Raw genomic sequence first — 278,147 nt, forward strand, 5'->3', positions numbered from 1 at the left:
CTTCGGCTTGGATCATGATCTCACGGCTCGTGAGTTCTAGCCCCACGTCAGACTCTGTGCTGACAGCTCAGAGCCTGGAGCCTGCTTCAGATCCTGTCTCTGTCTCTGTCTCTCTGCCCCTCCCCTGCTCATGCACTGTCTCTCTCTCTCTCTCTCTCTCTCTCTCCCTCTCTCTCTCTCTCTCTCAAATATAAATAAACATTTAAAAATAATTTAAAAAAATAAAATCACAAGGATAAAAACAAACTTCATGAACTTCCACACTCTGATTACCTCTGTGGGTTTAGTTTTATCCTAGTTTGTCCCTTTCCTGAAAAGTATTGAAATGAATATTTGGAAGATGGAAATTCTACTATAATTTTTTTTTTTAATTCCAGAAGCTATTTTTTTAAATAGTTTCCATTGGAACTGCTTTGCTTGTAAAAAGTTACTGGAATTATTTTTATTTTATGCTGCTAAATCCATTCACTGCTGAGACGTCTTTCTAGACTCTTCCACCCTCCCCACCCTAATCTGAGTAAGAAGTCTGTTTCCCCTGTCATTCCTCTTCTGTACTAACTTCCAAATACTTTTTTCTTGCCTTACTTTAAGAATTTTAGCAATAGCAGTGACTAAGATAGCCTATGCTAAGAGCAGTCAGAAAAGCACAGCATTTGTAACCTGATCACACACGATTTTTGATGCTTTTAAAAATAATTAGCATTGGTGAATAAGGTAGTAAAAGAAAATTGGTAAGAAGTACCTAAAAGCTAACGTATGAGCTGAATGTTGGCTCAAAAATCTACTAAAAGAAAAAAAAAATTATTGCCTGAGCAATTTTTTTTTTTAACCTTCCAATAGCCTTCTTCAGTACCTATGGGATTCTTATTGACAGAGTTGACTCCCACTGTGGTGGCTAGCCTCTGAGATGACACCCCAAAGGTGTCATTCATTCCCTTGTTTAGTCCCCTCCCTTAGTGAATCAGGACCAGCCCTGGTGCGACCAATAGAATCCAGTGAAAGTGATACTGCGTGGCTTCTGTGGCGTGCAGCTTCTGTCTTGGCCTCTTGGAACGTTTACTCCAGCACGAGATGCGAAGCCCGACTAGCCTAAGGCCACCTTGCTGGAGAGATCACATGAAGATCCCCTGAGATTTCATATAGAGTTATTTCTGGCCAGTCCCCTAGCCATCCGAATCCTCCCAGCTGAGGGTGTACACTCAGCATGGAACAGAGCTCAAGTGTCCCCATTAAGGGGCGCCCGGGTGGCTCAGTCCGTTAAGCATCTTGACTCTTGATTTCGGCTCCAGTCAGGATCTCCTGGTTCGTGAGTTCGAGCCCCACGTGGGGCTCTGCACTGACAGTGCAGAGCCTGCTTGGGATTCTTGGTCTCCCTCTCTGTCTATCCCTCTCCCATTCACTCTCTATCTCTTTCTCTCAAAAGAAATAAATGAACATTAAAGAAATAAATGAACATTAAACATTTTTTTTAAATAGAGTAGGGATTTTTTCCAGCGGCTGTTGCTGCCGTAATTGATTTATTCATGCTGTGGAGGTATACCTCTTCAGGTCTGTCTTCTGAGAAGCCACAATGTCGCTTCTGTGGTCGTGACACGTGGGGAACCCAGACTCTCTCAGGAGCCTGTGGCTAGGTACAAACCCACAACCCAACTTAAAAAAAAACTTTTTTTAATGTTTATTTATTTTTGAGAGACAGAGCGAGCGAGCAGGGGAGGGGCAGAGAGAAAGAGAGAGAGAGGGAATCTGAAGCAGGCTCCAGGCTCCCAGCACTTGACCGATGGATAACCATTCTGTTATTGATTGGCCAGCAGTTTCTGTGGTTATCTTCCTTGAGAATGGGAACTAAGATATAAAGAGATTGTAGCATGCACTTGGACAGGAAGGCCAGGAGGAATCAGGGTGGGATGGCTGTTCTCAGCCACGTATATGGTATATGCCCATGAGTATGTAAAGAGAGCTGGTTTGCACACACACAAAAAAGCGGTAATGAGAATCCATGGTGGGAAGGGAAGAGAAAAAGAGAGAGGAGCAGAAAAGAAAGAGTAAGAAAGAGAAAGAAAGAACAGGACAGAGCTCTGTACTAGCTCTGTTGCCTGGCTTTCTAATCCTGAGTTCTTAAATTTTAATTTAATTTAATTCTTTATTTAATTTTTGGTGAAGAGTGATGGTGGGATGGAATTTTTTTAGTAAATTTCTAAGTGTTTATTTTTGAGAGAGAGAGAGAGAGAGAGAGAGAGAGAGAGAGAGAGAGAGAGCACAAGCGGGGGAGGGGCAGAGAGAGAGGTGGGGACAGAGGATCTGAAGCGGGCTCCATGCTGGCAGCAGACAGCCCGATGTGGGGTTCAAACTCACGAACCAGGGGATCATGACCTTCCCCAAAGTCAGATGCTTAACTGACTGAGCCACCTCACCCCCACCCCCCTGCCCCGGGTTGGGATTACAATATTTTTTTAATTTTGTTTTTTGTATTTTAGAGAGAGCGGGGGGGGGGGGGGAAGAGAGAGAGAGAGAGAGAGAGAGAGAGAGAGAGAGAGAGAGAGAGAGAGACTCTTAAGCAGGCTCCACGCTCAGCACAGAACCAACATGGGGCTCAATCCCACGACCCTGGGATCATGACCTGAACTGAAATCAAGAGTTGGATGCTCAACCAACTGAGTCACCCAGGCACCCCGGTGGGATGGAATTTAACAGAAAGGGGACTTTATCTTCACTTTTGCTTAGGATCCCAAAGATTACTGTTGGATATAGATTTTTAAAAAAATTTTTTTAGTGTTTATTTATTTTCGAGAGAGACAGAGACAGAATGCGAGTGGGTTAGGGGCAGAGAGAGAGGGAGACACAGAATCCAAAGCAGGCTCCAGGCTCCGAGCTGTCAGCACCAGAGCCCAACACGGGGCTCAAATTCACGAACCATGAGATCATGACCTGAGCCGAAGTCAGATGCTCAACCAACTGAGCCACCCAGGCGCCCCTGGATATAGATTTTTGTTTTAGGTTTGAGTTTCTTGTTAATGAATACTGCAAAACTATGAGAGTTTTAGGGATCGTTCCTCTAAAATTAGTTTTGTTGGGGCACCTGGGTGGCTCAGTCATTTAAACATCTGACTCTGGCTCAGGTCATGATCCTGCAGTTCGTGAGTTTGAGCCCCCCATCTGGATCCGCACTGACTGTGCAGAGCCTGCTTGGGATTCTCTCTCTCTGCCCCTCCCCGACTTGCACTCTAAATAAATAAATAAATAAATAAATAAATAAATAAATAAATATAAAATTAGTTTTGTTGTTTGTTCATTAAGAGGAACAGCATCACTGTGGGACAGAGCCCCCATAGGCATCAGATGGCCTACACAGATACTTTACTTCTTTATTTCAGATCAGTCAGAAGGGAACACATTCAGGGTACGAGTGAGCTCTGGGTTTTTCTTGTCCCTGCTCAACCACTCTCATTGTGACCACAGATTAGTCCCTTCATCTCTGTGTACCTGTTTCCTCCACTCTACTACACGGTGGTCACAATTTTAACCTTCTATGACTCTAAAATATCTAGGGGTCTTATCCAAAACATCGTCACACAGACCTTTCATCTCAGTCTGAAGAAGAAAAAGTATGTGCTAGGTCAAGACCCTGTTGCCTAAGATCTGGAACTTATATTTGCAGTAATTTCTAATACCTGAGCACATGAACTTTTTCTTCCTGATTGTGCAGTAAAAGACAGGAAGTGAAAAAGGGAACATTCTTAATGCTCAAGTTAAGTCAGAGACCCATTTAGGATACATACTCTAAATGTAAATAAGGGTGGGAAAGTAAAAAGTTAACCAAATTTGAACCTGAACTGATCTGCATTTGCTGTCCCACCAAGATGTCAAAATACTGTACTCAGAGAATTAAAATAACCTTTTTTTCTATTACAGAAGCAATACATGTGTATTGTAGTAAATTTAGCCCAAGGGTAACAAATGTTAATATTTAGTGTGTATATATATATATATATATATATATATATATATATATATATACATAGATTTAATACCTTCAGACAGACCCTATGCCATTTGCTCAAAGCTGTTTATATGGCAATGCTTGTGTCCTTCCCTAGGCTATAAATTCCAGAGGAGAACCCCTTTACTAGGACATCTCGCCCCCGCCTCATCGCACACACACTTCAGACACTGTCTTCGATAAGGAATATATAAAAGGTTGTAAATGCTTCCTTCACTAGCATGCATTCATTCATGCATGCATTCATTTGACAAACATCTTATCGAGCACCTAGCCTGGAGCTGAGCCAGGCCTAGGGAATTCAAAGATACATGCTCTTTGAGATCGGCTCTTTGGTCTCAAGAAATTCACATTTCTAATAGAGAATACACAAACAATTATTTTATTAAGTACTTGTGCAATTTTAGAGTGATATGCAGAAGTATTAAGAAAACACAGAAGAGAGGGCAAAGGGGGGTGTGGCTGGGGGAAGTTTCCGGAAGGGGCGACGCTGGCCAGACGGTGTGGCGCGGGTGTGATGAGGGGAAAATTAACGAATTTCAGGGCCCCTTCCTGTGTCAGCCGCAGTTCCTGCTCCCTCGCCACTTGCATCATAAAACTGAAGCTTAATGTTCAACTAGGGATCCCTCCCGCGCCTAGAACTTGGAAACTGAGAACCAAGGGCAAAAATACGGCGGAGCCAGCACTCCCAGCGGCTAGAGAGCCCCAGGGAGTCCTCGGAGGGGCGGGGCCGGGCTGGGGGCGGGGTCGGCCTTGCGTGCGCCAGAGCCGGCCGGGCCCGCCACTGGGGGCCGGCGCAGGAGCGGGGCGCGGATTGGTTGTATGGGTCCGTCGACCTCTCTTCATAGGCCGCGCAGGGCCGCTCGCGGGGCTTTGATTGGCTCACGGGGCGCCGAGTGGTCATTGGCTGCGATGGGTCGTCTGGGCGACTAGGAGGAAAAAGAGAAGGGGTGTTGGGCCTGGCGGGCTAACCCGGATTGGGGACAGCTGGCGGTTCCGCGGGGCGGTGTCCAGAGAGCTGCGGGGCCCGGGAGCCCGGGGTCCACGCCACACTCCCAGGAGGTGCCCGAACCAGCGGGCCGGCGAGGAGTAGCGGCCAGCGAGACCCGCAAGCCGGGACCATGGGCTGCTTCTTCTCGAAGAGGCGGAAGGCTGAGAAGGAGTCGCAGCCCGAGGGCGAGGAGGAGCAGCCGAAGCAGTACAGCTGGGACCAGCGCGAGAAGGTAACCGAAGTCCCTCGGCCATTGGTTTCGGCCGTCCCGAGCCGCTCAGCCGGGGTCCCTGGCGGCCCCGGAGGACTGAGGGGGGCCGACCCAGCGGATGCAGTTCGCGCGCGCGCGTTCTTCTCTCTCTCACGCGAGTAGTTGGAAGTCGGGGGGGGGATGACTTTTGGGGGGGGGAGCGGTGAAATAACAGCGCCGCGGAGGACTGTGAAAGCGCTGGAAGGCGCCTTCGAACTCATTGTCAGAGTCCTGGGGGCTTTCCCTCCGGTCCGAGGGCGGACTGTAGGGAAGGAAGCAGAGCCTCCAATGCCCCTAATCTCAGATCTGTTCATTTCACCCGCTGCGCGGAGCGGGGTTTTGTCCAGTCGTCGAGTTACACGTGGGACCGATTCTCATCTCTTTCGCCGCTCACGTTCGTTCTGTGGCTGTTTTCTCTTTTGTCTGCCCCAGCGGGTAAATCTCTTTAGTGCCTAGTGGTATATTCTGCTGAATTTTCTGTTACCGAGTGGACTGTTGATTTTGCTTTCCCTCCTCCCTCTTCCAGTTCCCCGAAAGGAATAATGAAAAGCGGACCAGTCTTGGAATGTGTGTTAAGACTGTATGGTGAAAATAACCAGCATAAACCGGGCAGTACTTTACTATTGTTTTCAATGAATGAAAACGCCCTTCTTTTTACTTCGGTCTATAAGCCAGAAATGAGAAAGCTTTGAAATGTCCACTGGTGTTGCACAAAACACACTTAGTCATAAATTTCATAATGTTTCCTCTTTCTACATAGTTCTGCATTTGTGCTTAGTAAATTACTTTGATAGACTTCTCAATTATTTTTCTTTTCCAGAAAAAGATTTTTTAATAAGCGTTACGAACAGTTAACTCCTTGCTTAATGCAACTTATCTTTACCCGTGAATACTTTAAAGTTGGTATTCATATTATGATTTCAGAGACCTTCCCGCATGGTTTTCAATCGCCAGAATAATTTATTCATGTAAACTCAGTTCTCCAAGTGTCAGCTTTAAGAAACTGGAAGCTTTTTGCAGAATTTTGAGTCGCAGCTCTCTGTCCCATTTTTCACATCCTTCTTAGATTGCATGGTATACTTATTCTCTTATCTATACTTGATAGTATCATTTTATTGCCTAGGAATGGAAGGTGCTGTGATATCACACACAAATATTGCACCTATGATTTAGGGCACCTGGTTAAGTGTTATGATTTCCTGGTTTCTGAGTTGGAGCCCCACATCGGGCTCTGTTCTGACAGTTCAGAGCCTGGAGCCTGCTTCAGATCCTCTCTCTGTCTCTCTGCCCCTCCCCTGCTCGCACTCTGTCTCTCTCTCCCCAAAATAAATAAACATTAAAAAAATTAAAGTTATTTGGTGGACAGTTTTTTAAAAGATTCATTTCCTCAGTCTTACTATTTCTAACAATGCTCCTTAACCTTGAACTGTCTGCTGTAGAGAAGCTTGTGTGTTTGATTTTTATTTCAGCTTTTTGTTTTGAAGTCATAGGCTAAAACTAAAGTGCTTTTATTTTATTTAGTCATGGTTGCCCTTTTGATTCATTCATTACTTCATAATAAATTGTCTTAAAGTTAACCTTTATTAATATAATGTTCAGGTTAGTTAGAATCTCATGTTAATTATTCTCCTTTTAGATACATGGATGTGTTCTGTGATTTTTTTTTTCTTTTGCTTTTTGGCTAAGTAAGTGCATCAAAAAATACAGTAGTGGACACCAACACCTAAGCTTTCTGCCCCATATGAGCATGTAATAAACCTTCAATTGTAGACACTATTTTGTGATCACAGGGAACATTTTGGGGGAACACTACTAGGTACTGTAGTTGTAGAGGTGGAAGACCTATTACTGGATATGTAAAATGAGCTCATGCCTCTGGATATGTGCATAATAAAAGTTAAAATCTTGATCAAGTCATCTAATCAGAATTTTCTAACTAAATGAGCATTATATTATGAAAACAGTCCAGTTTTAAAATCTGTTGGGGGCACCTGGGTGACTGAGTCCATGAAGCTTCTGACTCGTGGTTTCAGCTCAGGTCATGATCTCATGGTTCATGGGTTCAAGCCCTGCATCAGGCTCTGCACTGATAATACAGAGCCTGCTTGAGATCTGTCTCTCTGCCCCTTCCCTGCTTGCTTGCTTGCTCTCTCTCTCTCTCAGAATAAATAAACATAAAAAAAAATTGTTGGACTTGGGGTGCCTGAGTGGCTCAGTTGGTTGAGCGTCCAACTTCGACTCAGGTCATGATCTCACAGTTCGTGAGTTTGAGCCCTGCATTGGGTTCTCTGCTGTCAGGAGGAACCCACTTCAGATCCTCTGTCCCCCTCTCTCTCTGCACCTCCCCTGCTCATGCTTGCTGTCTGTCTGTCTGTCTGTCTGTCTCTCTCTCTCTCTCTCTCTCTCTCTCTCTCAAAAATAAATAAACATTAAAAAAATCTGTTGGACTGTTCGAGAAAGAGAATTACCAGCTTACATTTTGAGACAGTGGAGGTACCACGTTTCCCAACATTGCTTTTTTCTTTTTGGGATTTTTCTTTTTCTTTTGGAATTATTAGGAGTTCACTCTACGGTGCCTCATTTATGGTAGCCTACTAAATTTTATATGATTTTAAAGATTTTTTTTCTAGTTCCTTATCTCTCGTGAGGCCAGTTTGGGCAAGTGTACAAATGTTCTGGATTAGTCCAATGATACTTTTACTGAGTTTAGCGTGGTCTTGCTTGCTCCTAGAAGACTTTAGTTGTACCTTATAAGGAACAGAATGCAAATACGTCCCAGAGAACATAAGCGAGATAAGTTTTAAAGTTACATCAGACAATTACCATTCAATTATAGATGTAAAAACAAAACGCATTGCCTGAAAAATTTCCTTGCAACGTGGAAAAGTGGTGTCTAAATTTTTCCTTAGGTTGTGTAATCAGAGTATCTTTATTGAGAGGCGCCCTCTGGGTTTTGGGTTTTGACTTGTGTAATTGGGTTGGTCTTAGGGGACTGAAGCTAGGAGAAATTGTCTCAGGATGTTTGGAGACTAGGTGTTGTCATGGCAACTGATTTACTGTAATCAACAGTGTATGAAGCTTATTTTCTATTGCTGCTAACTTTGAAAAAGTAAAAAAGTTACTGTACAATTACTACATTGGCATGAGAAATATTTTCGGGTTGTAACATCAGTTTTTAAATCATTTGGAAAGAGGGGCGCCTGGGTGGCTCAGTCGGTTAGGCGGCCGACTTCAGCTCAGTTCATGATCTCGCTGTCAGCGAGTTCGAGCCCCGCATCGGGCTCTGTGCTGACAGCTCAGAGCCTGGAGCCTGTTTCGGATTCTGTGTCTCCCTCTCTCTGACCCTCCCCTGTTCATGCTCTGTCTCTGTCTCAAAAATAAATAAACGTTAAAAAAATTTTTTTTAAATCATTTGGAAAGAAATGCTTTTACCCTTGTTATCTGTGTGCTGCCTCTTACAGTTAGATAAATTATTCTATATATATATATATACACACACACACACATATATATATATACATATATATGTGTGTGTGTGTGTGTGTGTATATATATATATATATGCACTCCAACACCAAGGAAGACTCAAAATTCTAAGAATTATCCCTGCCCTTAATGAGCAGGCTGGCTTTATTGAGTTAAAATAGGAAATAATTTAAGTATAAACAAAGAAAAGAGGAGTGGTACAGAAAAGAAGTTTTCATTTTCTGGTTATTCATACCAATACTCTCCCTAGATGATAGAAATGAGGATTAGTCCTCTAAACAATGCTGGCCTAAGTATGAAATTTGTGAATTTGAGTATGAGCAACACATCTTGTATCCATTACACTTATCTCATGTTTGGTAGAAATAAAACTAAACAAAAGCCTTCTACCAGGGATTCGAGTAACTGCGTTTTATTTGGTGTCTGTGTCGTGACCTATCCAATAAAGCAGTCAATTTGTGTATTTCAGGTTCTTTGGCTATAAAATGGGACAGTGATAAAGAATTTTTTACTATTTAATAAGGTAAAGCCCTGGCCTGAGGGGTTAGACAACAGTGGTCACCTCTGAGGATAGAACTCACACCAGAGATTGCCAGGGAGGAGGGGGACGGGGGGGGGGGCAGAACCGGTCTTATTATAAAGCAGATCATAATTCCTAGGGTTGTTCATCAGCAGAAGGAATGGCTTTGTGAGGAACTGATGTGCATATTAATCAAAAGATTCAGACAGTGCCTGGATGGCCACCTACTAGAAAGAAGCGTCTGCATTGAGGAGGGGGCTAGATGCTGTTTTTAGCGTTTTAAGTATGAACAGTGCATATTCTAGGTATCCATTGCTGCATACCAAACCACGCTAAAACTTAAGGGCTTAGAACAATGGCAAGTACTTATTTTGTTCACAACTCTGCAATTTGTGTAGGGCTTAGCAAGGTTGACTCTCCCCTCTGTATGGCATCAGATGCAGCAGCTTGACTGAGGACTGGAAGATCTGCTTTCAAATATAGCTTAATAACAGAGCTGGCTGGCAAGTTGATCTGGCTTTCAGCTAGGAGCTCAGCTAGGGCTGAGGGCCAGGGGCCTCTTATAGTTGCGGCTTCCTTGCAGCGTGATGGCTGGGTTCTAAAGGCAAGTGTCCTAAGAGGGACTGGCAGAAGCTGCATGATGTTTTCTTTTCTTTTTTCTTTTCTTTTCTTTTCTTTTCTTTTCTTTTCTTTTCTTTTCTTTTCTTTTCTTTTCTTTTCTTTCTTGACTCTGAATTCTTTTTTTTAATTTGTATTTTCCTTTTTTTTAAAAATATAATTTATTGTCAAGCTGGCTAACATACAGCATGTACAGGGTGCTCTTGGTTTCGGGGGTTGATTCCCATGATTCATCGCTTCCGTACGACACCCAGTGCTCATCCCAACAGGCACCCTCCTCAATGCCCGTCACCCATTTCCCCTCTCTCCCCTGCTGCCCCATCCACCCTCAGTTTGTTCTCTGTATTTAAGAGTCTCTCATGGTTTGTCTCCCTCTCTGTTGGAAACTATTTTTCCCCCTTCCTTTCCCCCTGCATGGCGTTTTCTAACTAGCCTCTTAAGTGATGTAGCATTACTTCTGCCACATTCTGTTCATGTTCAAGGGGAGGGGACCTCTTGGTGGGAGGAGTGTTAAAAGAATTTGTCTACGTGTTTTACAAGACCAGTGCTCTAACCCCTGAGCTATGGAGCCAACCATTGTCTACGTGTTTTAAATCTTTTTTAAAAAAATATTTATTTATATTTGAGAGAAAGAGAGCACGCCCGTGAGCAGGCGAGGAGCAGAGGGAGAGGGAGACAGGATCGAAATGGGCTCTGCCTTGACAGCGGGGAGCTGGATTTGGGGCTCAAACTCATGAACTGTGAGATCATGACCTGAGCCAGAGTTGGATGCTTAACCGACTGAACCTCCCAGCCACCCCCACATGTTTTAAATCTTTTACATGAAGTTGTTGTTACTGCTTTTAAGCGATAACTGGCTTTTTGTTTATTTGTTTTCAAAATAGCTTTATCAGTAATCAGCAAAATTAAAATTAAAATCGCAGCGAGATATCACCTTACACCTGTCAGAATGGCTAAAAGCAGAAACTCCAGAAACACCCAAGTGTTGGCGCAGATGTGGAGAAAAAAGAATCCTCTTGCACTGTTGCTGTTGGTGGGAATGCAAACTGGTGTGGAATACAGTATGGAGGTTCCTCAAAAAGATAAAAAATAGAACTACCCTATGATCCAGTAACCACACTACTTGGTAGTTACCCAAAATATACAAAAACACTAATTTGGAGGGATATATATACCCCTGGGTTTATTGCAGCATTATTTACAATAGCCAAATTACGGAAGCAGCCCAAGTGTCCTTCAGTAGATGAATAGACAAGACGTGGTGTACATATATATCAGCATATTATTCAGCCTACATATATATCAGCATATTATTCAGCCATAAAAAGAATGAAATCTTGCCATTTGCAGCAACATGGATGGAGCTAGAAAGTATAACGCTAAGCGAAATAAGCAAGTCGAAGAAAGACAGATACCATATGATTTCACCCATGTGTGGAATTTGAGAAACAAAACAAATGAACAAAGGAAGAAAACAGAGAGAGACAAGCCAAAAAACAGACTCTTAACTATAAAGAACAAACAGATGGTTATCACAGGGGAGGGGAGTGGGGGTATGGGTGAAATAGGTAAAGGGGATCAAGAATACACTTATCTTGGGCCGCCTGGGTGGTTCAGTCAGTTATACGTCTGACTTTGGCTCAGGTCATGATCTCATGGTTTGTGAGTTCGAGCCCCGCATTGGGCTCTGTGCTGACAGCTCAGAGTCTAGAGCCTGCTTCGGATTCTGTGTCTCCCTCTCTCTCTCTCTCTGCCCCTCCCCTGCTCATGCTCTGTCCCTTTTTCTCTCAAAAATAAATAAACATTTAAAAAAAATTTTTTTTAATTTTTTTTTAAGATATTTTTTTTTTCAACGTTTATTTATTTTTGGGACAGAGAGAGACAGAGCATGAACGGGGGAGGGGCAGAGAGAGAGGGAGACAGAATCGGAAACAGGCTCCAGGCTCTGAGCCATCAGCCCAGAGCCCGACGCGGGCCTTGAACTCACGGACTGCGAGATCGTGACCTGGCTGAAGTCGGACGCTTAACCGACTGCGCCACCCAGGCACCCCTAAAAAAATTTTTAAAGTACACATATCTTGATGAACACTGAGTAATATACGGAGCTGTTGAATCACTATACTGTACTCCTGAAATTAATGTAACACTGTATGTTAACTACACTGGAATTAAAATTTAAAAAAAAATTAAAAATGTGTTTAGTCCTGAAAAGGACTAGTAATAAATGTCTAAATTTTCTAAAATTTTTATAATAAGCACACCTTATTTTTTTTTTTTTTGAGGGAGAGAGAGAGCGTGTGTGTGCGAGAGCACCCATGAGAGAGGGGCAGAGGGAAAGGGAGAAAGAGAATCCTAAGCAGGCTCCAAACCCAGTCCAAGCCCTACATGGAGCTCGATCCCAAGACCATGAGATCATGATCCGAGCCAAAATCAAGAATTGGTCGCTTAACTGACTGAGCCACCCAGGCACCCCAGGCACACCTTATTTCTATAATCAGATATATATGCAATGTATATAAATAGAAATATTAATAAAAATGTGATCTCTGGGACCAAATATATAATTAATGGATACCTTGAAAGACTAATATAGATTTCTACTTGACTATTGATTATAATTCTGTTCAAATCTGTACAAACATAAAACCAGGCATAAATCCCTTATGGTTATACCATTCTAAAATGATAAAATAAAAAAAATTTTAAGCACATGTAAGTATAAAGCTAATTAAATTAAAAAAACAACTTTAATATTAAAAAGTAACTTTAATGAGATAGAATTCATCTACCATACAACTTATTCGAATTGTACAGTTCAATAGTTTTAATAACTTCACAGGGTTATGGTACCATCACTATGATCTAATTCTAGAACACATTCATCTCCCACAAGATATCCATACCTATTAGTAGTTATTCCCACTTCTCCCTGCCCCCCCCCCCCCCCGCCGGACACCACAGTTTTACTTTCTATCTCTATAGATTTGCCAAATAACGCAGTATTTAGTCTTTTGTTACTGGCTTCTTTCATTTAGCATGTTTTTGAGATTCACCCATATTGTAGTATTGTATCAGTACTTTATTCCTTTTTATTGGTGAATAATATTCCACACAATAGATATTCACTTATAAATTTTATTTGTCCAGGGGCGCCTGGGTGGCTCAGTTGGTTGAGCATCCGACTGCGGCTCAGGTCATGATCTCACAGTTTGTGAGTTCGAGCCCCGCATCAGGCTCTGTGCTGACAGCTTGCTCAGAGCCTGCAGCCTGCTTCAGATTCTGTGTCTCCTTCTCTCTCTCTGCCCCTCCCTTGCTCATGCTCTGTCTCTCTGTCTCTCAAAAATAAATAAATGTTAAAAATTTTTAAATAAAATGAAATAAATTTTATTTGTCCAGTTTATGTATCCATTCATCAGCTGATGGACATTTGGGTTGTTTTCACTTTTGGGCCATTACAAATAATGCCGCTGTGAATATTCATGTACAAGTTTTTGTGTGGACATATATTTTTATTTCTCTTGGGGTCATCCCTAGGAGTGGAATTCCTGAGTCATATAGTAACTTCTGTGTTTAACTTTTTGAAGCTCTGCCAAGCTTTTTAAAAGTGTACCATTTTATTTTATTTTTCATGTTTATTTTTGAGAGATAGAGAGACAGAGCACGAGTGAGGGAGGGGCAGAGAGAGAGGGAGACACAGAATCCGAAGCAGGCTCCAGGCTCTGAGCTGTCAGCACAGAGCCAGACATGGGGCTCGAACCCACAAATCATGAGATTGTGACCTGAGCCGAAGTCCGACACTCAACCGACTGAGCCACCCAGGAACCCCGCACCATTTTCTATTTCTACCAGCAGTATATGAAGGTTCTAATGTCTTCACTCACATAAAATTTTGATAAAGAGGAAAAGCGCAAAGAGTGAAAAATGCATGGGACTGGGTTTTTAATTTGCATTCTACACACCAATATACCTCCTTGGTAGAGGCATTTAGCTTTTTCAGCTCTCAATTTCCTAGGATCCCTTTCAGTTGTCTGATTCTTTGAGCATCTCGGGAGAGGAGAGGTAAGCATTGCTAGAAGCATTCAGGCAAATCTGGGTGAACAAAGCCAATGTGATAGGCTGTAAGATTAGATTAGGTGATATGGAAAATTCTTTTCTTTTTTTAATTTTTTTTACTTACTTTGAAAGAGAGAGCGCTGAGAGTATGAATGGGCGAGGGGCAGAGAGAGGGGGAGAGAATCCCAAGCAGGCTCTGCACTGTCAGCACGGAGCCTGATGCGGGGCTCAATCTCACGACCATGAGACCATCACCTGAGCCTTAATCAAGAGTTGGACGCTCAACCAACGGAGCCACCCAGGTGCCCCTTCTCTTTTTCCTTAAAGTTTTTTTTAGGGGCGCCTGGGTGGCGCAGTCGGTTAAGTGTCCGACTTCAGCCAGGTCACGATCTCGCGGTCCGGGAGTTCAAGCCCCGCGTCGGGCTCTGGGCTGACGGCTCAGAGCCTGGAGCCTGTTTCCGATTCTGTGTCTCCCTCTCTCTCTGCCCCTTCCCCGTTCATGCTCTGTCTCTCTCTGTCCCAAAAATAAATAAATGTTGAAAAAAAAATTTAAAGTTGTTTTTATTTATTTCATAATCTCTACACCCCACGTGGGGCTCGAACTTGTGACCCTGAGATCAAGAGCCACATGCTTTTCCAACTGAGCCAGCCAGGCACCCCAGAAAATCCTTTTCAATCCTAAAATTTCATAATTCTATTTTGTGGTTATATGTTTAGCAACATGGTGAGCTAATATAAATATAATGCTTCACCTTTGTCTTCATTGTACTTAAGATCAAAGTACTGGTATTTATTATTTCTATAATTACATGGCACTACCATTTTCATTTAGGAAATAACCTTTCAGCTGTATAGCTATGTAGTCCTGAAATTGATTTAACAATGTTTAAATTTTAAGTAATTTTAGTTTAATTGAAGTGTAATTTACATACAGTAAAATTTACCCTTTTGAAGTGTACAGTTCTGAGTTTTGGCAAATGAATACAGTCATATAACTGATCACTACAATGGAGATATAATACAGTTACATCAACCCCCCAAATTTCCTCATGCTCCTTTGCGGTCAAGTCTGCCCCTAGCCTCTGATCAGTTTTTTATCCCTATAGTTTTGTCTTTTTGAGAATGTCGTATAAATAGAATCCGACAGTAACCTTTTGAGTCTGCCTTCTTTCATTTAGCATGATACATTTATTTTTTTTTATTAAAAATTTTTTTAACGTTTATTTATTTTTGAGACAGAAACAGAGCATGAATGGGGGAGGGGCAGAGAGAGAGAGGGAATTACAGAATCCGAAGCAGGCTCCAGGCTCTGAGCTGTCAGCACAGAGCCCAACGTGGGGCTCGAACTCACGGACCGCGTGATCATGACCTGACCGAAGTTGGACACTTAACCGACGGAGCCACCCAGGCGCCCCAGCATGATACGTTTAAAATTCATCCATGTTGTTGCGTGTATCAGGAGTTCCTTTTTATTGTTGAGTAGTATTCCATTATTTGGGTGTACCATGTTTGTTTATCCATTCCCCAGTCGAGGAACATTTGGGTTGTTTTCAGTTTGGGTAATTATGAATAAATCTATTATAAACATTTGCAGACAGGTTTTTGAGTGAACATAATTTTTCATTTCCTTTGGGTGAATATTTAGGAGTGGGATTACTGACTCATATGGAAATTGTATATTAAACTTCATAAGAAACTGCCAAACTGTTTTTCCAAAGTGGCTGTGCCAGTTTGCATTCTTACGGGCAATGTATGAGAGATCCAGTTGCTATGCCACCAGCACTTGTTATGTTCAGTTTTTCTTTTTTTTTTTTAATCTAATTTTAGCCATTCTAATAGGCATGCATTGGTGTTTCATTGTGGTTTAATTTGCATATCCTTGATGAGTAATGACGTTGAGCATTTTTCCATGTACTTATTTGCTGTCCATGTATTTTTGCTGAAGCGTTTATTAAAATCTTTTGCCCATTTTTTAAAATGTTTGTTTGTTTATTTATTTATTTAGAGGCAGCAAGCATGAGCAGGGGAAGGTCAGAGAGAGAGGGAGACAGAGAATCCCAACCCGTCTCTTCACTGTCAGCACGGACCCCAACTCGGGACTCTATCTCACGAACCGTGAGATCATGACCTGAACTGAAATCAAGAGTTAGATGACCAACCGACTGAGCCACTCAAGCGCCCCTTTGGCCCATTTTTTACAGGATTGTTTTCTTAATTGTGTTGCGAGACTTTTTTTTATATGACTTGGATACGAGTCCCTTGTCATATGGTGTGTTTTACAGATTTTTTTTCCCACAATTAATGATTTGTCTGCTCTTTTTTTTTTTTTAATTTTTTTTCAACGTTTATTTATTTTGGGGACAGAGAGAGACAGAGCATGAACGGGGGAGGGGCAGAGAGAGAGGGAGACACAGAATCAGAAACAGGCTCCAGGCTCTGAGCCATCAGCCCAGAGCCTGACGCGGGGCTCGAACTCACGGACCGCGAGATCGTGACCTGGCTGAAGTCGGACGCTTAACCGACTGTGCCACCCAGGTGCCCCGATTTGTCTGCTCTTAACGGTGTCTTTTGAAGAACAGAAATTTTCTATTTTGGTGAAAGTCCCAGTTTTTAATTTTTTCTTTTACGGATTTGTGTTTTTGGTTTCACATCTAGAAAATGTTTGCCTAACCAGGATTACAAAGATTTTTTTTCCCTCTGTTTTATTCTAGAAGTTGTAGGGTTTTTGGTGTTATAGTTAGGTTCTATGATCTATTTTGAGTTGTTTTATATGGTGCAAGATAAGGGAATTCTTTTACTTTTTTTACATATAGATTTCCAATTGTTCTGGCACCATTTGTTGAAAAGACTATGCTTTATTGAATTGCCTTTGCACCTTTGTCAATGTATACACAAGTCTATTTTTGAACTCTCTATTCTGTTCCATTGGTTTATGCGCCTTGTAAACATTGGTTTCTGTTTGAATCTGGTTAACTATGAAGAAGCAGCCAAGAGAATGTTTTAGGAGCCAGATTGCCTGGGTCTCAGACTCAGCTCAAGCATTTACTAACTGTGTGAATTTGGGTAAGTTATTTAGACTCTCGGTGCCTAAATTTTCTCATCTGTAAAACAGAGATAATAGTACACAACCCTCATAGGGGTTTTTATGAGTTTTGAGTGAATGACCGTAAAGCACTGAGCATGGTGACTTGTTCCTCTACATAGCTTCTTATCCTCCTGAGCCTTATTTTGGACTTCTGTGCAGATGGGCTTTCCACTAAAATTAACAGATTCCGGGGCGCCTGGGGGACTGAGTTGGTTGAGCGTCCGACTCTTGGTGTTGGCTCAGGTCGTGATCTCACAGTTCATGGTTTGGAGCCCCGTGTCGGGCTCCATACCGACAGCACGGGGCCCTCTTGGGATTCTCTCTCCCTCTCTCTGCCCCTCCCCTGCTCATGCTCACTTGCTTGTGCTCTCTCTCTCTAAATAAATAAATAAATAAATAAACTTAAATAAAAATTAAATTAACACATTCCATTATTTCATCTCAGATTATCATTATGGAAATTTAACTGCAGAGATGAATTTTAATGGAAAATTTCATTGCTGCTCAGTAAGAAAAAATGAGATGTTCACTTTTGTTTTCTGTTAGGAAAATAATGCTTAACTTAGTTTAGTAGCTGTATCGGGTGAACTCCAACTGTTGAAATAGTTTCTTTGATTTCAAAAGTGTATCCACTACCTTTTGTGGATTATAGTAAGAAATACAGCCCAAACTACGCTCACTTCATAAGTGGCTCTTGTGAACAGGTAGCTTGAAATATGACGTTTCCATGTTTGTTTTTTTTAGGCACTTTATTTGAAAACTAGTAACTTGCAAAATTCCTGTGGTACTAAGCTTCAGGTTATTTATGATTACTTTTTGTTTTGAAGAACTTCCAAGATTTGTTGAGGAAGTATCCTAAGTTTCTCCTTCGTGGACCATATTGACAATCTGAATAATTTTATACTATACAACTCTTTAGCTAGAGGGTTAGTTTCTCCCCGTAACCATGAGAACTGAGGTATCCAGATAAAGTACTTAGACAAATAGTAAATTACATTTAACTCCTCAGCATTGACATTTGTTATGGACTGAATATCCGTGTCCTTCCAAAATTCATGTGTTGAAGCCCTAACTCCCATTGTGGCTGTGTTTGGAGATGGGGCCTCAAAGGAAGTAATTAAAGGTTAAACGGGATCATAAAGGTAGGGCCCTGATCTGATAGGATTAGGTTCCTTATAAGAAGAGACCTCAGAGAACTTGTTGCGTACTCACTCGGGAAGGCCATGCGAGGATATAGTGAGAAGGCAGACGTTGTCTGCAAGCCAGGGAGAGAGGTCTCACCAGAAACCAACCAACTGTGATGGCACCTTAATCTTGGACTTCCCAGCCTCCAGAACTGTGAGACATAAATTTCTGTTGTTTAAGCCACCTGATCTGTTATTTTGTTATGGCAACCAGTCTCAGTCTCCTCAGGCTGCCATCACAAAATAGCATGGGCTAGGTAGCTTTAAAGAGAAATTTATGTCTTAGATGGTTCTGGAGACTGCAAGTCCAAGATCAAGGTGCCGGCAGATCAAGTGTCTGGTGTCACAGGTCAATATTGCTGGACATGAGTTAAAGCGTCAAAACCAGATTTTATTCAGTAACTACTGGCAGTGGGGGACAGAGCTGAGCTCCTTTCCAATTTGTGCGGAAGTGATTTCAGCGATTTTATTAGGAAAATGAGGGAGCAGGGAGGGCAGGGGCTTCGTAGAGTCAGAGAAGTGAAAATTGCAAAGTTGGTCAGTGTGAATGTGAATAGACGAGCTGTGTTCATTAACTCAGTTATCAAAGTGTGGATTCTGTCCTCCCACAGAGACTGGTAGACAGAGGCCCTATCCTTCCTGACATTTATATTTCAAAGGAGTGGCTGTCAGGTCCTTGAGAAAGAGATTTCTGAATTTTAAGACTTACATACTCACAGCGGTGAGTTCTTTTTAGTACATGCTGTAAGAAAGGGAGGTCAGGGGCCCATTATCAGGTATTGGCTAGAACAAACAGTAAATTTTCCTGGCAGAAACATTTTCCAGGCAGGAATTATAATGGGGGGGGGGTTGAAGGGTCCTTCTAGAGACAGGGCTTTGTGCTGCTAGAAGCCATGCTTGAGTTTGGTCAAGTCTTTTACTCCAGGGATTGGGCCAGAGTTGTAGTGTGCCAGAAGTTTCCCGGTTCTCACTGGTGAGGGCCTGCGTCCTGGCTCCTATTCAGTTACCTTCTTGCTATGTACTCATGGCCTTTCCTCTAGTGTGTACACAAGGAGAGAGGGAGAGAGAGGGAAGATCTTTTCTTTTCCCTTCTTCCTTCCTTCTTTCCTTCTAAGAGCACTAAATCCCATCATGAGGCCCTGCCCTCAGGACCTCCTCTAAACCTAAAGAGCCCAAATCCAAATACCATCACCTTGGGGGTTAGGGCTTCAACAGATGAGTTTTGAGACGACACAGGTATTCAGTCCTCAGTCCATATGGCTTCCTGCACAGACTACGATAGCAGCTCAGTCATTTCAAAGTTAAGAGTGGATGTTGTTTGTGCATTTGCAACAAGTCTTAACTACAACTACTGATATTGTACTAATTATAACTAACGTAGTTGAAATTTCTCCGTTAAATACCGTGCATCTTATGTATCACTTGCGTGCAAAACACATTAGCTAAATTCCTTTAAGTCATAGGTATTAACTGTTCTGTTTTGTTATTTTTATCCAAACACTGGTTTGTTACATACTTAATTCTTAGATAAACGTGCTTGCAAATGTTTGAACTTGCTATCCATATCTCAGACAAAGATAACTTGGCCAGAACCTTGAACCCCAAATTAATTCCCCAGGAAAATACACGCAGAGTGTCACATCAAAGTTTTAAGGAGTTTCTGGTACAGTGAGATAAGCCATAAACCGATAAACTGAAGCTTGAAGATTCCACTTGCCCATTGAACTTGAGGCCTTGGTAGAGCCAGGCCAACTCCTGGGCTCCTTTTCCCATACTCATGGCTTTCTTGCTCTTCTCACTCCCCACTGTGGGAGGTGGATCAGTGCCAAGGTGACAGGCTGAAGAAGACCAGAGAATTGTTTTATACCCTCCTTAAAGCCTAAAGCAGAACTGGCTGAAACCACCCTTGCATGTTCCTTTTTTCCACTTTAAGGCCTGGGCTAGATCCAGATCCTGGTAGCCTGCGCCATGACCACATTCCCATTCCCATTCCCGTCTTCCAAGTGGAAGGTAGCCTCACCTTCCTTTTACCCCAGGTATGGGAGGGAAGAGAATGTAAAAAGGAGAAACCCAGGACTGATATTAGGAGTGCCTCTGCCTGGCTTCGTGTATAATTATCTTCCTACTCAAGTTGGCCAACTTGAACCGTGACCTAACTAAATGCCCCTAAGAACATCATTTTTGTTCTTGATCCTTATCAGGGTCTCTCTTCTTTGGAGATAGACTGGAGAATGGGGTGTGAAGTGTATGATTATCAAACTTAGTTACCCTTCACGTTTGTTTATTAAAGAGAAACCTAGGGGCTGCCTCCCTCAGGTTACACTCCGAGGTAACAAAGATTAAGTAGTTTAAATGGATTCAGCAAGGATGTGTGGAGCGCCTCTGTGGTGCCAGGCACTGTGCTAGGTACGGGGGGGGGGGGGGGGGAAACAAGGGGGAGCAAAACAGATAATCCCTTCCCTCATGGAGCTTATGTCGTAATAGAGGACCAGTAGAATACGGATAATAAATATAATTCACACATAGTGCCTTAAAAGGAAGCTAAGTGCTTCGGAGAAAAATAAAGAAGGGTAAAGAGGTAGTATTGGAGGTAGTGTTTCAGTTTTAAATAGATTGGTTATGGGATTCCAGCCCAAAGATCACTGCACAGGAAGGGACAGAGACTGGTATTTAATGTAATGTAGATACTCCGAAAAGGGAGAGCAGGCTTCTGGTCGAGGAAACTGGAAAGCTTCACAGAAAAAGTCTGACAGGTGGACAAGCAGACCTAGGAGAAGGCTGTCTGGGCAAAGGAGAATCAGAGGACATAGACAAGTCACAGAAAGTGACTGCAGATCTACTGAGGAAAAAAGGTCCCATAGGAGAGCAATAAGAATTAGGAGTAAAATGTAAGTTGTTATTACGTAGTAGTGACTTACATTGAGAGATCTTCCAATATTGAACCATTTTCACGCAACTCGGGATGAATCCAGCTTGGTTGTGGCGCTTCCTCTTTTTATGGGATTGATTTAATTGGCGGTTGTCCCCACCTCCACCACCCCCCCCAATCTATAGGCATGAGTGAAATGAACCTAAATTTTCTTCTTTTGCTGTGTCTTTGTTTTTCTTCTTAGGATCTCACTGGGAAGGCTAGTAGCACGAGTTAGGACTGTTCCTTTGTTTTCTATTGTCTTTTAAGGTTTGCATAAACCTGGGATAAATAAAATCTGAATCTGCTTATAAAACCATCAGGGCCTGGTGTTTTCTTTGTGGGAACACTTAGCTAGCCCACTGCTTCTATTTCTGTAGTAGTAATAGCATTTTATTTAGGCTTTTAACTTCTTCTGGAGTCAGTTGTGATAAGTTATTTTTCAAGAGATGTGTTCATTTCATAGACAAAATTTCTTAAAGCTTGTTGGTATATAGTTGTTGATGCTGTTCTCTTTTTAACCTCTACTTTAGGGTGATATCCCCCTTTTCATTCATACTATTTGTGTTTCGTTTTTATTTCCTTGATCATTCTTTCCAGAAGTTTGCCTATTTTTTTCCTTTTTTTTCCGCCCACCCCCCCAGCAAAACATATTTTTGACTTTGCTGATGTTTTCTATTACATATTTAATACCTCAATCATTAACCTCTGATATTATTTTTTATCTTTTTTTCTCCTACTTTCTGTAAGTTTATTGTGTATTGTCTAATTTCTTAAGGACATTTAACTGCTTAATTTTGAGTGTTTTTATTATAGCTATTTAAGGTTATAGCTTTCTGTCAAAGCACCATTTTTGCTGCATCCCAAATGTGGTGTCTTAACATTTAATTCTGAGTATTTTTAGATTTGATTATGATTTCTTCTTTAACCCATGGTTTATTTAGCAGTATGCTTTTTAAATTTTCAAGTAGGCGTCTATTCATGTTTTCTGCCCAAAGCATGAATAGACACTTCTCTAAAGAAGACATCCAGATGGCCAACAGGCACATGAAAAGATGCTCAACGTCGCTCCTCATCAGGGAAATACAAATCAAAACCACACTCAGATACCACCTCACGCCCGTCAGAGTGGCCAAAATGAACAAATCAGGAGACTATAGGTGCTGGCGAGGATATGGAGAAACGGGAACCCTCTTGCACTGTTGGTGGGAATGCAAACTGGTGCAGCCACTCTGGAAAACAGTGTGGAGGTTCCTCAGAAAATTAAAAATAGACCTACCCTATGACCCAGCAATAGCACTGCTAGGAATTTACCCAAGGGATACAGGAGTGCTGATGCATAGGGCACTTGTACCCCAATGTTTATAGCAGCACTCTCAACAATAGCCAAATTGTGGAAAGAGCCTAAATGTCCATCAACTGATGAATGGATAAAGAAATTGTGGTGTATATACACAATGGAATACTACGTGGCAATGAGAAAGAATGAAATCTGGCCTTTTGTAGCAACATGGATGGAACAGGAGAGTGTTATGCTAAGTGAAATAAGTCATACAGAGAAAGATACCATATGTTTTCACTCTTATGTGGATCCTGAGAAACTGAACAGAAGACCATGGGGGAGGGGAAGAAAAGAAAAAAAGAGAGGGAGGGAGCCAAACCATAAAAGACTCTTAAAAACAGAATAAACTGAGGGTTGATGGGGGGGGGTGGGAGGGAAGAGAGGGTGGGTGATGGGCATTGAGGAGGGCACCTTTTGGGATGAGCACTGGGTGTTGTATGGAAACCAATTTGACAATAAATTTCATATAAAAAAATAAATTTTCAAGTAGGCAAGAATTTTTTTTAATTGTTTTATGTTTATTTCTGAGAGAGAGAGACAGAGCATGAGTGGGGGAGGGGCAGAGAGAGAGAGGAAGACTCAGAATCAGAAGCAGGCTCCAGGCTCTGAGCTGTCAGCACAGAGCCCAACACAGGGCTCGAACTCACAAACTGTGAAGTCATGACCTGAGCTGAAGTCGGTCACTCAACTGACTGAGCCACCCAGGCGCCCCAGTAGGCAAGAATTTTTAAAATTATTTGTTGTTATTAACTTTTTAAGTTTATTTATTTATTTTGAGAGAGCAGAGGAGGGACAGAGAGAGAGGGAGAGGGAGAGAATCCCAAGCAAGCTCCTCACTGTAAGCACAGAGCCCAATGTGGGGCTTGAACCCAGTACTGTGGGATCATGACCTGAGCTGAAGTCAAGAGTCAGATGCTCAACCGACTGAGCCACCCAGGCACCCCTTGTTATTAACTTTTAACTTAATTACATGTTGGTCCCATGTCATAGTCTGTAAGTTATCTATTATTTAAAATTTATTTAGGCTTTATGATCTAGTACATGATTTATTTAAAAAGCGTTCATATGTCCTTAAGAAAACTGTGAGTGTACTGTATTTGTTGGATGCAGAACTCAGGCTTATTCTCATGGTATGGTTCAGATCTTATATATTATTGTTGATTTCATTTTTTTGGTCTGCTTGACTAATCAGTAGTTGAGAGAAGCAGCATTATTGAGGAGGGCACTTGGAATGAGCACTGGGTTGTTGTATGTAAGCAATGAATCATGGGAATCTACTCCCAGAGCCAAGAGCACACTGTATACACTGTATGTTTTACATATAAATTATATTTTATTTTATTTTTTAAAAATTTTAATGTTTTTATTTATTTTTGAGACAGAGAGAGAGCATGAGCAGGGGAGGGGCAGAGAGAGAGGGAGACACAGAATCCTAAGCAGGCTCCAGGCTCTGAGCTGTCAGCACAGAGCCTGACATGGGGCTCAAACTCACAGACTGTGAGATCATGACCTGAGCTTAAGTCAGACGCTTAACCGACTGAGCCACCCAGGCACCCCAATAAATTATATTTTTAAAAAATAAATAAAATAAAAGCCAGGAAACTGAAGGGGAAAAAAGACACTCCTTAGATTTTAATCTGCCAATTATGAGGGTTTGGAGAAGTCCTGGGCAATTGTCATAGTTAGTCCCTACCTATTTTTTTATTATTTATTTTGAGAAGGGAAGAGAGAGGGAGAGAGAGAGAGAGCGTGCGTGAGCGAGAGCGAGTGCCAGCATGCATGAGCCAGGGAGGGGCAGAGGGAGAGGGAGAATCCCAAGCAGGCTCCACACTGTCAGCACAGAGCCTGACTCCCTCAAACCCATGAACTGTGAGATCATGACCTGAGCCAAAATCAAGAGTCAGATGCTTAACTGAGTGAGCCACCCAGGTGCCCCCCACCCCCACCTATTTTTTCCCAGCTCTTCACCAGCACAGGGTTTCTGCCCTGCCCTAAATTCGCTCTGCCCTGCCCTGAAGTCTTGACCAGAGATCTGAGTCCCAGCAAGTGTGGGAGAAATACTGTTGTCTCAAGATTTAGGGGAGGAAGAAGCAAGAGCAGAAACCCTAGAGGTTCCTTTTCTATTTTATCCTCCCACGCTGTACCACAGGGATTTCTCATAGTTTCCCTTTTTCTTGGTGTTTTCCTTACTCAGTCCCTTTGGGGTTGATCTTGGGCAATAGGGGAGCCCCAGAAGCTATGCTAGTTGAGTTTCTTGGTAGAGACCAAACTGGAGTATTGCACCTTGATATACGTGCATCACCTGTAACATCCTAGAAATAGAACTGCTTGAACACTTCTTTCCACATTAAACCTGTGTTGCCTCTATATTTTTTCTTTTCTTTCTCTCTCTCTCTCTCTCTGTTTTTTGTTTGTTTGTTTTGTGTGTGTGTGTATGACACTACCAACATCCAAACACATAAACCAGAGCAGTGTTTTTTCAAACCTAGAGGTGGGATAATAGAAAATATTCGGGGTTTACCACAAAATTAGGGTAAATATTATTTGTGAAGCTTTTACTTCCTCGGTATGTGTACATGCACAAATACTCACAAGTATGTGTGCTGGGCTGTGCTGAAGAATCTACTAATGTGGATTATAGTCGGAAAAGTCGAAAATCACCAACTAGAGAACTAGGCATCATTTTGGACCCGTCCCTCTGCCTTCCCTCCTACAGCCATTGAATTATCAAGTCGGTCGATTCTACTTCCTCAATAGTTCTCAAATGTATCCCGTCTTCCTCTTCGCTCCCAACCACCACTCTGCTTCCAGAACTTTCTGGATGACTGCAACAATCTTCAGATCCGTGCTCCACCTCCTTATTTCGATCAGAGTCATCTTTCCGAAATGTACATTTTCCTTACGTAAATCCTCCTGTGGCACCCTGTTGCCCACGGATGACTTCCAGGCTTTATAACATGGCCCCTGCCTACCTCTCTAGCTTCATCTGCTAGCCTTCTAGTATCACAGCTAAACACCAAACCGCTTTCGGTTTTCCTCACGTTCTCTGTTGAGTTTTATTTTGTTCATTCTTTCACTTTTGCCTGGTGTGGGAAGGGAGGGTCCTTTACTCCCACCCCTTTTGTGGGGGTGAACTCCAGCTTGTGTACTCTGGCTTCGTATGTGAAGTCTTACACCCCTGCATCCCCCACCCCTGGAGTCCCTCCTCTATGTTTCCAGAATATTCTAGGCATCGTGCATTGCACAGCCAAGTTGTTTTTAAATCATCTGTTTAGGTGAGTGTTTACTTTTTTTTTTATGGGAAGTAACTAAACATCATACTCATGTTAGTGCCTAAAAGAATATCTAGCTCATTTTGGGTGTTGGTCAGATGTTGGCTGAATGACTGAAGATCTGGAAAGTTCAAGCACCTTTTCCAAATCATGTTGCTTATAGGTGACAGAATTAAGACTGGGAAACAAAGGGCCTCTTTTATTGTTTCATGCTACAGACGAGTACTCCTTCTAGCGCGTAATGTAAAACTGAAAAAGTACATTTATTGTGCAATACCGAATAAATCACTTTAAGCTAGTTTGGTAACAATCAAGAAGATTAAGTTAACCTTTGTGAATAATCCAATTTTTGCCTACTGTAAGGGAGTCTATTTCTGGCACATGAACAGTTTTGGCGTGAAATCTAATATTTGCAAAGAGGTAAAATAGTGCAAGTAGACTCAAAAGGAATTTGGAAAAATCAAAGTGACCTTTTTGTGACTCTACTTTGAGCGGTCAGTTAGAACTTTAAAATATGTAACGTGACGGATTCCAGGCGTACTGTTTAAAACGTGATGTGAGCTTTAGTTTAGAATATGTAAAAGATGGGAATGGTGGCATTTGAAGAATTACACTGTAGGAAAAGCTCAAGATATGTTTGAATCACATTTACAGATGCAAGTTATGACATAGAGTGATTCTTGTGCCTTCAGGTTCTTCCAGTTTCTGTAGCGTATTGCAGAAATCAGTCGGGGTTTAGAAACTAAGACCCATCCATCAGTTTATTGAAGGATAGAGAAATATATTTCAATCTGGGCCTATCTCCAATTTCAGAAGTTTTTAGAGAAGCAGAAGCTGTTTCAAATTTCCACTTGTGGAATTTGAGAAGCAAAAACAAATGAATAAAGAAAAAAAAAAGAGACCAACAAAAACCCAGCCTCTTAAATATGGAGAACAAACCGGAAGCTGCCAGAGGGGAGTTGGGGGGGGGGGATGGGTGAAATAGATAAAGGGGATGAAGAGCACATTTATCCTGATATAATGTATAGAATTGTCGAATCATATTGTACACCTGAAACTAATATGATGCTATGTGTTAACTATACTTGAATTAAAAAAATAAAAACCAAAAAAGTGAAGCATCAGAAACAGAAAAAGGGTCAGAGCTGAAATATCCCTTAATAACATCCAAAGTGCTGTGTGTAGTAGGATTTCCCCAATCGTTTCCAAAAGGTATTGTTACAGTTAGTATGTTGAAACAGGATCCAAACAGTGTCCCCACATTGGTTGGCTGATGTGTCCTTGAATCTTCCTTTATCATGGTCTCCTCTCCCTTCTGCCCCCCCCCCATTCCTTTTATTTATTGAAAAAAATAATTTGCGTTCTTCATTTTCTTACTATGTTGCAAAGTCGAGGAGAGTAGGAACTTAAGATTTTAGCACTTAAGAATTGTGCCTGGGATCCAGTAGACACTTGACTATCGGACTATAGTCTATCGGACTATTATTTGTCTGATGCTGTTGATAATACTCAAGGCCTGTGTTTTGTCCCTGCAGGTTGATCCAAAAGACTACATGTTCAGCGGACTGAAGGATGAAACAGTAGGTCGCTTGCCTGGCCAAGTGGCAGGACAACAGTTCCTCATTCAAGACTGTGAGAACTGTAACATCTATATTTTTGATCACTCGGCTACAATCACTATCGATGACTGTGCTAACTGCGTGATTTTCCTGGGACCTGTGAAAGGCAGCGTGTTTTTCCGGAATTGCAGAGATTGCAAATGCACGTTAGCCTGCCAGCAGTTCCGTGTGAGGGACTGTAGGAAGCTGGAAGTCTTTCTGTGCTGTGCCACTCAGCCCATCATTGAGTCTTCCACAAACATCAGGTTTGGCTGTTTCCAGTGGTACTACCCTGAGCTAGCGTTCCAGTTCAAAGACGCAGGGCTAAGTATCTTCAACAACACCTGGAGCAACATTCATGACTTCACGCCTGTGTCAGGAGAACTCAACTGGAGCCTTCTTCCAGAAGGTGCCGTGGTTCAAGACCATGTTCCTCTCCCTGCCACCGAAGAGCTCAAAGCTGTCCGCATTTCCACAGAAGCCAACAGAAGTATCGTTCCAGTGTCTCGAGGTCAGAGGCCGAAGAGCAGTGATGAATCCTGCTTGGTGGTATTATTTGCTGGCGATTATACAATCGCAAATGCCAGAAAACTAATTGATGAGGTAAGGAGAGAGACCAGAGAAACAGACACACACCTAGGTAGAAGCACACCACTTTCTGGAGAACTTTCTTTTCAAATTGGCTGGTAGAAATACAGGCAGTCCTTGGGGCACCTGAGTGGCTTAGTCAGTTGGGTGTCCGACTTCGGCTCAGGAACTCGAACTTCGGGAGTTGGAGCCCCGCATCGGGCTCGCTGCTGTCAGCGCAGAGCCCGCTTCAGATCCTCTCTCTCCCTCTCTCTGCCCTGCCTCCACTTACTTGCCCTGAAAAATAGATAAAACGTTTAAAAAAAAGAGAAATACAGACAGCTCTTAAGTTATAGTCCTCTGGGCCTCAAAATACTTTCCCAAAGAAACTTTTAAAAATACAGTCCAATTCAGTAAGCATTTATTAAGCACTTACTGTGTGAAGAGTTACTCTGTTACCGTATTTCATTGATTATAGGATGCACATTTGTTTTCCACGTTTTTGCTTATCTGAAATGCATCTTGCAATCGACGGCAACTTAAAGCTGATGAAATATGGCATGTGCCGGAGATGGAGATACATAGGCGAAATTCTCTGCCCCCAGAGAACTTCCATTCTTTATAATAAATGATTGCCGTGGAAGCTTACAAAGGTAGTACTGCAGAGTAAAGCCTGGCCTCATTTATTAGGAGTTTGGCTAGGGAAGGTAGGAAAGACATTTCAGAGTACAGCTTTTGGCCCCTGACGTGACTGGGGGAACGAGCCCCACACCACTCGCCTTTTCCCTGTTGCTATGTGAAGGGGCAGCTGGTGTGTCAGAACGAGGGTGGGGGCTGGGATAGCAGCTTGTGGGCTCAGGATCAGGGACTTGGTGAATTTGGGACTAGAGAGGAGTTCTATCGGGAGCGGCTCCCACTTGCAGAATACCTGGGGACGGAGAGATGAGGGGCTCCAGGAAGCAGCAGTTCCTGCGTTGGCGGGTGCTCCAGTGGGGAGACAGCAGAAGGCTGTATTAATTATCCAGTAATCAGGTATCCTTCAGAAGGAGTCTTTGAATTTAAAAATCAGACTTCCAGAAATGAAGCGGCGAATGGAAAACTTACCAAGTCTCTTTTTGATTGGATTTTTAAAAATATTTATTTATTTTTGGGAGAGTGTAAGCAGGGGAGGGGCAGAGAGAGGGGGACAGGGAATCCGAAGTGGGGTCTGCACTGACAGGCTGACAGCAGTGAGCCCGATGTGGGGCTCGAACCCATGAACCGTGAGATCATGACGTGAGCCGAAGTCGGATGCTCAACTGACTGAGCTACCCGGGCACCCCATGGATTTTCTAGAAATTGTAACAGTTCTGTCGAAAGGAAGATTATAAGAGAAAAAAGCCCCACCAAAGATGACCTCCTCTCTGTGGCTACACATCCTACAGTGTAGAAAACCCGTGTCTGAAATCCATAAAGCATATCTGAAATCTAGTTTTCAAAACAACAGAAGCCAAAGTGCACATTTAAGACTGTGGTATTTTCTTTTTTGTTCATGCCAATCTGATAAAAACATGCTGTGAATCTGGTAAGATATAGAAAAGTACTTCTGGCCTTCAAGCTATCTAGTCACATATGTTAATCCAACATCTGAGAAGTCAGTATTTGCTTTATCCTGTATGGTGATTTTTTTAAAAAAAATCTACATACAGTTTGCAGAAGATATCATTATTCAGGTTAAACTCCTTTTTGGTGGGTAACAAGGAGTGGATAGCACACTTATTTTTTAAAAAGCCATCACAACAAACACCGTCTTTCCTCATGAGTCATCATATGTTCTTTACCTTTTCACTTGCGGTATCTGATGTGTGAAATGACAGTGTCGTGTGCACTTGAAAACAACACGACCAGGAAGAATGATGTTCTTTAGATGTCCTTCTGGATTACAGAAGAGTTTGAAACAAAAACGCAACAACAGCAATAATAATGGCTAACACTTAGGTAGTGTTCACCATATGCCAGGCATCTTTATAAGGGGTTTAAATGAAGTAACTCACTTGACTTAGAGTAATCTATGAAATAGGTGCCGTTTATTTCCCTTTTTGCAGATAAGGAAAACGAGCCACAGAGAGGGTAAGTACCTGGCAAAAGGCCCCTCAGCCAGGAAACAGCAAGAGCCATGATTTAAATCCAGGCAGCCTGGCTTTGTAGACCACAGTCTCAGCCCTTAAGTCCGATGCTACTCTGCTGCCTCAGCAGTAGAGGAGAGTTGACAGGTGCCTGGTGGAGCAGGAATGTGAGGGAAGTACGGGGAGTCAAGGCAGATACCACCCTTCAGCCTAGAAGGAAAATCCCTGGGACTTTCGGGTTGGACTTACCCTCTCTAATTCTGAAAGCACAGAATTGGGGACTAAAAAGAACAAAACAAAGAAGACACCGAGTACATGTGAAGAGGGTATCAAAACATGCTAAAAGATCACCAATTTACATGTTAAGAGAGAGATTACATATTTATTTTATTTATTTATTTATTTATTTATTTATTTATTTATTTATTTATTTTAATTTTTTAATGTTTATTATTTTGGGGAGAGACAGAGACAGAGAGAGCAAGCAGGGAAGGGTCAGAGAGAGAGGGAGACACAGAATCGGAAGCAGGCTCCAGGCTCTGAGCCGTCAGCACAGAGCCCGACACGGGGCTCGAACTCACAGACCGCAAGATCATGACCTGAGCTGAAGCCAGCCACCCAACCGACCGAACCACCCAGGCACCCCCTTTTTTTAAAAAAAAATTCTTTTCAGTGTTTATTTTTTTTTCAACGTTTTTTATTTATTTTTGGGACAGAGAGAGACAGAGCATGAACAGGGGAGGGGCAGAGAGAGAGGGAGACACAGAATCGGAAACAGGCTCCAGGCTCCGAGCCATCAGCCCAGAGCCTGACGCGGGGCTCGAACTCACGGACCGCGAGATCGTGACCTGGCTGAAGTCGGACGCTTAACCGACAGCGCCACCCAGGCGCCCCCCAGTGTTTATTTTTGAGAGAGCGAGAGAGAGACAGAACATGAGCAGGGGAGGGGCAGAGAGAGGGAAAGGGAGAGGGAGACACAGAATCTGAAGCAGACTCCAGGCTCCAAGCTGCCAGCCCAGAGCCTGACGTGGGGCTCGAACCTGAGAACTGTGAGATCATGACCTGAACCGAAGTCGGTCGCTCAACCGACTGAGCCACCCAGGCCCTCTGAGAGATTACATTTTTTTTTTTCAATGAAGCTCGATTTCCCAGGAAAATATGTGTAGGAGCTACTTAATTCTGAGATGGAAAAAACAAGCAAACAACCCTTGAGTCTTTCTCATACCATAACCTAAATACCTTAAGACAGCCTCAACTGGAACTGTGATTGCTGATTCTGGTTGGTTATGTTCAACCCTAGGACCAGCACAGAATTTTGATTCACATTATTTTTATAAATTGAATGTGTCCTAGGAGTTTTTTTTAATCTAGGAAGTCCAGAGAAGCTGGATAAAGCAGAAAACACATTCCAGAGTGAATCAAGAGAAGTTACTGGGCCTCAATTTTCTCACCTAAAAAGTCAGATTTCTTGCTTCCTCTTGGCTACATCACAGATACGCACAGGACAAACTAATGTAAAAGTGGTCTGAAATGTTGGGAAGTAACGTATTGCATAATTTAAAGTTGGGTAGTTAAGCCCTATTTTCAAGTCTTTAAGAGTAGAAGAGTTTCCATGAAAAAGGAGTCTCTGGATATCTGCAGTGAGATATGGAAATAGATCAAGTTTCATAATCCCTTATTTGTTTTTAGGTAACAGTATTTTGAGTTAATCATCTTTTGTCAGTTTATGTGTCTGAGTATGAAATGAGAGGTAGAGGTAGTGAGCTCTCTAGAAAATTAGAAACAGAGGTAGGATTATTCCTGCTATTTTAAGTAACTTTGCAGTCATCACCTGGCAGTGATGCCCATGCGCTTTTCTGCTACTTTTTTTATGTATGTTTTTTTTTTTTCTGAGGCAGCATTGAAGGCTCTCCAAAAGGATTTGAGTTTGAATCCAATTTGATGGAATAGTATGGAATAACGTAGCCATAGGGTGAAATATGATGAGCCATTAAAACTGACTTTATAGTGGAATAGCTGGGAAGTATTCACAGTCAAGTAAGGGAAGATTTGTAGAATATCATATAAGTATCTGAATTATTATTATTATTCTTATTTTTTTTAGAGATCTCAGTCCGGGAAGTTATATATACTAAAATGTTAGCAGTTGTGGTTATTCTTAGGAAGTGGATTCAGAGCAGGACTTTCTTCTCTTTTTTGCAGTTATATGGGTTTTGCAATGAACAGGTGTTATTTCTGTAATGGGGGGAAAACGAACACTGGGAGGATAAAAGGAAGTATACCTGTATGGCAGGGGCATCTTTGAGTGATAGCACCTTGGTTCATATTTGTTTCTATTTTTTATTTTTCAAGTGTTCTGTATTGAGCATACATGTTACTTAAAATTTTTTTTAATGTTTATTTTTGAGGGGGGGGGAGGGGCAGAGACAGAGGGAGACACAGAACCCGAAGCAGGCTCCAGGCTCCGAGCGGTCAGCACGGAGCCGGACGCGGGGCTCAAACCCATGAACCGCAAGATCATGACCTGAGCTGAAGTTGGATGCTTAACCGACTGAGCCACCCAGGCACCCCCATGCATGCTACTTTTATACTTAAAAATCTAAGAGACTTTGCTAAAAAAACTAAGTGGTTGAATTCTGTGCAATTTTTTAAAACTACTTTAATAGTTATTTTAAAAATCAACGTGTACTTGTGGCTTCAGATCCTGTGTCTCCCTCCCTCTCCTTCCTTGCTCACGCTCTGTCTCTCAAAAATGAATAAACGTTAAAAAAAATCAACGTGTACTCATTGTACAGTATTGTAGCAATGAAGAAGAGTAGAAATAAACTTAAAAACCATCCATAATGTACTCTATCTTGAATAGTCTTTTTAGGAATAATCTTTAATTTATTTAGTCTATAAGCAGATTAACAGGGTTCGAATCACAGTTCTCTTTATAGCTGTGTGACCTTGGGTAAATTTCTTGGCCACTCTGTGCCTTAGTTTCCTCACCTGTAGAATGAGGGTAATAATAGCACCTACCACACGAGAGGATTAAATGTGTTACACATATATAAAGTGCATAAAATTGCCTGGCACACAGTAAGTGCTCCATAAATGTAGTCTATTATTATTGTGCTATACTGTATACATCTGTATCATGCTTTTCAAAATTATTACTTAAGCTCTTCCCCCTTTTGTCGTATGTTAGATTTCATGAACTGTGCTATTTCATCATGTGATGAATGCACCCTAGTTTACTTACTTAACCATTCTCACTGGACGTTTGCATGTGTCACCAAACTCCTTACGCACCACACACTAATTCTTAACCAGAAACACCCATCTGGAAAAATCTTGCGTATGTGAGAACTTGTTAGAGCAAACACCCTGAATCAGAGTGCTGATTCAAACAAACATCAGCATGCTGTGTCACGGTTTTATGTCGAAAAATGCTAGAATAGGAAAATACTGTTTTAATCTCAGAAGTTCATTTTAAAATCCAAACGAATCTTTATTTTCCACAGATGGTTGGTAAAGGATTCTTCCTAGTTCAAACCAAGGAAGTATCAATGAAAGCTGAAGATGCTCAGAGAGTTTTTGGGGAGAAAGCACCTGACTTCCTTCCTCTGCTGAGTAAAGGTACCTTCTGGATGATTGGTGTACTTGTGTGGTTATCCTCCTGATGCATGTTTAGAATTACTCTTGCCCTTAGCATTTCTCTTACATTGCCTTCTTTTTCTTGTTTATGTTTTTTTTCCTGTTACTATTCACAACTGGCAAAAATTTTGGGGCGCCTGGGTGACCCAGTCGGTTAAGCGTCCAACTTTGGCTCAGGCCATGATCTCGTAGTCCTTCGGTTCAAGCCCCACGTTGGGCTCTGTGCTGACAGCTCAGAACCTGGAGCCTGCTTTGGATTCTGTGTCTCCCCCTCACTCTCTCTCTCTGCCCCTCCCCTGCTCTCACTGTGTGTGTGTGTCTCTCTCTCAAACATAAACATTAAAAAAAAAAGTCAGAATTTCACATCATTCAAAAATCCCTGTGTAACTAACTAGAAATTAGGCAGTAGGTCTTTTCCCCCTATTCTGTCATGTTAGTACTTGAATGTCACATTTCATTATTATATATTTTGTTATTTCTAATTCTTATTGTATTGTACTACAGTGAGTGACTGTTTTGTTCTCCCTGTACAGAGTTACAAAGCACTTTATAAGGATTCTTTCTGCTTTAGTGTGCTTTGACCCTACTGGAAAGGAAATAAGAAATATAAACAAAATGGTATACTATTTTATGTATTTAATATGATTAACTTTCCATGCATAATTAGGATTGTTTTCCCCAGTGGACAAATGCCACCAATAAATTTCAGATACTGAAAACATGTCTGCAAACAGAGGAACTGGAATTTGTGTGCCCTCCTGAAGGGTTATATCTGCCTACATGTATTTGAAGGTATACCGATTCTAAAGGACAGAGTTCTGTTTGTCCGTCAGAGCAGGGACATGGTTTGCTCAAGATTCATCAGGCTTTTCTTGACTGGCTGGAGCCAATATGTGTAGTAATATGCCGTGCTGATGGAATATACCCTAAAAAGATGGCATGTCTGCATTTACATGCTTTTTATATATAAATTGTAATAACCGTGAAACCTATATGAAAATGTTGGAGGATTGTTGGGAGAATTTTAATAGCTAATGCTGGGTATGACTCAGCCATTAATACAGTACTTCATACACCTTTGTGGTTATTGTGGCAATATGAAGGATTTGCTCTAACCCAGTGCCTGCATCTACTATAGAGTATATATATCAGAAATTATGACCTGGCTCCTTTTTTTTTTTTAAGTATAATTAACATACAGTGTTATGTTAGTTTCAAGTGTACAGCATAACGATTCAACAATTCTGTATATTTCTCAGTGCTCATCATGATAAGTGTACTCTTAATCTCCTTTATCTATTTCACTCCTTTCCCCACTCCCCCTCCCCTTTGGCAACCACCAGTGTTCTGTATTTAAGAGGCTGGGGTGTTTTTTTTTGTCTTTTTTCTCTTTGTTTTCTTAAATGCCACATATAAGTAAAATCATAGGGTAGTTATCTTTCTCTGGCTGACTTATTTCACTTAGTATTATACCCTCTAGCTCCATCCATGTTGCAAATGGCAAGATTTCATTCTTTTTATGGTTGAGTAGTATTCCATGTTATATATGCGTATGTATGCATACACACACACACACACACACACACACACACACACCCCACATCTCCTTTATTCATGCATCTATTGATGGACACTTGGGCCGCTTCCATAATTTGGCTGTTATAAATAATGTATACATGGAGGTGTATGTATGAATTATAGGGTTTTTGTGTTTTTTGGGTAAACACTCAGAAGCGCAGTTACTGGATCATAGGGAAGTCTGTTTTTAACTTTTTGAGGAACCTCCATATGGTCTACCTCAGTGGCTATACCAGTTTGCTTTCCACCAACAGTGCCTGAAGGTTCCTTTTTCCCCACATCCTCACCAATGCTTGTTATTTCTTGTGCTTTCGATTTTAGCCATTCTGACAGGTGTAAGGTGATATCTCATTGTGGTTTTAATTTGCATTTTCCTGATGATCAGTGATATTGAGCATCTTTTCATGTGTCTGTTGGTCATCTGTATGTCCTCTTTGGAAAAATGTCTGTTCAGGTCCTCTGTCCATTTTTAATTGGGTTATTTCACTTTTTGCTGTTGAGTTGCATAGGAACTTTATATATTTTGGATATTAGCCCCTTATCAGATATTCATCTGCAAATATCTCCTCTCATTCAGTAGGCTGCCTTTTTATTTTGTTGCTTTTGTTTTTCTTGCCTGAGGAAACATACCTAGAAAAATGTTTCTATGGCTGATGTCAAAGAAATGACTGCCTATGTCTTCTACTAGTTTTATGGTTTCAGGTCTCACATTTAGGTCTTTAATCCACTTTGAGTTTATTTTTGTGTATGGTGTAAGAAAGTGGTCCAGTTTCTGGGGCACCTGGGTGGCTCAGTCGGTTAAGCATCCAACTTCGGCTCAGGTCATGATCTCACAGTTTGTGAGTTCGAGCCCCGCATCTGGTTCTGTGCTGACAGCTTAGAGCCTGGAGCCTGCTTCAAATTCTGTGTCTCCCTCTCTCTCTCTGCTTCTCCCCTGCTCATGCTCTGTCTCTCTCTCTCTCCTTCAAAAATAAATAAAAACATTTCAAAAAAAATTTTAAAAAAAGAAAGTGGTCCAGTTTCATTCTTTTGCATGTAGCTGTCCGCTTTTCCCAACACTATTTGTTGAAGAGACTGTCTTTTCCCCATTGTATATTCTTGCTTTTTTTGTCATAGATTAATTGACTATATAAGCATGGGTTTATTTCTGGACTCTATTCTATTCCATTGACCTGTGTGTCTATTTTTGTGCCAGTACCATACTGTTTTGATTATCTATAGCTTTGTAGTATATGTTGAAATCTGAGATTGAGATACCTCCAGCTGTATTCACCTTTTTCTTTTTTTCTAAGTTTTATTTATTTAAGTCATCTCTACACCCCACGTGGGGCTTGAACTCATGACCCCAAGATCAAGAGTCGCATGCTCCTCTGACTGAACCAGCTAGGAGCTCCTCTTCTTCTTTTTCAGGATTGCTTTGGCCATTCAGGGTCTTTTGTGGTTTCATACACATTTTAAGATGAATCTAGTTTCTGTGAAAAATGTTGTTAGTATTTAATAGGGATTGCATTAAATCTGTAGATTTCTTTGAGTAGTATGGACATTTTAACAATATTATATTGGTTATTCCAATTCATGAGCATGGCATATTTTTCCATTTCTTTGTTTCATCTTCAGTTTCTTTCATCGGTGTTTTATAGCTTTCAGAGTACAGATGTCCTAGTTCCTTTGATGCAACTGTTTTGACATGGGAGCATTCTGATGGAACCTTGAAAACAAGCCTTTAAACTCTCAGCAGGTTTCAGAAATTGAATCAGCAGGGGCACCTGGGTGGCTCAGTCTGTTGAGCATCTGACTTCAGCTTAGGTCATGATCTCATGGTTCGTGAGCTTGAGCCCCACATCAGGCCTGCTGCTGTCAGTGCAGAGCCTGCTTCGGATCCCGTCTCCTTCTCTCTCTGCCCCTCCCCTGCTCATGTTCACTCTTTCTCTGTCAAAAATAAATAAACATTTAAAAAAAGAAATTGAGCCAATAATAATTGTAATGGACATCCTAAAGTGTGAGATTAGGGATGAAGTGAGTATATGGGCAGGTCTACATTAACGATTTATGTGCTCATGAAATGTTAGTGGAGTGATTTAATAGAAATGCTCCAACCCCGAGGGTAATATTTGTGCTTAAGTAACACAACATTCCACATGGAAGAAATAAAAGGACTAAACAAAAGAACTAAAACCAATGGGCAGATGTTACAGGAATTTCAGCAATAAACATCATATAAATAACTTTTAAAACCAGAGATACCCATAGGAAGTACTCACAGTCTAATGAGGTCATGCCAGGTCACGGGAGTCAACTTAAATCCCTTTCCACTGGCCAAACTTGGTATAATTTGGGCATCACAAAGGATAATGAACGGAATTGATTTAACAACAGAAATCCATGTATCCTGGGGCGCCTGGGTGGCTCAGTCGGTTGAGCATCCAACGTTGGCTCAGGTCATGATCTCGCGGTTTGTGAGTTCGAGCCCACATCGGGCTCTGTGCGGACAGCTTGGAGCCTGGAGCCTGCTTCGGATTCTGTGTCTCCTCCTCTCTCTGCCCCTCCCCTGCTCATGCTCTATCTCTCCATCGCTCAATAATAAATAAACATTAAAAAAAAAAAAGAAATCCATGTATCCATAGTGATGACGAAAAAGGGAGGAGGAAATAAAAGGAAACCTCTTCTCCACTTTACAGAATACTATGAACTAATAAATGTAGAAGGAGTAATAAACTTTGGAAATCACCATCATCCAATCCCCAAGGTAATAATTAATTCAGATAAAGATTATCAGTGGGTGCTAAAACTGTTGGGGTAAAAGTTGCTAATAAATAGGATATTTATACATTCTCATTCAAAAGGGAAATGTATTATTACAGCAGAGATTTGGTAATCACTCCCATCAAACTTAGCATCACGGAGGGCAGGACAGCCTGACATTGTGTTTCTTCTGATGCGATGCAATAAGAAATTCACAGCATCACCTGTGATGAGCTCATCCCAAAAATAACTTGAATCCAATCAAGACTTAATTGCTAGTTTATCTGAAAGAACAGAAATCTAGGGACATGTTAAATGACACTATGAGAAAATAATGATTCAAATCTTAAAAAGACATTCTACAGGACAACTGGTTAGCACTCTTCAGATAATGTTCTGGGAAACAAAAATGATGGGGGACCATTGTGGATTAAAAGAAACATAACAACTAAATACAATGAATAAAACTTAATTGGAACTTGGATTGGGATGGGGTGAACTATAAAGCTATAAAAGACATCTTGGGGAAGCCTCAGGAAGTGTGGAGATAATATTATGGAATTACTGTTAGTATTCTTAAGTATGGTAATGATATTGTGGTCATGTGGGAGATTCGTGCTGAAGTGTCATGAAGTCCTGTCATCATGTCCACTCTTCAAATGGCTGCAAAACAAAAACAGCATGGGTGTAGTGTGTGAGAAAGCAAATGGGGCCAAATGTTAACATTTGATGGGTGTTAACATTTGAAGAGCAAATGGATGTTTTATATTATTCTTCCAACTTTTCTATATTGTTTGGAATTTTTCAAAATAAAATACTGGGGAAAAAATTTTGGCTGCCCAATATTGCATTGACTGATAGGGAACAGGGAGCAGGCTTGTCAGTGGAAATATTCCAGCAGGACTTGGGTGGATTGGGTCCTTATCTAAAAGTGACCATCAATCATCCTAAGGAGGGTTTCTCAACCTCAGCATTACTGACATTTTAGGACGGATAACTGGGTGGGGGGCTGTCCTGTGCATTATACGGTGTTTAACAGCCCCCCTGGCCTCTACCCCCCAGATGCCAGGAGCACACACCCCCAGTTGTGGCAACCAAAAATGTTTCTAGATATCGCCAAATGCCCCTCGGGGGGTAAAATCTCTCCCAGTTGCAAACCACTCTTCTGAGCCAAGGGCAAACTTTTTTTTTTCCAGAAAATTCACTTTTATTTCAAATACCTTGCACCTCAGAGTCTCTAAATCTTCCTCTCCAGTTAAAGCAGTTACTCACTTTTTTTTTTAATGTTTATTTATTTTGAGAGAGACAGTGAGCAAGCAAGCAGAGGAAGGGCAGGGAGAGGGAGAATCCCAAGCAGGCTCTGCACTGTCAGCGCAGAGTCCAACACTGGTCTCGAATTCATGAACCTGAGATCATGCCCTGAGCCGAAATCAAGAGTCGGATGCCTAACTGATTGAGCCAGCCAGGTGCCCCACAAATTATTTACTTTCAATCAATAAAGCTTTTTGACTGCTAATTGAGAAAATTCATTGTGTTTTCCATCTTGAAAATCTAAACCTGCCGAATCCTCAGAACCATCTAGGGTGCTTTTAAAAACATAAGAAAGACTGATTCGAAAATTTCTGAGACATACTCTTAGAATCTGCATTTTAAAAAGTTTCCCCGATGACTCTAATGATTAGTCAGACTTGGGTTCCTTTGTTTGAGAGGGTCATTCATTCATTCATTTATTCAATAAACGCAAGATGAAGTCTGAGAAGTAGTAAAAGAGTCCGATGATAGAGGGCCTTCTAGGCCATTGTAGGGACTTTGGCTCCTAGTCTGAACTGAGAAACTTCTAGCTGTGTTTTTGAAGTATAGTTCACATATAACACATTAGTTTCAGATGTACAACAATGATTCAGTATTTGTGTATATTGTGAAAGTATCATCACAATAAGTCTAGTTAATGTCTGTCACCGTACGCAGTTCCAAATTTTCTTTCTCATGATGAGGACTTTGATGGTCTACTCTCTTAGCAACTTTCCGATATGCAATACAGTATTATTAACTATAGTCACCATGCTTGGCATTATATCCCCATGACTTACATGTTTTATAAGTGGAAGTTTGTACCTTTTGAGCTCCTCACCCATTTGGCCCTCCCCTCACCCTACATCTCTCTGGCAACCACCACTCTGTTCTCTGTATCTATAAGTTCAGGGTTTTTTGTTTTTGTTTTTGTTTTTTTCAGATTCCACATATAAATGAGATCATACGGAGTTTGTCTTTCTCTGACTTCTTTCATGCGGCATTATGCTCTCAACGTCCATTTGTATTGTTGCAAATGGCGAGGCTTCCTTTTTGATGGTTGAGTAATATTCCACTGTGTATGTGTGTCTGTGTAAACATGCCACATTTTCTTTCTTCATTCATGGACATTAATGGTTGTTTCCATATCTTGGCTGTTGTAAATAATGCTGCAGTGATCATGAGAGTGCATGTATCTTTTCAGGTCAGTGTTTCCATTTTCTTCAGGCAAGTACCCAGAAGTAGAATTGCTGAATCACATGGTAGTTCTAGTTTTAATTTTTTGAGGAACCTCCATACTCCTTTACATAGTGGGATGCACCAATTTACATCCCTACCAAGAATGTCCAAGGGTTCCCTTTGTTCCACATCCTCACTCACATTTGGTTTTTTTTTTTTTTTTAATGTTTATTCTTGAGACAGAGACAGAGTGTGAACAGGGGTGGGGCAGAGAGAGAGGGAGACACAGAGTCCGAAACAGGCTCTAGGCTCTGCACTGTCAACACAGAGCCCAACGCGGGGCTCGAACCCACAAACTGTGAGATCATGACCTGAGCTGAAGTAGGACGCTTAACCAACTGAGCCACCCAGGCGCCCCTGTTGTTTCTTTTTGATGATAGCCATTCTAACAGGTGTGAGGTGATAAATTTCATCATGGTTTTGATTTTTCATTTCCCTAATGATTAGTGGTGTGGAGCACCTTTTCATGTTCTTGTCCATCTGTATGTCTTTTTTGGAAAAATGTCTATTCAAATCCTCTGCCCATTTTTTAATGATTGGTTTTTTTTTTTCCTATTGAGTTATATGAGTTCTTTATATACTTTGAATATTAACCCCCTATCAGATACAAGATTTACAAATATGTTCTCCCATTCAGCTTTTTTTTTTTTTTTTAAGTAAGCTCTAGGCCCGACATGGGGCTTGATCTCACAACGCCAAGATCAATACTTGAATGCTCGGGGTGCCTGGGTGGCTCAGTCGGTTGAGCATCCGACTTTGGCTCAGGTCATGATCTCACAGTTCACGAGTTCGAGCCCCACATCGGGCTCTGTGCTGACCGCTCAGAGCCTGGAGACTGCTTCAGATTCTGTGTTTCCGTCTCTCTCTCTCTCTCTCTCTCTCTCTCTCTCTCTCTCTCTCTGCCCCTCCCCTGCTCACACACTCTGTCTCTCTCTTTGTCAAAAATAAATTTAAAAAACATTTTAAATTTTTTTTTAAAAAATACTTGAATGCTCTACCGACTGAGCCAGCCATGCGCCCCTCAGCTGTGTTTTTAATAAACTTTTTATGTTGGAATAATTTAGTTTTACAGAAAAATTGCAAAGGTAGTACAGAGAGCTTCCATATGCCCTTTATCCCGATCCCCTAATGTTAGCATAACCGTGGTACATTTATCAAAACTAAGTAATTTACATTGGTAAAATACTATGAACTTAAACTGTAGTCTTTATTCAAATTTTACCAATTTTTTTCCAGTCATGTCCTTTTTCTGTTCCAGAATCCAGTCTAAGATCCCACATTGCATTTAGTTGTCATGTCTCCTTAGTCTCCTCTAATCTGTGGCGGTTTCTTTTAGTCTTCTTTGTGTTTCATGACCTTGAAATATTTTGACGGTACTGGTAAGTTGTTTTATAGAATGTGCCTCCATTTGGGTGTGACTGATGTTTCCTCTGCTTAGATTGAGGTTTGGGGGGAAGAGGTGAAGTGCCCTTCTCATCACATCACATCAGGGTGTACAGGATATCAACGTGATTTATCACTGGGGCATTGGCTGGCCTTAGTTCAGCCTTGGTTCTGCCGGGTTTCCCAAACACTGCAAAGTTCCTGCTTTTTCCTTTTCATACTTTGTTCTTTGGAAGTTGAGTCACTAAGACCAGCTTACGCTCAAGGCGAGGAGAATTAAACTACACCTCCTGGAGGTGATGGTATCTGCCTACATTGTTTGGAATTCTTCTCTAAGAAATATTTGTCCCTTCTCCCCCATTTATTTATTCAATCATCTATTTCTATCAGTAGGGAACATGAATATGTACTTTATTCTTTGGGTTATAATCCAGTACTATCAAATTATTCCAGTTTTAGCCATTGAAAGTTCTCTTAGGTTGGTTCCTCTGTCCTTTTGACATGCTATTGATTTGTTTATTTATACCTTATTATGCCGGATAAGACTTCCACTATCATGTTGTATAAAGTAGTGAGGAGAAGACATTCTTGTTCTGTTACTGGTCTCAAAGTGTTCAATCTCACCATGAAGAATGATGTTGGTTGTAGGATTCTCATCTATACCTTTTATTAGGCTAAGGGAGTTTCATTCTGTCCCTAGTTTGTTGAATTTTTATCAGGCACGGATGTTGAATTTCGTTGAATGGGGTTTTTTTTCTGTATTTATTGAGATAATATGTTTTTTTTATTATTTAGTCATTTAATCTGGTGAATGACTTTTGTTGATTTTGAATGTTGAGCCAGCCTTGTATTCTTGAGATGAACTCCCTTGATCGTGATAGATTGATTGTCTCTTTAATAAATTGCCAGTTTCAGTTTGCTAATATTTTATTGAAGATTTTTGCATCTTTGTTTATGAGGGACATTGGTCTGTAGTTTTCTTGTAATATCTTTGTCTGACTTTGATATTAGGGTAATGCCGGCCTCATAAAATGAGTTGGGATGTGTCCTTTCTCTTCTATGATCTTGAATAAATTTTGGAGAATTGGTATAATTTCTTCTTCTTTTTTAAGTTTATTTATTTTGAGAGACAGAGAGAGCAGAGGAGGGGCAGAGAGAGAGAGGGAGAGAGAAAATCCCAGGCAGGCTCCATGCTGTCAGTGTAGAGCCCGATGTGGGGCTTGAACTCACCAACCGTGAGATCATGACCTGAGCCGAAACCAAGAGTCGGATGCTTAAACTGGCTGAGCCACCCAGACGCCCCGGTATCATTTCTTCTTTAAATGTGTGATAGAATTCACCAGTGGAACCATCTGGGCCTGGAGATTTGGGGAGAAAGATTTTTAGAAAGTTTAATTTACTTATTAAATTATTTACTTATTAGTTTACTTACAGGGTACTTAGGGCTATATTTTTCTTTTTGAATGAATTTTGATAGTTTTTGTCCTTCAGGGAACTGTTTCATTTCAGAAATCTAAGTTATCAAATTTATGGACATAGAGTTGTTTATAGTATTTCTTTATTCTTATTAACATCTGTGGGATCAGTAGTGATGTCCCACTTATATTCCTGCTATTAGTAATTTGAGAAGAAGCAGTTCTTTGTTTCACTGATTTTTTTTTCTATTGCTCTTCCCTTTTCAATTTTATTGTTCTCTGCTCCACTAAGTATTATTTCCTTCCTTCACTTGTTTTATATTTGATTTGCTTCTCTTTCTCTAGTTTCTTAAGGTTTAAGCTTAGGTTATTGATTGTAGATAATTTCTTCTTTTCTAATACAGTTGATTCTCATTATTCACAGTAGTTATGTTGAGTCACTGTGAGCACTGAGGTAGTGAGTACTGCTCCTAGGAGAAATATGGGGTTAAGTTTCTATAAATCTCTGGTCACAACATTTTTGTCAGTCAACCCATACATAATCTTGTCATAAGTTTGTTTCTATCCAAAGACATCTTACTCAGTATATGTTATTGATTCGTTCACATCGAGCCAACAGCACTATATAACTCTTATCAAATGAAGCTTATCCAACAGGTATTTTCTCTGAAAGGCACATCACAGCCTTCCTAAGCTTAGGGACATTAGACAGCACTTTTGCACTACATCTGGGGGCCATTTTAAACAGCAGGATCACCAACAAGGCCCACAAAATGTGGGGCACCTGGGTGGCTCAGTCGGTTAAGTGTCCACTCTTGATTTCAGCTCAGGTCATGATCTCATGGTTCCTGGGATGGAGCCCTGCATTGGGATCTGCTCTGACAGTGTGGAGCCTGCTTGGGATTCTCTCTCTCCCTCTCCCTCTGCCTGTACCCCGCTCACATGCACACGTGCACGCTCTGTCTCTCTCTCTCAAAAATAAATTTAAAAAACTTTTAAAAATCTTATTAACCCCCCCCACACACACACACACACACAAAATGTGGAAAACATGGCACTGAAACTGTGAAAAGGACACTTGGTTACGGCGTGAGAGCTGAAACAAGAAAGCAGGGGATCGCTTTGTTCAGCTTCACATGGGAACGTGGGTGTCAGGCAGCTCAAAGCTCTTGCTGCTCTGTGTTTGTCTATGAATGACCATGAGAACACCGCAAGTATTCATTTGGGGGTTACAGATAAATTTTACCAAGTTGGCAAATGTGCACGTAAGGAATCTGTGAATAATGAGGATCAACTGTGTATGTATTCAGTGTTAAAAAGTTTCCTTTAAGCACTGCTTTAACTGCATCCTACAAATTTTGACATGTAGTTTTATGTAAGTCACGGCATACTCACTGTGTTTTATAAATCTGAGAATGTCTGTCTTTTTTAAGTTTATTTCTTTATTTTGAGAGAGAGAGAGAGAGAGAGAGAGAGAGAGCGAGCGAGTGAGCAGGGAAGGGGCAGAGAGAGAATGGGGGAGAGAGAATACCAAGCAGGCTTTGCGCGATGCCAGATGCAGGGCTTGAACTCACAAACAGTGAGCTCGCTGCAATCAGCCTGAGACTGTCAGCGCGGAGCCCGCTTCACATCCTTTGTCCTCCTCTCTCTCTCTCTCTCTCTCTGCCCCTTCCCTGCTTGTTCTCTCTCTCTCTCTCTCAAAAAAAAAAAATAAATAAATAAAACTTAAAAAAAAACGTTTAATTGGACACTTTAAATTCTTTGTGTTTTGCTGCTTTGTGCTATAATGGCAGAGTTGATTAGTTGTGATGGACACAGTATGGCCCACAAAGCCTAAAATATTTCCTGTCTGGTCCTTTACAGAAAAAGTGTGTTGACCCCTGTTGTAGTTCAGACTATTTTCAGTTTCCCTTGAGACTTTTTACTTGATCCATTGATTTAGACGTATATCGTTTAATTTCCAAACATTTGGACATTGTCCAGAGGTGTTTGTTATTTCTAGATTAAAGCTATTACGGTCCAAAAACACACATTATATGATTTCTATTTCCTTATAGCCTGTCTTGGTGACTATTCTGTGTGCATGCAAGAAGAATATATACTCTGCTTTTTGTTTGGTGGAATATTCTATAAATGTCCACTAAGTCAGTTTGGTTGATGGTGCTATTCAGTTCTTCTATATCCTTCCTGATTTTCTGCCTACTTGTTCTGTGAATTACCGAAGGAGGGAATGTTGAAGTTTCCAACAATAACTGAATTTGTCTATTTCTGTTGTCGGTTCCTATCACATTCTGCCTCATGAATTTTGAAACTCTATTGTTAGATGCATATACATTTAAGATTGTTACGTCTTCTCGTTATTATGCAGTGTCCCTCTGTCTCTGATAATCTTCCTTGTTCTGAAATCTACTTTGTCTGAAATATAGATACTCCAGCTTTCATTTGGTTCTTTAGCGTCTCATCATATATCTTTACCCCTTTTCTTTTAATTTATTGAATTCTGTAGATCTAAAGTGAGTTTTTATAGACAGCATATACTTGGTTCTTGCTTTTCAATCCAATCTGATTTCACGGTTCGTGGGTTCGAGGCCTGCGTTGGGCTCTGTGCTGACAACTCAGAGCCTGAAGCCTGCTTCATATTCGGTGTCACTTTCTCTCTCTGCCCCTCCCCCCCTCACACTCTGCCTCTCTCTCTCTGTCTCAAAAATAAACGTCAAAAAAATTAAAAATGGGCACCTGGGTGGCTCAGTCAGTTAAGCTTCCGACATCAGCTCAGGTCATGATCTCACAGTTTATGAGTTCGAGCCCCGCATCGGACTGTGTGCTGACAGCTCAGAGCCTAGAGCCTGCTTCAGATTCTGTGTCTCCTCTCTCTGCTCGCTCTCTCTCTCTCGAAGATAAATAAACATTTAAAAATAATTAATTAGGGGCGCCTGGGTGGCGCAGTCGGTTAAGGGTCCGACTTCAGCCAGGTCACGATCTCGTGGTCCGTGAGTTCGAGCCCCGCGTCGGGCTCTGGGCTGATGGCTCAGAGCCTGGAGCCTGTTTCCGATTCTGTGTCTCCCTCTCTCTCTGCCCCTCCCCCGTTCATGCTCTGTCTCTCTCTGTCCCAAAAATAAATAAACGTTGAAAAAAAAAATTTTTTTTTAAATAATAACTAACTAATTAATTAATTTAAAAAAATAAGACAAATATAGATCATATTTTACTGGGGGTTTCAGAGTAGAGGAGTGTCACAATCCCTTTAAAGTGTAACTTTTACCACTGTGGTTGCTCTAAGGGGGAAGCAGAGAGACCACCTGGAAGGCCATTGCTGTAATCTGAGACATGATAGCGATTCATTCCAAGGTCATGTTAGATAACATAGAAGACGGTGTTAGATAGGACATCCAGGCATCTTTTTTGCTTACTTCAAAATCTCAGTTTTTCATGACAGCTCAACTATTTAGATTTAAAGCTGCCAACTATTTGATAACTAAAATACTTTTTTAAAAAGGTAACCAGTGATCTTTATTGACCTCCTAGTTCAGTTTGAAATAATCACAGTAATTGTAGTCACCATCCTTAGACAAGTAGGACTGCTTAAAAAGTGCGTTGTCAGGGGAGGGGGCGGGGATGGGCCAGATGGGGGATGGGCATTAAGGAGGCACTTGTTGGGATGAGCACTGGGTGTCATATGTAAGAGATGAATCACTGGTTTCTATTCCTGAAACCAGTACTACACTGTATGTTAACTTGAATTGAAATAAAAATTTTTAAAAAGTACACTGGCAGTATTGTAGGTTTCTTTTTTAATTGCGGATTATCCACACACGTTAATCAAAACTGCTGCACCCGTCCACCTTTTTGGTTGGCGTTTCTTTGTTGGCAAATTATTTGGTCACTTACTGGAAGTTCATCATAATCTATTTAAAAAAATTTTTTTTAACGTTTTTTATTTATTTTTGAGACAGAGAGAGACAGAGCATGAACGGGGGAGGGGCAGAGAGAGAGGGAGACACAGAATCGGAAGTGGGCTCCAGACTCTGAGCCATCAGCCCAGAGCCCGACGCGGGGCTTGAACTCACGGACCTCGAGATCGTGACCTGAGCTGAAGTCAGATGCTTAACTGACTGAGCCACCCAGGCGCCCCCATCATAATCTATTTAAAGAATATCAACTGGGGCACCTGGGTGGCTCCGTTGGTTGAACGTCTGACTTCAGCTCAGGTTGTGATCTTGCAGTTTGTGGGTTTGAGCCCCCCATTGGGCTCGCTGCTATCAGCTTGAGACTGTCAGCATAGAGCCCACTTTGGATCCTCTGTCCTCCCCTCTCTCTGCCCCTCTCCTGCTTGTGCACACTCTCTCTCTCTCTCTCTCTCTCTCTCTCTCTCTCTCTCTCTCTCAAAAAATAAATAAAACTTAAAAAAAAAACATTGACCTGCACACTTTAAATGCATGGACTTTTAAAAAAAATAAAGAATATCAACCAAGTTGGGGCGCCTGGCTGGCTCAGTCGGTAGAGCACGTGACTCTTTATCTCAGGGTCCTGACTGAGTTCAAGCCCCACATTCAGTGTAGAGCTTACTTTTAAAAAAAATCAACCAAGTTACATGCCTGGGTAATTCCAGCAAAACTGTGTTCCTGAATTCTAGATTATGTTCTCTTTACAGAATACAGGAACTTTCAGTAATAAATGTTCGACTTTAAAAAATGTATCTACTGTATTTTCTTGTAGTGATCCTGAATAAAAGCATAATTTGTTCCACCTTAACTCAAACTTTCCACTCTCTGAAAAACTGAAAACCCTACTTTTATCATCAGCTTTTTCTTTGTTGCATGCCTTTGACTTGTGGGGAAAAAAAAAAAAACCTGGTAAGTTGTCCTGTAGTATGCATGGGTTTGTTTAATTTGTTCCTCTCGAGTTCTTATAGATCAGAAGTCAGAGAAAAGCCTTCTTAAACTCAGGTTTAGTTCCATTTTTGGCAAGACTATTTCACAGATGGTACTATTTCCTGTAGCATTCAATGAGAAGGCATATCATGTCTGGTTGTTGAACTTGTAGCTGATTGATCCAATAGGTTCAGGTGGTGATGGCCTTAGCTTGTCATCATAGAGTTTCCTGTCTGTCTTCCCTGTGGGATGCTAAAACCACTGATGATTATCACCTGGATCCAATTTTTTATTAGGAGTTATGAAATGATCATTTTCTTTTTTTTTTTTAATTTTTTTTAATGTTTATTTTTGAGAGAGAGAGACAGAGTGTGGGTGGGGGGAGGGGCAGAGAGAGAGGGAGACACCGAATCGGAAGCAGGCTTCCGGTTCTGAGCTGTCATCACAGAGCTTGACGTGGGGCTCGAACTCATGAACTGTGAGATCATGACCTGAGCTGAAGTCAGGCGCTCAACCGACTGAGCCCCCCAGGCACCCCCAAAATGATCATTTTCTAACCATGTCACTTTCTCTGCATATACTAATGGATGTTAACAGACCTTCTCGTACGCCGTAGCTGTTTGGTTAACTTGAAATACACTTCGTATCAGAAAAGCAGAATAAAGGGAAAATAATTAAGCATCCACTTTCAGAGCAATGAATCGGTACCCTAGCAAGCTACCGTGACATCCAGTGAACTTTCTCTCTTTTCTCAATATCATTTTGAGCTCCTGACTGTTTCTATATTCAGTATGTTTTAATACAAATTGCAGTCATTATTCCTTCTGTGACAGTGTCCCATCTTTGGCAACTGGGAGCCCCTTCAGGCTGGCTCCGGTGTCCTTTTGGTACAACCGTATTGACCTTTGATAGTCTCCTTGCTTTTCGGTTCAACAAGATATTCCAGGTTAATCGTCTCCATTTCTTGCCCCTGACAGAGAACCATGCATTTTTCTGAGCAGACGTTCCCCACTTAACCTTCTTTTCTGTATGTAGCACCTATCTTGATCTATACACTGTGATGCCGAAAAACCCATACTTTGTCCTCTGTATCTAATCGTGCGGTTTACATTTAGACGTTGTGCCGTTTCTGTGTCCGTTGTTTGTATTCAGTCACAAGCCCAGGGCGCTGTGATCTTTCTCCTTGTTCCTGTGTCTTGTCTTATGGCACATGCCTACGTTCAGCTCAGTATTTCATGGCTTAGTACTTCATTGGTCTCCTTTGCCCCATATTTGTTTAATGGGTGTATGTCCTTTTTTTAAGAAACTTACAATTTTCTGGAGGTTAGGACATATCCAGTACTTAGGAGTTGAAAAACCACTCTACCAGGGAACATAGTGATAAGTGAATAAATACGAATTGAATCAGAGGACACATTTTGCTTGGCTAACTCATGGCCACCTTGGCCCATAATTTGATACCAGTAGTTCAGTGCTACATTTAAATGCAAGCCAAACTGAATCATAAATCTTGACGCTAGAACTTAAAGTGCAGGTGATTTCAAAGTATTCAAATGAACACAAGGGCAAGGAGGCACAACTGCTCTATTCACAGAATGAAAACTGGGAGTCTTTGGTTCTAGAAAAGCACTTTCAGGTGGTCATTCCTTTTGGTGCCTGGCCTCAATTCCTACTTGGTCTAGAGTCATTTATTGGTGGCCCACGACGTGGCCGGTAAGTAGGAGCGTTGGGAGCCAGGCCGGCTGCCTGGCAAAGCCGACTTGTGGGGACTTGGATTGCTTTTGATCATATTTGTCATCGACCCTTTTGTGTGCTGCTAAAAGAGTGGGCTTTTTGTGGTTTTCATAGAAGAATGAAAACCAGAAAAGCCAGACTACCTACAGCACTTAAAAATGTGACCCTGGTCCTGTAAGAGCACCGAAGCTACCCATCGTGTGATGAGACCCTGTCAGTCTGCCTTATGATTACAGTTGGAAGAAGTAGCTGAAGTGATATGGCCCATCTGTCTACTTCCTTCTTCCTCTTCTCTTACCCCCAAGGAAGAGGCTGGGGAGTCTTCACAATATAAAGAAGAAAAAGATTCATTTTAGGGGTGCCCGGGTGGCTCAGTCGGTTAAGCACCTGACTCTTGGTTTCGGCTCAGGTCATGATCTCACGGTTTGTGAGATTGAGCCCCACCTCGGGCTCCCGCTGAGCACTGAGCGTGGAGCCTGCTTGGGATTCTCTCTCTCCCTCTTTGTCTGCCCCTCCCGTTTGCAGGTGTGTGTGTGTGTGTGTGCACATGTGCGTGCGTGCGTTCTCTCTCCCTCAAATAAATAAACTTAAAAAAATAAATAGATTTGTATTCCTGTTCAGACAACACGTCTTGGGTTTTCTTCTAGGTCCTGTTATTGCCTTGGAGTTCAGTGGAGATGGTGCTGTAGAAGGGTGTCACCTTATTGTCAACGAGATATTCAACGGGACCAAGGTACAAGATTTTATTGATGTTTCTTTTTTTTTTTTCCTTTATTTATTTTTGAGAGAGAGACAGAGTGTGAGCAGGGGAGGAGCAGAGACAGAGAGGGAGACACAGAATCCGAAGGAAGTTCCAGGCCCCAAGCTGTCAGCACAGAGCCCGACGTGGGGCTCAAACTCACGAACCACGAGATCATGACCTGAGCCAAAGTCGGACGCTCAACCGACTGAGCCACCCAGGCGCCCCTTTATTGACTGTTTCTATTTCAGTCACACCTTTCATTTCATTTCCTTTTCCTCATGGTCAAATAGTGCTTTTTTTTTTTTAATGCCTGTTGTTGCTTGGAATTAAAAAAAAACTGCAGATCATGATTTTTTAGACTCTGTGGTGAATAATTGGGAGCCAAGCTTTGGCTGTTCCTTGCCAAATTAAAATTGTAATAGCTTAAAAGTTTACAAAATAAGAATCTACTAATTTCAAGACCTTCAATAATACATGAGTTTCTAATGTAAAAAATCTCATTAAATGTCTAAGTCCTTCCTTTTTGGAAAACTCATGATACGCTGAAAAATGTTCCATTTCTAAGATTATATATACTTTGGACAGATGAGCCTGTTGCTTACTGTTCATTTTGATTTGCTTCAGTAATTCTCCATCAAACATTGAATCTCAGCTATATCTAGAAATCATTACGGGTAGGTAGTTTCTAGATATGTTGATGAGGTTGCTGCAGCTAAGGATTTCAGACTTAGTAACTTAATAGAACTCAAAGACCAAACATATAAGAATATTAAATGAGTGCTGATATAATTATTTTTTAAGAAATATCTGAGATGAAATTTTTGGCTTTGTTGTCTGATCTGGCTTATAGTTACTTTTTTAAAAAAAATTTTTAGCAGTTTTTTTTTTAACATTTGTTTATTATTGAGAGACAGTGTGAGCAGGGGAGGGGCAGAGAGAGAGGGAGACACAGAATCCAAAGCAGGCGCCAGGCTCTGAGCTGTCAGCACGGAGCCTGACACGGGGCTCGAACTCACAAACCGTGAGATCATGACCTGAGCCGAAGTCGGATGCTTGGCTGCCTGAGCCACCCAGGCGCCCCCATGGCATATAGTTTCTTGAACTTGCATAATTTAAAGAACATTGTCTTTTGTCTCATTTTATCACCACGACAGTCCTCAGGGGAAGGGTAGATGTAATTAGGTTGAATAGAAGAAAATGGAGAAAATGGTTATATGATTTGGAGGTTTTAGATCTGAATGAGTCAGAGATAATCTAATCCAACGTTCCCATTTTATAGGTGTAGAACATGAGCGCAGAGAGGTTTATTGAATTGTCAGCCTCATACAGCTAGTCTGTGAGGAAGCTAGACTAGAAACCAGGTCTCCTCTAATTCCTGGCTGACATTTGTAAAAACGAGTTTTGAAGGGTTCTACTGAGTACTGCTCTACTGATGTTTAGAAAATATGTTATTCAAAATTAGTAATATATCTTTAGCAGCTTTCAGAAAGATAATCTCAAGTTTTGCTCTTTAGCGTGTTGAATTTGTTCTCAGGAAAGAAAAGAAACTAAGAGTTCTTTAAATAGGGGCGCCTGGGCGGCTCAGTTGGTTGACCGACCAGCTCTTGATTTCGGCTCAGCTCATGGTCTCACGGTTCGTGGGGTCAAGCCTTGCATCGGGCTCTGTGCTGACAGCATGGAGCCTGCTCGGGACTCTCTCCCTCTATCTCTCTGCCCCTCCCTTGGTCATGCACATGAGGGCGTGTGCACACACACCATCTCTCTCTCTCTCTCTTTCTCGACACTCCTCCCCCGCTCCCGCTCTTTCAAAATAAATGAACATTTTTTAAAAAAAAGTTCTTTAAGCCTCTTTATTCAGTGGCTCTCATAACATTGACTGTTGGATATTTACAAAACAGTAACATCCCAAGAGTGATAAAGTACAACTGAAGTATTATGAAAGCAAAGACCTTAATTATACCATAAAATGCTTTTAAAAGAGTTCAGTGTGCATTATAGCTGCTGAAACTATGTTCTATGGATTCTACAGAATACTGGTTAAATATTATAGATGATGTACTTGAATTTCTTTTAATAGCAAGCTTGTTCTGCAGATGACGTGGGCTTTGGAATTTGGGGATTACTGGTATTTATTTTTTTGCTTCTTTTGTATTTAAAATAGATGTTTGTATCCGAAAGCAAGGAGACAGCGTCTGGAGACGTAGACAGCTTCTACAACTTCGCTGACATACAAATGGGAATATGAAGTGCAACATGGAACCAAGGACTTGATATTAAGCCCTTTTTAAATTGTGTGTTAGCGGTTTTTACTAATGTTAAAACTGTCAAAGCGTATTTTTAAATAAACTGTTGAATACTGCATTATTTACTTCAGGTTCGAAAACAGTTCGTTTTGGGGGCGCCTGGCTGGCTCAGTCGGTAGAGCGTGCGGGTCTTGATCTCAGGGTCGTGAGTTCAAACCCCGCACTGGGCGTGGAGCCTACTAAAAATAACAACAACAACAAGTTCATTTTAAGTTAAGTAGTTTTCATCAGCTTAAAAACTACTTGGCCCACTTCAATAAGCTTGCAGTTTTGTTTCTCTGCTGAGGATACTGTCATTAGGACATGGAAGTGGCTAGCAGTTCGTCATTTTAATCCTAATTAGATATTCTTTCAAATCCCTAAGAATGTAAACTTTTCTCAGTGCTCCATACTATCGTTTGAGAATACATTCCATTGCTTCTTTTCTTCTTTAATTTAGAGAGATTTGTTACTAGCTGATCGATTAGAATGAACCTCTGCACATTTGTTTTCACGTATTCATATTCGGTTAAATAATTGCTTCCTAGTTGCATAATACGGCAAATGAGATTTTGTACGCGGAATTGAGATAATGCTTTGTAAATTGAATTTTTTTTTAACAAATAGGTATTTGATGACCAGTTTTGCAATTAACTCTACTAACTGATGTTGGTATAGCTGTTTAAAGACTACTTTGTGAGTAGTATGATTATCTGAATAAATTCCACGCCGTGTCGTTTTTTTACTACAACTGCTAGATACCCTCTTCTGCTCCTTGGTGAGAAAAGGTATATGCAACACTAAAAGCACAGGAACCCCATCACCGGCAGTTTTCAGAAAGGCGAAATCACCTGCTTGTGTGGGTTATCAGAAGGATGAGAACGAAACCTTGTGACATTCAGGTACGAAATGCTTAGTCACGATGAAAAGCTATGCAGGTTATTAAAAAACTAGACCAATTTGATGGCCAGTAGATACACCGCTCACCAAGTTCTGTTCACGTATGACGAAATTCCTTCGACTGCTTTAAAGCACTATTTTCCAAATCAACCTGACCGTAATAATTTCCCAGGAGGTAGGGGAGAGCTGCGGGTTTAAAAACCCACGTTCCTGGGCCCAGTCCCCAGATACACCGATTCAGTCTCCGGGGGAAACCTGGCGGTGAGGAGTTTGCCGTAATCTGAAGTGATCAGTTCAGAAGATGTTGATGGGGTGACCTGCAGAGAAGGGGCTGAGCCTGCCATGCACGCCACATTTATTTAGCAGCTAATAGGAAATTAGCTTTCATAGCTCTATTTTTAAAAGGAACCTTAAATTTAAATCTATTTTGGTAAACCAAGACTGAACATAGCCACTTATTAAAAATGCCTCTTATGATTGTTACTAAAAATATACTTTCGTGTGTTAACTGCTTTTGGATACTTGCAGATTAATTTATAACTACGACATTGAACTGTGTGTGGATGTTCAGAAATAACGCAAAGACTTTTCACTTTAATACTATTGAGGGGCGCCTGGGTGGCTCAGTCAGTTGAGCGACCGACTTCGGCTCGGGTCACGATCTCCCGGTTTGTGAGGTCGAGCCCCGCGTCGGGCTCTGTGCTGACCGCTCGGAGCCCGGAGCCTGCTTCGGATTCTGTGTCTCCCTCGCTCTCTGCCCCTCCCCCACTCATGCTCTGTCTCTCTCTGTCTCAGAAATAAATAAACATTAAAAAATTTTTTTTAATTAATAATATTGACCACCTCCCCTATGTCTGGCCTCGTGGTAGCCATAGCATTGTGTCATTTTGGTCTTTTGTAAGAGCATTCTATACTACCTACTCAACCTCTCCTTAAATCAGAATGATTTCATAAGATGCAAATAAGAATTGGTGACAGGTTTAACATCATTTCGCTCATAATTCACAAATAAGCTTTGCAATTAGTGGTCAGAGGGCATTAACTTTTCCCGTAGTTAGGCTAAATTAATCGTATTCCTTCTGATCATTAAACTGGCAATCATTATTCAACCCCATTACTCACACTTTAAAATGATTGCAGTACTTTTTGTTTTTCAAAAATATAATCCAGAAAGATTCTTTTGTAGTCCATAAGCGTGATGATTAGGTATTCATGCCGCTGTGTGACATGTGCCTCCCTCCAATCCTGCTATGACCTCGGCACATGACCCATGTGACGTGAAAAAAAAAAATCACACAACGTTACGCAAAGCTGTAAGCTGAGTTCTTTATTTTATCTATGGCATTTTGGCAAAAAAAAAAAAACAACCCTCAGGAATATAACATGTAAGGGAGATGTGAATTTTAAAATATCCACTAAATTTAGGATCTATTAACCAAAGCCTAAAATTTTATATTCTTCAGTTGGATGAGAGCTTTTACCTAAGTAAGCTTCATTTGTCTTTAAGGACAGTCATTTGACTTCTGAATGTTTGAAAAGGTTTTTAAAAATAAGTCGTGCTATGGTTGTTCTTTCTATAATTCTAAACTCTGATAGTAATTATCCTACATTTAATTTGTGAATAGGTTTTGAATTCATGAACATTTATTAGCAATGAAAAATTAGTAATTTTATTAAGTTATACATGTTTAAACGTTATATTAGCTCATTTCTCTTGTGTGATCAGTACTGCTGTTTTGGCTTCTGTATATTTCTGCCTAGCTTTTGTATGTAATTTATGCCTAGTGTTTATAAAATGTGATTTGTAATAAACGTTGTTAAAATGAAAATGGTTGGGGTGCCTGGCTGGCTCAGTCGGTAGAGTGTGCGACTCTTGATCTCACGGTCGTGAGTACAAGCCCCACGTTGGGGGGGTAGCGTTTACTTTCTTTAAAAATTATAAAATGAAAATGCCTTAACACTAATTTTTCAAGTGCACTTCTAAAACATATTTACTTGTATGTGTGCCAAGATGTGACCATGGCACATATTTTTTAATGATAAAGGTAAAATAGACTGGTCTAATCTCTGTCTTATGCTAATGAGAAACAAGCTGTGTGCCGTGTGTGTGTGTGTGTGTGTGTGTGTGTGTGTGTGTGTGTGTGTATACACAAAGCACTCTAGAGAAATGCAAAGGAAGCAGAAAACTTGTTTTAATCTCAGGAATTCCCAATATAATGTTTCCTTTGTTAAAAGATACATTTTCTTATGATTCAATATCTACTAAGATTAGGCATTTCTCTCTTTCATATTTAAGAAAATAATGAATTGTTTGTGATATAATTTCTTTCAGGTTTATACAAATGGACCTTATTTTTAAATTACTACCAGATTGGGGTGCCTGGGTGGTTCAGTCGGTTAAGCATCCAACTTCGGCTCAGGTCATGACCTCATGGCTCGTGAGTTCGAGCCCCGCGTCAGGCTCTGTGCTGATGCCTTGGAGCCTGGAGCCTGTTTCTGATTCTGTGTCTCCTTCTCTCTCTGCCCCTCCCCTACTCATGCTCTGTCTCTCTCTGTCTCTCAAAAATAAATAAACATTAAAAAAATTACTACCAGATTTACTAGCTTTTTGTACTCAACCTCTCCCCGCTCCCCCTGCCCCCGAGCCCATAAAGTACTGAAACTGTAGATTGGTTAGTTTTTAAAATAACATTTTTTTCTATGTATGAAGCTTCTCCATGTGCATTTAAAACATGGGGGGGGGGGGGAGACAGAAATGTACAAGACAATAGAAAAATTCCTTCCTATTTATTGGATAATTCTTGCTGCGTGGAGTTTAGATCTTATTTTTCTCATTTAAAAGGGACATATTTAGGGGTGTCTGAGTGGCTCAGTTGGTTAAGCGTCTGACTTCAGCTCGGGTCATGATGGCACTGTTGGTGAGTTCAAGCCCCACATCGGGCTCTGTGCTGACAGCTCAGAGGCTGGAGACTGCCTCGGATTCTGTGTGTGTGTGTGTGTGTGTCTCTCTCTCTCTGCCCCTCCCCCACTCATGCTCTATCTCTCTCTCAAAAGTAAGCATTAAAAATTTTTTTTTAAAAAAAGGGACGTAGGGGCGCCTGGGTGGCGCAGTCGGTTAAGCGTCCGACTTCAGCCAGGTCACGATCTCGCGATCCGTGAGTTCGAGCCCCGCGTCAGGCTCTGGGCTGATGGCTCAGAGCCTGGAGCCTGCTTCCGATTCTGTGTCTCCCTCTCTCTCTGCCCCTCCCCCGTTCATGCTCTCTCTCTCTCTGTCCCAAAAATAAATAAAAGTTGAAAAAAAAAAATAAAATAAAAAAAATTTAAAAAAAAGGGACGTATTTAACTGTGTTCCCTATAGGAAGAAACGATACTGTCATTAGGGTATGATTACTCCTTCAAAATCCATTCTAGAAACTAATTTATCCTTTAAAAGCATGACACTAAAAAATTTGAATTTTAGTAATGAAAACCTTTTTGTTCTAAAAATGGAGTCATTCACTGTTGACTTGGGTTTTCTTCTCTGGTAGATCGTGTTGGAGGGGTTGGCAATCAGTCTTACACAGTAAGCCTTTAAACTACGTACTTCTCTCTTGACATTTTGGCTTTTAGTGGCAAACTCCAGCAAGATGATCAGAAAAGCAATCTCTTCCAGTGTTTGGGGGCTTTCCTGGTGAGGGCAGGTGCTCACGTATAAGTAGGTGGCGAGGGGGGCAGGAGCACAGGTCGGCGAAGTCCCAGCCTTGGCACTTGGGTTCTGATCCCCCCCCCCCCGCCCAGTGGGGTCCTGCCTTCCCCACTGAAGTTTAATGTGGTGCACTTGTAATCATACTACTGAGAGGTAGCCGGCAAGTGGTATGACAAGTAATTAAATGATGTTCATAAAGTGTACCTGGGAAAGAAGACATACTTTATGAATGGTAAGTATTCATAAAGCGAGAATGGTGTTCAAGTAGTTCAGCTGGGTAGCCATACACCCACCTACAAATGAGCGACTGAACAGGAGAAAACATGTATAAGAGGCTGTTAAGACTTAAGTGCTGTTTTGTTTTTTCCTTTGCTTTTTTCTCTTTTTTTTTAATTTGTATTTTTTTTTTTTAATTTTTGAGAGAGAGAGAGCATGAGCTGGGAAGGGTCAGAGAGAGAGGGAGACACTGAATCTGAAGCAGGCTCCAGGCTCCGAGCTGTCAGCACAGAGCCTGACGTGGGGCTCGAACCCACCGACCACGAGATCATGACCTGAGCTGAAGTCCGACACCCAACTGACTGAGCCACCCAGGCCCCCCTCTTTTTTTTTTAACATTTATTTATTGTTGAGAGAGACAGAGTTCGAGCAGGGGAGGGGCAGAGTGAGAGGGAGACACAGAATCCAAATCAGGCTCCAGGCTCTGAGCTGTCAGCACAGAGCCTGATGTGCCAGGCTTGAACCCACGAACCGCGAGATCATGATCCAGAGTTGGATGCGTAACAGACTGAGCCACCCAGGCGCCCCCTAAGTGCTGTTTTCTTATGGTTGACGTACTTACATTTGTCAAATGTAGGTCAATTTGTCAGGCTCATTAATAAAACCTTTTGGGGCGCCTGGGTGACTCAGTTAAGCAGCCAACTCTTGATTTTGGCTCAGGTCATGATCTCACGGTAGCGAGATCAAGCCCCGTGTCGGGCTCCTCACTGACAGCGTGGAGCCTTTTCAGTATTCTCTCTCCCTCTCTCTCTACCCCTCCCCCGCTCGTGCTCTCTCTCAAGATAAATAACCAAGGGGCGCCTGGGTGGCGCAGTCGGTTAAGCATCTGACTTCAGCCAGGTCACGATCTCGCAGTCTGTGAGTTCGAGCCCCGCGTCGGGCTCTGGGCTGATGGCTCAGAACCTGGAGCCTGTTTCCAATTCTGTGTCTCCCTCTCTCTCTGCCCCTCCCCCGTTCATGCTCTGTCTCTCTCTGTCCCAAAAATAAATAAACGTTGAAAAAAAAATTAAAAAAAAAATAACCAAAAAAACCACACACACACACACACACACAAAACAAAAAACCTTTTATAGTTGTCCCTATGTATGTACACCTAACCCCAGCTGGTCCGCCTGAGACCCCCTGAACACCAACCCTAGTCCCCTTCACAGCCCTCATTCCACTCCATCGAGATGAAAGAAACCATCAAGAGCCAGGAGAAACTCGCCTAACTCCAGGCACAGTGCACATTGGTGGGAAAGCAACCGCTCGCCCAAAGAAGATGGTTCATACAGCTACAACAGGGCCACCTGGGTGTCGGTTAAGCGTCTGACTCTTGATTTCCTGCTCAGGTCATGATCTCGAGGTGGTGACATCGAACCCAGCCTCAGGCTCCACGCTGATCACAGAGCCTGCCTGAGATTCTCTGTTTCTCCTTCTGCCCCTCCCCCTGCTCTCTAAAATAAATAAACAGGGCCACCTGGGTGGCTCAATCGGTTAAGCATCCGACTTCGGCTCAGGTCATGATCTCGAGGTTCATGGGTTCAAGCCCCCGCGTCAGGCTCTATGCTGACAGCTCAGAGCCTGGAGCTTTCTTCGGATTCTATGTCTCCCTCTCTCTCTGCTCCATCCATCCATCCCTACTCATGCTCTGTCGAAAATAAATAAACACTAAAAAAATTTAAAAAGAACAGCTAAAAGCAGATGAAAAAAACCTTCAGCTCTCCTTAAAGGAGTCAGGGGTAAACAATACCATATTGAAAAGGTGAATATGTTCACAAGCCAAGTTAAAGATTCCCCAAGATCAAGTTGTGGGGAATTGTGATGAGGCTTCTGAGAACGAAGCACCCTGAATGGAGTCAACTGCTGAAGAAGATACGACTTGAGCAAGTTACTGGGAGCCCCTATTTTCTATAATGGCTGCTTATTAACATTTTGTTCATAGATGTGATCAACCCTGTATCTCTCCTATTTTTAAGCCCAAGCCCCTTGAACACTTCCGCTCTTTTCAGTCTGGGCTTGTACTCCATTCATTCTTTGCTGCTAGTTAAGCTGAAGAAACCTGGAAATAAAGTTTGAAACAGGGTTAATAAAGCTCCTTGCCTTGGGGCGCCCAGGTGGCTCAGTCGGTTAGGCGCCGACTCTTGCTTTCGGCTCAGATTGTGATCTCATGGTTCGAGGGTTCGGGCCCTGCATCAGGCTCTGTGCTGACGGCACAGAGCCTGCTGGCTCTGTGCTGACGGCACAGAGCCTGCTTGGGATTCTGTCTCTCAAAAATAAACATTAAAAAAAGAATATTTTAAAAATAATAAAGTTTTTGCCTTTATTAAATAAATAAGTAAATAATCAAACCTTTTATACTATTTCACCCTAACTTCCAAACAGATCCTATGTTAAGCGATTTTAAAGTTTATCTCACTAGAGTCATCTGGTTTTAGTCCTTTGAAGGATCTGGACATTTTCAGTCCCTTATCTTGCAGATGAGAAAGTCGAGGGTCAGGAAGTACAATCACTGGGGGCGCCTGGGTGACTCAGTCGGTTGAGCATCCGACTTCAGCTCAGGTCATGATCTCACGGTTTGTGAGTTCAAGCCCCGCGTCTGGCTCTGTGCTGACAGCTCGAAGCCTGGAGCCTGCTTCCGATTCTGTGTCTCCCTCTCTCTCTTTCTCTGCCCCTCCCCTGCTTGCACTCTGTCTCTCAACAAAAACTAAATGCTAAAAAAATATTTAGAAAGTTTAATCACTGGGGCACCTGGGTGGCTCAGTGGTTGAGCCTGCTACTCTCGATCTCAGCTCAGGTCATGATCTCTGGGTTCGTGGGTTCCAGCCCCATCGGGCTCTGTGCTGACAGCACGGAGCCTGCTTGGGATTCTGTACCTCCTTCTCTCTGCCCCTCACTTGCTGTGCTCTCTCTCTCTCTCAAAATAAATAAACTAAAAAAATTAAAAAAAAAAAGTTTAATCGCTGCACTACAGCGACTAAATCCCTTGACTTTCCCCCCAGATCACCGGGAAAACGAGTCTCAACTCACCTGTCTTCTCCTAAATGATGCCTCTTTGAACTCTGATTTCCTCCTCAGTGCTCACGCAGTACTCTAAATAGATTTCCGAGTACCTGTAACACTTTATTCTATTTCCTTACCCACTTTTCCCTCGCATTCAAAGTGCGATCTGTGGACCAGCCTCACCTGCATCACCTAGAGCTGGTGGGAATCTCAGGCCCCGCTGCAGATCTGTCGGATAAGTTTCTACGTTTTAACAATGTTCCGGGGATTCATACGCGCATTCAGGTTTGAGAAGCTCTGTCCTAGACCACTAGTTCGTCAAGCGCTGGAATCAAGGCTTAGAAATCTTTTCGTTCCTAGAGAGCAGCGTAGGGGCCAGTAATATGATCTATAATTCAATAAATGTTTTTAATTGAATGACACAATCCAGTGGTTTACTCTCCTCTCCTCGATTGCCTTTGGAACAAACGCCATTTTTTTCTATATCTACCCCCCCCCTCCCCACCGCCGCTCTGCGTTATAATAGTAAACCCCGGTGTCTGCCCACTTCAGGCTCCACGGAAGCTTCGAGAGCTTCAGGGGAATTTGCTGGAAACAGAGATAAGAGCGCATCAGTTTCTGACTGAAAATTTCTTCCGCTGTGTATTCATATTCCAATTTGTTTTATTCAATTGGGAAATAAGTTGCAAAAAAAAAAAAAAAAAAAGCCTAAGTAGTGATTTGTAGATGTTGGGGCTGAGTTGGGGAAAAAAAAAAAAAAAAGCTGCTTGCTTTGGGTTTATGGAGGAAAGCTAGTCAGTCTCAGATCTGTTACCCTCCCTCTTTATTTCTTGACATCTTCCCACTTCTTGTGTTCAGGGATGAGCTTGTGGCCACCGTCAATAAAACACGGGCAGGACTGTCCAGGGAAGTGTTCAGTGTTGCTATAAATCTGGGGGTGGGGGGCGCGAAATATGGCGGTGACAACGACTTTTACTTCTTTCCTGGAACAAAGGCTTAATTATAGATGTAAAATTTGAAAGAAAAGTAAAACCCTAAGCGCCCACGCTACCCTTTATTTACTTTAAGTGGTTTTTCTTTCTGTTTCCTCAGTAGAAAATAATGATGTCTTCATATGAGACTTCGCTGTCATTTCCTGGGGAGAAAGTGTTTCTTTGCATTTAGTCGGTGTAGACCAGGATTCAGATGGCATATGATCACTCCCTTCCTGTTACTGTTGTCAAGGTGATAAAAGAGAAAACAGAACGCCTGCATAAATGCGAGGCTCAGGTTGGAAAAGTCAGAGGTTTTGTAGCTTGAACCAGGGCTCAGCTTGAGATGAAAAAAAAAAAAATGCGCTGACCGCCTTTATACATCTTTGCTCAAGTGTATTTTATTCTAAATCGTTTGGTGTTGACATGCACTTGTAAAGCGAAATAAATGATTGAAGGCTATATGGCAATGGGGCAGCGTTTTTGAGGCGTATATGGCATTCCTCATAGTGAATCTGACAGGACTCCGTATAGGTGCTGTCCTGATTATCGTTATAATGACGTTAAATACAGGTGACCCTTCAACAACATGGCTTTGAACTGTGCAGATCCACTCCTCCACAGATTTTTTTTTTTCGATAAATACAGTACGGTACTGTACATGTATTTTCTCTCCCTTAAAATGTTCTTTTCTCTAGCTTCCTTTGTTGTAAGAATATAGTATATAATACACAGAACATATAAAATGTGCTGATCGACTGTTACCACGGTAAGGCTTCCGGTCAACAGGAAAGCTATTGGCAGTTAAGGTTGGGGCGGGGGGAGTCAAAAGTTACACTGGATGGGGAGGGGGACGGCACCCTTGACCCCTACATTGTTCAAGGGTCAGCTGTATAAGGAAAATGGTAAACCGTGGTATATATAGTAAATAGATGCTCAGAATGTTCTAGTGCCCTTCCTTCACCCTCATAAAACTCATTTCTAGGAGTGAATTTTTAAAAATTGTGGTAAAAGGGGGCATTTTTATGGGATAATGTTGCGTTCCCCCTGCCCTCTCCCCCACCTCAATTGTATCTGAGGAGGTACCTCCCACCTTATTTGAAGGGGCAGAAATATTTCTTTTTAATTTTTAATGTTTATTTATATTTGAGAGAGAGAGAGAGAGAGACAGAGAGAAGGAGTGATAAGGGGAGTGGCAGACAGAGAGGGAGACACAGAATCCGAAGCAGGCTCCAAGGCTATGAGCTGTCAGCACAGAGCCCGGCGCGGGGCTCGAACCCACAAGCCGTGAGATCATGACCTGAGCCGAAGTCGGAGGCTTAACCGACTGACCCATCCAGGCGCCCCTACAAATCTCTATTTTTATGATCGAGGACACTGAAGCTTACGGAGGTTAGCTAAGTTGACTGTGGTCAAACAGGTGCTAGGAGCATAGTCTAGACAAGGCCAGAGAGAGCAGATTAACTCCAAAACCCATGCTCTTAACCATCGCACGGTACCGCTCAGCAATGTTAACAATAGTAAAAATAATTGCAGCTGTTTATTGAGCACCTGCTATGACGGCCGGGCACTGTGTTCAGGACTTTGCATACTTTAAGCCGCTTGGCCTTCACATCAAATATGTGAAGGCTGTGTTATCGGTCCCGTTTTGCCAGACAAAGAGATCAAAAGTTAGGCCTAGCACCTCATTCGTTTAGGGTCGCCCGTTTGAGATTGGTAAGTGGGGGTACCCTAAAGGATGAGATCAATACGGTTCAGGATGTGTTTGGCCCGGGTACGGCAGAACCTGAATCCGGCCCCGATGCCCCGCTTCCAGGGGGTCTCCCGAGGGAAAGCTATGCTCAGAGGATAAAACAAACCATAGCGTCCCTTTATTATTAGCTGGGGCCTTGGCCCCAAACTCCAGTGTATCCCACCATAAGGAGTGAGGCCATGAGCCACCACTGCAATTTCCTATGCCCGATAGGCCTGAGGCCTCCAAAGTCCACATTCTAGGCTTGGTTCTTCCTCCACTGAGGTGACAAGGCCCTGGCTAGGGGGGTTAGGGGAAAGAAAGACCGTTTGTCTTGACGCCTGGGAGCCTCTGCCCCCAGAACAGAGCTGCTGCAAAGGAAGGGCGAGTGAAATGGCCCTTCCAGACAGAAGATGGAGACAAACCTATACGAACCACTTAGCTCTTTGCTCCTCTGTAAGTGCCACCCACTGTGGCTGTGGTTCAGCCCAGTGTTCAAGAATCTTCCCCGTCCAGATCAGCACTCTTTTTTGGGGTGGTGGCGATGGGGGTGAGAGAGGAGAAGAGTAACCCCGAGCTTCCTTCCCCCTCAAGACCAGCATTATCATAGCAAGTAAATGGTAGAGCTGAGGTTAAAACTAACGTCTGTCTCTTAAGCACTATTCCAGAGGGAGAGGCATATCCAAAGTCCTTGTGGGTATGGGTCAAAATACATATGACTGGGACACCTGGGTGCCTCCGTCGGGTGAGCGTCCGGCTTCGGCTCAGGTCATGATCTCACGGTTCGTGAGTTCGCGCCCCGCGTGGGGCTCTGTGCTGACAGCTCAGAGCCTGCTTCGGATTCTGGGTCTCCTCTGTCTCTGTCTCTCTCAAAGTTAAGTCAACATTAAAAAAAAAAAAAACAAACAATAAAAAAAATAACGAAAAAAGCAAATAAAAAATAAATCGCACTTTTCATCACTCTCATGTGCTTTCAAATGTCTCCAAGCTGCCACAAAATGTATTGCATGTTTTCCAGCCCGTGGGTGTGAAACGTAAAACCAAGTAATATTCGGGTAATACACCTGTACCCAGATGCACTGTGTGTTCATTTGCTCCTTCACTGATACTTCCACTAGGTTGTTCGTTAACTTAAAAAGGGAAAGGTCATTTGGTGCCAGGTACCATCCTCGCGATGACGAACACCGCTCTCCACCCTCCGCGAACTCGTTGAGCGTGGCTCCCGGGGCCAGGCACCGTGCGAGACCCCTTTCCTCCCACTTGGTTGACACGCCGGCCCCTTTGGCCGGCTCATTTCTTTTCTCTGCCCTTCCTTGTCTGTCCTCCATCTCCGCTGTCATCGGGGGACAGAGCTCCGCCTGGGGTCCTCTGCCTCTCTCACACGAACCTTTCTCACACCTTCGACCGGCACCCCTAAGCCCAGCCATTCCCCTGACGGCCTCTTCCTCCACCTTCAACCCCCCGCAGTAGGTTCGTTGAAGAGCCTGCCGGTCTCGCTCCGAGTCTCACCATCTACTAAACTGAACTCCTCGCGCTCCTCCTTCCCAGATGGTCTCCCTGACCTGGCATCCTCATTTCCGCGGATGGCGCGCAATCGTCTGAGTCCTACCGTTGACCTGTGGGGGGTCATCTTAGCATGTGGCTTTTCTTTTTGTCACCCCCACGAGGCAGTTGTTAAGCAGCCTCGTTGCTGAAATGCTCTCATCTTCATCCTCTCCTTTTCATGTTCATCCTCGCCAACCTAACGTGGGCCATGGTTACTACGTCAGCCTCCTTGCTGGGGCGCCTGCTGAAGATCCCTGCTTGCTTCTTGCCACGCGTCGCATACACGGCAGGGCAAAAGAGCTAAATCGTTAGGAGCATGGCCCCTGGGGGTGCTTTTGTTATCATTAGTTTTGTATCGTCTTGTGACATCTTCTATTCTGGCACTCTTAAATCATTTCATTTTCTCCCAAACTAGATTGTCAGCTTTTTAAAAAATTTAAAAAAAAAATTTTCTTTAATGTTTGTTTATTTTTTGAGAGAGCACGAGCGGGGGAGGGGCAGAGAGAGAGGGAGACACAGAATCCGAAGCGGGCTCCAGGCTCCAAGCGGTCAGCACAGAGCCGGACGCGGGGCTCGAACTCACGGACCACGAGATCATGACCTGAGTCGAAGTCCGACGCTTAACAGACTGAGCCACCCAGGCGCCCCTAGGCTGTCAGTTTTTTGAGTAAGCTGCGTAAAGCGTAAAGCGTGCCCTTGTGTTGAAGCTCGGGGCCACTTTCTTAACAAAAGCAACATCAGAAACTGAGCGGCAACTGACATGCCAGGTACTTTCATAAAATTAACCTTGGTATAGCCCACAGTGACTATCACACGATGTGGAGATAAGCCAACAGATACTTACCTGTTTGAAGAGCTCAGTCATCCATTTTAGCCATTTGATATCCTGTCAAATAGGGCACGATCCGTGGAAACTGGTCTTTGCTTAAATTCCTCTCTCCCTGCCTGGAATCCCTTGATCACTCTCCCCCTTCCCTCCCTCCCCCTTACCCCAAAGCTTCACATTCTGCCCCTTCTTCAGGACTGGCCCGAGTTCTGTATCCTCCAGGAAGCCCCTGACCCCTGGTCATTTGAACCGGTCATGTCAGAGTTGCACCGAACGACAGTGTGGACATGAGAATCCTCAGACCTGGATTTGATGTACAATTCTGCTACATATTTCCTGGGTGGCTCTCCGCAAGCTGTGTTAGGTCTTCGGTTTTCTCATCTGTAAAATGAGACTTATGACAGCTTTGCAGTTATTTTGAAGTATTCAGGGAAATAAAAGTAAGAGGGCTAGCCTCAGCGTTAGTTTTTCTCTTTGATCATACCAAAACCTTGGAGTTTTACTTTTCTCGTGTCTTATTTTTCCAGAATGATGCAAATAAGTCCTGTTTGGATGAGTACAAACATGTTGGGGGCGGGGGGGGGGGGGGCTCCGCTACTCTAATACCTGCCACTCGATCGAGAACTTCTTTTGAATATCTATGAGCAGTGAACCTATGAGCTGAAACAATAGGGTGTGTGTAGGAGGACGGAGGAAACTGTTAGCAGGGTACAAAAAAAAAAAAGAAGAGGAAGAAGAGGGGGAGGAGAAGGAAGATGATGATGCTGGGTCTCACGTAACACAGTCTTTTTTGTTAATGTTTACTTATTTTTGAGAGCCAGGGAGAGAGAGAGCATGAGCAAGGGCGGGGCAGAGAGAGAGAGGGAGGCACAGACTCCAAAGCAGGCTCCAGGCTCCGAGCTGTCAGCACAGAGCCCAACGCGGGGCTCGAACTCGCGAGCCGGGAGACCATGACCTGAGCCGAAGTCGGGCGCCTAGCCGACTGAGCCACCCGGGCGCCCCTCATGTAATGCAGTCTTGCAGTAGGCAGCTAGTCAGCCAAGCAACTCCACGATGTGTGTAAGACCCTAGGCTCTCTCTTCCTGCCCTGCTCTCCTACACTTGTAGCTTTTTCTTTGCACCAGTAAGATGGGTCTCATCATCAAGGATCGTGACTGCATTCCAAGTAGAAAGAATGGAGAAGGTGAATGGCAAAAGGCCAGCTGAGTCTGTCCTCTTCGTCAAGAAAACAGTAACTTTCCCAGAAGCCTTACTCAGTAGACTCCTACTCTTCTCTCTCGTTTGCCGGGGCTGGATCACATGGCCACCCGAACTTTCTAGGGAGGCTTGCGGAGGTGAGTATTCTTCCTGGGCACATCATCTCCTTGGAAAACGGAGGTTCTGACGGTGAAGGTGAAAAGGATGCGTACTGGGTAAACGACACCCAGTATTTGCCACAGGAAGCTTACCATCTGTTCAGTTAGGATACACCATGAACAGATGGGGGGAGAAAAGGCTAAGAACATTTCCAAAAGTAACCGAAAGGTTTCCGCAGAGGGATAAAGAATGGGCTGAAATCATTTGGCTGAGGTCTCACAGGGAAGTAAATTCCCAAGAAGCTTCCAAAGAACTTTCGGAACAAAATTATTGCTGTTGTGATTAAAACGAACGCTGGCTCACGTATCCCATCAGACACGTAGGGTTCACGGATGGACTTGGATGGAGCACAGAAAGGCTGGAACCGTTTTCACGGGCTCCTGTCCCACAAGGTCATGGGGTTTCTATCTTCAGAAAGCTGAATACAGACTCTGAGAACTCGTTTAGATGATGGTTCCCAAGAGGAACCACTCCTGGGCCACACATGGTGTGGTTTACTTTCAATATGGAATACGATGTTTAGTCTCTAAAGCTGAGCATTCTCTGGAATCAGACACTTCCTTAATCCCTTTTGACATTTCTGATTTAGAATCCAATCTAAAGAGATCATACAAAGTTCAGGGAAAATTAAAAAAAAAATTTTTTCCTAAGTGCATATCGATGCTGGGTTTACACATAGAAATGAAAACAGTGATTGTACCATCCAGAATGCCACCAGAGAAACAGAATCTTTAGGATATATGTGTGTGTGTATATATATATATATATATATATATATATATATATATCAAGAATTTTAGGGGCGCCTGGGCGGCTCAGTCGGTTAAGTGTCCGACTTCGGCCCAGGTCATGATCTCGCGGTTCATGAGTTCGAGCCCCGCATCGGGCTCTGTGCTGACGGCTCGGAGCCTGGAGCCTGCTTCGGATTCTGTGTCTCCCTCTCTCTCTGCTCCAACCCCGCTCGTGCTCTGTCTCTCTCAAAAATAAATAAAAGTTAAAAAAATTTTTTTAAATCTTACTGGAATGAATGGGCTTGGGTGATTGTGGGGGCTGGCTAGGTCAAGTCCAAAATCTTAAGTCTGTAGGGAAGAGCATCAATAAGGGCAGGATGGAACTCAGGCACGAGTGGATGCTGCCCTCCACAGGTGAAAATTCTACTTTAGGGGAAGCCTCCGTTCTGCTCTTAAGGCCTTCAACTGATTGAGTCAAGCCCACCCGGATTATCTCGGATAATCTTCCTTACTTCCAGTCGACTGTGTAGAGACGCAAATCACATCTATAAAATACCCCTAATTTCGGTTAGCATTTGATTGAAAAACTGGGGACTGCAGCCTAGCTGTGTTGACACATAAAACTGAGCCTTCCAGTGATGGTTGGTGTTTCATTTTGTTTTCAGTTTTCTACCAGTGAACACTTTCTTCTTGGTGAAAATAAATCATAAGCCCAGACAGGCTTCCAAGAAGGGAGAGAGTCAATATCATCAATCTGTGGGATTGGCATTAATACGTATTTGGTCTATGAAGGTCATTAACCATCTGGTAAAAGGAAGCTTCATTGATTACAGCTCCTCCTTTGGGTGTCTGCTGTTGCCTGATTCCACTAAACTGTTTCCAGTTTATTGGTAGGAAAATTAGTTCTCCAGTTCAATCGATGTTTAACACCTAAAAAAGGAAGGAAGCATTTCAAGGAACAGGTGTGTGTTTCTTCACTTGTAAATCATTTCTTCATGCCACAAATATTTAATGAGTACTGGGCTAGGTTACTTGGCTATTTCCACTCTCCCTTGAGATCAAAATGGTGGATTACACTTGTAGGAAAATATCACTTACCCGAACTGACTTACGGATACATTGTTTTGAAACCGAAATAAACCAGTAACCATTAAAAAAAATGGTGGACACTTGGGGCACCTGGGTGGCTCAGTCAGTTAAGCAACCGGATTCGGCTCAGGTCATGATCTCGTGGTTCATGAGTTCGAGCCCGGAGTCGGGCTCTGTGCTGACAGCTCGGAGCCTGGAACCTGTTTCGGATTCTGTCTCTACCCCTCCCCTGCTCATGCTTTGTCTCTCTGTCTCTCTCAAAAGTAAACATTAAAAATTTTTTTTTTTTTTTTTTTGCTGGATGCTTTAAATACTGAAACCTACACAAGAGCAGAAAGCATTTTGTTTCGAAATGTACCTACCTTCTACGACTAATGTGGGAAAAGTTATTTTCTTTCGGAGCCTCAGTTTGCTTATCTGTAAAATGGGAATAATGCTTGCTATCTTGAGGGTTTAGGGGAGGATTAGATGAGAAAATATGTTCAACACTTGGAGCACAGCTGATGCTCTACAGATACTGATTTTTGGCCTCCGTCTATGTATATCGTCTCAAGTTGATAGCATTGTTTGGATATCAATATGAGGCAAAGAATCAAGTGAGGTTGCCAGTGTCCATGAACTGACTATACTCTCTGTAGTTTCCTTTGTAGTTACTTATGTGCATATAAAGACCATTTTTACACGTTACCATTTCTATACAGGTGTAGATAAACTTGTCAAGTATTTACGATTGCTTTTTTGCCCGAAACATCAGCATTCTTTCCCAATTTTATCTGGAAATGTTCCCGTGAATCATAGTGGTGAGGTTCTGAGCAAATGTTAGATGCCACCAGATTTCGCAAGTTTGAAATCGTTTCTGACTCAGGAAAAAGGAGTATTCTTAAATTCTTTTCCAGATCAGACTTGGTCATGTCTGATGCACTAGTTGGCAGATGTCCAAGTTGTTTCGTTTTATTATTAACTGTTAATTATACAAATAATATTTTATTTTCCCCCCAAAATGTGAATGAGTCTAAAATCTCCTTTGATCCCTACTACTCAGTGGTAACTACAATTATCAATTTGGTCTGTATTCTTCCCGACTATTTGTCTGTGGATTTGCACATATATTACAGGATACAGACAGATGAACTTACGTGGAAAGTAGCTATTTTACTCGTCTAAGGAAAATGGGGCCCATTATTGATTTTATCATGTAAACTTTGGTGTGATGGGTAGGAGAGATTGGAGAGGAGAGAAGGAAGAGAGGTCTCCCCGAAAGTGATTGTTTACTTCTCTATAGTCCATTTCACTTTGGTTTTTTGAGTCAGTTTCTTGCAAGTTACACCACCAGAGTGTCTGCTGTGCACATGCAGAAGCAGCTTAAGGATGCTGCATCCAGGGGCTCCTGGGTGGCTCAGTCGGTAGAGCGTTCGACTTTGGCTGAGGTCGTGATCTCATGGTTTGTGAGTTCGAGCCCCACATTGGGCTCTGTGCTGACAGCTCGGAGCCTGGAGCCTGCTTCAGATACTGTGTTTCCCTCTCCCTCTGCCCCTCCCCTGCTCATGCTCTCTCTCGCTCTCAAAAATAAATAAATATTAAAAAAAATTTTTTTTAAAGCCGCATCTAGTTTCATCAAAGGGTCACAGCTCAACAAAGACTGGATACGTAACCCCTGTGCCTTCTGAAAGTATCTCTCCACCAAAGACTATCATCAGTCCCATTTTACAAATTAAAAAAAGAAAAAGGAAAAGACTTTGGGCTTTAAAGTGTAAACTGGGGGTGCCTGGCTGGCTGAGTCAGTAGAGCATGCCATGCTTGATCTCCAGGTCGTGAGTTCAAGCCCCACATTGGATGTAGCGATTGCTTAAAAAAAAAAAGTGCAAACTGAGGTCGCCAAGGGTAAATTCTGTTTTCCAACCGAAACAAATCTCTTCGTTAAGCATTTCATCAATTTCTTTTAAATTTTTTTTTCAACGTTTTTTATTTATTTTTGGGACAGAGAGAGACAGAGCATGAACGGGGGACGGGCAGAGAGAGAGGGAGACACAGAATCGGAAACAGGCTCCAGGCTCTGAGCCATCAGCCCAGAGCCCGACGCGGGGCTCGAACTCACGGACCGTGAGATCACGACCTGGCTGAAGTCGGACGCTTAACCGACTGCGCCACCCAGGCGCCCCTCATCAATTTCTTTTAAAATAGGAGGGGGTGGGGCACCTGGGTGGCTCAGTCGGTTAAGCGTCCGACTTCAGCTCAGGTCACGATCTCGCGGTCCATGAGTTCGAGCCCCGCGTCGGGCTCTGGGCTGATGGCTCAGAGCCTGGAGCCTGCTTCAGATTCTGTGTCTCCCTTTCTCTCTGCCCCTCCCCCGTTCATGCTCTGTCTCTCTCTGTCTCAAAAATAAATAAATGTTAAAAAAAATTTTTTTTTAAATAAAATAAAATAGGAGGGGAGGGGCGCCCGGGTGGCTCAGTGGGTTGAGGGTTGGACTCTTGATTTCGGTATAGGTCATGATCCCAGGGTCATGAGATCGAGCCCCGAGTTGGGCTCTGCACTGAGAGTGGAGCCCACTTGGGATTCTCTGTCTGTCTCTCTGCAAAATAAATAAAACGGAAAAAGAAAATAAAATGGGAGGGGATTTCAAGTTCCAGACAAGATGGCATAGACTCCTTCCTCCCTGCTCCTCCCTGCTAAGAACAGCTAGAATCTGGGTAAAGAATACAAAAGCCCATCACAACCAGACTCTGGTGGTGGCAGGGGGACCGTGAGCCAGCTGGAGACCACGGGATTTGAGGAAACACGGTAGTGCGCTCCCTGGTTTTTCAATATCCCCGGCCGGGTTCTGGAAAAGCCTGCAACCTAGAATCTCCAGAGCAGACAACAACCAAACAAAAGACGAACAAAACCAAAGAAAAGCTTTTTCTTTCTGGCCCAAAGACCAGGAAAGGAAAGAAACCTTTGACAACACCTACCCTAACCCAGCCAGAGGTGTCCGCAGAGACTGGAGCAGGGACTGTAGACTATGGTTCCCGTCCAATAGCCTGGGGTGGCTGGGGGCAGGGGGTGGGGGAGGGAGCCCCGTTTTCCTCTCCCTCCGAGAACACCAGCTCGAGACAGTGGGAGCGTGAGCAGCACCAGGCAGCCTGGGGAAGCACTCTCCTTCCCTGCTGCTGGCGCCGGTCCAGAGCAAGCCGGGAGCCCCAACAGCACCAGGCAGTCCCGGGGGAGCCACGCTCTGCCACCCCTCACCCCACCCCCCGCGTGCCCCCACCAGTGGCACCAGCGGGAACCCGCCGAAGAGTCCACACTGTCGTGCCCTGTCCCTGGCAGCAGCAGGTAGCCGGGGTGAGCACTTTCAGCCCCTGCGGGCCTGGCATAGCCCAGTCCCCCATCTGGTGATCTCCTGACCCCCACCAAGTGGCAGGTGGCTAGGAAGGCACTTTTCTCTCCTGCCAGTGGTGTCGGACCAGAGACTGGGGGGTGGGGGTGGGGAGTGTGGACATCTGCCGCTCCCCTCCCACCTGGCGTCCGCGGAGGATCCAGAGAGATGCTTCCCGGACCGGGTGTTGCCGTGTCAGCGGAGACAGAGCGAGGAATCTGGACTTTCACCCTTGTCTGCCAGTGGCAGCTGGTGCCCCTCAGGCTTCTAATTATAGAGTGAAGGAAGGATCTCAGGAGGGAGCTGGAGAAAGGGATTCTGGAAATCGGCATGGGAAGTAATGAAAGACACCTGACTGGCCCAAAGGTAAAACGAAATCAACAGGCCTAAAAATCCGAGAACAGAACCACGATCTACGTTTCCAAGGTGGCTTCAAGTAGCACACAAGCAAAGCAGACCAGAATGGCGCTGCAGGGGTTCTAAAAACTAAACTGTCGTTGGAACCAGAGTCCACAAAAGTAGGCCACGATCCGTGCGCGCTCAACCTAAACAGAATAACTGCCTGCTAACAAAGAAGATTTAAGTAGGATCCAGAGTCTCCTAACATCCAAAATGTCCAGGAGACGATGGAAAAGAACACAGCGTCCCCAGAGCTAGTCAAATCACAACTCGAAAGGGAAAAAGACAACACACAGCACTGAGATGAATCCGATGTTGGAATTACCTTACAAGGACTTTAGAGTGACCGTCATAAAAAAATGCTTCAGGGGACGCCTGGGTGGCTCAGCTGGTTGAGTGCCAGACTCTTGATTTTGGCTCAGGTCATGATCTCACGGTTCGTGGGTTTGAGCCCCACATTGGGCTCTGTGCTGACAGCACAGAGCCTGCTTGGGATTCTCTCTCCCCTTCTCTCTCTGCCCCTCCCCCGCTCACCCACTCTCTCTCCCCCCAATACATTAATAAACATTTTTAAATGCTATAAACATCTTTTAAAAACACGTAATAAACATTAAAAAAATAGTTACAAATTCTCTTGAAACAAACTGAGAAAAAATATAAAATTTCAGCAAGCAAATAGTTATAAAAAACAACCAAATGGAAATTACTGAAGTGAAAAATAATCAAAATTAAAAACGGACTGGATGGGCTCATAGTAGCATGAAGATGATGGGATAGAATCAGTGAACTTGAGAACAGAACAATAGAATGTCTCTGATCTGAACAAAAGAGAGAAGATAGATGAGGGCAAAATACCCCAGTCTCAGAGCCTGGTTGGACAATAATATTCATAATATTCATATCATTGAAGTCCCTGAAGGAGAAGAAAGAGTGGGACTGAAAACAAATTCAAAGAAATAATGGCTCTTTAAATTTTTTTAATGTTTATTTATTTTTTTTTTTGAGAGAGAGAGAGACAGAGACGGAGCATGAGTGGGGGAGGGGGCAGAGAGAGGGAGAGACACAGAATCCGAAGCAGGCTCCAGGCTCTGAGCTGTCCGCACGGAGCCGGACATTGGGCTCGAACTTGTGAACTGCGAGATCATGAGCCCGTTGGACGCTTAACTGACTGAGCCACCCAGGTGCCCCAAGAAATAATGGCTCTTAACTATTGAGAACAAACTGATGGTTACAAGAAGGGAAGTGGGTGGGGAATGGGTTACATAAGGGATGGGGATTAAGGAGTGAACTTGTCTTGATTAGCACTGGGGGCTGTATGCAATTATTATTTATTTTTTAAAAATTTTTTAATGTTTACTTTTGAGAGAGAGAGACAGAGAGACTGAGCGTGAGCAAGGGAAGGGCAGAGGGAGGGAGACAGAATCCAAAGCAGGCTCCAGGCTCTGATCTGTCAGCACAGAGCCCGGTGTGGGGCTCAAGCACTCAAACCACGAGATCATGACCTGAGCTGAAGTCGGATGCTTAACTGACTGAGCCACCCAGGCGCTCCTGCAATTATTGAAGCACTATATTTCACACCTGAAACTAATAAAACACTGTATGTTAACTACACTGGAATTAAACGAGAATTCAAAAAACACACAATATTGAATATGTAAATAAACAAAAGTAATAATGTTAAAAAAACACAAATAAATAATGGCTGAAAATGTCCCAAACTTGGCAGACATAAACCTACAGTGGTTTTGTTTTAATGTTTATTTATTTTTGAGAGAGAGAGAGAGAGAGAGAGAGAGAGACTGGGAGAGGGGCAGAGAGAGAGGTAGACACAGAATCCTAAGTAGGCTCCAGGCTCTGAGCTGTGAGCTCAGAGCCGGACATGGGGCTCAAACTCGTGAACCATGAGATCATGACCTGAGCCGAAGTTGCACACGTACCCTACTGAGCCACCCAGGCGCCCCTAATATAAACCTACAGTTTTAAGAAGCTCAGTGAAACCCAAACAGGAAAACCCAAAAATGCAACACCAAGACATATCGTAAATAACTTCTGAAAACTAAAGAAAAAGAAAAATTCTTGAATGCAGCCAGAGAGAAAAAAATTATTACCTGTAGAGGAGCACTGATTCAGTTGATAGCAAATTTCTCATCTGAAATCATGAAGGCTGGAAGGAAGCGGTACAGTTTTCAAATGATGACAGAAAAGAAGTGCCAACTCTGCAGTCCATGTTCAGCAAAAATATCCTTCAGGAATGAGAGGGAAATAAAAGACATTCTCAGATGACATAAAACTTATTAAATTTTCACTAGCAGATTTACCACTAATGAATGGCTAAAGGAAGTTCTCCAAACAGAATGGAAATGACAGCAGAAGGAGGCTTAAAACGTCAGAAAAGAAGGAAAATGATGAAATGTGTATAAATAAAGATAAATATCATAGACTCTCCTTTTCCTCCTTAGTTTAAAAAAAAATTTTTTTTTAACGTTTATTTATTTTTGAGACAGAGAGAGACAGAGCATGAACGGGGGAGGGGCAGAGAGAGAGGGAGACACAGAATCCGAAACAGGCTCCAGGCTCCGAGCTGTCGGCACAGAGCCCGACGTGGGGCTCAAACTCACGGACCGTGAGATCATGACCTGAGCCGAAGTCGGACGCCTAACCGACAAAGCCACCCAGGCGCCCCATCTCCTTAGTTTTTTAAATCATGATGCATTGCTGAAGCAAAAATTGTAACACCATCTGATTTTGGGTTCAATGTATGTAGAAGAAACAGGTAAGAAAATGATATTTAAAACATTGCAGAGTAAAGGGACCAAAGGGAAAATGAGGTTTCTACACCCAGTAGACTGAGATAAGCTACATATGCGTATTTTTTTGCTTTTCTAAAGTTTATTTATTTTGAGAGAGAGAGGAAGTGGGAGAGGGATAGAGAGAGAGGGGGAGAGGGAATCCGAAGCAGGCTCTGTGCTGAGCCCTGATGTGGAGCTCGAACTCGCAAACCATGAGATCACGACCTGAGTCGAAGTTGGACGTTTAACAGACAGAGCCACCCAGGCACCCCACATACGTGTATTTTAATACCTAGAGCAAACATTAAGAAAACCATGTAAAGCGAAATACTCAAAACCACTATGTACGTCAAAATGGAATTCTAAAAAATATTCAAGTAACCCACTGTAAGGCAAGAAAAGGAAAACAGAAGAATGAGAAATACAACAATAAAATGTTAGACTTTAGTCATAAGATATCAATAACTATGTTAAAGGTAAATAGTCTAGGGGCGCCTGGGTGGCTCAGTCAGTTAAGCATCCGACTTTGGCTCAGGCCATGATCTCACTGCTCATGAGTTCGAGCCCCGCATCAGGCTCTGTGCTGACAGATTCTGTCTCCGTCTCTCTGCCCCTCCCCTGCTCGCACACTGTCTGTCTCTCTCTCTCTCTCTCTCTCAAACATAAAAAAATAAAACATAAAAAATTTTTTTAAAAGGTGAATAGTCTACATACATGAGTTAAAATACAGAGATTCACAGAATGGTTTTTAAAAACAACACAACTATATGCTGTTTACTAGAAACTCACTTCAAATATAATAACATAGGTAAGGTAGAAAGTAAAAGGATGGAAAAAGATGTACTACTTAAATGGTCATTTATGAAAGGAGTGGTTATATTAATATCAGATAAAGTAGACTTCAGAGCAAACAAAATTACCAGGTACAAAGAGGGATACTGCATAAAAGGGTCAATCCACCAAGAAGACACGGCAATCCAAAATGTGTACGCACCAAACAACACAAGAGAGCTTCAAAGTACATGAAGCAAAATCTGATAGAAGTGAAAGGAGAAATAAATCCACAATTATCGTTAAAAACTTCAATATGCCCTCTTAGCAGAACTACTACACATGAAATCAGCAAGATTATACAACTCAAAACCATCAAGCAACAGGATCTAATTTATAGGACACTCCACCCAATAATAGCATAATTCACATTCTTTTCAAATACCCACGGAACAGTCACCGAGAAGGATAGCTCATAATCTGGGTCATAAAACAGACTTCAACAAATATAAAAGAACTGAAATCATACAGAGTATGCTCTCTGACCATAATGGAATCAAACTAGAAATTAGTAACAAAATCAACAGGAAAATCTCCAAACAGTTGGAAACTAAACAACACATTTCTCATGGATCTATAGGTGAAAAAGGAAATCTCAAGAGAAAAATTTCAAAATACAATGAATGGAACAAAAATGAAAATATATCAAAATTTGTGGAATGTAGCTTTAGCCAAAGCAGTGCTGACATGGGAATTTAGAACACTAAATGCTTACTTACATCAGAAAAGGGCAAAGGTCTCAAATCAATCATGTAAGCTCCCACCTAAAGACACTAGAAAAAGAGGAGCAAAATAAAATGAACTCACAACAAGCAGAAGGAGAAAAATAATAAAGATAAGAGCAGGAATCAATCAAATTGAAGAAAGGAAATCAACAGAGAAAATCAATTAAACAAAAAGCTATTTCTCTGAAAATATCAATCAAGTTGATAAACCTATAGCAAAAGAGGAAGATGCAAATCACTAATACCACAAATGAGACAGGAGAATCTTACTACAGATCCTTATAGCCATTGAAAGGAAAATAAAGTCCTCACCCCAGTCCTCAACCCTTCTTTGGAAGAAAGATGCTATGTGAATGTCTGCCCATAACACATACATAGTCAATCCATGAACAAAATGTTCATAAACTCTGTCAGTATTTGGAAAAGAAACTAGCAAACTATGAAATTTATTTGACATTAACCCCCACCTCCCCCGCAAAAAGAACTACTATATGATCCAGCAATCCCACTTCTGGGTGTATGTCCAAAGGAAACAAGACCATTATCTCAAAGAGGTGTTTGCACTCCCATGTTCATTGCAACTTACTCACAATAGCCAAGGTATGGAAACAACCTAAGTGTTTGTCAACGAATGAACAGATGAAGTAAATGTGGCCTATATATACAATGGAATATCATTCGGCCTTACAAAAGAAAAAGATCCTCTCATTTGTGACAACATGGATGAACCTGGAGGGCATTATGCTAGTGAAATAAGCCAGACAGAGAAAGACAAATATTGCATGGTATCACTTGTACGTGGAATTGTTAATCAGTTAAGCATCCGACTTTAGCTCAGGTCATGATCTCACAGTTTGTGAGTTCGAGCCCTTCATTGGGCTGGAGCCTGCTTTGGATTCTGTGTCTCCCTCTCTCTCTATCCCTCCCCACTCACGCTCTGTCTCTCTCTCAAAAATAAATAAACATGGGGCGCCTGGGTGGCTTGGTCGGATGAGCATCCAGCTTCGGCTTGGGTCATGGTCTCACGGTCCATGTGTTCAAGCCCCACATCAGGCTCTGTGCTGACAGCTCGGAGTCTGGAGCCTGCTTCAGATTCTGTGTCTCTCTCTCTCTCTCTGCCCCTCCCCTGCTCATGCTCTGTCTCTCTCAGTCTCAAAAATAAATAAAAACATTTAAAAATACATAAATATTAAATGTATATATATAATAGGAAATAAAAGGGCAAAGTCACAGAAACAGAGAGTAGAATAGTGGTTACCAGAGGCTGAGAGGGTGGGGAAAATAGAGGTTGGTAAAAAGGTATGAACATTCAGCTATAAGATGAATAAGGTCTGAATTTCTAATGTATACCATAGTGACTATAGTTGATAACACTGTATTGTAGAATTAAAATTTGCTAAGAGAGTAGAACTTAAATGTTCTTACCAACAAAAAGGGTAAATATGTGAGATGATGGATGTGTTTTTAAAAAAGGAATACCATGGGGGCGCCTGGGTGGCTCAGTCAGTTAAGCATCTGACTCAGTTTCGGCTCTGGTCATGATTTCATAGTTTCGTGAGTTCGAGGCCCATATCAGGCTCCCTGCTGACAGAGCAGAGCCTGCTTGGGATTCTCTCTCTCTCTCTGCCCCTCCCCTGCTCGCTCTCTCTCTCTCTCTCTCTCTCTCTCTCAAAATAAATAAATAAGCTTTTAAAAATTAAAAAAATTAAAAAGGAATAGTATGAAAAACCCTAGGCATTTAAATTTGACAACTTAGATAAAATGGACCAATTCCTTGAAAACCACGAAAACTCAACCAATATGGGATTTATAATCTGAAGAGTCCCATAACTATTAAAGAAATTAGATTAGTAATTTAAAAGGTCTTGGGGTGCCTTGGGTGACTCGGTCACCCACTCAGTCACCGGTTGAGGGTCCAGCTCTTGATTCGGCGCAGGTCATGATCTCACAGTTTCATGAGTTTAAGCCCCGCATCAGGCTCTATGCTGTGCAGAGCCTGCTTGAGATTCTCCCTCTTTCTCTGCCCCTCCTCTGCTCGGACTCTCTCTGTCTCTCTCAAAATAAATAAATAAACTTAAATAAAAATAAAAGGTCTTAAAAAGAAAGCTCCAGGTCCAAATGGTTTCACTAAACAATTCTACCAAATGTTTAAAAGAATTAATACGAAAAAAGTTCTACCAAACTACCAAAATTCTACCAAACATTTAAAGAATTAATACAAAAGAATTTACACAGTCTTTTCCAGAATACCAAAGAGGAGGGAACACTTCTGTGTCAGTGGTCCCCAAGACCATGCCTGGACCCAATGATTCACTAGAAACTCAGCACATAGTTAGGCTCAGGGCTATGATTTATTACAGTGAGAGACTGCAGAGCAAAATTAGCGAAGGCACAGGGGGTGACGCCCAGAGAAAAAACCAGGTACAAGCTTCCAAGAGTCCTCTCCGACTGGAGTCATACAGGACATACCTTAGTCCTCCAGCAAACAGTTGTGACAACACACGTGAAATGCTATCTATCAGGGAAGCTCCTGAGAAACTCAGTTCCCAAGGCATTTATTGGGGTTGGTCACATAGGCACCGTCTGCCTAGCATTTACCAAAATTCCAGACTCCCAGAAGGAAAGCAGGTGTCCCACACAGACCATATTGTTTGTACAAACAGCTTAGGCACAGCGAGCCACTCTTATCAGTCCTGGTAATGACGGGAATCCTCCTCAAATCCAAGTTTCCAGATGCTAACCAAGGACCAACCTTGCAAGCAGGCCCTTCAAAGGATGGCAGTCAGGCCTGCTATGTTAACTCTTGTCTGCACAGCTTGGATATCAGGAGATTTGAAATTTAGTCGCAGCAGAAATCACACATGCTCAAACAGTTCAGGCTTGGCGAACCACTCTTATCAATGCTGGGAATGGTGGGAACCCTCCAGAAATCCGAGTTCCCAGTAGCCTTCCAAGGGCCTTCTGTGTTAACTCTTTTCTGCACAACTTCCCAACTCATTTTATGAGGCCAGTATTATCCTAATTCCGAAACCAGCATTCGTTCATCATAAAAACTCAAAGCAAACTAGGAATAGAAGGGGACTTTTTCGGCTTGATAAAGAGTAGCTGGTAGTTTTCTTTACGGTGAAAGATGGCACGTTTCCCCCTAGGACAGGGAACAAGGGAAGTATGTCCACTCACATCACTCTCACTCAACATAGGACCGAAAGTTCTCGCCTGCACAATAAGAAAAGGAAATAAAAAGCAGACAGATTGGAAGGGAAGAAATAAAACTGTGTATTCACAGACAACACGAGTGGTTGTGTAGAAAATCCCAACGAATCTACTAGAAAATTCCTAGAACTAAAAAATGGGTTCAGCAAAGTCAAAGGACACAAGATCAACACACAAAGATTAATTGCATTTCTATATACATACTGATAATGAGCAATGAAACCCCCCCCCACAATACTATTTGTAATCACTCCAAAGAAAATGAAATACGGTGTACAATGAACAAAACATGTATGGGATCCGCGTGCTGAAAATTCCAAAATGCTGAGGAAAGAAGTCAAAGATCTAAATAAATGCAGGGGCACACAAATCATCTTCATGGACTGGAAGACGCAATATAATAAAGATGTTAATGCTCCCCCAAATATCCGTAAGTTTAACACAGTCCCTTTAAAAATCCCAGCAGAGTTTCTGCAGATATAAACAAGCTAATTCCAAAATTTATATAGAAAGGCAAATGACCTTGAATGGCTAAAGCAATTTTGAAGAATAAAGTGGGAAGAATCACTCTACCCAATTTTAAATCTTCCTATACAGCTACAGTAATTTAAACTTTGATATTCACAGAGGGGTAGACACATAAGAACAACAGAACAGAATAGGGAACCAAAAATATCCCCACACCATTCGTCCAACACAACATGCCCAACTGATTTTGACAAAAGCAATTCAACGGAGGAAAGAGAGTCATTTTAACAAGTTGTGTTTGAGCCATCAGACCTCTATAGAAAAAAATATGAATCTCGACCTCATTAAGTTCACATTTTATAGCAAAATTCAAAATGAATCATGGATTTAAAAGTAAAGTATACAACTACAACACTTTTAGAAGGAAATAGAAGAGAAAATTTGTGGAACTTGGTGCTAGGCAAAAAATTTCTCAGACACGACACGGAAAGGACAATACGTATATGCAGACATTGAGGGGTGCCTAGGTGGCTCACTGGGTTAAACATCCATCTTGGGCTCAGGTCATGATCTCATGGTTCGTGGGTTTGAGCTCCGTGTCAGGCTCCGTGCTGACCATTCAGAGCCTGGAGCCTGCTTCAGATTCTGTGTCTCCCTGTCTCTCTGACCCTCCCCTACTTGCACTCTGTCTCTCTCTCAAAAATAAATAAACATTAAAAAAATTAAAAATAAACGCAGAAGTTGGACTTCGATAAAATGAAAAATTTGGGGCTGCAAAATCCCTTAAGAAGATAAAAAGACCGCTACAGACTGGGGGAAAAATTGCGAACCATGTATCTGACAGAGAACTTGTATCTAGAATATATAGAGAGAATTCTCAAAATTTAACAGTAAGAAGCAAACAATACAATCAGAAAATAGAAAAAAGACATAAACGGACATTGCACCAACGAGGATATACAGATGGCCAATAAGAACATGAAAAAATGTCAACATCATTAGGGAAGTGCAATTGAAAACAAAGAGAGATCACTAGACACCCATTAGAATGGCTAAAATAAAATTATAGTGACAATACCAAATGCTGGCAAAGATGTGGAGATACTGGATCTCTCACACATTGCTGGTGGGAATGTAAAATGGTACAGACAGTCTAGAAAATGCTGGCAGTTTCTTGTAACGCTAACCTTACGCTTAGCATCTGACCCAGCAATTGCACTCTGGGACATTTGTCGCAGAAAAAGGAAAACTTATGTTTACACAAAAAACTACATGACTGTTCATAGCAGTTTTATTCTTAATAGGCAAAAATTGGAAACTATCCAAATGTTCTTCAACGGGTGAAAAAACGCACCGTAAACACTGTAGAACACCAAAGCATAACAACACTGCTAGTTAGCAGGGAAAAGGAATCAACTATTGATACAGGCAGCAACCTGGGTGGATCTCAAGGCAATTATGCTGAATGAAGAAACGCCAATTTCAAAAGGCATGATTCCATTTCCATATTCTTGAAATAACAAAATTATAGAGATGGGGAACATGTTAGAGGTTGCCAGGGGTTTAGGGTAGGTGAAGGAGGGGACTGTGACTATGTTGTGTAGCAGGAAGAATTTTTGTTGTGGAGGAACAGTTGATTGTGGTGGTTACACAAATCTACACATGATAAAATTGTGTAGTAGTATATACACAGACACAGAAATTAGTGCATGTAAAACTGGTGAAATCTGAATAAGGTCTGTGGATTGTCCCAATGTCAATATCTTGGTTGTGTAAGATATTAGCACTGGGGGAAACTAGGTGAAGAGTACATGGGTCTGTCCTGTAATATTTTTACAGATCCTGTGGATCTATCATTATTTCAAAATGAGTTAATAAGACAAGGTAAATCTGGAGGACAATGAATGTTTTAGAACTCACACATTTGTGTATTATGAAACGGAATTACAGCTTTACTATGTAAGTCAGACAAAATACAGGAGAGCCTACATTTTTGTCTAGCCAAGAAATGTAAATGAAAATGACAATATGAGTTCATGGTAATTGTACATGGTCCATTTCCAAACCCAGATAGGAAAACCATAAAGGGTTTGTTGCTTAAACATCTGTATGAGTTAGGATTCCACCAGAGAAGCCAACCAATAAAACATTTTACACACACACACACAAACACACACACACACACACACACATTATTCATTCATTCATTCATTCATTCATTCATTCAAAGATATTGGCTTACACGACTGTGAGGCTGGCTAAGCAAATCCAAAATCTGTAGGGCATGCAGTCAGAAAGGAATGATCGGGCCCACCCAGATTATCCAGGATAATCTCCCTCACTTTAAATCAACCGATCAGGGGCTTTAGTTACATCAGCAAAATATCTTCACAGCAACACGTAGATTAATGTTTGATTGAATAACTGGGGCGGTAGCCTAACCACGTTGACACCTCAAAAAGCCACACAGCATCACAGACCATTTGTGCTGGCAATTGAATAAATTTATTCTGTTCCTAGCCACCCTGGCTTTATTATTATAGGTAATTCAAGCGCAAACAACTTAAATCAACAGTGGCCCACAATGAGTTTTATACATGAGGGTCCACTTACAGAACTTTAGAGTTGAAAGGGGCCATGAAAGGCTTAGTTTGTATTTCAGCACAGCCAGGGCACCTCCCCATCGTCCTCTCGGGCACTTATCCGGGCTGAGGCTCCCCCCAGGCAGCAGCGCGCCCAGCAGGAGCAGAGAGGAACCCACCTGGAGCACGACGCCGCGGGTGCGGGAGCACTCAGGGGGCGGAGCCTCGAGGCGCGCGGCGGTGGCGACGGCGCCCAGCCCGCCAGAAGAGCGCGCGGCGGGCGGACGGCGGGGAGCCAGTCGGGTAGGGCGAGCGCGGCCGGCGGTTGGGGTGGGGGGGTGATTGGGGGGGGTTGGAAGGAAGGGGAAGAGGCGGAGCGTGGGAGCGCACAGTGTCAGGAATACAATAGTGCTCCGCGCCGCTTCAGCCGCCGCCGCCACCGCCGCCGCTGCCGCCGCCGCTGCCGCTGCCGCCGCCGCCCAACCGCCGGCCCAACGCTGAGGCCTGACGGGCCGGGCGGGCGAGGGCCGAGGGCGGGAGCTGAAGCGCAGGGGGCGGCCCGGGCGGATCAGGCGGCGGGGCGGGGGGCGGGGGTGGGGAGGAGATTAGGGGGCAGGTGCGAGGGAGGGGAGAGAAGAAAGCGAGCGGTTAGGGGGGCGGTTACCACCCCTACCGGACTCGCCCGGCACATTGCCGGGCCCGAGTGTGGAGCCGGGAAGGAAGGAGCCGCGACCTAGCTGCGCGAAGGTAGGCGCCACCGGAGCCGGACGCGGGGCGAGCGGGGCTGGGGGCGTCGCGCCGGGTGGGCAGCGGGAGTGGCGGCCTCGGGGAGTGGAAGCGGTCGCCGCGGAGCGCGGCGTCCCGGCCCAGCCTCGCAGCGTTCCGGGGCGCCCCGGCCCCACATCGCGGTCGCTCCGGCGTCCCCGGCGTCTCCGGGCCGAGAGCGTGTGTGGGCTGGGGTAAAGTGCCCGCCGGCCCCTCAGTCGGCCGGGGGAGCGCCGGGTGGCCGACGCGGGGGGCGGGGGGCGGACGCCGGAGCTCGGGCTCGGCTACGGCTCCGCTCGGGCAGGAATTGAGCGCCATAACTGTTGCGGCCGTCCCCTCCGGTGCCCCCTCCCGGCGCCCCCTCCCTCTCTGTGCTCTGCCCGGTCTCGGGGCTCCCGGGGTCAGCCCCGCGGCGGGAGGACCTGCTCTGCGGGCCGCCCCGGGGCCGGATGCTCCGGGGAGTGGGGGCGCGCCCCTGGCTGTTTCGGTGTTGGGGGGCGTGCGGAACCGAGTGCTTGGCGAGGGGGGCCGGGCGGCTCGGGGGAGTCCGGGTGCCCCCGGAGCAGGAGCGTGAGCGCCCCGCGGGCTAGCGAACTTTCCCTCCCCCTCCCGTCATTGTTCGGGCGCTGCCGGTCCGGGGCCGCGGCGACCGCCGAGCGCCGGGCGGTCCGGGGGGGAGGGGGATGGTGGGAAAAGCGGGAGGGCTTTGCGAATCTTACGGGAAAATTTTCCCACCGCTGGGCACGGCAAAGTTAACTTTTCTCCAGCGATCGAGTTGGTTTTATTCCCTCGGCCGTGGGGCGATCGATTTAAAAAGAGAGAGAGAGAGAGTGAGAGCGTGCCTCCCTCCAATCTTTTTCTCTCGCTTTTCAGAGCCACGGCTTCGGTGAAGTCTGGCTTTAAATTGCGCAGGGCAACCTGCGTTTATTATTTGTGAGAAGGAGAGGTGTGGGGGGGGGGGCGGGATCTCGAGTGAGTGACCGTAATGGTGGTATGTGAAGGCATGTTTAAAAGTTGGTATCATTGTGTAGCCCTGGGACATATGTAGTTCCCAGGCATTTGGCAAGAAACTTGTTTGGCCGCTTCTCTGACTTTCTGAGTTGCTAGGAAATCATGCCCTCAGATGTGCGCAAGGTTTTTTGATGTGAGAACCGTTTATCTGTGAAACTGAGGATGGGATCCCCGCCCCCCCCCCCACTCCGGACGCCGTCTGATTGTATAAGAAATCAAAACCGTGTTGGTGGTGATTTCAGTGGCCTGGAGGGAAGAGCGACCTCATTCTCTGTATTCAGTCCGGTAAAGATAACTGTCTGCTTCTCTCTAAACTCGGAAAGTAATGGAAAATAATTTAGGTAAAGACTGGTTGCACAACATCTTGGCTCAGTTTAAGCAACTCAGAATCCACTTTCCCAGAGTAGTTCTCTTAAATACCTTCCCTGAAGCCACTTCTTGCCAGCCTGGGGATGGGGGTGAGGGTGAGAAAGGAGTCGGTCTGAACAAAGCATTGTGTTTTATTTAATTTAATATTTTCATAACATCTGTAAACAATGGGAATGTGGATCCCTGCTTCTGTACCCTTTGAATACCTAGTTTTCATGCTTTTATAGCATCATGTGATTACTCTCCGGATAAGTGAAAATAGATTTTTTTTCTTTTTTGTTTAGCCTAGGAGCATTTTACCTCTATAACATCGTTTTCTTTTTTCGTTTAAAGTGAGCTCTGAGCTGAAATACTCGAATCGTAAACGATAATACCTCTCTTCAAAGGGGTGAAGGGATTACATGAGATTTTTGGGATGTGCTTCTCAGTATTAGCTACCAGCATTGCCACCTTTTCTTTAGCTGTGCTCTTCTCTACAATTTTGTTTGCTAGAGAAGAGTTCTTAACCCAGTATCTTTGCCTGGAAACAGCTCCTTGCATTTTTCATCCAGTCAGTTCTGGGATACTCTGGGATGCAGGTCTGGTTCTAGAACCCACACATTGTCTCCCTCCTTTCTGAGTCATGTTGCTGTGCCTTGGCAGCGTGAGGAGTGCCTTCTCACTTTGAGTAGCCTGTGAATCTTGGTCACAGGTAAGAGAAAGTGGAGAAGGGCCTTCCACTCCTTCCCGAGGTGTTCGTGATCAGCTGTGAGAGCCAGGAGTAACGTGGAAGCAGCCTTAGGGGTGCCTGTGTTCCCCCTTCTGGCCTGTGGATGAGGTTCTGAGAAGGACAAGTTATGACGCGGAGCTCTCAAAGTTGAGACACATGGGTTAGTGAAAGTAAAAATAAAGAACAAACGATGTGAGGCTGGTAGGTTGGGTATGATCCTCTCCTTTGATAATGCTTGTCTTTTCCCTCCCTTGTGTTCCACCAACCATAACAATCCATTTCTCTCCTCAGCTACACCAGTCTATTTCGTCTTTTTGCCCACTACTTTGAGGTCTGACTGGAAAACTAGGCAAGTATTTTGGGGGACGTTGGGGGAGGCAGGAGGCACCGGGTGTTTGTAAAGGCATGGCATTACAGAGGTCTCTTAATAAGCCTTGATCAGGGATACAGAGGTCCTATTATCATAGGACATAATGCATCTACCTCCTCATGGAGGTTATACAAAACAGGATCTATCTGAGGAGGGTAGAGATCATATGCTGGCTTACATTAAAAAAAAAAAAAAAAGTCTCAGGGTGCCTGCATGGCTCAGTCAGTTGAATAGCCAATCTTGATTTCGGCTCAGGTTATGATCCCAGGGTTGTGGGATCAAGCCCAGCATTGGACTTTGTGCTGAGAGTGGAGCCTGCTTAAGATTCTCTCCCTCCTCCTCCCCATGTCTCCCTCTCCTCTCCCCCTCCCCCTCTGCCTCCCCCCTCCCCCTCTCCCCCCTCTGCTTCCCCCTTCCTCCCCCTTCCTCCCCCTCCCCCTCTCTGCCTCCCCCTCCCCTCTCCCTCCCTCTCCCCTTCCTAATTACCCCCCCTCAAATAAAATTTAAAAACTTTTAAGAAAAATCTCATCAAGGAATAACTTACCTCACCTTATAGGTAAGGGGTGAGTGTTGGGTGACACCCATCTGGCACTCTTCTGAAGTGGCTAATATGAGGACACTTGAGTGGTTTAGAAGTTTCTCACTGTTGTTCAGTTACAGTGGCTGGGAAAGCTGAAGCATTCTGGTTTGTGGGGGAGAGTCTAGGATGAATGGGTAAAAATAATTAGTGAATAAAAAGGTGCTAGCAAGTGCTCATTGGAGACCAAGTAACTACCACATTGAGTTTTCTGTTTTCTGAAATACTTGTGACTCCTCTATGGTTATTTTTGCCTCCTGCCTGTAGGTCTCTCCATAGACAATAGCAGTAAAGCTCTTATCATCAAAACTGCCTCTGTGGTTCTCTTGGGGGACAGAAAGAAGGGTCCTGGGAAGAATTTGCCTGACCCCATGGCTAAGCTTGGGAAAAGTAACTCAGAAGGCAGTCAACTGAAGAAAGTATGTAGGGTGCCTGGTATGGGGAAATGGTACTGAGGTTTTGACCAATAGGAGATACCCATGTGTTCATTAATAACTGTTTAAGCAGTAAATAATTTAATCTCCATCACAACCCAGAGGCCATAGCTGAGCTCTGCTACCCAAGGAGTTCCTTGTCCGTTGATGTTGGCTGACAGGCAAGGAAATCCAAGCCTGGAATGTGCTTTTTGGAATAGCTGACAAGAGAATATGGTATCAGCATGGCCAGTACACCAGCCAGACCTTGTGTGTTGGAGTCTCCTGGGACAGTTCTTCTTATTAGATTTTAAAAGCTTCTTATTTTGATTATAATTACAGAAATATTGCAAGAATAGTACAAAGAACTCCTGTATTCCCTTTACCCAAGGTCACTAATTATTACTATTTCACTCCCACTTGCTTTATCATTTGTTCTTTCTTTTTCTAAACCATCTGAAAGTAACCATTGCCAGATTAGCACTTGTCAAGGGCATCCTGTCCTGAAGGGTGGCTCAAGTGTAGCAGTGGAGTATAGCAGAACTTTGGTGGTGGTGCAGGGCCCCAGAGGTAGAGGGGCGTCTACCTATAGCTGTAAAGGGCATATGTGTAAGTCAGGTGAAATCAATGTATGGTGCTACATATAGAAATCATTATCAGTTGTAAAAATGGTTATGATAAACTCTACTTTTGTCATCCTTCATGTCAAGTTTGTTGCCAACTATGCCAAACTTCAAAATTGTTATGAAAATCCACTCCACCACTCCCAACTTTGCAGCCGTAATGTATTCTCCAACATTTTCATTTAATTCGTTCAGCAAATGTGTATTAAGTGCCTACTCTTTGCTAGGGGTATAAGAGGTGAAAGACAACTTATCCCACTGAGAGTTCAACATCCAATGTAAAGGAAGAAGGAAATCTATCGGCGGGCCGGTGGGGGGGGGGGGCGGCGGGCGGAATTCGGTTGAAGGAGTTTACAGGAAATGCTTAAATACCAGACTCGTTAAGGATCTGAAGAGTAGATACCTGGGAGTAGAATGTGAAGATCCATCTTCTCTGAGGCTTGCTGCTCTTAGATAACAAGGTTCATGATTGGGGAAGCCTTTGGTGGTGTATACAGCACAGGCTATGGGTTCAGGCCAACTTGGATTTGAATCTGCCACTTGATCTTGGCCGATACTTCTCTGTGCCTCAGTTTCTTCATCTGCCTAACCACATCTCCAAGGTAATAATTAATTGAGGTCAAAATTGCTCTGTAAACATTCATTTTATCTTCCCCCCGCAAGAAATGCAGTATGTGGGGAAATAGCATGAGCAGTATTAGGTATTAAAGTGGGATGCAGGGGAGTGTTTCTATTTTTCCTACAAATATATATGTAATTGCTAATTGCACTGAGAGCTATGATGAAGATCACTATAAGGGATAATAACAGCAGTAGCTATGATTTGTTGACCATTGCCTGTGTACTGAGCACTGTACTAAGGTACTTAATATAGTATATCTCTGTGAGGTATGAGGCAAAGCTAACTTGCCCACGGTCACACAGCAAGTAAGAGGTAGAATGCTTTTGTAAGGGAGACTAGCAAGGTTCCCTGGACCCTGAATAATGAGCAGGAATAAGCAAGGCAAAAGGGAGGAGGGATTGCCAGGCCAAGGGAACACCAGGTGTTGTGAGGGCACTGAGGTGGGAGAGAGATGTGGAGAGGATCCACAGAGGTTTGGCTAGGACCTGGGGAAAGAGAGATGAAGTAGGCAGGGGGAGATTGACAGGGCCTTATGGGACCTCATTAAGCAGCTTGTATTTTATTCCAAGGGCAACGGGAGGCTGCTGGAAGGTGTTTTCCACCTTAAACCATACGGGGTGTGTTGGGGGGGGGGGGGTGGTGGTGTGTGGTGTGTGTAATCCAGAAAAACATCTAGTGAGGCTTAAACAAAAGTAGCCTATAAGTCACTTCCCCTTCAGTGTCCCGCTTTGTGATCCAGTGGAAGCAGTGTTTCTGGCCCAAATGTGTAGATCTTAAGCAGTTTCTACTGCCCGCCATTAACATGGCTAAAAAGAGTTGCTGTGATGCTGGAAGAAGCTGGTCCTGCAGAATGTTTCTAGAAGGTTTAATTAGGTTTATATATCTGATGCTTTTTAGGCTGCAGTAAGGGAGGTCTTTCAGCTTTCGCTGAGCCCTGTCAAATGGGGAAAAAAGTAAAACTGGGAGAAGTCATTCCTGGAAACCTGAGTTGTGTTAGAAATGGAACTGTTGAGTATAAGACTTTGGTTTAAATATATCATGATAAAGATGCTTCAGTGACTAAATGGAAATTTTTAATGCTTTTTGTTTTTTTGGTGTGTGCCATCTGTGATGGCAGACAGCACATTTGTGAGAATCTGGGAAGACTTAGACATTTTTTCAGTACTTATATATTTATTTATTCTCGTCCAGGTACTGCAGGTTTTTCTGTTTGAAACTATTTCTTTTGTGCAGAATCAACTTCGCAGGAGGAAAACCAGTGTTCTCTTCCCCTTTCCATATGTACCAGACTGCAAACATACTTACTTTGAAGTAGCCTGTGTCAGTTAGCTTTTGGAGGGCAGGGAGGGTGGTTGGCTGATCTAGGTTGGCCTTGCTCACACATCTGGTGCTTGTCAGGCCGGTTGGTCTAGGAGGCCCTAAGGAAGGATGGCTCATCTCCACTCCAGATGGTCCCTCCTTCGGCTGGCTGGTCTGGATGGGTTAACATCGTGGTCTCAAAGGCACAAAGAGTAGCCAGCAAGAGCAAGCTCCAGTGTACAAGCACTTCTCTTGTGTCTGCTTGTGTCATATTTGGTATTGTCCCATCAGCCAAAGTAGGGAAGTGCTTCCTTGGCTAAGCCCAGAGTCATAGTGGGAGGGAGCCATCTAAAGGTGCAAACACCAGGTGCCTGGGTGGCTCAGTTGGTTAAGCGTCCGATTCTTGATTTCGGCTCCGATTCTTGATTTCAGCTCCGGTCATGATCTCACAGTTTGTGAGTTCAAGCCCTGCATGGGGTTCTATACTGACAGTGTGGAGCCTGCATGGGATTCTCTCTCTGCCCCTCCCCTGCTCACGCTAGCTCTCTGTCTCTCTTTCAAAATAAATAAATAAACTTATAAAATTAAAGGTGCAAATTCAAGGAGATGCAAAAAAAAAAAAAAAAACAACTGGGGGCCATTACTTAAGTAATGCAAAATAATTATTAATGTAACCTCTTTTCCTTTGATAAATCTTGTTAAACACTCATTTCTAAATGTACTGTATTCTTGAGATTAAGTAATACAATTGGGCCATCTTCTCTTCTACTGAGTGTGGAGCTGAGTGGTGTTTTTTTCCAGAAGGAAACTGAAGGGAGACAGTGTGCTCTGGATGTAAATATTCTTGTGAATGGCTTGACTGCTCACTGATTTTGTGTAGCTATTAACAAAGGAATTCGTGGGTTTTCTCAACCTCCTGTTCAAGTTTTATCACAAAAACTTAGTGTACTAGGCTGTACTGCATTTTGTAGTCAAGCAAAAGGATAGTTAATTGGAAATCCATCACTCCTGAAAGATGAGAGAAACATTTGCAGCCTTTCCTTATAACCTTTATGTGATTTATAGTTTTTACCTGAGAAGAAATCCTTATTTGGGCATTATAATAAAGACAAAGGATTCCCTCTAGGTGTGTTTCATTTGGTCAAGATTTTAAAGTCTTCTGGGGTGCCAGGGTGGCTCAGTCGTTGAAGCTTCCAACTTCGGCTCAGGCCATGATCTCGAGGTTCCTGGGTCCGAGCCCCCTATCGGGCTCTGTGCTGACAGCTCAGAACCTGGAGCCTGCTTCGGATTCTGTGTGTCTCTTTTTCTCTCTCTGCCCGTCCCCTGCTTGTGCGCTTGCATATTCTCTCTCTCTCTCTCTCTCTCTCTCTCTCTCTCTCTTGTGCGCTTGCATATTCTCTCTCTCTCTCTCTCTCTCTCTCTCTCTCTCTCTCAAAAAGTAAATAAACACTTAAAAAAAGACTTTAAAGTCTTCCCTGTGGTTGTAGTGAAGAATCCAGTATTGTGCTGTGAAGTGAGTGGTCAGTGACCAGCAGTTTGGGGCATTAGCCTTTGGCCTTTGCTTGTGAAGTTTTCTGAAGTAACTAACACCTTTCACATAACTGAAATAGGCTTTGCAACCAGCTTGTGGCCTGAAATATATTACATGAAAATGCAGCTAGACCCTAGGAAGCATGTGTGGGAAACTGAGGAGAAGGCTCACTTTGTATATCTTAGCGATGTACATTCCTCCAGAAAATTGCCTGGTGATAGAATCTTAGCTTCCTTTCTTTCCTCCTAGGATAAAAATAAAAAATGGAAAATCCCTGACATTTTAAAAGTCAGTGACTTGAAAATAGCCATCAAAATTATAAATGCCTGTATCATTTGACCCAGCAAACACATCGAAGAATTTATTCAACAATTATTTGCATATTACTTGGAGTGTTGCTTATGATAGCGAAATATTAGTAATATTCTAAGTATTGAGCAAGGCTTGGTTATTACACTGATAGTAGAATATTACACTGATATTGCGTGATCTCTAAGATGTACAAACTTAAGAAAAACAGGAAATGGAAGAGTGTGTATTGTATGCTGCCATTTGTGATAGCTACTGGGGCAATAATATGTGCTGTATAATATGTACATTTTTTCTTACTTGGACATAAAATATTTCTGGAAAAGTGTTCAAGATACTGATAGCTTTAGGGCATATAGAGCCAGGGTAGAGGGTTGAAAGAAGATTCTTCACTGCATAAACTTTTGTATATACCTTTTGACTTTTTTTTTTCTTTTTGGCTGTCAAATGATCCTTTATTGAAATATTTTCCTTTGTGGTCCTTAACTAGCTGGGCATTCTACTGAACCATTATTGGTGTTATCTGTGATATCATGAAGGTGGCAGCCGTCAACCTTGCAGACCACAGATTGGGGAGTCCCCAGGATCTCTTTCATGGTTCCAGAGAGTTTCTGGCTAAAGATCAGTGCCGCATCTGTTGGGCAAGGTTGACAGTCTCATCAAAAGTGATATTTCTACTGTGCTTAATGTTTTTCTGCTTCTTTCTGTCTCTTGGCAGTTCCTGAAAGGCTTTGATAATCAGGGCAGAGGAAGAAGGTACCACTTCAGTCTGAGCCTGTCTGTTCTGAATGGTCATTTTCAATATAATCCTCAGACCCTTCCAATCTCTGGTTGCCTTGGCAATGTCATTACCAACGTTTTTTGGAGACAGAACCAGGGGCCAATTTTTGCAGCCAGGACAGACATGGCACTGACTTCCCCACCTGTGCACCTTAGGTATACAACTTTGATCTTGTTGGGGTCGAACTTAGGAGGCATCGTGGAGGTGGCCTATAACCCAGATTTGGGAGGACCAAAGAGAGTTGCGCCTTCACCTCCTCTAAGGTGAAAGTCAAAAGTACCTTTTGAATTTTAAGCCGTATGAATACATTACCCCATTTTAAAAACCAAATACATTTATTTTAAAAAGAGATGATATATGGTGATGGTGATGTGAACTTCCATGGACTCCCACCCAACAGCTATGGCTGTTAAAAAATATATATATATGTATCCAGTCAGTTTTGTCTCATAGAAATGCCTCAGAATTTCAGAATATCACTTCTGAATTTTTAGCTAAAGTCCTGCATTTTCCAGAATTTCGTACGAGTGGAATCATACAATACATAGCCTTTTTTGGTCTGGCTTCTTTTACTTGATTCATCCATTTTATGTGAACTAATAGCCTGTTCCTTTTTATCACTGAATGGTATTCCATTGTACGGATGCCCCACAGTTCGTACAGTTACCTGTTGAAGGACAACTTGGCTGCTTCCAGTTTCTTGGTGATTATGAATAAAGCTGCAGTAAATATTAGCATACAGATTTTTTTGTGTGAAACATAAGTTTTCAGTTCATTTGGGTAAATACCTAGGAGTGGGACTGCTGAGTTTTTATGAGAAACTGTCAAACTGTCTTCCAAAGTGGTTCTGCCATTTTGCATTCCCACCAGATTAGGTGTGTGTCAAGTTTCATCTTCCTGCATATGGATGTCCAGGGGTTCCAGAACACTTGTTGAAAAGTCTATCCGTTCTCCATTAATACTGCTTTTGCACCTGTGTCAGAAATGTGACTATGCTTGTGTGGGTCTATTTCTGGGCTCTCTATGCTGTTGCATTGATCTGTGTGTCCATTATTGTGCTATTGCCACACTGTCTTGATTACTCTTGCTTTTTGGTAAGTCTTAAAATTAGGTAACACGAGTACTCTTACTTTTTTCTTCTCTCCCAAAATTGTAGTGGTGAGAGAGGACATCCTTAAGTTGTTCCAATCTTGCAAACCATTCCATCTCTCACCATTAAGTATGATGTTAGCTGTATGTTTTTAAAATATATATACCCTATTGTGCTGAAAAGAGTTACCATAGCAGTCCTGATGCTGCTTGCTATCTTTAGCAGGCCTCACAAGATTGGCCCTTGCCTGGTGTCTTGAAAATTGGCTTTTCAATCATTTTGAAAATAAAATCTTACACTCAACCTTCATTTGTTACTTTTCCAGTGTTCTTCGTTTCTTTATGCTAATCCAAGCTCCTACCTTAATCATAATTTTCTGCCTGAAGAATTTTTCCTTAATGTTTCTTTTGTGCCAGGTCTGCTGACAGTATATTCTTTGCTTTTGAGAGTCTTTCTTTGTTTCTTCACTTCTGAAGGACACTTTTGTGGGATATGGAATTCTGGGTTGACAGTTCTTTTCCTTTGCAACGTATTACTCTACCGTTGCCTTGCTTGCATGGTTTCTGATAAATCGGCTGTAATTTTTGTCCTGTTTCTCCATGTGGTTAATGTGTCTTTTTTTCCTCTGACTGCCTTCAGGCTCTTTGTCTTTGCCTAGATATGGCTTTTTAAAATTTCATCATATTTATCCTTCTTGGTGTTCCTCTGAGCTTCTTGTATCTGTGGATTGTTGTCTGTCACTGATTTTGGAGAGTTTTCAGTCATTATTTTTTCACATCATTCTTGTGTTCAATTTTCTCTTTTTTTTTTATTCCTCTGGAATTCCAGTTTATAAGTATGTTATGCTGTTTGATATTTTCCCACAGTTCTTACATGCCATGTTCTAATTTTTCACTCTCTTGTCTCTTTTTATTTTAATTTTTATTGATCTGACCAATAAACTCGATCGTTATGCTCACAGATTCTTTCCTTGGCTGTGTCTAATCTCCTGTTGAGCATGTTGGGTTTTTTGTCCTTTTTTTGAGCATGTTGGGGTTTTTTTTAACTTTTTTTTTTATTTCTAGCATTTCGATTTCTTTCTTATCCTTTCTTTTTGCTGAAATTATTCATCTAGACTTGCATGTTGCCTACCGTGCAACTCTACCATTAGAGTCTTTAATATATTAATCATAATTCTTTTAAATTTCATTCCAGATAGTCCCAACATCTGTATTCATATTGAGTCTAAATTTGATGATTGCTTTGTCACTTGGAATATTTCCTTGCCTTTTACTATGCCTCATAATAAAAAGCTGAACATGGCTGAAAAGCTGTTGAAAGCTGTTGAAACTGAACATGGGCAGGAGATACTGAGGTAAATATTTGATATGTTTGGAGAAGAACACAGGTGTCCTTCTTCTAGGCCTTTAGTGTGGAGATTTGAGTTAATCGAGTCAGGAGTTGGCTTGTATTTGATGTTTGTTTTTGGTAGGGCACCAGAGATTTCTGACTCCTCTAGTGATACCTTCTTTTTGACTCCGGCTTGGCTTTGGGGTTTTCCTTTGTGCTGTTTCCCAAGAGCTATCTCTCCTAGCCCTCCCAGTTGTATTCCACTGTTACTAACCACATAGCTGGTTTGGCAGGTGGTGGCGGGGGGGGGGGGGGGGGGGGGGGGGGGGGGAGGAGGGAGTTTTCTGATGACTGGATGAAACCTCAGACTTAGGCAGGTATTGGAACCTGGGTCTTGAGTATGTCCTTTACAAGAATTCCTGCTCGCCCTCCAGGGGTGAAGCTTCTTTTTCTTTTTCCTGTCTTCCTCTTCCCCAGCTGCAGTTGAGTGTCCTGAAGCCAAGGGTTTCAAGCCCTTCCCCTACAGATTAAGCCTTTTGTTCTGTACTGGAGATAAAGGAAAGGGGTCTGGGTGGATTTCACAGTGGGTGTTGTTTTCCTCAGCCAACCGGCACCAGGATGGGAGCTTTGTCTGGGATTCCCCTGATTCTTTCTCTAAGAGCCTGGTGGGATTCCTGTAGGAAAAACTTGTAAGAGGATGGGAATTCCTCCACCCCGTGTGGAACCCAGGAGCTTCATACTCTCATGACATCCCATACTCTGGCCTTCGGTAACTTGTTAGAATTTCTGGTTTAATCTTCCTACCAGTTTACATGCCCAGATCCTGTGTCTTCCTGCAGGCATCTGTCTCTTCAGATATCCGGATGGTAGTTTGCCCTGTAGTCCATTCTTTGATAGGTCTGAGAAGAGTCACTGGTTTTTCAGTTTGTCTAGCTTCTTTCTCATAATGGTGAGAATGATGGTTTTCCAGGCCTTTACAAATCTGCTGAAACCTGAGTCCTAAAATGAGTTTTAATCTATATAAATGTCTAATGCAGTGCACGGCCCATAGAAACTCGGCACAGGTTAGTTTTTCCTTTTTCTCACCTCTTTGCATGTTCTGGTTTTATGGCTAGGGAACCAGGAATAATTGATTCTCGTTTGAGTTCTGCATGTTTTAGGCTTTAAGGGGGCGCCTGTGTGGCTCAGTTGGTTAAGCATCCGACTTCAGCTCAGGTTACCATCTCATGGTTTGTGGGTTCGAGCCCCACATCGGGCTCTGTGCTGACAGCGCAGAGCCCACTTGGGATCCTCCGTCTCCCTCTTTCTCAGCCCCTCCTCCATGAGCGCACTCTCTCAAAAATAAACAAACATTAAAAAAAAAGAAACCTCTACACCACTGGCAGTATGTTGTTATATGTTTGTCTTGCTCTCTTTCAGAATTCTATATATGCCTTTGTAATTATCGAGAACATCGTTAGCGCTCAGAAATAATTTGCCTCATTCAAAATTAGAGCTTGATTTAGTCTTCCCACAGTGTAGGTTTTGTTAGTAACCATGTGTTTGTCATTTTTATTCCCCACATTTCCGGGTGCAGTTCATTTCAGCAGATATTTTAAGTGCCCACTGTGCTATGAGTGAGGCAGTAGGTGTTGAGTAGAATACAAGCGTGACCTGGTAAGTGGAGTAAGAGGTTCTCAAAGGCAATGGAAACCCTCTGGATGGAAGGATATTGCAACTTGGGAAATATCTCCATTTCAATCTAGACGGATTTTTAAAAAATTTTAATTCTGTTTCTAGTTATACTAGAGATATACTAGAGATGCATTCTAGTAAAAATTGAAAAGCTGTAGAAAGAGCCATGGTAGTCCATGACATCCTTATAACATTCTCATTTTATCACATTGTCCCTCCCAGGGTTAATTTTGATTACTTATTTTTGTTTTACTATGCAAATTGCTGTGCCAGATATCATGCCGTCTAATAACTTACTGAAATACGTGTATTTTTAAGGCACTAAGCACACAAATGCATTTAACCTTTAAGGAATGTTTATTTAAAGGGATAACTCATCATTCAGTTTGGACGTGTGACCTGATAATGGTTCTTTGCTTCACATTGTAGTGTAACTCTTAATTTTTAAATCTGAAAACTAGTGTTAGTGATAGATAGAATGGTATTGTGAGTAAATGGAAAATACAGAAATTAGTATTGACCAAAAAGAAAATGGCCTCTTACCATTTTCTTTAATTATCATCCAGTAAATTGACTTTCAGGGGATATACATAGTCTTGTGGATTTTGATACATGTATAGATCAGTATAACCACCATCATAATCAAGGTACAAAACAGTTCCATCACCCCCCCAAAACTCCTTTGTGTTACCTCTTCAGTGACACTTTTCCTTCCCCAACTCTTGGCAACCACTGATCTGTGCTCCGTCACTAGTTTTATCACTTTGAGGATGTCATATAAAATGGAGCGAGGCTGAATGTAATCTTTTGAGTCTTGCATTTTTTTTTCACTCACCATAATGCTTTTGAGATTCATCCAAGTTGTGTATATTAATAGGTGTTCCTTTTTTATTGTTGAATAGCATTCCATTGTAGAAATGTACCACATTTGGGTTGTTACCAGTTTTGGGTAATTATAAGTAGAGCTGCCATAAGAATTTATGTGCAAGTGTTTATAGACACATACATTTGCATTTTTAAGGCAAATACCTGAGCGTAAGATTGGTAGAATTATAGTAATGTTCATGGTGAAACTAGTTCGCTGGTGTTTTAACGCTAGAATGGATAGAGTAGTAGAGACTCAAGTTGTTTGAATTATGCTTACTTAGTCATGCAACCGTGAGTGAGTTTAACCTCTTTGTGCCCCAGTTTCCTCTTTTGTAAAATGAAGTTAATAATGATAACCACTGGGATTGTTGTGTGGAATTAAAGCCTTCTTTTTCAACGTTTATTTATTTTTGGGACAGAGAGAGACAGAGCATGAACGGGGGAGGGGCAGAGAGAGAGGGAGACACAGAATCGGAAACAGGCTCCAGGCTCTGAGCCATCTGCCCAGAGCCTGACGCGGGGCTCGAACTCCCGGACCGTGAGATTGTGACCTGGCTGAAGTCGGATGCTTAACCGACTGCGCCACCCAGGCGCCCCTGGAATTAAAGCCTTCTTAAGGATACAATGCCGAGCAATGTCTGGCATACCAAATATTATTATTATTTCATGTTTAACTGAACCTTGTCAGAAACATTCATCTGTAATTAAAATAGGGAAATTAAGTAATCCATAAGTGTGATGTGTTTAGTAGGCAAGCCTCCAAAGCAATGCCGTCTCTAGGGGAAATTTTAGAAGTTATCTTTAGGGGAGGCCGGGTGGCTGAGTCGGTTGGGCATCCAGCTTCAGCTCAGGTCAGGATCTCGCGGTTTGTGAGTTCAAGCCCCACGTCGGGCTCTGTGCTGACAGCTCAGAGCCTGGAGCCTGCTTTGGATTCTGTGTCTCCTCCTCTCTCTGTCCCTCCCATGCTCACGCTCTGTCTCTCAATAATAAAACATTAAAAAAAATTTTTTTTAAAGTTATCTTTAGTGGTGAAAAAGTTCAGGACCATATGTATGGGAGTCCTATGTAATAGCCAAAGATTGGACTGCGTGCCCATTTTTGATGATTTTACTTGCCCTCTCAGCATTAAAGAATCACATTCACCAAAGTTTAGTACATTGCTGTACTTAATGAAGAAACTGCAAAAACTACCTCAAAATCAACTAACATTCATTTAGTGCTTGCTGTATACCAAGCCCCAGCATAGGCATTCCTCAAGGGTATAAACCTGAGTGCCTCCCCACAAAATAAGAAATTTGGATAATCATTAAATGTTATTTTTATACTTTTTAAAGGTAACTGTTGACACTGACGAGGCATGATTTCTTGGAGCCCCTATGATGTGAGCCGTCTGTGATTTCTCAGGTCCTATCTTAAAACACATCTTTTTACAGGAAACCTCCCCAGTTTTGAGGAGAGAATTGCAAAACTCAGCATGCCTGAGTAAATCTCTCCCTAGAGCACTGTGTCATTAGGAAATGCAACAGAGGCCCCTTTCTTGCATAACTGCTCTATAGTATGGTCTGGCTCAGTCTGAGAAAGCACCAAGGGCAAAGGGGATGTGTTTTCCCCTGGAGAACTCCCTGTCCTGTGAGGTACACACAAAGGCCTACCCATCCACCTACTATACAGTGAATGAAAGCCAGTGTGTGCAAAGAGGAACCTAAATATCCTTTCTTCTCTTGTCTGTTCAGTTGTTTTGTAATATATTCACATGCCGCGGTCTGTCAACTGAGGACAATTCTTCACCTGCACTTTCAGGGGAGCTAACTGGGTGGAACGAGAAGTTTAGAGCACACACTCCAGGATGTCATCTCTAAACTTCCCTCACTGCCTCCCCTCCCCAAGTATCACCACCATCCAACACTCAGGTTTACCTGGAGACTTTCCTCACAATTGGAGCCTCCTTCCCTCTTTGCCCTGCCAATCCTGCCTGGGCCATTTCTTGCATATTCTAGCCCAGCAAGAGACTCCCCCGCGCCTCAAAACCTGCTCATTTGGACGCCATCCTTTACTCCATATTTCCTCATTAAATCATGTCTTGTCTTTTCACTTTGTCACCTGATGCCATGCTTCCTTATTCTGTGACCTATTTCGTATATACGTGACCTGAAAGTTGTACAACTAGACTGCTATTCCCAGAGTGTAGGAAACCCTCTAATTCTCCATATCCTGTCTCCCACCAATACCTGAAAGAGAATTGCTGCCTGCTATTTAATAAACAAACTAAATATCTGTTCTCATTTTGTGTTTAAAAATTACATGTAACATGTTCTAATGGCCACAGAAGTCCTGTGGACAGTGATAGTTTGGGAAATAAATATGTGTCTTGTGGACTGTCAAAAGAAAACTGGTGCTTTGCCACGCTGCCACTGTGAAAAGTGTGACTATATAGTCTGCCTGCGCAGAATATGACTCCATAGTATAGACTGCAGTCAAAACTGCAGGCAACCTTTTTCTGGCTCCATCATGGTTTCTGACCTTCCCCATAGTTCTTTTCCTATTTACATTGTTAAAGAGCACTAGAAATTTTTTTCAAATACAGACGAAGCATTGTTAACAGTTGTATTGTACTTGTCTCTCATGAAACTTGTATCTTATACAGGAGACTGGTGTGTGTGTGTGTGTGTGTGTGTGTGTGTGTGTGTGTGTGTGAGTGAGAGAGAGAGAGAGACAGACAGAGACAGACAGAGACAGACAGAGACAGAGAGAGAGATGAGCCTGAATTTAGCTCTCTGGGATGACCAATTTAAATCCAGGATAAACAATTTTTATACCTCTAAATAAATCTGGAGGTAAAAGCTCCAGTTATGCCCTTTAACCCCTTGAAGAGAATCCATGCAGGCACTTGCCTTTAGGGAAACCATCTCTAGGCTGCTCTCTTGCCATGATCTCTATGCCACTATACTCCAGAGCCAGTTCAACTTCCTTCCAGACTGCTGTCCATGAAGATGCAGGTCCTAAAGGCCTCTTCCCTATACCACCATTCCCACTCCTGCCACGAGGCCGCCACTGACTCCTTGCTGCTCACTGCATGGTGGGTAGTGTCTGTATTCCCGAAAGCCTAGCAGTTAAGGTCTTCCACATCCAATCATAACCTTTCCCACCATCGTTACCTCTTAATTTTTCAACTCCTCGTCTCTACCCATTCCAGCCAAGTATGCGTTCACTAGACTCTAAACATACCATGAGTCATCCTGCCACTCCTGTGTGTACTGCCTTTGCCTGAAGTTCTCCACATTCCTCTGGGTTCGTTCCATCCTGTACATTCCTCAGGACCCACTCAGAAGCTTATCTTTTTCATCTCAGTGGTTCCTTCCATCTTTGAAGGTGCACAGGATTTAATGTGCTCAGCACTCATTTTCCCAAACGGGATGGTGTGATAGAATGGTTAATGGCCACAGAGTCCTTTCATTTCTGTATGTATGTATGTATGTATGTATGTATGTGACGTTGCAGCCCCTCCTATCAAGGTAGAGTCCAGTTCTCTACTCCCTGAATCTGGGCTGTTCTTGTAACTTGCTTTGGCCAGTAAAATGCCACGTGAGTAGTTCTGTGTGACTTCTGAGCCTAGGTCTCAAGAAGTCTTGTAGCTTCCCCCTTGCTCCCTAGGGACCCTGAAGCAACCTTATGAAGAAGTCCAGCCAGCCTGCTGGAGGAAGAGATGACATGGCAAGAGAGGCCAGGCAGCAGCCACGCATCAGACATGTAGGCAGACATGAGTCCCAGTCACGTCGCCAGATGACTGACCATATGAGGGACCCTAGGAAAGAGTCACAGAAGAACCACCTAGCTGATGCTACTGCAGATTGCTGACCCACAGTATTGTGCGCACATAAAATGGTTGTTATTTTAAGCCACTACGTTTTGGGATGATTTACTATGCAGCAATAAATAACTGAGGGCATGGTTTGTAGCGTTGTATTCCCAGGGCCTAGAAGACATGCCTATGGGAGGTTTTCTTGAAGAGATTACTGTGGGTCACTGTCATGGTGTCACTCCTCTCTCTACTTCATAGACAAATAAGCTTTCAAATCTTCGTGTCTCTCCCTGGTGCTCAAGCAGTTCAAAGCTTGGGCTCACCACTGTCTTCGAGAATAACACCTTGCGGTTCTTCTGTACTCCACAGGACCGACATCCCTCTATTTGCTCCCTTCACAGACCCATGGCAGGTCGTACCTCTCAGCTCACTGCTGCATCTCTTACCGTTCGCCCTTGGTCACTAACACTGTAGGGTCAACCCGTGGACTGCCTGAATGCCATAAAGCTGTTCTCAACCTCGCAGCCTTCCACCATCACTTTGAATGCTCATACCTGATTCACGTGTGCTTATTATTAGGAGAGACCTTAGAGATTGTCTCAGACAGACAACCCCTTCAAGTTATGAATGAGGAAAGGAATGCCGAGATAAGAAGTAACCATAAAAAATGGCTTGTTGAGGTCATATGTTGGCAGTACCAATACCAGAACCCACATCTCATGCAGATTATTACCCAGTAGATTGCTCATTTGTGCTTGGTTCATGTGTACTTCACTGGTTAGACTGTCAAGTTCTTTGGAGGCAGGCATAATCTTTTACTTCTGCCGTTTCACACTTTCCTGCTATCCCCAAAGCCTGACCAGTGACCACTGGACATACCTGTAGTCAGTAAGTACTTGTGGATTAATTGACACTTGAAAAGCACTTATGCTTGGAACTCTTCTGTATCTTTTTTGTAGGGTTGCCAGTTTTTTGAAAAAAACTACTAGGGTACAGTTGACACACAATGTTATGTTAGTTTCAAGTGTACAACATAGCGATTCAACAATTCTGTGTGTTATTCAGTGCTCACCACGATAAGTGTGGTCACCAGCTGTTAGCATACAGTGTTATTACAATATTATTGACTATATTCCCTAAGATGCACTTGTCATCTCCGTGACTTATTTATTTTATAACTGGAAATTGTTACCTCTTAATCCCTTTTATCTATTTTACTCATACCCCTACCCACTTCCCCTTTGGCAGCCACTGGTTTGTTCTCTGTATTTAAGACTCGGGGTTGGTTTTTTGTTGTTGTTGTTGCTGTTGTTGTTGTTGTTGTTGTCTCTCTCTTTTTTTTCCTGTTTGCTCATTTGTTTCTTAAATTCCACATATGAATGAAATCATATGGCATTTGTCTTTCTCTGACTGACTTAATTTCACTTCACATCATACCCTCTAGGTCCATCCATGTTGTTGCACATGGCAGGATTTCATCCTTTTTATGGCTGTGTAATATTCCATTGTATATACCATGTATTTATCCATTCATCTGTGGATGAACACTTGAGTTGCTTCCATTTCTTGGCCATTGTGAATAATGCTGCTATAAACATAGCATTTATCTTTTCAAAGCAGTGTTTTTGTTTTCTTTGGGTAAATATCCAACAGTGGAATTACTGGATCTTGTGGCATTTCTATTTTTAATTTTTTGAGAAACCCGCATAATGTTTTCCACGGTGGCTGTACCAATTTACATTTCCACCGGTACTGCGTGTCCTTGTCATTCCCCCACGTCCTTGCCAATGCTTGTTATCTCTTGCCTTTTTGATGCTAGCCATTCTGACTGGGTGAGATGGTATCTCATTGTGGGGAATTGTTCTATATCTTGTTTGTGGTGGTAATTACAAATGTATGCATTTTTCAAAACTCGAATTGTACATCAAGAAGGATAAATTATACTGTGTATAAATTTTTAGAATTAAGGTATAATTCAAGGCAATTATGCTGAAGAAATCCATTTATTTGATAAATGCGGCTAAATGTATAGGTTACGTGTTACCGTGAGAAAAGGAATTTGGCCCTTTGAAAATAAATGTGCACATAATGAGCACTCATGCCAGTTTCCTTCCTCCTTGCACACAAATGCTTCAGGATCATCTGTCAAGACGGCTAAAGAAAGGATACATGCCCGAGGAGATGGCGGGATCTCAGATGACTTCTAAGATCCTGTGATTGGTTTGAAAGGTAAATAAATGATATTTTGGAATGCTTGGGTAAAGCAAAATATATAAGCACCACCATACTATTCCAAAAGCTGGTCCCCTAGAACCTTAATTTTAGTTACAAAGACTTACTCAAATATAAAATAAACTATTAGCCCTCTGTTAATAGAAATTATTTAAAACTTAAAAATAATACAAAAAGATGGTCATATGTTCTTTCATTGTTATACTGGAACATTGAGAGGCCCACCCAAGGATTATTTAGTTCTTTGGGGGATTGCATCTTTGTTTGGAAGTGATGCGTTAAAAGATTTTTGTCGGGTAGGAGTTGTAAAAATTCTTTTGGGTAGAAGAAATAATCTGAGAGTACAGATGAACTGTCCTGTAGACATTAACCACTTTTCTGTCCAATTTAGCTATCTTACTGTAGCGTTTTTTAATTTTAGTACCTCTGTATACCAAATCTCTCAAATATTCTTTGAATTATCCTGGTTCCCTCACAGATAAAGTAGTCTTTGACATGTGTTCACTCTGTGTTTGTAGGAGTCACGTTTTTAATTTTGAAAATTACATTTTTTGACACCCGAAACATCCTACAGCATTGCCTGTGGATCATGCCCCATCCTGTACAAAGTCCCTGAAATCCACTACTGATTGCTGGTTTTAATGCTGTACCAGCACCTTGAAATACCTTAGTGATCATGCTGGTACCTGAAGAGCTCTTCGCAGGAAAAAACACTGGATGCCTCTGCAAAAGACTGCAGAAAGACTTTCTGGAACTACTCTCACAAAATGAGAAACTGATGTTCCTTCCTATCATGTTATTGTTCTATTTATAAGCCAAGAGGATGACATTAAGAACCTTTGTTTTAGGAGATCCAGAGCAAACAGACTCACACTGGGCCCTTCTTTCCTGTCAAACACTATTCCTTATAATCCAGTTTTGCTGGTAATGGCCATAAAATAACTATATTGAAGAAATAAAAATTGATAAACTACCAGCTGCCTCAAAAATCTAATAGCTTTGGCAAAATATACTGCAGCTCGTTCTGATAGAGCCTCCTTTTCTCTAACAGGTTTTATTTTAATACTTTCCTTTTCACACTACTGAATAGCATAATCAACAATTCTGCAAATGGCCAGTGTGTTTCAGGCACTAGGCACTGTTCAGCCCTGAACCCCCCCCCCCGCCCGCCCTCTACCCCCCAGGCTCCACTGGTACTCCATGTCAGTCATTGATTTGCAGTTGTCCGGGATGAAAATGGAGAACAGAGTGAGCTCAAGTGGAGGGTTGCAGCCTGCCCTGTTAGCACCCACAGAATCCAACAAAAGAGTGGATCGTTTTCACATTAATAAAATTTAATTGTCTACAAGACCATTGAGTATTAAATATATACAAATTCGAAACATCATGTGAGACAGGAAGGGCAGGTTAAAACATGGTTCACTAACAAACTGAATCAGCTTGACGACTTTATTGAAAGAGGCATAAAACAAGTATCTTGTAATAAAAACTCCAATTCAGAAATTATCCAGGTATGGTGCCTATTAATACAAAGACCAAAGTGCCAGCTTTCCATGCAGCACAGGGAATCCTCTGCAGAGGAATTCTGAACCAAAATTCTAAAACACCAGGGAAGAGGGGGTGGAGTGAGTTAGGGATATGGGACAAGTAGGAGACATTTTTTCAACCTGCTTTTTTTCCTGGTTATTATTAAAACAAGTTCTCTAATACTTCATTATAAAGTGTTTTTGAAAAAATAATCACTTGGGCCACCTTCTGTCCTGGGGTGTAGTTAGGTGAAGGAACATTGCTCCCACCCTTAAAATTTTAAAAAGCCAGACTGACTTCAAATTCATGACTTTTATAAAACCCATCAGAGGGAAGTATTTTGCTCAAGTATTTGTTGAGAGGATTATTTGTTCAAGTATTTTCCCCATTTTTAAATTTGGTAGTTTGTTTTCTCGCTGTTGAATTTTTTTTTTTAATTTATGTATTTTTAAATATTTTTAAGTAATCTCTACACCTAATGTGGGGCTTGAACTCACAACCCTGATATCAAGAGTTATATACTCTACCATTTGTGCCAGCCGGGCCCCCACGTTTGTTTATTTTCAGTAATCTCTACACCCAGCATGGGGCTTGAACTCACAACCCCTGAGATCAAGAGTCACGTGCTCCTCTGACTGAGCCATCCTGGTGCCCCTCTTACTGTTGAGTTTTGAGAGGTTTTTTTTGTTTTTTGTTTTTTGTTTTCAATATTCTGGTTAAAAATCCTTTGTTGGTTACATAATTTATTAACAAATATTTTCTCTGCATCTTTGGCTTGGCTTTTCATTTTCCTAACAGCGTCATTCACCAATTAAGATTTTAATTTTGATGAAGTCCAATCTATCATTTTTTTTAAAAGGACTCTTATTAATTCTGGGTCATGAAGATTTTCTCCTGTTTCCTTCTTTTTTTTTAAATTTTTTTAAATGTTTATTTATTTCTGAGACAGAGAGAACCAGAACATGAGTCGGGGAGGGGCAGAGAGAGAGGGAGACACAGAATCCAAAGCAGGCTCCTAAGCTGTCAGCACAGAGCCCTATGTGGGGCTCGAACTCACAAACTGAGATCATGACCTGAGCTGAAGTTGGTCGCTCAACTGACTGAGCCACCCAGGCGCCCTTCTCCTGTTTTCTTCTAAAAGTTACTTGTAGTTCCATGTTTTACACTTAGGTTTATGCCTGTTTCCAGTTAATCTTTGTATATGATGCAAAGTTTAGATGGAGGTCTCGCTTTTACATATGGATATCTTATTGTTCCAGCACCGTTTGTCCAAAAGACTATTCTTCCTTCTTTAAGTTGTTTTTGCACCTTTGTCAAACATCAGTTGCCTATATTTATGTGGGTCAATATCTGAACTGTTGTTCCATTGGTCAGTTTTTATCACTTCACCAATATCACTGTCTCGATTACTGTAGCTTTATAGTAAGCCTTAAAATCAGTTAGTGTGGTTTCTCTATTCTTTTTAAAATTTGTTTTAGCTATTCTAGATCTTTTGCTGTTTTTTTAATAAATTTTTTAATAAATTTTAGGATCAACCTGTGTATTTACAAAAAAATGCTGCTGGGATTTTTATTGGAATTAGGTTCAATCTCCTGATGAATCTGATGAATTTGGAGATAACTGACATCTTTAATATGCTGAACATTTCACCGTATGACTATAGTATATTTCGCCATTTATTTAGATTTTTGAATTTCTTCTAGTAGTGTTTTGTAGTTTTCAGCATAGAGATCCTATACGTGTTTTGTTAGAGATATACCTAAATATTTTATTTCTTTAGAACTATTGTATATAATATATTTTTAAAATATTCAGTTTCTAATTGCTTGTTACCACCACATAGAAATATGATTTATTTTTGTGTTGACCTTATGTCCTCCTCCCTTGCTAACTGGTTGTTAAAGGATTTTAAAAAAATAGATTCTCTGATATATTCTAAGCAAACAATCATGTTGTTTAGGAGTAGGAGTAGTTTCATTTCTTTCTTTCAATCTATATGCCCGTTTTTCTTGAGAGACAGTGAGTGCGAGTTGAGGGGCAGAGGAAGTAGGAGGGAGAGAATCTTAAGGAGGCTCCACACTGAGCATGGAGCCCCACACGGGGCTCAATCTCGTGACTGTGAGATCATGACCTGAGGTGAACGCTTAACCGACTGAGCCACCCACGGGCCCCTATTACATTTTAAAGATTTTAAGTAATCTCTATACCCAACCTGGACTTGAACTCACAACCTCGAGATCAAGAGTTGCATGCTCCACTGACTGAGCCAGCCAGAAACCCCTGTGTGCCGTTTATTTATCTTTTTATTCATCTGTCCATCCGTCCATCTATCCATCCATCTATCTATCCCTTATTGCACAGGCCAGGGCTTTCAGTATGATGTAATAGGAGTGGTGAGATAACACTGTATGTCAGCTATACTCAAAACATTTTTTTAAATAGGAGTAGTGAAAAAGAACGAACATCTTTTCTCCTGTTTCACCCTCAAGTCTGTCGTCTTTAAGTTTTTTTATTCAGTTGAGGAAGTTCCCTTGTATTCCTAGTTTGCTGAGAGTTTCTATCATGAGTGCATGCTGAATTTTGACAGATGCTTTTGTCATCATGAACGGAAATGCTCATGTGGATTTTCTTTTTTACACTTAATATGGTTGATTACATTGATTGGTTTTTAGACATTGAACCTGCCTTGCATTCCTAGGGTAAACTCCACTTGGTTTTAGGGTTTTATATATTGCTGTTAGATTTGCTAATATTTTGCTGGGGATGTTTGCTTCTGTATTCATGAGGAATATTGGTCTATAGCATTCTTTTTTTGTATTGCATTTGTCTGGGTTTGGTATCAGGGCTTGATAAAATTTGTTGAGAAGGATTCCCTCCTCTCCTGTTGCCTGGGAGAGATCTTGCAGAATTGGTGTTATTTTTTCTTTAAATGTTTGTTGAAATTTGCCAGTGAAACCATCTGGGCCTGAGTATTTCTTCTTAAAAAGATTTTTAGCTGTGAATTTAATTTCCTTAATAGATATTGCATTATTCAGGTTATCTATTTCATCATCAATGAATTTTGGTGGTTTGTGGTTTTTGAGCAATCAGTCCCATTTCATTTAAGTTGTCTAATTTATATGCATAGAATTATTCATCATATCCCCTTATTATCCTTTCAGTGGTTGCAGAGTCTATGGTGATAATTCCCTCTTTCATTCTTCATATGGCTAATTTGAGTGTTCTCTCTTCTTTTCTCTCTCAATCTTGCTAGAGGTTTATCAATTTTATTGATTTTTTTCAAAGAACCAGCTTTTGTTTTCATTGATTTTTCTCTGTTGTTTTTCTGTTTCTCTGTTGTTTTTCAGCTTCATTGATTTCTGCTTTATCCAGATTATTTCCTTGTTCTGACTGCTTTGGATTTATTTTGCTCTTTTTTTAGTTCCCTAAGGTGGAAGTGTAGATTGTTTATTTGAGACCGGTTTTTTTTTTTCCTATAAGAGCATTTAATATTATAAATTTCCCTCTAAGCACTGCTTCAGCTGTAGCCCTCAAATTGGTTTATGTTGTATTTTCATTTTTCTTTAATTCTGAGTATTTTCTAATTTCTCTTGAAAGTTTCTCTTTGAAGGGCACCTGGGTGGTTCAGTCACTTAAGCATCTGACTCTTGATTTCAGCTCAGGTCATGATCACAGAGTCATGGGATCAAGCCCCACATTGGGCTCCATGCTAAGCATGGAGCCTGTTTAGGGTTTGTGCATTCTCTCTCTCTCTCTCTCTCTCTCTCTCTCTCTCTCTCTCTTTCTTTTTCTTCCCCTCCCTCGCTCCCCCTCTGCCCCTCTCCCCCACTCATGTGTGCTTTTTCTCCCCCTCTCTAAGATAAAAAAAATTTTTTTTAAGTTTCTCTTTGATTCATGGATTACTTAGATGTATGCTATCTAACATCCAAGTGTTTGGAACTTTTCCTCTTATCTGTGTGTTGTTGATGTCTATTTTAATTTCTTTATGGCCAGGGAACATATTCTTTATAATTTCAATTCTTTTATATTAGAGGTTTGTTTTATGACCCAGGATATGGTCTGTCTTGTTGAAAGAATATATATTCTGCTATTGTCAGGCAGAGTGTTCTATATCATGTCAACTAATTCCACTTAGTTGGTAATGATGTTCAGTTCTTACATACTCTTGCTGATTTTGTGTCTACTACTTCTGTGTATTAATTAGAGAAGAGTATTGAAGCTTCCAAGTATAACTGTGGATTTTTCTACTTCTCATTTTTGGTTTGACAGTTTTTGTTTCACATATTTTAAAAGCACCATTGTGAGGTGTGTACAAATTTAGTATTGTTAAGTCTTTTTGGTGAGTTAATAACCTTGTAGCATTATGTCATGTCCCTCTGTATCCCACTTTATCTGTTATTATTTCCTTTTTTTCCCCACTTCCCTGCCTTTTTTTGGGTTACTGGAACATTTTTTAGCACCCCATTTTAATTTATTGACTGTGATTTTTGAGTTCATCTCTGCATATTTTTGTGGTTACACTAGGAATTATAATGCATATCTTTGCACAGTCTATGTAGCATCAATACTTTATCACTTCAAGAGGAATGCAGAAACCTTACACTTACCCAACATCCTTTGTGTTATAGTTGTTTTATATTCCATTTACGCCTATTGAAAATCCCTTCACACATTATCATTTTTGCTGTCAGCTATGAAACATATTTTCAAGAACCAAGAGAATAGTCTATTATATTTACCCAATTATTTTCTATTTATGTTGCTGTTCCTTTGTCCCTAATGTTCTAAATTTCTGTCTGCTATAATTTTCCAACTGTCTGAAGAACTTCCTATTGCAATTCTTTTAGAGCAGGTTGCTGGCTATCAATTCTCATTTCTGAAGGTATTTTTGCTGGATATAGAATTATGTGTTGATAGTTCCTTTTTCCCCACACCTCAAACATTTTGTTTCCTTCTGACCTTCATGGTTTCTGATGAAAAATCCACTGTAATGTCAAATTTTTGTACCCCAATGAAATGATACGGGAAACAGGCAAAAGAAAAATTAAATTTCCTTACAACTTATAGCCCATTGACAAGTCCTTGAGACAGGCAGAGTGACATTCCTCTAGGAACACAGCTGCTTCAGTGACCCTTTGCTAAGGGCAGAAGGCAATCTTAGCTTAACATTATCCTGATCTCCAGGATCCTGTAAGTCTAAGTTTCCAAGTCCTTTGGAAACTTCCTTTATCTCTAACCTCCCAAATATATGTTAGTAGTCATTCTCCAAGCATATGGCCCACTGATAAATATCTGAAGGGTCCCATGACTGAAGGTTTAGTAAACTTGCAAAGTAAATGACCTTTTCCTAACAATAGCTAGCCCCCTCAGGGTCCTGTAAACCTTGTTTCCAAAATACCTTGGAGGCTTGTGCTGTCTCTAACCCCCTCCCAACTCAAAAGTATATAATCAGTCACTCCTCACAACCCCAGTGCATCTTTCTGCTCACAGGTCCTATCCCCTTGCTTTAACAAAACCATCTTTTTGCCCCAAAGACTTCTCATGAATTCTTTCTTGGCCATTAGCTCCAAACCCCAACATTTCCACATCATTTGGCACCCAGTGTGGGGTGGACTCTGGACTCTGAGCCTCGGTGCAGACGTGGTGAATACTTTCTCTTCTCTTCCTTTATTTTCAATCCAGGGGCTTTTCAAGGAGTATGGTCTTATTGGAACACTTTATGCCAATTGCTCAGGTTGCAATCCTCTAGCCTGTGGCTACTCTATGGAGAGGAGAAAGCCTGCCTTTTGGCTGGAAGTTAGTACCATGGCCAGAATGGTAATAAGACCCAGAAATTTGATGCCCTCTCTTTATTCCTGTCCTTAAACAAAGTTGTCTGGGCATGGGGCAGTCACCTAAGTCATCAGGACAGCTGCCAATCTTAAGTCTCCTGTGTGAGGTTTCTTCCTCATTGGTCTAATGTGATCCCCCTTCACATCTCTGGTCTAGCCACTTCTGGTTGTAGGACCTCTACTCATTACCGATGGAAACTAGGACCCAGTTGAATTAAAACCCAACTGGGGACCATTTTCTAGAGAAGTTAGCCGTAAAGACTACATGTGTTGAAATGTTGCTTAGACTGTGATGGATTTCTCTGTCTTTACTGTTTTCTGTCAGTGTCCTCTACTAACTACTTAAATTACAACATTGGGTAATTCCCCCCTTGTAAAACTTTTCTAGTATTGTCCATGGGTTACAAACGGTGGGTTCTTAATGGCAAGGCAAGGTCCAGCCTTCACGGCACAGCTTTCAAGGCAAGGCACGGCACAGTATCTCGGTCCATACGTCAGCACCCATTTTACAGTCTAGAATGTGATGGGGGAATGGGATGTTAGCATCCCTCCTACAGAGTCTTTTAATGATAAGGCGATGATCATAGCGATTTCTTTTGAGGGATGCCTCAGGTCGCTTTGACACCAGGAACCTGTGTCATACCCTGTGTATAGTTACTCCTATAATGTAAGGTTTTTGTCTGGTTGCTTTAAAGATGTTTTCCTTTGTGTTTTTGTTCCGCACTTTGATTTAGATATGTCTGGATGTGCATCTCCGTGGGTTTCTCCTGTTTGGGGTTTTTCACTACTCAGGCTATTCAGAGTATCATAAGTAGGCTCTAGATTCCAGAATAGACTGGAATAATAATGATAAAAGATTTTGAAATATCTTTGCTTCATAGGGACTGCACATAATAGAAATAGAAATATTTGCTATATATCCCAGATAGAAATTAACATTAGTTTAGTAAATTATAGTTATAACTCCTGCTCCCTTTCAGCAATGTGGAAGATTGTTGCAAATGGACCAGGATGGGGGGGGGGGGATTGAGCTCCAGAAAGAATGAGTGATTTTTGTAGCTTTACATACCTAATAAACTGCAGGTCTTTAAGTCAGTTTTCCAGTTCTCTTTCCACTATAATATGTTGCTATATACTTACAGAGTTTGCCCCTACTCCCCAAGCTGAAACTTTAGCAGAAGTTTATGGTGAGATGTTGGTTTGAAATGTCTGCTTTTTTTTTTTTTTTTTTAATCAGGGAGTGTGTGAAATTTTAAATTCCTTCTGGGGGTTTGAGCAGGGATTGGTACATTACAGCCTGCCAGCCAAATCTGGCCTACTACCTGTTTTCATACAGCCCACAGACTACAAATGGATTTTTTTTTCTATTTTTAAATGGTTGGAAAAAATCAAAAGACGAATATTTCATGATATGTAAAATTTATATGAAGTTCAAATTTCAGTGTCCATAAGTGAAGTTTAACAGTTCGTTTCAGTGCCCATAAATGAAGTTTTAAGTTTATCAGAGCACAGCCATGTCTATTTGTTTACGTATTGTCTAGTGTCTTTTGTGCTGCAGTGGCAGGATTGAATAATTACGACACAGACTGAATGGCCTGCAAAGCAAAAAAATATTTACTCTCTGTCCCTTTACAGAAAAAGTTTGCTATCTCCCGGTTTAGAATAATGTCTAAGTCAGTTGAGTTAGAATGTCAGTGATCTGAGCTGTGAAAAGGGTAGCCAGAATTCAAACTTTGCTCTTTGGATAAGTGTCTTAGGTATAAGTAGAAGTTAAGAGTTACTAAATGATCATTGCACTTGTCTTTTTAACAGATATTAAGTATTTTTAGTTCTAGAGCAATATTTCACATTGTCTGTACTTTTAAAGTTAGCTCTTCAGGAAATCCTGCCATTTGTGACAACACAGATGAACTGGAGGATATTATGCTAAGTGAAATAAGCCAGACAGAAAAAGACAAATACTGCATGGTGTCACTTATATATGTGATTTTTTTTTTAAGTTAAACTAGAAACAGTAGAATAGTGGTTGCCAAGAACTGAGGAATGGAGGAAATGGGCAGAATTTGGTAAAAGGGTATAAATTTTCAGTTGTAAGATAAATAAACTCTGGGGATCTAATGTACAGCATGGTGACTGTAGTTAACAATACTGCATTACATATTTGAAAGCTGCTAAGAGAGTGGAACTGAAATGTTTTCACCACAAAAAGAAAAAAAAGTATGTGAGGTAATGGATGTGTTAATTTGGTTGGAGCCCTTTCACAATATATATCAAATCATCACATTGCATACTTTAAATATTGCCATTTTATTTGTCAGTTATACTTCTGTAAAGCGGAGGGAAAAAATAAAGGTCAATCAATCAAATTAGGAGAAATTGGAAAAAAATAAAGGGCAGTCAATCAACCAATCAAATCAGGAGAAATTGATTGGAAGAAAAGCCAGAACTCTTTCTGTCTAGTTACTTGAAGATTTAAAAAAAATTTTTTTAACATTTATTTATTTTTGAGAGAGAGAGAGAGAGAGACAGAGTACGAGTGGGGGAGGGGCAGAGAGAGAGAGAGGGAGACACAGAATCCAAAGCAGGCTTCAGGCTCTGAGCTGTCAGCACAGAGCCGACGTGGCACTTGAACCCACAAACCATGAGACCACGACCGGAGCCGAAGTCAGCACTTAACAGACTGAGCAACCCAGGCTCCTATTTGAAGAAGATTTTCATTTGGAGTCACTTGACACCCAATTGTGAGGGGCTTAGGGAAGTTTTCTTGTGTAGAAGAGATAAAGGCTGTTATTTAAATTTTGTTTTCCTGCTTCTGAGTTGAGCTTTTTACAAGTCTAATTACCTAGTTGACTTTCTGTAGACTTCTTTTGTGAGGCTGTTTTTTTTTTCTGTGACTAGTGAGAGGAAACGTCTGGTGACTTTTTAAAATATTCATTCATTCATTCATTCATTCATTCATTCATTCAGAGTGAGCCAAGAGCAAGCAAACGAGGGAGGGGCAGAGAGAGGAGGAGAGAGAAAATCCCTAGCAGGCTCCGCACTGTCAACACAGAGCCCGGCATAGGGCTTGATCTTCTGAACTGTGAGACCATTATCTGAGCAGAGATCAAAGTTGAACACTTAACTGACTGAACCACCCAGGTGCCCCATGTCTAGTCACTTTTAAATGTAGAGGGGGGACGCCTGGGTGGCTCAGTCGGTTAAGCGTCCAACTTCAGCTCAGGTCATGATCTCGCGGTTGGTGAGTTCGAGCCCTGAGTCAGACTCTGTGCTGATGCCTCAGAGCCTGGAGCCTGCTTCGGATTCTGTGTCTCCCTCTCTCTCTCTGCCCCTCCCCTGCTCATGCTCTGTCTCTCTCTCTCTCTCTCTCTCTCTCTCTCTCTCTCTCTCAAAAATAAATAAATGTTAAAAAAAAAATCTAATGTAGAGGAAATCCCAGCTCTGACCAGGAGCAGAGCCTGCCCTTGCCCCTCACCCCTACCCTATTCATTTTTTAATGTTTATTTATTTTTGAGGGAGAGACAGAGCGCAAGCAGGGGAGGGGCAGAGAGAGGCAGACACAGAATCCGAAGCAGGCTCCAGGCTCTGAGCTGTCAGCACAGAGCCCGACATGTTGCTTGACTCACGAACCGAACCGTGAGATCATGACCTCAGCTGAATTTGGATGCTTACCCGACTGAGCCACCCAGGTGCCCTTCACCCCTACCCTATAGTTGGCCTTTCCTCTCACCTGCGTATCTGCCTTGCCAGCTGGCATCAGAAGTCTATTGAGATGTCCATGGCCTATTTCTTCCACCCTCTTACCTCCATCTCAAGGACCAGATGAGCCACATTTGTACTGTGCATGCACTTAAAGATGTCTTTAGGCCCAAGTTAACTTTTGTTGCCCTTTGAAATTTAAGCTTCTTAAGTGAGTTGCCTATCACAGAGTTCCTAGAAACAACTAATTTTAAACGTACTATTCACATTGATTTTTAGGGTAAAAACATTCTCTTGATTTGGAAATTTACCTTTTAGGTGACAGGAAAATAAACATCTCTTTGTGCTATGCATGTATATGTATTCTGTATGTATGTGTGTGTGTGTTCTATAACTATATTCACTCTTGGATCTATTACCACCATGAAATATAGCTGTCCTAAATACTATGGGCCATCCCATCCTGGAGGTGAAACCAGAGTCTGGATAATAGTCACTCCATAGACTTTTGCTAGCTCTCTTACAGTTTTTCAGCTTCCAGGGCAGTCTTCAGATACAGCCAGCTTATCCTGGAGGTATCTGCTATGTTTTCCTGACTGGGTATTCTAGAGCTCCAAGTGTCATCTGCCTCCTTCTCGCACATTTGGTGACCTCTGGGTCAGGATCCTTGCTGGGCTGCTAGTGCTTTCAGTCCCTTGAGGCTGTTCTCATGTGTTTGCACAGCCCCCAGTGTTGCTAATACAACAATGCCAGATTCTGCCCATGTGGGTGACCCACTCATCCAGTACTCACCGGGTGAGTTAAGGGCAATGATGTCTGTGCTGAGGCTCTTGACTCTTGTCCTCCTGCTGTAGCTAGAGCTTCCGGGCCTGTAGGGGTTGCATGTCAGCTTGTTTAGGTTTCTTTGGAAAGCCCGTCTCTGACTGGGATTCTTAATCAAGTCCTTGAAAGCTGAGCTTTTAGATAAACCTGAGTTACATGCTTCACAGCCATTTTCTGAATTGTTACTCCCTCATACTTTGGGGGACCACGAGGTCAGGTTGGTGAGCTATTGTCTTCTCCCGGGACTGCCTTCTTTACTAGGAGTGTCCTTGTCCCCTCAAGAACCTAGATTCCTGGTAAGATAGGCTGCTCCTAGGCATGTCCTGACAGGCGAGAATCCTACTGGTACGTTAATCAGCTGCTCAAGTGGGGCCCCTCTGTGGGTTTATGTGTCTGTGTTGATAATATATGTCCTCTGGTGCATACATTTCTATTCCTCTGTCTCCTTGAGATGTTTAAAGCTGGTCAGCTGCTGTAGGAAGCCCAGAGCTTAATTTCTACCTTTCCCTAAACTATGCCAGCTCCTATATTCATCTGAGATATTGGCATTAGTTTGGTTGTCTTCCTGCCCAGGTATTCTGCCAGGTACTACCTCTGCCCACTTCAGGCCTAAGTGGTTGACCTACCTATCCAGTGTTAGTACTTCATAGAAGTTGACTTTTGTTCTTCTCAAATCTTCATCTACTTTTGTATCCTATTCCAAGGATTGTTATCCTCCTTTTTCTAGTTTCTGGAGGTAGGAGCTTAGATTACTGATTTGGGGCTTTCATCTCTTCTTTTTTTTAAATCAGTAACTTTAATGTGTATCTGTTTTTGAGAGAGAGAGAGACAGAGACAGAGACAGAGAATCCCAAGCAGGCTCCACGCCATCAGCACAGAGCCGGATGTGGGGCTCGAACTCACAAAGTGTGAGATCACCACCTGAACTGAAATCAAGAATTGGACTCTTAACCGACTGAGCTGCCCAGACGCCCCAAGACTTTCTTCTTTTCTAACGTAAGCATTTAGTGCCATATATTTGCCTCTCAGTACTGCTTTACCTGTGCCTCACAAATTTGGGTATGTTGTGGTATTTTCATTTTCATTCAGTTCAGTGTATTTTTAAAATTTCCCTTGAGACTTCCCCTGTGACCCATGGCTTATTTAGAAGTACATAATTTAGTTTCCAAATGTGTGGAGATTTTCCTGTTATCTTTCTGCTGTTGATTTCTGTGTTTATTCCATTGTGGTCAGAGGACACACTCCATATGATATCAGTCCTATTAAATGTGTTTAAGTTTGTTTCGTGGCCCAAGCTGTAGTCTTTTTATATGTTATGTGGGTACTTGAAAAGGCTGTAGTCTACTGTTGCTGGATGCAGTATTCTACAAGTGTCAGTTAAATCCTGTTGGTTGGTTGATTGTGTTGAGTGCTGTCTCCTTGCTGATTTTGTCTATTGGCTCTATTGTTGAGAAAACAGTGTTGAAGTCTCCAACTATAACTGTGGATTTGTACGTCTTACCTTTCAGTTCAACCAGTTTTGCTTCACATATTTTACAGCTGATGTTTTGTTTTGTTTTGTTTTGTTTGTTTTTTGGTTCATACGTATTTAGGATTGCTATGTCTTGGTAGATTGGCCTATCATTATTTAATATTCTCCATCTGTGGAATTTTCTTTTTATTGATATTAATATACCCACTCCTGCTTTCTTTTGAGTAATGTTTTGCATCTTATTTTTTCCTCCATTTTTTTTTTACTTCCAACCTACTTAATTCCTTATATTTGAAGTAAGTTGTGGTAGATAGCATATAAATGGATCGTATTCTTTAACACACTCTGCTAATCTCCACCTTTTGATTGGTTTATTTAGACCATTCGCATTTGCTGGTCCTTCAGAGATCAATAAAATGTCTGTCCCTAGAATACATTTTCTGGAATCATGTTTGACTTCTTCATGAGTGACTCTTCAAGTACTTTATACAATGGAAAGCTTCCTAGATGAAGAGAGAGATGACCTGGGGCTTACCCTTCCTTTGCTGTACAGCATCTGTGACCTTGGGCAAATGACACCACCCAGTTCCATTAAAAAAATGCTCACTGAGCTGTTGGGCATCACATACTGGGCAAGGTACTAGGCATACAAAGAGAGGACATGACACACTCCTTGCCTTCCAGGAATTTAGAGTCCAGTGGGAGACATGTGCAAGTAATCAGGTAATTATAGGGGGTAAATATTATGGTAGAGGTTAAAAGGGGCAATTATACAGCTTGGGAGTAGGAGAGGAAGTTAAGTAAGGCTTCTGATAAGAGGTGAAGTCTGTGCTGAATTTTAAATGACCAGGAGAGATCAACCAGGTAAAAGGGATCAAAGGAAGAAAATTTTGAACACTTCTGAGATTTTGTTTCCCTGTGTTTAAGGTGAGATTGGCAGTCCAGTCAAGACAAAATCTAACCCTCATTCCACACACACACATTTAATATTGTGTAATCTAGATGTCCTCAGGCCTTGGTATCCTATGGGCTTGTTTATATCCAAATTGCATGGTTCTTGGTTTCGTTGGCCTCTGCTGGACTTTCAGCCTCCAGCAGAGTGTTCATGGTTAAGCCCACAAGTCATCATGGGGTATTTCACATGTCTCCGTAAATCACTATCAATTATAGTCACCTTTCTCCTGTGTAAATAATTTACACAGTAGATGCTTAGGGTAGGCGGTAGTGAAGGGGACAGAATCAATCATAGGCTTCAAAAGACTATCAAATTTACACTTGATTTTTGTTATATTTCTAATTCCTGTATTCACCCTAATGGTATCTTTTGCATGTCAGTAAGTTTTATATTTGTTTCTTTCTTCCGACCATGTTTGTATTTATTAGTAAGGATTAAATCATTTTATTTAAAAAGTTCTTAACCATCTTAATCATTCTTACTCCTTTTTTGAGAACTCCTTTTCCGCCATCAATAGTATTTCTAATAATTGGATAGATATGTGTATGCACAGAATACAAGAGCTGCTGTGTAACCTCATGGTGTTCACCAGTAGCCATGCCTTTTTAGACGAGTGTCTGGTTTGGAAAAACATGGAGAATGATAAAAAGAGTTGGGATGCAAGACTTTAGAGTAGCAGGTAAAAGATTATGATCACTAACTCTGCAAAAGAGAAGATTAAGAGGGTGCCCTTTCAGTACTTAAAACATTTTAAACAAAATTTGGCAGTGGCTAGTTATGAGTACTAAAAATAATATAAGGACTGTATTGCTATGATGGGTTTAGGAAAAGATGGAAGCATTTCTAGCAATTGTTGAAATGGATCCCAAAGGAATATGGTAGAATTTTCTAGCTGGGCCTGAAAGAAAAATTCCAAAGTCTCTTTTTTGGGCATTCAGGTAAATATAGAGGACTTGAGGGGCACTGGGCAGGATTGAGGAAGGGGCATTCTTACGTCACCCAACCTTCCCACGGAAGTAGCATGACATAGCAGGGAGGTATGGCTGTGGCAATCAGTCCACGGGTTCAAATCTCAGCTCCCTGATCTCTTACTGAGGCTCTTTTTTTTTTTTAATAAATGGATAATATGTGAATAGGTATGACTAAATGAATTAAATTATGTGAAGCATCTACCACAGAAAAGGGTGCCCCCCATAAGTATAGTTCCCCATGCCTCTCTTTACAATCTATTCATAGTTTGGCTCTCCAAACTCACTGCTCACCAGTCTTTCATACCAGTCTGTAGTATAATATACAGAATTGCTTACAGGATTTTTTTTTGTCTGTTTGTTCATTTTACTTTGTTTTCAGCATGTTGTGCCTTTCCCTGCCATCATGTGTGATATGCCTTTCACCTTGGAGAATTTATCTTAGTCCAGGGCTGGCTTTCCACTTGGGGTACTCCAAAACCCAATCTTGTTCATATGGAGGATGAACCCCCACTTAAAGATGGACTTGAGGTCACGTAGCTCTTGAAATTTGATCTGTATAAGCCAAGGTAGCAATTTATTGATATATAGCGAAAATTTCACTGATTGCATTTTTGTGTGATGTAGCTACCTCACACCAGATTGAAAGATCTAGTTGTATATATCACTCTCAAACTCCATGGTGAATGACATCATCTTAATAGCTTCAAGTTGACCATGGTGGGAATGTCTACATCACAGAAATCAGTAAGCTACAAATCACAGCACACCCCACCCCAAGCCTAATGTTAAACATTTATCACCACACCACTGATACTATCTCTGTCTCTTTGGGAGAGTTGTGTGGGAGGCCAAGTCATCTTGTTAAGGGTAGACTTGGTCCAGGGACCTTAGCGATGTGATTCTCCTGTTTGATGTCATCAGCATGAGAGCTTCTTTTGGTCTTTTTCTGAAACTGGTATTCCTGCCCCTCAGCCAAGAGGGATGGGTACTTGGACATGACCTCCATCTCCCTCTGGGCCGTGCTTGGATGGGAAATTCCGACTGTGGGACTCTCCTTTTTTTGATCCTTCAGACCGATCTCCCTTTTATTCTCACAGTCCATCCTAAGTGGAGTATCAAATAAAATTGTTTGTTTTTACTAAATTGTAATCATATTCCGAACCTGCTTCCCTGAAATAAAGTCAAATTCACTTCTTCTTTGCATCCATTCCACTCCTAGATTAGTTTGTTTAGAGGTTTGAGTGTTGATTAGCTTTTTGGTCCCCTGTACAGGCAGTAACAGGGTTTGCCCTCATATGTGTCCAATCACTTCCAAATGTGTTTTTAACTAGTCTTTTTCTCAGAGCAAACACCTGCATTTTGCTCATCTCTAAAATCCCAAGAAGTACCATGCTGTTTGGTTGGTGCATGTCCTGACAAGGTGTCACTTCCAACATGGAGCCTCCATGCCCTCTCTTAGTAACTATCCTTCGGATGCCCCTAGGAAATTTGGAGCCTTCCCTTCTTATAAGACTTACCGCTCTAGGTTGTGGTCATTTGTTTTCCTGTCCTCTTTATCCATCCACCAGAGCCCTGAGCTCCTCAAAATTACAGACCTTGCAGTTTACCTGTTCCTGTATCTGCAGTACCAAGTGTGATGTAGTATCTTGTACATAAATTTGTAGCATGTATAAATTAACAAATAACATTCTGTGAAATTAAAGGTAATGTGAAAGTTAAATCGGCCTGTGGGTGTTTTTAAGATTAACATCCCTAAGTCCAAATCTTACACTGTGGGTTAAGAATCAATTCCTGGACAGCCTTTTTGCCCCCTTTACACTATTTTGCAGCTCTGATGATTGCTAAAGTATGTGAAAGTGCCTTTGGAAAGATTTCTATACAGGAAGGGTCACATAAAGGAATGCCACTCTGTGTCTATAACTTTGTCTATAAATCAGTGCTGTGATTTGTAGCTTACTGATTTCTGTGATGTAGACATTCCCACCATGGTCAACTTGAAGCTATTAAGATGATGTCATTCACCATGGAGTTGAGAGAGTTATGTGGGCAAATGAACTAATCCTTCTATTTAAAGGATAGTTTCTCCTCTGTGGATAGACCAGGTCTAGCTTCTTTAATGCTAACTTCTAAAACCCTGCCTGTGTGAAGAAAGGATGCCTGTGTTCTCCCTGCAGTTATTTTGTGGGCTCTCTTTTCTCACTGTGGTTTTGCCTTTACATGATCCCATCACTGGCAACAAAGATTTAGGTTAAGTACCAAGTATTATTGATAGTTCAGCAGACAAGAATGCAGAGAGTAAGAGAAGTGCACACGCTAAAGAAGGATAAAGGGGGTAGTGGTGGTGGTAGTGGACAAAGAGCGAAGACATTGAGTATGCGTGCATATGACTTAAGGGACAGAATCCAAAATGTATGTGGAAGTACAACGTACCTGAAGAAAAAGTGAACAAGTCATAAGTGTACAACTCTGTTGATAATTTCAACATGAATATACCCATTTAACCAGTGCCTCGGTCAAGAAAACATTGCGGGCTGTCTGCGTGGCTCGTTTGGTTGAGCGTCTGACTTCGGCTCAGGTCATGATCTCCTGCTTTGTGAGTTCGAGCCCTGGGTCGGGCTCTGTGCTGGCAGTCATCTCAGAGCCTGGAACCTGTTTCAGATTCTGTGTCTCCTCTTTGCCCCTCCCCCACTCGCTCTCGCTTGTTCTCTCTCTCTCTCTCAAAAATAAACATACATTTAAAAAAATGAGGATATCTATTAAAAAAAAAAAAAAGAAAAATATTGCCAGCACTGCAGAGGTCCCCTTCCTACTTCCTGACAATGACTACCCCTTCCTTCTACCCCAGAGGTTACTGGTTTACCACCATACTTAATTCTATTGCTGTAGATGAATCCTATTTTTACACTTTGCGTAGGTGAAGGATATGTGTGTGTATATATATCTTGTGATCAGTAAACTACAAGGTTTTTTCCAATTTGGGGCTACTACATACAGTGCTCATCTGAATGTCCTTGCACATCTTTCGAGGGACAAATGTGTACATTTCTGTTAGACACATAACTAAGAGCTGGGTCATAAGGTATGCATATGTTGAGCCTCAGTAGATATTGCCAAACAGGTTTCCAAAGCATTTAAACTAATTTACAGTCTCACCAGCAGTATACAAGAGGTACCGTTTGGCCACATTTGCCAACACTTGCGTTGTAGAGGTTTTGAATGTTAGCCATTCTAATGGATACTAGTGGTATTTCATTATGGCTTACTTATTTCTTTTTTATTGAAGTATAATTTACATGTGGTAAAATGCAAGGATTTTTAAGAGTACAGTTTGAGTTGTGACAAATGTATATACCCACGTAACCCACACTCCAGTGGAGATAGAGATGATTTCTGTCACCCCAGAAAATACCATCATGTTTCTTTTCAGACAGCATTCTACAACCAGAGGCAACCACTATTCAGGTTTCTGTCACCCTAGACTAGTTTTGCCTGTTATTGCCCCTCATGTACATAAAGTTATACAGTATGTATTCTTGTGTCTGGATCATTTTTGGCTTCTTTTGTTCAACGTAATGGTTTTGAGATTCAGCCATGATGTCGTATTTATCAGTGGCCCATCCTGTGTTATTGCTGAGTATTTCATTGTATGAATGTACCAGAATTTGTTCATCTGTTCTTCTGCTGATGGACATTTTGGGGTTTTTTGGAAGTCTAATTGTTATTTTAATTTGTATTTCCCTGATAACTAATAGTGTTGAACATCTTTTCATAGTTTGTTTCTGTTTGAATATCTACTTGTAAAGAACCTGTTTGAGACTTCTGCCATTTTTCTGTTGAGTTGTCTGTCTTCTGATTAATTTATTAAAGTTATTTATATAGAGTGGAAATGAGTCCATTCTAGTCTGAGAGAATCTTTTCACTCTCTTAAGAGTATCCTTCCACACAAAAACCTATTCAGGAATGTTCATAGCAGCTTTATTTGTAATAACCCCAAACTGGAAACAACCCCCATAGCTTTCGGTGGGTGAATGGTTAGACATGCTGTGGTACATACATATAGTGGAATAAAAAGAATGAACTACTGATACATGGAACAACTTGGATGGATCCCAGGAGCATTGTGCTGAATGAAAAAAAAAAAGCCAATCTCAAAAGTTTATATACTGTATGATTTCATTTATATAACGTTCTTGGGGCACCAGGGTGGCTTAGTTGGTTAAACGTCTGACTCTTGATTTCCGCCCAGGTCATGTCATGATCTCACAGTTCCTGAGTTTGAGCTGCCCCACCCTGCCCAGTGCTGTGCTGTCAGCAGGGAGCCTGCTTGGGATTCTTTCTTCCTCCCTCTCTGCCCCTCCCCCATTTCCCCACCTGATACACGTGCAGGAGCTCTCCCTCTCTCTAAAAATAAATAAAATAAAATAAACTTAAAAAATTCTTAAAATGACCATTTTATTAAGGTATAATTTACATACAACAAAATTCACATGTTTAAATATACAATTCAGTGCTTTTTAGTAAATTTACCAAGTTCTGTAACCATTTTCATAATCCAGTCTTAGAGTATTTCCATCACTCCAGGAGAATTCTTTGTGCCCATTTGCCATCGCTCCAACCCCTCCCTGCAGGCCTAGGCAACCACTAATCTACTTTCTTTCTCTATAGATTTGCCTTTTGTGGATACTTCATGTAAATAAAATCATATACTATATGGTCTTCTGTGTCTGGCTTTCATGTAGCATAATGTTTTTGAGGTTCATCCATGGTTGTGCCATGTATCAGTAATTCATTCCTTTTTATTGTTGAATAATATTACATTATACGTATATACCACATTATGATTATTCACTGTGGATGGACATTTGGGGTATTTTCTAGTTTTGGGTTCTCATGAGTAATGCTGGTGTGAACAATCATGTACATGCCCTTGTGTTAGACGTATTTTATTTGGGGTAGATTCCTAGGAGTAGAATTGCTGGGTTGTATAATAAATTTCTGCTTAACATTGACCAACTGTTTTCCAAGGTGGTTGAACCATTTTATAGTCCCACCAGCAATTCCTGGAGAATATTCCATGTATACCTGAAAAACATATATGTATGTTGTTCATCTTGGTAGGAGTATTTTGTAAATGCTAGCTCAATTTTTCGGTAGTGTTGTGTAATTTTTCTACATTCTTGCCGATTTTCTTTCTAGTTGTTCCATTATCAAGAATGGGTGTTAAACTCTCTGTTAGTGTTGAATTATCTATTTCATCAGTTCTTTGTCTTTAGTTTTCAGCAGTTTGATTATGATGTGTCTACATGTGGATTTCTTTGTGTTATGTTTAGTGTTCTGTCAGTTTCTTGGCAATTCTCAGCTATTTTTTCTTCAAATATTTTTCCAGCATCACACTCATTTTCTTCTCTGTATTGGATTCCAATTATACAAATGTTAGATCCTTTATTATTATCCTGCAGGTCCCTGAGGTTTCCTCACCCCACCACCATCTTTTTTCTATTATTTAGATTGGCTAATTTCATTACCTATCTCAAGTTCACTGCCTCCTCCATTCTGCTATTGTGTTCTCCCAGTGAATTTTTTATTTTGGTTTTTTTAATTTTTCATTTCTAAAGTTTCAATTTGATTATCCTTTATATCTTCTCTTTGCTTTGCCAGTACTTTGTATTTTAACTTGCTTTCACGAGTGTTCAAGTTTGGTGATTGCTTATTTGAGCATTTTTTATAATAGCTGCTTTAACATACTTGTTAGATAATTTCAGCATTTGTTACATCTCATTGTTAGCATCTATTGATTGTCTTTTCCCATGTGAGTTGGCATTTTTGTGGTCCTTTGTATAGCAAGTAATTGGGGGTTTTATCCTGGACATTTTGAAGAGTATGTTATTAGATTCTGGATCTTGTTTCATTCCAATGGAGAATGTTGATGTATTTGTTTCAGCAGTCAGTTGACCTGGTTAGGTTCAGGGTGCAAATTCCAACTCCCTTTCTGTGGACTGTAGTTCCAGTGTTAGAATTCAGGTCCTTCGCAGTGCTATTCATATCTGTACCGTGTGTGACACCCACTGGTCAATCTGGGACCTGAGTGTTCCTCTGTTAGCTAAGTTCTCAAAGTCTTTGACATGATAATTAGGATCAAGTCCACATGTGTGTGGGTGGGGGTGATCCGAATTGTTCATAAGCAGCTTTATGGGTTTGCTTTCCTGAGCTCTTCTCTCTTTGTTATTTTCATGGTACTTTCTGGTTTCCTAGAGCTTTCCTTTTTGGTCCTCCAGTCAGAAACCACCTACTTTCATGATGCACAGCCTCTGGAACACAAGGGGCAGGCAGACAGAGAAAGAGAGAAAGTGAGAAAAAAAACAATGGGATTTGGTTTTGCCCTTTTGGAGCTATAACTCTACTGAATGGAATGTAAGTTTCCTTTCCCTTGAGAGTTTTAAGTCCTAGGCCTTCCTTTGCCAGTTAATTTCATTGCTGCAGCCTCTACCATGAGATTTTCTGGGCATGGAGAAGAGAGGAAAAGGAGAAAAAAAAAACCCAGGGGATTTCCCCCTAGTTTCTCTGAGTTATAGTAGTTCCTGTTTCCAAAAAAAAAAAAAAAACACCTTGCATCAGAACATGTGCTCTAACCACAGTGTTCACTCACTTTTAAGTTTTGTTGTGTTGGGTTCAGGCCAGAGAGTACTGGAGGTTAAAAAAGTGGTAAAATCATCACTAGTTCAGTTGTACTTTGCATTCTGGTATTCTTCCCTGATCTACCTGCTGATACATACTTTAATGAGTTCTCTAATAGCTGCCACATTCTGTACAAATTTTATAGTTGCATTCAGTGGACAGAAAATTGAGTATGTTTATTCCATCTTACCTGGAGCCACAAGTCTTAACTGATATTGTAAGTGATGTTTTGGATTGGTTCCCTTCTTCCCCAAAGTATTTATATCTCTGAAATAATAGTTTTAGACATGTAGCTTTTGGTATAATTAAGTAGACAAGTTTCTAAGGGTAAGCAGAGGAGCTGCGTTATTGGGCAGAATACATAAGGCCTGAAAACCAAAGCCAGTTTTCTGAAGGCATATGTGGTAATCTCACCCGGAAGCACAGTTCTTTGTCCTCATATAGCATATCATTGACCTCGTTGTTTTCCTTGGCCCTGCCTCTCTGTCACATTCTCTTACTTCTGTCCTGCTGTTTTCCAGTAACCTTTGCCCCCAGGATTTCATTCATCAAGCCCTTTCTCCTCCTTCCTCCCCTGTTTGTCTCTGGTTTCCGCCAGCCACACTCCTTCCTAGCATTATAGTCTTGCATTTTATCACCAGACACTGTCTTCCAAGGATAAATACACTTCCCTGTGGCATCTTAGGATGTAAGGGCTTGCACTTGACGGATGGAGAAGCTAGGCTAGGGAGGTGGGGGGTGAGTAATCAGCTTTTGCTGATAGATTAGGGCCAGACCTGAGTCTCTGCAAGGCATTGTGGTGGTCTAGCCAGCTGCTTTTCCAACATATTACGGATTTTTCTTTCATGCCATATTTCTGGGGGTTGTGGGGCGGGCCACATGAAGCTCCAGCACAGCCAGGAATATGGGTCTAGAAAGAAGGTAGTATTCAAACCACACTAACTCATTAATTTGGGAATATATAAGAACCTTTTGAGCTGTGGTTTGGTGTGGTTTGGTTTGGTTTGTTAATCTTGAAATTTAATAGGAAGAAACTACTAAATAACAATACTTTTATGAAAGTATTTCCTATTGTTAGTTATGTGGTACAGAATCGCTGCAGGTAGGAAATCCTAAGTGGGCAAAAATACATGGACAGAAAGCACATGGTTTTTTTGTTGCAGCATGCTTTCAATATTTTTATGGTGGAAACACATTCCTTAAAAACCACAGTGGGCTTCCCTGGTGTCTTATTCAGATCCATCAGATTCCAGGCATGTAAAGGCTACTCAATTTGTAATCTTCTGGGCATATATTCACCATGTACAGATAAAAACTTGTTGGTACAAAAGATAACGGTACCTTTTGGAAAGAAAATCCTCAGGTACATTATGTTGTCTCATTTACTACCACTGAAATTTCTTACCTTCTTGGACTGGGAGCAAGGCAGCCACAGGGAGCTGCCTGAGTTCTGACCCCACTGTTTTTATGCCAGACTGACCCTCCCCGCACAAGGACAGGTCAATGATACTCGTTTTCCACTGCTAAGACTTTTGTTTTTTTCTTTGGCAGTAGCCAAAGCAGCTAGTTAAAAAGAAAACACTCGTTATTCTTACTCTTTGATTTTACCAAGTAATATTTATTTCAGTGGAATGTTTCTGTGGAGATCTCTTTAGCTGTGGGAGCAATTTGACTTTGGTACTGGGAGAACAACTGATAAGTCACAGAAGCAGTGATTAAATAGGCAACAGTTCAACAAATAATACTGATTTAATTATGTGCATAAGGTTGACCAGGCATGAGAGTTAAAGGTAGCTTTATTCAAGGCCAGAATAATTTTTGTAACCCCTCACCTATATTAATTTTCAGGCCCAATTAAATGAATTAATCCTTATTGATTGTGAAATATTCCCGGGTAACACCATTAAATGCTCTACTGAATTCAGATTGTTGCATTATTTTTTAAAGCTTGTCTTGGGAAAATTTTGCTGCATTTTCCAGAGTCTGTGAGCTCTGAACTGGGAGGTTCTGGTCCCAGGTTGATGGAATCTGAGAAGTGGAAGGACCGTGGAGATCACCAAATCCAGATACCTTCCCAATGCTGGAATCCTCTCCACGATACTCTGTCAGTCAGGCTGACTCTTGATCACTTACCCCTCCCCAACAAAGAGTATGTATTTTTCCTCCATACATTTTTGAAGCTACTCAGTCCTCTTTCCATGATAAGTTGTTCTTTATTCCCAAGCCAAGATCTGCCTCCTAGGAACTCTCACCATTGAACCCAGCTCTCCCCTTCATAGCCGCACAGAGCAGATCTCCTTTGTCCAAAATCATTAAAGCCATCTATTTTCCTACTTGCCATCCCCCTGTTTCCCACCTGTGGTCTTCTCAGGCCAAAATATTCCTGGTTCTGTTCAACAGCTTCTTATTTCAAGGATTCTAATGCAGTGGAAAGATTCAAACAATAATATAATGAACACTCAACTCTCCACCAACCACAATTATCAACAATTAAGATTTTATCATATTTTTTTCTTAGAGACATTAAAACATTACAGAAATAATTATTTCCCTTTGATCATCTCTTCCAGTGTCATCCTCCTCCTTCCTCAGTGTCATGCATATATAGGTATATATAAACAACATATAGATTTGTTTTAGATCTGTTTTAATTTACATAAATGGTGATATTATGAATGTGTGTTCACACAGCAAAATGTCTTAAACCTTTTCATTTATTTTGTATTACTCTTTCCATGTTATTTGTATATATTTGTATAATCTTTCCATACTATATATTATATTAGTCATTCTATGTAACATAGTATTTTTGTCTGTCTGCCTTCTGGGCATAAGGTGGGATTGTAATTCCTGCCCCATTTGAAGTTCGGTGCGGCCATGTGACTTGCTAACTTGCTAACTTGGTTTGTGACTTGCTAACTTGGCCAATGAAACATCAACAAAAGTAATGGGTATACTTCCAAATGCAAATTTTAAGAGATTTCATGCCCTTGGCAAATAGAGATGGGGCCTTTTTCAGCCCGGGTCTGAGAATAACTACATTTAGCTTTTCTGCAGGCTCACTTTAAACATGTAGCATGAGGAATAAATAGACTTGGGTTTTGTTAAGCCCCTCATATTTTAGGTTCCTTTTGTTATTTTGGCAAACTTAGCCCATCCTGGTTGATAACTAGACCTATATCATTGTTTTTAGCTGCTGCAAAGTATCCCAGAGTGTGAATTGACCTTATTCTGTCTGGCCACTCTCCTATTGACAGAAACCTAAATACTTCCTGAATTTTTCTTTTATCAATAATTTTATATTGGTGATGTAAGTTTGTGAGCATTTCTCCAATATATGTACCTAGAAATGGGATTGCTGGATCACAAGGTATAGATATTTTCAGTTTTATAGGATTCTGTCTTTGCTATCCAAAATGGCTGTACCAATTTACATCCTCACCCTTTCAACTGTCATTTGTGTGACATGATTCCCAAACCTTTTTCTAATCTTGGTTCTCTTCTCTGGATTCACTTTTGTTAGTTGTTGTTTCTCTGTAATACACAGAAACTTGGTTGTTACTTGTTAGCCAACTCAGGTAGATGGTATATTTCCAAATTTAGCCCAAATTGTATAACTGCATCACTCTGTGTGGTATTTGCTGGCATCCTACATTTAGGAAATAGGGTTTTTAGGGACGCCTGGGTGGCTCAGTCAGTTGAGCGTCAGACTCGTGATTTCGGCTCAGGTCACGATCCCAGGGTCGTGGGATTGAGCTCCATGTCAGGCTCCATGTTGAGCGTGGAGCCTGCTTAAGATTCTCTTTCTCTCAGGGTGCCTGGGTGGCTCAGTTGGTTAAGCGTCCAACTCTTGATTTTGGCTCAGGATCATATCTCACTGTTCATGGATCAAGCCCCGCATCAAGCTCTGCACTCACCGCTTGGGATTCTCTCTCTCCCTCTCTGTCTCTGCCCCTCTTGCATGCTTGCATGCACGCACTCTCTCAAAAATAAACTTTAAAAAAGATTCTCTCTCTCCCCCCCCTTCGCTGTGCTCCCCACTCTCCCTCTCTTAAAAAAAAGAGGAAATAGGGTTTTTAAAATTACATTGGCTTTACATACGTTCTAGTTAAATTTCATCCTGTTTTTTTTTTTAATCATATTAGCTTTTGAATCCTCCCCTTTCCTCTAATCAGTGTTACCCCTCGTAGATCAGTAACCATAGGTTCATGTACATTACTGATCAGAGTTTTGATCAGCACAGGGCCAAAGGCATAGGTAGCTCTGTGTCCCACCACAAGACACCTTTCAGGTCTGTCTGCAGCCTACATTCTTCATCTTACCAACTGGAAAATACTGATGGCCTTTGTGAGCTACCTCCATATACACTGTACTTATAAATATTTATCTCCATAAATCAGTCAAGTGACTGGAACAGAAAGGAGTCTAGAGTAAGTTGAGTGTGTTGTGGTTTTGAAGAACCTGAGCTAGCTGGTAGTGACTGTTTCTTTTTCAAATGCTTATCCAACTAATGCTTTATTAATTTGGTCTAGAATTCAGTTTGGAGTGAGATTCACACTTTATTTATAATGATTATACTCCATGCCTCTGAAGATAAGGGAGATTTTTGTCTCTATCCAGTCTGTTGGGAGGTCTGGTTTCTGTAAGCTTTCTTAGATGAGAGGAAGTGATTCTGCTGTCATAGCTGGAAATCGTTTTTTAGCCCAGAGGAGAGGAACAAGGCAGTTTTTAGGACTATGACTACCCAGGATGCCTGTGCTCTACTCCCCAGTCAGGGTGTCTTGTCCCACCCTGCACCACCAGAACCAAATCTGTTCATAGTTTTGGGTGGTTTTTGTTTGTTTGTTTTAGTTTTTTAATGTTTTATTTATTTTTGAGAGAGAGTGTGCAAGTGGGAGCAGGATGGAGAGAGAGGGGGAACAGAAGACCCAAAGCGGGCTCTGTGCTGACAGCAGCAAGCCCCATGCGGGGCTTGAACTCACAAACTGAGGTCATGACCTAAGCCAAAGGCACATGCTCAACCAGCTGGGCCACCCAGGCACCCCAAACTTGTTGGTAGTTTAAGGAACTGTGAAGATTCCCTAGGCTAGTAGCTCAAGTTAGCCTTGCTGATGGTCTTTCTGTTGTTCTTTGGGATCAACTGCATGTCTGATTTCAGTTATTATTTTTGTGTTAGGATTCTTAGTGACGTGTCAGAAACCCAACTCAGAGTTAACCTAAGAAACAAAAAGTTCACTGGCAAAAGAATAGCCTTTAGGAATGGCTATATCCTCACGCTCATCATAGCCCTGAATCTCCTTCTCTCACCTTTGCTTTCCTCTGAGTTAGTTTCACTCTCAGGCGGGCTGTCTGCAGCATATACAATGCCTCTTTCCCAGTGCTTCTGTCAAAACCCTTGGATCGCTTGTTGGTACAGCCTTGGTCATGTGCCTTAGACCCAGAAGGTGTGTATTTGTTAAGGAGGGAGGGATAGAGTTGCCCTCACCCAGACCACATGGACTGAGAGTGAGCCCTCATTCATTCCTCTTTCATACGTTTACTGAGTGCCCACTATGTGATAGGTATCATGTTAGGCTAAGAGGTTATCAACTGAACAACACAGGCACAGTCTCTGCCTTCTTGAAGTGTATAAGTGTAAAAAATGGACTTTGACGTGCTCACAGTGATAGAGGAAAAGTTACTGGTGCAGGAAAGTAAATGACAGAGTTTCTGATGTACTCTGGGGCAGGTGAGCGAAGGCTGCCCTGAGGAGGTGGTGTTTGGATTGAAACCTAACGTGAGGAGTAGATGTGTGAAGTAGGTAGGGCAATGACGAACAATATGGTGGGGTAGGGGGGTGAATAGTATGTACAGAACTTTGGAAATAGAAGCATATTCCAGGCACTGAAATGAGGCCAGAGTAGTTAGATCACAGAGAGTGAAGGGGTAGAGAGGCACAGGTGGGGCTGGCAAAGTAGGTTGCAGGGCAAGGTCACATGGCTTGCGAGAGGTTTGGAAGCCATACAGTTTAAGCAGGGAATCAAAGTGATTAATAGCCTTGGTTCATGTGGGCAACTCATTTCCTAAGATACAGTTTAGTTAATTAACTAGCCAAGATCACCCTCTTGGTTGGGTTTTAAATATAGACACACCACAGTATTTGTCATGTGTCCAGACCTGGCTCAGTCATTGCCTCTCCCAGAAAGCAGTCCTCATTGCCCCTTTTTGCCACTGGGAGAGGGTAGGGATTTCTCCATTCCTGTTCCCATAGTATGTTAATCAGAGAACTCTCATGATTTTGTCGTCCCCCCCCCCCCCCCCCCGTCAAGGTCTGGACAGGATTTGTTGGTACCTGACCAGGCTAATGATTGGCATCTGTGCAACAAAGTACCCTAGCAGATCTGGCTTTGAAAGGCCTGCTTACAAGGTTGTCCCTTGGTGGGTATCTGGGAACTTGATTTTCAGAAGGGTTCCCATCATTCCCAGAACTCATTGTGGCCCATTGTGCCTGCACTGTTTATACAAACAATGTGATTTCTGCTGAACACCTGCTTTCCTTCTTGGAGTCTGAAATTTGTGTATTTGCCAGTCAGAGGGTGCATATGTGACCAGCCTCCAATCGAAACCCTGGGCACACTGGGTGGCTCAGTCAGACCTAAGCATCTGATTTTGGCTTAGGTCATGATCTCACGGTTCGTGGGTTCAAGCCCTGCATCAGGCTCTGTGCTGATAGCTCAGAGCCTGGAGCCTACTTCAGATTCTGTGTCTCCCTCCCTCTCTGCCTCTCTCAAAAATAAATAAACATGAAAAAAAAATTAAAAACCCTGGGTACTGAGGCCCTACTGAGCTTCCTTAGTGGACAGCATTTCACATGTGTTGTCACAACTCGTTGCTAGGGAGATTAAGTGCATCCTTGTGTAACTCCACTGGGAGAGGACTCTTAAAAGCTTGTGCCTGATCTTCCTTGTATTTCATCCAGTGTGCATTTGCCCTTTGCTGATTTTGCTTTGTGTCCTTTCACTGTAGTAAATTATAGCCGAGAGTGTGATTATATACTGGGTTCTGTGAGTCCTCCTAGCGAATAACAGAAGTTGGAGGTGGTCTTGGGGACCCTGATTTAGCACCCTTGCAAAACCGTTGTTAAATATTTGTTCAACACTTACTTAAAGGGAAGAGTGAGCCTGATGAGGAACCGGGGCAGGGAAAGGGGCTCTCTGGTGGCATCACGGACTCTCCTCTCCTTTTGAGCAGTCAGCTTTGGCCCTAAACTTGTACTCCCCACTCCACTAAATTACAGCCCTACGAGGGCCTACGAGGAAATCTGTGAGCACTGGGGAACAATGGAAGGGTTTTACACTAAGGAGTATCATGATCAGATTTGCATTTTGGAAAGAACAAATGCCCAAGAATCATCAGGAAATTTTGTGAGGAGAGTTTGTTTTACTAGATTAAAATTTACTACAAAGCCACTGTAATAAAAATGGTGTGGTGTAACGGACTAGAAATTTGAGCCAACACCCAGGTGCCCCAAATTCCAGCCCAAGTTCTTTCATCACATCTTTATCGAATTACTTGATGAGCCCTGTAAGAGTGAACCTGTGAGACTCAGTTCCTTCTCGGCTTTACTTCTGAGACAGGTCCATGCAAAAAATAGGGCATCACTTATACCATATGCAACAGAACCTTCTGAACCTGTTTTAGGTGGTTGTAATGCTGTCAGCTGTTGAAGAAAGAATATGGGATTCTGAATTCAGAACCTGGGAAAAACAGTAAATAAACTAAGAACTTTTTACGAGTCTCCTGTGAATTACTGATATTTCAAATCACTGCATATGAATAGCTTAGGAGTAATTTTGGCACTTTTGATTTTTTATAGTTTTTCAATGGGTAGAAACGAAGTATTCCTGTTTCCACAATCTGCCACCATTGTTTTGTCTCTTTGCATGTCAGGGATGATGTTTCCTAAGGGACAACTTAATTAGACCATACAATGATCTGCTTGGGGAAATAGAGAAAATCAGTTATTTAAAACACACTGGATGAAAAATCTTATTAAAAAAAAAGACCTTTGAAAGAGGAAAACATCCTGTACTGAGGGAACAGAGGTGGGATGATGGAGTTTTGCTGTCCCTATTTTGCATTTCTAACAGTAAACTTGAAAGCACAGGATCTTCTGACCGTTGGAGCTGAAATTATGTATTCAGTGTTTCTCACGAAATAACATTAACCATTAAAAAAAAAGATTGCATTTATACTTGCCTTGGGTAATTCTAAAAATTTCTGTGCAGAAAATTGTAAAAATTTTAATGTGGAAAATTTGCCAGCTCAAGACCCATGCAAGCACACAAAAGCATTACATTGATTACATGTCTGTGTATTGGCTGATTCCTGAAATGGTGTCTCAGAAGGATTAAAATTGAGCCTCTGTTCTGAGCACGTGGTGTTGACTGTAGCCTGGGAGTGTGCCAGTTAGTCACAGCACCTGCGCCTCCTTGCAGGGTCTTATTGCGGCTGCCCAGGCAGATGGAGGGTAATTGCCTCACCACTCCAGCCACACACACAGGGTTAGGAATCCTGCTTCTGAGGCTTCTCCTGCTCTGACCAGAGAGTCTAGCCAGCTGGCTGCAACTCTGGGGCAGGAAAAGCAGAAGAAATGAGGATAAAATCAAGCCCCCCCACCCCCCACCCCAGCCCATGCTGATAATAATGATCAGACGCCCTTTTGTCTCTTGCATTAAACAACATTCAGGAATCCTGGGTGTGATGGCCTGTTTGCAGTGTGCAAATGGAACATGGGAAGAGGGTGCTCAGATCTGACCTAGAAATTTGAGATGTAGCTGGAGAGACCTCATATCCCCACTGGGGACTCACAGGCCAATTACCTTGAGTCTGGTAAGTGGAATACAACTCCTAAAGGAAACTAGGTGTTTTGAACTAAGAAATAATGTATAGACAGGACTCTGTGTATTTCTTTCTTTATTATAAGTCCTCAAAAGTCCATAAGAATTGAGATTCTCCGGTGTGTGTGTGAGGGCTTTGAAGGCAAAGGAAGGCATCTTTTCTTACATATTTTTGTTCATGAGCAAAATTCTGGAGTATTAGGTTGAACGATATGACATTGCTGATACTCAAAACATTTTGACCTACAACAATGGCAGTTTCGTGTGGTTCAACCAAATATAAACTAATTTTACCACACGAATGATTTGAAAATATTTTCAGTTTATTCTTGCTTTAGGCTTAATTTCCATCAGAGGGGAAAGGATCTCATAAATTCTTAGAGAGTCTTTATCTTTATAATAACTTGTGACATATCCATTACCTATCAAACTAGTGTTTTTTAGCAATTCTACTATGGTATAATCGATGCACAAAAACTGCATATATTCAGTGTATACAATTTGATGAGTTCGGATATACGCATATACTTGTGAAACCATCACCACAGTCAAGGTAATAGGCATATCCATCATCTCCAAAAGTTTTCTTGTTCTTTTTTTTCCCTTGTTCTTTCTGTGTTATAATACTTAACATGAGATCTACCCTCTTAAATTTTTGAGTGTATAGTACAGTTTTGTTAATAGACACTATGTTGTACAGCAGGTCTTTAGAGCTTATTCATCTTGTATAACTCTATACTCATTGGACAACAATTCCCCATTCCCCCCTCCTCCCAGCCCCTAGCAACCGTCACTCTACTCTCTTGTTTCTATGAGTTTGACTACTGTAGATACCCCATATAAGTGGAATCAGGTAGTATTTGTCCTTCTGTGACTGGCTTATTTCACTTAGCATAATGTCCTCCAGGGTCATCCTTGTCACAAATGGTAGGATTCCCTTCTTTTTAAAGACCAAATAATATTCCATTGTATGTATATGCCACATTTTCTGTATCCATTCATCTGTCGATAGACATTTGGGTTGTTTCCGTGTCTTGACTCTTGTAGATAATGCTGCATGGGTGGGCAGGTATCTCTTCAAGATCCTGACTTCAGTTCTTTTGCATATATATGGCCAACAGGTATATGAAAAGGTGCTCAACATCACTAATCATCAGGGAAATGCAAATCAAAACCATAATGAGATATCATCTCACGTTTGTTAGGACAACAGGTATTATGTTTCTTTTTAAAATATAAGTGTTGGCAAGGAAGTGGAGAAATTAGAACCCTTGTTACACTGTTGGTAGGAATGTAAAATGATGCTGCCACTATGGAAAACAGTATGGAGATTATTTTAAAAAAAAAACCCTAAAAATAGAACTAGTAAATGATACAGCAATTTCAGTTCTAGGTATATATATCTAGAAGTAATGTTTGTTTTTAACTTGGGTATCTTGAGAGAGAATCCCAGAAATCCAGAACTCCAAGGCCTGCCATCTTAAATATAGTAACACGGCGATCGATGGTCTAGGTAGACTAGAGTAGCCTGGAATTTTTAGTTCATTTCTGGCTCAGTACCTGATTGAGTAGGCCTTCTTAGGCAGTCATTAGGCATGACTACAAATCAGTTGCTGTTCCAGTGTTTTCTACTTCATCCTCAAAATACATGTCGAAGGCTAGTTACTTATCCCCTTGCTTAGAATGTCTTTGGAGCTCTCCTTTGTGGAATTACCTTCAGAGCCATTTTATAAGCCATCCAAGGAATTGATTCATTGAATAAATATTTATTTGAGTCACGTACAGTGTTGGGCAATGTATCACGTCTAGAGACAGATGACATGGATATAGAGGGCGGTTCAGGGGAAGAGTGTGAACAGATGTATGGATGCAAGAAAGCACCAGGACATGTGAATAGGGAGCAGTGAGGGGTTTAGCTTCCCTAGCAAAGAGACTGCACAAGGAAAATAAGACTGGAAAGGTGAGCTGTGGCCACACTGTGGAGGGCCTTCGATACTAGGCCTAGGAGTATGAAATTTGTGCTGTAAGCGGCAGGGAGCCATTGAAGGGTTTTTGTACTTACAGATTTTTAACCTGCCAGCCAATAACTGTAGAATTGGGATTATAAATCAGCCTTGCAGTTTCTTCTCCCAACTTGTTAGTGACTAAAACTGGTTTTACACACCGGAGTTGCATGTTCACTTGAATGGACTTTGAATGACATGTGATTGTGTCCAAAACTGAAATTCATCTTCAAAGGAAAAAATTTGCTTCCATTGACCTTAGTCAAAGGAATATGATATGTCAAAGGAACAGAAAGCAAACTCAAGCAAAAAATGTCCTAAGTATTTTGAGAAATTGCATTGTTGGAACAAATATTTGCTGCCTCAGAGGGTCTCTTGGAAGTTAACCTGTAATTGGATGTGTGAATTCTGGTGTGTGTGTGTGTGTGTGTTTGTGTGTGTGTGTGTGTGTGTGTAGTTACCTGAGTATAATTAATCTTTTGAATTGGTATCTGCCCTGCCTTTACTGGAGAGCACCAAAGGGTAACACTGGGGCCAATAAAGAGGATGGGGATTATAGCTAAAAGGAACAGGCATTCTAATAGCAATGTTAAGTTCTCTTCAGGTAAAGTATTAGGGATGTGGGATGTGTTGTTCTGACATTCTAGTTAACTGGCTAACTGCTGGTTGCACGTGCCACTTCCCTCTGGCCTGAGGGGGCACCTTATGGCTGCCTTGGCATCAGGTAAGACGAAAGACTGCAGATGGAGTGATGTTTGCTATTTATATGGCTGCTATTACAGATTTCTTCTCTGGGGTCAGGTGTCTGACCCCTGGGATCGTGGCGTTAGTTTGAGTGCCCTTCTCAGTGGAGCCTGGCAGTAGTTCCTGCTTTGGAGAATCATTCGTTGTCCAAGGTCATTTAGTGTAGTGAGTCTGAAGTGTGTGATGGCATTTCCATTTTACGGTTAGTCATTAAAAACTGCCTTCTAAATTCTATCAGTTAACTATTGCTGTGTATCTAGCCACTTCAAAAGTTGGTGGCTCAAAATAGTAATCATTTGGTTCATTATTCTAAGAGTCGGCTGTTAGAGCTGGGTTCAGCCGAGTGGTTCTGCTGTTCTTAGCTGGTCTCCCTTATGCCTGCGTTAACTACAGGTCAGCAGGGAGCTCTGCTTTTGAGGTTGGCTGGTCCGCTGGGGCAGTGGTAGCGGGTAGGAATACTGGGTTTTACATCTCTCCTCCTGTGGCAAGCTAGCCTAGACTTGTTTTCGTGGTAGCTGGGCGGGTTTCTAAAACTGAGTAGAAGTAGCCGTGCCTCCTGTGGCCGAGGCCTAGAGCTGGCACTCCCTCACCTCTGCTGTATTGTGTTGCTGTAAGCAAGTCACAAAGCCAGTCTAGACTCAAGGAGTGGGAAGGAGCTTCAGAGTCACCTTGAAAGGGCATAAATAATGAAAAGGGTGGAGAATTGGAACCATTTTTGCTATTTATGACACAAGTGCAGATTACTCTTCTTAAAAGCTTCAGTTACTTCTGTAACATTTAAAAACTCACGTGTTCTGAAAAAAATTTTTAAAAACTCCTATGTTCTGTATGTTCAGTATGTTCAGCGTTAAAGGCTGATCAGAAACAAATAGAAAAGTATTAAAATTGTTCACAAGTCAGGGCCTTGATGACAGTCCTTTTGAGAAGCTGAATTTTTTTTTTTTGAAACTTGGTTGCTCTGATATGTGTGCTTGTCACACTTTAAGTCAGTCATTAATTCTGGATCCTTGCTACTAAATGATATGAAGACCATAAACGCAGGTTTAAAACATAGCTGCAGATTTTTTGACACTACTCTCATCAGGAGGCAGGGCCTGTGTCTCCTTCCAGTTAGATCTGGGTTGGCTTGTGACTGCTTCAACCAGTAGAATAGAATATGTGGCTTCTGAGGCTATGTCATAAAAGGCAATGCAGCTTCTGCCTTTGTTCATTAGAATATTCATGCTGGGGGCGCCTGGGTGGCTCAGTCGGTTAAGCGTCCAGCTTCGGCTCAGGTCATGATCTCGCGGTCCGTGAGTTCAGGCCCTGCGTCGGGCTCTGTGCTGACTGCTCAGAGCCTGGAGCCTGTTTCAGATTCTGTGTCTTCCTCTCTCTCTGACCCTCCCCCATTCATGCTCTGTCTCTCTCTGTCTCAAAAATAAATAAACGTTAAAAAAATTAAAAAAAAAAAAAGAATATTCATGCTGGAACCCCTGAGTTCCATGTAAGTAGTCTGACTACCCTCAAGCCACCTCTGCTGGAGAGGCCTTATGTGGGCATATGCTGGAGATGGTGTCTGCTGAGCCCAGTCATCCCTGTCAAAGGTGCCAGATAAGCCTCCAGATGATTCCAGCTGTTTGTCTTCCCAGCTGAGGGTTCCAGACATCTTGGAACAGGAAAAAAGCCATTCCTGTCATGCCTTATCTGAATTCCTGACCCACAGAATTCCTGAGATGAATTTATGCCATTCTGTTTTGCAGTGGTTTTGTTTTTAATTTTTAAAGCTTATTTATTTATTTATTTTGAGTGGGGTGGAGCAGAGAGAGGGAGAGAGAATCCCAGCAGGCTCCGTGCTGCCCAGTGCGGGGCTCAAACTCATGAACCTTGAGATCACTACCTGAGCAGAGATCAAGAGTCAGACACTTAACTGACTGAGCCACCCAGACACCCCTGTTTTGCACTGGTTTGTTACATAGCAGTTGATAACTGGAAAGCATAAGTGAATGAGTATGACTGTATTCCAATAAAACTTTTTGGATACTGAAATAAGAATTTAACATAATTTTTACATGTCATGAAATATTACTCTTCTTTTGATTTTTTTCAACCATTTAAAAATATCAATGCCATTCTTAGCTTATGGGCTGTACCAAAAACCAGCAGTGAGCTAGATTTGACCTAGGAGCTGTAGTTTGCTGAATGATCCCTGATCTAAAAGATTATGTAGTACTTGTAAAATTTAAACCTAAGGACTTCTGGTCAAGATGGATCTGATTTCATACTTTAAACTCGTATCTCCATTCTAAACAAAGTGATAATAAATAAAATTAGAAAGACGTATCTGTGATCAAGAAAAGTAAATCTCTGAACCAGAAACACATCAAGCAGTCAATGGAGACTATTAGTCATGGGCTTCTAGTTACTGATTTTCTGGACTCTAGATCCAGAAAAAGGTAGAGATGTCTGGGGATTGTATTTCTGTAGATCATGGGGATCAAAACATTCAGTGAACGGAGGAAATGATCCCTGACTGTGAAGTCAAGGATTGCCTATGGACAGAGACAGAAAAAGATGTTACTTCTATTCAGAGTGGCAGGTAAGAGAGCAGGGAGAGACTGAGGGCCAGAGACAAATTTATTATTGGCTTACTGTCTAAATCTGTACTTTTCTCCCTCTTGGTAAGATGGGACTGAGAATCCTGAGAGGAAACACCTCTCAATGGAGAGGGTGAATGAAGAAGGGGGTAAATGAACTTTTCCAAGGTTAGCCTGCAAACTAAAATTTCAAAGTGAGAACACTTGTCCAAACTAGCCATCAGCAAATAAGAAGCATTTTACTCCCACTCCCAATTAGAGTAATTCTAGAATGACTTTAAAGTTTAAGATTTTCTTTTTTTAAGATTTATTTATTTTTGAGAGAGAGAGTGCAAGCAGGGAAGGGGCAGATGGAGAGGGGGACAGAAGATCCCAAGAGGGCTCTGTGCTGACAGCAGCAAGCCCAATGCGGGGCTCAAACTCACAAACCACGATACCATGACCTGAGCCAAAGTAGGACCCTCAACCGATTGAGCCACCCAGGCGCCCCTAAAATGTAGGATTTTCAAAGAGATAAAGGAAGAATAACATCCATTACAAATTTTTCAAAAAAAAAACCTAGCCCATGCCTGGTAGGAACTCCTATTCTAGTTGGAGATTTTTAAAATATATATATCGGTGGTCCCAAAACAGTTTAAGTTAGTGATGGTGCTATACACAGGCCATTCCTAGGGCATATTGCTGTTGGGATTGTCAAGGTGTGGATGAGTCAGACAAGGGAGGCTTTCTAGAAGAGGTGACATGTTTTCTAAGCCTTATAAGGATGAGTTTATATGTTTCTAAGTGAGGAAGTGAGAAGAGAACCTTCCAGGCAGAAGGGATGGTATGATTATATAAAGTATATGGGTGAGAAGCAGCATGGGGATGGGAACTACAGAGATTCAGTGTTGCTAGAACATAAAACCAGGGCAGTGTGGTGAAGGATAAAGCTGTAGAAGTAGATGCAGCTTGATTGTGGAGGACCTTGTTGGCCTTCATGAGGACCTTAATAAAGATCTCAACATTAAAAAGTGGGGGGACACCTGGGTGGCTCAGTTGGTTAAGCTTCCAACTTTGGCTCAGGTCATGATCTCATAGCTCGTGAGATCGAGCCCCGCGTGGGGCTCTGTGCTGACAGCTCAGAGCCTGCAGCCTGCTTCGGATTCTGTCTCCCTCTGTCTCTGCCCCTCCCCCACTTGCACGCGCACGCACGTGTGTGTGTGTGTGTGTGTGTGTGTGTGTGTGTGTGTGTCTGTGTGTGTGTGTCTGTCAAAAATACATAAACATTTTTTAAAAAAGATCTAAGAGCAGGGGCGCCTGGGTGGCTCAGTTGGTTGGGCATCCGACTCTTGATTTTGGCTCAGGTCGTGATCTCACAGATTCGTGGGTTTGAGCCCCACATGGGAGTCCGTGCTGACTAGTGCATAGCCTGTTGGGGATTTTGTCTCTCTCCCTCTGTCTCTGTTCTCTCTCAAAATAAATAATTTTTTAAAAAAATATCTGAGAGCAAAGGGAAGCCATTGAAGTCTCTCAGCAGTGAAGGGACATAGTCTAATTTATGTTTCAGATAATATTTGGCAGTTGGGTGTAAGGTGAAATCAGTAAGTTAGGAAGCTTCTATCATAGTCTTGGTTTTAGGAGGCGGTTAGGTCCCAAACTAGGAAAATGAAGGTTAAAAGGGGAATATTGATTTAGAAGATTATTTCAGAGTTTAACTTGGCAAGATTTGATGACTGATCCAAGGTGAGAGAAAGGAAAGAATTAGGAGACTTTTCTAGATTTTGTGACCACATAAAGGAGGGTACCAATGGAGACCTTAGTGTTGATCATCTTCCAGGTTGATATGTATGGTTGACAGGGGGTTTTGGACTTGTTCTTTTTTTTCTTCTCCCTCTTCCCCTCCCTCTTTTTTGCTTTGTTTCCTTCCTTGGTGCCATAAGCATGTGTGTAGTGTAGGGGCACTTTGGGAAAGCATCATCACTTATAAGACAGTTAGAGGAAGAAAAGGATATTAGGGAGCAACATAGGGAATCTGGAAAAAAACCCTTTGGAAACCAAGGCAGTTGTTTCAAGAGGGATGGTGGGAAGGAGGGAGGGAGTGATCAGTATGTCAAATTCAGCATACAGGTACTTAGAGACAAGGGTGGAGAAATATGCTCAAACTGGTGACTTTTTCAAGAATGGTGGTGTGGTCGAAGCCTGTTGAGGAGTGACTGAAAGCAGGGAGGGGAAGAGAGAACATAGACTACATTCTGAGGAGTTTGCAAGATAGGGGAAAGAAAGGAATTGGATGTTAAGTAGAGAAAAATGATGTAGGGTCAACAGAGAGTTTGGGGTTAAAGGTAGGGAGAGATTTGAACCTGTTAACAGGTATAAATCCTAGTATAAAGGCAGAATTAAATTAGGAATTTAAAAGGCAGACTTTTTCTGTTCATAGAAAGTTATTTCTTCATTTAGAGCTGTCTAAAAATTGGAATGATTGCCTTGAGATAGTGAGCTCCCTCACTGAGTGGTCAAGTAGAGGTTAGGTCTTTTCTGGTGAGCTGTGTAGAAAGATAGATTGGTGACTGACATTGGGTATTTTAGCCTCTGTTCAGTTCTCAACAGTTTTTCCAAAGTTGTTTTAAACATTATCAACTTACGAATTATTCCGTGGACTTGTCTTGCCTGGCAGCTTTCCGTAGATTCATCAAATCAATGGGCCAAGTCAATTTATGTGCCTTTGATCTTGAAGGATGAAATTAAACTGCAGATTTTCAGATAAGAAAATATTGAGTCTTAGTGTCCAGGAAAGTTTCATCGTCATGACAATCAACCACAGCCTGGGCTCACAGATGTTTTTGAGAAGGGTAGTCACTTTCCACACAACAGCAACGATGAGTTTTATTTTAAATTTTTGAGAGTTTATTTTTTTTATCTGTCCCTCGCTTTATAAAAACAGTTACTTGGAATGATCGAAATAGCACTGAGATGATAGGAGAAATGGATAGAGAAGAAAAACCTGTTTCCTTTTCCCTGTGATTCATATTCCTATATGAGTACTTTTAGTTTACACAGAAGTTTAATTTCCTAGGGCCAAGAGGAGATAATTAGTTTCCAGCTATGCTCTCTAATCCTTATCTTAGATTGTTTAGTGATCTCTTTGGTTAGCATTTAAAACAGTTCAGGGGTAACCTTTTGCAGTTTTGTCTCAAATGACTACTTACCTGTATCCAAATCTGGCTTCCTGGGGCACTGAAGCATGAATGACATAAATGACTGAACACAACTAATTCTCAGAAAGCCACATTTTAGTCAGTACTTTCCAGCTTTCTCACTCATCATTTCTTTTACAGAACTAACAAGTGGTATAACTAATTAATGAGAGTTTTATTCCTTCTCAAGTTATATATACATTTTAAATTCCCTCTGTTAACCTTTTGAAAATGTCAGTAAGTAGTAAAATAACTAAAACCCAGACAGGGAAACTAGAAAATGCAGGAAAAACAGCTCCTATCCACAAAGAAATACCAGGAGCACCAGGTGTGGTGAATATTGATCTTTTAATGAAAAATAGTTACATTCTTGTTAACCAACTGATTTTCCTTGTTACCAACTGGCCCGCAGATAGGTAGTCAGCCTCCCAGTTACACTCAGGCCTGTAAATTTTACCTATTTTCTTAGCCCATTTCTTTCCTTCTTCTAGGAGAATGCCAGTAAGTGAAAGTCTCACAAGTCCTTCTTAATTTAATACTCTCCAGATGTGGTAGGAACATAAGATGCCCTTTTATCATCTATTTCCTTTTTTTAATCATTAATTTTTTATTTGGAGATAATTTTTTGAAACGAGAGATTTTGAGATAATGCCTAAATTTAATGCGAGGAGTTACAAAAACAGTAGAGTGAGCGAACTTGCTGTTCCAGACAAGATGGAGTGGACACATTTCACTGTATCCCATGTTAAATGTAATGATACAGGTCGTTTACAAGTAAGTGGATGCAAAAAGATATACTGTGCAAGCACCAATCAAAAGAAAGCTGGAGTGGCTACATTACTAATTTCAGACAGATTAGACATCAGAGCAAAGAAAATTACCAAGGACAAGAGGGATGCTACATAAAGATTCAAAGAGTCAGTCCATCCAGAAGACACAACAATCTTAGATGGGCTTTTTAAATTTTTATTTTGTGGGGGAGAGAGAGAATGAGAATCTCAAGCAAGCACACCTAGCGTGGAGCCCGATGCAGGGCTCTATCCCATGACCCTGGAATCATGACCTGAGCTGAAATCAAGAGACGCTCAACCTAGTAAGCCACCACCCCCCCCCCTTTAATTTGTATCCACCAAATAACAGAGCTTCAAAGTACATAAGGCAAAACTGAACTAGATTGAGAAAAAGACAAATCCATAATTAGAGTTGGGAGTTTCAGTGCCCCTTTCAGTAACTGATAGAACCATTAGACAGAAAATCAGCAAGGATATAGAAGAAATAACACCAGCAACCAACCAGATCTAATTGACATAGAATTATATCCGTTCTATACAGGGTATATTCATTGACCATAATGCAGTCAAACTAGAAATCAAAAACAGGAAGACTACAGAAAAGTTTCCAAACAGTTGGAAGCTAAATAACACACTTCTCATTAATCCAAGGGTAAAAGAGGAAGTCTAAAAGAAAAGAAAAAAATACATTGATCTGAATGAAAATGAAAATGAAAATACAGCATACTAAAACGTGTGGGATGTAGCTAAATAAGCGCTGAGTGGGAAATTTATGGCACTAAATGCTTATATGAGGGATAGGTGAAGGATCTCAAATGAATAACCAAAGCTTCAACCTAAAGAAAATAGAACAAAAGAAGAGCAAAGTAAACTCAGAGCAAGCTGGAGGAAGGAAATAATAAAGGAAGGAAAAGTTAATGTAGTTGAAAACAAAAACAACGGAGAAAAACAGTGAATCCAAAAGCTGGTTCTTTGAGAGATTCTGACTTAATTGGCAATGGGTGCAGTTTGGGCACTGGGAATTTTACAAGGTCCCCAGATGATTCCAGTGGGTAATGGGGATGGAGAACCTCTGCTGAGAGGCTAGATACATTTTCTTGGGGTTTAACCTGTGTTGGCATCTGGGGCGCAGTCCCTTTCATTCCTCCTGAGGAAAATTTGTAGCTCCGTATTTCATTTTCCTTCACTTTTTGTTGCCCTCAAAGTCAGTACTCTTTCCCTTGTGTGTCAGTTTGCATGTCTGACTGCTCCTTTGCCATAGGCATTGCTCAAACCAGAGGTGAGAGTTTAACCTCACTCCCCCCTCCACTTCACCCCCAACCAACTTGATTGATTTTGGGATTAACACCGAAACCCCTCTCTGGTTGGTTTGTCACACGTCATTGGTTACCAATTTTCGGCTGTGATCACCCAAGCCATTGTGACAATGTGTCTAGTGCACCTGGTCCTGTGACCCTGGCCCTGAGGGAGCCAGAGGACTTGGTTTCTCAGTTCTGGTGGCCACTGCAATGTCTGCCCTCTTTAGTAGCACAGTATGAACTGTTGGTGTGCAGTGGATTTGAACTTGCTCAGTAAGTTTGGGATTGTTTCTGTTTCTGTGACTTTATATGTGAGGCTGATATGCCTTTTATTGTTACTAAAACCAAGGTTTTAATATAACCAGGGTTATTTTTTTCCTCCTAATTCTGATGATCACTTTAAATTGGATAGATATTATAAATGTGTTAGGGGTACATGTGAACAAAAATTTCGATGTGGAAGCAACTCACAGCAGCAGATAAGACATATTGGAAACCGCTATTTTTAAAAATTGTTTGAGTTTCTATCTGGAGAAAGAATTATGTATTTCATAGTAAAAGCTATTCTTACCGATTTACTTTTTTCTTAAGAGGTCTTATTTGCAAATGGTATTTTATCTCAAAAGGGTTCATGTTTTGTACATATATCTCTTTTTACTCTTAAAATGCCAAACCTACTTATTTGGGTAGTTGAAATTGTTGAATATGTGTACATAAATTAAAAAGAACATGTAGTGCTAATTTTTAAAAACTTGCTGGAACTGGGGCTTTTTTCCCTTAAAAGGCATCAAACAGATTTTAATTTAGAAAGACCTAGGACCATTAAAATCTGTCAAGATAATATCACAGAATAGACCACCCAGGCTGAAACCTTCCAGTGAGGTCTGTATCAGCCAAACAGTGTGCTGAGAGGTTAGGAAGAAGGGGGTGCTGTTAAGAGAGTGGTAAGTCAGTTGTAAGCTTCCAATTTTCAATATTCTTTTCTTTCATTAAAATAAAGGTTTCTTATAGTTTAGACTAGAGGTTGGCGAGCTGTGGCCTGTGAGCAAAATCTCGCCTGCCACCTGTTTCCGTATGGCCTGTGAGCTCAGAATGGTTTTTACATTTTTAAGTGGTTGAAAAATGAAGAATAATATTTCATGATGTGAAAATTATATGAAATTCAAATTTCAGTATTATAAAGTTTTATTGGAACAGAGCCATGTTCATTTGTTTATGTGCTGTGTCCGTGACTGCTTTCATGCTACAATAGCAGATTTAAGTAGTTGCAACAGAGACCATATGGTCCATAAACTCTAAAATATTTGCTAGCTGGTCCTTTCCAGAAAAAGTTTACTGAACCCTGATTTAAACTCACTTCCCAGCCTGGCCTTACCATGCAAGATGGTTTCTACTCAGGAGGCTTGCAATTCCCAAATAATTTGTCAACAAGTCTGTATATTAAAGAGGGTGAGGGGCGCCTGGGTGGGTCAGGGTAAGCATCTGACTCTTGGTTTCGGCTCAGGTCATGGTCTCATGGTTCACGAGATTGAGCCCTGCATCGGGTGCTGTGCTGACCATGTAGAGCCTGCTTGAATTCTGTCTCTCCCTCTCTCTCTATCCCTCCCCCCCCAAAATAAATAAATAAACACTTAAAAAAAGTGAAGAGGGTAAGCCTGCTTCCTGGTAATAGAGATAACTGTGGCTGACAATGGAAATACTTCTCTGAGTGGCAGGAACCTACCTAGGTAAATTCATATTTTCTTCCTCTTTTTTCTCTAATGCATTTTGGAGACTTTGGAAAAGAGTTGATTGACCTCCAGCCTCCTCATCTGGTCACAGGGAATTCATGAGGCACACGATGTGTCTTGATTTTTAAGAAACAAGCTTTAAAATGACAAATGACTGAGATGAAGACGGTCTTTAAGAAAGTACAGAAAAGTTCATCTGCTCCAACTTTTGGTATCTCTTTTTTAAAGACAAAGATTTGTTGGGGATGAGGAGAAGCAGTAAAATATGTAGGCTATGTTCTTTTTTCTTCTGATTATATTTTGTTTACTCAGTCTCTAGATAGATATGGCTTTAGTCACTGGACTAGTGAAATGTGGCAGAGGAGAAAGATATGCGAGGTGAACAGACTTGAAGGGAAGTTTTGTTTCCACAACACTGAAGCAGCAGTGGATTGAATCGTTTCGTAGAGAGGGGTGAATTCTGAATTAAACCATAGGCAGTAGACTCAAATGGCCTCAGCCTGGAGGTTAGTATTGTTTACCCTAAAGCAGAGCTAATCAGCTCAAGAAACACATTAATAACATTCCTAATTTCTGTTTAAGGAACAGTTTAGGAGGTTCTTTGCCCACATGGGCAGGACTTGACCCTAAAGGATGCAAGAAGTGTTCTGCTCTGGTCTGACCAGTGACCTAACTCAGACGTCTGTCTCTGTTAATGGCTCTAAAGGATATTTTCCTGAAAGCCTAAGGGAGCTGGACTTTCAGATGTTTCTTTACTTAAGGATTACTTCCAAATACCATCATGGATTTATCCTCCTTGATTTTATCTCAGTCCTTCTTGAACCTGTTTACATTTTCATTCTGTTCCACTTCTTGAACTGGTGAGTTCTCGAAGTTCCCTAAGCATTGCTCAAAGTCCTGCTTTCTTTTTGATAAAAATTGCCTTTAGGTTTCAAAGAGTGCCCCTTTGTTACTTTTATTCTGTGATAGGGTGAATGAACTCAAGCCAGTTGTTTCTAAACCCTTCTTGAGTCTTATCTATTTTTGCTTCATCCTTTTAGAGCAAGATTTCTCAACTTTGGCAGTATTGACAGTTTGGGCCAGATACATCTGTGCATTATAAGAGACTATCCCGTGGGTTGTTGGATGGTTAGCAACCTCCCTGGCCTCTAGCCCCATAGATGCCGGTAACACCTCCCCCCCTTCTGACTCATGACAACCAAAAATGTCTCCAGATATTGCAAAGTTTTGTGCTTTTTGGACTACCTTTATAATATGAAGACTTCTCTTGGGGCACCTGTGTGGCTCAGATGGTTAAGCACCTGGGTCTTGATTTCAGCTCAGGTCATGATCGCATGATTTGTGAGATTGAGCCTCCTGACCGGCTCTGTGCTGACAGCACAGAGCCTGCTTGAGTTTCTCTCTTTCCCTCTCTCTCCCTCTCTCTCCCTCTCTCTCCCTCCCTCCCTCCCTCCCTCCCTCCCTCTCTCTCTCTCTCTCTCTCTCTCTCTCTTTCTCTCTCTCTCTTTGTCTCTGTCTCTCTTTTTCAAAATAAATAAACTTTTAAAAATATGGAGGCTTCTCTATCCAATTGATTGTATTATACTTTTCTGGATTTTTCCCAGCTCTGGTTAATGTCCATTTTGAATGACAGCGACAGCTATTTTTATAATCTCAGTGTTTCAGGTCAGCTGTATCATTTGTGGGCGGCATGAGAGACAGATACCTTGAAATCTTAGAAGTTTTTTTTTTTCAAATAATAAATGTACTGTAAAAATGTGGGCAATGGAAAAAATTGGAAAGACTGTTTTTACCACCCCAAAATCCAACTTTAATTTTACTAATGTAACTAATGTTAGTAAATTGGTTTATGGCCTTCATCTATTTTCCATATATTTTATTTCATAGATGTAATCTCTCCATAAAAACCAATATTTATACTGTTTTTTCCACTTAACGTTTTAACCTAAATGTTTCCCTTTATACCATGTTTAAGTGATTGAATGAAATATGATAATATGCTTTAATTATTCCTCTTTCGTTTGATAGCTAGGTTTCATTTATTTTTATTATAGGGTTTTTTAAATTTTTATTTATTTTTAAGAGACAGAACATGACCTGTGCTAAAGTTGGATGCTTAACTGACTGAGCTACCCAGTGCCCCTATTGTAGAATTTTAATGGACATCTTTGTCTATAGTCATTTTCTGTGTTTTGGATTATTTTTCAAAGATGAATGTTAGAAGTAGAATTCCTGGGTCAAAGGGTGTGAATATGTTTAAAGCAGAACCTCAGATTATTTTTAAACTCCTACATGGCCCCACAGAGGGTAGTGAAAAGGAGCCCCTTGCACTGACCATGCATTTCAAAAGTCTGTCTCCTGGGCATAGAGAAGGAAAGGGCTGTGTTTAAGCTAATCACTTTTCCTTGCCTGCCTGCTCTTCTATGAGAATATTAATGGGGAGTCAAGTAGCCACCAAACCACAGACTTCGATTCCAGTTCCAAATAATCCCAGTTGGGTTGACTTCCAGACAGTGCTCCTTTAAAAGGGAGTTTCACCCAAGGAAGGCATTTACTTTATACATTTATATTTTGCCTGGCTTGCAGTCACTGTTAAAATAAATCAGCATGCTGTTAATCATTTTGGTTGAGATTGTAGTAGGAATAAGATCTGAAAACTGCCGTCAAATTACCGCTCCCAAGGGTGCAAAGTGAGGCCTGGTGCACATTTCATTTCTGCCAAAACAAAGGAATACTCATTGTGGGAGGTAAGGAAAAAAAGAATGCCTTTATAAAGTCTCTACCCTGCAAAGAGGGCTAGTAAATAAACAGCTGAATAATATATCCAAAAATAAGACATTGAGGCACATCATGAAGTTACTCAAGATTGCACTGTACTTACTTATAGTTTTGCTTAACAACAAATTTTATTTTGAAGTGCTTTTAGGGGCGCCTGGGTGGCTCAGGCGGTTAAGCATCCGACCTTGGCTCAGGTCACGATCTCATGGTTTGTGGGTTCGAGCCCCGCACTGGGCTCTGTGCTGACAGCTCAGAGCCTGGAGCCTGCTTCGGATTCTGTGTCTCCCTGTCTCTCTGCCACTCGCTCGCACGCTCTCTCTCTCTCTCTCCCCCCCCCCCAAATAATTAACAAACAAATATTGAGGTACTTTGCAAAGTATACCACTTTAATGAAGATTTACAAGTTGTCTCCAGTGTGGGTGCCTAGAAGCAGAACCTGGGACAGTATTTGAACGTACATGATTTATTGAGGGGGAGTGCTCTCAGGAGAAACTGATAAAGGAGTGAGGCCGAGAGGGTAGGGAAGAAGGAGCTAAAGTAAGGATATGGTCCTAGCAAAGTCTAGCCTTATCATGTTTTGGTTAGAGGGGGGAAGATACAGAACAATTATTGACTGCTTGGCGCCCTGGGGAGGGAGACTGGGAGAGGATAATCTCCCTGACGAGACTCCTGCACTTGGGAGGGGGACGGCTGTGAACCATCAGCAGCCAGTAGGCAGTAGCTGGGAGATGGATATGTTAGCTAGGTAAAGGGGATCTGGGTGGGGCACCAGAGCATCTACTACTCTTTTGAATGTTTATTTTGTACAGGACACTGTGCTAAGACTTGGGAGTAAGAGATGAATGTGACATAGTCCCAGCTTTTTCTTTTTTTGAGAGAGAGCGAGCAAGCGAGCTAGCACGAGTGAGGGAGAGGGCCGGGGCCGGGGGGGGGGGAGAGAACCTCAAGCAAGCCTCCACACTCAGCACGGAGCCCGACATGGGGCTCGATCCCAAGACCCTGGGATGATCATAACCTGAGCCAAAATCAAGAGTCAGATGCTTCACCGACTGAGCCACCCAGGCGCCCCAACCTAGTCCCAGCTTTTAAGATGGTTGTGGTCTAGTGGCAGGACTGACCGTGTAAAGAATATTTACAGTGTAAGTAAGGTGCTTTTTACACTGATAAAAGCATGCACGGAGACTGGAATAGAAAACAAAGGAATGCATAATTGTGGGAGAGGGATATCTGGAGAGCTTCGTTGAAGGGATCCAACAAATGGGTAGGACCAGGTTGGGAGACCTGGTCAGGGTTAACAGAGAAGGAACTGTAGACAGAAGGAAGAGCTCCGTGCAAAGCTGGCAAGTATGAAATAAGAAGTGTTCATGGAATCACGTTGGGCCTAGAATGTGCTGGGGGTAAGGGAGCAGCAGCTGAGGAGGGCTGATAGATTGGATCCGGAGTATTGACTGTGGGCCTCGAAGGTCACGCTGAGGAGGCTGGGCTGAGAAGGGGCAGCCTTCCTGCTGTCATCCACCCAGCCTGCCTAAGGTCTCAGGGTCAACTGGGGAGTGCCCAGGCCCAATATACCTGCCAGCATTGCCCTCTGGTGGCCATGTGGCTCCAAGCATGTCCCTTAAACATTTCTGAGCCCCAACTTCCTCATCTGTAAAATGGCTGGTTGATGGTAATATTTATAGGACTGTTGTGATTAGAAATAATAAGTAAAGACAGGTCTAAAGACTTACTATCATTGTGCTGCATTTACTGTTCTTTGTAATTTTCCTACAGTGATTAAAACAGTGCTGTCTCAGAAATGGATAGACCCATCAATGTATACTATAACAGCCCAAACCAAAAAATTTTGCTTGCTTTATTTTTTTTTCTAAAAATCATTAACAGTTCACTTTCTTATTTCCCAGGACTGGTATTATTGGTGTCAGATAATCTGTTTCCTAGACCTGTATTGATAATTTAGGATTTTTTTTGTTTTTCATCTTTCATAAAGAGTGAATGTTACCATAATAGTTTTATAAAACAAAATTTGGGGGACAAAACATAAGAGACACTTAAATATAGAGAACAAACTGAGGGTTTCTGGATGGGTTCTGGGTGGGTAGATGGGCTAAATGGATAAGGGGCATTAAGGAAGACACTTGTTGGGATGAGCCCTGGGTGTTATACATAGGGGATGAATCATTCCTGATTCCTGGAATCTACTCCTGAAATCATGATTGTATGCTAACTAACTTGGATGTAAATTTAAAAATAAAATAAAATAAGCAAAAAAAAATTTAAAAACCCACAAAATTTTGTAGATTCTTAAAAATTTTCACCTCCCTCAGTCATGAACAGTTTGATAACAAACTCAAAGAATAGGATATTACAGAAAATGGAAATTATTCTATTGTACACCTGACACTAATGTAACACTGTATGTTAACTGAAATTAAAATAAAAACATAAATACATACATAAAAACATTAATTCATTCATTACTTAATGAAAAGAAAATGAAGATACTGTTTTAGCCAAAGTTTCTAAGACCAGAATTTCAGATAAGAGGAATATCTTTCTTACAAGAAGTCGTGGGTCTCCTAAAACTCAGGGAAGTGAGGAGAGAGGGTATGGTCCATGCTCGGTTGGCTTTCTTCACTGAGAGTTTATGGAGAATAAAACTATTTCTTCTATGGTATATGCTACCTTCGATCCCAGTATGAGTTATCCATCTAGAGGTAATGTTTAATAGACATAGAATATTTCTATTGCTAACTCTTCTTGACTCTGCCTAAAAATTCTCATTCGTAAAATGTTACAATAATTTTTAAAGGTTTTTTTTAACTTTTTTTTTTTTTTTGAGAGAATGAGACCACACAAGCGGGGAAAGGGCAGAGAGGGAGGAAGACACAGAATGTAAAGCAGGCTTCAGGCTCTGAGCTGTCAGCATGGAGCCGGATGCGGGGCTCAAACTTGTGAACCGCGAGATCATGACCTCAGCTGAAGCTGGATGCTTCAATGCTGATCCACAATCCACCCAGGCGCCCCGATAATTTTTAAAAGTTTTAAAAGCTTTTTTGAGGTATAATTGACATACTATAACATTCTTGCATTTTAAGTATACAATTCAGTGAGTTTTAGTATATTTACAGGGTTTTGCAATCATCACTACTGTCCAATTTTAGAACACTTCTGTCACCCCCCCCCCAAAAAATTTGTGCCCATTTGTGGTCAGCCTGCATTCTCACTCTCAACCCTAGGCAACCACTGCTCTGGACATTTGGTATAAATGGAATCACATAAGTGATCTTGTGTTTATGACTTCTTTCGCCGAGCATACTGTTTTGCTAGGTTTTTTTTTTTTTTTTACATGTTTTATGTAGCATGTATCTACACTTTGTTCCTTTAAAAAAATTTTTAATGTTTTTATTCGTTTTTGAGAGAGAGAGAATGGAGGGAGAGTCAGAGCACGAGCAGGGGAGGGGCAGAGAGAGAGAGAGGGAGACACAGAATCCGAAGCAGGCTCCAGGCTCTGAGCTGTCAGTACAGAGCCCAACGCGGGCCTCGAACTCACACGCTGTGAGATCACGACCTGAGCTAAAGTCGGGTGCTTAACCAATTGAGTCACCCAGGTGCCCCTTATATGGCTACTTTGAAGTCTTTACTTGTTAAATCTGATATCTGATGGCTGTCACAGGCAGTTTCTGTCGCCTGCTTTTTTTTCTGGTTTATAGGTCATAGGTTTCCTGTTTCTTTTCATGTCCCGTAATTTTTTGTTGGCAACTGGACATTTTAGATAACATAATGTAGCAACACTGGGTATTGGCACCCCCCACCCAAGGCTTTTTATTGTTATTTGCTTGTTTACTTCTTTAAGGATAGGCTAGATTATTTTACTGAAGTCTATTTACTCCCCACCTTTGCCCTGCAGTGTAGGTCTTGATGTTGTTCCTTAGAGGTGCAGCCTTTGTTATGCCCCAGTTACCTGGGGACGATACTGGTTTTGACAGGGCTCTTGTTGACAGTCTTTTTCCTCACCACACCAGGCTGTTAAGTTGAAGTACTTACTGTCTGATTGTTCTGTTGTTTTTAATAATACCCTGGGACATAAATTGCTACGCAAACTGATCCAATCAAGTTAGGGCTCCTTTGAAGGGATAGTTCCTGAGATAAGTATTGAGATTTTTTTCTGACCCCAGGACTGTTCCTCCCAGCTGAAGTCAGCTCCACTGGGGAGAGATTTGGAGCCCTCTCTTCTGTGGTCTGCCTCTCTCCCTGGGAAAAATCTCTGAGCCATAGCTCTAGGATAGAGGGTGGGGAAGATGATGTACTTCCCTCTGAGTGGCAGCCTCAGGTCTCCTAGGTTTGCCTCTCCTGACGTAGAATCCCCACCCGATGAGCTGGAGTCAGGGCAGTTGGAACCTCTGTATTCTCAGTGGCACCACACCCAAGGCATAGCCTCCATCCCACAAGTGGGGGAAGAAGAAAGGCCCAACCATTCAGCTACTCTTGTGTAGAACTTAACCTCAGCAACAGGTAGCCGGGGCAGGGTGAAAAATGCTGACATCCTGCTCCTCCCAGGAAGAAAGCCTTCCAAGTGGGAGCTGGAGGAAAGGGAGCTCTGTGTTCTTGGCCGTACCAGTCTGGTATGAGATCTGTGCTGAGAAAGGGGGTGAAGGAAAGTGGTTCTAGGTCCATATACCACAAATTCTTTCTTTACTTACTGAGTTTTAGTTGATTTTCTTTAATAAGGGCTGCTTTATTTGCTGTATGCCCTTTGAGCCATTTCCAGGGATTTTAAATGAATAGTTTTTTGCTTTTTTAAGTAATTTTCACCAGTTTCACTGCGGAGTGGGTTGGCGAAGCTCTTCACACTGCATGGGCTTCCTCCTAAGAATCATATGTGGCCTCCCCAGTCTTTGGTACCTTCTGTATTGGAAAAATGTGATAGAAATGCCAGAAACGGAACTCTTTTAGCTTTTTAACATGCACTTTTGTGTCTGTTACTCTTGATTGCTCACGGTGGCCTTGTACTTGGGTTTCTATCTCCTTGGTAGATGAGTGGCTCGAAAGCAGTAGTCCTGACCTTTATTCCTTGTGGAATCATGATTGCCCCTAATAGCATCTTGTGTACTGTGGCACATAAAAGAACGTCAGTTACTGGTTGTATCACTGTCTTTTCTTTTCTTTTTTTTTTTTTTGATACTTCTTTTGTAACTTTCGGTGCCTTCCTTTTTTCTTATACTCTAGTGCTGGTATGTTCCCAGAAAAGTGGTGCCTCTTTTTTATCTGCCATTGGCCACACACACACAAGGAAGGGCACTGAAGGTTTAGTCAAAACCATTCTGCATTTGTCACAGTATAGGAGCTTTTTAACAACATTCCTTGTGATGTATAGATAGATATAATTTTAAATTAGGCTAGTTGTTTGGGGGACGGAGACAGGGAGAAAAGAGGGAAAAGGGGCAGACAGAAGAGCAGTGTAGTTGTGCTCTTAAAGGTGGGACATGCCTCACTTGTTGACCTTGGCCCTTGACAGCTCTGCCTTGCAAATGCTTTTTCCTTTCTTGCTCCTCCCGGACTGGGGTTCCCTGGCTGGTGATGGCCCCATGGCTATCCCCGCTTTTGGGTAGACAGTGATGTGGTCACATCTGAGGCTCCAGCTGATTCTAGACCATTAATCCATTGCTGCATGGGCTTCCTCCTAAGAACTATATGTGGCCTCCCCAGTCTTTAGTACCTTCTGTATTGGAAAACGTGATAGTAATCTTCTCCCATCACTGTAGATCATTTGAGGATATTCTTGACAGAAATCATTTGATTTGTGTGATTTGCCTGCTACTGCTTCTTGAGATCTATAGGGCAGTGTTGACTGCCCCCTGGGATGGATGTCGTGTGTATTGACTGTTTTATTCAGTGTTGTTCTCTTTCCCAGGATGCTCCAGGATGAAACGCCATAGAACTCTCAGCAGCAGTGACAGTTCAGATGACTGTGAGTAGAACTGGCCAACAGGTGGTAATCTCTGTATCTGTACTCTTTGAGGACTTATTCTTTGACCTAAGCTCTTTCATGTTTCTTTCAGTGGTTAAAAAAATGTTTCTAGGAAGTAAAGCTTGGGGTATTATTTTTCTTACTTAAATTTCATTAGAAATAGATAAGTTAGGTGGGAGGATTGGTTTTTTTGTGGCATATTGCATTTTTTTTTCACTTTTCATTTACCAAAACAACAGAAGCCAAATCTAATAATGATTTAACAGTGCTTTTCTGGAAAGGACAAAAAAGTATGGGAGCATAAATTGAGGGCCCCACAAGTCTAATTGTAACTCAGGTATTAAAGGTTTGATGGGATGAATCATCATTTGTAAAAGGCAACAACCTCATTAACAGTAGCATTTGGGGGAGGGCTGAAGGATACAGATTACTTGCCTCACATTTTTAGGTTTTCCAGTTGCTTTTGCAGATATTGTTTCTCCAGGTGGAACATGAATCATGTTATTCCAAAATGTTATGAGGTATGATTACACCCAATCAAATCTCCTCAGCATTAGCAGTGTCAAAGCTTTTACATGCTGGGAGGTCATCTATAAATGTCGTTAAACTCCATTATGAGTCTTTCTTGATTGCAATTTAACTGTTTTCTTCAGTGGTATGAGATCACTGTGCTCTTCTCCATTAACACCTTTCATATTCTCTTGGATGACATTGAGTTATATGACATTTAGTAATATCAGCAAATAAGAAGTCTCAGTATTTTTTTCTAATTATCTTTTTCAGGTCCTTCCACTTCCTTTACTCCCAGCTCAATGTATAGGAGCAAGTCAAAAATTCCAAAAGAACACAAGAAGCCTGCTGAGGTGAGATCAGATATTCAATTTTTAGACGTATGCCTGCATACCTCCAATGCCCAGATCCTGGAGATGTGAGGATTAAGCTATGTGCCAGTGGATAGACTTGTTTTCCTATGAACTTTTTGGTTTTTAAGAAAGATTCCATTTTCTTTTCCCTTTGGGAAAACCGTAATCTTCACACTGATTTCATTTTGGTGATGATGCTTTTAAGTACCTGGCTTTAGAATATAAAACCTTCCCTAACCAAGAATTCAAAGGGAAGCCAGAGTTGGGGAATTGGGAAGGACCCAAAGATCTGGTCTGTGATTGGAGAGAGCTAAATTGGCAGGTGGGAGGCAGTGCAAGTAGAGATTGATGAAGAGGTGATGGATGGAGAAGGGAAGGACTAGGTTGAAGATCTGGGCTGTGGGCTTTGATGGGTCTTTACAGCATTCAGATGGGTCTTTACCCTCCAGCCCAAGGAGAATGGATCACTCCTTGCGAGGCTGGTCATCTTCTGCCCCAAGGACAGCAAAGTGCCAGGGTTGCACTTGGACTTGGTTTAGTGGATCCTACAGACTTCCCTCTGTGATAATTAAATGATGAGAAACTGACATTGTGTCTTCACTTCTATGAGTAGACTTCCTTAGCTGCAAAGGAAAAGGAGTGTATTAGTTAACTGTTGCTACATTACAAATTATTACAAAATTAGTGGCTTGAAGGGACACCTGGGTGGATCAACTCTTGATCTCGGCTCAGGTCATGATCTCACAGTTTGTGAGTTCAAGCCTCACATCAGGCTCCACACTATCAGTGCAGGGCCTGCTTGGGATTCTTTCTCTATCCCTCTCTCTCTACCCCTCCCCTGCTCATGCTTGCTTGCTCGCTCAGGTGCGCTCGCTCTCTTCTCGCTCTCTCTCTCTCTCTCTCAACAAATAAACTTTTTAAAAAAGCTTGAAGAAAAAAAATAGTGGCTTTAACAGCACACATTTATTATCTCAGTTTTTGTGGGTCAGGAGTCTGGGCACAGCATCCCTAGGTTCTCTGTTCAGGGTCTTTCAAGGCTGCCATCAGTGTGCTGGTTGGGCTGTGTTCTAGAGGTTCTACCAGGAAAGAACTCACTTCCAAGTTCATTTGGATTGTTAGCGGAATTCATGTCCTTGCAGCCAGAGGACTGAAGTCCTTGGGGGTTTTTTTGCTGGCTTTTGATGGAGGATTACCCTCTGCTCCTAGAGACTCATAGTTTTTTACAGTGTGGCCTTCTCCATACATAGTCTCAAAACATGGCAGCTTACTTTTTCAGAGCCAACAAGGGGAGAGTCTTTTGCTCCAGTCTGCTAAGACTGAGTCTTATATGACATAACATAATCATGGAAGTGATATCCCATCCCATTTGCCACATAACATAACCTAGTCAAGGGAGTGACACTCCATCATGTGTGACATATCCTATTGATTAAAAGCAAGTCACAGGTTCCACCTACCCTTATGCAAGGTAGGGGAGGGGCATCGCTTTAGGGTGTCAGCCCTAAAAGAGCATTTCTTTCTTCCTTTCTCAGTGGTCACTTTTCATTTCCATCTTTTGCTTGGGATCTTTCTGGGCACAGTAAAATATCAGAGTATATTTATATGGATCCGTTTCATGCAGAAAAACTTAGGGAGTAAAATGAATATAAACAGAAGCAGAACAAATTTCCCATGTATCCAGAGGAGTCTTCGACTATAGAATGGTGAGAAAGAAACTTTGCTACTTTTCCATTTAGACAGCCAGTCCTAGAGCATGAAGTGACTCTCTAGTTTTGGGTCTTGAGTCCTCATACCTCCAGTTCAGCGAGAATAGCAGTCTTTTGTTGCAAGGGATAGGGGTCCTGGGCTACTGGAAGCAAATTTTTGACTTTATATTTCACATTCTACTATAAAAGAGAGAACCTGATGTTGTAAAACAAAACGAGCTTTGTCATTAGAAGAGAATAAGTCCATGTTTTGCTTTGCTGGCTTATTTCATCTTGCTGAAATAATTTGTTTTGTCATAAAACACAGACATTATTTATCACAACTACCTCTCATAGCTACCGTTTATTGAAATTTTATGTGCCAAGAGCTTTATATTAGAGAATCTGATTGTTTCCCAAAATTAAGCAGTTTATAAGAATCTCCTTGGGTGATTTTAAAATTTTTATTTAATTACTTCATTTAAAAATTTAAAAATTTAATTTTATTTAATTTAAAAATTTTATTTAATAACTTTATTTAAAATTTTTATTTAAAAATTTCATTAAAAAATTTTATTTAATAACTTACCTATATCAGTATGGACTCACGTATATTTATTTTATACTTTGGGCTATAATCCAATAGTACATAATTTATTGTGTTGCTCAAATTGTTTCATAAACCAGTGAAATCATCTCTTATTTTTCGCTTCAATTCCATTGATTTCTGTTCTTATTTTTATTATTTTCTTCCTTCTTGCTTTAGGTTTACTTTGTTCTTTTTCTAGATTCTTCAAATGGGTGCTTAGGCTATTTGAAACTTTTCCTCTTTTCTAATGTAAGAATTTTAGTTCTATAAATTTCCCTTTAAATTTTTAAATATTTTTGAGAGAGATAGGGAGAGAGGAGAGAACGAATGGGGGTGGGGCAGAGAGAGAGGGAGACACCGAATCTGAAACAGGCTGAAGGCTCCGAGCTGTCAGCACAGAGCCAGACACTGGGCTCAAACTCACGAACTGCGAGGTCATGACCTGAGCCGAAGTAGGATGCTTAACTGACTGAGCCACCCAGGTACCCCTGTGAATTTCCCTTTAAACACTTCTTTAGCTGCATCCCATTAATTTTGATATGTTTTTAGTATATGTGCTGCCGAAGCAAGCACAATTTTGACATGTTTATTTTCATTTTCATCCAGTTCAGTGTAGTTCTTATTTTCCTTGAGACTTCCTCTTTGACCCATGGCTTATTTAGAAGTATGCTGTTTAGTTTCCAAGCATTTGGAGACTTTCCTGCTATCTTTCTGTTAATTGATGTCTAGTTTGAGTCCATTTTTGATGGAGAACATAATCTGTACAGTTTTACTTCTTTTACATTTGTCAAAGTTGGTTTTAAGGCTAAGGATATGGTTTATCTTGGTAAATGTTTCATGGGTACTTGCATGCTGTTTGTCGTGCTGTTGTTGAGTCCTACTGGATGTCAGTGTTCTTCTCTATCCTCACCGATATTCTGCCTGGTAGTTTTATCTATTGTTTAGAGAGGGTTGTAGAAGTCTCCAACTGTAATTATGGATTTGTGTATTTCTCCTCTCCGTTCTGTCAGTTTTGCTTCATATATTTTGAAGCTCTTTTGTTAGGTGTATTCATATTTAGGACTGCCATCTCTTGGTAAATTTAGCATCACTTAATGTCCCTCTGTCTTTGATAATTTTGTTTGCTCTGGAGTCTGCACTATCTATATTAATATAGTTTTTGGCATTCTTTTGATTCATGTTTACATTGTATGTCTTTCCATCCTTTTACTTGTAACTTCTACATATGATTATATTTGAAGTGAGTTTCTTATAGATGATATATAGTTGGGTCATTTTTTATTTTTATTTACTTATTTTTTTTTCAATATATGAAGTTTATTGTCAAATTGGTTTCCATACAACACCCAGTGCTCATCCCAAAAGGTGCCCTCCTCAATACCCATCACCCACCCTCCCCTCCCTCCCACCCCCCATCAACCCTCAGTTTGTTCTCAGTTTTTAACAGTCTCTTATGCTTTGGCTCTCTTCCACTCTAACCTCTTTTATTTTTCCTTCCCCTCCCCCATGGGTTTCTGTTAAGTTTCTCAGGATCCACATAAGAGTGAAACCATATGGTATCTGTCTTTCTCTGTATGGCTTATTTCACTTAGCATCACACTCTCCAGTTCCATCCATGTTGCTACACAGGGCCATATTTCATTTTTTCTCATTGCCACGTAGTACTCCATTGTGTATATAAACCACAATTTGTTTATCCACTCATCAGTTGATGGACATTTAGGCTCTATCCATAATTTGGCTATTGTTGAGAGTGCTGCTATAAACATTGGGGTACAAGTGCCCCTATGCATCAGTACTCCTGTATTAGTTGGGTCATTTTTTAATCCACTCTTTCAATCTCTGTCTCTTAATTGGAATATATAGGCCACTTAATATAATTTTAGTGTAAACTTTTGGTATGATTTAGTTTAAGTCTGCCATTTTGTTGTTTGTTTTCTATTTGTTCTCTCGTTTTTTGTCTTCCTGTGGATTACTTGAATATTTTTTTGAATTCCATGTTGATTTTTCCATAGTGGTTTTGAGTGTATATCTTTGTGTAGATTTTTTTAATATTTGAATTTTTTAAATATTTATTTTTGAGAGAGAAAGAGAGCGTGAGCAGGGGAAGAGAAGAGAGAGAGGGAGACACAGAATCCTAAGCAGGCTCCAGGCTCTGAGCTGTCATCACAGAGCCCGACCAGGGCTCGAACTCACAAACTGCGAGATCATGACCCAAGCCAAAGTTGGATGCTTAACCGACTGAGCCACCCAGGCACCCCTTTGTGTAAATTTTTGTTAATGTTTATTTATTTTTGAGAGCGAGAGAGCTTGCATTAATGGGGGAGGGGCAGAGAGAGAGGGGGGCAGAGGATCAAAAGTGGGCTCTACCCTGATGAGAGGCTCAACCTCACAGACCATGAGATAATGACCTGAGCCAAAGTCGGACGCTCGACTGAGCCACCCAGGTGCCCCTCTATTTGTTCTGTTTTTTGGTTCCTCTGTTTTATTTTCTGTCTTCCTGTGGATTACTTGAACATTTTTTTGAATTCCATGTTGATTTTTCTGTAGTGGTTTTGAGTGTATATCTTTGTGTAGATTTTTAGTGGTTGTTCTCGGGAAGCAACCTTTAAAAAGGAAAACCTTTTCAACGTGGTCTCGCCATTTTATCACTTCAAATGAAATACAGAAACCTTAAGCACTGGGGCACCTGGCTGGCTCTGTTGGTAGAGCATGTAACTCTTGATCTCAGGATCATGAGTTCAAGCACCACATTGGGTGTGGAGCCTTCTTAAAAAGGAAAACAGAAAAGGAACCTTACCACCATCTAGGTTCATTTATCCACCCCCACCTTTATAATATAATTGTCTTAAATATTTTCTCTACATACTTTGAGAACCGTACTAGACAGTGTCCTAATATTTGCTTCATCCAACGAACATCATTTATAAAACTCAAGAGGAGGATAATCTATTATATTTACCTATATTTTTACTCTTGTTCTTCCTTTTATTGATGTCCCAACTTTCCCTTTGTTCATTTCCTTTCTGTTTGAAGAACTTCCTTTAGCCATTCTTTTAGGGTCAGTATGCTGATGATCACGTCTCCTGGTTTTCCTTAATCTGAGAATATCTTGGTTTCACCTTCATTCCTGAAAGATATTTTCACTTGATACAGAATTCTGGTTTGACAGTACTTTCCTTTCTGCACTTGAAAAATGTGCTGCTTCTTTGTGGCCTCCCTGGTTTCTGGTGAGAAATCTGTTCTCATTCAAATAGTTGCCCCCTGCAGGTAATCAGTCATTTCCTTTCCAGTTGCTTTCAAGACTGTTCTTTGTCTTTATTCCCAAAGTTGGATTATGATGTGCCGGGACATGGATTTCTTTTGGTTTATCCTGTTTGGAGTTTGATCACCTTCTTGAATCTAAGTTTATATCTTCTGCCAGTTTGAGGCAATTTTCAGCCGTTTTTTCTCCATTTTTTTCAGCTCTGTCTGCTTTCTCCTCTTCTTTTGGGTCTTCAACTGCGTGAATGTAAGATCTTTTGTAATTTCCCCCCAGGTCCCTCAGACTCTTCTCTTTTTTTCAGTATATATTCTTTCTTCTGATCAGATTGGGTAATTTCTCTTGTTCACTGATTCTTTTTGTTCTGTTAATTCCATTCTTCTATTGAGCCTCTCATGAGATTGTTATTTCAGTTATTGTATTCCATTTCAAATTTTTTATTTGGTCATTCTTTACATCCTCCATTTCTCTGCTGAAACTTTCAGTTTGTTTCAAAAGTGTTTGTAATTTCTTACTGAAGCATTTTTATGATGGCTGCTTTAAACTCCTCATCGACGATTCCAGCTTCTGTGTCATCTCGGTATTGGTGTCTGTTGATTGTCTCTTCTCATTCCTAGTTCTTAGTATGATGAGTGATTTTCTTTTGTATTCTGGACTTTTTTGGTATTACATTATCAGACAGTAAGTTTTATTTAAATCTGTTTTAGCAGGCCTCCATAGTAACCAGGCCAGTGGGGAAGTGGGGTGCTGACTCTACCACCAGTTTCATAATTTCTAGACTTCTATCTTCTGTGATCTCTCTAGGAAGATGGTTCTGTTATCTCTCTGGAACAGGGGACACGTGTCTCCCTACAACCTGGTGGGGGTGGAAATCCCTACCTTGTTGCCTCTACTGATAGCAGGGCGAGTGGTGGTGGTCAGGGGTACTGCATTACCAGTGGATGCTAGGGACAGCGCCAATGTAAGAGAGTGTTTGAAATTTGTTATTGCTGTGGGCACCAGAGACTTCTCTAATTCTTGTCTTGGATTAGAGTCTTCTGTCTGTGCTCGTCCTCCGAGAGATTCTGTCTTTTGCAGCTCTCCCAGCATAAGCCACTGTTATTATCGCTGGAGGCTCAAGCATGGTGGTAGAGTACTGGGGAGAGACATTGTTCTCTAACCTTCTGATTATATCTCAGTCTTTGAAATGGGTAGTGGTCCCGTTTCTGGGGTGAGATGGGGGAAGCGTACTTTAGGGGTAGAGCCTTTTTTTTTTTTTTTTTTTTTTTTTTTTTTGCCCTTGCCTCCTGTTCCCCTGTCTGCCTCTAGCAGGTAGCCCCTCTGGAATTCTGTCTCTGTCCTTAGAATTCTCCCTCCTCTAGATGAAGGCTTCTTTCCCCCACCCCCTACGTTGTAGGCTGAGGTTGGATGCTTTTCCCTTCTCCCTGGCACTAGTGAAATTACATCAGTGCCATCACCTGATATCCTTCCCCTGCAGGTGAAACTTTTTGTTCAGCAAGGGAGCCAGGACACAGAGCACCAGGGACCTAGACAGCACCACTGGGGGAGCTTTCTCCAGGTTTCCCACCATCCTCCCTGTGACAGCCTAGTTGGGTTTCTAGGGAAAAAAGCTTACACGAGGGTTGGAACCCCCCCATGACTAGAGCCCCAGGAACTTCATTCTCTCTTGGTTGTCCCCACTTTGCTCACAGCAGTTCGTCAAAATTTCTGGGTTAAATGTTTCTGCTGTGGCTTCTGCCCCAGGGAAGCAAATGCTCCTGTCCTGTGTCTCCCTGCAGGCATACCCATCTTTCCTTGAGTTGGCTGTTTGTCCTGTGACTCATTTCTCTAGGGGACTTACCAAAAAAAAATCGTTAATTTGCTGCCTGTCTTGCCTTTTTCTCCTTGTGAGGATGGGAGTTTCTTTTTTTCTGACTGAAGCCTTATGTTTGTAATGGGAGTTTGTCATTGAAATGCAGTAAAAATGATTGTTTTCACTGGGGCTTAATTGGCTGCATTAATAGATACATATTTTCTTTGATGCTTAGTGCTTCAGTGAGATTCTGGTGTATGACCACCCCTGGTTTATCCTCTAGAGAAGAGTTTCCTAGGGGTGTGTGAACGTATGGTTCGAGGGCTTTCTTTGGTAACTTCTGCAACTTGTATGCAGTTTTTTAAGGGTATGTTTTTAGTGTGTGTGTGTGTGTGTGCGCGCGCGCGTGCGTGCGCGCTAGTAGCCTTCATCTGATTCTCAAAAGGGCCTGTACTCTTAAAGGTGTTCTTAAAAAGCCAGCTTTGGGGCGCCTGGATGTCCCAGTCGGTTACGCGTCGGACTCTTGGTTTCGACGCAGGTCATGATCTCACATTTTTATGAGTTCAAGCCCTACATCAGGCTCTTTGTTGGCAGCATGGAGCCTGCTTAGGATTCTCTCTCTCTTCCTCTCTGTCTCTGCCCCTTCCCCACTTGTGCTGTCTCTCTCTCAAAAACTAAATAAACTTTTAAAAAAATAAATAAAAAATAAACAAAAAGCCAGTTGTTATAGAAAGAGCACATTGTACCAGATGACTAATTTGAATGTATTAAAAAGTCTTCTTTCTCAAAAGCCAGGATATTTTTACATATATTAGTCTGACTGGTCTATAAAACATGTCAACCTATCTTAAAGGATTGATAGCATATCATCTGTAGCTCTGGAGTCTCATTTGTGTGTCCAGGAGTTTCATAGCAACAGAGCGAAAGCTCGTGTATTTTAACTCCGCAGAGAACACTGCAATACCCTCAAATAGAGCCTGTTTACACCCCTTTACCTGTATTTCTAACATGCTTGATTCTTTGGTTTTCTGACCCACAGGAGACAAAAACTACCAAGCTTGCAAATACACACTTACTGTACAAGAAAGGGATAGTGAGGGATGGGAGAAACACTTGCAAAGTAAACCTCAGATGTCATCTTGTGTGTGCAAGTGGCCCCGGTCTCCAACCCAGACTCAGTTGCTCCCCCGCGTCCATTACCAGGATGCATACACCTCTGTTTGGCAGTGGGCGAGGGGAGTGATCAGACCTTCCTGAGCTGCCCCAAAGCACTTCGCTTTATGGTAATTGATGTTTCCGTTGATGTCAACCCCAAGCCATCAAAATGTCCCGTTTGTTCTTTATAAGAAAACGGAGAAGTATTTTAAACTATTTAAAAAACATTTCTGTGAAGAACTATTTACATGGTCTTTAAAGTTTTCAACTTAGAAATTGAATAAGCTTTGCTCCATTGGAAAAACTAGCATGGGACACAGTGTCTTGAACAGTACAGGCTACTTCATCATCATATAAGAACGAGCTTGGATTCTTTACCAGGTTTTCTCTGCCTCAAGTGGTCGATTCTTTTAGATGACCTACACATCTTTTTTTTTCACCCTAAGATTGTATAATTCTAAGAAAATCCCTTACAGTTAACTCCTTTTGATTAAATACAGTTAACCACGTGCTGTTGGGGGGGTCTCATCTGTTTGTGGTCATTTATGTATAGTTTCAGATTTCAGTGACCATGAATCACAACTGGTCCGTTTCTTTGCTACATTCACATGGACCAGGCAGTTTTCCCGTTTGTGTCATACAGGAAGTAAATGTTTTTTTGGCTTTTCCTCTAAAAAATGTCACTGAAATGTTCAGACTGGCTGTGCTTTAAGAAACTGCCCACTGAGAGATGTTAATGAGAGCAGTAAAAGCCAGAGCTGTCCATGAAGGACATTTTCATTTTGTGGCTGTGGCAGGTTAAGCATTGATATTCTAATTGAATTCGTAGTGAGGCCTCCTTTGTTTCTGCAAGCATCCAAGAGGCCAAGATGTACATGCCCTGTTAGACTTGGCCTAGCTGCTGGGCTGTATGTTAGCCCGTGAATCCCCTCTTTGACCATAAATGAGCAGATATCTGGTAAGTACAAAGGTTTTTTGTCTCAGGCACTTTTGGGGAAACTACCAGTGCATATAAAACAGGCATACAATTAAGAACTTCTAAAACTTCTCAACTTCATTACCTAGGTCAGTGTCAGCATCTAGTTCCTTCATTCATAATCTTTCATTTAGCATCAAACGCCAGGTTGTATTTTGTGAAGTTTCTGTGTTACCTTGTGGCCCATGGAGTGTTTTCTGAAGTTTTTGATGGGCCTCTTGCTTGGGAATCCTGTCTTTGGGAGCCAAACCATGCATGTTTTAGTTGAGCTGTGAACTCTCATCTCCTTTATCACATCGATGATTCCTTTATGGACTAGATAGATAGGAGAACTCAGCTACATACTTCTTTCTGCTTTTGGAAGCAAAGCTGAGACTGTGATGATGATAATAGAATAATAACCGCAGCTAGACTTTGTTTAGCAATTATCATGAGTCCAGTACCACGCTAAGCCCTTTACGTAAACTCATCCATTTACTTCTTATAACAAGTGTTTTTATTATTATCCCCATTTTAGAGATGAGTGAACTGAGGCCCAGAATTTAAATAACTTGTCCCAAATCAGTTGGTGAATCCAGTAGACCAGTCTGGGTAGACTGTTCCTGGTCCCATCTTACTTTCTTTAAATTTTTTTTTTTTTTTTTTTTTGAGAGGGAGAGAGAGAACGCCAAGCAGGCTCCGCACAGTCGGCACAGAGCTGGACGCGGGGCTCAGTCTCATGAACCATGAGATCGTGACCTGAGCCAAAATCAAATTGAATGCTTAACTGACTGAACCACCCAGACACCCCCATATTCCATTCTTTGAAGACTTTTAATTTCATTTTTGACTATATAAAACATTTGCCTGGTTCAGATATCCAACTGTGACCTAAAATACGTTCAGAGAGGTCCAGCTTTGGTCTGCTTCTCATCCCTGTTTTCTCCCCCCTCCTGAGAATTAACCATTTTTTTAAAAAAAGCTTTTCATTTATCCTTTTATTGTTTCTTTATGAAAGTACATACAAATATGTGTATATGCGTGTGCCTCTGTGTGTGTATAAAACGCACACCTCTACCCAGGATACGCTAAAGCTATTTTGTTTGCTTGTATTCATTAAAAAATTCCTTTTCTTATCAAAAGCAGATTCATGAGACCAGTTTGGTAAATATATTTCATATCACTTTGCAGATATCTTCCTAAGTACTGAACTTGCATTCCTATCCCTTCTTCGGCATTTTATGTTCTGCCTCATGCTTGGGATATTTCTACAGCAAGATAAAGCAGACTCTTGCACTCTGCCTTGAGTAAAAATGCTTCTCTGGAAACCTTGGGTCTGATGCCATTTAATCTGGCTAGCTTATAAAATTGAAATCAGGCTTATCATATAAGTCTGCTATTTTTCTCTAAAAGTGAAAGGAAAATTATAATAGTCATTAGATTCAGCCTTCATTTGCTTAAGGAAAATAGGTATGAATTGATTGGTGTTCCTGCAGTCAGGTTTCCAGACTTCACAGAATGTCTGTTCCCTGGAGGTTTGGTATTTCTGAAGCCGTGGACAAGGGCCAGATTTCACTGGCCTCTGCTTTTATATCGCTTTGTCTAAAGTCTTCAAGTTACTTTTTCTGTTTGGTAAACATGTGTATTAGTTTCCTGGGGCTGCTGTAACAAATCACCACAAACTGGGTGGCTTAAAACAACTGGAATTTATTGTCTCACAGTTCTGAGGCCAGAAGTCCAAAATTGGCCAGGCTATTAGGGGAGATTCCATCCTTTGCCACTTCTAGGTTCTGATGACTATCAGCATTTATTGACTTGTGGATCAGTGAGTCACTCCAAACTCTGCCTCCCTGGTCACACTGCTTCCTCCTGTTCTGTCTTAAATCTGTCTCTGCCTTTCTCTCGTAAGAATACTTGTCATTGGATTTAGAGCCCACCCAAAAATTCTGGGATGACCTCTTCATCTCAGAGTCCTTAAATTATTTATGTCCGCAAAGATCCCTTTTCCAAATAAGGTAATATTCACAGGTTCCAGAAATTAGAATGTAGGCATATCTTTTGGGGGCCACCACTCATCCCACTACAATATGTTTCCAGGCTACTTAGGAAACTATACAGGACAGATGTTCATAAGCAGTTACATCAAGTGTAAAGATACAGCTTAAGCTATATGGTTAGATGGTGTGACATATATTAAGTCTGAAGCATGATTTGCAAATCAGTTAATTTATTTTGCGAAGTGTATCACATGGAAAACAATGAAATATTTTAGGAGGTTGAAAATACTTAGCTTTAGTATTCTTTCCAGATCTAACATAGGATTTCCCACAGCATACTCTCTCCCAAAGACAGTAGTTTATTAGCACAATTGTAAATTGTCACCACTCCTTAACCACTGGCTCATTAAAAGCTCTCTAGTCATTTATAGAAATGGATCAGTGTTCAGGAAAATGGTGATTGAGATTTTCCCCCTAGCCATGCAGAACACTAAGCTCTATGCAGAACACGCTAAATGGATATGTCTGTGATCCTCTCTTACCCCCTTATACAAAGAACTTTGTAATAAACCACCAGTTTTTTTTTTCTTGTAGACAGCTTTCTCCCTGCACAGCACCCAATTATCTTTAATGGGCTAAGATTCTTGGTAGGTAGGTCATTTTGTTGCCACCTGGCCACTAGCATGAAGTTTAAGGTTGGTTTCCTTCTCTACTTTGCTCAGAGCATATTAATTCTAAATCATCCCTAAGTGAAAGCAACAGGCGTTTGCAGGGTTCTCCCTGTAAAGTAGCAAATGGAATGAGTCTTTATTCGTTTAAATGGCATCATTTGATTATGTGATAATTCAGTCCTATACTCTGAAATGTTGTCAGTTTAAGCAGAAGTGCACCAACAGAGAATTAACTGCTTTATTAGATCACGCTCTGTGCCTCTACTCCACGTTACACAGAATTTGAACAGCGCTTCTCCTCAGAGAACCTTTATTAGCATTAAAGGCTAAAATGTTTGATTGATAGCATTTTTTTCCTTTGACCTTCCAGAAATTTGCACATGTTTACCTTCAGCCTGCCAGTGGTTGGTTGAATTTTTTTAGAATTAGAAATTAGTAGATGACGTATAGACCAGTGTATGTATACTTTTATGTAAAAGTATATTCCCTCATTGCTTAGACCTCAACTGGGCCTTCATCACTGAAATCGTTGCCAGCTTAGCTTACAATCTCATGGCATGCTTTTTTCTGTTGTTGAAAAGGCAGAATCACAAAGCTTAGGCTTCGGCCATTTAAGTTATGTTTCCAGGCTGGTAAGCATATTTCTGTGCCCCTTAGTCACCCAGGGACCCTTTGAACCAGAGGATGACAGTACGTCAAACTTTAGATGGATCATGGTTCCCATATTGTCAGTGCCTAATTGTACTTAGGGTACAGAAAATGAGCTATGAAGAATCTCTTTGTTTCCCTGAGTCCAAGTTGTAGCTGTACTCACATGATCATCCTCTATCTCTGTCCTTTGAAATTATCACACAGCTAGGGCTCCCTTGCCAGGGATAAGGTTAAGGCTCGTGCTGGGATCCTCTTGGCTGCCACAGTAGACATTTCATTCCTATCCTCCTCACCTCTGAGGAGTTCACTGAGAGCAATAAAAACTGATAAACCAGATAGTAAAAGGTTAAAAAAGACAATGAAACTAAGGGCATTTTTTTAAAGATCTAAGTACAAAGATAACAAATAGAATAAAAATATGAACCTTAAATGCAAAAAAAAAATACTGTAATTAAAAGAGCAAAGAATACGCATCTGGTGGAGAAAGATGCACAAGGAAATATAACACATGTAATTATCAAATATGACAGTTGAGACCAAACATCTGAGTCATGCCAGTAAATATGAATGGGCTTAACAGCTATTAAAGAAAAATATTATTTTGGCTCACAAAACAAGACGCAACTATATGCTGTATACAAAAATATACCTAAAACACCTACTCAGGAAGGCTAAAAATAGAGATGGACAAAGGTATACCAGGAGGACGGTAGGAGGAGGAGTGAGCCTGATAGTAGACAAAGTAGAAATCAAGCCCCCAAAACAAAGAAGACTTTTTAACATTCTTTGAGTCTGTTTATTTTTGATAGAGATAGAGTGTGAGTGGGGGAGGGGCAGAGAGAGAGGGAGACACAGAATCCGAAGTGGGTTCCGGGCTCTGAGCTGTCAGCACAGAGCCTGACATTGGGTTCAAACTTGCGAACTGTGAGATCATGACCTGAGCCAAAGTCGGACGCTCAACCTACTGAGCCACCCAGGTGCCCCAAAGAAGACTTTTTTATGTTAAAAGCTACAACTTACCATGAAGATGTAATACTTCAGAGTATTTGTGCACTGAATAACCCAGCAACCACCTTTCTGGAGCAAAAACTATAGAAGAGTCAAGGAGACGTAGGTGGAAACACACCAACCATAGGGGGCTTTCATACACTTCTCTCAGTCTCAGATTAAGTGAACAAAAAAATAAGTGAGGATATAGAAGATCTAAACAACTTAAGCAGTAAGGTACATCTGGTTAATATCTACCAAACTCTAACCCTTGATATTAGAAATAATAGACAATACACCTCCTCAAATGTCTGTGGTACACTTACAGAGTGATCAAATATTAAGTCACAAGGAAAAACATTTCCATTATGTAGACATGATGTAAACAAAAATTCTGGTCACAACGCAGTAAAATCAGAAATTACTAACAAAAACAGGAAGGTCCTTTCCTATGGAAACTTTAAAACCTATTAAACAACTCTTGGGTGAAAGGGGAAATACAAACCAAAATCATAGATTTTTTTAATTTTTTAATGTTTATTTATTTTTGGGAGAGAGAGAGAGCACAAGCAAGGGAGGAAGAGCAGAGAGAGAGAGAGATACAGAATCCAAAACTGGCTCCAGGCTCTGTGCTGTCAGAACACAGCCCAATGCAGAGCTCGAACCTACAAACCGTGAGATCATGACCTGAGCTGAAGTCAGACGGTTAACCGACTGAGCCACCCAGGCGCCCCTGCAATCATAGATTTTTAAAAATAATGATTAGTTGAAAACATTCCATCTCAGATGTTTGTTCCATATCTTAAATTTATGATCAGAAAAAGGTGAGCATTGTCCCACCCACTCTTGATAAATCATTAAATAAATATTAACTTAAGTTCTCAATGTTTCCATTGTTTAATTACAGTATACTAAATAAATATTATATTTTTCATTTTTATATACACTTATAGCCAACAATAAGAGAGTTTCTAATATGTTGACCAAAATGTTTAAAGTGCATAGAAAAATCATAATTACCCCATTAATTATTAATATTGCTTTTCACAGTTTCTATATGCACCATCATTTTTATGATCCCACACTTCTGTCCAAAGTAGACCTCCCTATACTTTGCAAGCCTCTGCAGAAATAAATTTGAAAAACTGGATAAGATAGATAACTCTTATGAAAATACAGATTACCAAACTTGACTCCATTAGACTAAGTAGAAAGCTTAAAGTGATCAATTTCCAAAGAATAAGTAGAGTATGTTATTAGGAACTACTGCACAATAAAAGCACCAAGTCCAGGGTCACCTGGGTGGCTCAGTCGGTTGAGCGTCCAACTTTGGCTCAGGTCATGATCTCACAGTTCGTGGGATTGAGTCCCATGTCGGGCTCTGTGCTGACAGCTCGGAGCCTGAAGTCTCCTTCCGATTCTCTGTCTCCCTCTGTCTCTGCCCCCTCCCACTTGCGCGCACTCTCTCACTCTCTCTCTCTCACTCTCCCTCTCTCAAAAATAAGTAAACGTTAAAAAAAAAAAAGTTTTTAAAGCACCAAGTCCAGATGGTTTCATAGGGACCAGTTAGTCCCAGTAATTCTCAGATTATTCTAGAGCATTGTTAACAGAAGGAAAATGTTCTAATTCTTTTTATGAAACATGCATAACATGGATACCTAAACCTAAAAGACAAAGGCAATTAAAAAAAAACTTCAGATAAATATCACTCATGAATATGATATAGAAATAGTAAATAACGGAAGACAGAATACAAAACCATAGTAAGAAGGTATACCATGACCAAATAGCATTCATTCCAGAAATGCAGAATTTGTTTGGTATTAAGAAATACAATATTATCATACAGTATATTAATATATAAGGAAAGTAATTATATAATTATTCTCATATTCACTGAAGAAGCCTTTAACAAAATTCAGTACCCAGGCCTTCGAAAACATTCAAGAAAAAAGGAACTGTAAGATAATTTAACATATATACAATGTATATACACCATACACTAGGTGTATATACTAGGTCCTCAACCTAGTATCTTAGTTGATAGAGAACACTAGATGCATTTCCCCCAATTTCAGGAAGAAGGCAGATGTGTCCACTATCCCCAATACTATTCCAAATGTTAGTGCAATATCTGCCAATTCCATTAAACAAGAGAAACCAATTAGAGACAGAAGACTAGGTAAAGAAGATATGAAATTCTGTTTGCAGATGATATGATAATATATCTGGAAAACCATAGGAAAATCAATGATAAGACTAACGCAAGTAATAAAAGAATTCAGTGAAGTTAACATACAAGATCAATAGCTTTTATAAGCAGTTAGAAGATACAAACGTGCCTGGAACATGTTGTAAGGTAAAGAATTAAGGAAATACTCAAAAAAGGATGGGATGCATTGAAAGAGCACAGATGCTAGGCAACCCAAAAGAGCTCCTAGTGATCAAAGGTGAAACAATTTGAGCAACAAAATAAATAACACTAATACTAGATTATAACTGGAAGAATAAAGAAATATTTACAAGTCTATAATCATCTAACTAAACAATTGAAAAATAAGGGGGAAGAAAGGACAGATCTTTCTTACAGAGCAATTCCAATCGATAAATGTAGGACTGAGAGACATAGAAAATCACCATTAGAACACCACAGTAATAATTGTTGCAGGCAAGTTATCCACCAGTGGATGCTAAAGTTTGAGGAGAAATGGGATATTTTTATAATCTCAAAGTATCTCCTCTAGGATATTTATAAATTACAAAGGGAAATACAGTAACCTAACAGTGGAGAAAACCAGCAAGACACTACATTAACCAAGCGATCAAGTTTAATATCACCACTGACAGGACGTTGGCATTATACATTACTGATAAAATGGAACAAGAAAGGCACAGCATCATTTCTGTGGTGTTCTTGCCAAAAGCGAATAGCTTTAATCATGAGAAAACATCATTCAAACCCAAATTGTGGGGATATTCTGTAAAATACGTGACTAGTACTCTTCAAAAGTGTCAGGGTCTTGAAAGACCAGGAAAGACTGAAAAAGCCTCACATACTGGAGAATACTAAGGAGCCATGACAACTAATTGCAATGTGGGATTCTGGATTGAATTCTGGAACAGAAGAACATTAATGGGAAAATCAGTAACATTTTAATAAGGTCTGTAGCTTAATTAATAGTATTACAGCAATATTAATTTTCTGGTTTAGGTAATTGTACTTTGGTTATGTTAGATATTAACATTAGAAGAAACTGTATGAAGGGGAACTCTGTACTATTTCTGTAACTTTTCTATGTGTCTGAGTAAATAATTAAAAAATAAAGTGATGGCTAAATAAATAACTATAAGTTATCAAAGGATACTTATTGCTTAATTTGAGAGCATTAAAGGGTTGTTTGTTTTATCCAGTTTTAGAGTAACCTGTATTGTTGATTTAAATTCAAAGAGCCCTCGGAAATAATTCAAGAAGAATTTTCTTAAGTTTATTTATTTATTTTGAGAGACAGAGAGAGAAAGAAAAAGCGAGCAGGGGAGGGGGGGGAGAGAGAGAATCCCAAACAGGCTCCATGCTGTCAGTGCAGAGCCCGATGTGGGGTTCGATCTCACAAATGGTGTGATCATAACCTGAGCCAAAATCAAGAGTTGGACACTCAACCGACTGAGCTGCCCAGCCACTCCAAGAAGAATTTCTTTACTCTTTATTAAATTCAGAACAAACTGGCTCCCCTGTCGGTACCTCAAACACTTTCCAAATAAAAGTTGATCTGGCCATTTAGGAAGTTAAAGGTGTCTCTTGTTGAAGTGTAGAGTGGGTGAGGATAGTCTTTTTAAAAGGAGAACATTAAATGGTTTTAGTTTCGTAGTGATGGTCTTCTCAAGATGTGTACAATGTCTTCTCAGGTATTCCGGAAGGACCTCATCAGTGCCATGAAACTTCCAGATTCTCATCATATTAGCCCTGACAGCTATTACCTCTTTGCGGATACATGGAAGGAAGAATGGGAAAAGGGAGTCCAGGTACCAGCCAGTCCAGACAATATTCCACAGCCTTCTGTCAGGTACTTGCTTTGACTTAAGGAATGAATGATCTTACGGTTATCTGTGTGCTGGCTGGGGAGAGACTTTGAATGGGTAATGATACATTTATAATACAGAGTCATATACTGCCACCAGTGGCAGATGGTCTGAGGCTAGGGTAGGCCAGTAGTTAAAGTCAAGCTCATTTATTTAGGGATATAATATGTGCCCATTCGCAGGGTTAAACTATCTTGAAGTCCGATCTGAACTTGTGGTAAGGTTTTAGAGACTAGGATTTCCAAGTCTACTAGCATTTACTAGTCTTTGAAGAGAAACAACATTAATGACATAACCTTGTAAGAAACCTATTAATATATAATCCCATTAGAAGTTGCTTCATTTTATAGGGGCCTTGTCGTGATAGCATCTGTAAATAGAAGGCCAAAACATACAGTCTGTGAAATGCATAAACCCAAATGAAAAGGGATGAAACTGGAATATCGGGTTGACTATAAGCACATAACCTTCATTTACAAAGACTTGAGAAGAAAGTTTAAGTAGGAGAGGACTTTTCTGCCAGAGAAAGGAGTAAGTTCAGCTCCTCAAGAGCGATGACTGGGGTGCCTAGGTGGCTAAGTCAGTAATGTGTTCCACTTTGGCTCAGGTCATGATCTCACGGTTCGTGAGTTTGAACCCTGTGTTGGGCTCTGTGCTGACAGCTCAGCGCCCGGAGCCTGCTTCGGATTCTGTGTCTCCCTCTCTTTCTGCCCCTCCCCCGCTCCCAATCGATCTCTCTCTCGGTCTGTCTCTCTCACACAAACAAACAAACATTAAAATTTTTTTTTAAAAAAGAGTAATGACTGGTTTGGAAGCCATTTTTTCATATTGGTCTTTGTGTTTCCCAGTGCTTTGCGCAAAGGCTGGCATGAAATAAAATGCTTGGTATGAGTTTTGAGTGCAGAAAAGAAGGAAGGAATGGAAGGAAAAGCACCAGATAAGGGGACTGGTGGGACCCACTGCTCACTATGAGAATTACCTTATTGTACATCTTATCTTTTTCTGGCACATGTTAGGTTCCTAAAGGGCAGCAGTTACATCCTTGAATTCTGTGCCCCTCGCCTCAGGTTTTTAGGTCCTCGTCATGCCCCGGAAACACTTGTCAGATCACTTCTAGAAGCCCGAGCTCAGGCCACTCCACCCATGGAGAGAGAAAGCTCCACAGTCTTGCCCAGCACGTTTCCTGAGCCTCACTAGCTCCGTCGTCATCAACGCCATCTCCTGTCTCCTCAAAATCAGTGCAGCATCATGAGTGAACACAAGAGTCAGACATTTTCATGTCCTTCTTGTCCGCATTTTCATATACCATAGCAGTAACACTGGGAAGCCTATATACATATGAACAGTCATCACAAATAGAGGAGCATAAAAATGGGTAAGAAAATGTGATAGTGGGCACAGGAAGGCACAGAAATGCGTGATGAGAAGAGAAAGGAAAGACAACAAGATGTGACTATAAGCTACCTAAAAGCAGAGCTCCTGTTGTCAAATAGGAGGTTTTCAACGCACACTTATTGATGTGAGGAGACTAGGACAAAAACAAAGAGGAAAATGAGTGGATGTTAGGAAAGAAAATTAGTGAAGAACCAAAATACATTACAAGTAAGAAAAGCAAAGATGACGTTAGGAAGGGAAGGGCATAAAAACAAAGAAGATCAGGGAATAACAGTAAGTAGGAAGGGCTAATAATAAACCTTCTCTTTTAACCACTTGTATTTCCTATACTAAAAGTGAAAAGATTTTTTCACTTTCTCAAGCACTTGATGGAAAGAGTTTATTGTAAGGAAACCTACAACCAGCAAGTAAACTTTAATAGATCAAACTAGGAAATTGGGGTGGGTGGGTACCTGGGTGGCTCAGTCAGTTAAGCACCTGACTCTTTCAGTTCAGGTCATGATGTAGTGGTTCATGAGTTCAAGCCCCGCATTGGGCTCTGTGCTGTGTCAGCAAGGAGTCTGCTTGGAATTCTGTCTCCCTCTTTCTCTGCCCCTAGCCCTCTCATGCTGGCGCTCGCTCTCTCTCACTTGCTCTCTCTCTCTCCCTCTCTCTCTCTCTCTCTAAATAAACTTTAAAATTTTTTTAAATAGGAAATTGGGAGGTAGGGGGATTTCACTAAGTTCTTCAGTCAAGTCTAGTTTCAGGTTTGTCACATGACCATCATGTATTTTTATAAATGTGCAGCTTGCCTTTTTTTTTTTTTTTTTTTTTTTTTTTTTTAAGATTCTGACGTGGCCTTTCCTCTGTGTGCACAGAGGGTGGGGGAGAGACAGAAAGAGAAGTCAAGATCTGGCATCTCTTTTTCTTCTTATAAGGACCCACCAGCCCTATCAAGATTAGGTCCCCACTTTATGACTTCACTTAACCTTTGTTATCTCTTGATAGGCCCCATCTTCAACTATAGTCACACTGGGAGTTAGAGCTTCAACATTAAAATTTTGGGAGAACACAATTCAGTCTATAACAACCACTAACCCACTTTCTGTCTCGATGGATTTGCCTTTTCTGGACATTTCATATAAATGGAATCATACGGTGTGTAGCCTCTGAGTCTGACTTCTTTAATGCAGCATAACATTTTCAAGGTTTATCCACGTAGTAGTAGTATGTATCAGTATTTCGTTAACTTATTATGGCCAAATAATATTCCATTGTATGGATATACCATATTTGTTAGTTTGTTCATCAGTCGATGGATGTTTGGATTGTTTCCATGTTTTAACTATTATAAATAATGCTGCTGTGAACATTCTTGTACAAGTTCTTGAGTGGACTTAGTTTTCATTTCTCGTGGGCATGTACCTAGGAGTAGAATTACTGAGTCCTGTGGTAACTGTGTCTTTAACATTTTGAGGAACTGTCAAACTGTTTTCCAGAGCATCTGTATCTTCTATTCCTACCAGCAATATATGAGGGTTTCATTTTCTCCGTGTCTTTAGCAACACTTGTTATTGCCTGTCGTTTTGATTATAGCCATCCTGGTGGATATAAAGCAGATCTCTCCATAGTGTTAAGTTGCATTTGCCTAATGGCTAATGATGTTGAGCATCTTTTCTTCATGTGCTTATTAGCCACGTGTATATTCTTTTTGAAAGAGAGCTTTTCTACTTTATTACAAAAAGAAGCCTTTGTGTGATTTTTTTTTTCTCTTCCTATGAAACACTGCTGTTCAGACAGCCAAAGTGAATCACCTCGTCTTTACTTCTTTATGTTTCATCACATTCATTTTGGAATAGATGCCCTCAGCTGCTAAAAATCTGACCCGTTGGTGAACAAGGCAACAGAGTCCCCTGTTGACCCGTTGGTGACCAGCGGTTTTGGAATGTCCCATTTTTATATACTACATTCATACATACCTCGTATATATTTTTTCTTTGGAGAAATTATTCAGATCTTTTCTCCATTTTAAAAATTGGGCTGTTTGTTTTGTTACTGAGTTCTAAAAGTTCCTTACATATTCTGGATATAAGTCTCTTATCAGACACATGATTTACAAATAATTTCTCTCATTCTATGAGTTGTCTTTTCACTTTCTTGGTAGTGTCCTTTGAAGCACAGAAGTTTTTAGTTTTGATGAAGTTTAGTTTGTTTTTTGCTTTGGTTGCTTCCCCTTTTGGTGTCATATCTAAGGAATCATTGCCTAAACCAAGATTTTGAAGTTTTGCACCTGTTTTCTCCCAAGAATCTTATAGTTTCATCTCCTACACTTGCGTCTTCGATCCATTTGAGTTAACTTTTGTATATGTTGTGGAGTGTTAAGGCCCAGCTTCATTCTGTCACATGTGGACGTCCGTGTGTCCCTGCTCATTTGTTGAGCCAGCCTTCTTTTAGAAAGTGATAGGCGCGAGACCCCAGGCCCCCCCCCCACCTCGGTGCCATGCCGCTGTGGAAGAAAACACAATTCTTGAATTGCCAAGTAATCCCAGTCCTATTTTTACAAATCCCTCCTTTCACAAATCTACCAAGGTGACTTTAAAAAATGTTTTCCTACTTTGACTTGAGATGCTGATTTCTCTATTTATACTTCACTCTGTCCAACTATGTTACTTTTTTCCCCCACACTGTAAGACAGAACAGTATTTGTGTTCCTTTTTATTGGCTAATTTTCTAACTTTTTGCGTTAGTGTTTCTTTTTATATGTCTTCAGTATTGTTTTCATAGATTACAAACCTCCTACCAGTTAAGGAGGTGCGTGGTAACAGTTGAGTTATTTACACATTGAGAGAATATTTGAACAGTTTTTTAATTAAAAGATGGTAGCTTTATGGGGCACCTGGATGGCCCAGTCGGTTGTATCCCAACTCTTGATCTCGGCTCAGGTCTTGATCACAGGGTCGTGAGTTCAAACCCTGCGTTGGGTGCCACACTGGGCATGGAGCCTACTTTAAAAAAAGAAGATAGTAGCTTTACTCTCAAAAGCCACAAATAAAAGTGTTTTCCTCTAATATAACTGCCAAATCTAAACAAATGTAAATGCTTTATAATTAGACCTTAGAATGATTGCTTTTAAACTGAAAACCAGTATCTTCAGTGATCATGTATTACTTTCATATAAAGAAGAAATGTGAATTGTTTAATTGTAAACATTCTTCCCACCTTCCAAAATTTAAAAAATCGTAAATCAGTGTGCATCAAGAGCATGATGACATTCCTTAATTCTATGCTAAAGGTTTTTAATAAAGACTCTAGCAGTTCACAATAGGATGTAAGTAATATCAGAATGTAAAAGCAAAACTCTTCTAATACGTTATTTTGGATCAGCTCGTCCATGTTGGTTTAGTAAAATGAAAACCTAATCAGTTAGTAACTTTATTTTCTACTGGTAGAAATCTCACTTCTCTAGAGAAAATATTCTAAAACATAAATTTGTTAGAGAAATTTAAGAATGAATCTAACGCAATACAATACAGTAGTCCCCCACCCCCCATTCACTGGGGATACATTCCAAGACCCCTACTGGTTGCCTGAAACTGGATAGTGCCAAACCCTATGTATGCTATGTTTTTTCCTATACATACACACCTACGATAAAGTTTAATTTCTAAACTAGGTACAGTAAACGATTAAGATAACTAATAAAATGTAACAATTACAACAACATACTATAATATAAGTTATGTGAATGTGCTGTCTTCTCTCAAAATATCTAACCCTTCTCGTGATGATGTGAGATGATAAAATGCCTACTTGATGAGATGAAATGAGGTGAATGACATGGGCATCGTGACATAGCATTAGGCTACTATTGACCTTTTGATGATACATCAGAAAGAGGATCATATCCCTCCAGACCACTGTTGACTGTGGGTAACTGAAACCGTGGAAAGGGAAACCACAGACAAAGGGGGACTACTCCAGTTATTTAAGTTAAAACATACATGAAAATATTGGGAAGTAACTCTTTACAGGTTCTTCTTTGTATTAGTCCAGATAGGCCATTTACTATAACAGACATTCCCCCCCCCCCCGCCAAAGTCTCAGCGTATTAACACAGTGAAGGTTTTATGTATTGCACTTATCTCCATCCAGTGTAGGTTGGGATGTGAGTCACCTCTGCCCCATGTAGTCAGTCCTTCAGGGACTCAGGCTTTTTTATGAGTGGCTTCTCTGTTGGCTAGGTCCATTTCTACTCCCATCTTTCCCCACAGAATTCTAAATCCAGTCTGCAGGAAAAGAAAAGACAATGTGGAGGGTTATACAGGTAGATTTTGGGGGTGCTAGGGTTTGAAGTGGCTTATCCACCTATATTCCATTGGCCAGAGCTCACTCACTTGGCCCACCTGACTGCAGAGAAGGCTGGGGGGTGCAGTCTTGCTTTGTGCCTAGATGGAAAACGAAACAGTTTGGTGAGCACCTAGCATTTCTCTGCTACTCTTTGATAGTGCCATTACAAACTCAAAGCTCTGTGAGCGCAGGGACCTTACTGATACTATTCACCAATGTAACCCTATAGTTGATGCTGTGACCTGCACTGCCCAAATTCCCATATAGTCTTAGGACCTTTCCACATGATCTCTCAACAGCATAATTTGACTTCTTACATAGCACCTCTGGGCTCCAAGAGTGAGTATTCCAAGAGATAACAAGTGGAAGCTGCTAGTCTCAAGACCTGGGCTCAGAAACTCGCATAGTATTATTTCCACCGTAGTTTTTTTTTTTTTTTAATTTATTCTGATTTTTTTTTTAATTTTTTTTTCAACGTTTTTATTTATTTTTGGGACAGAGAGAGACAGAGCATGAACGGGCGAGGGGCAGAGAGAGAGGGAGACACAGAATCGGAAACAGGCTCCAGGCTCCGAGCCATCAGCCCAGAGCCTGATGCGGGGCTCGAACTCACAGACCGTGAGATCGTGACCTGGCTGAAGTCGGACGCTTAACCGACTGCGCCACCCAGGCGCCCCGCTGATTTTTATTTTAAGTAGGCTCCATGCCCAACGCGGGCTTGAACTCATGACCCTGAGATCAGGAGCCTTGCTCTGTACCGACTGAACCAGCCAGGCACCCCACTTCCACCATATGTTATTAGAGCAGGTCACAGAGAGCTCCCGAACTGAAGGGGAGAGAAATAGACCCTACCTCTCGACAGAAGGAATATCAGATGATATGTGACCCTCTTCAATCTGTCACAATAGTAATATTTTTAATGTTTGTGTTTCAGTTACTTGCCTAATTGCCTGCAGACAGATTAATCAGTCGGCTAGAGAAACTTAAATACTAATAAGCTAAACACTTGCTTTTTATTTATTACCTGATCCACAAGATTGTCAGAATGCTTCAGAATTTTATTTCCTAATGGACTTAAGTAATTTTGGATATATAGAAGTTAATTGACCTGATCCTTGGGGCTGTCATAACTGAAAAGGAGGGGAAAGTGATACAGCAGAGTAAGTGAAGCATATTTCAGAATCTTTGTTCTGGTTTTCAAGCCAGATCTTTCCCTCTGTTGCACTGTCCTTTCTGCAGTTGTTTCTTTAGCATAGTGCAGGGTGTGTGGCAGTTGAGGGGAAAGGTGCAGACAATCACAGAGCCAGCTTGCACTGTAAGTTACAGCTGTTGAGATAAGTCTGTTGACTACCACAAGGAACTTTTTGAAAGCAAGTTCAACAAATGAAGTTGGTGTTAACTTCATTACATGTTTTTAGGTAGACCATGGATATTTTTTTATGCTAGTCAACAATAAACAAGCTTCAGATCATTTTTTTTTTGTTTAAGGTTTTCATTTGTATATTTAAATAGTTTCTGTTGCCACAAGGTTACAGTGGAAGGAAAACAGTGCTTCATGTTTGGTTGAAAGGAAGCATGCATTATAATTTCTATGACATGCAAGTGGTTGATGTATTTAATGTGTGTGTGTGTGTGTGTGTGTGTGTGTATGTATGCTTTTAATTATAGATGAATTACTGACTTATTGTGAAAACAAAAATGAATCAGAATACAAAACATCAACTGCATTGTATATATGCTTATACACACGCTTGTCTATATATATATATATATATATATATATATATATATATATATATATAAATGGGAATGTTCTAGAACTTGCTTTTTTCACTTAACAGTTTATTATCAATCACTAATGATACTTAAAGAGGGATATTCAGATATTCCTCTTTTAGATATTTTGGATAGATATTCAGACAGGCCCCTATTTCTTTTTGGAATGTAAACATTGAACTAACTGGACTATGGAGAGCAGCACTTTCTTCACTAAATTCCAGGCTCAAATATATAACCACCAATTCAGCATCTCCATTTGGATGTCCAGTAGGCATCTGAGACTTCAAATGTCCCAAACTGAACTATTGATCTTCTTCCCAAACTAGCTCCACCTGTAGTTTCCTGTGTTTAACTGATGGCAGATCCATTCTTTGTGCTGTGTCTTTTCAGTCTTTCGAGCCAAAATTCTTGGAGCTGTCTTTGATTCTTCTTTGCCTCATACCCCAGACTCAGTATTAAAGGAGATCTTCTTGACCCTACTTTCAAAAGATACTCAGATTCCATATAGTGAGTCAAAGGAAGAATGTCCCTGATGATAAATGGGAGCCCAAGCCTGCCTCCCGCTCCACTGCTCCATTTCATCATCCTGCCTCTCTCACCTCCCCTGTTCTCCTTGCCCCACTCTCCCCACACTTCCTTTCCTGTTCCGTTTCATGCGGCACCAGTCTGCCACTCTTGCTTTCAATTATGAGACTCCGTCAGAAGCACAATGTAGAGAGCGCCTTCATACACACATCTTAAAGTTTAAAGCAGCCCTCCGGTGGCTTTCCCACTTACTATTGCCCCCAGACTTAGCAGCTTCAAGCAGCTATGTTACACTCATGGATTCTGTGGGTCAGGAAATCGGATGGGCAGAGTGGAGATGGCTTGTCTCTGCTCCGTGATATCTACGGCCTCATCCAGCAAGACTTGAAATTTGGGGGTGACTCAGCAGCTGGGGGCTATAATCATCTGAAGGCTTATTCACTAACATGTCTGTCACCTGGGCTGGGATGACGTAGACCGTACATGGCTTCTCCATGCGTTTTGGTTTCCTCACAGCACAACAGTCTCAGCACAGACAGACTTCTTACAGGCCTCAGGCACCTGCGCGTGTTCCGGCCAATAAGGTGAAAGGTGTATTTCCTTTTAAGACCCGGCCTTGCACTTCTCATAGCATCACTTCTGCCATATTCTGTCGGTGGAAACAGTCGTAAGCCCTCCCTGATTGAAGAAGAGGAGAAATAGACTTCACCACTTGATGGGGGAGTAGCAAAGTCACATTGTAAAAGAGCATGTGAGATTTTGAAAATACCAGCTGTCACAGAGGTTATAATTGTCCTTTGTTTCATAGATGAGGCGTGGAGTTTGATAGAGAGGCAGTCAACCCAGAGTGGCCAGATTAACAAGGAGAAATTTGGGGAACTACTAGAGATAGTAATATAAAGGGGCTCCTATTTAGGTAGCTTTTAAGACATTTATTTCAAGCCTTTAAAAAATCCATAATGATAAAGTATTGTGCAATTTCTGTGCTGTTCACAAATGATCCTAATCCACTCCAGGAAATGAAGCATAGTCTCTACCTGCCAAATATTTAGATCAACCAAAGACACACTAAGGATTCACTGTGCATAATATATAGGGGAGGCCGTCGGTCAGGTTAGAGTAGTTGCAGCTTTCTTTTGGTGCCTCCTCAGTGTCAAACAGCAGTGTTCACATGCTGTGAACCTGGCCTACCCTGAGGAGCCGGTGGGTAGGTCTTTTTTCTATGGAGCTAAGCAGGTGTGGCTGTGGGTCCTTTCACCAAAGGTCAGTCACCCACGAAGTTATTACAACATTCATTTACATTCGAGCATCCAAATCAAAAACTGCCCTTACTTAACATCATCCTGGCAAAATTGCTCATACCTCTGGGCTTATGAGCTTTTGCTGATTTGATCAGTTGTTCTGGTGACCATTCAAAGAATGTCTCTATACCTAGGATATATTGCCCAGAGAAGAAAATGACCCAGGGATAATCCTGGAATTTTCCCCAGCTGCAGCCATGTGGTATGTACTTGAAGATGTTAAAGCTGCATTTTAAAAATCCCAAAGTAATATTTTTCACTAATTCTCATAGACCTTCCCCTCTACACAAATTTCTCCATGCGAGATTTGAATTAACTTCACCTTTACCCGTGCATTTCCTTGCCTTTAGTATTACCGTTTCAGTCTATAGTATGTTCGCTGCCATAGATTCGGTCTTTAGATTCAGACCTTTAGTTCAAGTTACATATGAAAAGATGAGTGACATAACGTCATTGTCATCATTATCATTATAAATCTTGCATTGAAGTATAATATACACATAGAGAAGTGACCAGAGCATAACTGTATAACTCAGTGAACTTTCATGAATGAAGTACACTTGTTTAACTGCCACTCAGATCGAAAAATAGAATGTGACCAACACCCCAGAAGCCCTCCTGCTCATGCCCAGTAACTGACCTCCCTCTCCATAGGTGACAGTTTTTGAACTTGATATTGAGGCTAGATTGTTCTGTTCATCATAACAGTTGTGAGATTTATCCATGCTGTTGCATGTACTAGTTTATTAAGCTTCACTTCTGTGTCATAGTCCATTTTGTCAATATTCCACATTTTATTTATCCATTCTGATCTTGATAGGTATTTGTATCACTTCCAGTTTTCAGCTAATATAGACATCTTTCTTCCTTTGACATACATATGTCTACTTTTTTGTTAAGTATATTCCTCAGAGTGGGTTTACTAGGTCCTAGGGTATGATGTTCAGCTAGGATATCTGCTGCTGAGTAGTTTGCCAAAGTGGTTGTACTAATTCACACGCCCACCGGCAGTGTAGGAGAGGTCTGTTTGCTTCCTTACAAACACTTAAGTAATGTCAGTTTTTGGTCAGCCTTTCCAAGTTTAGCCATTCTGGTAGGTAATAGTAATTATGATTTCGATCTGCATTTCTCTGATAACTAATGAGGTTGAGAACCGTTAAGTTTTCTTGCCATGTGGATAGCCTTATTTGTGAAGTATCTATTCAAGTTTCTTGTCTACTTGTCTGTCTTTTTCTAATTGATTTGTAAGAGTTTATTATATATTGGTGATAAACACGTTTTTTAATCTCTTCCTTTATGGCTGATGGCTTTTTTTTTTAAGTTTCACTTATTTATTTATTGAGAGAGACAGAGGGAGGGAGAGAGAGCATGAGTGGGGGAGGGGCAGAGAGAGGGAGGGAGAGAGAGTGTGAGTGGGGGAGGGGCAGAGAGAGAGAGGGAGAGAAAGAATCCCAAGCAGGCTCCACACTGTCAGCACAGAACCCGACACAGGGCTTGATCCCACGAACCGTGAGATCATGACCTGAGCCGAAAGAACATCCAATTTCTTTAAATAAATAATGAATAAAATATATTTGCCTTCAGGGCACCTGGCTGGCTCAGTCAAAGAAGCATGCAGCTCTTTTTTTTTTTTTTTTTTTTTTTTAATTTTTTTTTTTCAACGTTTATTTATTTTTTGGGGGGACAGAGAGAGACAGAGCATGAACAGGGGAGGGGCAGAGAGAGAGGGAGACACAGAATCGGAAACAGGCTCCAGGCTCTGTAGAAGCATGCAGCTCTTGATCTCATGTTCATGAGTTCAGGCCCCACATTGGGTGTAGAGGTTACTTATAATAAACTTTAAAAAATATATATGTGTATGTATGTATATACGTATAAAATATATATATATATATATATATATATATATATATATAGTGTGTGTGTGTGTGTGTGTGTGTGTGTAGTCATAGTCTGAGGTTTCTTCCAGAAGCTTAATAAACATGTTAGTTTAAGTCAAGAACATTTATAGTCTACCTTGTTCCACATAGAATTTGAGGCAATCAATATGAATAGTTAGCAAAATATTCTTTCTTTTAGAACAAGATGAATCTTGAAAAAAATTAGATATTCTGTAATTACCTCATAGGCCATGCACCAAATAAGCATAGCATATTTAATCTCATTGTCTTGGGAGAATTCATATGCATGTCCTGTCCTTTTCAGTTGGGTTCATTTCAGTTGGAAGCAGGCCTCTGTCAGCAGTTCCCAAGTTTTTAGCTTCAATAAATATTTTAGGGTTCTGCTTTTTTCCTCAAATATTTGTCGCCTTTGGCTTTAAAAACTCCATATGGTAGGAAAGTTAAAGTGTGCAAAAGCATATAGTTATTAACTTTATTCAACATACATTATGTGGGATCATAGCCTTGTGGAAGAATGCTTAGGAAGAAATATTTACTGTATATTTACAAGGTGGACTATGCCTATGTATACTTACATGTCTTTATACGAATACATTTATGTTTATGAATCCTTCTACATATATAGTAACTCTCGAGTAAAGAAACTGGCTCCACAAGCCTTCCAGAGAAACAGTTTTCATTTTATGATATATGTACATATTTCTGTCTCTCTTTTTTAGAGGGTCCACTGTGTTCTTTAAAATTTCCAGGGAATGGGGCACCTGGGTGGCTCAGTTGGTTAAATGACTTCAGCTCAGGTCATGATCTCACGGCTCATGGGTTCAAGCCCTGCATCAGGCTCTGTGCTGACACCCTGGAGCCTGCTTCAGATTCTGTGTCTCAGTCTCTCTCTGCCTGCCTGCCTGCCTGCCTCTCTCTCTCTTCCTCCCTCCCTGTCTCCCTCTCCCCCCCAACAATAAATAAACATTAAAAAAAATTTTTTAGGGGCATCTGGGTGGCTCAGTTAAGCATCTGACTTCAGCTCGGGTCATGATCTCGCGGTTCGTGAGTTCAAGCCCCGCATTGGGCTCTGTGCTGACAGCTCGGAGCCTGGAGTCTCCTTTGGATTCTGTGTCTCCCTCTCTCTCTGTTCCTCCCCCACTCGCACTCTGTCTCTCCTTCTTTCAAAAATAAATAAAAATTAAAAAAAAATTTTTTAATTGCCAGGGAAGAGTGCCTAGGTGGCTTAGTCTGTTAAGTGTCTGACTATTGATCTCAGCTCAGGTCTTGATCTCAGCAATCTCAGCATCTTGAGTTCAAGCCCTACGTTGGGCTCCACACTGGGCATCGAGCCTACTTAAAAAAATAAAAATAAACTAAAATTGCGAGAGAATAAGAATCCAGATTTCCTCTTGTTTGTATTCTGATGCTTCATGCAGTATCTAAAACATTGATTGTAGAATACGTCATTGGTGAGAAACTTCTATTTCTTCCCTTGCTTGGTTTCCTTGGCTTGGGTTCCTAAGTGTCAGGAGGGGTGAGAGGAAATACAGGTTTGCTTCAGGCTTGCTGGGGAAGTTGATAGAGGAACAGAAATCTTTCATCCTGTCATGTTACCCTGGCCCAGACTTATGGTCACTATCATTTATGGCTAGGAAATGCCTGAAGTTTATATAAGTCCGTGGCCTTTAGGCTTCACCTCATTTACATAAATAGTGAAAATAACGAGAAATATAGTAACAATAGCATTATTAAACATCTTTTTTTTTACTATATACTATGCTAAGCTCTTTATATATTTATTTCACATGTCATAATAGCCCTGCAAGTTTAATATTATTGTATCATAATTTATGACTACTGTCCTTACTTTTTAGCTAAGAAAACCAAACCTTATAGAAACTAAGTAGTTCCCAGGGTGCCTGGGTGGCACAGTCGGTTAAGCGGCCAACTCTTGATTTCGGCTCTGGTCATAATCTCAGGGTTGCTGAGTCCAGGCCCCACAACGGGTTCTGCACTGTGTGGGGCCTGCTTAGGATTCTCTCTCTGCTCCAACCCCGTTCGTGCGCTCTCTCTCTCTCTCCCTCTCGAAATAAATAAAACTTAAAAAATTTAAAAAAAAGAAAGTAGTTCCCCATGATGACTATGTGAGTAAGTGGCAGAAAAACCAGGCTTGTGAGTCTATAGCCTGTACTTTTTTTTTAAGTTGGGAAGGGGCAGAGAGAAAGGGTGAGAGAATCCCAAGCAGGCTCTGTGCTAGTAGCCAAATCAAGAGTTGGATGCTTAACCAACTGAGCCACCCAGGCGCCCCAGTCTATACTCTGTGCTCTTAACCACCGTCCAGTATTGCCTCCATGGCAGAAAATCATGACTTTGGCTGAAATATATCTTTGGTATGGAATCTGCTGTGCCTTTGTGCAGGTATCACCTCTTCCTCAGTTCCCCCTTCTAAACAAACGTGGTAGCTATTGCACCAAGAACACACAATGCAACATTATTAGAATGAATGATAATAGAGACCCAGGAGCGATAAGTGTAACTGAAATATCTCATTAGCAGTCAGAATGTTCACGGCAGATGACAAAACTGAATCTGTAGAACCATTTACTTTCTAGATAGGGATCTGTCGTGCCTCTCAGTTGGCAGAGCAAGGGATCTCCCCCTATGGAGGCAAGGGAGAACATTCAACTCCACCATATGGCCTGAGTGCCGTTGGTCCCACCCAGTCAGTCCCTAGAATCTGTCATTTGTCGACTGTTATCAGTATCTTCCTTTCACTTTTCTAGGGTTGTGGCTGAGAAAGTAAAGGATGTTCTGTTTATGCGGCCCCGGAAGTACATCCGCTGCTCCAGCTCGGAAAGCACAGAACCTGGCTACATCAACATCATGGAGTTGGCAGCATCCGTGTGTCGCTATGACCTAGACGACATGGACATCTTCTGGCTCCAGGAACTCAATGAAGACCTCGCAGAAATGGGTAAGTTCTTTTCTTACAACTCAGTTATTCCTTGACTTGACTCGTGGTTTTTTTTAAGTTGTCAGGACCATTTAACTTGCTTTCATCTTGTGGCTTCTTTTCTTTTCTGGCCTTTTCATTTATTTTTCTCTTTGATCTTACCTTAATGAGGCATTTCTTGAAATGCATAAATATACTGAAATAGAGCAATAACATTTAAATCTGACCTTTTCTTTCCTTGTTCATTGTGAATAGCACAGGTCAGGGATGGCATGTAGGTTTTATAAGATTGTTTTCCAGTTCTGATTGTGAGAGTGATCATGGCTAATTGGACTCCTCGTTGAGGATTCTGAAGCTGGTGCCTGGCTCAGCCCTGAAAAACACTCAGTGGGCAGGGCCAGGGGCAGCAGCACTTCTGCCGTCTCTGCCGGGTGGACAGAAGTTCTAACTTCAGCATTAGGCAGCACCGCTGCACCCGACAGGTCGGTGTGTCCGGTGAGCCTTGATGCCAGACTTGTCATTTCCTGCCGGAAGGAGAACGAAAGGCCTAGGGCAGAACTTCCCCTAAGCAGTTCTCAGCTATCTCACTACCTTTAGCGAGTTCTGAAGTTGTCATGCAGGTCTCGAAAAATAAAATTCAATGAAGCAAAGGCAAACAAACAAACAAACAAAACTTGGAAGTACACGTAATGATAGTGGTAAAGTGATGGTATGCCGTACCGTACCGTGCCGGCAGTGCTGGGAAATGCTAGGCTGAAAGGAAACTCACTTTATGCTTACACACAGCTCTTTGACCAGTCTTCAGCCTGAGCGGTGTTTAGGTCCAAATGGTCCTTTGGAACTCTGTGGGTGGTTTTATTTAAGTCTCCGTAGGAGATGCGGTAAAGCATACATTTGATTGCATTTTTGCTTGAATCACGTTTATTCATTGTTAGCACAACAAGGATCAGCGGTTCTCCTTTTCTTCCCTCCCTCCCCTTTTTTTCTTTCTTTTGAGGTTGGTGTCTGAATGCATGTGAATAAAAACTTAACATCGTATTACATCCGGTTTGGCATGATGGTGGCAGTTATTCTGTCAGTAACCAGTACTTCTTGCTTTTGAAAACTTTTTACTGTATGTCTTCTCTTGCTCTGCCTTCCAAAAGGAGAGAATGGGTGTCAGTTTAGGGTGAGAACCACAAAGGGAAGAGAATGAAAGACTGACAGAGGGGGTAAGTCAGAGTATGAGAGCTTAATCGAGTGGATTGACGGTTCAGCGTGCAGTTGTGCTTAGGAACCGTATGACATCTATATACATTATGATCATTCCAGGCCTGCCTTCGGCATGACACCACCTGATGATGAGGTCCCTTTGGTATTTTGCAGTTAATTCCCTTTGGATGATTTTTTTATGGCCTTTTTTTATTTTAGAATAGTTTTAGATTTACAGAAAAGTTGTAGACGTAATACAGTTGCCATGTACCCCTCACACAGTTTCAGTTTCCCCTAATGTGAATAATGTCTCACTTGCCCACAGTACGTTTGTCAAAGCTAAGGAACCAACACAGGTACATTACTATCATCTAAATTCTAGACTTTATTGAGGTTTCATCAGTTCTTCCACTAATGATCTTTTTCTGTTCCAGGATCCCATCCAAGACACCACATTGCATTTAGGCTTGGAAGAATTTTAAAAAAGGATTGCCTTATCTCAAGTCTTACTCTGTAGAGTAAATGATATTGTAGTGAGGCTTATAAAAGCTTAAAATAAACTTGTAAAACCAACATTAAATTAAGCATATTTTTTGGTTCAGATTAAGGAATTTTAAAAATTGAGTGCTTACTACATAGCAGGCACTATACTAAGCAGTGTACAAACATTACCTCATCTCAGCCTCACAAGAAATCAGTGAGTTTATATGATTGTCCTTATTTTATAGATAAGGAAACTAAGCCCTGAAGAGGATAAATAACTTGTCAGAGTTTACGTAACCAATATGGGGTCAAGTGGAATATCCTCCTCCACGCCAGGAAAAAAAAAAGTGTGTGATTTGTCTTGGCTGGAAAAATGAAACATACTACCTAGGTGGTTTTTGCTTTCATAAGTAGCTACGACACTAAAAAGGTTGTTTTGGAATTCCAGAGTCTCTTAGTATAGCTTATATTACAAATGAAGTAGAAAACTTGGGTAAATTTGTTTGAATCATTGTCAGAATTGTTCCTGAGTTTATAAGCTGTTAAATATATATGTGCTCTCACTAAATCATTAGTCCCCCCAGAAAGAAGTATGTTTAGTTGTTGCCACTGTCCACCATATGAATCTTTTAGTTGGGTTTATTAAGTTGATTTTGTTTAATTAAAAGTTTTATTTAATTAAAAGTATAGAAGGAAAAGGAATCAAGAGGCAAAAAAAGGTAATTTCAGAATTTACAGCTAGACCTTTGTGGATGCTAATAGGTTTATTTTATATATATAGTTTGCCGTTGGAAAATATTATTGGATATTTTCAAAAGTCGGGCTTGAAAAACAAAATGTTTCATATGTACAATGACATTTACAGAACCTGGAATTTTCTTTTATGACTTAATACCTTTTTATGTGAAAATTCCCTCATATAATCATTCAATGGGACTCATTTGCTAAGAATGAATTATTATTTATGTCCAAATAGTTATGTGATCCTAATTACCTTATTAAGCTGTAAATTAAAGTGTTCAAAATTACAAAGCTCAGTAGGATCTTCTCCCTCAGTGGGAATAAGAGAAAACAGATTTAGGAGGAGACTGGTTAGGATGTGGACAGAAAACTGAAAGAGTCAGTAATACATCTTACAAGGAATGTGGTGAAATGTATTTCTCCTTTCATGTGTCAAACACTAATACGTGATGATAGGTAAATATTAGAATAGCTCTAGTAAAAGATTCTTTGAAATCTGGTTGTTTTAGATCAGGGAAGAGATGGTTTTATCTTTTAGAATCCCTCCATCCTTGCACCGGGCTCACAGTAGGTGATTTGGGAATGACAGCTGACTGATGGGTTGATTGATTGTTTGTATTTCTGTGCAGGTTGTGGGCCAGTTGATGAGAATCTTATGGAAAAGACAGTAGAAGTCCTGGAACGCCATTGCCATGAAAATATGAACCATGCTATTGAGACAGAGGAAGGGCTAGGCATAGAGTATGATGAAGATGTGATCTGTGATGTGTGCCGGTCTCCAGACAGTGAAGAAGGGAATGATATGGTGTTCTGTGATAAGTGTAACATCTGTGTACATCAGGTTAGTGAGAGTGGAGACCACCGCCTCCCCACGGTCAGCCTTTCTGAAACTCAGTGATGGTCTCCAGCACCCATATCTGGGTAGCAGTTTGCATTTAAGGGGGAAAACAAAGATTTGGCCTGGCTGTTCTTCAGTAATTCCTTTAGAAACAATACTTGTGATCCCCAAGGTGACTGACTTACTAACTTTACCCCAGGGGGCTAAACCCAGATCTTTATCGTGTCCCCTCATACCCGTGCTGTTGAGATTGCCTCGTTTGATACTTTTACCGTCCCCTGGGGGAGTCTCCTTGCTGCTGCCCGGGAGTCTCTCTTCTGCCTTGGAATCCCTACATGGTCAGTAACCTTGGTGAGTTTACACTTCCTACAGCTGGAAGTCTAGACTCTTTCTGCTAGCACCCAGAGCGCTCTCCAGTCCTCCTGATAAAGAACCCCCAGGAAGCTGAGTCCAATACACTTCTAAAGATCATAGAATTTTAGGACTGCAAAAAACTATCCCACTCCTCAGTTTTACGGATAATACCAGGAGAGATGAAATGACTTTACCCAAGCCCTTCCAGTTGGTTGACAGTTATTTGTCATCCTTTCTACCATAATGCCTTCTTAATTAATTATTGATGATGATGGTGATGATATCAGCATTCTTTTTGGCTCTTTCCTTTTCTTCCTCCCATAATCCCTGTCCTCCAGCAAAATAAGGTTACTTAAGGGGGGGCAGTGATGACTATTCCTGACACCGTCCTGTCTCCATGTTTCAGCCACACCCCAACTTAAAATGCTTTCTCCCACCTCCATCTATGAAAAATCTATGTATCTTCCAAGATCTAGTTTAAGTCTTGTCGTGGACGCCCCTACCCTAAGTGATTTTTCACTCTTCTGAACCTGTTGTGTATCTCATTGATTTCATTAATTTATCTAGCAGATAGGTATGCAGCACCATGCACCATCCATGTGCCAGGACTTACGCCACATGCTGAAGACTCAGTCAGTGATGAAGAGGCAGACATGGCCTTTGCTCCCAGGGTTATCAGAGTCTGGTGTAGAGGCTACATGGAAACTGCCCAGTTAGCACAATACGCCAGGTGTTTTTGTAGACAGAAGTTCCGTGCTGCTGTGTAAGTGCATGGGAGGGATGGAGATCAGGGACAACTTCCAAGAGGTGGCATCCAAGCTGAATCTAAATGCCACATACAGCAGCAGTGCGTGTTCAGGCAGAGAGGCGAACACATTCAGGCAGGGTAGTGGGAGTGGGCACAGTGTATCAGAGGCAACTCTGAGCTGTTCAGAGCTGCAGAGAGTGGTTGGGTGGAGCAGGGGAGGATGGAGAGCGACAGCACAGAGGGATTACAAGGGCCACGAGTGACAGGCCCTTGCTGACAAACTAGGGAACTTTGGTTTTGTCCTGTCAGCCCTGAAGGCTATGCGTTCTATTTTAGAAAGACCACTCTGGCTACAAAATGACTAAAAAGATTAAGTAACGCACTGGGGCACCCGGCCGGCTTAGTTGGTAGAGCATGTGACTCTTGATCTCGGGGTTACGAGTACGAGTTCAAGTTCCATGTTGGGCATTAGAGATTACGAAGGAAGGAAGGAAGGAAGGAAGGAAGGAAGGAAGGAAGGAAGGAAGGAAGGAAGGAAGGAAGGAAGGAAGGACTGAAAGAAAGATGGAAGGATGGAAGGGAGGAAGGGAGGAAGGAAGGAAGGGAGGAAGATAGACAAGGTAGGTAGATAGATTAGATAACACAGGAGATCAAGGGAAAACAGGGCTTAAGACTTTAATTGCCTGGGCCACCTAACCTAACCCTCTGCATTAGAAGGTACTCAATTATTCTGTGACCCAGTTGGGTCTTTTTCTTCATTTTACTTGTTTCCTTTAAAAGAGTTCATTTCAAAAATTTACCTTCACTCTACCAGTTATTGGCATTTATGTCACACCTTTAGTGAGAGAGGAAGTATCGTTTAAGTATGAACAAAAGTATCTGATAGTACAAGTCCACAGTCCTTCCTCTGTAGTTCCAAAAATTTTTAAAGCTCTGAAAACTGCTAGATTTTGCTTAAGTTTAGCACCAGAACTGACTTGGGGCAATACTAGAACTCACCCAATATGAGGCTATTTATACTGTTTATCCCATTTTGCATAAATGCTCATATAGTTTGCTAGAGAAATATTAATGTATTTGAGAATACGGTACTGCCCCTGGTCCCATTGGGAGCTAGGTAATATACCATGTATGTACTTAATACTTTCCTAAGATCTGACCAGTTTTGAATTTCCTGATGTTTCTCACCCTGAATCTAATCATTTAGATAAATGATTGTGGATCTATATAGTAGGCTTGAAGGGAAAATAGTACAAAGGTCATCTGTGTATATTTTCTGTATTTATCCTTCACAGTAGGGACAAACACTAAGGAACTATTTTCAGATTCTTTGACTAAAAAATGAATGTAGCCTAATAATTCTCCTCAAAGATTATTTTATCTGTTTTGAAAATATATCCAGTAATGACTATAAATGATGCCCTTTCCTCACGTAGAAAGTGATGACAATAACACCTGGCCAGGCCTTGCAGGATATAAGCTGGTATGTATTAAAGCTGAATGTTGTTGGGGCGCCTGGGTGGCTCAGTCGGTTAAGCGTCCGACTTCGGCTCAGGTCATGATCTCACGGTTTGTGAATTCGAGCCCCGTGTCGGGCTCTGTGCTGACAGCTCAGAGCCTGGAGCCTGCTTCGGATTCTGCGTCTCATTCTCTGTCTGCTCCTTCCCCACATGTGCTCTGTCTCTCTCTGTCCCTCAAAAATAAATAAAAATGTAAAAAAAAAGTTGAATGCTGGTGCCACACAAAGTTTCATATAAAAGAGATTCTTCCAAAGTGAGTATATTCACTTGAATTCTGAAGAGATACTGAGGTTAGAGCTCCCTCTGTTGACTGAAAAGTGACTTAAAATGATTTGGAAGATTCGGTTTACTCCTTAATAGAATCAGGGACATGTTGACATCTCTGTTTTTTAAACATAATTTTTTTTTTTCTTCACCGCCACCATATTATGTCAAATGTTTGTTCCTATGCCACTTTAATACATTTGTGTCAGTACTTTAGAAGAGAGGTTTACATCAATAGACTTGAGGTTTTAACTTTAAAAATGTGAAAAGCAGGACCATTCCAAGTCCCTTTGTATGTTCCATTTTTTGGTTTTTAGCCCAGGTATTGAACACTCAAACCAAGGCCTAAATTAATTTGCCTGAAGTTTATGCTCATAGTTTTTATATCTGTCATATATACATTTGGCACTGAGTTTATTAACCCCCTGAAACTATATGTAACACATATGTCTGTGCACGTGTGCAGTTTTCTCAGGAGAATCCACCCTTTACCATTTTGTAGTCTGGAAAAACTTGAGAACCACTGCTATGCAATACAAGCTTTTATGATCCTATGGCCATGAATAAGTATATACAAGGGCTCAGTAAATGATTTTCTGCCCAATAAAAGGACCAGGAGATAAAGGGGATCCCTAGAACCACTGGTTTTTCTTTTGCTGGTCTGTAAGAGGCTCTCTTTTAGGGAAGAAACTTGCTTTCATTTCCTGGCAAACATTCTGGACCTCAGAGAAAGAAAAGCTCTGACGGCTAGGAGCCTTATAAAATGATGCCCTACTGTTGGAAGAGCGGCCTGGTTGGAATTCAGCCTCAGTTATTGATATAAATTAATTTGTTCTACCAAACCACCTATTCGACCTCAGCATAGAAAGCATTCCAGATAAACTGGTGATAAAAGACCTACCCCCCAGTGACCTTAGAGTCTCACTGAGGAGATAAAACATAACAGCTAGAGTCGGGAAGACTACACGATGCCGCCACGTACTTGGTGAGGGAAACCTGTTGAGTAGAGGGCAAGGGTCAAGAAGTGGAGAAGACACAAGGGGCTCTATGACCCGAGAAGTGAGGTGAGGAGCACCAGGCTTTAGATCAGGGGCTGGCAGACTTTTTTTTTTGAAGGGCCATATGGTAAATATTTTAGACTTTGAGGGCCGCATACAGTCTCTGTTACATATTCTTTTTTTTTTTTTAAGATTATTTTATTTATTTATTTATTTATTTATTTATTTATTTATTTATGATATGAAATTTATTGTCAAATTGGTTTCCATACAACACCCAGTGCTCATCCCAAAAGGTGCTCTCCTCAATACCCATCACCCACCCTCCCCTCCCTCCCACCCCCATCAACCCTCAGTTTGTTCTCAGACATATTCTTTAAAAAAAAAAAAAAAACAAACAACATTGCTCTAAAAATACGAAAACCATTCTTAGCTTGTTGGCCTTAACAAAACAGGCCTCAGGTAGTAGTTTGCCAACCCGTAATTTAGATCAGGGTGGGGGTGAGAACAGAAGGAATTTCTAGAGGGTTTGTTGCTGTGCAATGGTATGAAATCTTTGTTTTAGTAAGAAGAATATGGCAGCCAAATAGAAGAAGGATTGAAGGTGTGAAGGGGGTGGAAGAGAATTTAGGAATAAATCAATTCAGGCATAACATGATAAGGACTTGGATGGAGCAGTTGTGGTGGGGATGGAGAGGAAGGTCAGAGCCCAAGGGCCACTCTGTAGGGAGGACTGGTATGCCCCAGGGACAGTGGATGAAAGGAAGTGGATAATATGAGTACAGGAATTTTGGATCTGGAAGCTGGGAAGCATGGTGGTGATATGGATAGAGAGAGTTTGGAAAAGGAGCCAGTTGAGGGGTAACACGATAGTAACTGTTGGAACCTGAATCCGAGCTGTGGCTGAACCTCCTGGGGTACGTACAGATTTTGAAGTTGCCATGGTGAATCAGTCAGCGGTGGAAAGTTTGCCAGGCCACATGGGGATCCAGGAGGCCCCCCAGGTTTAGTCTTTAATGGTGAGAGTAGAGCAGTAAAGAGGGGAAGGATGGGCGGGCGAGATTGGAGGTAGTAAAAAAGGAAATCTAGAATGTTTTCCAAACTAACCCCCCTCCCCCACCAGTAGTTCATTTATTTGTCCAAATTCATTCCATGAAGGATTTGAAGCAGCTTCTAGAACTCTGTGGAGTATTGTGATTAGTCTAATATTCTCTTCAATTCAGGATTCATTCACAAGTCCGTTTTTCTTCAACCCAAGCGAGTAATTGCTGTGATTTGCTGAATGCTTTTTATACACCAGGCTCTGTTAGGCTCTTGAAGCATTAGCTCATTTGCTCCACAAAAGTTTCATTCTGTTTCTTTTTCAGCACTTTTTTCTTGATTACAACAGTACATGACATGTAGAAGTTATTCCGTTAGTGTATGACTAAGTATAATACATAATTTTGAAGAAGCTTTAGAAAACAGAGGCAGAAAAGAAAAGAAGTATGTAATCCCCAAACTCAGTAACAGTTGGGCCAGCCTTTTTGTATGTATTTCCTTCTAGTCTTATTCTATTGTCCTTAAAGTCAGTTCTCGTAGACAAACATACTGATCTTAGATGCTGGAAGGTGCCTTTTTTTTTTTTTTAAGTGTTTTAAAATTACTAAATCCTGGATATGAGCTTTTGGGGCCTTATTTGCCTTTCTCCTAAAAGCAGAGAGTACTCTGTGACTGCACCAGAGCAGACATCAGCCCTGCTGAAAAGATGCTAACCATTCTCCCCTCTCCTGCTCGTGCCTCCAGGCCTGCTACGGCATCCTCAAGGTCCCAGAAGGCAGCTGGCTGTGTCGTTCCTGTGTCCTTGGCATTCATCCACAGTGTCTGTTATGTCCAAAGAGAGGTGGGGCCATGAAGACTACCAGGACAGGGACTAAATGGGCTCATGTCAGCTGTGCCCTGTGGATTCCAGAGGTAAGACTCATCCAGGCTTGAGCCCATTTGCTCCAGGTGCACCTGTTTCCCATGGCATTCAGACCGACTCAGGCTTCATGGAGATGCTTCATTCCTGCTCCTGCTCCTGAGGTGATAATGCTTCCACTTGAGCTCTCTCACACCCTTCTTGGATGCATGTGAGCATGGAAGCCCACGCTGATTAATTTATAGATGGTGCCACCAGTGGTAGTGAATGAATTTGTATGAGGAGAGCCAGGATATGAGCAGATTTTTTTAAGGTGCAACTTACACTTAAAATACCAAATACTAAGTGTACAACTTCATGACTTTTACACATATCTGTAACCACAACCCAGACCAAGACAAGGAACACCTCAGAAGTAGACATAGAGCACCCCAGAAGGATCCCTCATACCTGCTTTCCAGACCCTATTTGGGTCCCTATTACCATTTTGATTACTATCACTATAGATTAATCTGTTTTTGAATTTCATGTAAATGGAATCATACAGTATGCACTCTTTCCTGTCTGCCAGCACTCCATGTTGTAGTATGGATCAGTACTCATTTGTTTCTTGCTGAGGAGTATTCTGTTGCATTGATCTACCATGATTTATTTATCCATTCTCCTTTAATGGACACTTCCGTTGTTTCCAGTTTTAGGTTATTCTGGATGAAGTGAGCATTACCTCTTTTGCCCACTATGATGGTTGCCCTTTGATTTTTGAAGCCTTTTTTTAATGTTGTGGTTTTTTTTATTAAAGAGAGGGAGCACGAGTAGAATAGAGGGGCGAGGGGGGAGAGAGAGAGAGAGAGAGAGAGAGAGAGAGAGAGAGAGAGAGAGAGAGAGAGAGAGAATATGAGAATGAGAGAATCTTAAGCAAGCTCCATGGTCAGCATGGAGCCCAATGCGGGGCTTGGTCCCATGACCCTGGGATCATGACCTAAGCTGAAATCAACCAAGTGAGCCACCCAGGCGCCCCTGATTTTTGAAGCTGTTTTCAGAGCTTAGACTCAACATTTGTCTAAGAGCCTCTTTGTTCAGAACTCCATCCCTAGCTATTTAATCTGGTCCTTCAGTTGCTGATATTTCATAAGAGGCTGTGTGCTCACAAAATTGATTAAAAAGGGCTTCCAAACATTACTTCTTCTTACTTATGGCTGCTCTTTTTTTTTTAACCTGTTTAAACATCCCACGCACATCCTCTTTCCCCAACCCCTATCCAGGCCAGCACATTTGTTAACTGCAAAACAAGAGAGACTTTAGAATTCAGTTCATGGGAAAGCTGATGATACTGTATCAGTAATTCATTCTCCCTTAAAACTTCCTGGCACCCGGCTGGCCCAGTGAGTAGAGAATGCGACTCTTGATTTCCAGGTTATAAGTTCGAGGCCCACGTTGGGTGTAGAGATTACTTCAAAAAATCAAATAAAAAAATAAACAAACTTTCCTGGCTTTATTCTTGTTAATGACAGTTCCAGGGGAGTTAACTATCTAACAATTGAGCTTAGAGTCACATAGTTAAACTGAAAGTCCTCGATAAATACTACAGTATTCTTATGGATATAGGAATAAGTATTTTTTTTAATATTTGGATAATGGTTCCTTTTTCTTACTAAGAATGTCCAGCTCATAGACTGACATGAACTCTCAGGTTTCTGGCCTGAGAGTGACTGGTCTCCAGCAGCAAATGTCCCAACTAATAGAGCAGGCGCTCTCAGCATATAAGAGTCTAGAACATGACTCAGGAAGAGTCCTTTAAAAATAAAAGGAGCCGGGGCTCCTGGGTGGCTCAGTCAGTTGAGCATCCAATCTTGATTTCAGCTCAGGTCATGATCCCAGGGTTGTGAGATCAAGCCCTGCATTGCGCTCCACGCTGAGCATGGCCTGCTTGGGATTCTCTCTTTCCCTCTGCCCCCCTCCCCTGCTCACATTCTCGCTCTCTCTAAAATATGGAAAGAAAGGAAAAAAGAAAAGAAAGAAAGGGAAAGAAAGGAAGGAAGGAAGCTGTCTTACCTGTTGACATTGCTTATTACGGTTGTTTTTAGTACCTTTTGGGCTGCTCAAGATCTCTGTGATCTTTCTGCTGTTAGTTTCTGCGTGTGGGTAGAACTTGTACTAGTTTAACCAGCCTTATTCAAAGTCCTTCACTTTTTAAAGTTGTATCTCTCTTGGAAACTCCTGTACACATTTGTAAGCGAGAGGGAGAACACTTTTTATCAGAAGTTGTTTGACCCCTTGTTTTCATATGGAAAAAAATGTTTTCCATCTTTTGTTAAAGCATTCTTTCCTTTCAGCACTCTCCCAAAGACTAATTTCACTTTGAAGCTACTTTGGCTGAGACAGTAGAGCAAACTGATGATGGTTACATGATTTAAAAGACCATGATTTGAAAATGTTACCATCCCTATCCTTCCTACTTACGTGCTGCGACCTCTTCATTACACAGATTGCTGCGACTTTGCAACAATATCATGATTCTTTATAAACCGAACTGAAAGGCTTGTCACTGCCTGTTTTTCATCCTCAGTTGATTAAATGACAAAACGAGGCATGTGGCACCATCTCTAACAGACAATAGATGCTAGATCTTGTGAATTTTAATTCCTTTCCTTAGTGGCTTTCTTTGGTTCCTAAGTAAAGTGTAGATATGTATCTTGGATTCATTAAGGTAACCATGCCTAGCCTCCACTCCTGCCCTCTCATCCTGTATATGAGTCATGTCTGTTACTGGAAATGATCAGAGGTCTGAGCAGTGGCTAGAGACAGGTTTTATTTATTCTTGGTTCCATAGTAACCTTAAGAGATGTGGCCCACCTCATTGTCTTGATGGCCTGAGCGTCACATGACATCATTTGTGGCTTGTGAAAGGTACTTCTGGAATGCCTTGGTGCCTCTGCCTTATGGTGGTGTTTTATTTATAGGTCAGCATTGCTTGTCCTGAGAGGATGGAACCAATCACCAAGGTGTCCCACATTCCACCCAGTCGATGGGCCTTAGTTTGCAGCCTCTGCAAGGTGAAGACAGGGGCCTGTATTCAGGTAAGTCACCGAGAGAAGTGGTGGGGTGGGTACCACTGAACTGGCCAGACTCAACATCCCAGTGAGAGCAGCCTCTTAACTGAAAGTTTACTCAGGAGGCCCCCCACTCACTCCTCCTCACAGGGGCTCTGCCGTGGTACAGACCATTTCTGGAGCGGTTTTTTTTTTTTCAGACGTTGCCTCTGGACCCTTCAGCTTATTCTTTTCATTCATAGTGGTAGTTAACTTCCATCCTTTGCTGTCGGATCTGATGAATTAGGTGATTTCTGAAGCTAGATGATACCATCCTGGGTGGAAACAAGCCATAGATCTAAAACAACCAGGCCCAGGTTCCAGGATGATTTAACCAGTGACTCTGCTGCTGAACTAAGTACAACTCAATTTGGAAGGGAAAGATGCATCTGAATAGATAAATCCTGGTGGATAGGCCCGAAAGTCCTGCTCACAGGCACGTATGTTGCATACAGTAGTACAAGTAAAGTTTTCTGAGACGTCTGAGGTATAGGAATTCAGCTGCATAAAGTAGAAGTAGTAGCTGGTGTGCCCAACAGCAGCAGTTGGGTGGTCGATGAGACTGGGAGAGGCCAGTTACCTCCAGGAAAGGCAGAACGGTTGACCCTTCTACTCCCCAGGCCTCCTGCATAGGAGCTACAGATTGGTTGGAGTTAGATTTGCCTGCTAAGCTTCTTCACAGAAAAGGGGCCTTATGATGTTATAGCTTAGGGACAGTGGCTCTAGGTATTTCATGAAGTTTCTTGCTGTCTGGCTCATCTTGTAGATTTCTTACTACAGACCCGGGATCAGCGACTCCTCGGATTAACCTTGGTTCATTTACTGGGAAATGGTATTTGAAGAACACAATATGGGAGCGCCTGGGTGGCTCAGTCAGTTAAGCGGCCGACCTCAGCTCAGGTCATGATCTCACAGTTCGTGAGTTCGAGCCCTGCGTCAGGCTCTGTGCTGATGGCCCGGAGCCTGGAGCCTGCTTCGGATTCTGTGTCTCTCTCTCTCTTTTCCCCTCCCCCACTCATGCTGGCTCTCTCTCTCTCTCTCTCTCTCTCTCTCAAAAACTGAATAAACGTTAAAAAAAATTTTTTTTAAAGAACACAATATGGACCCCAAAGGCCCTTTTAATTTTTTAAATTCATTTTTACACCTGACAGAATTGGGTACTTTGTCCTGCTTTTTTTAACTTTTTCCTGCTGATACTATTTAACTACAGCAGTTACAAAGGAAAAAAACTTGAGGGAAAACTATTCCCACGGGGTCTACTACCATAATACATTGCCTGTTTAGGTTTTCCTAAGTTCTCTCCCGGTTGTTTCTCATATGTGAGCCCCTCGGGGGCCAAGGTTGTACATCACTCTTCCATGGATTGCCCCTAGCACAAAGGAGAGTGTGCCTGCCCGTTGTCAGTGTTCAGTTAGTGCTTACTGAATAAATATATCCATACTTAATGGTATCATAGATTTGTTTATAACATGCATTCTCCCCACTAAAACAAAAGATTTTCCGTGTTTTTATAATTATTAGTAGTCCTTTTATAATAGCACATTGAATTTATATCCATTAATTTACTTATTTTCATTATTGTGGTACCTGCATTTTTCTCCTATCTTTGCTATTTCAAGGGATGGTTTTTTAGAATAGTTAGTAATTGGTGGCATGACTGTGGAGAGAGAACACTGGCCTTAACCTTAGCCGACCTGAATTTGCATTACAGCCCCACATTACCACATTCTGCCACATTGTCTGAGTTATTTATCTGAGTTTTATCTTCCGTTATAGACTGTGAGCTCAGACTGTTTCCTCCTTAGATCCCCCAACCCCTGACATGGCGGACAGACAGTAAATATTAGATTGATGGATGGATAAAACATTCTAGAGTCGGTTTTTCATCTTCAGGGCAATCGTTCTTATTTTTATTAGAGTTTAGAGTCTGTATTTTGTAAAGGCCTTACCAAATTAAGACTCGTAATTTTCTTACAAGGAATTACATTTGTTTAATTCCTTATAAGGAATATTTGAGCGCCTGATTGTGTGCCAGGCACTGTTCTAGGCACTTGGGATTTCTCAGTGAGCCAACAAAGAACTCACATTTGAGTTGGGAGAAATAGAGAATAAGAAATAGATATTAAATAGCGTTTAGAAAATGGTAAGTGCTCTGGAAAGGAAGAATGTGGAGTATGGTAGGAAGAGGGAGAGTGTGGGGCAGGGGGCATGTGTCACAGGTTTGTTTAAAACGAGTGGTCAGAGTAGGACTCATAGAGATGACATTTGAGAAAAGACTTGAAGGTGAGAGAAAACCACACAGTTATTTTGGGTAAAAATATTCCAGGCAGAGGGATCAGCCAGTACAAAGGCTCTGAGATGGGAGGTGTGTCTGGCCTGTTTGAGCGACAGGAAAGAGGCCAATGAGGCTGGAATGGAGTGTGTGAATATCAGAGAGATCATATGGGGACTTGACTGGTTAAGGTAAGAGTAAGCAGGGTTTTTTTTTCTATAAATGGCCAGATAATAAACACTTTAGGCTTTGCAGGTCATATAGTCTCTAACACAACTACTCAATTCTGCCTTGAGCACAAAGACAGCCAGAGACTTTACTTAGCAAATGAACATGGCTTTATTCCAGTAAAACATTATGGACTCTAAAATTTAAACTTCATACTCGTTCACATGTCATAAAATGCTCTTATTTTTTAAATTTTTTAATATTATTTTTGAGAGAGAGAGAGAGGCCGAGTGTGAGTGGGGGAGAGGCAGAGAGAGAGGGAGACACAGAACTTGAAGTGGACTCCAGGCTCTGAGCTGTCAGCACAGAGCCCTATGCGGGGCTCGAGCTCACAATCTGTGAAATCATGACCTGAGCTGAAGTCAGATGCTTAATGGACTGAGCCACCCAGGCACCCTGAAATATTCTTATTTTTGTTTTTTACATCATTTAAAAATGTAAAAACATCCTAAGCTGCCATTCTTAGCTCTTGGACCACACAAAAACAGCTGCTGCATTTGGTCTGTGGGCCATAGTTTGCCAGCCCCCGGGGCTCTCATGAAATCTTTTGTTTTCACTCAGAGCTTAAGGGGGAATCATTGGCAGGCTTCGAGCAGACAGGTGACATAATTTGATTTATGTTTTTAAGGGATCACTCTGTGGAATGATATGTCTAGTACTTGCTTCAAAATAATCCAGGGGGCAGTGTGCTATGGGAGGTTAAAGAAAGATGAAATAAGATTGGTCATACATTAATTGTTATTGAAGCTGGGCGATGGGTATATGGGGGTTAGTATAGTATTCTCTATGCTATTATATAGGTTTTTTAATTTCCATAGTAAAAGGTGAAAAACAAAAAATAGACTGGGGCGCCTGGGTGCCCAGTCATCTAAGTGTCCAACTTCGGCTCAAGTCATGATCTCATGGCTCATGGGCTCAAGCTTCGCGTCAGGCTCCGTGCTGACAGCTCAAAGCCTGGAACCTGCTTTGGATTCTGTGTCTCCCTCTCTCTCCGCCCCTCCCCTGCTCAAGCTCTATCTCTCTCAAAAAATTTTTTTAAAAACGTTAAAAACAAAAATAGGCTCCGGCTGCTGTATTTAGAATAGACTAGGAAGGGAAGGTTAGAAAGAGGAAAAGCAGTTAGGAGGCTGTTACAGTAATCCATGAGAGGTGATAGTGGCTTTGACTGGAGTGGTAGCCCTGGAGGTGGTGAAAAGTGATAAGATTCTGGGTGAATATTGAAGGGAGAGCCAACAGGATTGACTGAATCAGATATGAGATATGAGAGAAGGATAGGAGTTGGGGATGCTTCCAAGTTTGGGGCCCAAATGGTGGGAAGGGCGAAGTTGCCACAAACTGAACGGGGAAATCTGCAGGAGAACAGATTCGGGGGAAGAGATGATGAGTCCGGTTTTAGACACTTAGGTTTGAGGTATCTACTTGACATCCTGTGGAAATGTCAAGCTGGCAGGTGTCTGTGTGAGTGTGGAGTTTGGGAGGAAGCCTGGACTGCAGACCTGCATTTGGGAGCCAGTGGCCTATAGACGGCTTCAGCCTGGACCGGGGAGGATCGCCGAGCGAGTGAGTGTAGATAGAGGGGAGAACAATACCAAGCCCTGGGCCTTGAAGCATTCCGGCGTGAAGAAGTCCAGCAGAGGCGGAAGAAGCAGCAGAGGAAATGGGGAAGAAGAAGCCCGCAGGGAGACGGGAGGAAAACTGAGAGTGTGTAGCAGCCTCTAAATCAAGAGAAGAAAGCATTTCAAGGAGAGGGAAAGATCTGTGGTGGAAAGAGGCTACTGAAGTAAGATGAGGACTACAGATTGACCCCTAAATGTAGCAAACGTGATTATTGGTGATCGGGAGGAACAGTCCAGGTGCGGTAGTGACAGCAAAAGCTACTAAAGGTCAGGGCAAAGAAGGAAGTGAGGAACAGTTTGAAAAAGTGGGGTAAAGAGGTCTTTCCTTTAAGGTTAGAAGAAATACCAAGTCTGTATGTATACTTGTTAACATCTAGGATTTGCGTGAAAGGCAGTGATCCAGTGCAGAGGAAAAACTGCTGGAGTGCGGTTTTCAGTAGGTGAGAGAGGGTGGCGTGAAGTGTGCGACGGAGGGGTGGCCTTGGGCAGGAGCGCCGATAGTTCTTCCCTGGTAACAGCCTTGAAGGTAGAGTGTAGGTGCAGTATTAAGTAGATGTGTCGATGGGAATCTGCAGGAGCACTCTTTCAAGTGTTTTAATTTCCTCAGTGAGGTAGGAATAGGATCATCAGCTGAGAGTGAGGTCCAGAGGTTTGAGAAGAGAAGAGGTGTGAAATAGTTTTATGGTTCGGGGAAGTGTGGTGTGAGTACCGGGCTGTATGAAAGACCCTCCCTCTAGGTGAGAGGGAATGAACTTCAGGTGATATGCTGAAGTGTGTATTTTTTTCCACCTACATTCTACTTATACTAATAGAATGGCCTTTGTTTTCCATGGTTGACATCTGGTTTTCTGGTGGGGAAGAAAGACCAAAACCTTTTTTTTTTCCTTTTAAACCACCACTAAGTAAAGTTAATTCCAAACTCATTAGTAATTTAACATCTTGTTCCCTGTATGTGAATCAAAAACACAGTAACCAAATACAGTAATTCAGTAGGGGTCAAGTTTTTTTTTTTTTATGTGTATTTATTTTTGAGACAGAGACAGAGCATGAACAGGGGAGGGGCAGAGAGAGAGGGAGACACAGAATCCAAAACAGGCTCCAGGCTCTGAGCGGTCAGCACAGAGCCCGACGCGGGGCTCGAACTCACGGACCATGAGATCATGGCCTGAGCTGAAGTCGGACGCCCAACCGACCGACCCACCCAGGCGCCCCAGTAGGGGTCAAGTTTTATTAGCCTCATTGTTCTTGGGAAGATTATTTAAGGGTCTTTGTGATTAGTAACCTATTTGGGGTATTTTGCTTTATTAACTCTTTCTGGAAATTTCTTAACTATCCGTGAATTGTGTTTATTCTTCCTGCCTTCCAACAGTGGGAATACATGCAACTATTCTCTTCTTTTGATTTAGGAACATTCCCTGGGGAAGGATAGAATCCAACACTGGTGGGTTTGGGGGTCTAAACTAGCTAGTATCTATAGCTTCCATATCTGGAAGCTAGAACCTTTCTCCTGAGCATGAAGTCTTCTGATAATCCTGAACCAGATCATAAAGACTGGGTTCAAATGAGATGCCCTCGGACAGCTCTGTATTTTGCCTAGACTTTGAACACAGTCCCTCTGACAGCTGGCTTTCCGGAATTCCTGTAGGGTCCTCACATGTTTTATGTTCAAGCCCCCTTCAGCCTAGAGCCAGATGCTTTAGGTTTTCCCTAAGAGGAAAGAAAGAACAGTGGTTAAACATATGACCTTTGGAGCCCGACTCCACCCCCTTGCTTTTTATACCATCTTAAGGAAGTTACCTGCCATATCTGTGCTTCAGTTTTCATATCTCTAAATGGAAATGATAATAGTACCTACTTAATAAAGGTGGTAAAGAGTCCAGTGCGGTACCTAACAGATAGCAAATACTCAGTAAATGTTAGCGGTGAAAGTAATTGTACTTGTTTTGTTCTTCATTTGTTATTCTCAGGAGTCCATCTGACTTTGCCGATGGACAGCTGTAGCACTCATCCAGCCAGACTGAGTAGTAGAATCCTCAAACATTTGGTACAACAAATGAAAATTGGCAACAAGTAGGGGAATGCAAGGAGGCCCACTCAGTGACTACATTGAATATTTTTTTCAAATATTCCAAATTTGGTTCAGTACACACTGTTCTTATTCTAAGGCATTTCTGGCCCCTGCCTTCAGGAGTTGGTCGTCTATTAGGGGAGGCCAGATATAAACACAGGAAAGGTTAACTAACACTGAAGTGACATCTCCCCTCAGACCTTGCAGACCCTTAGGGACGACAGGTGAGAAGGGCTGATGGCCAGTGTTGGTGCCGGAGTTTAAATTCACAGTGGCTGGAGGAAGTTTGGTAGGCTGGCTTGAACCATTTAGGACATTGTTTCAGTGACACAGTTTTGACACAATTGCTATGGTACCACCCATTTGTCTGTTCACAGATTATTGGGGATTAAAGACAACCAAATGGACACTGTCCTGCAGCGAGACAGGAACTGCTGAGGACATATGGACCAGGTCCTTGGGGTTCCAGGCATGTGTCATCCCCTTTTGAGGAGGACACGCTATGTTCTTTTTGGGGGTGACAAAATATTTCCCAACTCATTTCTTTTCTACAGTTTCTGAAAAATATACAGAAAACTATTCCTTTTCCTCCTTTAAAGATACATAAACTACAGTGAAATACTACTTCATACTCACTAGGGTGATAATAATCAAAAAGGTGGTGGGATCCCAGGGTGGTAGAATCAAGCCCTGCGTCGGGCTCCGTGCTGAGCGTGGAGCCTGCTTAAGATCTCGATCTCCATCTCTCTCTCTCTCTCTCTCTCTCTCTCTCCCTCCCTCCCTCCCTCCCTCCCTCCCCCTGGCATCTGGGTGACTCAGTCATTAAGCATCTGATTTTGGCTCAGGTCATGTTCTCACAGTTCATGAGTTCAAGTGTCACACATTGGGTGAGCTCGTGCCCCACTTCAGGTAAGCATGAACCACACTTCGGGCGAGCCCCGCTTCTCTCTCTCTCTCTCTCTCTGCCCCTCACTTGTGCTCGCTCTCCCCCCAAAACAAAGATTCTCTCAAAAACAAAATTAGGGGCACCTGGGTGTCTCAGTCCATTGGGAATCTGAGTCTTGACTTTGGCTCAGGTCATGAGCTCAAAGTTCATGAGTTCGAGCCCCATGTCGGGCTCTGTCCTGACAGCATGGAGCCTGCTTGGGATTCTGTCTCTCCGTCTCTCTGCCTTTCTCCCACTCGCGCTCTCGCTCTCTCTCTCTCTCTCTCACTCTCAAAATAAATAAAAATAAACTTTAAAAAATTTTTTTAAATAAGAAAAAGATTCTCTCTCTCCCTCTGCCCCCTCTCCCCTATTCTCTCTCTAAAATTAAAAAAAAAAATTTTTAATAAAATAAAAAAAAAATTTTAAGGCAGGCAATAACAATGTGGAGAAATTGGAACCCTCGTGCTTTACTGGTGGGGATATAAAATGTGCAGCCACTATGGAAAACAGTTCGGCAATTTCTCAGAAAGTTAGATGTAAGAGCGCCTGGGTGGTTCAGTCAGTTACGTATCTGACTTCAGCTCAGGTCATGATCTTGCGGTCCTTGGGCTTGAGCCCCGCATCGGGCTCTGTGCTGACAGCTTGGAGCCTGGATTTGGATTCTGTGTCTCATTCTCTCTCTCTGACCCTCCCCCACTTGTGCTCTGTCTCTCTCCGCCTCTCAAAAATAAACATTAAAAAAAATTGTTTTAAGTCAGATGTAGAATTATCATATGAGCTAGCAATTCCACTTCAAAGCGTATACTTGCAGTTGAAGAGGTGTCCAAGACCCCCCCTCAGGTTCAATGATTCACTAGAAGGACTCAAAGAACTCAGAAAAGCCATTCTAGTGGTTACAGTTTATTACAGGGAAAGGAAGGATGCAGATTAAAAACAAGGGGAAGAAGCACATAGGACAGGGGTCCAGGAGAGAGTAGGCATGGAGCTTCCAGTTGTCCTCCCCAAGTGGAGTCTTGTGGACAGTGCTTATTTCTCCCCCCCAGGGACGTGTGATGATACACAGAGTATTGCCAACCAGGGAAGCTCACCCAAGTCTTAGCGTTCAGAGATCGTATTAGGAGTTGGCCACTTAGACACCAGTGACCCACCCGCATGGCTGACCTTAGCCTCCAGTCCCTCCAGAGGTCAGGCTGATACCATGTGGCTCAAAGCCTCCACCATAAATCACATTGTTAGCGTAGGCTATCTGACATGGTCCAGGGACCCCTGATAAACAAAGACACTCTTCTAAGTCAGGACATTCCATAGGCTTAGAGGTCACCTCTTAGTAGCTGGGGGCAAAGGGCCAAACCTTTCTTTAGGCAAGGCTAATCCTTTAATGCACCTTCCCAAAGAGAAACGAAAACATATGCCTACATAAAAACTTGTACACAAATGCTCATAGCAGCATTATTTCCTAATAGCCAAAAACTGAAAACGACCCAAATCCCCATCAAGTGATGAATGGATAAACAAATGTGGTATAGTCATACAATGGAATGTCGTTTGGCCACATTTTAATTTTTTTTAAGTTGATTTATTTTGAGGGAGCACACACACAGCGAGGGAGGGGCAGAGAGAGAGGTTGGGAAGAGAATCCCAAGCAGGCTCCTCACTCCTCAGCACAGAGCCTAACACAGGGCTCGATCCCATGAACCATGAGATCATAACCTGAGCCAGAATCAAGAGTCGAATGCTTAACCAACTAAGCCACCCAGGCACCCTCCCATATTTTTAAAAGAATGAAATTCTGATACATGCTATGACATGGATGAGCCTTGAGAACATGCTAAACCGGACACAGATGCCACATGTATGATCCCTCCTTGTGAAGTGTCCAGAATAGGCCTATAGATGAGTGGTTGCTTGGGGCGGGGGTTGGGAACAGGAAGTGACTGCAGGTAAGCATGAGATTTCTTTTTTGAGGTAATGAAAATGTACTAGAATAAAAACTTGAAACAACACCAGAAAAGAAAATGTACTGGAATTACGTAGTGGTGATGTTTGCAAAACTCTGTGAACATGCTAAAACCATTGAAACGTATACTTAAAAGTCGTGAGTTTTTTGGCACAAAAAAAGTTTTCTGGTATCTCAATAAAGCGTTATTTTAATGGGCATAATATATACCTTCTCTGTCACCTTTAAGTGGTTACAGTAGAAATAAATGAGATGTATATATATATAAAGGCATTTTGTTTACTAGAATGTTCCAAGTGTATGTGTTTGGAAAAAGATAAATAGGTATTTGGCACCAAAACTTGGTTGGCATTTCTCCTTTACCACCAAAACACAGCGACCTTCAGCTATAAGCATCATAGAATGACCTTTTTTTGCCACCAGATGGATTTTATGGCACAGTTCCATAAGGACGTATTCCATTTTTCATCTAAGCACCCAGTTCTTATTTGTGTATTGCCTTTTATTTTGACTAATTTATATTTACGTCTCCACAGTCTGTAAATGTGACCTGAGACACATGGTCTGTTTTCAGCTTCTGATCAGTAGTAGTTTTATGTTACACATTCATCCCCTTGAATAGGACACGGTCCTTTTGCTTTCTCTTTCCACATTTTTATCAGTTACTAAACAGCGAAAGAGCACTATACCCAACACTTTTAATCTTCTGCTAAAGAATGCCTTTTGCTTCTTGTTTTTTAAATGACTGGCTAGTTTCTTAGCCGAGTGATAACACAAGGTGCCCAGATAAAAGTACATTTTTGGCTTTCATCATCCTCATTATCATAAGGCCTTTCAAATACGTGGACATTTTAAGGATACAGATTTCAGTGTAAGGTAACAATCTTTTCCAATAGAACTGTCCAAAGCTGGGGTGGGCTGTCTTAGGAATGTAGTTTAAGTGGCTAGATTACCACTTCCTTGAAAAGTAGAAGGAGTTGGGGGGCAGGGCAGTGGAGGTAGAAAACCAGGGACTCTAGAGGCACGTACAAGCAGTGATAAATGCGGTGCTGGATAAGATGATCTTAGAATTATATTTCATCTCTGGAATTCTTTATCCTGTAAAATTGGCTTAAATGCAGTCTGCCTCCTTTAAAGCTTTGATGGTTGCCAGCATTCTCTTAGGTGTTGAATTTCTCCGTCTATTAGAAGGAGACCTGTCAGGTTTTGCATTTTTTAGTCTTTATTTGTATCTGAGGTCATTCCCTATTTGTAGTTATCACAAACCCCCAACATATAATTAATTGGGCAGTCTGCCCTCCAGACTCAGGCTTCCAAAAGAGTTGAGACTTGGCTTTCACCATGGGAATTCTCCACTATTTTTAGAAACAAATCCTCCATTTCTTTCTCTCCCATGTATTTAAAATCTTTGGAAGGAAAGCTATAGCATTGTAACCATAACAAATGGTAATTGAGACTAACTAAAACACAGGAGTACAGCAGTCATGGGCCGGCTCTTCCTACTCTGTTGCCCTGTAAATGAATCCTCAGTACATGCTATGCAGTGATACTTAACAAATGTGTTGCATCTATAAATGGCAAAACATTACAAACTGAATTTCAGATTGTCTGTAGCCCTAATGTTCCTTAGAACGTTCTGCAGTGATGGAAATCTGTGCTGTCCAGTATGATTGAAATGTGGCTAGGGTGGCTAAGGAATTGAATTTTTAATTGTATATCGTTGTATTTTTTTAAGCTTACTTTGAGAGAGCAAGAGAGAAAGTGCACACACACGCACTTACGAGAGTGAGGGAGGGGCAGAGAAAGAGGGAGACAGAAGATCCCAAGCAGGTTCTGCACTATCGGCATAGAGCCCAATGTGGGGCTCAAACTCACAAACAGATCATCACCTGAGCCGAAATCAAGAGTCAGATACTTAACCGACTGAGCCACCCAGGCGCCCCAATTACATGTGCATACTGTATATGTAATTAAATTAAATTTAAATAGCTACTTACGGGTAGTTGGCTACCGTGTTAGCACAGCTCTATAAGAACAATTTCAACAAGTTGGGTTGCTTAGATACTGGAGTTCCTGGGACCTTTTTAGAACCAGTAGATACTCTGGCAACAATATTGACTTCGTTTTTTCTTTTGTTTGTTTACAAGCATTTCTTGAGCGCCTGATTGTTCAATAGTTGATGGCAATGCAAAGATGAATGACACGGCTTCTGTCTTTAGGAGCTCTGGCCAGGGTTCTGACGCTCACTATACTGTAGGTACACTGTAAAAAGTACTACTATAGAAGCATATGATAAGCGACGTGAGGGCCACAGAGAAGGTACAGCATGACTCTTCACAGAAGCCAAGGAAGACTTCTGAGAAAAACTTCAGGCCCGAGCTAAAGGGGAGTTTGAATTTTTTTTTTTTTTTTTTGCCTCTTCTTTCTGTTTTCTATACAAGCAGATTTCCTGAGTTACTTGTAAAGCATCTGTCATAGTCCGGTTAGGGCCAGTTTTCTCCCTGCCTCGCCTCTGCTTCCCGTGAGCAGCTCTCACATTAAGCCCTGGGATATGCGGTTCCCCTCCCCCCCCCAGCCCTGCCCCCTTAACGCATCTTTTCTTCCTACAGTGCTCTGTGAAAAGCTGCATCACTGCCTTCCACGTCACCTGTGCCTTTGAGCACAGCCTAGAGATGAAGACCATCCTAGATGAGGGGGATGAAGTGAAGTTCAAGTCATACTGCCTCAAGCACAGCCAAAACAGGCAGAAGCTCAGGGAGGCCGAGTACCCCATGCACAGGGCTACTGAGCAGAGCCAGGCCAAAAGTGAAAAAATCAGCCTGCGGGCGCAGAAGCTTCGGGAGCTGGAGGAGGAGTTCTATTCCCTGGTCCGCGTGGAAGATGTGGCCACAGAACTGGGGATGCCTACGCTAGCTGTGGACTTTATCTATAACTACTGGAAACTGAAGCGGAAAAGTAACTTCAATAAGCCATTATTTCCTCCGAAGCAGGATGAAGAAAATGGCCTGGTGCAGCCAAAAGAGGAGAGTATTCACACTCGCATGAGAATGTTTATGCATCTACGCCAAGACCTAGAGAGGGTAAGGCGATCAGCTGTGGCTACTGTTTAGGTCTCAGTCTGCATAGAAATGGAGGCCCCGCTTCCAGTTTCGTTTCTGTTTTTAAAGGTCAGCTCATTTAAAGTGTGGGCTTCTGTGTCCTTGCTTATCTTCTGATTACATTGTGGCCCCGAGCATTGGGCTCTGTTTAAATTTTTGGCAGTCACTTTCAAGGGAACTGGAGAGCCCTCGCTTACATGCTTATGAAGCTTAAATCTGAGATAAATTCTCATTTGGTTTACTTTTTATTCACTGTTGAGCCTAAATTGGCTCAGCTCTATTTTACTGACACGTGAGACTGTGGGCTGAGTTAAGAATTAATTTTATTGAGGAAAAAGCAGTTTCTCAAACTCGGCACTAGTGACATCTTGGGCTGGCTAGTTCCTTATTGTAGGGGGGACTGTCCTTTGTCGTGGGGAACACTGGAAGATGTTGAACAGTGTCCCTGGCCTCTACCCAGTAGCCAATCCCCCTCCCAACACATACCCAAATGATGACAGCAGAAAATGGTTCCAGATTACCAAATGCTCCCTGGGGGTCAGAATCGCCTCTGATTGAAAGTCTCGACACCAGATAATTTAGTTTAACTCACTTATTCAAAGATAAGTTAGGCCCTGTGTTTACCCTACAGAATTTTATAATCAAGTGTAATTATAGAGATGGCTTGTTTTTTCTCTCTGCCACCAGAATCTGGAAGAGAACAGATTTGGCTCACTTTGTAAAATTTAACTCACACATCGATAGCACTTACTATGTGGCAACACTGTTCGAAGCATTTCATAAATATTAACTCATTTAATCCTAACATGCCTGTGAGGAAAGTACTGTTGTTAGCCCTATTTACCGATGACTAAACTGGGGCACAGAAAGGTGGGATGATTGGTCCGGCGGGGTGGGAAGTATGGGAGCACGTGGATCGCACCCTTGGGGCTGTAGAGATTTGGCTGAGCAGGAGGTGTGAGCAAAAAACCACTGTCAGTCTGTCCGGCAGACCTTTATCCTGCTGGTCCAGCGCTCATTAGAAAATTGTACTGGATCCAGCATCGCCAGTGTTTTATTCAGGAATTTAAAGGGAAGGCCAGAACACTACATCATCATTCGGTCTTCCCAACTTGGCTGTGCGTATAAACATCGAGCCCATCACGCTGCAGGGAGAGTAGGTTTCAGGAGGTGGCTTGGGAGCGTTTTCTTGTGCTGCCGATCAATGTGGGAACCACGGTCCCGTGCCGGACCATGCTACGTGACTTCCCATAGAGTGGCTCTCCTTATGCAGCGTTTTGTGTTGTCTTCTCTCCTCACCACCCCCGTGCCCCCACTTGGTTTTCGTTGCCTTAATTTTGGCTAAACGATTTCAATTGTCGGGTTCACGTAACATGACAAAAATCTCTATTTGCCGGGGATTGGGCTTTCAGGTGCGAAATCTGTGCTACATGATAAGCAGGCGAGAGAAGCTGAAACTGTCACAAAACAAAATACAGGAACAGATCTTCGGTTTGCAAGTCCAGCTTATCAACCAGGAAATGGCTGCAGGTAACCTTATGTTAAAGATGCCCTGGGGCACCTGGGTGGCTCAGCAGGTTAAGCGTCTGACTCTTCATCTCAGCTCAGGCCTCCATCTCAGGGATGTGAGTTCAAGCCCCGAGTTAGGCTCCACACTGGGCATGGAGCCTACTTTAAAAAAAGAAAAAAAAGTCCTAAGCAATATATAGACTCTGATTTCATCCCATTTTAACAATTTAAATTTTCTGTCGGTTGTTTTACTTAAAAATCTTTTCAAATTCTTGTCGAATATCTCATTTGCTCTGCTCCAACCCTGACGTAACATGGCGCATCTTGCTATCAACTCATGAGGCAAGAAATCTCAAGGTGGGGTTGGGGGACTTGCAGGTCTGGGGCGGATAATCTAGGTGTCAGACATATTAGGGGCCACTAGTTAAAGCCATGAGCTATTCTGTAATCATCAGATTGACTTAGAAATCCATACAATAGGGCCTAATCCTAGTTTCCAGAAAACATTTAACTCCGAGGTTACTCATCTTAACCATATTTTGTTAAAACCTTAGCCAGTAGTTAGGAGATCTGGGTTCTGTCTCTTATTTACTAATATTTGTCGAGCACCTGCTGTGGACTAAGAACTGGGCAAGAAAGTAGAGCAGTCCGCAAGACAGAATCCCTGCCTGTAGGGTATGCTGCCCGCTTAGCGAGAGAGACAGGAGAGCATAATTCCAGTGCCCTAAGCATGGGGAGCTCGGCTGCGATGACAGTCCTATTCAGTGACATCTGTAACCCTCCTGTACCTCCTGTAATACCGAGGTTGGCGGCAGAGCCTGGGCAGCCGGGAGTCAGTGTGTGGGGTGCGCAGAACCCGGCTCCGGCCAAGGGCCAGCCGTAGAGTGAGAGAAACACCCAGAAATGAGGTGTCAGGTAGGCATCGAAGGCTCTGGGGTGTTTATAAGTATCCTAGGTCACAGCAGAATGCTATAGCAGGAGGCGGCAGGGCTGCTCAGCCACAAAGCCACTGTGATGGGCAAGACCAAGAAAACCAAAGGACGGCAAGGAGGGTCCCTGCGTGCCAGGGAGATTGTCCCCTAAGCCATGTGGCTTCTGATTGGTGGGTGCCAGCCCCGTAACTGCTTGTGGTATCAGCAGGTGGCAGCAACACGGGGGCTGTGAGTATTCAACATGCACCCTTAGGGAACACCTGTTGCCCAGGTACTACCTAATAGTTATCCTCTCACGGGGAAAAGTTAAGTCCCTATGCAAAGAGGAATGATTTAGAAGTACTTTTTTAATTTCAGAGCACCCAAACTAATAGAGAAAGGAAGATCTGTTCTAAAAGTGATCGTAGGATGACAGAACCAGGTAACTGATTGCCAGTACTCCACAGGCCGAGCCCAAAGCAGGCGACTGGCAGGAATGTCATGATTCTTTTCTGCTGGCCTTGCCACCGCAAAACCTGCCCCGCCCAGGATTCACAGTGAGGAGACTATTTGAGGTTACAGGCATAAAGTACACAGGAACCACCCGCTACCATTTCTACTGTTGCCAAGTTAAAACACATACTCACGTGCTCTTCGTCCACCAAAACCTATGCTGTGTTCTTGAGTGTTTGGATTTGACTTTGGGGGAAGGGTGGGAAAGATTGGAGGGTAGGGTCTGACATGTCTTTTCAGGCACATCCTGAGTCCTGTGCAATACCCGCACCTGCACACACGCAGACACCCCAATAGGGAGACCCTGTTCCAAACCACTGCTATGACATTCTTTTCAGAAGTGGAAGGGGGCAGAGATGGGGATGTAGGAGGTGGCACACTAGTCTTTGTGATCATTGTACAGCCTGGGAGGGCAGAGGTGAAGAGGTCGAGAGCCACACGACAAGCAGTGGCTCCGCTGAGTTTCCCACCTGTAGCCACCCCCACCCCACCCGGCCTCTAGTTCAGCCCCTCCGGCTCCTATCCCGTGACGCACATACACATCAAAGTCAGGGGCCCGTTAGACATTTGGAAGAGTGGGTATGTGAACTCACCGTGCCGTAATAAGCATATATGCCGTTATTTAAATCAGTTGTTAAAATGAGTCTGTCTTTTTGATCTCAGGACTTCCTTTGACAAGTACACTAGAAAACTCATTGTTCTACCCGCCTCCAAGAATCACCTTAAAGTTAAAAATGCCGAGATCAGCCCCGGAAGACTGCAGAAACAGCTCCACAGAGCCTGATCATGGACCCCTCTCTCCTGCCAGCAGCTCCCCTGTTCCCAGTATAAGGAGCATGCAGGTGCCTCAGGAGTCACTAGAAATGAGAATGAAATCGTACCCAAGACATCCACTAGAGAGCAAGAGTAACCGTCTGCTGGCCAGTCTCACCCACTCTAGAAGTGAAGCAAAGGACCCCAGTCCTGCTTGGAGAACTCCATCCCCGGAGTTCTACCATGGGCAGTCACTGGGAAAGCCTCTGGTCCTCCAGGCTGCCCTGCATGGCCAGTCTTCCATCGGGAATGGGAAGAGTCAGTCTACCTCCAAGCTCGCCAAATCCAACGGCCTGGAGGGCAGCTGGTCTGAAGATGTCACCCAAAAAGACAGCTCGAGTGAGGTGTTCTGTGACCAGGAGTCCATGCTCAGCTCCCACTTGGCCAGTCAGGGCGCCTTTAGAAAATCGACCGTGGAACACTTCAGTAGGTCCTTTAAGGAGGCCACCAACAGGTGGGTGAGGACCACGGAGGACCTCCAGTGTTGTGTGAAGCCAACCAAGAACGTCAGCCCCAAGGAGCAGCTCTGGGGCAAGCAGCTTGTGAGGCGGTCTGCAGGGAGAGCTCCGTATCAGGAAAACGATGGGTATTGCCCAGATTTGGAGCTGAGCGATTCAGAAGCAGAGAGTGATGGGAATAAAGAGAAAGTCAGGGTAAGGAGAGTTAGCTCGGACAGGGAAAATCCTGCCCACGACTCTCGACGGGATTGCCACGGTAAAAGCAAGACACATCCCCTTTCCCACAGTTCAATGCAAAGGTGATCGGAAACCTCCAAGAATAGCTCAGTCTTTGCCTTTGCCCCATACACTGGGGCAGACCCCCACACCAAAAGGATTCTAGTGTACTTTAGGAGGAACTGTAGTGAAAGAATAAAACGTTTCACAGCGAATTGACTTGCAGTTTTTGAAACCGCTTCAAGTCTACTTTTCGCAAGCACATTCTAGGAATTACAGATTGTCCAGAAGTCTTTTCTGCCAGAGGCTGTTGAGAACAGCTGGGCCCAGAGTACTTGCTCAGTAAATACTTTGGGACAGCTCTCCAGTCCTGTTACCACGTTGATGCACATATGTATTAAGAGTCCTTGCATCGTTAACGCATTTGCAAGAGACCGTGATTATCAGACACTAAAACTACTTCCCTTTTGAAGCTACGGCACGTGACCTCCCACAGCTCCTGTCTGTAGGAAGTTGCTAACTCCATTGGTACCTGGAAACCCGCTTCAGGGAGAGCCCAGGGACCAACATCTCAGATACTGTCAGATTCACTACCCTCTTCCTTGGCTCAGCACAAGGTTGAGCTCCTTTCGCAGTATCTTACCTACCAAGTCAATACTCTTGATGCTTCTTAAGTGTCCAGTGCCTGTTCCTAGACTTGCTGGTCAGGGGCGCGCTTGTAACTACTTGGCCCATCGAACGAGCGTGAGAGGCTAACTTGTGGATAGTGTTTACAGAGGTACAAGGAAAATGCTCAGATTCTCTCCACTTAGGCGTTTGGGAGGGATCCCAGAGCCTTTCCCAAAGTGAGACCAATTCCGGAGGATTTGTACCAGGTCAGGGGTTTTGTGTTCTTGTTTTCAAATCAGTTTGACTTAAATAAGTTTGGCTGACACTTTTTTGTATACCTGCTTTAATGTTTATAAAGTTTCTATTGAGGTATAATTAAAATATAGTAAGATGCACAGAGGTTAAGTATTCTTACCTGCTTTAATTTTGAAACAGATTTTTATTGTCAAACAGAATTTGAAAGCATGTGTTTAACACATGGATATAATTTAGCTTTGTACCAACTTTGAATCCGAGGCAGTTCCCCACACAAAAAGGCTGGAGCCGTTTTTCAGAAGTTGCTTATACCCTGTTCCCAAACAATCAGCCTTGAATAATTTGTGGGAGGAAGAGAATAATTACATTTGGGGGGGGGGGATAAAACACGTCTGCTTCCCATTTAAAAGAAGGGGAACATGTTACAGTTTTTAAAATGTGAAGCCGACTATAATTCTCTGCTCTCTCTTCTTAGCCTTAAATTAATATTCTCTTTCTTCTGGTTTGGGAAAGCATAGTGGGAATTTTCAGACAAAAAGAGGCCATTTTTCGATCTTTAAAGCTGGCTCCTGGTAAAGCAAACAGCCCAGCTGCAGTGGGCGCGCCAGTGGCCCAAGGGCAGGCCAGGGCCCCTCTGTCCCCTCCCCCCCCCCATGCGGGAGCCTGGGCAGCGGCGTTCCTGTCCCCACTTCTGTTCTCGAAGCCTTGTTAATGGGTCCCGTGGCTCGTGTTTTCTCCTCCCTTTTGGAAAACTTCTGTATTTTGCCTCCTCTTTGGCCACACCTTGAAAATGTTTCTTTTATGCCTGTGTACACGTGTGAACGTGCCAGAGCACGTGTGGTAGGCGTCCTGTGTTTTGTTTGAGTGGAAGCAGCTAAGAATCATCCACACGAGGAAGACTGTTCCTCCTTATGGACGCACTAGGTTTCTGTGCTTTTCCCTCTGAGCTCTGCTGGGGTGGATGTGAATTTGACACCTTCCCTCTAAGGAAGAGGTAAGGAGCTCTGCTATAGGGGCCTTCTGTTCCGCTCGAGGCCGGTAGCCCGAGTCCTTTCATGCCTTTTGGTTCTGAGTGAGTGCAAGGAAAAGCAAACATTGAAAAAGTGCTTCAGCCAAATTCCATATGTAATGCCATGGGGAGAGTATTGACTAAAATAACTTCAGTCAGGGAAATATAGTTGTAATATTTTTACAAGATTTTCCTAAGTAAATGAAGGAGCCTTCAGTTGTGTAAATTTCAATTGCCCCAAAATGTATTTGCTACATTTTGCTGTTGTTTGAAGTATTACCTCTTAACCTTCTTTTGTTAATTTTTTTTCATTTTGTCTTATATAGTCCAGTTTTCCAAGACAAATTCAGTCTTTTTTCAAATGTCACCTTTTTACCAATACTTTTTCATTAAATTATGAAAACTGCTAACGACTGTCAGTGTGGTAATTTCTTAATTTGGCATGCGGGTTTTAGAAAATCTTACATACGTTCCTCTTATATTTAAAAAAATCTCATCCGTTAAACAAAACAGATGGTGGGGGGAAAGGGACGGAGGGGGAGAAGGAGGAATTGAATGTTTAGAAGCACAGATCCATGATTCATGTCCAATACCGGGGACCAAAGAGAACTCTGGGACCTTGGACTCTACCCCAAAATCATGATTTCATCAGGCTAATAAGACAAAACCATCATTTAAAATCACCAAGGAAATGGATCCTATCTAAAGTCACAAAGTCCAAAAGGCTTAGTTCGGGCATCACTCGAATACACACTCTTTACGATACTCATTCTGCTTGGAGTCGTGTGAGCATATGAATGTGATACAGGTTATGTAGTGTCACGGGGGGACGTTGGGGGCATTAAAAAACATTTTCATTACGTTTTGAGAAATGTACTTGCTAAAGGTCATTGGGTAAATCAGTAGTGAAGATAGTTAAGAGCCACGGTTGTTTCTCTCTCCCTTCCTCCCTCCCCCCTCCCCCACCCTCCCTCTCTCCCTTCCTCTGCCTTCCTCCTCCTCCTCCTCCCCCTCCTCCTCCTCCTCCTCCAACACCCCTGCCTTCTCTCTCTCTCTCTCCCTTCCCTCCCCCGCCTCTCATTAATGGTGAACTCTTTTGACTCAGTACATTGTTAGGTAAGATGTCGGAGAACTGAAACAAACATACCCAGTTGTAGCCCACAAAAGCTTTGGGTCTGTACTTCCAATGGGAGATGAAGCCTTTGTCTTTGTGTTGAAGAAACTTTTGAGAGAATAAACCAGACGCTGCATCGTCCTGGGTTGGGTTCCCCCCCGCCCCATAATCCTCAGCATGTTTGCTGACCCTTAAGAATTGAGGAAAACTCTTATGACAGGAGTAAATCCGTACTTGCCCCTGAGTGACTTCCGTGTGACATTTTCCAAAAACGCACCTTATTTATAATAAATGTTTTATTAGAGTCCCGCAGGATTAATCCAGCTGTTTCCAAGTTTTATGGAAAGCAGCAACGCAACGGTGTGTTGATTTTTTTTTTTTTTTTTCAAAAAAAGAACTCCATTAACAAAGGCCTGCGTTCCCACGCAGGGAGCTCTGTCCCTGTGACACTCCGCCCGCCCCGCGCGGCACTGTTTAAAGGAGGCTTCTGTGGATTCAGTTAATGTTACTTCATAGATTGGAACACACTGTATGGCCTGAAGCCATGAGGATAATTGCCCTTGAAATGTGGTGGGGGAGGCCTGAGACCCAGGCCGCTGTCCCCTGCCCTGTCCGGTCACTGATGCGTTCTTCAACCTGAAGCCCCCTAAAAATAGTCATCGTCTGAAGGAACTGCTGAAGCATCGAGCAGCTCTCATCCCGTTGAGACGGGTTTGGGTGGGAGCATTCCAGCCTCCAGGCCTGGGCACCCCAAGCTTTTAACTTCCCTTCACCTCCGCGCTTCTACCCCACCTTCTCAATTTTCCTTTCTTCTCAGTGAATGTCAGGTTGTAAGCAAGCCGGAGGGTGGAGTCGGGCTGCTCAAGCTCTACCCACCGCAGCAAGTTCTCTGAACGAGGAAACCACAGGCAGAACCGCCGAGCATTCACCATTACCTTCCAAAGTATTGGCACGTGGTCCTGAAGGCTGCTCCCAGAAGTCACACATGGAAATGGGCCCGTTATTTCATAGTAATTTTTCACGTGATGAAAAACCTCCAAGCTTAGAACTGCTGACGTTTTTGGAAATGATACACTCCTTGAATGAATCCCCTCAGCTTCAAGAAAGAAAGGCACTTCCGATTGGGCAGTCTTACCCCCCCCCCCCCGTGTCCTCAAAGATGGACTGAGAAGTACATTGGCAGAGACCAGGCTGAATGTCAGTCTCAAGACAGCTACGTGGGTCCCTTAGGGAAGCCAACCAAGGCCAAAGCCATTGGTAGGACAGTCCAGGACACTTGTGTGGGACCAGCCAAGCCTTCAAATAATAAGAATGGCAATATTCATTGAGCCCTTAACTATGTCTGGCCGTTTGCTGATTAAGCATGCACTACCTTATGTTTACGGCTCCTGACGACCGTATGAAGGTGATACTCTTAGCTCTATTTGATGCATGTCAAAGGCCAGATGGTTCCAGCAGTTATTCGAGGTTCCCCAGCGAGTATACAGCAGGATTGGGACTAGAACCTGTGAGGTCGCCTCTACAACTCTTACTCTTGGTCACTTTGCCTGACTCTACGTGCCCCAAGCCCCTTCTCTAAGTGCTCCTTCTCAGCTTCGCCCTGAAGAAAGCGACCTGAGTTGCAGGTGGCCGGAGTGATGCTAAGAAAGGCCATGAGCCAGAGCGCCTGGGTGGCTCAGTCAGTTAAGCGTGCGACTCTTGATCTCGGCTTGGGTCGCGATGCCACAGTCTGTGGGATCGAGCCCCATGTTGGGCTCTGAGCTGGCTGCGTAGAGCCTGCTTGGGACTCTCTCTGCTGCTCTCCCACTTGCAATCTCTCTCTCTCTCTCTCTCTCTCTCTCTCTCTCTCATATAAATAAACATTTTTTTAACTTTAAAAGACAAAAAGAGGGGCGCCTGGGTGGCTCAGTCGGTTGGGTGTCCGACTTCGGCTCTGGTCACGGTCTCACAGCTCATGAGTTCAAGCCCTGCGTCAGGCTCTGTGCTGACAGCTCGGAGCCTGGATCCTGCTTCGGATTCTGTGTCTCCCTCTCTCTCTCTCTACCCTCCTCTGCTCATGCTGTGTCTCTCTCTGTCTCAAAAATAAACATTAAAAAAAAAAATTAAAAAGGCCATGAGCCAAGGAACGCAGGTGGCCTCTAGAAACTGAGAAAGGAAAGGAAAGGAAGTCTCTCCTAAGGTCTCCAGAAGGAACCTAGCCCTGCCTATGCCATGACCTTAGACTTCTGACCAACAGGACTATGAGAAGAAATCTGTGTTGCTTTAAGCCACCAAATGTGTGGTAAGTTGTGACAGCAGACATAGGAAACTAACACGCTAGGGCACAGAGGAGTGTTCCTTACTCTTTCGGAGGAGCACTCCTCCTTCCCAAAGGGCCCACCTGGGCTGTGGCTGACCACTCTGGGTGGCTCCTGTGCTGTCTCTCCTAGTCGAAAAGCTTTCTGGAAATGGAAAACAAGTGGGGGTTTTTTTCCTATCAATCAAACCTTCCCCTGTAGAAATTAGTTTTGTATGTCCTGCCCACCCCCCTACTTTTTCCAAGGTGGCCTCTGGTCCTTCTCAGGTAGCCTTGGGTAACCTTCCATGGGCCTGATTGATCCCCTGTGGCTGGATCTGGCACCTACCTGAGTAGTTGCCATGGGTTTGGATGTCCCTGTCGTCCACAGAACTGTTCTAGGGACGTGGAAATAACTCTCTGAGTGCCACCCCGGTGGGAAGATGATAGAAGGCAGGTGGGGCTCCTCAGAAGGACTGGTGCTCTAATCATCAGAACCTTCTACAAAAGTGGGCAGCTTGGAGGGTTAGAGAGTTCTTGAAGATCCCAGGCACCCGAGCAGAGCTTGGGGATTAAAGAACGCAACTCTACGCGGCCTATAAGAAACCAGGAGCACCAGGGTGGCTCAGTCGGTTAAGCGTCTGACTCATCGTTTCGGCTCAGGTCATGATCTTGCGGTTAGCGAGTTCGAGCCCCGCATCGGGCTCTGCGCTGACAGCTCGGACCCTGGAGCCTGCTTCACATTCTGTGTCTCCCTCCCTCTCTGCTTCTCCCCCGCTCATGCTCTGTCTCTCTGTCTCTCTCAAGAATAAATAAACGTTTTTAAAAAATAAATTAAAAAAAGAAACCCATGTTTAAGTAGAAAGACACAGGTTAAAACTAAGAAAAAGATTCCATGCTGACACTAACAAAAAAAAAAAAAAAATCTGTGGCTATATTAATACCATACAAGGGCAAGTTCATCAAGAGAGCATAAAAGTCCCAGGTGTCTATGCATCTAATAACATAGCTTCAAAATACATTAAGGAGAAAACGATGCAACTGCAAGGAAAAATGCACAAACCAACAATTATAGTTTATGTCTATAATAAAGAGAACAAGTACGGAGAAAATCAGTAAGACTGTAGAAGATCTCAGCAAAACTATCAACCGTCCAGATTGAATGGACATTCATTCACCACGCCACACCACAACGGCAGAATACACATCCTTGTCAAATGCAAATGGAACGTTTACCAAGATGGGCCATTAAACAAGTCTTAACGAAACTTGAAAAGATTCAAGTCAAAGTATGTTCTCTGACCGCACTGGAATGAAATTAGAAATCAGTAACGGAAACACCTCTGGAAAATCCAATCATCGGGAACTGAACAAACTTCTAAGTACCACACAAGTCAGGGAACTCAGAAAATTAAAAACTATTTCGAACTGAACGAGAAAGAAAAGGCAACATATAATTTGTGGGATGGCACTAAAGCGGTACCTTGGGGAAATTCTACGGCGCTAAGTGCCTGGATCAGAAAAGAAGGGACTCAAGTCAGTGACTGTAGCTTTCATCTTAACAAAACTCAAAAGAAGAGGAAACAAGATCCAAAGTAAGGGGAAGAAAGGAAATAATAAAGGGCAGAGCTGAAATCAGTGAAAGACGAAAGGAAATCATTGAAACCAAAAGCTGGATTTTGAGAAGATAAAATAAAATTGACAAATCTCTAGTGAGACTGATCAAGAAAAAAAGAGAAAAGGCCAATTACCAATGTTAGGAACGAGAAATATCATTGCTGCAGGTTCTATGGATATTAAAAGGATAATAAGGGAATATCATTTATTTTTACATTTATTTATTTTCGAGAGACAGAGAGAGAGACAAGGCATGAGTGGGGGAGGGGCAGAGAGAGAGAGAGAGAGAGAGAGAGAGAGAGGGAGACACAGAATCCGAAGCAGGCTCCAGGCTCCGAGCTGTCAGCACAGAGCCTGACGCGGGGCTCGAACCCACAAACCGTGAGATCATGACCTGAGCCGAAGTCGGACGCTTAACCCAAGGAGCCACCCAGGCGCCCCAATAAGGGAGTATTATTAACAACCTTTTGCCAGTAAATTCAACAACAAAGAAGAAATGGACACAACCCCTCAAAGACACAAACTACCAGAGTACATTCAAGAAAAAAAAAATAACCCAAAAAGCTTTTTATTATTAAATACATTAGCATTAAAAGCTTTCTTATGAAGGCCGCCTGGGTGGCTCAGTTATTAAGCATCTGATTTTGGCTCAGGTCATGATCTCACGGGTTCGTGAGTTCAAGTCTCACATCCAGTGACCTTGAGCCCCGCTTCGGGTGAGCCCAGCCTCTCTCTCTCTCTCTCTCTCTCACTCTCTCTCTCTCTGTCCCTCGTGGGATTCTCTTGCTCCCTTGCGCCCTCTCTCTCTCAAAAAGAAAAAAAAAAAAAAAAGCTAGAAAACTCCAGGCCCAAATGACTTCACTGGCAAATTCTAACAGACATTTAAGGAGCAAATAAGGCCAATTCTACACAAACTCTTCCCGAAAATTGAACAGAGGACAGTTCTCAGCTCATTCTATGAGGCCAGCATTACCCTGATACCAAAACCACACAGACGTAATAAGAAAACTACAGGCCAATGTCCTTCATAAAAGTAGTTGCAAAAATTCATAGAACCTGAACAAATTGAATCCCGGTAATATATCAAAAAGATAAATACACCAAGACTGTCTTAGCTTGGGGCTGCTATAACAAAAAACTCTAGACTCGCTGGCTAGAGCAACAGAAATTTATTTCTCACAGTCTGGAAGCTGGGAAGTCCAAGATCAAGGTGCCATCAGACTCCTGTCTGGTGAGGGCCCACTTCCTGGTTTGTGGACAGCTGCCTTCTCACTGTGTGCTCACGTGGCCTTTCCTTGGTGCATACTCACGGAGAGAGAGAGATCTCTTCCTCTTACAAGGGCATGAACCCCATCATGAGGGGCGCACATAAACGTTCGGTCCATAACAACGACCGAGTGAGATTTATCCCAGAAATGCAAGGTTGATTTAACCTTCAAAAAACAGTCAGTATAATTCATCGTATCTCAAAGATACATAAAAAGCACTTGACAGCATCCAATATCCATTCCTGATAATAATGCTTGGCAAACTAAAAATAGAAGGGACCTTCCTGAACCTGATAAAGGACATCTATGAAAAACCAACAGCTAACATCGTATTTAATGGTGAAAGATTTAACGCTTCCTCCCTAAGATCAGGAATAAGACAAGAATGTCACTACTTCTCTTCAATATTGTGCTAGCATTTCTAGCCAGTCCAATAAAGCAAGAAAAAGAAATGAAAGGCATCCTGATCCGAAAGGAAGAAATATAACTCTTTTTATTTTCAGATGACATGATTATCTATGTAGAAAATCAGACAGAATCTACCCAAAAAAGCTACCAGAACTCATAAGTCTAGCAAGGCTGCAGGATAAAAGGTCAATTTATTAAAAACTATTGTATTTGGGGCACCTCGGTGGCTCAGTCGGTTGAGTGTCCAACTCTTGATTCTCTCTCTTGGGATTCTCTCTCTCTCTCTCTCTCTCTCTCTCTCTCTCCCCCTGCCCCTCTCCCCTGCACTCACTCTCTTTCTCTAAAATAAAAAAAAAAACTGTTGTATTTTATTTTTTACTGTATTTTATATACTAGCAAGGAACAATCAGAAATTGAAATTTTAGGGGCACCTGGGTGGCTCAGTCGGTTAAGCGTCCAACTTTGGCTCAGGTCATGACCTCGCGGTCCGTGAGTTTGAGCCCCGCGTCAGGCTCTGTGCTGACCGCTCAGAGCCTGGAGCCTGTTTCAGATTCTGTGTCTCCCTCTCTCTCTGCCCCTCCCCCGCTCATGCTCTGTCTCTCTCTCCTTCAAAAATAAACATTAAAAAAAAGTTTATTATGGGGCTCCTGGGTGGCGCAGTCGGTTAAGCGTCCGACTTCAGCCAGGTCACGATCTCGCGGTCCGGGAGTTCGAGCCCCGCGTCGGGCTGTGGGCTGATGGCTCAGAGCCTGGAGCCTGTTTCCGATTCTGTGTCTCCCTCTCTCTCTGCCCCTCCCCCGTTCATGCTCTGTCTCTCTCTGTCCCAAAAATAAATAAACGTTGAAAAAAAAATTAAAAAAAAAAAGTTTATTAAAAAAACCTAAAAGTATAAAGCCACTAGACAAAACACAAGAAACTTTTAGGAGCTTGGTTAGGCAAAGATTTCTTTGATATGCCCATCAAGAGCACTTTCCATAAAAGAAATTATTTACATATTGGTAAATTGGACTTCAGTAAAATTAAAAACTGCTACTTTTTGAAAGACAGTGTTAAGGCTGAAAGGAGAAGTCACAGACTGGGAGAAAAGATTTGCAAATCATTTATCTGATAAAGGACTGGTATCCAAAATATGTCAAGAACCCTCACAGCTTGGGGCTCCTGGGTGGCTCAGTCTGTTAAGAAACCAACTCTTGATTTCCGCTCAGGTCATGATCTCACTGTCCTGAGATTGAGCCCCATATCGGGATCCTTGCTGAGCGTGGAAGCTGTTTGAGATTCCTTTCCTCCCTTTCCCTCTGCCCCTCTCCTGTTTGCTCTCTCTCTTTCAAAAAAATTTTAAAAATATATTTTTAAATTAAAACCAAAGAACCCTCACAACATAATAACAAGAAAATAACCTTTTTTTTTTTTTTTTTTTTTTTTAATGAGCAATCTCGGGGTGGCTGGGTGGCTTCGTCGGTTAAGTATCTAACTCTCGATAACACTTCAGGTCATGAGTTCAAGCCCCTCTTTGGGCTCCACACTGGGCATGAAGCCTACTTCAAACATTTTTTTAGTTTACGTCTTTATTTTGAGAGAGATAGCGACAGCATGAGTGGGGGAGGAGCAGAGAGAGAGGGAGAGAGAGAGAATCCCAAGCAGGCTCCACATTGTCAGCCCAGAGCCCCACGTGGGGCTTGAATCCATGAAACAATGAGATCATGTCCTGAGCTGAAACCAAGAGTCGGACGCTCAACCGACTGAGCCACGCAGGCGCCCTGAAACCTACTCAAAATAAAATAAAGGGGCGCCTGTGTGGCTCAGTCAGTTGAGCGTCCGACTTCGGCTCAGGTCATGATCTCACAGCTCGTGAGTTCGAGCCCCACGTCGGGGCTGACAGCCCGGAGCCTGGAGCCTGCTTCAGAGTCTGTGTCTCCCTCTCTCTCTCTGCCCCTCCTCTGCTCATGCTCTGTATCTCTCTCTCTCTCTCTCTTTCTCTCTCAAAAATAAACAAACATTAAAAAATTGTAAAGACTCATACATAAATGTCCATAGCAGCTTTGGTTATGATAGCCAAAACTGGAAACAAGTCGTGTCCATCGACACATGGATGGACAAGTGGTATTTACATGCAGTGACCTACCTCTTAGAAAGAAAAAGGAATGGGGCGCCTGGGTGGCTCAGTCAGTTAAGCATCTGACTTCGGTTGAGGTCATGATCTCACGGTTTGTGAGTTCGAGCCCCGCGTTGGGCTCTGTGCTGACGGCTCAGAGCCTGGAGCCTGCTTCGGATTCTGCGTCTCCCTCTCTCTCTATCCCTCCCTGACTAGTTCTCTGTCTCTCAAAAATAATAAATGTAAAAAAAAAAATTTTAAGAAAGAAAGAAAGAAAAAGGAATGAACTACACACAGCAAGAGAGATGAATCTCAAAATAATTATGCCGCGTCAAAGGAGCCCGACAAAACAGAACGCATACGGTATAATTCCATGTACGTACAAATCTAGAAAATGAAAAGCAGTGTGGTTGCCTGGGAGACAGCGTGGAGGGCTGGGAGAGAGCTTTCATAAAGGGGCAGGAGGAAACTTTTGGGAGTGACGGATGCGTTCATTATCTTGACGGCGGTAATGGTCTCGGGTGTGCGGACATATGTCAGAACTAACCAAGTTATACTTGTTATGCATGTCGGTTTATTGCATGTCTATTCTACATCAACAAAGCTGTTAAAACCTTGAAAGGACTCCTTCGGTTATATCTTTGTGTCCCTAAGAACTTTGCTACACTGGCCCAGAATCAGGAGGTTTTCTGCAGCCTCTGATGGATAATGGTTGACCTTCAGTCAGGCTGTAGAGACAAGTTCTCATGGGGTCTTCTGGATCCGGAACTGCATCTCAACCCCCTGCCTCCTTCATATTTTCCAAGTATGTTCTGTACCTGGCGTGATTTCTCTAAGGTCAATTTCAAATTACCATGGACACATTGGGGAATTTTTGACATGAACAAGATTGTTGACTTAAGGGGCACCTTAGAACACAGAGGGAAGAAACCCTCACAAGGAGATTGCTCCTGTCTAAGAAATTCTGTTTATGTTTAACATAGGCGACTAGGTTAGCTTCATTTCCAGATTTCAAGGATTAACTTGAAAGAGCTTTAAAATTACTTAGATGGGTGGGGACCCTGACCGGCTCAGTTGGAGGAGCACGTGACTCTTGATCTCGGGGTCGTGGGTTCAAGCCCCACGTTGGGTGTAGAGATTGCATAAATATAAAAAATACAAATCTTTACAATTATTTAGATCGGTAAAATTGTCAGTGGCCTGTTATTGTCTGAACCAGCTGCAATCCCAATATCTATCTCTATCTCTTTCTCTCTCTCATATTTGTCAAAATGGGTTTTTTGTATCTATACCTTCTTCCCTCTCCTTCACGAAGGAACATAATTAGGGGCGTCTGAGTGGCTCAGTTGGTTAAGCATCCGACTCCTGATTTCGGCTCGGGTCATGATCTCACAGTCTCTGGGTTCGAGCCCGCATCGGGCTCTGTGCTGACAGTGCACAAAGCCTGCTTGGGATTCTCTGTCTCCCCTCTCTCTGCCCTTCCCCTTGCAGGCATGTATGCTCTCTCTCTCTTTCTCACAAGATAAATAGACTTAAACATTTTTTTTTTTTTTTAAAAGGGAGGACAGGGGCGCCTGAGTGGCTCGGTCGGTTAAGCGTCCGACTTCGGCTCAGGTCACGATCTCACTGTCCGTAGGTTCGAGCCCGCGTCGGGCTCTGTGCTGACAGCTCAGAGCCTGGAGCCTGTTTCGGATTCTGTGTCTCCCTTTCTCTGACCCTCCCCCATTCATGCTCTGTCTCTCTCTGTCTCAAAAATAAATAAACGTTAAAAAAAATTTTTTTTAAATAAAATAAAAATGAAAAAGGGAGGAACGTAATTAGCCTTTTACAACGATAATTTCGTATTTGTCTGAAGCTGGCTCCCTGCTAATTTTTTGGTTTCTCTCCCTCTCTCTTACACACTGGGGAAACTTTAAAGATTAACTGATCAAAAAACCATCCCGTCGTCATGTGTACACTCTAGGAATATCCAGCCCAGACAAACTGTCAAAGTCTAAAAGAAGAAAAGAAAATGTTACTCAATGATGTCTCTTTTTGTGGACACTGAAAAGTGTCCTAATAGCCTCCGTTACTCTAGTTGTGAGGAAAGAAGAAAAGAACTTAACCCCAGGATAAAGAGCTTTTGATGGGATCAAGAGTATTTTTTTTTTCAACGTTTATTTATTTTTGAGACAGAGAGAGACAGAGCATGAACGGGAGAGGGGCAGAGAGAGAGGGAGACACAGAATCGGAAACAGGTTCCAGGCTCCGAGCCATCAGCCCAGAGCCTGACGCGGGGCTCGAACCCACAGACTGCGAGATCGTGACCTGGCTGAAGTTGGACGCTTAACTGACTGCGCCCCCAGCTCCCCTTTCAAGTTAGTCATGATCTCGCAGTCTGTGGGTTCGAGCCCCGCGTCGGGCTCTGGGCTGATGGCTCGGAGCCTGGAGCCTGTTTCCGATTCTGTGTCTCCCTCTCTCTCTGCCCCTCCCCCGTTCATGCTCTGTCTCTCTCTGTCCCAAAAATAAATAAAAACGTTGAAAAAAAAATTAAAAAAAAAATTAGTTTACCATTTAAAAACGTCGGCATAGGGGCACCTGGGTGACTCAGTCAGTTGAGCATCTGACTTTGACTCAGGTCATGATCTCACGGTTCATGGGTTCAAATCCCATGTTGGGCTTTGCGTTGACCGCACAGAGCCTGCTTTGGATTCTCTGTCTCCCTCTCTTTCTACCCCTTCCCTGCTCACGTTCTCTCTCTCCCTCCCTCTCTCTCTCCGTCTCTCTTTCTCAAAAATAAATAAAAATAAAAAAATTTTTTTAATGTCAGCACAGTATTTTTGGTTGGACAAAACCAGGGGTTAAAAATTTTAACCTTCTAAAATTCCTATACATGGGGTGCCTGAGTGGCTCAGTCAGTTGAGCAAATGACTCTTGACTTCAGCTCAGGTCATAATCTCATGGTTCATGAGTTCAAGTCCCACATCAGGCTCTCTGCTGTCAGCACAGAGCCCACCTCGGATCCTCTGTCTCCCTCTCTCTCTGCCCCTCCCCCGAGCACATATGCAGGCTCTCTCTCTCTCTTTCTCTCAAAAATAAATAAACATTAAAAAAGAAAGATTCCTTCTTTCTTTCCCTTTGCCCCGATCTCTCTAAAAAAAATTAAAAATAATAAAACAAAACAAATTCCTATACCGGTTTTATGAGTTAAGTGAGTTACCATTGCTTCCATAACTTTGTGTGTGTGGTGTGTGTGTGTGTACAGTTGAACTTCGTGTGTGTGTGTGTGTGTGTGTGTGTACAGTTGAACCTTGAACAATGCAGGGGTCGGGACACCGACCCCCCCCCCTCTAGCACCAAAATCTCCATATAACTTTTGACTCCCCCAAAACTTAATAGCCTGCTGTTGACCAGAACCTTTACCGATAATGAACAATTAACACATCTTTTGTATGTCCTATGTATCACACACTATATTCTTAAAGCTAGAGAAAAGAAAATGTTATTAAAAAATCATAAGGAAGAGAAAATACATTTGCAGTACTGTGTTTATCAAAAAAAAATCCACGTAGAAGTGGACCCACACAATTCAAATCCATGTTACTCAAGGGTGAACTGTATACATGAACACAATGAAATGATAGTGTCTTTTTAAAGAGTTCAATTTTGGGGCGCCTGGGTGGCTCAGTCGGTTAAGCGGCCGACTTCAGCTCAGTTCATGATCTCACGGTCTGTGAGTTCAAGCCCCGCGTCGGGCACTGTGCTGACAGCTCAGAGCCTGGAGCCTGTTTCAGATTCTGTGTCTCCCTCTCTCTGACCCTCCCCTGTTCATGCTCTGTCTCTCTGTCTCAAAAATAAATAAACATTAAAAAAAAATTAAAAAAAAAGAGTTCAATTTTATGAACGAATTAAATTCCTACAAAGCACAGATTTGTAAGATGTAACATGTTAGCTAATTGAAATTTCTGGATCTTGACTTTAAGACTTTAGGTAAATGATGAGGGTTTTTGTTCCCAAGTGTTTTATTTAAATTCTACGTAGTTAACATACAGTGTAATACTAGTCTCAGTGTAATACTAGCAGACTTCAGTGATTCATCACTTCCATACAACGCTCGGTGCTCATCACAACACGTGCCCTCCTTAATCGCCATCACCTATTTCCCCCAGCCCCCCACCCCCCTCTCTTCTGGTAACCATCGGTTTGAAAAATGATTAAGTTAATTGATAAGTAATCTTTAGATGTCTGGATAGTTTCTCTTTTTTTATTTAAAAAAAAAATTTAGTGTTTATTTTTGAGAATGGGGGAGGGGCAGAGAGCGAGGGAGACACAGAATCCGAAGCAGGCTCCAGGCTCTGAGCCGTCAGCACAGAGCCCGACACGGGGCTCGAACCCACAGACTGTGAGATCATGACCTGAGCTGACGTTGGACGCGAAACCAACTGAGCCACCCAGGCGCCCCTGGACAGTTTCTCAGTACGAAATAGATGCAAAACACTAGTCACTGAGCAAAATTGTTCTTTAATTTTATTTATTTATTTATTTATTTATTTATTTGGTTTGTTTATTTGTTGAGAGAGAGAGCAGGGGAGAGAGGCAGAGGGAGAAGGAGAAAGAGAGAATCTTAAGCCGGCACCATGCTCAGCTTGGAGCCCAACTTGGGGCTTGATGTCACAGCCTGGAGATCACAACCTGAGCCGATGTCAAGAGTCGGTCGCTTCACCGACGGAGCGACCCAGGAGCCCCAAACATAATTTTTGTTCTTATTTTCTAGAATGGCTTAGCCATAAATTCAGGAACAGTGCAGACAAGTAATGGAATTGGAAAGCCCAAATTGTCAAAGCTCTCAGAAACCCCTTGAACGTCCATGGCCTAACAAAGAGCATACCTTGTTTCACTGAGTGTTTTACAAATTGAAGGTCAGTGGCAACCCCCTCATCATGCAAGTCTATCAGCGCTATTTTTCCAACAGCATTTGCTCACTGCATGTCTCTGTGTCCCATTTTGGTAATTCTCATACTATATCAAATTCGTTCATTCCTATTATAGTCATCTGGAATCAGTGATTATGACTCACTGAAAGCTCAGATGATAATTAGCATTTGTTAGAAATAAAGCACTTTTTTTATTTTTTATTTTTTTTAATTTACATCCAAATTAGCATATAGTGCAACACTGATTTCGGGAGTAGATTCCTTAGTGCCCCTTCCCCATTTAGCCCATCCCCCCTCCTACACCCCTCCCGTAACCCTCAGTTTGTTCTCCATATTTATGAGTCTCTTCTGTTTTGTCCCCCTCCTTGTTTTTATATTATTTTTGCTTCCCTTCCCGTATGTTCATCTGTTTTGTCTCTTAAAGTCCTCATATGAGTGAAGTCATATGATTTTTGTCTTTCTCTGACTAATTTCACTTAACAAAATACCTTCCAGTTCCATCCACGTAGTTGCAAATGGCAAGATTTCATTCTTTTGATTGCCGAGTAATACTCTATTGTATACATATACCACATCTCCTTTTTTTTGTTTTAATTTACATCCAAATTAGTTAGCATATAGTGCAACAATGATTTCAGGAGTAGATTCCTTAATGACCCTTACCCATTTAGCCCATCCCCCCTCCCACAACCCTTCCAGCAACCCTCAGTTTATTCTCCATATTTATGAGTCTCTTCTGTTTTATACCACATCTTCTTTATCCTATAACTATAAACATGGGGGTGCATGTGTCCCTTTGAAACAACACACCTGTATCCCTTGGATAAATGCCTAGTAGTGCAATTGCTGGGTCGTAAGATAGTTCTATTTTTAGTTTTTTGAGGAACCTCCATACTGTTTTCCAGCGTGGCTGCACCAGCTTGCATTCCCACCAATAATGCAAAAGAGATCCTCTTTCTCTGCATCCTCGCCAACATCCGTTGTTGCCTGAGTTGTTCATGTGAGCCATTCTGACAGGTGGGAGGTGATATCTCGATGTGGTTTTGATTCCTTTTTGCCTGATGATGAGTGACGTTGAGCATTTTTTCATGTGTCGGCCATCTGGATGTCTTCTTTGGAGAAGTGACTATTCATGTCTTTTGCCCATTTCTTCACTGGATTATTTGTTTTTTGCATGTTGAGTTTGATAAGTTCTTTATAGATTTTGGATACTAACCCTTTATCTGATATGTCCTTTGCAAATATCTTCTCCCATTCCGTCGGTTGCCTTTTAGTTTTGCTGATTGTTTCCTTCACTGTGCAGAAGCTTTTTATTTTGATGAGGAACAACAACAACAAAAAAAAAAAAACACAGTAGAACACATTAATGAAACCAAAAGCTGGTTCTTTGAAAGAATTAACAAAATTGATAAACCACTATCCAGTTTGATCAAAAAAAAAAAGGAAAGGACCCAGATAAATAAAATCAAGAATGAAAGAGGAGAGATCACAACCAACGCAGCAGAAACAAAAACAATACTAAGAGAATATTATGAGCAATTATATGCCAATAAAATGGGCAATCTGGAAGAAATGGACAAATCCCTAGAAACATATACACTACAAAACAGAAACAGGAAGAAAGAGAAAAATTGAACAGACCCATAACCAGTAAAGAAATCGAATTAGTAATCAAAAATCTGCCAAAAAACAAGAGTCCAGGGCCAGATGGCTTTCCAGGGGAATTCTACCAAACATTTAAGAAAGAGTTAACAACTATTCTTTTGAAGCTGTTCCAAAAAATAAAAATGGAAGGAAAACTTCCAAACTCTTTCTATGAAGCCAGCATTACCTTGATTCCAAAACCAGACAGAGACCCCACTAAAAAGGAGAACTATAGACCAATTTCCCTAATGAACATGGATGCAAAAATCCTCAACAAGATATTAGCCAACTGGCTCCAACAATACATTAAAAAAATTATTCACCATGACCAAGCAGGATTTATACCTGGGACGCAGGGCTGGTTCAATATCCGCAAAACAATTAATGTGATTCATCACATCAATAAAAGAAAGGACAAGAACCATATGATCCTCTCAATAGATGCAGAGAAAGCATTTGACAAAATACAGCATCCTTTCTTGATAAAAACCCTCAAGAAAGTAGGCATAGAAGGAGCATACCTCGGGATCATAAAAGCCATATATGAACGACCCAATGCTAACATCATCCTCAATGGGGAAAAACTGAGAGCTTTCCCCCTAAGGTCAAGAACAAGACAGGGATGTCCACTCTCACCGCTGTTATTCAATATAGTATTGGAAGTCTTAGCCTCAGCAATCAGACAAGACAAAGAAATAAAAGGCATCCAAACTAGCCAGGAGGAGGTCAAACTTTCACTCTTCACAGATGACATGATACTCTATATGGAAAACCCAAAAGATTCCACCAAAAAACTGCTAGAACTGATTCATGAATTCAGCAAAGTTGCAGGATATAAAACCAACGCACAGAAATGGGTTGCATTCCTATACACCAACAACGAAGCGACAGAAAGAGAAATCAAGGAATCGATCCCATTTACAATTGCACCAAAAACCATAAAATACCTAGGAATAAATCTAACCAAAGAGGTGAAAAATCTATACACTGAAAACTATAGAAAGCTTATGAAAGAAATTGAAGAAGACACAAAAAAAGTGGAAAAAGTTTCCATGCTCCTGGATACGAAGAACAAATATTGTTAAAATGTCAATGCTACCCAAAGCAATCTACATATTCAACGCAATCCCTATCAAAGTAACACCAGCATTCTTCACAGAGCCAGAACAAATAATCCTAAAATTTGTATGGAACCAGAAAAGACCCCGAATAGCCAAAGCGATCTTGAAAAAGAGAACCAAAGCAGGAGGCATCACCATCCCAGACTTCAAGCTATACTACAAAGCTGTAATCATCAAAACAGTATGGAACTGGCACAAGAACAGACATTCAGATCAATGGAACAGAATAGAGAACCCAGAAATGGACCCACACACGTATGGCCAACTAATCTTTGACAAAGCAGGACAGAATATCCAATGGAATCAAGACAGTCTCTTCAGCAAGTGGTGCTGGGAAAACTGGACGGCGACATACAGAAGAATGAACCTGGACCACTTTCTTACACCATACCCAAAAATAGACTCAAAATGGATGAAAGACCTCAATGTAAGACAGGAAGCCATCAAAATCCTCGAGGAGAAAACAGGCAACAACCTCTTTGATCTTGGCCGCAGCAACTTCTTACTCAACACGTCTCCGGAGGCAAGAGAAACAAAAGCAAAAATGAACTACTGGGACCTCAGCAATAAAGCACTTTTAAATTAAGGCATGTACATTTAAAAAAATTTTATTCTTCATTTTTGAGAGAGGGACAGAGTGCGAATGGGGGAGGAACAGAGAGAGAGGGAGACACAGAATCTGAAGCAGGCTCCAGGCGCCGAGCCTGATGCGGGCTTGACCCCATGATGTACATTTTTTTAGACACAATGCTATTGCACACTTAATAGACTACAGTATAATTTTTTTAATGTTTATTTTTGAAAGAGAGAGAGAGAGCACGAGCAGGGGAAGGGCAGAGAGAGAGGGAGACACAGAGTCCAAAGCAGGCTCCGGGCTCTGAGCTGTCAGGACAGAGCCCAAAGCAGGGCTTGACCCCACGAACCGTGAGATCATGACCTGAGCCGAAGTCGGTGCTCAACCGACTGAGCCACCCACACGCCCCAATAGACTACAGTAACAAATGAGCTTTTATACGCATTGGGAAACCAAAAAGAAAAAAATTTCATTTGACTCACTTTATTGAGAAATTCACTTTGTTGCGGTGGTCTGGAACCAAACCTGCAAAATTTCCGAAGTATGCCTGTATTGCCATTTCCCTTGATGGCAACGAGGTGGGTCCCCTCTAAGATCCACAAGTTATTTCCTAGAGAGTTAATAAGGGGTTGACCCCCGCGTTTCAAAAGAACTTCCAATCCTCGGCTCTAGCCGATTACAAGCTGATGTGACTAATTACCCCAAAGGACTCACATACCTCCAGCTTTATCACCGGCAGGTCCAAGCTGCGTTTTCAAAACACCCCCCTGCCCAACCTCTGCAAGATCTCAAACCTGAAAGTCTGGTTTTCTGAAAACTGCCCGGGAGCCTCAGTGGAAAAGACCTTATCAAGCACTCTTAGCAACTGACATGGCAATAAAGTTCATGTTTCTCAACTCAAAAGCTACACATCACTTTATCCTGACTACTGGATGACCATCCCACTGGGACACTAGACAGGATTCTTAGGAACCTTCCAGAAACCACGGACCACAGAAGGGGACCGCTTCTGCCCAAGGTTAATTTTCTGATTCTTTAGCAGCCTTTTTCTTCCTGTTGTTGTACTTGACACTCCCCAGTAATCAACTGAAAGGCTTCTCAGTAGGGTCCGCCTTATCTTCATCCTGTGACTTTTGACCCTCTGTGATCTTCTCCCACTTAAGAAAAAAAAAAAAACAACCCGGGTTCTCTCAGTCCACAGCTACTGCTCTCAATTTAACTGCTGACAAAAAATTTAATCATTCTTCCTTTATTTTTGTTAAATTTATGTATTTGTTTTGAGAGAGAGAGAATGAACACGCAGGGAAGGGGCAGAGAGAGAGAGAGGGAGAGAGAGAGAATCTCAGGCAGGCTCTGCACGGCCAGCGCGGAGCCCAATGAGGGGCTCGAACTCACAAACCATGAGATCGTGACCTGAGCCAAAACTCAGGCGCCCTTAATCATCCTTCCTTTAAATGTACCTCTAGGGGCGCCTGGGTGGCTCAGTCAGTTAAGCAGCAGGCTCCGGGTCAGGTCATGATCTTACCGTTCACGAGTTTGAGCCCCTCATCAGGCTCTGTGCTGACAGCTCGGAGCCGGGAGCCTGCTTTGGATTCTGTGTCTCCCTCTCCCTCTGCCCCTCCCCTGCTCATGCTCTGTCTCTGTCTCTCTCTCAAAAATAAATACACATTTAAAATTTTTAAAAATAAAATAAAAGATCCAAGACTTAACCTGAGAGTTCATGAGGTAGCAGGAGAGCCAGACAAAGCAACAGTTCTCAGTCGATGTGGCGACATAATTTGCCTCCAGATGCTACGAAGGATACAGCACACTTTCGTAGTATTGCCAACAAGGCATAACCTGAATTAACCATGAGGAAAACTCAAAGAATCCCAAATTAAGGGACATTCTACGTTTCGAACTCCAAAAATGTCAATGTCATGAAACAAAGGCCGAGGAGCCCTTCCAGATTAAAGGGGAAGAAACACAGCTAAATACAACACTTTACTCTGGATTCGATTTGGGAATGGAATGGTTTTTTTTTCTTCTTTTATTAGAAAGGACATTAGTGGGACATGAAATTCAGGTAGATAATATTGTATCGATGCTAACTGCCTGATCTTGATTAACTGTGCTGTGCTGTGGTTATATAAGAGAATGACCTTTTATTTTCAGGACATGTATTCCAAAGTATTTAGAGGTAACAGAACATCATGTCTGCGACTCACTCTCAAACTGGTCGAGAAAAAAATATATGTATTTGCATTTATATGTAAATGAGACAGAGGAAAATAAAGCAAATGTGGTGGACTGTTAACATTGGAGGAATCTAGGGGCGCCTGGGTGGCTCAGTTAGTTAAGCGTCCAACTCTTGATTTTGGCGCAAGTCATGATCTCATGGTTTGTGGGTTTGAGCCCCGCGTGGGTCTCCACGCTGACAGCGTAGAGCCTGCCTGGGATTCTGTCTCTTTCTCTCTCTGCCCCTCCCTCGCTTGCTCTCTGTATCTTTCTCAATATAAATACAAATAAACTTAGAAAAAAAAAAAACATTTGAGGGGCACCTGGTGGCTCAGTCAGTTAAGTGTCTGACTCGTGATTTCACCTCAGGTCATGATCTCACGGTTTGTGAGTTCGAGCCCCATGTCGGGCCCTGCGATGACAGTGTGGAGCCTGCTCAGGATTCTTTCTCTCTCTCTCTCTTTCTCTCTCTGGCCCTCCCCTGCTCTCTGTCTCTCTCCAAAATAAATAGATACACTTAAAAAAAACATTTGAGGAATCTAGGTAAAGGGTAATCGTGAATCCTTTGTACCATTTTTGCGACTCTTCCGTAAGGGTGACATTTTTTCAAAATAAAGTTGACATCCTGCCTACCAAAAAAAGTGCTGTGTCATCACTCTAGCGGGCCCTGGGGGGGGGGGGCGGGGGGCGGGGTGAAGGTGAATAAGATTGCATCCCTGCCCTACAGGACTCGGGATCTAGTGGGTCAGTTTGGCTGCAGATCCAAAGGGGTGAGGCTAGCCCTCCAGGGAAGTGACAGCAATGTGGGCAAGAAATGGGGAAGCTTGAATGAACTACGGAAGTGCCAGCAGAGCCAGAAGGGCATTAAAAGGACAATTTCTAGGGGCGCCTGGGTGGCGCAGTCGGTTAAGCGTCCGACTTCAGCCAGGTCACGATCTCGCGATCCGTGAGTTCGAGCCCCGCGTCAGGCTCTGGGCTGATGGCTCAGAGCCTGGAGCCTGCTTCTGATTCTGTGTCTCCCTCTCTCTCTGCCCCTCCCCCGTTCATGCTCTCTCTCTCTCTCTGTCCCAAAAATAAAAATAAAAGTTGAAAAAAAAATTAAAAAAAAAAAAAAAAGGACAATTTCTATGATCTGGTGACTAACCGGACTTGAAGGGGGGAACAAGAAGAGAAGGGCTTCTTACACAGTCTATTGCTTATAGACCATGGTCCCATTCCCAGGTTTGTGGAGAATAATGTGATTGGTTTGGGACAGCTCCGTGGGGGCAGTCGAGTAGAGAGCCTCTGAACTACCAGCCTGCGGTTTGGGGGGAGAGGTCGGGGCTGAGATACAGTTTGGGGTGTCGTCAGCATTAGGGAGGTAGAAGAAGCCATGTGATAGGGAGAGGACACAATAGAACCCCAGAGAGGCATCTGGAGACCGCGGTCCGGCTCTTGGCCCCACCCAAGGAAGTGTCCTTCAAGTGTTTTTTTTTTTTTAATGTTTTTATTTTTGAGAGAGACACACACACACACACAGAGTGCAAGCAGGGGAGGGGCAGAGAGAGAGAGGGAGACACAGAATGGGAAGCAGGCTCCGGGTTCTGAGCTGTCAGCACAGAGCCCGATGTGAGGCTCGAACCCACGAGCCATGAGATCATGACCTGAACGGAAGCCAGACGCTTAACCGACTGAGCCACCCAGGCGCCCCAGGTTCTTATTTTTCTACTGATGGTTTGGCCTATTTGCCAGAACTCTCCCAGCTTAATGTGTGACTGGGAGTCTCCTCACTTTGTAGACTTGTGTTTTCCCATCTTTAAATGGGGGCACAGGAGAGCGGTTGACCTAAGTAACCTCCCCGGGATGAAGGGGAAATAATTGAGGCCAGAAGTGCCAGTTACTCTAAGTTTCTAACCTTAAACTTTGAGCGGCGATTCCTCCAACCATCTCCTGCCCGTCTAGAGCCATGTGCCTTTCCATCTTGGTTTCTGGCCCTTCAACTGGAACTCCAACAGTGATTGTGACTTGAGTGTGCTAAGGGGTTTTAGGGCAGTGCAGATGGCAAGGAATGTGACACCGGATTGAGAGAGATCAATAATGAGGTAGCACTGGCCGCCTGGGTGGCTCACCTCGGCTCAGCGCATGATCTCCTGGCTCATGAGTTCGAGCCCCGCATCCGGCGCACTGTTGTTAGCGCAGAGCCCGCCTCGGATCCTCTACCCTCCTCTGTCTCTCTGCCGCTACCCCGCTCAGCTCATTCTCTCTCTCTCAAAAATAAAAATAAACATTTAAAAACAAATAATGAGGCAGCACCGACCTCGCATAGAACACATACAATAAAACACACAAAGCTCAAGCGTAACCACCCCGATGACTTTTGACAGTTCGTATTTCTGTGCAACGCAAACGTTCATCTGGATACACGTCCATCACCCCAGAAAATTCCTTTCACCCCTTCACAGTTAATATCCGGCTCCCATCCCCCCAGCGGCAACCACCGTTCTGTTTACCTCCCTCCCTGAATTTTGTGGTGTTGTGGGTTTTTTTGCACTGTTTTAAACTTGGAGGTTCTTTAGAGAAACTGCGAAGAGTGTGGAGCTGAACCGTAGTTAGGATCGATAGGATCTTTAAATCCAATCAAACAAAGCCTTTCCGCTTCCCCCACCAAAAACGCTTCGCAAGAGTTGGCCTCCAGCCACCAGGCTTTCTTCTCCGCTAGGAAAAGGGTGGATTTGTTTAACCGCTTTGTTCTTTCCTTTTTTCACCTGTTTGTGTTTAACCGGACCCTTGACCGCAATCTCTGCTAGGCGTTTTAACCATTTTTCTTGTTTAAGTAAGAGATGAACTCGAGCTCTCCGTCCAAACTCCGAGGCTTAGGTCCCGCGGGCTCCAAGCCTGTGCCCCGCCCCCTCCCCCCTGTCCAGGGTGGCTTCGTAGGATTTTTCCAGGAGCCCCGGAGGAGGGGCCCAGCGTTGGGGGTTGCGAGTCCCCACCCCCCACCTGCCGAGCCGCCGCGTCCCCCGCCCGGCCCTCCCGGCTGGGCTGCCTGACCTTTGAGCCGCCTGCAGGTCGCCAGCCTGGTGAGTGCCGGGGTCGGGCCGGCCTCCCCGTCCCCCCACTCTCCGGGGGAGCAAAGGTCTGGCGACCGCCTAGCGAAAGCCCCTCGGCCCGCTCTTCCGACCGGGGCCTGCCGGCCGGAGACCGACTGCCCCCTGCGCGCCCCGGGGACCCCGCGCCCTGCACGCCCCCTCTCGGCCGGCCCGTGCACCGGGCGGCCTCGACCTGCAGCTTCCCCAGGGCCTCGCGGTCGCCCGAGGCTGCAGCGGCGCCACCGGGTCGCGCGGAAGCCCCTCACCCGCACAGGTACCGCAGGTGCAGCGGAGGCACCCGCCGCCGCGTGCCCGCTCCCTCCTGCCGGGCCGCGGGTGGCCGAAAACCCCGGGCGGGAAAAGGACGTTTGCCGGCGCGCCTGGCTTGCACGCCGGGAGCGCGGGGTTAGAAGTCGCTGTTGCAAAAGTCCCGCGTCTGATCTTGGGCCTTATCTCAGACTGATAGCAGGAAGGCCTTTGGAGCCCGTGCCAAATTTTAACAGCCGGCGCGGATTCCGAATGCTACGACGCTGGCAGTCAGCATTTAAAGCCTATTTGAGCCGTGTCTCTTATGAAAAAAAAAGAAAAGAAAAGAAAAGAAAAAAGCAATGTATCGAAGGAAATTTAATTAAAACAAAGATTCTTTTCCCTTTCCCCGTGTCACTCATTTGCCCCATCCGTGGGTGGGACCCCTCACTTCAAAGCAGAAAGATGCCAGGGAGAAAGTTGCCTGGTTTTCCTCGCCCACGGGGTTTCTTAGGTAATGTTGTTGGCTTATTTGTTTCTTTTCTGATCGTTTTTCTTTGTCTTCTCCCGGTTCGCTGGTCACGCTCTGGCCTAAAGTCCCAGCATGAAATGTTCCTGCCTGCGGAGTTCAGACTCCTTGCCAAACTGGCACCGTGCCTTGCTAGGCGGCCAGAAACAGCTGAGAGGCTGTCCCACGGGGGTGCCCAGACCGTGCCCTTTTCCGCACCCCTTCCATCGCGTGCAGTTGAAAAGGGGTGTCCGTTCTCATTCAGTTCACGGAGGAACGTATTTCGAAAAGTGCAGTTCAGAAAAAGGCAGAGCAGGAAGGTTCTGGCCTTTGAGCGGTCAGAGAAGGGAATCCGCACCATCCGCGCAGGGGGAGGGCGGCGGGAGCTGGTGTGCTGCCGGCGGGGGAGGGGCCACCAATGAGGGAGCTGCCCGCCCCCGCCCCACCTTGGGGGCTAGGGCGCAGACATAAAGGGCAGCCTTACCCCGTCCGAGCGGCCAGCTCTCCGAGGGTCATTGGCACCGAGGTATGGATGTTGGGGTGTTGTGATTTTTTCCCCCCTCTCTTTTCAAAAGATAGCTTGAAAATAGGCACTGGGAAGTAAGTCAGTTGAAGATGTCTCAGGCTGGACTGTCAGCTCTGTCTTCATTTTCCTATGCGTGTCTTCCTGCCACATGGCGTTATTTTGTTCTGATGAAGGGAAAAGTGGCTTTCCTGTTCTGGTAAAAACCCAGTCTGTACTTACCAGCGCCTCAGGCCAGGTGTTTTGCTGAAGTTGCCCGACACGGTTACATTTTATCTTATCTCTGTTAACCTTCCAGAGATCTCTCGCATGATCATGTCTTCCGTTAAGATTGAGTGTGTTTTGCCGGAGAACTGCCGGTGCGGCGAATCTCCCGTGTGGGAGGAGGCGTCCGACTCTCTGCTCTTCGTCGATATTCCGGCAAAAAAGGTTTGCCGGTGGGATTCGCTCAGCAAGGGAGTGCAGCAAGTGACCGTGGGTAAGGATGAAGGCGGGGCTCTCCCTGGGACCTGCCCGGATGGCTGTCTTTTCCCTGGGGAGTGGCTGTCACCTGATGTGTCATTCCCCAGGGACTAGATAAAGGTCCCTTCCTGGTAAAGGGTACTAGTTTTGCCTTAACACTTTTGGATTCTCCTGCTCTCTGTATCCCCTGTGTCCTCCCACTTTGACCCAGGAGAAACTTCTGGATGGTCAATACTTTCCTCTTCCTCTGTGGGGGAGACGGCAGCATTTCCCCATCTTGTTTTGCTCAGGGGGCGCCCAGTAGGGTCTTTCCAAACATCCTCGGGTAACAGCTTTAGAAGTTGCAGACCCCGTTTGTGGCACAGCAAAGGCTGTCTTATCCTGGGTCAGGCCAAGCCCTCAATCCGCGAAAAGAAATAACAGGCATATCCCTTTGAACATAAAAAGAAGGGCTTTCTGACTTACAAAGCATCAACCAGGCCTATCCGGTCATGGTAACAAAATAAGATTCAGGGCATTTGGATGAGATTGTTTATGGCCAGGTGATTCCCAGTGGAGGGGTTTCTCATTCTCTGGCTTGAAGGGTGTGGGCTTGGTTAGAGATAAGGAAGTTGCTTATTTTGTGTTAATGAGAAGAGATACCAGGAATTTCTGTGACCTCGGAAGGCTCATCCTAGAACTGGTGACCTCAAACTTTTTTTTTTTTAATGAGTGGGAACAGCTTCTTTTTTTAAAATTTTTAAATTTATTTTGAGAGAGAGAGAGAGCAGGAGAGAGGCAGAGAGAGAAGGGAGCATGACCTGAGCCGAAACCAAGAGTCAGACGCTCAACCTACTGAGCCACCGGGGCGCCCCAAGAGGGAACAGCTTTTTAACTCACCCAGGCATATCAGTTCGGCTGGAGGCAAAGTGACTGTGACCAGCGGTCAGAGTGGGGAGAGGGACCTGTTGCCTTCCCCAGTCTCTCTTTGCCAGCCTGCACACATTAGGGATATATCCCCACCTCCAATCTGCAAACTACCCCCCACAAACCATAGAAAAGGCTTATGATGTCAGCAGTCACTTAGGAAGTCTCAGGCCACAGGTCAGGATCCATGATGAGAATGTGACCTTCCCAATAGTGTCCCGCACATTCTCCGGGCCCCTTGACGGCTGGAATCAACTTCTGAACAGGGCTTTTAGCTAAGACCTGCTCCCGGAGCACCTGGCGCCTTGTGCTTGTTGAAGAGGTGCTCAGAAAATGTTTTCAAAATAAATACCGGTCAATTGGTTTCCTGTGATTGCTCACCATGGTAATCAATCTCTCCACTTCAGAAGAAGAAGTCTCCTTATACGTGGAAAAATATTAAACCCAGGAAACCTAACATTTAAAAAGTACAAAATGTAGGGGCACCTGGGTGGCTCAGTCGGTTAAGCGTCAGACTTTGGCTTAGGTCATGATTTCGCGGTTCGTGAGTTCAAGCCCCACATCAGGCTCTGTGTTGACAGAGCAGAGCCTGGAGCCTGCTTCGGATTCTGTCTCTCTCTCTCTCTCTCTCAAAAAAAATATATAAAAAAAGAAAAAAGAGAGACAAGCCCTGTTTCGGAGGGAGAGTGAGATGTCGCAAAGCCTAGTTACCAGAACCAAACGCAGTTTGTAGCTCTGGGTATCCTGGAGACCAGGTGAATCGAGCATCACTTGCTCTGTGACAGCTACTCTGGTGTCCCCTTGTCCCCCTACCCCAGTTAGGGACCCCCTCCTTCGAACTTGATGTGACACCCGCCCCAGTGTATGGTGGCTGTCGCGGTGTGACTTCCCTGCTTCTCCCACTAGACTGGAAGCTTCCAGAAGAGTTGGGTTTCATTCCCCTTTCTAGCCCTGCTGCCCAGAACACTGCTGAATGAATGAATATACTCGGTTAGGTAGTCTGCACCCTTCAACTGAAGGGAGAGGGCACTCCCATTGTCAAAAGAGCTGGAATCCCCTCGGGGATGTCTGGTGGCGCGATGCCTGCGCTGGGCCGCTGGGCTGCTGGCCCACGTGTCGAGTCCTGAATGCTGCTTTTGCTTCTGCAGATGCCCCCGTCAGCTCTGTGGCCCTTCGCCAGTCAGGAGGCTACGTCGCCACCATTGGAACAAAGTTCTGTGCTTTGAACTGGGAAGATCAGTCGGTGGCTGTCCTGGCCACAGTAGATAAAGATAAGAAAAACAATCGATTCAATGATGGGAAGGTGGATCCCGCTGGGAGATACTTTGCTGGTATGGTTTATCTCTAGCACCTGTTGACTGAGCCTTGGCGATAAGCAAGACTTAGAGTTGTACTGGTAATGGGTCTTGGGGTCTTTTATCATTACTTGAATAGCCTTTGACTGAAAACAAAATCCCGTGAGAAAGGCTTCATAAATATCCCTTTCAATTTCTGTCTCCAGCAGAGACTAAAGCGTGCATGGTACTTTTGTAGTTTAAATGAGTTTTAAAATAGGGGTTCTGTGGGGTGCCTGGGTGGCTCAGTCAGTTAACCGACTTCATCCGACTTCGGCTCAGGTCATGATCTCGTGGTTCGCGGGTTCGAGCCCCGCATCAGGCTCTGTGCTGACAGCTCAGAGCCTGGAGCCTGCTTCGTGGATTCTGTCTCCCTCTCTCTCTCAGCCCCCCCACCCCCGCCCCTGCCCCTGCTCATACTCTGTCTCTCTCTCTCTCTCTCTCAAAAATAAATTTAAAAACATTAAAAAAATTTTTTAGACAAATAAATAAATAAAAAGTTTTGGGGCCCCTGAGTGGCTCAGTCGGTTAAGCGTCCGACTTCAGCTCAGGTCGTGATCTCACGGTTCATGGGTTCGAGCTCTGCATTGGGCTCTGTGCTGACAGCTCAGAGCCTGGAGCCTGCTTCGGTTTCTGTGTCTCCCTCTCTCTCTTCCCCTCCCCCGCTCATGCTCTCTCTGTGTCTCAAAAATAAATAAACATTAAACAAAACATTAAAAAATTACATTGGTACAATTTCATCTGATGTACTATCTATATTCCAGTTTGGCCATTAACCAAATAATGTCCTTTATAGCATTTTTTCCCCCTCTGGCACAGGATCTAGTCTATGATTATGTATTGCATTTACTTGACATGTCTCTTTAATCTTCTTTAGTTGGGAACAGTACATAGCCTTTCTTGTTTTTTATGACACTGCCATGTTTGAAGAATATAGTCCCATCCAACTCCCCTTGTTTTTTAAATTTATTATTCTTGTTATTCTTATTATTAATGTTTTATTCGTTTTTTTTAAAGAAAGAGAGAGAGCATGAGCAGGGGAGGGGCAGAGAGAGAGAGAGAGAGAGAGAGAGAGAGAATCTTAAGCAGGCTCCACACTCAGCTCAGAGCCCGATGCAGGCTCAATCCCATGCCCCTGGGATCATGCCCTGAGCCAAAATCAAGAGTCAGACGCTTAACCAACGGAGCCACCCGGGTGCCCCAGTTCTGTGGCGCTTTGTGAGACAAAATAAAGATGTCGTCAGGGTCGCCTAATATTTTGATCAATATTTGCATGGTGTAGATTTTCCTATCCTTTCACTTAGTCACTATCTGTATCATTATATCTGAAGTGAGTTTCTTATACCTAGCAGATAGTTGGATTTTTTTTTTAATCATCTTGAAAATATTGTAATTGATGTGTTTAGGTTATTTACATTTACTGTAATTACTAATATGTTTTGAGTTAGATCTACCGTTTTGTTAGTTGTTTTCTCTTCCTTCCCTCTGTATTTTTTGTTCCTCTGTTTCCCCTTTCCTGCCTGCTTTTGGGTTGTGTGAACATTGTTTTAGAATTCAATTTTAATTTATTTGTGGTGATCTTTTACTCGATCTCTCTGTATAGTTTTTAAGGGCTTCTGAAGAGATTGCAAAATATACAGTTAACTTTTTGCAGTCTAGAACCAATGTTTTACCACTTCAATTGATCTTCACTTATTTATGCTATAGTTGTCTTTTTTTTAATGTTTACTTATTTTGAGAGAGAGAGAGCACGCACACAAGAAGGGCAGAGAGAGGGGGAAAGAGACAATTCCAAGCAGGCTCCTTGCTGTCAGTGCAGAGCCCCAGTCAGGGCTTGATCTCATGAACCATGCGATCAGGACATGAGCCAAAATCAAGAGTCGGACACTTAACTGACTGAGCCACCCAGGCGCCCCTGTGCCCCTGTGTTGTCTTTATATATGTACATGCAAGCCCCATCGGAACATGTGATTTTTGGGGCGCCTGGGGCGGCTCAGTCGGTTGGGCATCCGACTTCAGCTCAGGGAATGATCTCAAAGTTCATGGTTTCAAGCCCCGCATCAGACTCTGCGCTGACAGCTCAGAGCCTGGAGCCTGCTTCGAATTCTGTGGCTCCCTCTCTCTCTCTGCCCCTCCCCTGCTCACACTCTATGTCTCCCTCTCTCTCTCTCTCTCTCTCTCTCTCTGTCTCTCAAAAATAAATAAACGTTAAAAAAAAACTAAAAAAAAATCCTACGGCAAATCTTGACACATTCGTCTTAGTAAGCAACCTGTACGTTTAGGTTCAGAGCATTTACCAGAAAAGCTGTGACCTGCTGTCTGTGAGGTGCTCCTAGGATCTGGTCCCCATGTGGGCCACTCAGCGCCGGTCTGAGACTCAGGAGTTCTAACCACAGCTTCATTCCCAGTCTTTGGTATGCTAATTAGAACCAGATTCGTGCACATACAAGTTGAAGATGAGCCCGGAGATCATAAACAGCTTTATGGGATGCCAATTTCTGAGCAACATCCCTCTTCACTATTTCTGGGTGCCTTCCATTTTCCTGGTTCTCTCCATGTCACTCCTCCAGCCAGAAACCACCCTGTCTCTAGGACGGTGCTGTCTCTGGGGACCAAGCAGCAGGAGGGAGGGAGAGAGAGAGAACGTAAACACAGCAGTGTTTGGCTCTGCCTTTTTGGAGCTACACCTTCACCAAATGGAGAGGAATGTCCCCTTCCCTGGGTCGTGGTTCCTGCAGTTTCTGTTGCTGGCCACCGTCTGCCGTTGCTACCCTTGCCGCGGAACTGACGGAACGGAGAAAGGCATGGAAAATACCCAGTCTCTGAGCCTGAGGAGTTTCCTTTTCTGCTCCCTGGGCCAGATTCAGAGGGTTCCTCTTGGGTCCCGGTCTTCACCACAGCGTTCACGTCCAAGTTCCAGGCCGTGTTGAGTTCAAGCTGGGACATACTGGCAAATAAAACAGAGCACTCCCCACCAGTTAGGTGGCATTGCACATTCTGGTGTTCTTCCCCGGAGCTGCCTGATACGTACTTTTCAGAGTTCCCAAATAGCTACATAGTTACAGACGTTATAGTTGTGCTCAGGCCAAGAAAATGGGGTTGGCGAACATGTACTCCTTGTCTGGAAGAACTATCCGTAACCTGTTGGTATAAGTTTAATTTGCATTATAAGCAAGGTAGGTGTCATTTATTTAAAATTTTTTAATGTTTATTTTTGAGAGAGAGAGGGCGCAAGTGGGGGAGGGGCAGAGAGAGGAGGACAGAGGATCCGAAGCAGGCTCTGCCCGGACAGCACAGAGCCCGACACGGGGCTCGAACTCACAAACCATTGAGATCTTGACCTGAGCCGAAGTCGGACGCTCAACTGACGGGGCCACCCAAGCACCCCAGTAGTTGTCATTTTTGGAAACAGGGGACCCAGGTTGGGATTGTATGATCATTTCCTTGATTTGATGATGGGCAGGGAACCCTGGGATAAGAGGTGGTGCAGGGCACGGGGCAAGATGCTGTGGAGCTAACCTCGGTGCTTTTTGGGCTTTGTAGGCACCATGGCCGAGGAAACGGCCCCAGCAGTTCTGGAGCGGCACCAGGGCTCCCTGTACTCGCTCTTTCCTGACCACCACGTGGAAAAGTACTTTGACCAGGTGGACATCTCCAATGGTTTGGATTGGTCCCTGGACCACAAAATCTTCTATTACATTGACAGCCTGTCCTACTCCGTGGATGCCTTTGACTACGACCTGCAGACAGGAAAGATCTGTATGTACTTTTTCATTATTCTTTTTAATACTGCTGGTGAGTTTTTTTTTCCCCCTCTGTATGTAACCAGTAAGCTGCCTCTTCCTCAACTCGTCTGAAAAAAGTCCTTATTTGGAAGGGGCGCCTGGGTGGCTCAGTCGGTTGAGCATCCGACTCTTGATCTCGGCTCGGGTCATGATCTCACGGTTTGTGAGTTCGAGCCCTGAGTCAGGCTCTGTCCTGACAGCGCAGAGCCTGCTTGGAATTCTCTCTCCTTCTCTTTCTGCCCCTCCCCTACTCATGCTCTCTCTAAATAAATAAGTAAGTAAGCTTAAAAAAAAGGTCCTCACTTGTCAAATAAGGGTCTGTCTGGTGGTTACTACGCCAGTATAGTCACAATTACACAGACTTGACTATTTTTTCCAGTGAAGCCATGGCCCTCAACACAACTAATGGTGGCCGCCGTTGCAATAATATGAATAGATCCTTAATTCCCTTTCTTGCCACCATCTCTAGAAAGAGGCTCACCTTGAAATGGATCCTATTCTACCAGGATGTGCCTATAGGGAAGCAATACACAGGACAATGAGCTAAAGGAACAGAAAGTTAAGGTTTGGGGTTGAAATCTCTCACTTGCGCTTTAGTTAACCATAGGAAGCTACTCAGAGACAGATGAATAATCTTCCAAAATAGAGAAGTTTACAAAGTAGTTGCAGATTGTTCAATTCCGTCAATGGGTTCTACATGAGCCGTAGTTGGAAGCTGGGAGGGAAGGAGTTCTTGAGAAAAATCTAGAAGGGAGTGCTTGAAACTGTTCTGTGAAAGGTGCCAAACCACAAGAGCCAAACCCATAATGAAAATGACATGAAAAAAATCACAAGACTCTCGTATAATTTAACCAGAGGCAAACTATTTCAGTACTGATGTTTTTGCTCTGAAATATAAAGTGCTCTGTTTTATGACTGTTTTTACCCATTTTCCTTACGCATTTTTTTATTTTTTTATTAAAAAAATTTTTTTAATGCTTATTTTTTGAGAGAGAGAGAGAGAGACAGAGAGAGAGTGAAACAGAGTGCGAGCATGGGAGGGGGAGAGAGAGAGGGAGACACAGAATTGGAAGCAGGCTCCAGGCTCTGAGCTGTCAGCACAGAGCCCGACGTGGGGCTCGAACTCACAAACCGCAAGATCATGACCTGAGCCGAAGTCGGATGCTTAACCGACTGAGCCACCCAGGCGCCCCTACTTACACATGTTTTTTTTTTTTAACTTTTTTCTTCCATTGTAACCCAGTGCAGTTATTAAAATGACCTGGATTTCGTAAAGTTCCTCTGGAGTTTCATGGTTTTTTTGTATACTGTGATTTCCCCTTTAATGCCAGCCAGTTAGTTGGCTTCAGAATACCTTTCCTTTCAGGAACAAGCTTTTTTTATGTTTTTGAATGTTTCTTTATTTTTGAGAGAGAGAGAGTGTGTGTCTGAGCGTGAGTAGGGAAGGGGCAGGGAAAGACGGAGACAGAATCTGAAGCAGGCTCTGTGCTGACAGCAGAGAGCCCGAGGTGGACCTCAACTCAAGAACCCCGTGAGATCATGACCTGAGCCGAAGTTGGATGTTTAACCGACCGAGCCACCCAGGCGCCCCAGGAACAAGCTCTTCAGTGTTTAGTTTTGATAAGATGATTTTTGGAGCATTTGGCAGAAACAGAACTGGTACATCTTACTAGTTTTTGCACGTGAACTGTTCACATGGTACCATTATTTTTATAACCATAAACTGAAATGTATCAGGTCTAACCATAGACTGAAATGTATCTAAGATGTGCCAGAGCTTCAGTTTCGGGCCAGCCTCAAAGAGAACTATTGGTATTTTATTAAGAATTCTACTTTTTGGAGCACCTGGGTGGCTCAGACAGTTGAGCGTCCAACTTCGGCTCAGGTCATGATCTCATGGCTCGTGAGTTTGAGCCCCGCATGGGGCTTTCTGCTGTCGGCGTGGAGCCCCCTTCGGATCCTCTGTCCCCCTCTCTTTCTCTGCCCCCCCCTCCGTACTTGCAATCTCTCTCTCAAAAATAAATAAACATTAAAAAATTTCTACTTTTTTTCTCTCCTCCTCTGAAAGCTTTGACAGATAGGTCTGTACCCAAACCAAAGAGAGTATGATCATCCCCAAATCATGTGGTAAAAATCCTTTGTTGAGGAGTGCCCACTTACATTTCTGGACATTTTTGTTTTTTATTATCTATTTAATTTTTAAAGTTTATTTATTTTGAGAGAGACAGAGCATGAGTTGGGGAAGGAGAGAGGGAGAGGGAGAATCTCAAGCAAGCTCTGGGCAGCCAGCACAGACCCAGACACGGGGCTTGAACTCACGAAACCACGAGATCATGACCTGATCCGAAACCAGGAGTCAGATGCTTAACCAACTGAGCCACCCAGGCACCCCTGGACGTTTTTGTTTTAAAGTTATGAACTCTTGGGCACCTGGGTGGCTCGGTCGGTTGAGCCTCCGACTTCAGCTCAGGTCATGATCTCGTGGCTCGTGGGTTTGAGCCCTGCATCGGGCTCTGTGCTGATGGCTCAGAGCCTGGAGCCTGGTTCGGATTCTGTGTCTCCCTCTCTCTCTGCTCCTCCCCCAGTCATGCTGTCTCTCTCTCCTTCAAAAAGAAATAAACATTTAAAAAAATAATAATAAAAAATAAAGTTATGAGCTCTTCTGAACCATCTCACATGCCAGACCCTGACTAAGCAAACGTGATCAGGATTTACGGTCAGCTTGAGCATCACTGTCTGATGCTCAGTATTGAGCGGCCTGTTGTTTCGGTGTACGCATGTGTGTATTTGTTTGTTTTTAACTACAGCCAACCGCAGAAGTGTGTATAAGCTGGAGAAAGAGGAACAAATTCCGGATGGAATGTGTATTGATGCTGAGGGGAAGCTCTGGGTGGCCTGTTACAATGGAGGAAGAGTGATTCGTTTAGATCCTGAGACAGGTAAAAATAAAAAATAAAAAAAATCCCTGCCCTATCTAGAAAAAAACAGACACTAGCAACGGGAGAAACTACATTACTGACAAAGTTATACAGAGATATATTCAAAGGTCTCGGTAGGGTGATTTTGGAAATAAAGGCCAAACATATAGCCCCGAATTTACAGTCAGTCTTCCTTTCCTGCGGAGGTAAGTCTTTTGGGCCAACACAAATCATCAGGGAAGGTTAAGTCAAATACATGGCTGATATCTGACCTCCACTTTTTGACTCCTCTTTTTGGAATATCCCTAATCCTCTGCAAGGAGTCCAGAAAGGCTGTGCAGGTTGGAGATTTGCTGGAGCTAGACTTTCAATAAAATATTTGCTCCTCTAGGGAAAAGACTCCAAACTGTGAAGTTGCCTGTTGATAAAACAACATCATGCTGCTTCGGAGGGAAGGACTACTCTGAAATGTACGTGACATGTGCCCGGGATGGAATGGACGCGGAGAAGCTTCTGCAGCAGCCTCAGGCTGGTGGGATCTTCAAGGTGATCTAGCTCTTTCTTTTATCTTGAGGGTGAGATTGGGGAGATCTTTGGCTAAGTAACTGAGCCATTAGTGCCTTTTCATACTTGTAAACATCATGCTAGACTTTTAAAAACATTTTATTCAGGGGCGCCTGGCTCAGTCGGTTGAGCGTCTGACCTCGGCTCAGGTCACGATCTCGAGGTTCATGAGTTTGAGCCCCGCGTCGGGCTTTCTGGCATCAGCATGGAGCCGGCTTTGGATCCTCTGTTTCTCTCTCTTTCTCTCTCTCTGCCCCTCCCCTGTTGCACTCTCTCTCTCTCAAAAATAAATCAGCATTTAAGAAATAGCCTAAAAATTTTTTTATTTAGATTTTCTAGACTATAAGCCCAGGACGATGTGTTCAGCCTACTTTGTGGTGTACTTCAAAATATTTTGGGGCTTCAGTAGTGCTTGTTGAAATTCTATAAATTGGTAGAATGGGCTTGGAAAACCAGTGTTTGAAACATGTTTATAAGATCAATTGAGGGGAGCCTGCGTGGCTCAGTCAGTTAAGCGTCTGACTTCAGCTCAGGTCATGATCCCACAGTTTGCGAGTTCAAGCCCCACTTTGGGTTCTGTGCTGTGACAGTTAAGAGCCTGGAGCCTGCTTTGTATTCTGTCTCCCTCTTTTTTCTGCCCCTTCCCCACTCATTTTCTCTCTCTCTCTCTCTCTCTCTCTCTTTCAAAAATAAATATACATTAAAAAATTTCTTTAAAAGATCAGGTGATTGTTTTGATGTCACAAAAATATCTTTGGGTTTCTTCTTTTTTGCAACAAAACAAACACTGGTAAAAGTCATAGACCTCTCAAGCTGAAAAGAAATAAGAAGGTGGTAGAAATAAAATCAGGTATTTTTAAATTTTATTTTAGAGAGAGAGAAAGACCACGCACAAGCGGGTGAGAGAGGCAAACGGAGAGAGAGAGAGAGAGAGAGAGAGAGAGAGAGAGAGAGAGAGAGAGAGAGAGAATCTTAAGCAGGTTCCATGCTCAGCACAGAGCTCGACTCTGAGCTCGATCCCACAACCCCGGGGTCGTGACCTGAGCCAAAATCAACAGTTGGACACTCAACCAACTGAGGCACCCAGGTGCCCCAAATTCAGGTTTAAATACAAGTTAATTGTAGATGGTTGCCAGTTGGATTGTTATCAATGGACCACCTAATCAAGTAATTCCTTTTTACGATAGGAAATAAAACAAGGATGATTGGTGGCTAAATAATAGTATTATGAATCACAAAACTGCTTTTAAAGAATACTTGGGAGTTATCTTTTAGCAAAGTTTCTCTCTTTTCTTTTTTTAACAGATAACTGGCCTGGGAGTCAAAGGAATTCCTCCCTATCCCTACGCAGGATGAAGACACAGAAAATTCTAGAGCTGAAATTTCAATGTAGTTACCAAAAAAATAAATGATGGGATTAACAGGGCTAACTTTTTATTTACAATTTTTTTAAGGTAGAGCATTTTAGTAAGGGGTGACAGGTAGTTTTGATAACACTACAAGGCCTTCTGAAAAGGTATTATAGAAATGTAGAGAATTGTTCAACTGTAAATTAACCTCTTGATTCTTTGCAAATAGCTAGAAGCGGAGTGGGGAGGGACCCTATCTGTTCTGTATTCCTTACTTATTATACCTAAAGCTTCAAAAAATTAATAAATACTGGCCTGGTAATGACTTATTATGATTATATTCCTTTTTATTTTTATCATAATTTTATAAAATATACTGCAATGATAACCTACCCTCATATTATTCTTCCTATATGCTATTTTTTACAAGCTAAAATATTCCTGGAGGTTAAGAATTAAACACTCTAGCAAAATCCATGCTTCCAACAGCCACCTAATAAATGTAAAAGTACTATATGACTTTATAGAAAGAATACTTTTATAAATTTTAATGTGTATTTATTTATTTTAATGTTTTTAATGTTTATTTTTGAGAGAGGGACAGAATGTGAGTGGGGTAGGAGCAGAGGGAGAGAGGAACACAGAATCTGAAACAGGCTCCGGGCTCTGAGCTGTCAGCACAGAGCCCGATGCGGACCTTGAACTCACAAACCGTTGGATCATGACCTGAGCTGAAGTTGGACACTTAACCGACTGAGCCACCCAGGTGCCCCTAGAAAGAATACGTTTTTAAAAAAAAATAGCTTTATTGAGGGTGCCTGGATGGCTCAGTCGGTTGGACATCTGACTTTGACTCAGGTCATGATCTCATGGTTCGTGAGTTCAAGCCCCACATCAGGCTCCATGCTGACAGCTCAGAGCCTGGATCCTACTTTGGATTCTGTGTCTTCCTTTCTCTCTGTTCCTCCCCTGCTTGTACTCTGTCTCTCTCTCTCTCTCTCTCAAAAATAAATAAACATTAAAAAAATATATAAAAAAATAGGTTTATTGAGTATAATTGACCTATGCATACTTAAAGTGTACAATTTGATAAATTTGGCACATATATACATCAATGAAACCAACACCACAAGTAAGATAATGAATTTATCCACTACTCCAAGACTTTCTCTGTGTCTCTTTATAATCCTTTCCTTTGGTTCCTCTGTGTGTCTGCCCTCAGCCCCAGGAAAACACTGATCTGATTTCTGTCACTATTAACTAGCCTTAAAATTGGGTAGTGTGAGGGGCGCCTGGGTGGCTCAGTTGGTTAAGCATCCAACTCTTGGTTTCGGCTCAGGTCATGATCTCATGGTTCATGGGTTCAAGCCCCACGTCAGGCTCTGTGCTGACAGCATGGAGCCTGCCTGGGATTCTGTCTCCCTCTCTCTCTGCCCCTCCCCTGCTCTCTCTCTCTCTCTCTCAAAAATAAGTAAACATTAAAAAAAAAGTTTTAAAAAATTGGGTAGTATGATTTCTCCAACTTTGTTCTTTTTCAAAATTGTCTTAGCTATTCTAGTTCCTTTGGCCTTCCATATAAATTTTAGAATCTGCTTAACTATACCTACAAAAAAAATCATGCTGCAATTTTAATTGAAGCTGCTTTAAATCTGTAGAACAATTTAGAGAGAATTGGCATCCAGGAACGTGGTGCGTCTTTCCAACTGTTTAGGTCTTCAAATTTTTTCATCAGTAGTTTGTAGCTATCAGCATATAGATCTTGTACATGTTTTGTTAAATTTATATTTGAGAACGATGTGCATTCTGCTGTTATGAGTGTTTTATAAAAAAATTTTTAATGTGTATTTTTTAGAGAGAGAGAGCGCATGCGCAAGTAGGGAAGGGTCAGAGAGAGAGGGAGACAGAATCCAAAGCAGGCTCCAGGCTCCGAGCTGTCAGCACAGAGCCCGACGCGGGGCTCGAACCCACAAACTGCGAGAGCATGACCTGAGCCGAAGTCTGATGCTTAACCGACTGAGCCACCTAGGCGCCCCATGACTTGAGTGTTTTATAAATGCCAGTGAGATTCAGTTGGTTGTTGGTGGTGTTGAGTTCTTCTATATCCTTCCTGAGCTTCTGTCTTCTAGTTTTGTCAATGCGGAAGGAGTGTTGAAATCTCCAGCTATAATTCTGGATTTGTCTATTTGTCTATTCAGTTCTGACAGTTTTGGGTTTGAGTATTTTGGAACTCTGTTGTTAGGTGCATACACCTTTAAAATTGTATGTTTTGAAGAGGGGGGGGGACACCTGGGTGGCTCAGTTGGTTAAGTGGCTGATTTCTGCTCAGGTCATGACCTCATAGCTCAAAGGCTCATGACTTTGAGCCCCGCATCAGGTGCTGTGCTGACAGCTCAGAGCCTGCAGCCTGTTTCGGATTCTGTGTCTCCCTGTTTCTCTCCCCCTCCCACCCTCATGCTCTGTCTCTCTCTGTCTCAGAAATAAACATTAAACAAATTTTTTTTAATAAATAAATAAATAAATAAATAAATAAATAAATAAATAAAATTTTATGTTTTGGGGGCACCTGGGTGGCTCAGTTGGTTAAGCGTCTGACTCTTGATTTCTGCTCAGGTCATGGTCTCACAGTTCATGGGATCAAGTCCCATGTCGGGTTCCATGCTGATAGCTCGAAGCCTGCTTGGGATTCTCTCCCTTCTCTCCCTCTGTCTCAAAATAAAATAAAGAAACATTAAAAAAAAAATAAAATTGTCTGTCTTTTTGGTGAATTGACTTTTTTTCAGTATGTAATTTCTATCCCTTGAAAATCCATTGAAATCTATTGAAAATTCGTCAAGATTAAATCCTTTTTTTTAGGTAGAATGCGTTTTTTACCGACTGATTTGGCATATAGACTTGATCTAAAATGTTTACCAGAATTTTTATTTATTTATTTATTTATTTATTTATTTATTTATTTTAATTTGCATCCAAGTTAGCATATAGTGCAATGATGATTTCAGAGGAGTAGATTCCAGTGATTCATCCCCTATGTATAACACCCAGTGCTCATCCCAACAAGTGTCCTCCCTAATGTCCCTTACCCATTTAGCCCATCCCCCCACCCACAGCCCCTCCAGCAACCCTCAGTTTGTTCTCTGTATTTAAGTCTCATGTTATTTTTGCTTCTCTTCCCTTATGTTCATCTGTTTTGCATCTTAGTGTTTGTATTTATTTATTTATTTTTGAGAACAGAGCTTGAGTGCAAGAGGGGCAGAGAGAGAAGGAGACGCAGAATCCAAAACAGGCTCCAAGCCCTGAGCGGTCAGCACAGAGCCCGACGCGGGGCTCGAACTCACGGACCGTGAGATCATGACCTGAGCTGAAGCTGGGTGCTTAACCGACAGCCACCCAGGCGCCCCTGTTCTGCACCTTACATTACACATAGGAGTGAAGTCGTACAATATTTGCCTTTCTTTGATTGACTTATTTCACTTAGCATAAGACCTTCTAGTTCCAAGGTTAAACCTTTTTTAAAGATTTTATTTTTTAAGTAATCTCTACCCCCAGTGTGGGCCTCAAACTTAGAGCCCCGAGATCAAAAGTCACATGGCTCTACCGATTGAGCTGTCCAGGCATCCCATCAAGGTTAATTTTTTTTTGCTCTCAGCCATCAAGGTATTTACCATTGCTGTTATTACTTCATTCCTGATATACTAGGTTTCTTTCTGTCTCCTCTTTATTGTTTGAAGAACTTCCTTTAGCAGTTCTTTTAGAGTAGGTCCGTCTGCTGGCTATGAATTCTTTCAGTTTTCCTTTATATGAGAATGTCTTTATTTCACCTTCATCCCTGAAGGTTATTTTCACTGGATATGGATCATGGTTGATAGTTCTTTTCTTTCAACCTCTTGACACTTCAAAAACATGCTATTCCTGGGGTGCCTGGGTGGTTCAACGGGTTAAGCATCCGACTCTTGATTTCAGCTCAGATCGTGATCTCACAGTTCATGAGATTGAGCCCCGTGTTGGACTTTGCTCTGGCAGCAAAGAGCCTGCTTGGGATTCTCTCTCCCTCTGTCTCTGCCCCTCCTCCACTTGTGCACGCTCGCTCTCTCTCTCAAAATGAAAAAAAAAAAAAATGAAGTTTTTTAAAGAAAAGAACTTTAAAAATGTGCTATTTCCTTTTGGCCTTCATGGTTTCCAATGAGAAAAATGCAGTCTTTGAAATCATTGTTTCTCTACAGGTAATAATTTTTCTCTTGCTGATTTCAAGATTTTTTATTTGTCTTTAGTTTTCAGCCATTTGATTAGGATGTGTCTGGATATGTGTTTCTATGTATTTCTTTGGGTTTATCCTGTTTGAGGTTTTGTCGAATCTGTAGGTTTGTGTTTTTTACCTAACTTGAGAAGTTTGGGCAATTATTTCTTCAAATATTTTTTCTGCCTCACATTTCTCTTCCTGGGACTCCAAAAACTTGAATACCAGACTTTTTGTTGTTATCCCACGAATTCTTGAATTTCTGTTCAATTTTGTTTCAATATTTTTTTTTCTCTCTGTTGTTCTACTCATCTATCTTCAAGTTCGCTGGCTCCTTTCTCTGTTTTCTTTGCTATTGAGCCCACCTAGTTATTTTTGTTGTTGTTATTTTATTTTTCAGTTCAAAAATTTCCATGGGGTTAATCTTTGTGTTTTTTCTACTCCAATACTTTCCATTTCAATATTTGGAGGATTTTCATGATTGCTCATCCAATCATTTCTATAATTGCTATTTTATTTATTTTATTTTTAATGTTTTAATTTATTTTTGAAAGAGAGAGAGAGAGAGCATGAGCGGGGGAGGAACAGAGAGAGAGGGAGACACAGAATTTGAAGCAGGCTCCAGGCTCTAAGCTGTCAGCACAGAGCCCAATGCGGGGCTCGAACCCACAAACTGTGAGAACATAACCTGAGCCGAAGTCGGATGCTTAACCGACTGAGCCACCCAGGTGCCCCTGTTTTATTTATTTTAATATTTACTTATTTTTAAGAGAGGGAGAGAGAGAAAGAGAGAACACGAGTGGGGGAGGGGTATAGAGAGAGAGAGACACAGAATCTGAAGCGGGCTCCAGGCTCCGAGCTGTCAGCACAGAGCGAGATGCGGGGCTCGAACTCACAGACCACGAGATCATGACCTGAGCCGAAGTCAGACACTGAACTGACTGAGCCACCCAGGCGCCCCACTGTAATAGCTGTTTTTTTTTTTTAATATATGAAATTTATTGTCAAATTGGTTTCCATACAACACCCAGTGCTCATCCCAAAAGATGCCCTCCTCAGTACCCATCACCCACCCTCCCCTCCCTCCCACCCCCCATCAACCCTCAGTTTGTTCTCAGTTTTTAACAGTCTCTTATGCTTTGGCTCTCTCCCACTCTAACCTCTTTTTTTTTCCTTCCCTTCCCCAATAGGTTTCTGTTAAGTTTCTCAGGATCCACATAAGAGTGAAACCATATGGTATCTGTCTTTCTCTGTATGGCTTATTTCACTTAGCATCACAGTCTCCAGTTCCATCCACGTTGCTACAAAAGGCCATATTTCATTTTTTCTCATTGCCACGTAGTATTCCATTGTGTATATAAACCACAATTTCTTTATCCATTCATCAGTTTATGGACATTTAGGCTCTTTCCATAATTTGGCTATTGTTGAGAGTGCTGCTATGAACATTGGGGTACAAGTGGCCCTATGCATCAGTACTCCGGTACCCCTGGGGTAAATTCCTAGCAGTGCTATTGCTGGGTCATAGGGTAGGTCTATTTTTCATTTTCTGAGGAACCTCCACACTGCTTTCCAGAGCGGCTGCACCAATTTGCATTCCCACCAACAGTGCAAGAGGGTTCCCGTTTCTCCACATCCTCTCCAGCATCTATAGTCTCCTGATTTGTTCATTTTGGCCACTCTGGCGTGAGGTGATACCTGAGTGTGGTTTTGATTTGTATTTCCTTGATAAGGAGCGACGCTGAACATCTTTTCATGGGCCTGTTGGCCATCCGAATGTCTTCTTTAGAGAAGTGTCTATTCATGTTTTCTGCCCATTTCTTCACTGGGTTATTTGTTTTTCGGGTGTGGAGTTTGGTGAGCTCTTTATAGATTTTGGATACTAGCCCTTTATCCGATATGTCATTTGCGAATATCTTTTCCCATTCCGTTGGTTGCCTTTTAGTTTTGTTGGTTGTTTCCTTTGCTGTGCAGAAGCTTTTTATCTTCATAAGGTCCCAGTAATTCACTTTTGCTTTTAATTCCCTTGCCTTTGGGGATGTGTCGAGTAAGAGATTGCTACGGCTGAGGGCAGAGAGGTCTTTTCCTGCTTTCTCCTCTAAGGTTTTGATGGTTTCCTGTCTCACATTCAGGTCCTTTATCCATTTTGAGTTTATTTTTGTGAATGGTGTGAGAAAGTGGTCTAGTTTCAACCTTCTGCATGTTGCTGCCCAGTTCTCCCAGCACCATTTGTTAAAGAGGCTGTCTTTTTTCCATTGGATGTTCTTTCCTGCTTTGTCAAAGATGAGTTGGCCATACGTTTGTGGGTCTAGTTCTGGGGTTTCTATTCTATTCCATTGGTCTATGTGTCTGTTTTTGTGCCATGTAATAGCTGTTTTAAAGTGCTTTTCAGATCATTACGCCTCCCTCTTGGCACCTGTTGATTGTCTTTTTCCATTTGAGTTGAGCGTTTCATTGTTCTTCACATGGTGAGTAATTTTAGATTATATGAAGAATGTTAATATATTTGTTTTAGCAGACAATCTACACGGTTACATTTGGTCCAGAAGTTCGCTTATCTTCTGTGGGTGTGGTTCCAATGTCAGTTGTTTTTACAGGCTTTGCAGTGTTGGGACTTGGGAAGAGGTCTAGCATGAGCTCAGTTGTACAAGTCTTTGATATGTTAATCAGGATCCGATTCCTGTACTTGCAAGTCCGGAGCTGGGGAAAGCGACTCCATAAAGTTGTTTATGAATGCCTGAGCTCAAACCCAACCTGCAAAGGCCTTTTCACTGGGGAGCTCCAGGGAACATGGTGGATCTGACGCCCCAGGACAGCCCCTTCTCCAACCCTCACTGCAAACCACGAGTTGTCTGATCTGTGCTTATCCTTTCCCGTCCTGATTTCTCCATCGCGTGAGTTCAGAGAGCAATAAGGCTGCCATGGGACTACTCCCAGGGCTCCAAAGAGTGTGTAGCAGGACTTTTTGGAGACCATCAGGAGACCAAAGATGATCTGAAACACGGAACTGGGGACCTTGCTCCCCACCCCCATGCTACAGCTGGCTAGCTTCCTAGCCCAGGCACCTCCAGCCCATTTCTCATTCAAGATAAGTCAGAGAGTGGTGGAATTTGCTGTGGGATTCCAGAGGCCAAGATGGAGTTCTCTGAGGACTTTGAGGAAGGAATCTCCTAAAGTGCAGGAGATCCCAAGCTCCCCAGAATGGCTCTCCTGCTCTCTGCCGGACCCCCGAAACTGGGAATTCAATTTTGTGGGATGCAGGTTCTAGCACCCTTCCCTGGTGGTGGAAGCCTCCCCCATGACTAACATTAATGTTTATTTATTTTTGAGAGAGAGAGAGACAGAGACAGAGCATGAGCAGGGGAGGGGCAGAGAGAGAGGCAGACCCAGAATCTGAAGCAGGCTCCAGGCTCCGAGGTGTCAGCACAGAGCCCGATGCGGGGCTCGAACTCACGGACCCTGAGATCATGACCTGAGCCACCCAGGCGCCCCTCTAGAATATTATTCCTGTCTATAGGAACTCAAGGCAAGGGCTCTGCCTATCTTCAGTGCTGAAGATACATAGCAGGTGACTAGAAGTTTATTTCGTATTCAAGAAATATCTTCCCACAAGGAAACCAGTAAGCCCAGGTGGCTTGACGGTCAAGTTGTACAACACATTCAAGAAGCAGTTCATTTAAGGTTATATAAACTCTTACAGAGAATATGGGGAGGAAAGGGTAAAACCCCCAATTCATTTTATGAAGATAGTGTATTTGTTTCCCAGGCTGCCGTAACAGAATGCCACAAACTGGGTGGCTTAAAACACAGATATTTATCACTGACCAGTTCTGGAGATTGGAAGTCTGAAACCATGTCAGTAGGGCAATGCTCCCTGTGGAACCTATAGTAAACTCTTCCTTGCCTCTTTCTAGCTTCTGGTGGTTTTCCAGCAATCTCTGGTGCCCCCTGGCTTGCAGCTACCTAACTCACTCTTTGCCCCTGTTACCACATGGCATCCTCCCTGTGTCTCCCTGTCTTCACATGGCCGTCTTCTTTTTTTATTAAGAAAACTCTACCCCAAACGTGGGATTTGAACTCACACCCCCAAGATCAGGAGTTGCACGCTCCACTGACTGAGCCAGCCAGGAGCCCCTGGCCATCTTCTTATAAGGACATGAGTCATGGGGTGCCTGGGTGACTCAGTCAATTAAGCGTCCAACTTTGGCTCAGGTCATGATCTCACAGTTTGTGGGTTCAAGCCCCGCCTCGGGCTCTGTGCTGACAGTTCAGAGCCTGGAGCCTGCTTCAGATTCTGTGTCTCCCTCTCTCTCTCTTTCCCTCCCCCACTCACACTCTGTTTCTCTCTCTCTCAAAAAACAAATAAACATTAAAATTTTTTTCGAAATAAAGGACACGAGTCATATTGAATTAGGGTCCTGCCTTACAGTAGTATGACCTCACCCTAACTAATCCCATGTGCAATGACACTATTTCCACATAAGGTCACATTCTGAGGTACTGGGGGTTAGGATTTCAACATCTTTTTTGCAGGTGCACAGTTCAACCCATGATTGCATAGTGAACAACAACAAAAATTTCAGGTTTATCCCATTCATGAACATAGATGCAAAAATCCTAAAGGAAGTATTAGCAATATGTAAAAAGAATAATGTGTTTTTAATGTTTATTTATTTTTGAGAGGGAGAGAGCGTACACAAGCTGGAGAGGGGCAGAGAGAGAGCGAGAGAGAGGATCCGAAGTGGGCTCTGTGCTGTCAGCGCAGTGCCCAATGCAAGACTCGAACTCACGAACCGTGAGATCATGAACTGAGCCGAAGTCACACACTTAATCAACTGAGCCCCAAAAGGATAATGTATCATGACAAGTTGAGTTTACCCCTGGAATACAATGTTGGTTTATTATTGGAAAACTGGATAATATAACTTAAACCATATTTACAGATTAAAAGAGAAAAGTCGTGATTGCCAAGAAAGACACAGAAAAAGTATCTGACAAATTTTAGCAGCCATTGGTAATTTAAAAAAAAAAAAAACTTAGTGGGGAGGCCGGGTGGCTCAGTCGGTTGAGCAGCCAACTTCAGCTCATGTCATGATCTCGCGGTTCGTGAGTAGGAACCCCGCATCGGGCTCTGTGCTGACAGCTCGGAGCCTGGAGCCTGCTTCAGATCCTGTGTCTCCCTCTCTCTCTGCCCTCCCCCGCTCACATTCTGTCTCTCTTTCTATCAAAAATAAACATTTAAAAAAAATTTTTAAACTTAGTAAAGTAGGAAGAAATGGGAATTTCTATAACCTGGTAAGGATCTCTTAAAACACGCGTACACACACACACACACACACACAAACACACACATTATTCTTAGTGGGAAACGTTGAAAGATTTCCCTTTAAACCAGAGAAAACAAGCCCACAAGCGTTCTACTATCAATAATTCTCTGCACCATTGTACTGAAAACTCTAGCCAATTCAGTAAGAGCAGGAAAAAAGGGTATAAGGATCAGTGGTCTCTAGGGTCAGTGCAGAGAAGCAGGTCTGTGAGGCTCAGGTCAAGAGCTAGGCTGCAGGGTGACAATGTCACGGACATTTAAAAGAGAGCTCCTGGATATTTCGATGTACATCCTCAGGAACCTCCACAGCCTACTTTCTAAGCTAACAACGTTGAAGACTTCCCAGATACCTACCTGGGCTAACACAACCAAAAGATCTGTTTCTGGACTATGACCATGCTGGCTTTTCTCTGAGCCAAACCGCAGAACCTGATAAGGCAGGTGGAGATCAGATTTACCATCGAGAGTGAACACGATGCACTCTGCAGTTTGCTACAAACCCGCTTCGCCAAAAGCCACTTCCTACTCACATTGTCACCCTGCATCCTCCAAGTACTGAATTCAGAGGGTGTACCCCAGTACATTACCGTCCTTATTCCCCAAAATTGCGTATAGTCTTACACTGAGGGACATGCTGAGGATTTCCCACGATGCCATTAAGATATTATAGGGATGCCCGGGTGGCTCAGTCTGTTAGGCATCTGACATGGTTCGTGAGTTCGAACCCCGCATCAGGTTCCCTGCTGTCTGCACAGAGCCCGCTTCGGATCCTCTGTCCCCGTCTCTCGCTGCCCCTCCCCCACTCACGCTCGCTAGTTCTCTCGCTCTCTCAAAAATAAAAGTAAACACTAAAAAATAATATGAAGGTATTATATACTATATGTATCATATGATACATTATCTCCATTTTATAGATAAGGAAACTGAGGCTCAGAAGAAATCTGACCAAAGTCAAACTATGCTGGCGTGAGATGATAGAAAATATAAAATATCGGTCTCTGCCCCTGGTTCCTGGCACAGAGCTCCTAAAACCCTTGAATTTCGTAAATGATAAGAGCTCTAGGAGGATCTCTTGTTCAAATATTTGTCTTTGACCCTGGTTCCTGACACAGGGCTTCCCAAAACCCTTGTACATTTCTAAGTGATAAGAACATTAGGAGCGGGTCGCCTGGCTGGCTCAGTCGGAAAAGCATGCAACTCTTGATCTTGGGGTTGTGAATTTGAGCCCCATGTTGGGTGTAGAGATTACTTAAATAAATAAATAAAACTTGCAAAAAAAAAAAAAAAAGAACTCTAGGACCATCTTTTGTTCTAATGAGGTGACTGTAGGTGAGTCCTGGATGGGGGCTGGTCACCAGAAGGATCAAGCCACGATTAGAAGCTTGGGATTTTCAGCCTCCCAAGAAGAGAGAGGGCTGGAAACAGAGTTAATGATCAATCATGCCTACATGAGGAAGGCCTCATAAAAATCTCAATAGTAGGGGGCTCAGGGAGCTTCTGGATGGGTCAACACATTCGCATTCTCGGAGGAGGATGAACCCCATCACCACAGGGACAGAGAAGCTTCTGTGCTCGGGACCCTCTCAGACTCCACCCTATGTATCTCTTCGTCTGGCTGTTCATCTGTATCCTTCCTTTATCACGTCCTTTAATAAACTGGCAAATGTAAGTAAGGGCTTCCCTGAGTTCTGTGAGCCGCTCTAGGCGATTAATCAAACCTGAGGAAGGGGTTCATGGAAACCACCAATCTGTCGCCACAACTCCCGTGGGCAACCTGGGAACCTACTACTTGTAATTGACATCTAAACTGGGGAGAGGGGCAGTCTTGTGGGAGTGAGCCCTCAACCTGTGCGATCTGATTCTATCTCCAGGTAGATGATGTCAGAATTTAGTTAAATTATAAGACATCCAGCTGGTGTCGCAGAGAATTGCTTGGTGTGGGAAGAAACCCCCACACATCTGGTGACCAGAAATGTCAGAAGTGGGGGCACCTGGCTGGTTCAGTCGGTTAAGCGGCTGACTTCGTCTCAGGTCATGATCTCACGGTTCGTGGGTTTGAGCCCCGCATTGGGCTCTCTACTGACAGCTCAACACCTCGAGCCTGCTTCAGATTTTGTGCCTCCCTCTCTCTCTGCCCCTCCCCTGCTAGTGCTCTCTCTCTCTCAAAAATAAACATTCAAAAAAATAAAAAAGGGTCGCCTGGGTGGCTTAGTCGGTTGAGCATCCAACTTCGGCTCAGGGCATGATCTCAGGGTCTGTGAGTTCGAGTCCCACGTCAGGCTCTGTGCTGACAGTTCAGAGCCAGAGGCTGCTTCAGATTCTGTGTCACTCTCTCTCTCTCTCTGCCCTTCCCCCGATCATGCTGTGTGTCTCTCTCTCTTAAAAATAAATATTAAAAAAATTTTTTAAATAATTAAGACGTGTCAGAAGTGAAAGGTTCTGTATAAAAGTAAAAGAGAAGCATTAGGGGGAGTCTGGGTGGCTCAGTCTGTTAAGTGTCAGACTCTATTTCGGCTCAGGTCATGATCTCACAGTTTGTGAGTTCGAGCCCCGAGTCGGGATTATCTTCCTCTCTCTCTGCTCTTCCCCCTCTTGTTGTCTCTCTTTCTCAAAGTAAATAAACTTTAAAAAGAGAGAGAGAGAAGCATAGGAAGAAGTAGACTGTGTTTTTCCCTATACAGAAGAAGAAGGACTGGGTGGTGTTTCTCCTTTTTTTAACACGACTATAAGTGGTAGAACTAAGTGCCAAATGCAGACAGGTCTGAATGTAAAAGATGCCTATTACCTAAGAAAAATCCAACTCGGTATCTTCCTGAAGACCCATTCTTCCTTGGGGCGTGTGGCAGCTCTCCTTCCCACAGGGTCCTCCAAAGCCTCCAAGCACTAATCACACAAAGTGCCAATCACTGATCCTCGAAGAATCCAATTAAGGAAACAAACTCCAACTCAGAGCTTCACCCGTCACCGGCCCACGTGAACACCAGCACCGCGGCCCCTCTCGCAGTGACTGACAGCCACAGACCCTCAGCAGCGTCACAGGCCTCCAGCCACTAATCACCTCGGGGCTCAGCATCCCCGACACCCCTGGCAGCTGATCACTGACCTTCAGAAACTGCCCATGGCCAGACCATAGGGGATGTCAGAACACACAGGAAAACCCCTCAATTCCGGACTGTCAGGGTCTGAGATTTTACCCTCTTGGAAGCTGACAAGTTTTACAGCTGCTGACAGAAGGCACGAGACCGCTGGGGACTTTACAGAGGATTTTCTACTCCTTGCACAGCAGACAGCACGCACATCACGTCGGCACTCTGCATCCCCAGGTCTCAAAGGGGTGACACGGAGGGGCCCCGGGGGCTGCCACACTTGCAGTGGGTTTCCATGACAGCCAAGAAACGCTGAGCTGGGACAATCCAGCGCCCGTTTTGTCCCAGCGGGAGACGTTACCTCATCCCCCCTGAGGTTGCTCGCTGTTGACACAATCCTGAGAATTAGCCAAGGTAATGAGTGGTCAGGGCCTTGTATTCTTTTAATTTTTTTAATGTTTATTTTTGAGAGAGAGAGAGAGAGAGGGAGAGAGACAAAAAGTACAATCAGGGGAGGGGCAGAGAGAGAGAGGGACACAGAATCCGAAGCAGGCTCCAGGCTCCAAGCTGTCAGCCCAGAGCCCGACGCGGGGCTCGAACCCACGGACCGCGAGATCATGCCCTGAGCCGAAGTCGGACGCTTAACCAACTGAGCCTCCCAGGCGCCCCAGGGGACCTTGTATTCTCAGACATCCTGGAAGTCATCTAAGGCCAGGCTATTACACTGCAAGCCGCAAGCCACACAAAGGAGTTTAGACTGATTTTGCTGGTTTGGTGTCACTGTTCCCCATGCTTGCCCACCGCCCCCCCCCCCCCCCCGTGCACAAATAGATAACCCAAAGGGGCACACTTTATTCCAGCTCCGAATTTGTTGTTGAACTTGATTGGAAACACCATTGCATTGGTTGGGTTAAGTCTAATGGGGTAGTGACATCAAGTGCCTGTAGCCAAGTTGCTAGGCATGGCATAATCCGAGGCCACTCGGGTGTCAAGAGAAGCAGATGAATTTTTATCAGTCAGATCTAAACAAGGCCGCGCTGGCCCGTGTGTGTGTGTGTGTGTGTGTGTGTGTGTGTGTGTAGGTATGAGGGAGGCTCAGGAGGATGCCTGATGCCTCAGGCACAGCAGAACAGTTGAGGACCCGCCCCGTTCAGAAGTTCTTCTGTGTTTTGTCATCGCAGGGAAGTGGTGATAAAGTCCAGGCTTCAGCGCTTGACCTAGGGGACAAAGAGAGGATTGTCTCCTCACCTCACACCTCTCAGAGGCTAGCCCACATGCTCCCCCAAGTACCCTCTTTCCACAGCCAGGAAATCGGTGTGTCCCATCCCAGGGCCTATAACTTCACTTTTATCCAATCTTCTCCTACCTGCACCCAGATCTTTCATCTAGAAGGGCAGGTGCAAAAAGACCAAAGGCGTTTTTATAAAGAGAGAGACAGAGAGAGAGAGAGCGTGCAGGAGAGGGGCAGAGAGAGTGGGAAACAGAGAATCCCAGGCAGGCTCTGCCCTGTCAGCACAGGGCCTGACGTGGGGCTCGAACTCACAAACTGTGAGATCATGACCTGAGCCGAAGTCAAGCGTCAAAATCAAGAGTCGCTTAACCGACTGAGCCACCCAGTGACCCCTAGTTTTTAATTTTTTTTTAACGTTTATTTACTTTTGAGACAGAGAGATACAGATCATGAACAGGGGAGGGTCAGAGAGAGAGAGGGAGACACAGAATCTGAAACAGGCTCCAGGCTCTGAGCTGTCAGCACAGAGCCCGACGCGGGGCTCGACCTCAAGAGCCGTGAGATCATGACCTGAGCTGAAGTCGGACGCCCAACCGACTGAGCCACCCAGGCACCCCGACCCCTAGTTTTTTAAATGTCTTCTATCTTGGCCACTGGGGGCCACCCACCGTAGGGGAACTCCATGAGCATGGACTCAATCGAGTAGTCGTTATCCTTATATTCTAGCACCACATCCATCCAATGAGGGAATCCAGGTGACTGAACCAGGATGAAGTTTGAATCTCCTAGGCGTCCTTGGGGCTGAGCTGTCACCCAGATGGTTATGAACCAGGTTAGCCTGGGATGGCCATGAAGAGAAGGAAAGATACATGGTGCCCAGGCATGGCAGGGCAGAATCCCTGATTTTCACCACTTTTGTCCTGATCATTATCTAGGAGGTATCTAACAGGAAATGGTCCCTTTTTGGTGACAGCCACACTCAGTGACCAAACTGCCTAAGGTGTGTGGACCAGGAGGAAGTGAGAGGGGTAGAGTCTGAGATCCTTTCGAGCCCAGTTTTGAGGAGCCAATGTTCAACATCGGCTATCTGCCAATGGTAGGGAAGCACAGGATGTCTATCAAATACTTTGACTCTTGGCCCATTGTCGGGTGGCCTTTGCAACAAGAGGTACACCACTGTCAAGACTGCGGAGGGTCTGCATCTGAAACAGAGTCTTTTACTTTGTGCCCAGTCTCTGATAATGGATGCCTTACATGTCCAGGGGACAATGGCAGCCTTTGGGGCAGCACTGGCTCCATCAGCGGCTTGATTCCAGTACAGTCTCATCAGAGAACAGACCCTTACTGTGGACGGCCACATGGCTGATCCAGACTGACCTCAAACACTAACCACACTAACCTTACTGATCCCCATAGGCCTGCATCATCGCCCCCCAAGCCCCCACCATGCACACCGGAGACCCTTTGTCAGACAACATGTGCCACCCCTCCCACCCCCCAAGTCTCTCAGGCGCTGAAACCTCAAATCGAGTTCCAATCTTATGCCAATTGCTATTAAGCTGCTTCTGAGAACCACTTCTATTTCCTGTCCCCATCCCTAAGACCGCCTTCCCTGAGAGTCACAGGTGCAGTGAGACCACCATTTCCTATTAGCATGGGAAAGCCAAATTTCCCTAAAGCTGTGATTTTTTTTTAACTCTTTTAAAGTATCAGATCTTTTCTTTTTTCCCCTCAACATTTATTCATTTTTGAGAGAAAGAGCATGAGTGAGAAAGTAGGAAAGGGGCAGAGAGGGAGGGAGACACAGAATCCAAAGCAGACTTCAGGCTCTGAGCTGTCAGGACAGAGCTGGACTCAGGGCTCGAACTCACAAGCCGCGAGATCATGACCTGAGCTGCAGTTGGGCGCTTAACCCACTGAGCCACCCAGGCGCCCCGGAAGTCTTTTCAAAGACAGATAAACGGAGGAGGCTCCTCCTGGAATCTGGGTTTCCTCATTAAATTAAAGGAGGTCAAGAATAAGACCCCGCCTTTTCTGCAATCACTCGCCCCGCCCCCAGCTCAGACAGGCATATTTATTGGGTGAAAAGAGTGCCAGTCAAAGCAAGACGCGCCCCTTCACAGCCAAAAGGCACGTGCTACTTAAGGGCAGCCGGGACCAGACGTTCTCACTGGTTGAAATGTCTGTCAATCAAATCTCCGCTCCCGCCCCCTGGCCGCGGAAGAGCTGCTGATCCAGATTCAGCAGGAGCTAGAGCTCTTAGTTGGCTGCACGCTGGCCCTTCATGTGGAGAGCCCACCTCCCACCCTCTAAAGGTGTCATAGCTGCTCTGATGAACAGCTAATTAACCCCAGGACTGTCACTGGCCCACAGTTCGGTGACAACTGGCTCTGCCTCTTCCTGAGCAGCTAATGGCACAGAGACAGGCAAACCTGCGAAGAGGCTCTGAGCCCAGCCGGCTTCTGTCCGCTGGTCCTGTTAAGGTGTAGTGTTCAGTCCCCGGGAAGGGAGACAGTGAGACAGCGTTGTAAGTGCGTAGTGGGGCAAGGGGTCTGCGCAACAGCCACACTAAGGAACGCAAAGACCTGGGGGCGGCCCAAAACACCGCTGGTCTCATCTAGCTCTTAGGAATTGACTTCAGACCGCCTGAGTTTAATCCCAGCATAGGAAATTTTACCCATGTGTGTGCATGTGTGTGCTTCTTTAAAAAATATGTTTACATTTTCTGTAATTGTGTTTTCTGTAAGATTCTGTAATATGGCCATGGTGGTACTGTAATTTACAACCCTGGTTTAAAAGTTAAACAGGGGTGCCTGGGTGGCTCAGTCGGTTAAGCATCTGACTTAAGCATCTGTGCTGACAGCTCAGAGCCTGGAGCCTGCTTTGGATTCAGTGTCTCCCTCTCTCTCTGCCCCTCCCCTGCTCACACTCTGTCTCTCAAAAATGAATAAACATTAAAAAATTTTTTTAATAAGATAAAAGTTAAAAAGACAAAAATCATAACTGTTATGATCTGTTATTGATTACACAATATATAAAATATATAAACGTTAACATCAATAATCTGAATTGTGAGGGGGGAGGAATAGTAAAAGTGTCAAGTTTAGGAATGCTACTGAAGTTAGTTTTTTTTAGTGTTTCTTTACTTTTGAGAGAGAGAGGGAAACACAGAATCCAAAGCAGGCTCCAGGCTCTAAAAAGAGACCCTGCGAGATCGAACTGCGAGATCATGACCTGAGCCGAAGTTGGCCGCTCAACCAACTGAGCCACCCAGGTGCCCCTGAAGTTAGGTTTTTACCAGCTTCTAATAGGTTGTCATAATTTTAAGGTAATTTAGGTAATCCTCATGGTAACCACAAGGGAAAAACATACAGTAATTACACAAAAGAACATGATAAAGAAGTCAAAGCATACTGATACCAAAAGACATCAAAGCACCACAACAGACTGATTTACAAGCACCAGAACAACCAAATTACAAAACAGAAAACAATGAACAAAATGGCAACAGCAAATCCTTACCTATCAATAATTAACCTTAAATGTAAATAAATTAAATTCTCTAATCAAAAGACAAATGGCTGAATTGATTGAAAAAAAAAAAAAAAACCCAAGAGATTCACTTTAGCCTTAAGGACATACATAGACTGAGGACAAAGGTTTGGTAAAATTTCAAGCAAATGGTAACACCAAAAAAGCAGGTGTAGCTATATATATATCAGACAAAATAGACTTGAAACTAACAAAGGTAAATTTTATTAATCAAAATGTCTTTTTCAGATCCCAAAGTGACCCCTCTGAGCTTGCTGTTTTTTTGTCAAAATTAAAGCTTCCCACAAAGAGGCCACGTTTGTAGGGCAAGTGGAATTTTTCTGGAAAGGGGAGAAAGCAGTTCCAGGTAAGAAGAATGATGGCCCAGAGGCTGATATGACTTAGAATCTTGCCGGAAGCAGAAGCTGAAAAGTGTGTGCAGAGAGTGTTTTTCATTTAGATGGAATCTGTTCGAATCCACATACGCCCTCGCATACCAAACCCAATGCGGTTTGTGTGTGCTGTGGAGGGGGAAAAATACTCAACAAATGTAGAGAATGAACAGCAAGGGGGAATTGAAATTTTAAAAAAGGGGAGTCCTCTCTGAGAGGCTGATACTTAGCAAAGACTTGAAGGAGGGAAAGGAGTTGGAAAGAGAATAAAAGGACAAGACTACAGCATTTCTAGTCCCCCGGAGATGTACGTGTAATTGGCACCCCACAGCCTTCGTCCGTGGCTGCTCTTCCCCCAAACTTCAACTGAGACAATGGGTCCTCATTCTGACCCTGGCAGAGTTCCCCAAACCCTCTGTACCTTTGAGATGATTGACTCCAAGAATCCTGCCGCTTTTTCTGACCACTACTCCCAACGACCCAGACTGGCCTTAAGTCATTTTTCAAGCCTCGTCTTCAGAAACCTCCACTTTCCATACCAGACCCCAAGCCTCCCAGAAGTAACTGCTAGGGGTCCAAAACCGCCTTCTATTTCGAGTCCACAATCTAAACATTCCCAAAACCATGATTGCCACGATTTCACTTTTTAGGGCACTCATTTAAAAACTTCCACGGTCACTACATTAATGTTAATGAGGATTCATTCATTCAACTGATATTTACAAACACCTATTCCATGTCAGGCAATGTTATAAGCACTCTCAGATTAATCCTCTCAATATCCCTAGGTAGTTAATGCCTTTAGCCCCAGTTGATAGAAGAGTAAAATGGGAACATAAGGTCACACATTTGGTATGGAGGGGGCTGTGATTTGAACCCAGGCAGTCTGGCTCAAGAATCTGTGCCCTTAACCACTATGACTAGCAATCATGGCTCTTGTTTCAAAGTTCTCTCTTCAGTTAGATACTTCCTTTAGGTCTTTCTCAAATGCTATCTCAGTGAGGCCTTTTTCCTGGCCACTCCAGCTAAAATTGACAGACACACACACACCCTCTACCCTTTCTTGCTTCATTTTTCTCCTTCACATTTATCACTCACTATATTATACATTTTACTTATTGATCTAGCAATTAGCACTACTCAAATTTGTTATTTACATTTATTTATTATTTTTAACATTTATTGTTGAGAGAGACAGAATGTGAGCAGGGGAGGGGCAGAGAGAGACACACACACAGAATCTGAAGCAGGCTCCAGGCTTTGAGCTATTAGCGCAGAACCCGACGCAGGGCTCGAACCCACGAGCTGGGAGATCATGACCTGAGCCAAAGTCGGACGCTTAACTGACTGAGCCACCCAGGCACCCCTCTTCTTTACATTTATTATGTCTCCTATAGAAGTCAGCCCCTAGAGGACAGAGATGTGTGCCTGTTTTATTCACTGCTGTAGCCCCTGTCACACAGTAGGCACTTGGTAAATATTGGTGGGATAGATGAATGAATGAATGAATACGTGAGGGAATGAGTGATTGAACCCTTCCAATGACGGTGAATTCCAAGCTGCCTTGCCTGGATCCTGGTTGGCCCTGGATTCACTCCTCTGACTCATACACAACTGACTTGGCTCTGCTTACAGAGCCATTTAAACTTGCAATTATACCACTCCGATGAATTTCTATTGAGAAAATTTGCCCTAGAGTGAATTACGAGCCAATTTAATTCCTTGTTCAATGTCATACAGCGGTGCACTTCACCCAAAGCCAATTTTGGGCTATTTTAATTTTTCTGAAATTGTTTTCAGTGGGATGAATCATTTTCGGGTTAACTTTTACAATGATGATTCGATCTATGCATCCATTTTCTTATCTGTGTCATGTTTCGGCAATAATAGCTTTGCCCCAGATATCTTCCTTGGTCTCGGGCTGCTCCTTGAACAGCTCAGGCACATTGTTGCTTCAGGGACCGTGCTGATTGTTCCCTCCACCAGAAATGCTATCACATCTGTGTAGTTCATCTATTGTTTCCTTGACATTTTTTTCTTTAAAAAAATCATCTTTTTTGGGGCGCCTGGGTGGCGCAGTTGGTTAAGCGTCCGACTTCAGCCAGGTCATGATCTCGCGGTCCGTGAGTTCGAGCCCCGCGTCAGGCTCTGGGCTGATGGCTCGGAGCCTGGAGCCTGTTTCCGATTCTGTGTCTCCCTCTCTCTCTGCCCCTCCCCCGTTCATGCTCTGTCTCTCTCTGTCCCAAAAATAAATAAAAAACGTTGAAAAAAATTAAAAAAAAATCATCTTTTTTAAAAATCATTTTTCAATAAGGTCTAAGCTGACTATTCTATTTAAATACAAACTTCTGTCACCTTACACTCCTGATCCCCCTTGAATTTATTTATTTATTTATTTATTTAAGTAATCTTTGTACCCAATGTGGGGCTTGAACTCACGACCCAGAGATCGAGTCAGTTGCCCCATAAACTGAGCTAGCCTGGTGCCCCCCCGATCCCCCCCTTAAATTTAACGTATACTTACCATCTCACAACATACAAATAAACATAACTGGTTGCCTTGTTTATTGTCTGTCTCCCTCTGCTGGAACAGAAGCTCTAGGATGGCAGGGAATTTTGAATCTTATGTTCCCTGCTGTGTCCCCACTGCTTATAACAGTGCCTGGCACCCAGGAGGCACTCAGTAAATATTTGTTGAATGAGTAGCTCCTGTCATTCTGTGCTTCGTTTGTGGACAGTTTTCACCAAGTCTAATATTTCAGGGTCAAAATTCGCAGGTTCACATTTTGTTGAGAACATTGGATCCTTCCACCGATTAGTTTTCCCTCAACATGTTTTATTTTTTTTTACGTTTGTTTATTTTTGATGGGGAGCACGAGTTGGGGAGGGGCAGAGAGAGAGCGGGAGAGAGGACCCCAAGTGGGCTCCACGCTGACAGCAGCGAGCCTGATGCGGGGCTCAAACTCATAAACCATGAGATCATGACCCGAGTTGAAGTCAGATGCTCAACTGACTGAGCCACCCAGGTGCCCCTTCCCTCAACACATTTCAAAGTTCAGAGTTCTGACTGTCATCAGTTTACTCTGGGGTGCTTATGGCTATCAGTGACGGTTGTGAATCTGGTAAGATGTTTTGTTTTTATTTCCTAGGTAATCCATGACAAAAACTGTAAGCAAGGCCCCTTCTGCAGTCCAGAATTGTCTGAGACGGGCTTCGCTAACCTGGCAGGGCAAAGGAGAGAAGGCAGCCAACGGAGACTGTTAGTAAGCAACGTGGCTTTGTGGGTAATGAGCGCATTCCCACTGCGGAGTTCTGGAGGCCGGTGGAGAACACGGTTTAGAGATGTCCCACCTGAGGGCCCAGGGAAAATGATGGAGAGCGCTGGGCAGTGGCGACGACGTGGCCTTCACCGCTGGGTGAAGTGGAGATTGGAAAACTGCCGTGATTTACAAAAGCTGGTCACATGTTTACCCCATGACTTAGCAATTCCGTTCCTAGGTATATGCCCGAGAGAAATGAGTGCATCTATCCATCGAAAGATGTATACGACAATAACAAGACGTATGCAAGGACGGCCACAGAATTATTCTTAATAGGCCCACATAGAAAACTACCCAAATGTACCCATCAACACTGGAATGGATGAAGTGTGGGCTGTTCATACAATAGAAAAGATTACAGCGACGAAAATGGTGAAACTTCTGATTACATACCGGTGCGGCTGCATCTCACAAACATCATGCTGAATGAAAGAAGCTGGACATAAAAGTGTATGATGGCACTTATATGGATGTCCCAAGCCAGATAAAACTAACTTAGGTTGTTAGAGGTCAGGAGAGTGGTTACCCTTGGAGAGGGGTGGGGTTGGGGGGTGGACCTGAAGGGAGTATCTCGTGTTCATGTTCTCTCTCTTGACCTGGGTGCTGGTTACATCGGAGTGTCCAGTTTGTAAAAAGTAAATGAGCTTTGGGGCACCTGGGTGGCTCAGTCAGTTAAGCCTCCGACTCTTGGTTTCAGCTCCGGTCAGGATCTCACAGTTCGTGAGTTCCAGCCCCACATCAGGCTCCTGGCGGACAGTGTGGAGCCTGCTTGGGATTCTCTTTCCCTCTCTCTCTGCCCTTCCCCCACTCACCCTTTCCCCCTCTCTCAAAATGAATAAATAAAAAAGTAAATGAGCTTTGAAGGCTGTATGTGCATTTTAATTGAGTGGATAAAACACAAGTTTTGGGGTGCCTCGGTGGCTCAGTTAAGCACCTGACTCTTGATTTTGGCTCAGGTCATGATCTCCCGGTTCGTGAGTTCAAGCCCCATGGCGGGCTCTTCACTGACAGTGCAGAACCCACTTGGGATTCTCTCTCTCCCTCTCTCTGCCCCTTTCCAGCTGGCTCTCTCTTTCTCTCTCAAAAACAATAGAAGTTAACTTAAAAAACAGGGGCGCCTGGGTGGCTTATTCGGTTAAGCATCCAACTTCAGCTCAGGTCATGATCTCGCAGTCTGTGAGTTCGAGCCCTGCATCGGGCTGTGTGCTGACAGCTCAGGGTCTGGAGCCTGCTTCAGATTCTGTGTCTCCCTCTCTCTCTGCCCCTCCCCTGCTCATGCTCTGTCTCTCTCTGTCTCAAAAATAAACATTAAAAAATTAAAAAAAAAAAAAAACAAGTTTTGAGGGGTGCCTGGGTGGCTCAGTTGGGTAAGCAGCTGACTCGGTTTTGGCTCAGGTCATTGTCTCATGGTTCGTGAGTTCGAGCCCCGCATCAGGCTCCACACTGACAGCATGGAGCCTGCTTGAGATTTTCTCTCTCTCCCTCTTTTTCCGCCCCTCCCTGCTCATGTTCTCTGTCTCAAGATAAATAAGGTTAAAAAAAAGTTTTGAGGTGGCCGGGGTGGCTGGGCCCCAACGAGGGAGGGGGAAGGTGGTATTGTTGCCATCAGAAAGGGAACAAGGGCATGGGTTTTAGGATTTAGTCTAAGTGCGGCCCCTTGTCTGACCACAATAGAGGTTTCTAGAGAGCCTGGGAGCTTGATGAGGAGGCAGGACTGGGAAGACTGGAAGTGCTCATCTGCTCATCCACCGTGGCTGTAAGCCTGAAGGGCCTTGATGGTGGGGCAGGGCACTTACACCAGAGGTAACAATACCACATCTCTGAAACACATACCGTACCCATCCCTGCTCTAAGTGAACTGACATGCCTGAACACCTGCCCTCGTGGGACTTCCATCCTGGATGGGGTCAGTTGGGGGGGATATGTTCTCTGGGCCAAGGGCAGGGTATGGCGCAACAGGCTGGCATTTATTATAGGGAGTATCACTCCAATATACTCAGGTACTTCGTGGCTAGGATAACACAGCCCTTGCCCTTCCGTGGTCCCAGTAACTGCAGGCTGGGAAGGTGGAGGGTACTCCCTTGACACGTTAGGATTCTCTACTTTGGGGGGCCTATCCTTAGGTTGGGAGACTGGTCCCACAACAAAGCACTCAGAGAGTGAAATTGCTCACTTCCGGGAAGGTTCATATGGACATTGCTCCCACCTTAGCCACATGCCAGTGGACTAAGGCTCCTCCTGAGACTCAGTAGCTAGGGATAGAGACATCACCTCTAGTGGTGGGTCCATCAAAGCCAGATTTTCTTCTGGTAGCCAGGGACTGGGGGCTCCTGCATTCTCTGAAGTCCCAAGCAGGCACATGCGCAGAGATGGTAGCAATGAGCATGTAATCTGGGAGTTCCAAAGTATGAGCCATGGAATGAGGCCATCGGAGAGAGGGCAGAGATGCCAGGGGCATGAAGGGGAGCCCAGATGTCCACACTTAACAGGGATTTAGGAGAGACTCCCTGGAAAGAAACAGACAGCCAGGGCAAGTCTCCCACTCCATCTTCTAGACCCCTAAGGACACGGAAAGCCTGAAAGTATGAGACCCTAGTGGAAGGAGACAGCATATTTCCAGAGAAGGAATGTGCAGGGGCAGACTTCCTGCGCGTGCGCGCGCGCACGCGAGAGAGAGAGAGAGAGAGAGAGAGAGAGAGAGAGAGAAAGGAGAGAGGAGGGGAGCAGGCAAAGACACAAATGCATACACAGAGATGAGATGTGCATCTGGAGTTAGAGACCACCCAGACAGGGACAGAAGGGAAGAGAGAGGCCTCCAGACTCACCAAGACAGAAGACAGGTGGAAATCCCAAAGCTCAAAGAGAAACAGAGAAGGTAGCAAGGGAGACAAACACTCATCCTCAGCAATAGAAAAGCCCTGCTCTGACACACCACCCTTGATCCCTGGTGGTCCTGACCCTTCTTCTAACACAGGAGGTCCCAGGGTGGTAGCTTTTCTCTAAAGATGGTTGCCATCAATTTTTTTCCTATTGGCTACACCCCCATCCAGAGGAGCCCTGAGGCACCATAGAGGCAGCCCAG

At 42.6% G+C, this 278,147-nt stretch overlaps 3 protein-coding genes, 1 non-coding gene and 1 pseudogene across 11 annotated transcripts; 4 read left to right on the forward strand and 1 right to left on the reverse strand.

Annotated features, from left to right (window-relative positions):
* The first annotated feature begins 4,891 nt into the window (after window positions 1-4,891).
* RP2 (RP2 activator of ARL3 GTPase) lies at window positions 4,892-55,620 on the forward strand. The gene is made up of 5 exons (XM_004000440.6): window positions 4,892-5,220; window positions 27,242-27,907; window positions 33,483-33,597; window positions 50,515-50,600; window positions 52,771-55,620. Exons 1-5 carry the CDS (start codon window positions 5,119-5,121, stop codon window positions 52,852-52,854), a joined length of 1,053 nt encoding a protein of 350 aa, XP_004000489.3. The 5' UTR covers window positions 4,892-5,118; the 3' UTR covers window positions 52,855-55,620.
* On the forward strand, window positions 54,966-55,069 carry LOC111558876. The gene has a single exon (XR_002740001.1). It is a non-coding gene; the product is annotated as a small nucleolar RNA U13 (small nucleolar RNA).
* A 28,005-nt stretch (window positions 55,621-83,625) lies between the features above and the next one.
* On the forward strand, window positions 83,626-219,449 carry JADE3 (jade family PHD finger 3). Of its 6 annotated transcripts, XR_006592852.1 has the most exons (13): window positions 83,956-84,096; window positions 86,495-86,552; window positions 155,551-155,607; window positions 156,391-156,470; window positions 174,118-174,275; window positions 188,284-188,474; window positions 191,498-191,709; window positions 197,376-197,543; window positions 200,451-200,567; window positions 212,258-212,728; window positions 214,159-214,276; window positions 215,545-215,608; window positions 216,343-216,478. XR_006592852.1 is itself a non-coding variant. In XM_045050418.1 (12 exons), the coding sequence occupies exons 3-12, from the start codon at window positions 155,562-155,564 to the stop codon at window positions 217,251-217,253; spliced, it is 2,472 nt and encodes an 823-aa protein (XP_044906353.1). In that variant the 5' UTR covers window positions 83,626-83,652; window positions 86,495-86,552; window positions 155,551-155,561; the 3' UTR covers window positions 217,254-219,449. The 6 variants fall into 6 exon arrangements, 5 of the variants coding, with proteins under 5 accessions (XP_044906353.1, XP_023105285.1, XP_023105284.1 ...); XM_045050418.1 differs by lacking the exons at window positions 83,956-84,096; window positions 215,545-215,608 and adding an exon at window positions 83,626-83,652 and having other exon boundaries at window positions 216,343-219,449; XM_023249517.2 differs by lacking the exon at window positions 215,545-215,608 and having other exon boundaries at window positions 216,343-219,449.
* On the reverse strand, window positions 92,430-92,925 carry LOC123383298 (annotated as a pseudogene).
* Window positions 219,450-241,224: 21,775 nt separating the features above from the next.
* On the forward strand, window positions 241,225-254,270 carry RGN (regucalcin). 3 transcript variants are annotated; one of them, XM_023249103.2, is made up of 7 exons: window positions 241,225-241,341; window positions 242,926-243,105; window positions 245,144-245,326; window positions 248,873-249,088; window positions 251,922-252,053; window positions 252,424-252,578; window positions 253,902-254,270. In XM_023249103.2, the coding sequence occupies exons 2-7, from the start codon at window positions 242,937-242,939 to the stop codon at window positions 253,950-253,952; spliced, it is 906 nt and encodes a 301-aa protein (XP_023104871.1). In that variant the 5' UTR covers window positions 241,225-241,341; window positions 242,926-242,936; the 3' UTR covers window positions 253,953-254,270. The 3 variants fall into 3 exon arrangements, with proteins under 3 accessions (XP_023104871.1, XP_006943730.1, XP_006943729.1); XM_006943668.5 differs by lacking the exon at window positions 241,225-241,341 and adding an exon at window positions 241,382-241,624; XM_006943667.5 differs by lacking the exon at window positions 241,225-241,341 and adding an exon at window positions 242,486-242,630.
* The last annotated feature ends 23,877 nt before the right edge of the window (window positions 254,271-278,147 follow it).

This window comes from Felis catus, chromosome X (assembly GCF_018350175.1).
Source record: "Felis catus isolate Fca126 chromosome X, F.catus_Fca126_mat1.0, whole genome shotgun sequence".
Lineage (NCBI taxonomy): Eukaryota > Metazoa > Chordata > Mammalia > Carnivora > Felidae > Felis > Felis catus.

Bases quoted from the DNA above. Each gene is read 5' to 3' on its own strand.
- RP2 (XM_004000440.6), top strand. From the start codon at position 5,119: ATGGGCTGCTTCTTCTCGAAGAGGCGGAAGGCTGAGAAGGAGTCGCAG. The intron at 5,221-27,241 runs GTAACCGAAGTC...TTGTCCCTGCAG, and splicing joins GCTGGGACCAGCGCGAGAAG to GTTGATCCAAAAGACTACAT. The intron at 27,908-33,482 runs GTAAGGAGAGAG...TATTTTCCACAG, and splicing joins CCAGAAAACTAATTGATGAG to ATGGTTGGTAAAGGATTCTT.
- JADE3 (XM_045050418.1), top strand. From the start codon at position 155,562: ATGAAACGCCATAGAACTCTCAGCAGCAGTGACAGTTCAGATGACT. The intron at 188,475-191,497 runs GTAAGTTCTTTT...ATTTCTGTGCAG, and splicing joins TGAAGACCTCGCAGAAATGG to GTTGTGGGCCAGTTGATGAG. The intron at 200,568-212,257 runs GTAAGTCACCGA...TTCTTCCTACAG, and splicing joins AGACAGGGGCCTGTATTCAG to TGCTCTGTGAAAAGCTGCAT.
- RGN (XM_023249103.2), top strand. From the start codon at position 242,937: ATGATCATGTCTTCCGTTAAGATTGAGTGTGTTTTGCCGGAGAACTGC. The intron at 245,327-248,872 runs GTATGGTTTATC...TGGGCTTTGTAG, and splicing joins CGCTGGGAGATACTTTGCTG to GCACCATGGCCGAGGAAACG. The intron at 252,579-253,901 runs GTGATCTAGCTC...TTTTTTTAACAG, and splicing joins AGGCTGGTGGGATCTTCAAG to ATAACTGGCCTGGGAGTCAA.